Source organism: Accipiter gentilis, chromosome 12 (assembly GCF_929443795.1).
Source record: "Accipiter gentilis chromosome 12, bAccGen1.1, whole genome shotgun sequence".
NCBI classification, from domain to species: domain Eukaryota; kingdom Metazoa; phylum Chordata; class Aves; order Accipitriformes; family Accipitridae; genus Astur; species Astur gentilis.
In genome coordinates this window covers 22,130,425-22,418,782 of record NC_064891.1, presented here as the reverse complement: position 1 = coordinate 22,418,782, position 288,358 = coordinate 22,130,425, and the positions used below count along the sequence as shown (strand labels likewise).

Sequence of the window (288,358 nt, the reverse complement as noted above, 5' to 3'; positions counted from 1 at the left end):
ATCTGTTATTAGGCAACCTAAAGAATGTGTTATTTCCTGAGTGACAAAACCCCAATGACCTCAGGAAGGTGGTCTTCAAAGGATTTAAGTAATCCACATTCAGTGGACTTCTTAAAGATTTCAAAGCTTCAAGAGTGAAAATAGAGTTAAGACGTCATTTGCTAATTATTCTCTTTTGTTTGTTTGTTTATCATCTAGATGAAAAAGGATTTTGATCTCAAACATCGCATACCTGGCTATCAGTAGATTCTTTTAGATACTGCATTGCTTTATCCTTTCATAGTGCACTATGACAGAGCTTTTTCAGCTGTATAACTCATGGAAATCAGTGAGATGCTGCCCTTGCGTTTTAATCAAGATGAACTTGAAAGGTGAACATTGTAAGTGGTAGAAATTATTTATAATTTGGTAATAAAAGTTTATGTCTAACACTCCAAATTTCATACATCTGCTGTGTGCTGGCCTTGAGATATAGAACAATTGCAATTGCCTTTACATTTGGCCTCAGATGAAAGGTCATAAATTACAATGATAGAGTTCGTAGTCATTCCCAGCTCACAAAATTTCCATATTAACATCTTCACCTCAAACATAAATGGTTACAAAGTTACAAAGAAAAGAGTTGTGTTGGCCTTTGTCAACTGAACTTAATGATTGAAGTCAGTGGATCATGTACTATTGCTAACTCTTAAAGCATTGCAGAATCCTTGTTCAGAGGACCTAATTAAAACTTTACAGTTAACTTTAAAAATTAAATGGGATTTGACAGTCTCTCTTTTTCTCTCTTTAATGCAATAAAAACCACTTCAAAGTTAGGAAGGTTTTTCTCTCCCAGCTACTTGAAATAAAAGCATTTCCATAGAGCGAGGTGGCTATATAACACAGAATGTGTTAAAAGTAGTATCCAATTTTTCTATTTCTTGTGAAGTGCACACCATTTATGTAAGTTAAATGCAGAAGAACAGCAATGCAGATAACAAAAGAACGTCTGTGGCAGATTTTGAATTCAGCCTAAATAATCCCCAGCTACTAGCAGTAGATGAAAAAAAAGACGACATAATAAACAGTCCTCACCTGAAAATTGTGTCAGAGAGGACAAACCCATTCTGGCCACAATCACAGCGTACCCCATAATTTTAACAATCAACTTTGGTGTCTTCTTAGATTAGAAAGAAAAGGAAAAAAAGAGAAAAAAAGAAAAAAAATTGAAAATTATGCAATAAAATAAAAGGCCAAGAATGAGTTCCAAATGCAGGGAAACTTTTCTTGCTGAGAGCCTGAGATTGTGGGGGCAGAAGGAGAGGTCAGCCTTTATGAAGTATTGTTGAGGTGGAAAAGCTCTGCAATTCAAGATTAGCCCTGTTATAGTAGGGTTTCCAGAGGGCCCTGAAGTAAACATGTCATTACATTTCTGGAGTTTGAGAGGTGGAAGGTGAGATTCTGCTCCCACTGAAGCCGGTGGAAGCTTTGCTAATTACTTCTCTGTACTAAGGATACCTCTATAAGTTTTTGAAAATACACCTGAAATCTCAAAACAAATCCATCCTGATGAGCTGGTACCAAAAATACAACTGTTAGACTGATAGCTGTCATAGCTTGGTTTTAGAAACTTCTCGGCAATCTCAGGATCCTGGCTGCTGAACAATCCGTTAGCCCGCTGGCCTGATCCAAAACTCCCCCGGTGGATTCAGGATAAGATTCCTTGGCTGCAGATCCTTTCCACCCACTTTGGATCAAGAAAGCACCATACGTGCTTTCTCCACAGCTATCCCACGGGATTCCTAAGGGAGTACCTCGCAACAAGAAAGCTTTTGCAACCCACGTGGCTCGTCTGCTTTTCGGTCCTGAAACAACTGCCGTGCCAGAAGAGTGGGGATTAGCTCCCCCCTTATTGCTGCGGACCCCCGGGCTGTTGTCTGCTAGCAAGCTAGTGGGTATGATTTGCTGAGGGCTCTGTGTCTCGCTTTGCATTGTCAGAGGCTGGGCTCTGTGCAGAGAATAGATCGGTGCCAGATTTGCACTTTGGCACAGGGCTGCTGAAGCTGACCTTGTGACTCTCCTGAAGCTGGCATCATCTCCGTGCTCTCTGTCCCTTTCTTTTTCCTTCTGGGCCGTGTTCTTTTGCAATGAGTTGTGCTTCTTAGAAACCTTCTTCTGATGTCCCGAGGGTGAGGAATTGGACATTAAGGTATTGAAGGGTGCGGGAAGAAGCAACAGAAAGGAAGTATTAGGACCTCCCTCCTTTTCCTCCTCAGCAAACTTCCTGGTAAACAGCGAGCTGTCAGCAGGTCTTCAGGGAGCTGGGGAGAATAATGTGAGAACTCAGCTTGAGGCTTTCTCTCTGTCTCCTAGACTTTCAGGTCTGCAGAAAAGAAAGGGAAGATCCCCAGAAGCTTTCAGAGCTCACTTAACTCCCTCTGAGTTCCTGGGAGTGCTCTCCTTGGCTTCCCCAAGGGACAAGCTTTTTCAGGAGCCTTAAGAGGTTTGACATCCCCTTTTGCATGCATTTGGATGGGAGAGTTCAAGCGTTTCAGCCTTTGAACGATAGTCTATCTGTCACTATACAGTAAAAGATCAAAGATTTTTTCCCCTTAAATGAAGGCTTAGTTAGCCAACATTATTTCCCGTGCCATGCGAAGATCATCAGAACTGCTGATTCCCAGCCATGTTCTCAATTAAAAAGTTAATGCATTTTTAAATTGGACCTTAATCAAAAAATACTGGGTTTGTGCTACAGATTTTAGATAGAAGAGCCTAATAAAATTCTGTTTTCTTCAAGTTCTCACGTTATGCTCACCACCTGGGGATGTTCATGTCCTCCTCTATGGATTAAGTGACATGATTACGTTTTGTCACATGTTTGTCTCTCCCACCTTCTGTCAAGTCAAAATATAGTTTGACAGATCATGTGAAAATTGTGCTTTCTATTAAGTAAAGGCTGGATGCTCCATTTGATTCTTTCTGCAACACTTAGCTAGATTCCATCCAAAATCTGCTGGAATTGGACACAGCCTTTTGTGTTTAGACTTTCTAAAATATTTACATTAAAGAAACACATGTTCTCTATTTTTTCCAGTGTGGAATATCAATTCCAGATTACATTTCGATGTAAAGTTTTCCATGGTCAGCTCAATGATGCTAATTCCTTACTTCAGGTTGAAAACTCTGGTGTCAAGTTTAAGCACAGACAGGGGCTGAAGTGGTTACTTTAAATTGACCTGCTGGTATAAAGCATTCGCAAGGTTAGTTCCCAGCTCCCCAGAAATGCTTCTGATGCAGACCTGGGGATATGAAGTAAACATGAGGCAGCTCTAATTTGTAGTGTGGTAAAAACAATCCATATCCTGTTCTGAAATTCACTGAAGGAGGAAGATTAAAAAGTGTTCAGCCACCTTTCTGTCCCTCTCTGACCGTTTCCACTTCAGCATCCAGCTGATGCTCTAGGGAAGAAGTATCATCTGACTCACAGGACAAATAAATCTCTATTTGGGAACTGACTGGATCTGCCATCACCTGACTTCTTCCAGCCTCTCAACCCAATTTTTTCCATTTATCTGACCCTCCACAGGTATTTCATATAGGGGGAAAGTTTGTGTTTGCCTCTCCTGAGAAAGAGCTTAAGAGCCTTTCCATGGATTTCAGCAAGCAGCGGATTAGGGATCAAGCCTGAAATAAATTGAGTAGGTTTTTTTTTCCATCCACACATTTCGGTCTTCCAGAAATTGTAAGACATAAGCCTAAACCCAGCAGTGCTACTTCACTGTATGGAGCAGCTAGCACAGTTTAAGTACTAGTTGTAATAGTAGCAAATTGAGTTTTATTGATATAGACCACAACGTTATATAAAAAAGAAGTGTAGATAATTCTGTGAAATTCAAAGCATTTGCTGACACATACCAAGAAAAAATACTGGAAAATGAAGGCATGAAAAAAGAGATCGAAGTTTCAAGCTCTGGACTTGCAAGCCTTTGTTTTTGTTGGTATTGTATATTTGTACAGTATGCGAAACCTCCTTAGACATTACTGAAATGCAAATAAAAAAAAATAATCAAATGTTAGAGAGAAAATAACTATACAAAGATGATTCAGTTTGTCTATGTGAAGAGCAATTTTGTGGATATTAGCCAGACTGGAAGTCACATGTGGAGGCTACGGAGTCAATGTTTACTCTGCTGACTGATACATGTTACTATTGTGAGGATACTGGAAATAGGCAAAAATGATGGTGTTCATTGTAACTCAGAATACCTGGGTTCTCATATGCCTGTGCCAGAGGCTTCCAGGGTGACCTTGGGTGAATCATCCTCAGTGGCTCAGTTCCCACATTCAATTAACAGAAATTTGATTAGAGGGAAGAAGCTATTTTTATTAGTATAAATTATTTTTGAAGTGGAGGGAAAGTAGGGAAGATATATGCAGAAAAATCTCAAATATTCCTAGTTTCAGTAATTTTAAACATAAATATTTAATCTACTGTTAATCCAGGAAGTGAAACAATTAAGTATTTAAAGTAATGGAGATTGTGGTATAATCACTCTGTTCTTTCTGTGCCTTTACTAACTGGAGAGCTCAATTTCTTCAGAAATAAAATGTGATTTAATGTCAATGTTAGGTCACTCCTAGAGCATTTGTGAGTTAGTATTTTCCAGTGGCCCCAATTCTTGGCCATTGACTACAAAATCATTATTTCTGAGGTTAAGGGAACAAAATGGAATGTGATTATTTTGTAATTTAACAACAAAAATAGGTAAAATCAAAAGGGAGGACTAGAAACTGTATATATGCAAGATAAACAGTTTTGTTAGGAATAGAGCAAAAGCATAACGTTTCATATTAAGTCAAAAGTTAATTTTTAACTGAGTACATTATACACCTCTCTTGTCTTTTAAACTTTATTATAAATTCAGTGGATACACTAGCAAAAATAAGGATGCTATCTATAAATATTGATCTGTCAGTATGATGTGCCTGCCTGTGACCCAGTCCCCAGGGCCTGCAGTTTCAGAGGTAGTGTAACCTCAAGCACAATGTTCAGATCTGACTCCCTGGTGTCCACATACTCAAGAAAATATTCCTATATACTTTAGTCTTGACTGCTTTTACAAGAAAATATGTATTACTGGAAAAATTATATAAATCAATATTGAAGGTTATGTACTAACTCCTCCAGATGTGTGATAACAGGTATGAATGAATATTATCTTCTAGGAGAGGGCAACGATGCAGGGCAACTGACTCACTGTTCCGTGGTCCGTTCTTCGGCTTTCAGGCAAAACTGCCATCTGTGCTATCAGTGCAGCTCCACTAGTCCTAGGAATCGTAGGAGCTTTAGGGCAAAACCAACATCCATAGTTTTTTCACTCACCTAATCCTACCTAGAAAATTTAGAAGGCAGTAGCATAAAGTGCCTGTAGCAATCCAGACCACCTGTCATTAAAAATTGCACCTTTGCTACTGCCGGTGGACCTGCATGGATGTTGAAAACAATGGAGAATCCTAAGAAAACACTCGGCAGAGACAAAACTTGTGACTGTGAAACTGAAAAGGTTCAAAAGACTCTTCCGCGGAGAAGAGAGATGATACAAAAGCCTGATCAGTAGTCCTTGCAGGCTTTTGTGGCTAGGAAGATGTTGGCAACATTGCTGTAAAATGGGTTATAAATCCTTATGACTTGGATCATTAAAGAACTACAGCTCTCATTACTTCACTCTGCTCTGCTCTACATAAACAGAGGACTTCATTCTACAAAGAGGAAGAAAATCCCCTCTGCATTCGGGAGAAGCTGGAAGGTGAAGAAGCAAGCTGCGTTCGTACCATGCATTCATTGCTTTTCTTTGGTTTCTTGTCTCATTTCACTTCCAGCTCCACATGCTTCCACATGGAGTGACACACACTCTGGTTTTCTCCATGACATATGTCGGATCCTCTGGTCTTGCCTCATCAGACCATATCCCAACCATGCCATCTCCTCAGCTACTACATTTTTCTTATGCATTCACCTTCCTCATCCAAATATTTTTTTTTTCTTGAGGTTTTTTTTTTTTTTCCCATGCTTTTCACCTGGGCTCTTGTCTACTTGGAACTGACACTACCAATTGATTTCACATAATGCACACAGCACAGCCTAAATATATATTTCTGTCTCTGGGTGTAGGGTTCAGACATTAAAATCAATGCCTTGGAGGTGAAAGGCTTCATCGTCCATAAATAACTCTTGAGCCACTCTTTCAGGTCCTCAAACAGAGTATCAACAATGGAGTATGTCATTTGGAAGATGGAATTTGAAAATACACATGCTATGCTCACATGCTGAAGTTTCCCCAGTTGGAAGGAATTCTAATGGGGAATGGGGAACAGCAGTGGATTAGTATTTTTGCACAGAATGGATAAGGAGATTTTTTTTTTAATAATAAAGAAATATCTGTGATAATTCTAGCCCATTATTGAATAATGAATAATAAATGAATAATCACATGCTGTGTGAACAATTCAGGGGTACGCCAGCAAACAATGAAAATTTCCAGTTTGAAATAAGCAAGTCAAGTATTGGACAGGCTAGTCTAGAGATGTAGGATCTGTTCTCACTTCTGTTGCTGAGCTGCTCTCAAATGTTAAGACAGGTTATCTCACTTCTCTGTGTCTCAGTTTCCCTTCTGTAAAACAAGAAGAATGATATATCTAAAGTGCTTTCAGATCAATGGATGAAAAGCTTTATGTAATAGCAAGGTATTATTAATATCCTAATGATGCCATGAGAGAAAATGATCAATAATTATTTATAATTTTCTTTGCTGTTTAGGAGGTATTTTTCTACTGTCTATATTTTCTAAGGTCATATGCTTAACAGCTGAATGTTGTCACTTTCTTGCAGAACATACAAGTCTTTTTGTATCTATATGATATAAAGATGAAAACCAGGTTAAATTCTGGTATGTCATTCCTCTCAAGGCTGGAGGGCCAAAGTCAAAGGGAAAATCTAATGATTTACTGCATGAACAAGTGCAAAATCTATGCATTAATAAATTCTACAGGACTGTATATTCATGCTTTACTGCTACTGGTTTTTAAGCTTGAATTTTTTTAGGAATTAAAGTAAAAAGGATTGCTTTCAAAAATTGCCTCACATTAAATAATCTATGCTTAAGAAATTGTGTTTTTATTTTTAAAGTAACCTCATTACTACCAGACTACTTTTTCCTTTTGACAGTAAAGCAGAGTGCTTATCTTCCATATTTTCATAATGAAAGCTCCCAAGCACAGGATACTGTGGCAGATTTACAGCCTGCGAGCAGCAGAACTGACAGGCATTTTAATATGAAAGGAGATATGATGTCTTTAATGTACAGTGATGTCACTTCTAACAAGGTAGAAGCCTGCTTTTTGCACTGCAATCACCATAAGAAGTGAAACCTGTCTGCTTCGGGAGTGACCTTTTAACCCAGGAAAAGGTCACAAATAATAGAAAAAAAGACGGGACACTGCTTACTCAGGTGGAAGGGCACACTGACGTTGGAGGAGCAAGGCTATTGTGGATGTGCATTATCTCCAGGAAGTTGAAGCTAGAAATAGTCTAGCTAGAGCTAACCTTGAGAACAGAAAAGGAAAGGATAATGAAAATCCTCAAGGGAGTGTTAAACTGAAAGCTAGATTGCCTGTTGACCACCTTTTTTCCTTCTATCCAGCATTGATTGGCCCTAATAACTTGAAAGTGATATTGACAGCAATATAGTCTACCGTTAGCTGGACACAGGATTCTTTCACTGAGAGAAAGGACAGCAACCCAGTACCAAAACGTAGGTCTTTCGTTCTACGTTAGACCAATGAATTTACTACTTCGTCTAGGAAATATTTGCCAGCGATTTTAAAGGCTGATTTAAAATGTGCATTTCTTAAGTCCCTTCTTAAAGGTGCTTCCAGCTCCTGACTGAAGCTGCACCATTCTTAAACCTTGTATACAAGAGCATAAGATGAAAAGGCCGTAAAATGGCAAGAAATCTCAAGGTCCAATAAGTACCTTGAGTTAGCATTAGGCTAGTGACTTTGGTTAAAGACAGGAAATTAAAATATGTGGGCATCTCTCTCTCTCTCTCTCCCCCCCCCCCCCCCCAAGACATTCACTTCCTCTAAACTAAAATTCAAGAAAATCAACTTTGAATATTATGTCTTTTGGTATTTTGGCAGTTTGATCTTGAAGGAACGTACTAAAGAGATGAAAAGAACAACAGGAGAAGTAATTCTGTTGTTTTCTATTCTCTTTGCAGAAATCTTAATTTTAAAAGAAAATGCTTTTCAGCAGGATCTGAACCATCATGTTCTCCCAGCTGAGGTGGCAGGGCACTGAAACAGTAATATTCAAGTAAGGCAAAACAAGGAGGAAATCACAGTGTTGGCCAACCTGTACAGTGTTATCCCCAAAAGGAAGCATTGATGTCAATACAGCTGCATATCTGTGTGTCCTGCAAAATCAGAAATGATGGCTGACCTCGTGAAGATGCCTGTAATATTCCACAGCTAGTCCTGTATTGTATTGAATTTAACTTTTATAAATGAGTATGTTCTTAGAGGTGATGTGATTGGTTTTAATTTACTTTGAAACAGCTCACTCTTTTCATCCCTCTTCAAAATGGAGGGAAGAGAATCTGCAAGTTTCATATAGAAGTTTACATATAGAAATAATCAACTCATATTTCAGTAGAAAATGTCAGAAATACTGGCAGTATCAGTGAATTCTTCTCCCCATTTTGAGCCTGTTCGTCTGACAGCAAAGGAACATTTCAAAGATAAGCCCTGTGTATGGTTGGAGATATGATAATATTCTAATTATATTTTCCAAAAAGCAAAAATACTGGGAAATGAGGTATGATGTGATACTACTGTAGATCCATAGATCCCTGAAAAGAAAAAAAAATCAGATGCCGTTAATGCAAGTTAATGGTTTGGAAGATCCTGTAATAGTTTTAAAAGATCTGTGTCTGGAGACAAAAGCAGCTTGACAGACACAAGTTGTGAACTGCTTCACTCTCTATGCTACCTTGTATCTGTCAATATATTGGTTATGGAGCTCTACCGAGGCCAGTCTCAGAAGGCAGACTGTCACATTTCTCAAAAGATAAAACATCCCTAAGGGTACAAAGAATTCAGGGACACAAGCTGATAGACAGGAGCAGCACTGCAACTCTAACATTTTATGGCTAAGTTCAATGAGTGAGTCCTTAAACGGATAATTGAATTGATGAAAGGCTTACCGTTGCCCCGATTAAGCTTGTTCTTTCTCCATATGTAAGACTCAGGATAGTTTAAGCAAAAATCGAGGAAGAAATTCAGGAGAGAGACATTCATGAGCACTTTGAAAACTGGTCGCGCATGAAAAGCTTGCCATTTGTTAAGGCACATGTGCCGTTTGTCCACACAAAGAATTCTGTTGCCCAAGAAGTGTCATTTGCAACAGCCCCTTTTTTCTAACTAAGGATTTGTAAATATTTTTAGAACATGTCTCACTGCTTCATGACTCATTCCCCTTACGATCTTTGGTATTTTTCCCATTTGTGATCATGTAGCATCCCTGTGGCATATGGTCACCTGGGAAAGTACTATTAGGGAAGAAATCAAGGGATTTTAGCTGTTTTTAACAACTCTTGGAAGGTAGAAGTGTGGAAGAAGAGCCACATCAAAGCAAAATTTTTCAATCTACTGCATTACATCAACCAATCTCATTGTTTATTCATGCTTTCCATGCTGTATCCCTCTATTGTATCTTTGTTTATAACTGAATTGTAAACTATCCAGGGAATGTGCTTTGCTTCTGTGTGTGCTTATACAGTGCCAAGTGCAACAGAGTGATGGCCTGTGACTTGGATCATTAGGTGCTATGATAATACAATTTTTTAAATAAATGCATATCGGACCAGGAACTCATAAATTCCTGCTTTAAAAAGCCTTGGGTTTAAACCTATACCTGATTAGTAACTTGGTTTGTTGATGTCAGCATCTTTTTTAGAAAACTCGAAAGGTAGTTACGTTCTTTACAAATTCAGCAGGTATGTAATGCCTTTCAGAGAGTGAGGATTGTACCCTCAGATGGGTAACAAATCTCTGTGCCTTGAATAAAATTTAGATAGCATAGGGGAAGAACACTTCCTGCAGGGGTGCATTTTATTTGCCTGTGAATGCAAGTACTGGGTCATTGATATGCGGTGCATGAAGTTCAACTCATCTGTTTGCTCTGGCCATGATTCAGGCAAACGTTTAGTGGCAGTATTGAACGTTGTCAGTGAGGAATGCATGTACCTAGTTCAGGCAGTCTGAAAGGAATGAACGGGTTTGGGCTCTGTGCGCCTGTCCTGGTTCAAGCCCAGCCGGCAACAAAGCACCTCGAGGCCGTTTGCTCACTCCTCCCCCTCAAAGGGATGGGGAGGAGAAAATATAAAGAAAAACTCGTGGGTCAACACAAGGACAGGGAGGGATCACTCACCACTTATGGTCATGGGCAAAAGACAGGCTCAACTTGGGGGAAAAAAAATATCAATTTAATCTACTACAAATCAAATAAAAACAAGGATAATGAGAAGTAAAACTGAATCTTAAAACACCTTTCTCCCACCCGTCCCTCTTTCTTTTGCTTAACTTTACTCCCTATTTTCTCTACCTCCTCCCCCCGAGCAGCGCAGGGGGACGGGGAATGCGGGTTTGGGTCAGTTCATCACACCTTGTCTCTGCCGCTCCTTCCTCCTCAGGGGGAGGACTCCGCACCCTTCCCCTGCTCCACTGTGGGTCCCTCCCACGGGCTGCAGTCCTTCATGAACTTCTCCGGCATGGGTCCTTTCTGTGGGCTGCAGTCCTTCAGTCACAGACTGCTCCAGCACGGGCTTTCCCATGGAGTCACAGCCATCTTTGGGGGCATCCCCCTGCTCCAGCATGGTGTCCTCCACGGGCTGCAGGTGGGCATCTGCTCCACCATTCTCCTCCATGGGCTGGGGGGACGGGACAGCCTGCCGTCTCACCACGGGCTGCAGGGGCATCCCCTCCTCCGGCGCACCTCCTCCCCTCCTTCTGCACTGACCTCAGGGTCTGCAGAGGGGTTCCTCTCACATTCCAATCCCACTACTCACTGCAGGTTCCCCTTCTTAAACCTGTTCTCCCAGAGGCATTACCACTGTTGCTGACGGGCTCAGCCTGGGCCAGAGTCAGGTCTGACTTGGAGCTGGGGAAGCTTCTAGCAGCTTCTCACAGGAGCCACCCCTGTAGCACCCTCTCCCACTGCCAAAACACTGCCAAACAAACCCAGTGCAGCACCTCTGAAATAAAGCCTGTATTTGAGCTGAATTTTTGATGTTTGAGTTGTATATAAGTAACTTAATATGGCTTACAAGTTGTTTAAGACCTTGCTTGCATGCTTACACTCTCTCCCTATGTATATACATGTATGTTGAGTATTCCGATAGATTTTTTGAAGAAAAATAGATTTCATTCAGAGTTTATTTTTATGTACGTTTAATGCAATTACATATTTACACTAGTCTCACAGTATAAGTTTCATGAAATAATATAACATGTGCTTAAATATTAGTTTTTCTTCTTTAAATAAGGCTGGGTTATAACTGCAATTTTTTTCTTGCACCCAAACTGCTTTTGGATTCCTTCCACACATGCGGCATCATTCACCATTCTGTTTAAATAACCAGATTGGTGAGAATGTTTGACTTTTTAAAGCACCTTCACTTTACGGAGAATTAAAGGTCATAGCTGGAAAACTGGCCATCCGAGCTCAGTCATTTCTATGTATTTTGTTAATTTTTCCTGGTTAATGGTCCTTTCAAATTCAGTTTGCACGGTTACTTCAGACTCACATCAAATGCTCCTCAGAAATAGCAGCTCACAGTGGGAAAAGATAACCTATTTCCTTCAAGCACTGTAGCTCTATCTGTGAACTATTGGCATCACATGAAGATTGATAAAAGTTCTGCAGACACCTAATGCAAAAAAAAAAGAAAAAAAGCTCTCCTTGCCTGTTTCAAAGAATAGCTGTCTCAAATTCTAGCTGCTTGTCTCTGAGGTCTGAAACTGGCCGAGTCTGTTTATCAATTAGGGTGCCAGTGTTTAGAACAACATTCAGAGGATAATGGTAATGAGGGACCACAGTCATGGCTCCAGGGGAACATATTAGTATTAACCTCAATGCTAGGTCATGCACTATCCCTTTTAATGAGGGATGTTAGGGCTTCCCAGACAGGTGCATTCTGAGCTGAAGAGTAACATAACCTTTTCTACCTTACCATGTCAGGTGGCAAATTTAAACCACAGTGGACTGAAATAGGCTTGCTCAGCACTATGGATAATTTAATTCCTCAGCCATCTTTCCTCTTTATCGCCTGTCGACATGCTCCAGACTATAAAACAATCATAGATACCATGTTCAGACAAACATAAACCTTACGAAGGTGTACAGTAGGCTTTGTGCCCTTCCCCTTGTTCACCTTTGTGAACTGCAGAATGGGGTGCCGTTGGTGAAGAGGTAATGGATGAACCTGGGTACTGAGTGCATTGTGCTTTGGGGCCCACTTGTCTGTGTCTGACAGACTACCTTCAAAAACCTCGGCAACCTTGCCCTACCTAATGTGCAAGCCCAAAGGCTTTGGGGGGGGGCTGTTGGTTGTGAATGGGGATATATGAGTTTGACCTAATCCTCTTCTGCATGGTGTGATTTTGCCAGTCTGTGTTCCTGTCCTGGTTTCAGCTGGGATAGAGCTAACTGTCTTCCTAGTAGCTGGTACAGTGCTGTGTTTTGAGTTCAGCATGCGAAGAATGTTGATAACACTGATGTTTTCAGTTGTTGCTAAGTAGTGTTTAGTCTAAAGTCAAGGATCTTTCCGCTTCTCAAGCCCAGCCAGCGAGAAAGCTGGAGGGGCACAAGAAGTTGGCAAAGGACACAGCCAGGGCAGCTGGCGCAAACTGGCCAACGGGGCATTCCATACCATGGGACATCATGTCTATTATAGGAACTGGGGGGCGTGGGGGAGGGGGGGGGGGGAATCACCACTCAGGGATTAACTGGGTGTCAATCGGCAGGTGGTGAGCAATTGCATTGTGCATCATTTGTATATTCCAATCCTTTTATCATTACTGCTGTCACTTTATTAGTGTTATCATTATCATTATTAGTTTCTTCTTTTTATATTCTATTAAACCATTCTTATCTCAACCCACGAGTTTTATTTCTTTTCCCGATTTTCTTCCCTATCCCACTGGGTGGAGGGGGAGTGAGTGAGTGGCTGCATGGTGCTTAGTTGCTGGCTGGGGTTAAACCATGACAGCTCCCTTGGAGTTTCTATTTTTAAATATTATATGCATGTCTCCAGAAAATTACATATTTAAGCTTATAATGAAAAGTTTCCTGGGAACCACCACCTTGTTATCTGTTCCACAGTGGGCTCACTGATAACATAAGCTTGAAATATACCCTATTTCTCTTCAGGTTCTGGAGGATAAAAGCAGTTGATTCCATAAGCCATCAGTCAGGGACAGAATAGCTCATAGATCTGAAAGTGCTGAATCCAAGTATCATTATTTACAGTTGGGAGGCAGCATGATTCAGCGAAATATGCTGCTTTCCCCAAGAGTTACATAAGAATTACCACTTTGATGCTGCTTCGTAATCTTGGATAAGCCACCTAAACATTTTGTGACTCAGCTTCCCCTTTTATAAAAAGGGCATAATGGGACTTACCCTAAGAAAATACACCGTCATTGTAAAGTGCTTGGAGGCAGCGACAGGGCCTCTTTGCTACACTAACAATAGCAGTGATCTTTGAGGCAGGACAGCAGAGAGACGCAGGTCTATCAGCACTGCCTGCTCTGCCAGCAGCGTGGAGGCAAGCAGCAGCCAAGGCTACAAAAGCTTGGTGATGCCAGAGAGCCCGCGTAGCTGTCCGGACCACTGGCTTCTGCTGCCACAGCTATACTGGAAGGCCAACCAGATGTTGCGACCTGACACTAAGGAGAGAAAAGCCCTGTCCTAAGAGCTAAGGTCATTAGTGGGTATCTAAAGGGGGATTTTTGTTGCGATATTGATTTATGCAGTCATCTAATTACATGAAAATAGGTGTAGCCAGTTAGATGTTTGCAGTAGAGTAAGCTTTTATGAGGCCAGACTAATGAATGAGCCCCTCTGCACCCTCTGAAATAATTTGAGTCCCTCCCTTGTGTATAAGATTGAAATGACAGCAGCAGCCACAGCACAAGTATGCCAGTACCTAGAGAACAGTCCAGTGTGGACCCATCAGTCAATGCCCTATTGATCATACTAACAAAAGTGGAGTAGTAGTGTGTCGATGCTAAAATGCCGCCCTGGTTTTATATTTGCGCGTTCTTCTAGAGCTAATGTAATTTCAATCCTCTATAATTAAATTATAATCCTCTATAATTAAATATTATTAATAATCATGTTTTTATTAAATTAAAAATATTCTGGAAGCGTCAGTCATCTTTTTGCATCTGGTACAATGCAAAATTTTGTTTGGGAAGGGCTGCAGTATCTCCACCTGGAGCTCAACAGCCAGTTGAAAGATCTTGAAAGAGATTTTGATTATGGAGGGAGGTCTACAGCAAGAAAAATATGCTGATGCTCTAAGCACCCCTCATTCTGACCCTCCCATTCACTTAGTCCAGTTAGAGATAGGCCTACAGTGGAATTACTATTGAAGTTGAGGAGGATAAGCAATAGCTTTTCAGACATGATCTGTTCCTGGTAGCTGATGATTGATTTTAGACGTTTGAATAAATGTGCCTACCTTTTTTTATAGTGATAGAATTGTTTCTGGTGCATAAAAGTGTTGCATTACATTGCAACACTTCTAGAGTGCAGCGGCAGCAATAGCTATATTTCAGGTGCCCTTCTTAATCATTCAGAACCGAGAGAAGAATGTGCCTTTGAACTGCTTGAGGGACAGTGTGATTGGCATCAAGTATAAGCACACCTTCTGTTAGAGCTGTCGCACTGTGGTCAGTGGGAAACTAGTGCTGATCAATGCCACCCAAACATAGCCGTCAATAATAAAAGAAATCCATGACAGAAAAGGATCGTTGTCTCCTGCCACAAAGTCCCTCTTGTTAGCAGCAATGCTGCGCTCCCAAGTGGACAACTCATGGGCTAAGGAATAAGATGGCATCCATTTTTAGGATGATAGAATGCAATTGTTTGTCAAAACCTGTGGGCTGTGTATTTGGTTATTTTATGATAGCAGTGTCAAGTGTTCTGCTTTTTATGATTATGTTGTGTAACACTAGAAAAAGCACAGAGCTGACAACTAAATTTATGGTTTGCTAACTATACCCTTTACTGTGATCCAAGAAGTGTTTATCTTGCCCCATATCAAGACTTGATTTGCATATTTATGTATTCACCATAAGACTACCCTCTTGCTATGCAGAATTACACATAACCACTTTTTCCTTCCTCTCCATCTATATAATACTTTACAGAGTGCAATGTCAGCAGGGCTGTATGAACAGGATTCAGGAATGCCAGCTACCTACTCTTCTGCTGCTGTAATTCTTATGGGCCTGATCCAAACCCACTTGAAGGTTTTGGAAAGGCTTCCATTTATTTCAGTGATCTTTGCATGAAGTCCTAAGAGACATTTCCCAGTTTTTTAGAGGTGAATTGTCAAATTATGGGAGTCCCACTTTGGTCACTTAGAGACTGATCCTTAAAATGATGGTCTCCAAACTTTTTGGATCGTGCACCCCTATCAGCAAAAAAATTTTGAGCACACCCCCCCAGTATATGTATAATCATTTATTTATAAACTATGTACAACTGTACTAATACATTATGTACATTATAAAACATACACAAAATAGAAATTAAAAAAGGATGAGCCAAATATGAAATAGACAAAATTAATATTTTTTTTATTTATTAATGGCACCAAAAAAAATTCTTCCTGCATCCCAATTCATTGTCTTATGTGCACCCCACTTTGGAGACCACTATCTTAGAGGGTCCGTTCATTGGCAGTTAGCAACTTTACATCATATACCACCTAGAAGTAGTTTATATACAACTACTTGTATGTGCATCACAGTTTGGGAACCACTCATTTATGTCATTGACGAGTTTGAACAGTTTACAAGCTTGTCAATGGCATAACCCTCCTCAGTTCCTCCATCTGTGAAATGGGAAAAAAAAAAGAAAGTTAACAAGGTTACACACCTGCAAGGGTTTTTTGAGAAGACAGCTGTAAGACTACTACTACTATAGGTCTTACAGGATGCTAAGCATTGTAACATGTATGTTTCCTGGACAAAAAAATATCCTGGGCAAACTGTGGAGATTAATAAATGAGCCTGGTATTATCCTTTGACTTATAAGAATCATCTCATCATTTTTGTAATTTAAGATACAATGCCAGATTCATGCTTCTTCCCCAAACTAAATGATTCAGCAGAGAGTTGTAATAAAAAGAGGCTATCTGTCAGATTATGCTTTAACTAGAGTTGAGCCAAATTTTGGACTCAGCCATCAAATGCAGCTGTAGTCAGCCCTGGTTTAAATTCAGCTTGGCCTAGAGAATCTGCTTCAGCTTTTGATTTTTTTTTTAAAAAAAGACCATTAATTATGGATGTGAACTTTTTTGCTCTCTCGGGATATGTGTAAATATTTTGAAGCTTCTGTTCATTGATTCCCATTATGTTTGAACCCTGCTTATTGAGAATGAAAACATGGGCCAAATTACATCAAGTTGTCTCTCCTCTGCTCCTGACTAATTGAGCTGGTTCCACTAGAACGCTATTGTCCAAGAGAACTTTCGTGCTGCTTGACCCTGTTGCACATACATTTCCTTTGCTTCCTTCATTTCCCTCCCCCCAGAGCATATTAATAAATGTATCAGGACTAAGTACATTAATTTTTCAATAAGCAAACCCCAAATAAAGTTAATTGACATGATTGTTAAGATTTCTGAATACCTGAAAAAAACCCACATTTATTTTATGAAAGGAGCAATTTCCAAAAGTACAAAAATATTCAACATTACAAAAGCTGCTCACCTAAATGTCACTCTGAAATTTTGAAATCTCCTTCATAGTTATCTTTCCCTTCTCTGTTTTATAACCTCAGGACAGAGAACACATCTATTTAATGTCTACATTAAAATGTAGCGAGTCTACATTAAGATATTCAGCTACTATTAGCCACTGTAAAATCAAGTGATCACTAACTTCCTCAGATCTTGCCATCATATTAAAATTATTAGCATCCCATTTCTCTGAAGAAACATTGTTTTAGCTGAACGTCCTAATGCGATGTTTAAAAGTAGATTTCTTCTTTGTTTTTAATATATACCATTGGTTGCATGCAAACTAAGTAATATAGGGAAAAGGAGGCACAGCTCTGTGGTTAACCCTGTTAACATTGCCATAGCCAGCTTGCTCAGAAGGGAAGAAAGTTGAAGATAATATAGCACACCACAGAATATAAAGTCCCAACACCACACAATAAGAAGTCTAGTATGTCAGTCACTGATTTGATATGAAAGATTTCAAAATGAAACCTTGGTGTAAGAAGCCGATCGCAACAAAGGGTTGGAAACATTCCCTCTTGATATTTGAAATATATTTACAGGAGAAGAGATGGAGTCTGTCCCATTATCAGCTCAAACATTAGTTTACCACTCTCCAGTGAGGAGTGCAATAGAAGTTAACTCCATAATGGCTTGTCTTCTGCTGTCACAGGAACTCAGTCACCATACCAGACTTCATCCACCAAGATCAATGCAGTGAGTAATCCATACATTAGCAGCTCATGGAAAGGTATGACATTAAAGTGCAACTGGTTTATCCATGGCTGGCACAAAGCTTACCTAGAAGCTCAGCTCATAAAATCACCCAAGCAAAAGTGAAAGGAAATCTCTGCTTGGGTAAAATTAATGAAAGCAATGAACTCAGAGCTGTGCATTTTGGAAGAAAGCAATGAGGGGTCTGCAAATTCTAGAAGGCCAAGGAATCCTCATCTAGAATATTTTGTTTCGTATAAGTATGTGTGTATTATATAAGTGAAATATATATATATATTCAAGCATGTATGTATATAAAAGCACAGCATTTACATTTTCAGCAGTAATACCCAGTTAGTGCTGGCTTATAGGTAACAAAGAGAGAGCAGGTAACTTGCTGCTAGCTACATCATATTTGTCCCTTTGTCAGCCTGGACTATAGCAGCAGCAGTTTGCTGTCACTGCTGTCAGGATCAGCGGATCTTATGGGCAACTTATTGTTCATTGCACGCATATATGGAACCATTACAATGCAATATTAATTTTAATTTTAAAAGCTTCCTGTAACTTTAGTAATATATGTAACATTTACACATAAATAACCTTTGCATCTGAATCTAGGTCAACTCGTGGCCTCTGTCATGAAAATAATACCTAATACCTGATTATGTCAGATTGAGGAAACTGATCTTGGCCACCTTGAATTGTTGTTTTTGAAAGCACAGGTTATCAAGCCTTTTTGTGTGCAACAATCTGACACAAAGGAAGTACCTCTGGCAAGTTGATTATATTTATCTATCTTGCAAGCAGTTGTCCAGCCTGTGGATTTCATCTCTTACTCTGCAGGAGCATTTTGCAGCCAATATATACCTGCAGAATGCATAGGCAAAGAGCTGGTGAAGACTCGCCAGGTTCCTGAACCTGAAACCGCATGTGTTCAAATATGTCAGTAGACCTACTGAAGTAATTGTGACTGTTTGCACGGTTTAAGACAAGTGTTTTCAGATTTGGGACTGCCCTGGTTAGCATCAAGTTTAATATAACAAAAGCAATAAATTAGTTTGATCCCAGATCTTTTAAATGTTGATTTGCGTAGTGTGAAGTGTTTTGGGCAAAAATGTTTGAATCAACTTGCAATAACACATGGAAGAGTCCATGCAACTGCAGTCAGAACAAGGAAAAATAACCTACGTTGACAATCATTTAGTAAAAAGAAAAACACCCAAACAGAAGTTTATGCCAGTTCATCATAACCAGATGTGATCTATAGTGTACCATAGCTTCCATTCTTAAAAAAAAATTGTGGGCTAGATAAAACTCTACTGCTGTACTTGTTTTCAGTACCAAAAATATGTCCTTGGTTAGATAGCCTCAGTCACAAACCATTACATGTGTTTTCCTGCTACTTGCTCATACAAACAGTGCTGTCTGTGTTAGGACCTAATTGGAACAGGTATTAATTTATTTGTATAGACAAATGTAATAATAGTGGAAATGAAAGATATTCTAATTATTTTTCTTTTTATCAAATAGGTATAGTGTCAACAACATATCAAAATTCTTCATCAATTTACATCCAGTACTTTTTCCTAAAAATGTTTTTTTTAGTGATTTTTTTTTCTCTTCTTCGTCAAAGTGGTTTGAAGTGGTCCTGGCTTCTGCAGAAGCTTTCATTAATCATGCCAAACAAGACACATATCTTTGTTGTTTAAAGCTCGGTTAGGATGAGAATGTTAGTTCCAACTATGCAGTTTGAATTTTTGTCATCTATAGTTTCTGTTGATGCCACAACAGAAGGGGAGAAAAAAATCCCCACGTTTCTGACAGTTTAAAGGCAATTTCAAGATTCCATTGCTATTTAGAGGACTTTCAGATTAAGACAAGAATCTTTGTCCTGGTCTTTCAGAGGCATTTGAAGTGCACCCTGAAGTACAAATGAAGAAACGGAAATACTTTCATAAGGAATTACTGTTTCTGAAATAGGAATGCTTTGCATAAGTTTATTGAAATTGGGTGGATTATTTTCTGTGGCTGTCTTAGACTGTCTGCACGTGGGAATTTTCCACTATTACCAGGCTACATGTAGCACTACCAGAGCCTCAACTGTAGACAAGGTATTTGTGTCCTTACCAACAGATAACTTCTTTCAGAACAGGTTTGGATGACACAGTAATATGAATGACAGCATCTGCTGGTACGTCAGAAGTACCGTAGACTGAGGTACGCTGGCAGGCAAGTCGTATGTACGTCTCCTCAGCCGTTGCCTGCTTTCTTTTCTGACAGTAGCCACTATGACAAACCTTGTCACATGGGAAGACAGGGTTAACATACTCTGAAACTATATGCACTTCTTGTGAATAGAAACACTTGTACAGAAGCTGTATGAAAATCTAGGGACTCCTGGCCAACCAGTTAAACGGGAACAGGAGAGTCAGTGGAGCATGGCCAGGCCGGTGGCCGTCCTGCTGCCCACCTGCAGCTTTGTCTTCCCCTGCCCTACTTCTCTGGTGGATCAGAGCTTGGGTTTACCCAAAATACCACTGGGACAACACTTGGACAGCAAAGTCATGCAAGATGGATGTTCTTGGCTATCTGGTTTCCTCTCTGCTTGTTTTCTAATGAAAAAAATACCTTTATGCTTGTATATTTATCTGACCAAACAGGAAGGGTGTTTGCCACACCAAGTTACATGCAAACAGAGTGATGTACCTGGCACAACAGAGAACCCATCTAGACTTCCCATTCAAAATAGTTGTTTCTGAGCCACCTATTGTCACTTAGGAGAAGGATCTTAGGGTTATAGTGCGTCGTTAATGAAAATATTAGCTCAATGCTGAGCAGCAAATGAAAAAAAAAGAGAAGGCAAATTACACATGAGGGACTGTTAAGAAAGGAAGTGTCATGTGTGAAGCTGATGTTACGCAAGTGGGGAATGCAAAATAATTTCTGAACGCAAGCTTGATACCACACTACGGTCCTTGTTCTCCTTACTGGTACCTTACAGGCACTCGCTTCGTGATTTCCCAATGCATCAGGGAGATCAGGCGTCTGGCTGCTCCTCTGGCTTCCCAGGTGCCGGCTCTCACCTTGGCTGGGCCCAGGCACCCAACTGCCGGCACGGGGCAGCCATGCCGCCAGCTCCTTGCCCAGACGCCATCCCCGTGGCCTCTGCCACTTCCCATTGGCTGGGGCAGCTACCTCCTGCACCGGGATTGGCCCCCATCTCCAGCACAGCTACCCTGATTGGCTGGTGGGAGGGGTGCCAGCTCTGCGGCAGCCCCAGCAGCTGAGGTGGGTTTGTTCCAGGTCCGGAACAAACCGGTCGGGGCCGGTTCCTAACTGCTGCGTGAAGGGGCGCGGGGTGGCCAAGGCCAGCCGGCCGCCGCCTCAGTCAGCGGCGTGCCAGCGCCCCGAGTGCCATTTGGTGGTTCCTTCTGCCAGAGAAGATATCCAAGAACCAGCGGTGACAGTCAAGGGTATAAACGGCAGCCATTAAGACATTTTGGTCTGGAAAAGGGATGGCAGAGAGAGGATATATTAGTTGTCTATAAAATGGTGACTGGCGTGAGGAGAGCGAGTAAGGGTTGGTTGATCATTGTTTCAATACGTGAGCGAGTATCAAAGGAGGGCAACGTGGGGCAGGTGAAAACAAACAAGTAGTGGCAATTCTTCACGTAATACCCAGGCAAGCTTTGTGGCGCTGCTTAGCACAGATGTGGTGGGTGACAGAAGCTCAGAGGAGAGAGTACATGGTTGTTCAACAGGCAGAAACCACCCTTGGCTCCCGGGGAGGCTGAATCGTAAATTGTGAAGAGGCCAGAGCAGTCTCTGGCAGTACGCATTCTGTAACAAGGACCTAGAGCTAACTAGCTCTGTTATTACTCTGCTTTCTAGGCATCCGCCTTTGGCCACTGCAGGGGACAGGGAACTGGGCGAGGTGGCCCTTGGTCTGACCTAGCAGAGCTGTCTGGTGTTCTTGTGTACCTACCATTTACCTCCCATGTGCAGCTACTTCTGGAATGGAGCTTTGGAGATATACGGACACCTAGAGCTCAGCCTTGTGGTCATACCTTGGTGAACGGAAGCTTTGGCCATTAATACTATAGGATACAGCTAAAGAAATGTCTTCAGTAGTATTGCTGGCTAACAGCTTTAGCACGTTTTATGATATTTGATGTTTCCAAAGTCCCCAATTCTTGGAGTTATGGGATAATGCAGAAATATCCATTTCCTTGCAGAGGTTCAGGTTACACAAGCTTTTGGGTTTGTAAGCTGTCTGAGAGGTCAAATCCAGTCAAATGCTTGTGTGGCTTATCTTGTATTAAATATTGCAGTAGTCATCTTATCTATCTGAGAAAGATGAAGGGTTCAGTGACCCCAAGACTTGAATCTGTGGTGCCAGGAAGTCAGGGAATTTTTCAAACTTGCTGTATTATGCTTATCCTCTTAGAGTCGGACTTTTTTTAAAAGGTGGTGTTAAAGATTGCTATACAGTTAAAAAGGTATAGTTAAAAAAAAAGACTCTGATTCTATTAATTTGTAAGCCTGCTTATGGTCTGATCCTACAAAGCACTGAGCACCTCAGGTAAAAGGGATTTTAACTTCTGTTGGCTTCAGTGGGAATTCTTGTACCATATGCTCAGTCAGAAATCAGAAGAGAGGGAGCTTGTACAGGGTTCAGAAATGTCTTTGGAGTTCACTCATAGCAACACTCACAACCTTATCACAAGGTCATGATTTTTAAGGGCTTCTACAACTCTCAGCTCCCATAGCAGTGGTAATACGAGGATATTTTGCTATCATTATGCAAACAAATGTCTAAACTTTATGACTGAGAACAATATAGAAACATTGAATCCATTTATCTCAACACCAGCAGACAAGTCAGATGACCGACTTCACAGGGCTTTGAAGTACAGTAGCTCTTAAAACAAGCTTATGGTATTTTTAATATGTTTAGGGTTAGCAATCTTGGGATTTTCAGTCTTATTTGCTGTTCCCCCATTGTGCTTTTATTTTAAGTTTTGGACAACAAAATTCCTACACCCGTTTGCTAATCCTCTCAAAAATTCTGAGACCAAGACTACTTGTCTTGATATAGTTTTTAGTGAGTAGGCTGCTGGGTCACTTCTGGCCCTCTTAGAGGTGATACTAATGCCTACTGTGAAATGCCTTTCATCAATTGAACAAGCCCTGCTATGTGTAACAATATGTCGATGTTTTCTCTACCTCTTCTGATACACTCAAAATCATTTCACAAGCTGTTCCCACAAATAGTGGGATCAGGTTAATATAAGAAGCAGCACCTTCCCTGTGAGCCCTGAGCTACTATCTCATCCAGGCTCTTCATATGCCTAAATGATTAAGAGTATTTTTCTTCAAAGTTCTTGGCTACTCTTTTTGGACAGAAGCGCTCTAATTCCTTAAGACTTTTCTGAGCAGCTCTTCTAAATAACACTAATACACAAAAAAATGCTTTTCTGATTGCCTGCCTGGATTATGTAATCTCATATCTGAACAATGTAATTTATTATCAATATCTGAAGTGGTTTGCTGCAGCTTCCCCAGTATATTAATAGCTGTATCCATTATTTTCTAAAGAAGAATCTCCTGGGCCTTTCTTGTGATATAAGCATTACTGCTAACTGGGTATCTGGCTGGAAAGGATGATAGTGTCCCTGCTATTATAAATCTAGTGAGCTCACCTTTAAATGTCTGTCTTTATTCTCCCCTTTGGGCATTGTTCCAGTCACTTTTTGGCCTTTTTATTTTAAAGAAAAATTCTGTCCATATGGTTGAAGGAGGAAGTATACTTGCCCTCAGATTCAATTAATGTGTGCTTGTTCTATATATTTTGGAACCAGACTGCCATTGTGCAGGAGAGAAAAAAAGAGCCATCTTCAATGAAAAACTAAATTAGTAGCCCGCATGCATCAGACAAGAATAAAAGCCCATGCTAGAGGATATAGTAGATCTAAATATGCATGCCCTGATTCACGTAGACGGCCAAACTCTTTCAAACGGAAACATAATTTGACCTATGAAGTAATTAATGCCATGATTACGGGGAGGGAAGACACCACAGTTCAGGCTGCAGCCGGACTGCTTTCCATTAATAGAAAGCTCTATTATCCCCTCCCCCAAAACACATACTTATCTCAGTTTTAAAAATTATGTTGGCTACAAAATTTCTCTGTCTGCATTGAAGGCATAGCAGATTATTTCTGCAAAATTTCAGTAAAGTTAGTATGAGTTTTTCAAGTTACCTGATTCTATTTTTTTCCTCCATTATTTGAAAAGCGTAATTCACTACTTCTTCAGTCTTGCCATATAATTCCCTTTTACCAGATTTTTGAGGAAGATAGATTGTCTTCAGTTAAAACATATTTATTGTTTTTATTCTAGGTAGTTCTGAGACCGATCTCCCACGCACCAATATCAATGGATTTTTTTTCTGCTGGATTTAGCAGAAAGAGGAATACCAGCACATGTTGTTTAGCTGAAATCTAGAAAGATCATGAGAGCTTTTTTTCAGATAACCCGTAATTAAACTGTGGTACTCATTGCTACAGCATTTTGTGAATCCCACTTTTTTATATATGTTGAAAATGTAATCAGACAACTTCATGAAAGGAAAACCTGTCAGGGACTTTCAAATATACAGATAGTAACTCTACTTTAAAAAAAAATGCCTAAATCATAGATCACTAGAAACTATAGGACTATAGTGAGGATGTGTCACTGTGTGTTTGCACCTTCTTATTCACTTCCTTAGGCATTTGCTATTGACTGCTGCTGGAAGAAAGGTATCTGGTGGCATGGACCTTTGATTTGATCAATATGGCCAGTCCTAGTTATGTCAACAAAAAATTCACTTTCACCCAAAGGTAAAAACATTCTTTTAGAACTGTAGCCACAGGTTTTTAATCAATCACACTAGAAATTCAGTCTTTCTTTTTAGTTTGATACACAGAACAGTTCTATTATGTTCTTCGTAGTCTATGATCCCTTTTGTCAATTATAAGGAAAAGGAACATGGTCATATTTTCAGCTTCAGATATTTTCAGCTTCAGGGGTAAAATATATTGACAACTAAAATGTGAGCTGAAACTTTTGCATTATTTGAGGGAATACTTTGTCAGATTAAGAGCCTGAAGATTGCTGGTTCACTTTTTTTCCTAAGCACTTCCTATTACTTTGTATTCATGAAAATTACACCACTACAGATTGAAATGTAAGATATCCATAAAGCGGAAGGGTAGCGATTTTTTAATTGTGGTTATTTTTATAAGTAGGTGTCTCTTCATTTGTGCAAAACTGGTGAAATAAGGTAGGTTTTTTTATTGAGGTTTTGAGCTCCGTTGATCCCTTTTTGAAAAAAAAAAAAACCAAACCCAAACTGTTTTAAAAATACCTTTGAAAATTGAAAGAGACGTTTAGGATATAATCCATAGCCATTCTCTTCCAAAATGTTCCTGAGGTACAGGGCCCAGGCCCAGGACTCATGTTTCGGTGATTCCACTGAAATTCTCCATGCTCCGTTGGCCTTATGAGGACTGTGTTCATACCATTTCCAAAAGGTCAGACCCATGCCATTATCCCCGTTTTCCAGTGAGGTAACTGAACATCTTGCCAAGGGTCACTAGAGAAGCCTGCTGCAGTGCCAGGAACAGAAAACTAGTATCATAGGTTATGCCTACATCGTTGATAGTACCTCATTTGTAAACAGTCCCTAACTCTCCACTTAGGACAGCTATAAAATCAAGCTAATAATGTTTATACTTAGTTTTGGAAGGAGCTTTGAGAGTTAGAAATAAATGCTTGCTCTGCAAATATGAAGATTTATTTTTCACATAGAGTAATTGCAACTGAGTAAGAATGGGAAGATGATCAAAAACATTTAGAGGACTTAAGATCACGAACGACTGTCAGTGTCTTTTGTTTTCCTAATATTTTAGATGCTTTTGTATATCCTCTAGAGAGGCTAATCTACGTCCAAGAAAAAGCTTTGGCATTATGTTATCTAACTTTCTGATGCCTGGCCCTTGACATGCATTTCAAAACCTTATGTTAAGCACAGCATTGCTGGCTGTATGAATATTGAATACCTTTTGTTAACAGGAGAGCAATGGAGTTGCATCAGAACATTGAGCTTGGAGGCAAGGGCCCTCTGCTAGGTGGAAATTAATTTGTCAAAGGAGGAAAGTCTCTACTTTTACAAAGATTTTGCTGGGATTTAAAGATACTTCCTGTTTCCGGCAGCTACTTCTTCATTTAGGGGAGATACATCCCAAATACCTCGGGTACAAGAGAGTTGAGAGCCTTGCAAAACCCCATTTTATAATAAACCCTGTAAAACAAATATTGTCTCTGGCCTTAAATTAAGAAAGAAGAATTTATTGCCAGAATTTAAGACCACTTTCCTTGAAGATGCCCAAAGCGTAAACTGGGCATCCTCAAGCCCTGATAGGGCAGAGATGAATGAGGAGAAGGCTGGCTGTCAGCCTGCAAAGCTGACCACAGAAAGAGAGAAGTGTGATGCATTATACCTTGGCCAGCCTGTGCTGTCCTGACTGCAGGCCATTCTACAAAAGATGTGTAAGGACAAAGTCACGATTTGGAAGAAGCCGAGGCACTGAAACTCAGCAGCCTAGGACCAGCCCTGCTTTAAATGCCAGCCTCTGAGAACGAATAAACTCGGCTAGATACAAAATCAATCTGTAGTAAAAATCCATGAACTTTCCAAAGTTTTTAAAGCCCAATATAATAGTGGGGTCCAAGAGCTGGCTCTGAGAATGTAATGCTTTAATACAGGGGGCCAGTCTCAGTACCCTGGAAGCAAAGCACTGGCTTACAGAACGGTTAATCCATCTTCCTTCTCTGTCTCTGCTGCCTGTAGTTCCTGCTCATTTGAACTGTCGTATCCTTTCTCCATTATGTAATAGCCCAGAGGTCACACATGTTCCTCTGCTTTGAATAATACATCTCTATGAAGCCTTAGTATCTCTGTTTGAAAATTTATTTCTTTCATTTTAATATTTTATCAATTTTGTCCTAAATGGATGACCTTAACTGGTTGCAGTTCATTTCATTTCTTCTCTGCTTAAATATTTTAAAGGCTCCAAAGTACAAACATCATTCATGCAGTGTGTAACAAAAATGCTCAGCTTGAGCTTTGGATTATTTAATTGCAATTGTCAAGCTATTATTAAAATTGATTGTTTTTTTCTTTTTGCAATTTCTTCCCCCCACTCCTTCTCCCCATTTCTAACTTCGTTTGTCACATCCTTCATACTGGTATTTAGCTACACTTCCCAGTGCTTATAGAAATGCTACGCAATGCATTAGTACCATTACTTGTAAACTACAGTCAAGAGCCAAAATCACTACGCAATGGGGATAGGCATTGCATTCAGAAAATACCTCAGTAAAATAACTGATCCAGTACTGAACACAATATTTGGTGTTAGGTGCAAGTAGAGCCTTTTGCCCTTTATTTGAAGAAAAAAGAATCAAAGTTGTATTTTATGACCTGGTACCATCTTGGTATTGTTACCAATCTGGATTTCATTAAGCTGGAAAAGGGTTGTATTTGAATGGTAAATCATCACAACATATACACGTGCAACAGGAAATAAAAGGAGTTAACAAATATCTGGTAGTTTTAGCTGTGAAGTGTGTTGTGCTGGTAGAGGTGTAATTTAGGGCAGATAAGGTTCTTTGTAAGAGTAGCAATCCTACCCCTTCTCAAGACTTTATAGGTAATTAAATTCTATCTTCATAAATTTCAGTATCGGTTGGCTATGGCATTCGTGCTTCCTGTCCTGAGCAGCTTAGTGTCACTACATGCAGTTTCACAGTGACAGTTGCTGAGTTCCTGGTCTTACTGACCTTTCTGATGTATAAAATGCTTTGGGTTATTTACAAACAAAAGGCAGTAAAAGCTAGTGAGGACAATTTAATTTCATTATTGTTATTCTGCACTTATACTACGAGAAAGCAAAACTAACATATGTGCGCTTCACACTGTGGCATTTTTATTAAAAAACAGGAATAACACCACTCTGAAGGAATCTGACTCATCTCCTTGAGCGCTTTTAAAAGAACTGTAGCTGCCCTGTGTTTGCAAAATATAAAAATCAGTATACAATCCATTTTTTATGTTGAGAGAAATTGATTATTTGGGATAGACATGTATTTATGCTGATTTTTACCTTTCCCATTTTCTTCTATCTTTCTTTTGTTCAGCACTAATCTTGCACAACTGTAGCTGTATCAGCAGTGTTAATAAGATGTGGATTCATGTTTCATTTCTGACATCTCTGTGTCATGTTACAGTGTCATAACCTGTGTTCCGGTTTGTCTGTGCAGTATTCCCCATCAGAAAGACACATTAAATCCTTGTCTTTCCCACTAAGTCCCTAACTACCATATTCAGGAAAGCATAAAAGAAATGGCACCACCTCTCTTGCACTGGCTGTAGAATTTTGTTTTAGCTTGTGTCATGTCACCACAACAGATCTCATTCAGGTCACTAAAAGCAGGCATCTCTGTGCCTCCATGTGAACAAATGGGGACATCTTGTTTTCAAGTGTGAGTCCTGGGCTGTGCACAGAGGTGAAAATGAGTTGAAATGAGTGAATGTGTAACCAGGATGCCTCTTCTTTGCTCCTGGGGCGGAGATATAGATCCTTGGACATCAGCTATTTAGTCCTGTAAGGTGATTTTATGGTAATCCTGTCTTCCCGAAAACCATAGAATAGGTGTGCTAAAACCAGAGTAAATGCTTTGAATAGTTCTTTAAAGGACAATTGAAACACTTCTTACGTGTTTTTGCTCTGTAGAAATGGCTCTCTTGGTTTCTGAAAAAGTTACTAAGGGTAACCAGCATTGCTTCTGTAACTACAGGGGTTTTCTTATTCAGGTGGTATGGTAGGTGAGGCTATCTTGCCTCAACAGGGAGTATGTTAATATAATCCTTCAGAAAGTTTTTGCAAACACATCCTCCACGTCCCTAGCTATATAATTAAAAAGTACAAGCATTGAAAATCCTTCTAAATACATATTTAAATCCTAAAGGGTCTCCTTAGACTGGAGTATTAGACTAGATAGAAAGCTTAGAAATGAATTATTATTAGTCCTGATACATTACAACAATTATGAACATATTCTCTTTATTAACTAAATATCAGTAATGGTACTATGAGTAGTGCACCTCGTACTTAAATTTGAACAGCTTTAATATACTTGTAAACTGAATTTCTGGCTAGTAGACAAGCCAGACAAAACACAGGGTGGGAGTAGGATGTACAAGGAGAAGACCAGAAATGGAGGCACAGAGACAACAAATACTGAGATAGTTCAGTCTGACTCCAGTATCCGCTGTTCAGTAGTAGCCAGGCACAGATTACCCCCAAAACCCCATAAGGAACCGTGGCATTTTTCCAGAAGTAGATTTCCCTGGGAAAAATGTCACTTTGGCAAAAGTGAAAATGCACTGCTACTCTTTACCTCAAAAGGGTAAACACGCTCATGAATAGCAGTATTTTTATATGATTACAGCTGCTCTTTTAACTCTCTGGATAAAGACCTGAATTTTGGGAGCTAAAGGTTATGAATTCAAATCCCAGTTTCCAATTGCAGATGTGTGTATACATTTGGCTGGAAACAATGCTGTCTGTATGTATACAGCCATGGATCATTGCAGCCGCACAAGTCAATTAGCCTTTGTGACACTCAGTTGTCCTGTGAAATAATTTTATGAATACTTCAGGGGATGTTGTCAGGACAGTGCTGAGAACTACAGGACACAAAGGGTAAGGCTAGCAAAATAACCACCTTTGCCACAGGTTTCCAGACACTTCTGTGTTTACAGACACCTGAACTTCTCTAAATTTCTTTGGTCTCTCTTGGGAGATACAAAGGATAACAATTAACCTTTACTTATTACAAACCATGAAAAGCAATAGGAGAGTCTCTAAGGCGGCATGCCTCATTTGAGCTCTCCACTGGTGTCTGCAATGATAGGCACATCATGGAAGTCAAGATAGGTAGGTCTGAGCCTGCTAATTACAATGTATTTTTATAGGCCCCATTTTGCTTTTAAAGGCAATGATACACAATAGTCTTCAGCTTTGACCTGCAATGTAGGAATCAGACTGGTATAAGACAAATCTCCAGTTATTCTTCAGTAGTTTCATTTCACTGGAAGCTATTCTGTGAAATAACCAAAGACTGCAGGGTTGCTTTCTTTTACCATCAAATTTTTTTTTTTTACATTTCCTATTTTCATCCCTCTCAGAAAATCTAAATTAATGTCTCTTAAGAAATACTGAAATTTTGTAACTTTTTTTTTTTTTTTAATTTGCCAGCTGAAAATTAAACAGACCTCTTATCTATTTTTTATTTGGGTTTTTTTTGCCTTGCCCTTTTTGAAAGGGAAAAGTTGTGCATGAGGAAAACTTTTTATTTTCTTTTTAATATGACTTGAAAGTTGAAGAAATAACAGGCTATTAGTTTTTAGTTTTAAAATTTGTGTTTTGAGTTTCTCTCTAATGAAAGCATAAGAGATTTTTTTTAACCTCATTGCTCTGTGGGTTTTTTGTTTGTGTTTTTAGCTTTTTTCCCCACTGAAAAAGTACGAAAAGGCTGCTTTTCTGAATAAAAACAAGTGTAAGTAAAAGAAAGTATCACTTTTTTCTTCAATTATCCCTCCTGCCCAATTTTGTAATATAAAAGAAACCTTTCATTTCACAGAAAGTTTACAGGCAATGATAGTGATTTTTCTTCTACTCCATCTACTATGCTTTCCTTCCCTTTTCAATGTTTTTCACTGAAGACTTTATATGTGACATTGCAGATTGTTAGGAGGTGAAATTAATGTAGAGATTAAGTGTTAGACGTGTGGGAGGCTTAACAGGGGGCAACAGATGAGAGCAGAAATAGAAGAAAAGAAAATCATTGAGGGAAAGAGCTAAAGATATAATTGTTGTGTTAGTGTTTGACATGTCTTGGAAAGAAATTGAGACAAAAAATGTAGGATAAAATGAAATGAAAATTGAGCTAAACCCCCCCAAAGAGGATTTTTTTTTTTTATATAAATAGACACCCCCTAGTGTAAAAACTATGCCTTTTCCGGCAGGAGGCTATGAGTCAGCCATTGGGCACTGCCCAGCCCCCTGCCACCTGCACCCAGTTCCCCTAGCATCTAACGGAAGTCAAACATTAGAGTGGATTGGAACCGGGGAGTCTGACTTTTGAATTAATTCACTTCATGGCTGTTTATACAGGGATCCTATCAACTATCCCCTGCGGCCTCATGGCCTTTCAGACCACCTTGGAGTGCCAAGCTCTCAGCTACAGCTCTTGCTGTCTGCCACCACAGCTGTGGCTCAGTCCTGCCAGACCTCACTGCAGGCCTGCTTGGTCCTCTCCTCCCAGGGGTTTAAGCATCTCCAGCTTCACAGCTTTGGCCTGGCTGTACCTTACTGCCTTAACTGTGTACTCCTTGACCAGCTTTTTTTTCTTGACATTGCTGAAGCAGACGGTGACGTCTAATCCTGGCTCACATGTCCAACACCTTGAGATTCATTACTTTCCATAGGGAAGTATTACTGCTACCTCTTCAGCTTTTAAAGTTTTACTTAAGCAAAGGCGAACTATAGGTCTTGTATGCTGCACACATGCCACAGCACACATGAATTAAAAACACAACATTGTCCTTAAAAGCCTAGTATTGTAAAAGTTTTGATAATGAATTATATACAGAAACAAGCAAGGTAATTATTCTGTTTGACAGTCCTGTGGAAGCCTCATTTGCAAGGTTTAGTTCAGTTGTGGGCACCAGGTTTAAAAATTACCTCACTATGTTGGAAAGAGTTCAGTTGACAGCAACAAAAATACCAAAAAGTTGAAACGTGAGGCCTATGAAGAGAGGCTAAGAAATTTTGGCACGGTCCAGCTAGAAAAACAAAGCTGAAGGGAGACATAATAATTTTAAAAATAACTAAAAAGGGATGTTATAAGGAAAAGAGGGCTCAGTCTTACTAGTGAAGAACAAGGCAAGTCCAGCCTAAACTGTATATTGAGGTGAAATGTAGCTGGTATGTTAAGGCTAACTCTGTCTGAGGGTTGTGCCAGAGAAAACCAGGCAGAAGGTTGGATGTTGGGGTGAGGACTTTGTGGCAGCAGTCGCCTTCTGTCTTTCAACTCAGGTTGGTGAAGGAGGGCACCAGGAGTTTAGCCTGGGGAGCTGGAGGAGAACAACACTCATGCCATGGGGTTTTGGGGCTGGTACCCCAAAATTGTCCCTAGCCAGCAAAATCTAATTACCCCGTTTTCCTTCTTCTGAATCCACAGGAAACTGAGGCAGTTTCCACCAAAGCTGGCAGGTACAGTTTGACTCTGGTCCCACTTTATTTCTGTAGAACTAGAAGAGGTTGTCAAGGGACTGCAGAAATGGCTGTCTTAGGTATGGTTAAGGTGAGATTTGGTATCTCTCTAGTAAGAAGAATTTAGGAGTAATGAAATCAACTGTGTTCCTTGCAGAAGAATGAAAGTAACCTACTAACAACCCTGTCACAGTATTGATTCTGTTCTTAAATTTTCAGTGCTTTGAAGCTGCTATGGTCTGTTGGTTCATTAAGTCACATTTACAGGTTGTCCCTAAACACAGGCTTTTACATAGTCTGCATTTTAACACTCTTTAAGTGCATATCGATATGTTCTGTCCTCTGTGCAAACCACAGTCAAAGAAATCCCATTTCTGCAATGGCTAATGAGGTACCAGAGTGGTAAAATAAACAGAAGAAGGAATTACATGATGTCAGGAAGCTCAACCAAAGAAATGTCACCTTCAGAGAAGCAGCAACTGAGAAATGACCTTTTGCTTTATTACAGTGTGCCAAATTTGGCTGGATTTAGACAAAACCCTACAATTACTGAATATTTAAAAGTGTATACCCTTATTCATGAGGAAGCTGCATAGAGTTGGGGGGCTTATGTCATAGAAGCATATATTATGAAAGATGTGTTAGACACACTGACAAGTACCATGACTGAAATTACAGTTGAATTATGCAATTAGATTTTATTAACTATACGTATTATTAAGGATTTTTCATTACAGAAGAAAGGATGTCAGGGTCCTGGTGATTGTGCTGACCTCTGGTACCACTGGGAAAGATGTAGAGAGGCTTCCAAAAGAGCAATATAGTTCCTATTTAATCTTTAAATAAGAAAAAAGGTCAAGGAACCATTGCTGCTATTTTATTTCTCTCAAGTCTTCACCAAGGAGGCATCTCATTTTAATGTGCATTGCTTTAAATTTATATGTTAGTAAAATATAAATCACCGAAACATTACATACTTTAGAATGAACTTTGCACTGTATTTATAGCAGGACTTACAAAGTATAGTATGTCGATGTATATGAAGCCTCAAAATTATGTAACTAACCTCTGGAGGTTTCTCACTTTAATTCACTTCATTTCTGATACAAAAACAAAAAAGAGAAAAGAAAACCCTCCAACAGATTACTTAAGATCTCTGTAAATTTATCATATCCACACAGACATTTGGTTGTCATGCCAAAGGAAAGAAAAAAGGGTGGCAATTTATATTTATAATGTAGTTTTATTTAAAAATTAAATTAATACTTGAAGATAAGTAAATGAAGGTGAGCATGCAGAAAGCAGTTGGCTCAAGATAGGGAAAAAACCCCAAACGATTGCAAGCACTGGTATAATTACAGGGTTTTCCTCTCTCCCTCTTGAAGTCCACTAGTTATGCTGCAACTTTGGCAAGAAGTCTAACTGTTCCATAAAATTTTTACTTCCCTTCCAAACTGGGAGTGACCCTTTCAGAGTAGGTGCAGCCCATTTCTTCAAATGGCAGATTGCTCAACAGTAACCATACCAGAGCTGGTCCTTTATCACCAGCTTGGTCTGGCTCATTTCAGTAGGTAGAGCAGTACAACCTTACCCTTCTTCAGCCTCCACTTCTGCAACACGCAGAAAGCTATGTTCTGTTAGATTCTGGAATTAAGCCTTCAGGGTTTAGGAAGTGCCAATAACAATGCTGCAATACAACCTTACCTCAGTCTCTTGGGTATGTATGCCTTATGATAATCTTCAATTATACGATTGTTATTTTTTGCAGTGGAATGCAGCAAAGGAACACCGATATTTCAGTGGAAACCAGTGAAAACTCAAGTTCAACTCTGGGCATTGGTCAGCAGCATACCAAAGTGCACAGAGGTACTCTTGCCTATCGTAACAAACTTCAGTCCCTGCATGTCTCTCCCTCTGTAGGGTGTCATTCTCCCAATCTTGTCACTTTTCCATTTCTGGCCTCCTTTCCTGTTCTTTTTGCTTAACATTAACTCCTAAGGCTTCTCATCCTAATCCCAGTCTCTTTATCAAGCCAGACCTAGTTTGTCTTCTGGGTCTCCTTTCAGAGTCTGCCCCTGACTCACTTGCTTTTCACACCCAGGCATATTTCTCCCAATCCATTTCCCATCTTTCTTTGGATGTAGTTTTTGTTCTGTGTTTTAATTAGGCAGATTTCTCTCCTCTACTGCATGGATTCCTACTAGTCACTGACATGACCAGGACCCTGTTTTCACTCCTGGTGTCCAGCAAGCTGAGAGTGGCCGTTATAAAGAATGTCCTTTTGAGCTGCCATAGTTGTTGGGGCTACATTGTGATCATATACTCCATAGTATGAGTTGTCTGGTCAGCCCTCTAAGTTCAAGCATGCCATGAGGTTGGAATTTTCTGAGGTTTTAGGTGTTTAAGTTCTAACAGTTCTCCCTTGCAAATAATGATTTTCTGTTCCAGAGCCTGGGGATGTAGAATATTTCAAAATAAAAGTATCAAACATATTTTGTAATATATTTTTTGCAAGTCTCATTCTCAGAAAGAACTGAGCGAGGTAGTCATCTGACATGGAAAATTTCAGCTCAATCGCTTAACATTTGGTCAAGGTATAAGAAGCTGAACATAAAATAATGGAGCAGAAAGCAATGAAAAGATGCCATTCTGGATTTGGTGTTGAATGTATGCAACACTTCACTCAGGAAATGATAGTGGCATAGTTGCAGCCACAGTATAATCAAACTTAAAATTATAGTGGGAGAGAGCAAGCTAAATAAACTCAGTACACAGATTTTCAGTTTAAGGACAGGGAACTACATAAAAATGAGGCACATTCTCAAAAGCAAAACTTGTAAGGAGCAGTCTGAAAAGTAAAAAACCTAAAAGCACCCTAAAGGCTGTTAAAAGTTACTGTGTTAGAGGCCTAGGTAAAAATTGTGCCACAAATCAGAAAAAACCCAAAGCAATCCAAAAATCCCCTGCATGGCTCAATGTGAAAATGATGTAGTCCATCAAAAGAAAAAGGAAGGCTTTTAAGAAATGGAAAGCTTGCTCAAATGAGAACAGGTAAGCCCATAAAAATGGCAGGTCAATTTCAAACAAGAAATTAAGAAAGCTAAAAAGGATTTGAAGAGAGCCTTGCAAAGAATGCTGAAGCTGATAGAAGAGAATTCTGTAAATACACCAAAAGCAGGAAGCCAGCTGAGGATTAGTGGGACCACACAATGGCCAAGGTGTAGAAGGGGCTGCAGCAGATGAAGGAAGCTCAATGAACTCTTTGAGTTGTTTTTTACAGTAGAAGCTGTCTGATTTCCAATTCAGATGCATTCTTTGTAGCAGATAAGGCAGAAAAAAATAGATCGATTTGAAGTAAATGCACAGGATGTATTTACATACATCCAGTCACCAGGACTGGATAACATCTACCCAAGAGTCCTGAAGGAACTCAAATACGAAATGGCAGAACTGCTGGCCATGATGTGTAATATAATAACAAAGACCCTCTGCTGGAGGGCGGGAGCATGGCCATCTACAAAATTGCCAGCTTCCATGCACCAAAAGAGCTCTGGATGGGATCTTGAGAGCTACAGACCAGTGAGCCTTACTGTCAGTCCTAGCATAATGGTAGAGTACCATCTCTAATAATAATAATAAGGAATAAGGTTAGTGAGCACATGGATAAACTTGGCATCCTGAGAAGGAGTCAGGTTGGCTTCTGTAAAGGGAAATACTGCCTCACTAAGCTGAAGTTCTTTGATGGTGACAATAAGAATATGGATAAAGGCAATCCATTGGACATAATATATTTGGACTTTCAAAATGCCTTTGCCAAGATTCCAAAGAATAGAATAGAATGGAATAGAATAGAATGGAATAGAACAGAACAGAACAGAATAGTTCCAATTGGAAAGGGACCTGCATCATCTAGTCCAGCTGCCTAAGGTTATTAAAGTAAATTGCAGTAAGACTGGAGGAAAGATCCTTGTATGGACTGAAAACTGGAGAAAGTATGGGAAGTAAAGAATAAGGATTAATGGGCATTTCTCAGGATGGAGAAGAGTCAGCAGTAAGGTCCCCCAGGAACTGGTCCTGGGACCAGTTTCATTCAGTATCTTCATAAAAAAGAGTTGGAGAAGGCAATGAACAGTGAAATCCTCAGGTTTACAGGTGATATTAACTGATTTTGCGTCACAGGCTTTAGTGCAGATAAATGTGATCTAATGAAAAATAATCTAATCCCTACCTACATGATGTTGAACTCAGAACTGAGGTGCTGAACTCCTGAATTCAGGAAAGAGATCTTGGAGTCATTGCTGTCACTTCTCTAAAATTATGAGCTCGAGGTGCTGTGGCAGAAAAAAACAAAACAAAACCAAAACCAAACCCCAAACCAAACAAAACTAAAAAAACCCAAGGGAAGCACCGAGTACAAAAGAAAAATGACATTTTGTCACCATACAAAGCTGTGATGCACCCACATATACAGTACTGTGTGCAGTTCTGGTTTCCACATCTCAAGAAGGGGTCAGTGTAATTAAAGAAGATACAGAGAAGGTCAGTCAAAATGCTTGTGATGATGGAGCAACAGCCTTGTGAAGAGACACTTAAAAAAGCTGGTATTCTTCAGTTTGGAGAGAAGGGTGAGGGGAAATGCACATGGGCTGGGGCAATCCCAAGCACAAATACAGGCTGGGTGATGAGTGGATTAAGAGCAGCCCTGAGTCGAAGGACTTGGGGTGTTGGTTGATGAGAAGCTTAGCACGACCTGGTAATGTGTGCTTTCAGCCCAGAAAGCCAACCATATCCTGGGCTGCATCAAAAGAAGCATAACCAGCCGGTCAAGGGAGGTGATTCTGCCCCTCTGCTCTCGTGAGACCCCACCTGGAGTACTGTGTTCAGCTCTGGGGTCCCCAACATAAGAAGAACATGGACCAGTTGAAGCAAGTCCAGAGGAGGGCCATGAAGATGATCAGAGGGCTGGAGCACCTCTCCTATGAAGACAGGCTGAGAGAGTTGGGGTTGTTAAGCCTGGAGAAGAGAAATCTTACCAGTATCAGAAAGCTCAGAAAGGAGAGACAACCTCATGGACAGAATGTGCATAAAAGTATACTAGAATGACTATGTGGGAAGGTAACCTCTAAAATCTCTACAACAACAGTGGATGCTGGAGCAGTACAAGGGCAATGCATTGCCCATAGTTGCCAAATTCACATGCTCTCCCCAAACAGCTTTTCCTTTTGTTGTTATCCTCACTGGCTTCTCCATTGTGGGTCAGGCATTAGCCAAACCCCCACAGAACTTCCCAGGGAGAAAGATCTAAGGGAAAAGTAAATAAAGGAGAAAAAAACCAAAACTGTTTGAGGGTGCAAAAACAACTTATGGTGCAAGAGCTAAAAGAAGGGAAGGAGCATAAGGGTCAGAGTATCAATAATAGATAGACAGGGAAGTGGAGGGAAACACAGAGGAAAGCACCCAGGTGTGCCTACTACTTGCTGTAGAGCTCCAGGGATGAAAAAATGGAAACAGTTGCCAGAACACCCCCTCCACCCCATACTTTTTCGTGCTGTCAGAGACACAATACCATGCTGGATGGATCATTGGTCTTAACCCAGAGGGTGTTTCCTATGTTTGAATGGTCTTTTATTAGAGGCATTCTTGGCCATCGTGAAATTCAAGGAAAGAGTTGTGACAGGTTCTACAGAGACTTACTGCATAATTTGATTCTGCATTAAAAAAAACTTAAAAGCACAGTGTCAGTTTCCAACTGAAAGAAAAGTATAGGGCATTGGATAGAAGACAAGTAAAACATGGAAGAAACTGCTAAAGGAAATATTTAGGATGGTTTTAAGAATGTAAATCTGTATCTCACTTAAATCTGTATCTCACGTAAATCAGTGCTGTTAAATCCTTTTTGATTTCCAGTGTAGGTATATGGCAAATTAAACCCACTTAGAGTAAGTGTGCTTCCTTGAATTTCCTTTTGCAGGTCCCTTAGTTCTCCCTGAGTTCTGCAGACCACAGGATGATAACCACTGTAGAAAGGATATCATCTTGGAAGTTACCTATTTCTAGGTTCTTGCTGCAAAGTAAGAGCAAATCTGCATGGAGACTGACCAGATTATAATACCAATGATAATGCTGTAGTATTTCTTTTGTAGAGCTGAGTAATTGTACAATGCATAGCTGACTTTGGGGCTTAAGTTTTTAGGCAGATGCTCATCTGTTTAGAAAAGCAAAGGGAAGGTTTCAAATATTACATATGATCTCCCCCCATGGTGTACCTGTTCAGCTCAGACTTGCAAAGCACTAGGTTATGATCATTTGTGAAAGTGGGTCACAAACCAAAACAAAATCCTAGATGGTAAGGCTTACATGTCAGTAAGTAGTTTTGTATTTTTCATTTCTCCAGGGCCTAATAAGGATAACTGTGCTTATCCTTCTTTTTGATTTCTAGGTGCTACTGTACTGAAATAATGAATGCATCTGCTTCCCTTTCTCTGATACCAATCAAATGCCACATTGTGAAACAGATCTTCAGCTACAATAAATCAACATAGGTCCGTTAAAGACAATTTCATTTACAGGGAGTGAGAATTTGGTGCTGTATTTTGTATGTGAGAAATAAATGCACTTGATAAAAAAAAAAAAAAAGAAAAAAACAACCCTGTATCTTTTGCTATCTAACAATCATGCAATTATTTCTGATAGAATAATAGAAGATTGCTGGAGAGCATTTGGTGAAGAGAAGAATTAGATAATAATTTTACTCTAAAGCTAAATTATATGAAGACATGCCACACATTAATTGTTTTACATCACCCGCTTTCCCCCGAGTAGAGCATGTAGGCCTGATTGTGACAGTACTAACGTATAGTCCCATCACATATCAGTCCTATTAGGAGAGAGAGAGAGATAGATATCCAGTTAGGCTGTTTTTTCATCTTAATACCACTGCCTTATCACTTCATAATTTTGAAAGTAAAACCTTTTAAGATACACAATACCACACTGCTAAAATAAAGCTTTCCAAAACTTCATGATCCTGATTCTCATCTGTCCTACCACTCTGTAGTTATTTTGGCGCTGCAAAACTTTATGATGTTAATCTGGTAAAACATTATACCTTCTTTGTATAAGTGTTAGTATCCCCACCAAGATCAGGTGGTAAGATCCAGTCCAGTGTGCCCATTTGCTTCTACTATACATTGAAAAGCACACTCCCGTGTGTGTGTGCATGCATACGCCTATAACTGATACAGTAAAACTTTTGAATACTGAAGTCAACATTGTAAATTGGCGGGGAGATTCTACCCCTTTTTCTTCTATCCTTGCCACTCAAACTCTTCTCTTAGCTCTTTTATTTCCTTTCTTTCCACCACTTTTATTTTCATTCCCTATGCTTATTTTTCTCTTCCTTTTTCTTTCTCCATAGCTATCCTGCTCTTACCCCTTAATATTCCAGTTGTTCACAGTTATTTTGAAAATGGCCAATATACTCACCATTACATTCTCAAATCAATTTCATTTAGGACCCAGCTGTGATCACCACTGCATCTGAACACTCCCTTGCCTTATGAGGGTTAAGGAATACAGCACAACTCTGCACGACTAAAGGTATTGTAATCTGGACCTTTGTGTTTAAGCAACTATTTTAAAGATTTTTCAGATTAATTCATTTATGATTTGAATTGTAATTTGTGTGAGAAATTTTATGGACTGAAAATGGATAAAACACAAAGGATGATTGCTTCAGAGGACTAATTGTTCACAGCCTTCACCTTTGTTTCATACATCAGCATGCACTTTTGTAATTAAATGTGAAATTCCTTTGAAATAACAAAGACCAGGGAGTATATCCCTGAATTGCCTGCCCAGATGCACATCCTGGTGAGTGAGATAACCTGGGACTTCTGGAATCCAGAGAGGTTTTTTGTACATGCTATTGACTGGACTGCTACTATTCAGCTTCCTGAACACTTTTTCAAAGTATATATTCTTTTATTTGACTCATCTCAAAAAGCACCTTGGTTTTACATAAGCTTGAATGCAATTCATTGGCTGTGGGAAGTCTTGAGGCAGGCTGATACACAAAGGTTGGAACAGAACTGGCCAGTCTGTGCCTCTTGAGCTGCATGTGGCTCCCTATTTAAGTATAACTCCTGTGCTGGCTGGCACGGGGGCTGCGGCATAATACCTGCTCTCGGAAGCAGTGAGTCAGCAAGAGCCTCCAAAGCCAATATTAGTGGATTTCCCTGGCCTCTACCTGTTTGCCTAGCTGAGCCCCATCCTTGGGCGAACGCTGCAAGGCCATGTCATCACCAGCACCTCTGAACTGTTCCCATAGCCTCATTGCTTCAGAACAAGGTAGGCATCTTGAGGCTTTCAACACAGTGAGGTTTTTGATAAGGTGTTTGGAGGGCTGAGGAGATCAGACATTACAGGAAAGGACTGTGAAATAGTCTGACAGGTTATGTTTTTAAATTACATCTTTTCCTCAACCACAGTAAATTTTTTCCAAGCCATATGATCCTCAAATTACCAATACAAATGGGAATACAATTAATAGTGGTGCCATATCTTTATAGGGAGCATCACATTTTTGTGCCAGGAAGGCATACCTTTTATTCTATTAAACTGAGCAAAAGTCTTCTCCTGGGCCTCGTCTTCTCTGTATGGTGCCATCTTTTCAGGAATACATCATCATCAGAGTGCTTTGTCCCAGTGATGTATTACACTAATACATCTGTTGCTTTAATGATATATTAGTGTAATACCTTATCAGAGTGATGCATACCAATGATCTATTACTCAAAAGGTGGTGCCATTCAGGAATGAAAGAATTCATGGACATATTCAGTATAATTATACAGATAAAAGCCAACATACATTACACTGGAAGCTGCTTTCATGGAACCAAGAACACCAGTATTATGCTAGCCTGTTCAGTGCCATTTTCTAGTGCCATTGCACTAGATTTGTAATGCTGAGGTTGTTACATCTCTTTTAAACCTTTTAAATATACTAAGAGCAACTACCATTAACCTTGGGTCACTGTGAAGCAGACTGTATCCAGTTACATTATTTTTACTATATAGTAGTACAGTACTTACTTACCCGTAACCATATGAAACCAAGTAACATTAACCTCCAAATAGTTTGAAGAACATATCATATCTCATTATAATAATCTGGGCTTCATCTTTTGCTTGACTTTAATTATTGTCCATTCTCAAACATTTTCGATTACATGACAGTTGAACTTCAGCCTGTCATTAAATGTAGGCCTCTTTAATCTCAGCCTTCATTTTCTTTACCATTACATTTTTTTCATTACTTTAGCCAGTAAAAAACAGACGGAGTCAGTCTGATTTACATTGTTTTGTGTAGTATGTTAATTAAATATTTCAAAACACCATCCAGAGATTGTGGAAAAAACAAGTTCTACTTTCTATTTTTTAAACTTTCACTGTAAAGAAGGGTAAAAAATGTAAACTAGTAATATAAAAACCTCAAAACTCAAAGCTTTTTCCCCTCTGCCTTAATTTCCTTACTAATTGGGTCCAAGCTAAAGAGAAAGAGAATCAGAACCACATTTTGGCTTGTGGTAATTTAACTGAGGTATAAAGTATTGATTAGCTTATTTATGTTTCCTCTAAATATGCTTTACACCAAAGTGTGAAGAATGTTGCTTAGCAGAACACTGAGGCCTCCAACTTGTTTCAGTTCATCAGAGTGCAGAAAGGTGTGTAGGTACCTCTAGAATTTTTGCCAAATAATCCAACATAAAACAATTAGTAACACAAATGAGGGAGAAAAGGACAGGCAAAGTATGTAAATACTGTGGGTTTTTTCCTCTTTACTTTCTCTTCGGTTATCTTCAGCTTCATTGCCAGTGACAGGTGTCATTTTAATTTGCAGAGAGGGTTGCTAAAGCAACTTTCAGGAATGTATTTAGTCAGGTGGTAAACTGAATTCACAGAAGCTGTAAATGGGCATACAGTGAGATGGATGCAAAACATCCTACTCTTTACATTCCTACTCCTCCAAGGTCACTCAGCTGACCTGTGACCTTCCAGTTTGGAAACTGCTGACCCAGATCTTTCTCCTGCCCCACAGAGGGGGGATGAAGGAGCAAAAGCAGTCTTTGTAATTGTCTGATGCAGAAAGTAAACTGCTCTCATCGGTAGAGCAAGACTGAGTAGAATAGCTTGTGTAAGTGTTACGGAATGGCTAAGGCAGAAGGTGGCGTAACAGGTTACAGTAGAGGGTGAGGTCTGTGGCTGTGCAAATGAGGCAGCAAGATACAGATTAGTGCAGAACTTCTGGGACAGAAAGTGGCAGTGGCACTGGTGGGGGCCTTTCTGTCAGAAGGCTTATCACAGCCTAACTAAGCCTTGGCTTGTAAAGCATCAGGGTCTGAGAAGAGGTTGCTATAGCTGAATGTCCCAGTCATCATCCTGTAAAATACTTTGATTTATTTTTTTTAATACTATAATTTCACTTATAATCTGGGAATTCATGGCTGGGGCTATGCTACCTGATCTCTGTCAGACGTGGAAGCAGTCTGCCAGTACAGCAATGCAGGAAGTATGGCTGTGGTGAGAAGAGGGTCCTCCAGCAAGAAACAGTGACAGATTTATTCTGATCAAGAAACCTGCAAGTTACCTAATTGCATCTTGGGGGGGGGAGGCATCCTCTTTATCTGGCCTAAAAAACCCTAAACCTCGGCAGGACTGACTTCCAGGGCCAGGCTAGAAATCAATATTTTACCTGAAAGTATAATTGCTCAGGTCACTGTACTAGGATATTTGCAACCTGTTCTGCACTTCTTATCTGAAGAAAGTGGTTGTTTCACTGAGTATTTACTAGGATTCATGAGTCCTGAAAATCTACTGGATCCAGCAGCTGAAATTTCTGTAGTGCTGGCCTCCTGGCTGTGGTGGATCTAGTATATTCCTCGCAGAAGTCTGATCTATGACAGAAACCTTCCAAACCATTATTGGCAAACATGGTAACTGTTAATTCTGATAAACTGCAGGTGAGCAAACAGACCTTTGTGTAACTTGCCTTGTGTGCTGAGCAATCGGAAGAGATAGATTTGGTATGGGAAGAGAGACTAGCAGGTGGCTTCTGATACTGTTGCTCTTCTTGTGTACATACTTACAGAGCTTATGCAATAACATACGCATTAACAGCTCATGATAGGTAATATATTTAGGGTCACAACAGCCTAGTAAGGTATGGGGTGTGTTAGTCTTTTCTTTAGAGATGGGGATCTGCATGGAGAAAGAGAATAGAGTGAAATGTTTAATAGCATACAACAGCCTAAGGGGCTGCAGGCAGTGTGTGGTCTTACCCACATGGCTTTGATGGCTATTCAGTTGTAGGCAGCCCTTGTTTTCAGCTTTAGAGGTGCAGTTTGTGGGGTCTTTGGGAACCCAGCTGAATGATGAGTGACTTTGGGGTTTTGTTTTTCTGAGTTAATTTTAGCAACATCTGTCGTCCAGTCTTGTTCACTGTGTGCTACACAAATGCTTTTGCTAGCATGGTGCAGAAAAGGAAGAATGATAGACAAGGTGGGTGGCAATTGCTTACACTTGCTCAAACTGTACTGCTGCTGAATGTCAAACCATGCCATGTTACTAGGCTGTGTCAGATTGGGCATGATGGCTTAGGACACAGCACTCCTGTTAGTTAAATGGCATTCCTTTTAGCTAAATGAATTATGGAGTGATAATTGATTTTAGGAGTTGGAGTTTGCCTTTAAGCTAGGTTCAGGTACCTACAAATTTGATGGTTTGGGCTGAACCAGTCTTTCAGTTCCCTCTGTAGTCCATGTAGAGAGCAAGGCTTCTCCAGCGAAATTCATCCTGCCTTCCACAGGATGGGGAACAATTGCCAGCTTGTACCACTTAACGCTGTCTTTTGACAACAGGTAACTGAGAAATCTAGGTTACGTTAAATAACTGTCTCCCTCTCATAGTGAAAACTAGCAGAATTTGCATTTGCTACCTACTGCCTAAAACTCCCCAAGGCTGGTATCTTCCATGAATTTCAAAAAGCTTTGAAACAAAATCTGACGCTACTGTATGTCTGAAACTCTGTCAACAACAAAGTGGCTAGATGAGCTGGAATTAGTTTGAGAGGGGAGAACTAACTATGAGGTGACACACAACCTCTGACAGCTTACCTGTGTTCCTCTGGTGCAGGCTGCTATCTACACAGCACAGTCCCCAGCAAAAGCTTAGTATATCACCCTATGTTTTGTGGGTCTTAAAATAGAAAAAAAGCCCCTAAAACAATAAGATTGGAAATCTGAACTGGAAAATGGTAAGGCAGAAAGTGAAATCAACAGAACAGAAGCAGGAGGAGGGGGTGCCAGGGCATCAGAAACAGGTCAGCAACCACTTAATCTGGATCAGGAGCAGCTAGCTGAGTTTGCCTGACTGTGTCTTAACACCTGGACTGCAAAATGTAGTGGCTAAGGTGAAGGTATATGTTTAATTCTGCTGACTCTGTTACAGGGAAAATGACTTCTGGCAAAGGGATGGAAAGAGCAGTTGGGGGCAGTAAAGTGGCTCACGCCTTGGAAAAATTTGCTTTGCTGCATGAGAGCTAGAATGATTAGTATCTATGAGCAAAACCCCAGCTATGAGCAGATCATTGAGGACTTTGTCATTGATTGAACTGGGATCGGGATTTCACTGTAATTACTAATTATGGCATATGTGCAACAGTTGTGCTGCTGCTTAGAGCTGAACTGCTTACTTCTGGGGGTTTTTTTTCAATGGTAGAAGCTGGTTCCTTCCCTCTCCCAGGTTTTCAGCATGGGAAGCAGGGCTTAAATCCCTGTGCTACTTGCTTTTAAAATGTTTGACTCAAAAAGTAGGATTTGGCTGATGAGGATGGGTGCATGGAAGGATCATTCAAGCAAATGAATGGTGAGTTCTTTCCTCTTCAGCCCCTCAGGCACTGCTTGCTGACCTAAGTGCATTAAATAACCGCATAAAGTATTTGCGGATTCAGTAGAAAAAAGCTGATTTAAAAAAAAAATTAAAAAGAGCTTTTAGCAGAAAAGGGTCTTTCTGCAAAATGCTGGTACTATGTCAGTGGTAATACAGGCTTCTCATCTCACGTTGACATGATAGCTATTTCTGTTTATAGATACTTCTTGGGAAGAATTTTTTTGTAGAATAGTTCTCTTCTGTTTCCAGTCTAGCTGGTCTCCAGAGAGCTGTGATAGTCAGTAAAAGACATACAAGCCTAGAAAACAAGTTCACAGAACTGGTAGCTTCATGGGGACAATTGAAAAGAAACTGTTAAAATTTGAGGTCATGACTACTAAGAAGTCTGAGGAAAAACTGTTTTTCATTTGGAAAAAAATACTGCTTGGGAAAAGTGTGCAGAGGACTGTTGATTTATCACAAGTCAATTTTCTCCAGCAGCGTTGACTTAGCTGTCCAGCTGAATACCCCAGACCAGGTTATATATGTACTGGCTAGTGGGCCCATCCTCTAAAGCAGAACAGGAATATACTTGGTAGGATTTCAACATCAGGATTTGATCCACCTTTTTCCCTAACACCCACTCCTGAAAAAAACAAAAACATAAAACCAACCCAAAACTGAGGAAAAATAATACTTTGATCAGCTGCACCTGTAAGTCTTCGCTAATGGATGAGCAGCCTGATAGTCCTCTGAGTCTGTGTTGGAATGACAGCTGGTATGCATTGTCTTCTGGCTTCCCTGGTTTTCTTCAGAGGGAAATTCTGATGCATGGAGAGGCAGAGAGACTGGTGATCAGGAGAACTACCCTGCAGTGAAGATGCAGTCTGAGACAGACTGACGGGAATTTAGCTGAAGACTAATGGCACAATCCCGTTACTTTAGCTCCTTAGGATTTGTCCTAGATCTTTACAGGATGTTTCCATCAAGCACCCAGGAAAGGTTATTACTATTTCTCTTCTACAGAAAAAAACTGAACTATTGAAAGTGGTGGTGGGGAAGATACAATGAGTTGTCCCACACTTCTATCTGCCCAGACCATGTTCAGGGTCCAGTGTTCAACGGCTGTTAAAAAAAACCCCAAAACCTAAACCAAAAAGCTCAAACCTACCCAACATCCTTCCCCCTGCAGCCTATATCTTATCTCCATCCAAGACTGCAATTAGGGAAAAAAGCATCAGCTGCTATTTAACTCTGGAAGCACCTAAGCTTAGCTTTCATTGTTAAAAGTTTTCCAGATTCAAACTGAGTCTGAACTGTAGTACACAGTTTGACCAGTGATTGTAGTTTAGCCTGATCTGAATCAAGAACATGTCCACCAGCCTCCACTGATGGAGGCAGTGATAAATGATTGGGCTGCTCAGAAAAGGCATTGGTTGCTAGTGTTTTCTCCCAGATCAAAGGAGCGGAGGAGAAGGGAGGAAGCTAAAAGAAGAGTTGATGACACACAGTCTTCCGTGCTGCAGGCCACTGGTTAGTGAACTCCAGGATACAGGTGAGTGAAGTTCAGTTTCTTTCTTGAAGGAACTGTTTCCAGCGCATAACTTACACTTTATAAAGTGTGCCTGTATTACCTGATATTTGGCTATGCAGGATGGGGAAACTTGTTGAGGAAAATGCATAAGCAACTAGTAAGAGTAAAATCCATTTTCTACTAGCCCTAGGCAGCTTCTCAGTGTGTGGGTTGGTCACAGATCCAGTTCTGAGGCACATACAGTCATGAGCTATGTAGGGACCTCTGTAGCCTAACATAATTCTGGATTCTGCCCTAGAGGTGAGACTACAAAAAGAACCGTTTTTTAAATGAATTTTTCTGTATTTGTGCATCATGTGATGCTTTTTCTCACATTCAAATGTGACTGCATCAGCAATGCCTGTGACCAACTTAAAAAAATCAAATGAACAAGTAGAAGGTGCAGACCTGAGGAAATCACTCCCTGTTTTCAGTGGTAAAAGTAGCAATTTTCTAGATGCTCAGTAAATGGTCATCAAAAGGTAATAAAAATGGTAGAACTAAAAAACCAAAGTGAAGCGAAGGTATTTTAGTCTAACACATTGTACTTGTCGTTACAACAGTCTAAGAGGGTGTGCAAGAGCACTTAGGGAAGCTCAGCTGATGAGCAGCAGTGTACTAAACCACAGTAACTTACCATGTGGGATTATCTATTTCCTAATTTTTGTGCCTAATTCTTTCTCTGAGGCTGCTATGGAGTGTGTGCGTTTTAGCACAGAAAGCAGCTGGGATGGAAATTACAGTACCAGAAAACTTTTTGGCAGTTGAATGGTATTAGCATTAGCATTTACACATTTAACCGGTTTGAGATTAATGGGTGAATTTCATACCTCTAGAGTCTCATTTGCATCATCTTTGTTAATTCACATCTTCTGCATTAATAATGAGCAGTTCCACAGCTAAACCCACATGAAAATGGCCCAAGTGAAACCTCCTGCTCAAGTCCAGTGGCAGATCTTATATGGTATCGGACTGGGGAAGCTCAAGAGGTGTTAAGGGACAGCTTTGGTTCACTGAGAATCTAGTAGAGAGTATGTAGGGAGACTTTAGAAGTGCAGGTGGACATGCTGTTCTACTACGTTTTTTTAAAAAAACATTGCTACTCACGTTGTAGTTTTAATTAAGCAAAAGGGAAAAGTTGGCTGCTAAACAGAGCATCTTTGAGCACATGGTGAGGCACAAATTGAGCCACACAAATAAACTACCAGCCAGCTTGGGTTATTTTTAAGATGGCATTGACAAATTCTTCTGAGCTGGCTTTTTTCCCCACAATTCTTGTGTTAATTTACTCAAAAGCTGACATTACTACAGTTTCCATAACGTGGTGGCTAAAGGCCTGCCTGAAATTTTGCTTTAATCATCTAATTTTCAGTGATTCAGCGTATTTAACTTTAAGGAGCAGAAATAGTAACATAACAGACTGTCGCATATGTTTTCCAGGGGACTTGAGGTTTTTTTAACGGTACTTTTTTCAACACAAAGGAAACTAAACATTTCCTTTGAATGGAGCGTGGTTCCACCAGACCCATGTCAAGAATCCCTCTGTAAGAATCGGAGGTAACAACAGAAGCAAGGAAAGCTGAAGTTAGGGCCGGAATCGCGCCAATAACCTCTAATATCGCAACACAATGGGGCATATCCTTAAGTCACTTCTAAACCCGCTGCCTATTGTGCATGCTAATGAGATGATTTACTGCTCCCTTCACGTATCACCTAGACGTCCCCGCTCAAATGCGGCTTTGCTTTAAGCTTTGCCGTCCTGGGAGGGCAGACGCGCACACACACACACACAGCGATCCGCTTGGCGCCCGCTGCAGCGCGGCTGGAACCGCTGCCTTTCACCTCAGGAACCGCCTGGAACGGCGCCCCGCGGCTGGCGGGCACCTCCCCCCGCTCCCCCCACACCAAAGGCGGCCCCGGGGCCAGGGGAGGGCAGGGGAGGCCGCCAGCGCCCCGGTGCGGCCCGGCGGCCGGCCCGGCCCAGCCCCGCCGAGCATGCCCAGAGCCCGCCCCGCCGGCCGGGCAGGGGCGCGGAGCGAAGCGGTGCGGAGTGGGGTGCCCGCCGCCGCCCCGCTCTTAAAGGCAAAGGCAGGAGCCCGTCGCAGGGGCGACCTGCTGCCAGGGGTTGCCGTGCCGGAAGGGCTGCCCTCAGACCTCGGGAGAGGGACCCGCAGAGCCAAAGGGGCGCTTTGGAAGAGTCGGCACTGCTCTAGGTGTGCTGTCTCTTCTCCCCTGATGACGGGTGCCTCGTGTTCACATGCATCAAAAAGGCGTGGTGGGTTTCAAAAGTTAGCCGTGTCATGGGCTGATTGAACGATGAGCTTGTATTTGCTTAGTAAGATGTAAAAATCACTTAAATTCCTGCAGGATTTTTATTCCTGCACCCATAAATAAGTCACTATCTTATCTCCAGTATTCTTAACCTTATCACTAGGAAACAAGTATTGGCCTGTAACCTGATCTTTCTGCGTTTGTGACTGTCATCCTCTGTATATTGACATAGCCTTTTCCCTCAGCAGACTTTCTCCCTTTTGTGAAAAGGATTTCGAATACAGGAGTTAGGATGTTGTGTGTCTTAAAGGACAGGTGAGCAAGGCCTGAAGAGTTGCCTGGCTCTTGGATATGGGGCAAGAAAGAAGCCTCTTCACTCCAAATGTCTGCTAGCATAGCTGCTTCAGTCTGGGGTCTGAGGAGGTACAGTCCCTTAGGACAGAGCTCTAAAGGCCTGCAAGATTTCTTTAATTTTTTTTTTCCTTCCTAACTATGTGGCAAGACCACTTGTTACCACATTGTATATAAGGTGGCTTTACTGTGCCAGTAAAAACCTGAGGTTCGGTTGTACAAGGAGCAGCTAAAAAGAAAAAGACACTTGGTAGTATGGGAAGCTTTGCTGGGGACAGTGTCACTGAGATAATGGGAGACTTTAACAGGGCCTGGACATGAGCAATTTGTTGGAGAAAGTCAGTTTGAAAAGTATAGGCAGCCATTTGGAAAGACACTGGACAGAAAAGTCTTCATATTACAGGAAGTTGTTGAAGACACAGCAGTTTGCACGTGGGAAGGAGTTTGGTAAGGACAGTTGATTTTTAGCAACAGATCAAGCTAGAAGCTTTGAATTGGGTAGGATCATTGATCAGAGGATGAATATAAAGTTTAGGTGTTCATGTAGATTATAAGAATGTTCTGGGGCAAGATGAAGGGGAGGGATGTGCCTCAGTCATAAAGACAAAATGGGAGAAACAGGGAGGAGTGAAGAACTGGATGAGTCAAGAGTTCAGAGGTAACCTAGGGAAGAGAGAGAGCCCCTGAGTTTAAAAGGTTTATAAGTTAGATATTCTCTCTTCTTACATGATGGGGTGACAATTTCAGTCAGCTGAAATGTTTGAGCTGTCAAGCCAGAAAGTATTAAGATTTTCCTTGCGACTTATAATGTCTTCATCTTTATAGCATCTTCTGGGAGTTTTTGGGTGGTTTGTGGGTGATGTTTTAATTTCTTTTTTTTGTTTTGCATTTTGGAACCTGGAGTATCTAGCTCCAGGTAACTTGTTGGACTTTATTCTCTTTAATAATATATAGGTACTGAGACCATAAAGCAGGACCTTTGGTAAAAGACCACGTGTTGTGACAGTTTCCAACAATGTCAGCAATGGAGGATGACAGTCGTCTTTTTTTTTTTTTTTTTTTTATTCTCCAGTGAAGAGTGTGATGAGCTCTCAACACTTTTAATAAGTTGATTATAAGCTATGGAAGGGAGGGAAGTAGGTGGGGGTCAGACTTGACCCAGCTTCCTTGATGAGAATACCCAGTTGGGCAGCAGAAGTAATTATGTCTGAGGTGGTATCACAGCTGTGGGGACTGGAGGCTTGTATGAATTGTATAAACCTGATAAGCCCTGAACAGGAGAGTTCCCATCATATTTTCTGCATTACTCTTCTCCACTGAGCAGACTTTCTTTTTTTTTACATTAGAAGATCAGAAAGATGTTCCACACTGTTTCTTCCTAATCTCTGCTCTGCTGCGGTACCTTCTCCAGTGTTGTTTTCTCTTGGAAAGCTGCACTTGAGTACATTCTTGGCCCTCTTCCCAATTGTTTTGCTACTCAGCTGATGATTTAAAAGCCACTGATTTTTGCTGACCCCCCCCCCCCCCCCCGTGTAAATAAAAGCATCCCAGTACCTCCCTCCTGAGTTGACTTGATATATCTCTTGTAGGGTTCACAAAGCAGCAAAAGGTTTTGTTTCTGATAGCCACTGTTCTTGGCTCTTTGGGGTAGAGGCCACCTAACTTAATGGTTATTGAGACCAGGAAGGCTTACTTGTTTTCTTGTTAGTTGCCATTCAATACATTGGAATGAATAAAACCTCCCAAATATAATAAAGATTTCCAAGAAAACCCAACAAAAACATCTTAAATCTGATAGGCCTTGCACAGGTCAACTGCCTTGCTGGACCTCTTCTCTAACAGTAATTAACTTTGATTTTTCCCTTTTGTCCCCTGTTTGGTGACCTTCACAAGACTAAGTGGGAGATGTGTACCTTCTCTGGCCAGGCAGGGAATACTTACTGTTCAGGCTCCTGCCAGTTTCCACCGATTTGGCTCATGTAAAATCCTCCCTGTGTAGGAAATACGGAAAAAGTACTCCTCCCTTTACTTTAAGAGCACTTTGGCTTCTCTCTTTCCCACTTTCTTCTTTAATACAAAAATGTGTGGGGTTTTTTTGTGGGACATATACAAAGGGATAAACAGATTCACTCAAATGCTTTCTAGTATATTCTTCCATTTTCAGACCCTCAATTCTTCATTCGCACAGTCGCTTTTCGAGAAGGGAAACATACAGAGGGGCAAACCCCCTGCCCTGCAACCCCTTCATTTTGTTTGTTTGTAGCTCCAGTTGGGGGGAAAGAGGTGTGCGAGAGCCTGTTGCATGGGAACGTTACTCCCTCTGCAGGCAAGAGCATGCTACTCTTTGCCGAGAGCCACCATGACCTCTATGCAGCGTTGAGCTGCTGGAATCAACGGGTGTTTCTCAGTGTACGGCAGTATCCGTCCCAAAGTCTAAACGCGAATAAGAGTAACAAGAAGTCAAATTATATGGGTACCTCATGAATTTCCATGAAATAGGAACCTTTAGGGCAAGCAGCCAACATATAGGAGGGGATATATGAGTAAGCTGTATGCTTACTGGTAGAAGAAGAGAATTGCACAAAGGAAAGGCGGGTGCAGGTTAGCAAGAAAAGCAAATAAATCCTGTGGCCACTTTACCTACACATCAGGTATGTGTCCGTGATAATGGTTTGCTGGGAACAGCAGCCTTAAAATTCTACATCTAGCTTTGTTAGTGAACCGCCATGTGCTGCCGTTGGAGGCAGAGTGGGCGTCCCCAGCTGAAAGGTGGAGCTAAAGATGCTTTGCAAATGTCTAAGAGCCTAAGTCTGAGGAAAAAAGAGAGCCAACTTCTGGTGCGTGCATTTTAGAGGGGGTAAAAATACGGTCACTCTTCTACCTGCTCTGCAGTTATCTTGTAGCTTCATTTAGTTTGTAAAATCTTCAGGCTAGGAACCATATTGAGGGAAGAACAGTGAGGGAGTAAAACACCACCCATGGTTTTGGAATGATTAGTGAATGTTTTCTGTTAGAAAGTAGCTCATAAACCAGGAGGAATTTTAAAAATAAGTATTTGGACATTAAAGAACTCTGGATATCATAAGGGTGTTTTTGGTGAAGAGTCCTAGTAGCTAAAGCAGCGGAGTGGAATATTTACGTTCTGTGAACTACTCCCATAAAACCAGACATGAATACCATGTTCAGGAAACAGCAAATGCTCATGTTATAATACTTTCACAGGACCATTTAGGTTGGGAGGGTCCTCTTGAGATCATCTATTCTAACCTCACTGCTCAAACAGGGTGAGCTACAGCGGGTTGTTCAGGCAACATCTCTGGGCAACCTGTGCTAGTGTTTGACCATCCTAACAGTAAAAAATTGTTTTCTTGTGTTCAGATGGAACCTTCTGGTTTGTTTTGGTTTTAATTTGTGCCCGTTGCCTCTTATCCCATCAATGGGCACTGCTGAGAAGAGTCTGGCTTCTTCAACTTCATTCCCACCCATCAGACATTTGTACAAACGGATAAGATTCCCCCAAGCCTTCTCTTCTCCAGGCTAGACAGTGTCAGCTCTTTCACCCTCTCCTCATATGACAGACGCTCCAGTCCCTTAATCATCTTTGTGGTCCTGTGCTGGACTCGCTCCAGTAAGCCCAGATCTTTCTTGTACCAGGGAGCCCTGAATGAGATGCAGTCTCACCAGCACTGAGTAGAGGTGCAGGATCATGTCTCCAGAGTTGCTAGCAACAATCTTCCTAATGTTGGCCTTCTTGGCTGTGAGGGTGCATTGCTGGCTTGTGGCCAGCTTGTTGTTTACCAGGATCCTAAGGTCCTTCTTGGCAAAGCTGCTTTCCAGCTGGTAGGCCCCCAGGATGTGCTGGGGCTATTCCTCCCTAGATGCAGGACCTTGCATTTCCCCTTTTGAACTTCATGAGATTCCTCTCTGCCCACTTCTCCAGCCTGTCAAGCTAGTACCTCCAAAAGGTGGCACAACCATCTGGTGTATCAGCCACTCCTTCCAGGTTTATATCATCTGCAAACTTGTTGAGGGTGCATTCCTCAGCTTTTTTGTGTGGAAATATAAGCTGCTTCCCTTCAGGCATTACTACTTCTGCTTTCTTCCTACTCATTAAGTTTTGTACTACTCTGTGTGATTTTTCACTATTATTAGTCTACTTATGGACAAATAATTTGCATCTACTGTAAACTACAAACTTGAAAACACTGCGTGACATTAGCATTGCTGAGAAGTAGGGACTAGAAACAGTATTTTTCTCAAACTATGTCAGCAGGGGTTGAGGAGACTAGACTTTATTCCTAGTATCTCAAAAGACAAATAACCTTTTCCTCTGTGCTGTTTGGTATGATGGGAAAGTGCCAATGCAAGAAGATATTCCCTACAGGAGGGGACTGGCCACATGACTTCATGCTCAGCAAGCAGCGGTGACAGCAGGCTGACTTGCAGCCCAAACCTTTCTGCCTGCCAGTAGGTGAGGGCTGATTACTGAGGACATGCAGCATGGTGAAGCACAGCTGAATGCCATGTGAAATTCATCACACCAGGCAGGTGAAGTCTGCTGGAAGCTTGATCTCCATGTACTTGTCCTCTCCCTTACCTTAATGTGTTTCTTTTCCCTGGGAGTGTTAAGATCTCAGCACCACCATGTTTTCTTGTTTCCCAATTGCCCCTCTATTCTATCTCACCTTTCTTTAAGCTGTTACGGCATTGCAAAGAAGGCATAGTTGGCATCAGTACCATCCACTTCTGTGCCTGCCTTCCTCCCGGATTTGTGGTAAGGTGCTGTGTCAGAGAGAGAGATGAGTTTGGTAAATGCACAGTCCTAGATGGTAGATGAGCTCCTTGGGATCTTGCCAGTTCTCAGGGTCCAGAGCGGTCTCTGTATTACTCTAGTGTTTTAACAGAAAACTAGCTAGTGAATTGAGAAACCAGAATTGATTTCCCTGAGGAATTTGCCACCTTGCTGGTGCAGCAGAGAATCTGCTTCTCAACGTATATGTAACACGGTGTTTAAGAACTTAGGCACACTTTCATTTAGCAAACAGCTGTGGCTTAAAATGCTGTTGCCTTGCTACTTAACTAAGCTGCAAGACTTCACACTGAAGCAGACGAGGAGGCCAAATGCATTCTGTTTTGCCAGTTTGGGGGTGGCAGCAGTTAGCTTCTCCAGGAGGATGGTAATGTCTTAAACTATGGCAGGTGTTTGCTAATGAGCATGTGCCTAAACCTTCAGTTAGCCAGTGACTAACAAAATGTTAAGTGGAAGCAAAATGACAGAGGGATTCCTCTGGGTCTCACCCTGATTTAACTTAAACCATTCTTAGGATGGGGTAAAGTTTTTTATTTCAGTGCATTTAAATGGAGAATGGAAAATGGTGCAAAAAGATCAGGATTGGAGCAGATAGTTATCGTTTTTTATTTCCACATTTGTAACTGTAATAGCCTTGAGCTAAGTGTTCCAGTCCCCAGTTGACTAAACAAATTCTTCTCATCAGTTCAGAAGTTGCTTAGTATTTTATGTTCTAAAATATTAATTTATTTTTTCTATATTTAATCTGTGCTGGGTAAGATGTTGCTGGCTCAGATTTGGGGGAGAAATTCTGCATTTCAAGTATCTGTAGGCTTAAGTCTAAGTCATAGGCTCAAGTGAGTTTTTTTGCAAAATGTGCTTACAGAAAAGGGGTGTGAAGAGGTGGTGAATTACAGAATTGAAAAGCCAACTGCACTTATGGTAAGATAAGAGTCATGAGACCTCGTTGATAAATCTGAAGAAACATCCCATAGTATTTGAGTGGCAACAAAAAGACGTGGACAGTAATGTAATCCCTCTCCAGACCTAGAGACAATGTGTTTCTGGCCTGCAAAATCAAGGATTATATGTCAGTATGTGTTTAAGGCTAGCAGCTTTAAGCATTGATTTTTTTTATTTTTTTTTTAATTGAAATTAGGAGCTATATCAGCTTTCCCAGGTAGTATGCTATACTAACAGCTGAAAAATGTGAACACCATGGTTCTTCTGAAGAAGTATTAACATATTAAATTTGCATTTCAACTAGAAGCATCTTATGTTGAAATTATTCTAAAATGATTATGGCTAGTTTGTTTGCCAGGATTTAGACAAGATTATGAGAAAACCAGTTGCAGTTTAGCTAAGAGATGCAGGATATATTGCACTCCTCCTTCTTGATGCCTCTCCTCCCTGAGGCTGCAAGATTGTGGTGGAATTCACAAGAATCTTGGTCTTGAAGAACATTCCTGATTCAATACATTCTCTGTTCACAAGCAGGGCATAGGCAGCTAAAGAGTTGGGAGAGCACTGCCAGTGATTTCAAGGGTTGCAAAAAGAGTTCTCGTCTAGGTTGCTGTGGTAGTTCACTGACTGTGGCCCTTTCATCTTCCTTTTGTTTTAAGAAGAACGAGGTTAAAAACTTTGGGGAAGGAGAACTTGCTTGCCTTTTACAAAAGCTAAAGCCTGTCTGTCATTTAGGATCCACGGGTTATGCAACTCCACCTCGCACTTTGTAATTATTTGTTACCTTAGGATAGATAATAATAATCAGATAGTAATGACTTCTGATCATTGTTTATTGGCCTTTGTGAAACTGGTTGGTGGCCTTGCCAGTCACTAACTTGTCATTATTTATTATTATTGCAAATCCATTACTTAATGTTATTTCTTTACAGAGCATTTGCAAACACAGATGATGGTATCCATGAGCTGTTATCCTATGGATTTGTTCATCCCCTTGTGTTTGCCTCTTAAATGCTTTAGAGCAAAGAGAAGTCTGTAATCAAATCTTGTTTGCAGGATTGATTCATAGTTACTGCTGACCATAGAAATATTGAAATCAATTAAAATAGAAAAGAGGAGGAGTTCAGGCTATTGAGGGTATGCCTCCAAGAGGTCTGGGAGAGAGGGTAATTTTGATGAAAAGCAGTGTGCCTTATACTAGATATTGAAGATACAGAGGCTGTAGGCAAATATCTTCTACATTTAATAGGAAATTAATCTAAAGATAGGAATACCATTAAAGAGAGCCCATGGAGCCTGAATATCTCCTCTGCATGCTCAGGGACACATAGCTGACCGGACCATCATTTTGGTAGGCTGTACTTACAAGCAGAGGTGGCCTAATACCATGGTTTGGTTTGGGGCCCAAGAACTGGTTAAAGTGATCTGGTTTTTCCACTCAGTACACTTTTTTAAAAGATCTGAGCCTGGGAACAGAACTCTTCAAAGTTTCAAAGAATAAAGCAAGGATGTCAGCTAATTCTTAAGTTTCTGTTTAGCAATCTTTTCAAGTATTTGTTACATTACATAAAGATAATTTGGATGCTAGACACCCTGCAATGGTTTTAAGAATGTTACATCATTTATTACTGTGTAAAATCTTATTTACTCAATTTGTTTCATTTTTCTCATGTGTAAGTGAAGAAAATATTTACTTTGTTCAAAAGTGGTTTCTGAGGCTGAACTTAATTCATATGTGTAACTAGGTTTGGTGTTTGGAAGGTGCCATACAATCATTACTTATTAATAGCAGGACCTGCAGAAGCAATGCATTATTTATATTATGTTATCTGTGGAAGACTTGCAACTATTTTCTTGTGTTTGGACTAGAAATGTTCAAAAGTATGGTCAGCTGACTTCATTCCTTTTCCTACTATACCACCAAACATATAATGGAAGATTATTTTTTAAATGGCATTATGCCCTTAGTCATCTTCCTTAAACCAATGTATAAAAGAATGTAAAATTAGGACTAATGTGTCTTTGATTTGGATGTGATGGCTGGATACGATCTATTGACTAGGGCAATGTGTGGAGTAACACAATTAGCCAGGATAGATACGAAGAACCAAGTTGTTCCCATATAGAGTATTTCCAGGCATGGGATTAGAAACTCTTCAAAGCTAGAGTATATAAAGTTTCTCCCTGATAATTCATTCAACCATTGGGATTTCTTTCACTGCAGAACAGGCTTAAGGCTTGGCCCACTAAACTCTTAGGCAAACTGTTGGGCTGTCTATCGAAGCCAAGGTCACCCTCAGAGAGATTTAGTGCTGCTCTGTTGCTTGCCCATCCCCATGCCCCTTTCAAAGAGCTGTGTTCCTGTAGTATCTTTGCGGCAGCCACCTCCACTCCCCTAAAGGGGGTTTCAAATGATGGAGGGGGGGGGGGAACCACACAGTGTATTGTAAATTAATGCTGACAATGTCAACATTAATTTATGCCAGAAATGCATGAGGAATAGAGAGTGGAAAGAGTGATGATGCGGAATGCAGTATTTCCTGCATCCCATTCTCCTAGAGCACCTGAAGAAGGGCTGCCACAGCAGTGGCGGATCGTCGCACAGAGCCAGTAGTCTTTCCCTTTCTGAAACGGCTACTTTGCGGCCTCCTACACAGGTAGGCTCATTCGGACGGACAGAAAACTGCTGACAACAAAGCTGGCTTAGTTCAACACAATTGCCATTAGAGTGTATTTAAAAAATAATTAAGAGGGGTTTAGCACTGCAACTCTTAGTGAACGAAGTTCTGTTGCTAGTCCCAGGCATGTCAAAATTGCAGTTTGTGAGCAATAGTAAAGAATGCCTCTGGTATTTTTGGTTAACGTTACCAATGCTATACAAATCTCTCAAACCAGCATAATCTGGAGAACTGAAGGAAAAGACAGGACCTAAATATTCTGAGGGAGTTCTGACTCTGGTACACTTGAGCATGAGTAAGTATAAGGTAGCTGTTTGGATTCATCTCCACCCCCAAAAATATCCAGCCCTGTTTCTGTCAGTTATACACTTTGGTGTTTGCTTCTGGATTAAAAGTAAATCTCTCCATGAAAATGAAGTATTTTAACTGTATTGTGAAATGATAAACCAGCTGAAGTCAGGAGGAGTCTATTTTGTCTCAGTAGAAGTGTACTCTGTACATGTGGTTTTAAAACTCAGAATTGCACATGCATGCTAGTGAACCTGAGATTCTCATATATATAATCTTGTAAATCTTATTTAGTATTTTTCTTCCTGTAGAAAGATAATTGTGGCTGTAAAATGGGTATAATATTATTTGAAACCATTCTAACTTGAGGTGATTAAGAGTGTAAGTTGACTGCCTAAAAGATTTAGGCTGCAAATCTGCTGTTTTGTGTTTTCTAGACAGTTGTTTATTTAAAAAAAAAAAAAAAAAAGTATTTTGAAGTTAGGATAAAAAATGATGTGATAAAATGATGAGTCAGGTTGTCAAAAGCCAAAAAATTCTAACAGGTATGCATGCTAGAATAATGCATTTTTTTATTTTTGCAACATCTGACTCATGATTTCGATTATGTATTCTGCCAAGTTCAAAGTTTCCTTACACAAAGAGAGAGCTATATGAAACAACCATGCTTCAAACCATTTTACTTCAATTGTAGTAACAGGTTTTAGAGTTTAAATCATTAACAACCTCTGTGTGAACTTTTATCCAAATGACTGCAAGTCACAAAGAGAGCACTTCTCTTTCACGAAGTACCTTTTGTGCTTCAGTGAGACCCAATCCCTCTTCTATTTTTTTTTTTCTCCACCTTCATGTCTGTCTTTGAAGAAAGAGAAAGATGTGTGATTTGTGAAGTAATGAAAGTATGTATCAGTTAATGAAAACTGCTATCCTGGCTCCATAATGCACGCTGGAATTGCTTCAGAATAAAGGTTCATATACCTGCATTACAGCAGGAAAAAAAGTAAATTTCAGAAGTCCAGATTGCTGTGTGCACTGTGGAAGTATCATGTAGCAGTTAAATCAACCATTAGGGGTGACATAATCTTGATTTCCTCCCCCCACCTCCCCACACAGACACACTTCTCAAGAAGTTGTGATTTTCATGCTGCTTGCATTCTTTTCACTTTTTAAAACCTGCACTAGAAATTGTCAGAACCTGGTACTGGAACCGTGTACCCACATGCTAACTTGCCGACCTTCCTTTCTTGCTTGTTTTGTACACTGAATTTGCACGGAGGGAGTTGTATGTAATTACCCCCCCGCCCGAAGTTCAGTTCCAATAAGCCCCCCCGGCCCCTGTGCTTTGTGAGGGAACAGCTGAACACATGCAAGAAATTCTACAGGGCTAGCTTTGCCCTAGTACAATTTTTCTTTTCTAACTCAGGAAGACAAAACGTCTGAATTTAAAAAAAGAATTGTTGTTGTTATTTTGTTGCCCACCAGAAATGAGGGAATTACAGTGCGAGTGGTCGAGATCCACAACTCCCCCCCCCCCCCCCCCCTTTTTTTTTTTTTTTCTTTTTTTTTTTTTTTTTTTTTCCCCCTCTCCTTTTCTTAAGGAGCGAATTAGGAGCGGGTGCAGGACTGGGGCAGCGCATCCTCCGCTTGAACCCCGCCGGCCGCGCAGCGCCGCGCCCGGAGCGCAGCGGGGGAGCGGGGGCACCTTCCCCTTTGCTCTGCCCGGGCGCGCGTGTGTGTGTGTGTGTGTGTGTGTGTGTGCGCGCGTGTGTGCCCGCCCGCCGGGGTGTGCGTGTGTGTGTGTGTGTCCCTGTCTGCCTCTCGCTGCCCGCCCGCCTGCCGCCCGCGGGCGAGCCGTGAGCGCCGCCGCCGCCGCTGCCCTTTGATCCCGGCGTTAGTGTTAGTTAGGGGCCGGGAGGCGCGCGGGGCGCAGCCCTCGGCACCGCCGCGCCAGCCCTCGCCCCGGCACGGCGCCCGGCACCCGCTCGCCCGCCGGGAGCACATCCCCGGCCGCTGAGGGATACTGCGACCGGGGACAAGCCAGGTGCACGACCGGGTTGGGGGGGGGTGGGGGGGGGGAGGAAAAAGAAAAGAGAGAGGGGGAGACGGAGCCCTTCGCGGTGGCTCCGGGAAAACCGGCTTCAGCCCCCTTTCCCCCGGCGAAGAGGGAAAACCCGCCCCGGTTAGCGGCTCCCCCGGGGGCCCCGGCTTTGTGGCTGGCTGTGCCCCCCCCTCCCGGTCTTATTTGATCTCCCGTTAAACCAAGGAGGAGAATGTGAAAAAAGGGGGAAAATGCCCAGGAGGAAGCAGGAGCAGCCCAAGCGCCTCTCTTCACGTAAGTGCCCCCTCTTTTTGCCATTTTCTCCTTCCTCCTCTCCCCGTCTCCTTCCCCTCTGCAGCCGCCTCCGTCGTTTCGTGCATTAGTTTAGGGTTACAGAGGTGAAACTGACAAAGACACAGCCTGGGTTATTCCTCTTTTAGGTCTGAGCTAAGGCAGCCATGTTGGTGATGAACAGCCTTGTGCCCTTTTAATTTTTCCTCTCTCTCTCCTTTCCCCCCTTCTTTCTTCGCGTCTCTCGCCCTTTCCTCCCTTTCCCTCCCCTCGCCCGTGATTGTGCATTTGTGCTGGGGGGCGGGGGGGGCGGTGTGGGTTTCTCTTTGGGGCCGGAGGGAGGGGGGGGGGGTGTCTGTTTTATTGGGGTGGGGAGGGGGGCTAGCACCGGAGGGGAGGGCGGCGAGAGGGGAAGCGGCTGCTGGCGTCTTGTGCGGAACCAGCCGAGAGGTCCGTCCCCGGCTAAAGGTTGCGGCGGGGCTGGGCGGCCCGGGAGCGGGGGGAGGCGGGCAGCGGCCGCGGAGGGGGCCGCCGGCGGCGGCGGCGGGGGCACCCCGCACCGACCCCGCGGCCACCCCGTAGGGGGCCGGGGGCGGCGGCGGCGGCGGGGGAGGGGGCGGCGGGGAGGCAGACCGTGGCAGGCGAGGTCCCTGCAGAGCAGGGAGAGGCGGCGGCGGCGGCGGGCTCCGGGCTCCTCCTGGCCGCAGTGAAATGAAGGGTCAGGCGAGACTCGGGCTTCGGCGGCGCTGCCCCAGACGAGAGCAGCAGAGCACAGGGCTAAAGTGCATCCCGATCCTCCGCCTGCGGGCACCCCGTGCGCGCCCACGCAGGCACACGCACACGTCCCCTGACACGGCTCACCCTGCCCTGCTCCTTCTCGCTCCCTCCCCCCTCCCTGCCTATTTTCTCCCCTCTTTGCAAAACAGTTAACTTTTCTCCCGCTCGCTCTCCCCCCTCTCTCCGTATTAAGCGCTCGGCAGCTATTGAGAGGGAGGCGGAGTGGAGGGGAAGGGACCTAAAAATACCCTGCCCCTGCTTGGCCCCAGGGTCGGTTTAAGGAGAGCGGGGGGTGGACGGGAGGGGTCATTTGTCTGTCTCCGGCACATCTGCTCGGAGCCTGCCTGCAGCTCCTGCGCCGGGCTCGGGGCAGGGCGGGAGCTGAGCTCCCGGTGCCGGAGCCGGCCTCGGTCACCGGGAGTTCACCGAGGCGGCCCCGGCCCCTGCCGGGGGGCGCCGCTGCGGGCGGAGCGCGGCCCGTCCCCGTTCCCCCCTCCCTCCGCTCTGCGGGCGAAGGGGCTGGAGCAGTGCTCCCCTCCGGCACCGGCACGCGGGCCGGGGGTGTCGGCGCGGGGGGGCGGCACTTGCCGCCCCGCAAATATTTCTCTCCCTTGCCTTTCCGCCGGAGTCGAGGCAAGGGCTTGAGTTGCGGTGGGGTTTGCTTGGGGTTTTTTTGGTGTTGTGGTGGTTTGGTGGTTTGGTTTTGTTGGTTTTTTTCCCCTTCCCCTCCTCTCGCCGTTTGCCCCCGCGCAGCCTTTTCGCGGTCCGCCCGCTAGAGGAGCCGAGCCGGCAGCCCCGGCGCTAATTCCCCGCGCAGAGCGCCGGCCGGGGCGGCGGGCACGGGGGAGGTGGCGGCGGCGGCGGCGGGAGCGCGGCGCCCGCCTCTGCAGCGCCCCGGCCCCGGCGCGGCGGGCGGGGGCAGGGGCCAAGCCCGGGCGCGCAGGGCCTTGCGTGGCCGTGGAGGGGCGTTTCGGGGGGGGGGGTGGGGAGGGGGCGAGCGCCGCCGCCCCGGTTTGGCAGAAGCCCCGCGGGAGCGGGGAGGCGAAAAGGGGCTCTCGGGGCGGGAGGTAGGCGGCGGGGCGGCCGGCCCGGCGGCTGACCTTGCCCTCGCCCCCGCCCCGGTGCGGCTGCCCTCTGCCTGCCTCTCGGGCTGACATCAAACCTGGGCTCCATTTTAGGTCGCTCGGGCGTGCCGCTCCCGTGCGCGGCGGCGGGGGCTCGGCTCCGGCGCCGGGCTCTCGCCTGCCCCTGCCTCCGGGTTGCGGCTGAGGCTCCCCTCGGCCCCGACCTCCTGACCGCCCGCGCCAGGGGAAGTCACGGCTTTTTCTGGCCCCAGGAACAATTGCCTTCATTGTGCAAATAGAGTTGTGCGTGTGTTATTTGTTTTTGTTTCTGTGTTTGTGGGGTTTTTTTTGTTTTTTTTTTTTTTTTTTTTTTTTTTGTTTTTTTTTTTTTTTTTTAAATGCACGGCCTAATTTGCAGTTCTTTCGGATTAATTTTTTAGTTCAATTCATGGCAGTTTTTTTCCTGATGTGTGAAACACGCACATGCTGTACGTCCCACACGAATGCTAGTTTTTGATGAAATTTATTTATTTTAATTTCTTCTACAACTAGATTGCACTGGATCAAAAGCTATTATTTGACAATAATAATACATTAGATAATTCAGAAAGAATTGCAGGAATACTGTTCTAGCCTGCAGTCCTGCAGGTTTGGAAAATGCCTTGGGAATCCATTGCATTCAGTGTGCAAATGCTATAAATAGTGATTTATTTATTTTTTTTTAGCAACATGTTGCTTTAATGGGTACTCAGTGTAAAATACATTTTTACTCTACAATTCCTGCTGGTTTTAGCCATACGTTTCTTAGAGGAACAGAGTGTGTATTTCATTTTGAACTATTAATGATGGCAGAAGAATGTAAAGTGTACCATGCGCATCTAGAAGGAAGATGGCTAATCCTGTATTCAACCTTAACTCTGCCCCATTGTGGGTATTAGGCTGTGATTCACTCCTAAGTTACATTACATATTGCTGCTGGTGCCTGAATGCTTTCCAGTATGCCTAAACGATGGAGCATCTTGCTGTACCTCCCTGTGATATTTTGGATTCTGTTGCAATTGTTTGGGAAATAAACAGTAGGATGTTGATAAACAGAATAATTGACCAGTGTTACAGTATAACCCAGCTAATGTAACTTAGTCTGGCAAGTCCTGTGGGTTCTGGTATAGCCTAGGTAGGAAGCTGTGTTCTCAGGATCTCTAGGCCTTAATTGATTTCTTATAAATTGTTACATGCACCTGAAGAACACCACTGTCAAACCTTTAAAGTAACAGTATGCAGCTGCTGCTGACCAGGACCCTGATTTTATACTTCTGCTCATTGACTTCATTGGACAGCCCTCCTGTAAATTTAGATGTAATTTCGCAAGAGAAGACTGCACTCCCAAAATGTATGCTATGGTGAAGAAGTTCTCTGTACAAGAGTGTGCTAGAGATGTTTAAGGTTGTTGCAACAACTTAATTTAGTTTCAAGGGAGTTGCTAGATATTGATGCTTCAGAGGTTGAGGGGAAAAAAAGGACTGATACTATTAGGTGCAATAATACTGTGTTTTGGTGGCATCTGCTTAAAAGGGCAGAGTTAAGGTTGAGCTTTCAGTCATTGGAGTTGTTTACAACATAATATAGTTTGGAAGGGTCCTTTGGAGGTCGTCTGGCCTGGCCCCCTGCTCAAAGCAGGATGAACCTCAGGGTTCAATCAGGTGGATGGGTCCTTTGAGTCTCTGATCTTAATAACATGTATTGTAAGTGGAGTTTCTGTGTGTAAAGAAGTCAGGTTTGGGGAACTGTTTAGTCACAGATGCCAGCAGCACGTCTTCACTCACACTCTGAAATGCAAGAGAAAGTGCATCCTTCTTAATTTAAGATACAAGTGAACGAGGAAAGGACTTTAAGAGTTCCTGGATAGACAATGGCTTATTCATACCCAAACTAAATACTACAGCAGTGTAGGCTCAGTTTACAATGACAGAGTTAGGTCCACAAGTTAAAAATTTGCCCAGTGCATGTGCGTCTTATGGTTACTTTTGGATGCAACTAACTCAGACAAGTAAATTCATTTTCACTGGAATGTTTAAAGGAATTTTGCTCATTCCTTAGTGTGTGTGTGTGTATGTGTTAGGGGTTTTTTTTCCCCTTGAGCTACTTCAGCACTTGGATTTTTATATTTTTTTTCCTCATCTATTCCGTTAGCATCAGAATCTTTAAAAATGTATGTATAAATACAATTTTATTCCAGTTTTCTTTTTGTTGTCTTCCTTTCCATTCTACCTTGCACTATTATTTTCTTTTCTGAGAATTCCTGAAAGTCTGTTTTCTCTGAACTACACAAATGTGACTTGGAAGAGTTCAGTCTGAAAAGTAAAAGTTTTGGGAAGTTTTGAGGCGCTCAAGTAAATGTTTAGGATCTAGACCACTACATTGCCTTAAGTGTAGCAATCGATACTCTTTGGGGTTTGATTCTGTCTCAGAGGCTTGTATGCAATGCAGTTTGTGAATGAATGCCACAATACCATTTATACAAAGCTTGTATTTGTTATAGAGTATCGGGCAGAATTAGATGCTACCTTGAGAAGTTTGAACTACTACTACTACTTTCTGAGGAATGTGTTTAACATAGGGCAAACTGCAATGCTATTTTCTGTTGGATTTATTTTGTTAAAGAAGGAGATGCAGAATTGAAACAATGTTAGTTTCGATATCAAAAGCTAGATATGTGATAATGAGGGTGTATAACTCTTCTTGCTTTCATGGTCAGGTGTAGTGTGAGATATTCCAGGTACTGTGTTGAAGTGTTCAGCTGTTTCTATACAGTAAAAAACCCCTTATGCTCTGTGAAGCTTTTTATTATATTGTTTTTTATTGCTGGATTATATCATCAGAGTGTAAGGAAAATACTGTCAAACAAGTAAATTAACAGTGATTTAGAGCTTCCTTCTTTTTTTATTTCTGCAGCTTGCTTCATTTGATACTTTCTGATAGCAAGGGAGGATGTGCTGGATGGGTTTTTCAAAAGACTTCCCAATGTCAGAAAAGCCTTTACTGTCATTCGACATTTGAGAGTTGCCTCCAAGACAAAAGGCTTTTGCCAGGAACAGGAATCTTTCTCTTTTAATAGAGTTTATTACCTTACTAGCAGGCATTGCGTGTACAAGGGGAAGCTTTTAACATATTTTCTATTTACTATTTTTAACCTCTTACCGCTGCAGGGATCATGATATAGCTCATTGTCGACAAGAGGATCCATGTAGGGAAAATTATTATTCTTAGTATGATTAGGTTAATAATTTCATTGCTATCATCATGGTTGTCCTGGTGGTACTGTAATGCACCTCTCAAATGAACAGCAGTGTTTTAGTGGATGGAGTAGCATCCATATTACTCCACCTGAAAACGCTGTTCTCATTTTGTCCCTCTCGCAATAGCAAAGTCGTCATAGACTTTTCAGAAATTCATTCTCCCTTTATGGGGATTCTTTCTGACATGTAAAGTCTCTGTCTCTTCAAATTTGTATGCTAATTTTTTATGGTTTTGTGTTTGGGGTTTTTTCGCATTATACAAACTAAGTCACTTCTATAAAATCATTCAATGATCAATGTCTAAAGCCCATCAATGGTAGACTATGTCTTAGTGTTGTCTGATAGTACAGAATATGAATAAATCACACCGGAGTATAAATCAGACTGCTAAAGAGTCAGCGTTGTGCTCATTAAGCTATTTAAGTCTTTAGGATCTTATGAATTAGATTTCAGAGGGTGCGGGGGTGCAAAAGATTATAGAACAAAACCACGAACTTTTTAGCTGGCCAAACAGGAAAACTTGCAGATAGAGCAGTGGAATGGGAAATGTAAGAACATGCAGACAGAATGCATTTTTATTTTTAAATTTTAAAACGGATGAAGAAAGAGTATGACTTAATCTTTGTAACAGAGTGATTGTTGTCTTTTTTCATATGTAAGAAGGCAGGAGTAGGAGGAATTAAGTTTAGAAAAAAAAAAAGAAGAGCAGCCAGGAGGAGCTGGCTGTTCAAAGTGAAGTATTAGTAATTTCCTATAATTTAATCAGACCAGATCCCAGAGCAAGATAATGAGAGCATGACCTACAAAAGAGGACTTTTTGGAAGTTAAAAGGGCTTCTAACATGAAGCTTCACAAGGCATGTGATTTGTCATGAAGCACCGTATAGAGGACTTTTTTTTTCTTTCACATTGGAAAGAAATCATAATATAGACATTAGTTCAGATGGTTAGGGAGAGCTAATATGGCTTATGCCTGGAATCCTTTTACTGTTACAGCTGTTAAACTACTCCAGAGTCATGCTTGAAGAGTGTATCTTCTAAATAGTATTTTGTCCTGGTTTTTAGTATACCATTTTTTTTGTTGCCTAGCTTGCCATTCACAGTACGTGATTTGTATCCTTTAGGTTTACGCCTACAAAAACCTTCAGGGTGTATGGACGCTAAAGTATTGCATGTTTTACAAAAATAATAATATGCAAAAAATCTGGACTACAAAGTAGTTAGCAGTATGTAATAGAATCCAGTTTTCAAGGGAGTGGGAGAAATTCTCTTCCTCTCTCTTTCTGCCCCCCAAAGTAAAACTTTATTTTTATTCCACTTTAAAAAAAAATATGTTTTCTATGAAGAATAATAGATTATATGGGCTGATATGGGCATGAAGAATAATAAATGATATTGGGCTGAAGCAAAAAAACCCAAAACCACCACCTCAAAAAGCTGGGTAATATCCCTTTCCTCAAAGATTTTTTTTTTTTTTTTTTTTTTAAAATGTAGTTAAATAATAAAACTCGGATGTGACCCATACTGCAGTTGAAAGGGTGCATGCTGCAGGGTACAGTCAGCATTGGTTGTGTATATATACGCTGCATTGTGGCTACTTTAATGAAGGATTCAGCAACATGTATCCATAAGCTCACGAGAGCTTGTCTTCTAGTTGTTTTTTTTTTACAGGCTAACTTACAGTTACAATTATGGAAGCGTTGTGCTCCCAAAGACAATTTCTCTTTTGTTCATGTGCCTTCAGTAGCATTTACAGGCTGGTATCCTCTTCAGTGTAGACTCCAAATATTTTGAATGCTCAGTCTGAACCTGTTGGCTTAGTAGTTAGCTCTATTCCTTAAAGTTTCTCCTGCCTTTCAAGGGATTTCCTGCTTCTACTGGTGTAATTACACTGAGTAGTAGAATCCCAAGTTAAGCCTAACACTAAGACAAGCATGTTCATTTTTGCAGGTTAAGAGTTCACACAGAGTCCAAGTTCAATTAATTTGGAATCATGAAAGTTATGGGGGATTTTGTTGAGAAACATGCAGTAAGGATGGAAAAACTGGGCTGCCTAAACAGTCCTTTCCCTTGTTCTTTTTGGTACTTAGGCAGTAGGAATGGAAGCTGAGGGAAAGAATGACTAGTGCTGATAGTACAGTAGACGAAGAAAGAGAAGTTTTATGCAAGACTGATGATTTAGCTGCTGTTTAGAATAAATTGCGCTGAAAATGAAAGTGTTACCGAGTGGTAGAGGTCTTGTAATGAATGGTTTAATCAGCAGTTTCAGAAAGTGATACTAGGTTCCAAACATCTGCAGTGTTGTTTTTTTTTTGTTTGGGATGCTCTCTCACTAGGATGGAAATAAAATTTTTGAAGCAACTCAAAGCAAGCTACTGTCATTATCCCTTTGAATTCTGCGTGGTCCTACCTCTAGGGATTCCCTTCCTCAGGAAGGTTTTATAGCTCTGCTGACCCTCATCTGGGGTTTGCTGCTTGGATGTGTTTTTCTTCTGTTGCAGGGCTTTCTATGCAGGTACAAAGAATTCTTCCCTGCGTGGTCTTAAATTAGGAGGATAGAAGTTTTGTCTGAAAGTTTCTGTAAGGGAGATGATTTCACACAAGCTTACTTTAAAATTACAACTTCCTATTTTAAGTGAATGTTTTGGACATGTCCTGGATCTTGGTGCCTGGTAGAGTTTCTAATATGCTGTATCAGGGCAAAAATGAGATGTCTGGTGAATTCTTAAAAATAAATGTCATGTAACTTTTAGAAAAAGGCATTAAAAGAATTGATGGCTTTCACAACTGTGTGTTTAGCTTAATGAGTGATCCCCATGTGTGACTTTATTAATGAACGTGAATTCTTTGGAAGCTACTTCTAGACTTCACTTTGACTTATGTAGTGGTACAAATAATTACTCGTCTAAAAAATAAAAAATAAAATAAGAACAGATCTTCCAACAGGTCATGCAGTGAAAAGTAGGTGAGGAACAGAGAGTGTGGCAGGCAAGTGGATTTAGATAGCAGCTGGTGGTATAGCTGTTTGTGTTTGCTTGATTTCCTGAAGCACAGCCAGAGTCTCTCCCCTTATAGACCACTGTGCCAAATCTAGACCTGGCAACTAGTGACTGAGGAATTTCTTTATCTCTGTTTGGAGCAGAACTTCCCCTTATCTACCTCTGTATTTCTAGCACTTTGAGCCCATGAGGAGCCCTTCTCAGGCACCGGTGTAAGCATAACAGCCTAGAGCTGCTCTAATTTCTGCTGCCCCCAGGCTCTCGCCCTGCTCCTCATTCTGGAAAGGAAGGGCTGACATAATCCTTTTGTCAATTCTGCATTGCCAAAGGGAGTTCTTTGCACAGCCAATAACTCTGAAGGGGGCTCTTGTGCCCACCTTGAGGTACTTTTACATCGCCCATAAGGTCTAAATAGACTTCACCATAATTGTTTATATTGTCTTTCTGCACAGTGCTGTGCCACATTGAGATAACAAAGCAAGCTCTAAATAAGCTACCTGGTGTATGGGAGGCAGTTATCACAGCAGTCTACCCAGGTTAATTCAGCTATAATACTTGTGGGTATACTCAAGGTGGCTCAGATATCACTACATAGCACTATGTTATTTAGTATAGACATACTCTCATGAGAACCAGAGTTGTTGTCTTTGAAGGCATTTACTGGCCTGCACAAAAAGTGTTGGTAAAGCCCACAGAGTTTTCGGCCAAGAAATGCTCTTTGAAAAAATAAAATCAAATCCCACTGCCACTGGCACACTTTTTTGTTTGTTCAGCAGAAAAGCCAGCAATGGAATGGACGTGAACATGAAACTTTGCTTCTAGCTATTCCTCTGCATCTGAATTTTAGGTGGATTTTTAGGCAGAATGTAGAAATAGGTTGCTGCCACGTATGCTATGTCTGTGCCCTAAGTAGCCATAGTGTTAGTTTCTTGTACCAGGAGCTTGGCATAGAATCCTAAATCTCTTTAAAATAAGATAAGGCTTGAGGAATGTCCACTTTTTATTTGGTGCTTGCACATTAATTATGTGATCTCTGACTTTTCTTAAGGTTGAAAGCTGAGGCAGTGCCTTAAACAGTGTGTCTAGGAGTAAGGAGTGCCTATTCCACTGGAAAGGTCTGTTTCTGTGTGTTAGCCTACCACTACGAGTAGCTTCCTAATCCTCTCTTACTTGGCTTTGCTTGTTAACCCCAAGCAATCCTCTCAGGGACATAGAAAGCAGCTGTCTTTGGTAGCAAACACAGCACGACAAAACAAACACTTCTTGAAGCTTCCCTTAGATACGTTACCGTAATATCATCCTTGTGGGAGGAATTAGAAACACAGAGAATATAATTTGCCATGTTTTAATCTGACTTCGGGAGACAGGAAAAAATTAAATTATAGGAAACTAGATTCTTGCGACATTTACAGGAAGGAAAAGTTTCAGTATCTAAAACCTAAACCTTTTGTTTCTGAACCAGTCTGAAAGCTCATGTGCGTAAAGCACCTCAGGTGAGTAATGGGGCAGAGTAAAATGGTAAATCAGGAGCACATTAGTTACCAAAAACAGAGCAGGAGAAGCTGCATATAGCAAAAATAAACAGAAGCTTAGCAAAGGAGATCTTTGTTAGAGCAGGTATGCTGGCCTGGTGTCACCTGCTATGCTCGAATATTGCTGTGCACACCATTTGTGAGCTCCTCCCTTCACTTTGTGACCCCTTGATAGAGGTTTCTAGTTGATTTTGTTGTTTCTTTTATGAAGGTTGTTCCAGTGATCAATAATGTGTTCTGAAGCAACAATTCCGTATTTTTTAAAAGTATTTTTCTAAGAGTCAGTGTTTTGAGTGGATAGTGTAGGGGTGTCTCTTTCTGTATTTTAATAAAAGGGAAAGAAAGTTCACAGTATTTGCTGTCACTACCTTTCCAACTTCAATATTTAGAATGATTTAAGATGACTTCACTGAGTTCCACTTAACATTTAAAGTAGGACTTAGTGTTTGTTATCAGCAATGGGCTAGCTTCACAGCCTTCCTCTGATGTCCCTTGGGCTGCTAGGGTGATGCAAATGTTATGGAAGTTGCCTTGGCCTTCCCAGATGGGGATTCTCATTGCATGGGGATGTTCCTAGGGAGGAAATAATACTGTTGTTCCATACATCTTCATATCACTGCAACTTAGAATAGACTGTGAATCGGTGATGGAAAGGGTCAGAGTTGAAGCCACAGCTGGAACGCACTCAAATCTACTTATTGCTAGTTAACAGCCATTTCCAACTGCTGTTGATGAGCCGGTCTCCAGGCTGAGTCTGGGTTAGAAAACATGAAGGAGAATCAGAGAGCTGTAAAGGCTCATGCCATGTTCCTCCTTTGCCAGATACATGCCACACAGGAGAGAACCTGGCCCTATGCGTAAACTGAACAGGAGCGTCTGGATTATTGAATATGTAGTGGTAGCAATTCTTCTGAGCTGGGTGGAATGAATTGCTTTTGCCAGAATGCCACTGGGGCTGTTGGAAAGTTAAGATGTCTTATTTGTGCTCAGAGAAGGAAGTAACAAGCTGACCAAAAAAGTCAAAGTAAGCGTAGGTTGGAACATACAACAGTACCTCATATCATCGAGGCAGGCAAATGCGACCACCTCTTTGACAGTTTTTCAAACTCCAATATGTCCTTTATATGAAGAGCAGCCAGACAGCCAGCCTCCTGTACCAATAGACAGAGAGATAGAGGCTGTGTTCTTCCTTCCTTCCTTAGAAGCTAGCTGGGTTAACTTTGTGCTCAGGAGATTAAAATCTTCCTTTGGCAAGCAAGAGTTTTCCTCTTGCTGTTTTACTGGTGCTGTAAGTTATAGCTGTGTTACTTGGAACATTCTTGGGGTCAAGAGTTCTAGACTGCAATGACAGAGCTGTTGGGGTTGTATGATGTTTGTGGGGATGTTTGGAGGCTTGGCAGGACAGTTTACAGACATGAAATCTCCAGCTTTTTTGAGTTCTTGTTTTTTCTCTTTACCTGTGGCTCAAGAGCAAGTTCTCTTCAGAGATTCTTCACGCCTATTGGGAGAACTTCACAGACAGCTTTTTTTTTCAGCTTTGATCGTTGTGTAGTGCTACTACACTGATGAGGACTAGTTTTCTTCCTTTTTCTCCAAAAACCACTTGTGATATAACCACTGCTTTTATCACTGATCTCTTTTTTTCCCACCCTTTGCCAGTTAATATTTGTGGTAAGTTTTCTAGACCAGCTGGAGAAGATTGGAAAGGTAGAAAAGTAGAGAAGTACCCATTTTTCATTTTGATAATATCACTACTTTATCAGTGTCACTGCCTGAAGACTCCTGGCGGTTTCAGAAGTTAATAGAATGAGAAGTTTGGAACTGGTTCAAGAGAAGACACAGCATGGCTTTAATCCATTGGAGAGAAGAGGAAAAGTGAAGGTTGCCATTTGTATTATCCCCAGCATTGTTGGCCTGGCTTGGGAAACGAGAGCCAGTAGTCATGGGGAAAGCAGATCAGAAATACCATATTCTTCTGTAGGACTTCTGATTACTCTTTGACCCGAGTCTCTCCTGGACTTTTGTTTTCTACAGTAGTGATTAGACATCAGAAAGTGCTCTCAAGGATTACCTTGTGCTTGAGAGAGATAAGGAAATACTGTTTCCTTCTCCTTTATTGTATTTGTATAGTGCATAGGAGTACAAGTCGGGGAGTCAGCCTGCTGACTGAGATGTGTGTGGCCCAACAAAAAGATAGTTTCAGCCTGAAAGAGAGCTTGCATTCTAAATTGGATGTCCTGTAGGAAACATGCACTTGGCAGTTTCTCAGGGAAACTGAGGTAACAATGGTTGAGGTTGTGCATGTGTATAGCAGTTGTCCCTCAGAGGAACAGCAGTAAGTGGGAAGCGGATGGAAAACATGCTAGATATGTTCTGGATGTTGCTGTGTGTTTTTACAGCACTGCTGAAACCTTCTAAAGAGCTTTCCTCAAGAATTGAAGCCATGCTGGGCTTCCATTCATCTGTCCCTGTACAACCCCTGGTGGAAGTTCTCCGCTTCTCAATTCCAAAATTTGACTATGCCTTTGAAGAGATACAGGAAACCAGATCTATTGCACAGTCCTTTGTTTTTAATAACTTCTGTGTGTAGAGGAAGAAGGATGATATATCGTTATCCTTTTGGTTTTAGCTTCTGTGTCGTCGAATATTTTCTGTTCTCCTTTTCTGGAAATCTCTTGCTATTACCAGTGAGAGAGGAAGTATGGAAGGGGAAATTTTACCTGAGATTATGTGCTTCTACCTTGATATAGATTTGATACTCCATTTTGAGCCTAAACCAGCTCACTGGCAAGGACGATGGCCTTCTGTGATTTTCCCATACTCTCCTGGCACTTGTGAGGATTGGACTGTTCTTTAGATTCCCACCAGGGGCACTGAAGCATCTCTACCTTGAAGAAGTCAGTAACTGCGGAGCTTCGGTAGTGTTTGCCCATCGTTACCTTCCTCTGTATGTTATTTCTTCCTGTTTTATAGGGGCTGGGCGAGTGTGTGGCTTGGGGAGGAAGGTGGTTTGGATTTAACAGGAAGAGCTGAGGGGAGACTGGGAACTTCATGCCCTGTGTATATGCTCAGCCGTGCAGGGGGCATTGATGGAGAAACAGCAGGTGCTCTTGCTGTGGTGTTCAGGTGGGCTGAGGGAGCACTGAGGGTCATGCAGAGAGCAAGAGTAAACATGGTGACAGTGGCCTCAAATGACAGCAAGGGAGCTTTATTTCCTGGAGCTATCACTTTGATGTTTGGAAACCTTTTTTAAATAAGCCTGTTGTAATCTTGTTTATAGTAATTAAGGATTTGCTAGTAATTTAAATAGTTGGTTTTGGCAACGTACAGATTGTCTTTTCAGAGGTACTGGTACTGGTAATGTAAGGATGGAAACATTTACACAAGAATAAAAGTCAAGGAAGCAGGTAATTGACCGATTTATCAACCTTAGCAGACAATTTTTTCTGATAACATTGTGGTAGCTATGGTAAATTTACTCTGGATTGCTTAAGGGCACGATCCTATATGGTGTGTACAGCACATGTGGGCAACTCCCTGAAATGAATGGGTGAAGAAGCAGGTAATCAGCCAGTGTGGTTTTGGTGCCTCCATTACCCTTTTGGTCAATGGTTTGTCCCCTAGGAAAGTTTGGAATTGCCTGCACAGCACAGTTCAGAGTATAGGTAACTTACGGCTTTTTCCTGGAATTTTTAGATCATTTTAGTGTTTCAGGTAATGTGAGAACTTTTTGTAAACTTATCGCTGTTCCCAGGCCATAATGCTAAATTGCAGTTGCGATCAGGGAGTTGTTTTCATTGCAAATTGTTTGTATGCAACGAAGTGGCATGTTTGAACACTTTTCTCACTTTAGTCAGCCCCTTTTCCCAGCTGAATTGACACTTGCAACTTCTCATCCGCTTCCTTTCCAACTGTAAGGGTGGCTAAAATCATGTTGCTGTGGTGACCCTGTCAGTTTTAAATGACTAGCCGCACTAAAATGAGGGTGAATCAGTGTTACAATAATCTATAGCATAAACAGATTGCTTTATTCTTGGCTGCTGTAAATTGTGAGGAACATGTGAGGATTCTTGTGCCTACATTTTGCTGTTGGATTTGTGACTGTGCTGAGGCTTGCAGTGCATTTCAGGCAATGAAGATGCATTTTGTCACAGTAAAGAGTTGAGACAGCTATCACTGCAGCCAGTTCTGGGGAGGTGGCAGGTCAGGTGCAGGCCTTAATTAAGATGAATTGTTAGCTGATGAAGGCACTGTGTAAGAGCAGGCAGTTTATAGATGTATCTCAAAAATAGAGAACATAGGCATGCAATAGAGTGGACCACCAATTTTATTTGTTACCAAGCTAAATGAAGATTAGGAAGCAAAGCTTTCCTGCCTTTTTTGGCACCTAGATCATACAAAATGTGGTATAAGAAACTGTACTATTCATGCTTAATGCCCTACTTCAGTTTTGCTATAGGGGTGTCTTTTCTTGGGAAGTGCTCGCTGCATGAAAGTGATGCCATTAAGGGTGTTTCTCCCAATTTTCTTCTGGTGTTTGCCAAAGCCTTGTGAATACCACTGTCAGCCAAGAATATAGCCACTTTAAGATGCCTTGAGCCATCCAGCCAGTAGATAGATCCTCTAAACCATGTCTTACGCTTAGTCTTTGTCTTGGAGACTGATCATCACAGGACCAAAAAGCATTGTGTAGGGTATGCTGTAAGAAATTCTGCTGGTCTTACTTGAGCTGTTCAAGGCAGAGGCTTACCCCTCTGAAAATGGATAAATTCCCTTTATTTCTGAGCCTTTTATTCCAGGTCATAGGTCAAGTTTTTGTCTAGTTCCATGATCATTCATATGTGCCCACCTCCTTTCTTGAAATCCATTGCCTTTTAAGGGATGAAAGGTATAAAAAATTGAGTTTGTTATTCTGCCTTTTTTTTTTTTTTTTTTGCTATCTTAATAGCATAGTATGATCTTTCCATTTTCTCAAGCAGAATTGTCCAAGTGAATGGATCTGGTGTTCCGTAACACCTAAACAGAACTGTATGATGATAGATTGAGAGTGCTGAGTTACTTCATTGCTTGAGCTCATAGTGATTGTCTAGTCTGACCACGGTGTTCTTTCCTTCTATCTCTTTTTCTTTTCTATGTCAGCCTGAGATCTTGTCAGAAAAAAAATAATTCTGTATTTTTATGTCTTCTACCTCAAATATACGATAGAAGACTATGACCTAGAATTGCACTACTACAAAGCAAGTAGCCATTTGGAAATGGGTAACTGAGCCTCTGGTTTGCAGATAGACTATGTTTAAGATAAGGCAGTTTTGTGTTTCTGCTTAGAATTTCCTAATAGAGACACTAGTTCTGTGTTCTGTAAGCAACTTGTCAAAGAAGATTTCATTAATGGCCTGCCAAAGGAATAACATCTTCTATCATTCATGGAGTTAATTGTCATTCAAGGATGACTTCAAAATATTATGGATTCCTATATTGACCATTTGGCATTCATGTGATTATCTCCCACAATAATTTGATCTACAGTGGAAACTAAGTTCCCTCATTTAGAGATCTTCTGGTTGTAGCCAGCTTTTCCGAATTGTTTGCTAGAATTTTTAGGGGTTTCATTTCTAATGAAGGCCCATGGTAGGTAATCTTAAAATATTTCCCCTCCTCCGTGAAGTAAGCTGAGATGATAGGTCTTGAGTCTGTATGCTAAGTAAAATGTTTAACTCTTCTTATTTTGGAGGTGCCATCATCCTTATTACCTTTTGATATTGATGCTTTCTCACTGCCATAGGCATCTGTCTAGAGCAAAACAAATGAAGAAGCAAAGTGGGTTTTGGCTAACTAGGAATAATTTAAGGAGTTTTTAAACTTCCTTACGATGAAGAAAAGGTAGACTTTCTAATCACTGTACTGAACTTAACACGAAAGTGAGCCCACAGCGGTATATGGGAACTGATGTAAATGATCCACTACCACTCCAGGTGCAAGGAATCTCTCTGGGTAGACTTGCAGACGGACCACCTGAACCATCAAAGATTGTTAAAGCTGATTCCCATTTCAAATAGAGCTGTGGGAATAACAGTTGATCTCCCGCATATTTAGTTTGTCCTCCAATTTATAATACTCTGTCAGAGTCTTAATCTGATATCATAGCTGGTTTTAAAAGAGCCAGGGAAGCCTGAAATTCCTGATAAGGGACTTGAATCTGGCTCAGAATTTGCTGCCTAAAAAAGTGTTTGGTTTTCTAGCAAATGTTTTATCATATTCTCTGTTTTCATCAGGTAAAAGAGGTGTATTCCTTTGATATGTTAATGTACAGACTTCAGGTTTTCAGTTGGCCACATTCCTTTAGTGTATAAATCAGTCTGATCACTATCTTGTGCTTTATGAAAGGTGTGCCCAAACTCAACTGTAGGTTATTATAGGATGTTCACGAGGGCCTGTGGAAAAACCTTTCAATAAGGCTGGCAGTGGTATTTTGCTTAGTCTCCATAAAAGTATTACAAGAACAACATTGGTACCATAAAATATGTTTTGTAGGGAACATGATTTTCTATTGTTATATTAACACTTTATGTGCTTTATGAATCTGTCTTGGGGCTACTAGTGAGCCTTTGCAGTGTAAGCCAGCTTGAGAAACATTTGTTTCTTCTGAAAACCTCAATCATAAAAATCAACTATCTTTGTCTACCTTTTCTCCAGGAGTTCTAGGTATTGGTCAAGACAGCTGATGAAGGCTTTTTGTCTAGGATGCTCTTGTGGTGTACCGCTTGAGAAACGGTCTTCAAAACTGTTCCCCTCCTCTAAGGCCATGTGTGTTCTGTTTCATGCACACACCTCAAGTACTTCAGCTCACTGAGCCTCAAATAGTGGCAAAATCCAGCTAGAACAAAGTAGTTCTAAATTGTAGTGAGACAAATATTATACATGTATTATTATACACATATACTATATATGTGTACATATACATATGTGACATTGTTATATATTATGCTATAAGACATACTGCTCTGCCCACCTACTTGTTAGGGTTGCTGATTACTGGGCCTCACTGTTAGGATATTACTTCTGGGTCTTTAGGACTTTTCTTCTCCCAGGAAGATGCTGCCAACTGATTCTAGAGAAGAGTTTTTTTAATTAGTATCGGAAGAGTCTGTGGTGGCCAACACAGCTACAGATGTCCCAGATAAGGCTTCTAAAGCAGCCTGCATGATATTGACTTCTGTGGCCATCCTGACTGCAAGGGCCAGCTCTTCCCTGAGAGGTGTAGTACATTTTTGAGGTTTTGGATGGGAGGGAGAATCCTCTGGTGTTTTTCATTGACAAGACGTGATATGCTTTGCACATCAAAAGACCTCAGGAGATAGGTGGCTCAGATTGTTGACTCTCCTGCTTCCCCATTCCTGCCTTCTTTGCATCAGTTTTGTTCTGATTTCTTGGTGGAGTGAGTAGTTTTCTGCCAGTTTAGTGAGTTGAAATTGGCTCATCAAGCAGTCAAACAAACAGAGCAAATACAAGGGAGGGCACAGGACCGCCACTTCTGTGGGTCTTGAGCTTTTGTCATCTTAAGTGTCTTCTAACTGCACTCTTAAGGCAATGCCTGTTCATTTGGTGCTTAAAATCTCTGAGTCCCAGTGGAAGCAGTGCTCCTCAAACACTGATCCCACAGCTACCTGTGGGATAGAACCTCTTGTCTAGAACAGAAGAATAGTTAATCTTTCTTGGAGGCAAGATGTCAAACATCCATTGTACTAGGAGTTAACTTTTGAAGAACTTGTTTTAGGGGAGATCAGACTTGTTGTCACTATTAGGTCCTGTCTTGTGGTCTGTCAACAGCCCTGAGAGCCTTCATCAAGTAGTGACAGCTCACCTCAGGAGAAACCATGTATTTCTGTCCTCTTCCATGGATACTTAGCTAGTAAAAGAAGGATCTTTCTGGCAGGTAATGAAACTCACTTGACACGTTTATTCTGGGGCTTATGGCTGAAAATAAAAGGCCTCTGTCTCTCTTTCCCATCTACCACAAAATTCTTCTCCTGTGAGGAAAAGGAAATAAAGGCAGTTTTATGTTGTCTGTGACAAGCTTTTTCAGTAATCCATCCTGCTTCCTTCTTCCTTGGAAGAATCCATCACACCTGGATTCTGCCTTTGAGAGGAAACAGAGGTGCTGTACATGCATTTTGACCTTTTGTGGTTGTCTAGCAGTTGGCAAACCTGAATGCATGGTACTTCTGCACATTCACAGTTGTTTGTGCATATGGGCAAAGCATCTTGAAGAGTTCCAGTTACTGCAAGGTAATTAACTTTCTCTAATCTTGTTCGCCTTGGAGCCCTTTTTAAAAAAAAGCAGTACTAGGGAAAGTGCTAGGTGAATATTCTGGGGTTTTCTTGCAAGTGGATTTTTTCAAAGTCACTTTAAGTTAGGGATAAAAGTAGAGGATATATGCCTTGTCTTTAAACGCTGTGCCTTTCTTTTCCCCTCTCCTCCTTCCCCCCAGTTAGGAAAATCATTATTTTAGAAGATGTGGAGATGAAATAGAGTCCTACCTAGGGCTTCTTTTCCTGTCTAATTGTGTGAGTATTTTCACACATCTTAAACACAGGGGAGAAGGACAGAACAGAAAAGCTATGGCTTTTTGGCAGTTCCTTCTTGCAGCTGTGCTGCTCTCTCTAGGTCAGCCTGCAGTAGAGAAATTTGGTTCAAGCACCAGCAACGCTGCTAAACCATTTTGTGATGAGGTCAAGTGTTGAATAATCATCCCGTTGATAAGTGAGTGAGCCAGAAATTCCATTCAAAGAGGACAGTGACTTCCTGTGCTGCTTACCTATTATAGGTCACAGAAATCATGAAGGGAAAATGGGGGACCGAGGGCACTCGAGCACGTGACTGTTTATGTAACTGTGACTTTTAAGTTTTATTTGCTGCTGTTGATATAATAAAAGGAGTTAAGGCAGGCCTTTGTGTCTTTATTAAAATCATGATTTTCTTGCAAGCATCCCTATGGGAAAATCAACATAGCTGGTGCTCTGGATGTATAGTCTAATCAGATGTGGCTGTAAGTGCTGTTTAGAGGTGGAGCCTGTGGGATGTCAGTGCATCCTGTGCCCAGCTGCTCTGAGGTGGTCCTACAGCACACACATCCATATGGTCTGGTGGGTGTGGGAACCCATAAAGGTTGTTCAGGCCAAAGAAATGACATTCAGTCTTTTTCATTTGAAATACTTAAAAAACCAGCCTGAATACAAAAAGGGCAGTTTGTAGGCAGCTAAACTAAGCAATTTATATAGGATGCCACAGAATAGATTTCCCAGATGTGACTGCCATTTTTAGGCCTGTGCATGCTGCTTTCTATAGTACCTGGTTGTGAAATCAGCAAGGGTTTGTGTGAAGCTGACACCCCAGACAATGTGAATTAGAAAGTGATGTGATATTAGCAAGTGATCTCTTGTAATTATTTTTTACCATTGCTAAAATGATGCACTTACACAGTGTACATAGTTTACCTAAAGTTATCTACTCTATTCAGTCCTTGGCTCCTTCATTCTTTTCTCCTCTGTATTATCTGGTCTGCACTAAATTCTGATGTGACACTTTTGTGGCTGATAGTTCTAACTGAACGTGCCATTTGCAGTTAGGACTTCAAGTTCCTCTCCTCTAATTTCATCCTGGAACTTCTCCAGTATGGCTTCTGCTTTCCTTGTTCCACTAAAACTGTTTTCTGCCCGGGGTGTCTAGCAACTAGTCTCTGGCAAATTTCAAGGCTTTGTGCCAGTGGTACTTACTGGGTTTGGCTGAAGAAAGTGAGCATCCTTCTGTATTCCAGTTCTAAAGGGTGCAAGTTGGTTGACTCTCACAGAGCTAAGATGGAGGCATTGTGGGCCTGTGTTCTCTTCCTGAAAGTGCAGATGGGAATCATGTGATGGGAAACTCCTGTTGTTTGGATGTGATGCTGATGGTAACAGTCATGATGGAACCTAGGTTACAGCACCTGTAAAGAGAGGGTATTCTGAAATGGACTGCCCTAAAAGTGAATTTTGGCCTGTGACATGATCCCTAATCCTTGTTTGAGGATTCTAAGAAAGCAGACAGGAGGGAATAGGAGTTTCACATCCTCTGGAAAAAAGAAAAAGGAGGGTAATTGTCATAGGCGACTCCCTTCTGAGGGGGACAGAGGGCCCAATATGCAGACCTGACCCATCCCACAGGGAAGTCTGCTGCCTCCCTGGGGCCTGGGTAAAAGGCATTACCAGGGAACTCCCTGGTCTGGTTTGGACCTCTGATTATTACCCATTGCTGGTTGTGCAGGTTGGCAGTGATGAGATTGCAGAGGGAAATCCAAAGGCAATCAAAAGGGACTTCAGGGCACTGGGACGATTAGTGGAAGGATTGGGAGCACAGGTAGTGTTTTCCTCAATACCTTCAGTGGCAGGGAAATACACTAAAAGGAACAGGAAGACACACCTGGTTAATACGTGGCTCAGAGGCTGGTGCCATCGGTGGAATTTTGGTTTTTTTGATCATGGGGAGGTTTACACAGCATCGGGCTTGCTAGCGACAGATGGTATCAGCTATCTCAGAGGGGTAAAAGAATCCTCACTTGTGAGATGGTGGGGCTCATAGAAGGGCTTTAAACTAGGTTTGAAGGGGGTAAGGGGATAAAACTAGGTGCACCAGAGATGAGCCTGGGGACAGCGTGCCGATGTTAGGGGTGGATTCAATAACCCAACTCAAATGCATCTATGCCAACGCACACAGCATGGGCGATAAATGGGAGGAGCTGGAAGCCATTGTGCAGCAGGATAGATATGACTTAGTTGCCATCACGGAAACATGGTGGGACGACTCCCATGACTGGAGTGCTGCAATGGATGGCTACACGCCCTTCAGAAGGAATAGGCAAGGTAGAAGAGGTGGTGGGGTGGTTCTCTATGTTAGGGAATGTTTTGACTGTACAGAGCTACACGATTCTGATGACAAGGTGGAGTGCTTCTGGGTGAGGATGAGAGGGAAGGCCGATAAGACAGATGTTGTGCTGGGAGTCAGTTATAGACCGCCCGACCAGGTTGAAGAGATGAATGAATTGTTCTACAAGCAGCTGGCAGTAGTCTCAGAATCTTGTGCCCTTGTCCTTGTGGGGGACTTTAACTTTCCAGACATCTGCTGGAAATACAACACAGCAGTGAGTAAACAATCTAGGAGGTTCTTGGAGTGTGTGGAAGATAACTTCCTGACACAGCTGGTAGGTGAGCCAACCAGGGGAGGAGCCTTGCTAGATCTGTTGTTTACGAACAGGGAAGGACTGGTGGGAAGTGTGATGGTTGGAGGCTATCTGGGGCTTAGCGACAATGATAGAATTCTCAGTTCTTGGTGAGGCAAGGAAGGGGGTTAGCAAACCACTGCCGTGGACTTCTGGAGGGCAAACTTTGGCCTCTTGGAGGCACTGGTTGAGAGAGTCCCTTGGGAGATGGTCCTGAAGGGCAGAGGGGTCCAGGAGGGATGGACATTTTTTAAGAAGGATATCTTAACAGCTCGGGACCAGGCTATTCCCACATGCCGCAAGTCGAACCGCCGAGGAAAACAACTGGCCTGGCTGAATGGGGAGCTTTTGCTAGGAGTCAAGAAAAAAAGGAGAGTTTATAATCTCTGGAAGAAGGGGCAGGCAACTTGGGAGGAGTACAGGGATCTTGTTAGGTCATACAGAGAGGAAATTAGAAAGGCAAAAGCTCAGCTAGAACTAAATCTGGCCACTATTGTAAGGGACAACAAAAAATGTTTTTACAAATATGTTAACAGTAAAAAGAATCTCAAGGAGAATATCTGTCCTTTAATGGATACAGAAAGGAACGTTACCACCAGAGGTGAGAAAAAGGCTGATGTACTTAATGCCTTTTTTGCCTCAGTCTTTAACAGGGACACCAGTTATCCTCAGGATACTCTGACCCCTGAGCTGGAAGGTGAGGATGAAGAGCAGAATATACCCCCCCTTAATCCAGGAGGAAATAGTGACCTACTACGCCATCTGGACACTCACGAATCTGTGGGACCAGATGGGATCCATCCAAGAGTACTGAGGGAACTGGCAGAGGTGCTTGCCAAGCCACTCTCCATCATCTGTTGGTGATCCTGGTCAACCGGGGAGGTCCTAGAGGACTGTAGGCTTGCCAATGTGACGCCCCATTACAAGAAGGGTCGGAGGGAGGATCTGGGAGGATCTGGGGAACTACAGGCCTGTCAGCCTTACCTCAGTGCCGGGGAAGATTATGGAACAGTTTGTCTTGAGAGCACTCACATGGCAAGTCTGGGACAAGCAGGGGATCGGGCCCGGTCAGCATGGGTTTACGAAAGGCAGGTCCTGCTTGACCAACCTGATCTCCTTCTATGACCGGGTGACCCGCCTAGTGGATGAGGGAAAGGCTGTGGATGTTATCCACCTTGACTTCAGCAAGGCCTTTGACACTGTCTCTCATGGCATACGCCTTGAGAAGCTGGCAGCTCATGGCTTGGACAAGTGTACTCTTCACTGGGTGGAAAACTGGCTGGATGGCCGAGCCCAGAGGGTTGTGGTGAATGGGGTGAAATCCAGTTGGCGGCAGGTCACTAGTGGTGTTCCCCAGGGCTCGGTGTTGGGCCCCGTTCCGTTTAATATCTTTATCAATGATTTGGATGAGGGGATCGAGTGCACCCTCAGCAAGTCTGCAGACGACACCAAGTTGGAAGGCAGGGTCAATCTGCTTGAGGGTAGGAAGGCTCTACAGAGAGATCTGGACAGGCTGGATCGATGGGCCGAGGCCAACTGTATGAGGTTCAACGAGGCCAAGTGCTGGGTCCTGCACTTGGATCACAGTAACCCCATGCAGTGCTACAGGCTTGGGGAAGAGTGGCTGGAAAGCTGCCCGGCAGAGAAAGACCTGGGGGTGCTGGCTGACAGCCGGCTGGGTATGAGCCAGCAGTGTGCCCAGGTGGCCAAAAAGGCCAACAGCATCCTGGCCTGTATCAGGAATAGTGTGGCCAGCAGGAGCAGGGAGGTGATCGTCCCCCTGTATTCAGCACTGGTGAGGCCGCACCTCGAGTACTGTTTTGGGCCCCTCGCTACAGGAAAGACATTGAGGTGCTGGAGTGTGTCCAGAGAAGGGCAACCAAGTTGGTGAGGGGCCTGGAGCACAAGTCTTAATGAGGAGCAGCTGAGGGAGCTGGGGCTGTTTAGTCTGAAGAAAAGGAGGCTGAGGGGAGACCTTATCGCTCTCTACAACTACCTGAAGGGGGGTTGCAGTGAGGTGGGTGCTGGTCTCTTCTGTCAGGTGGCTGGTGATAGGATGAGAGGAAATGGCCTCAAGTCGTGGCAAGGGAGATTTAGGTTGGATATTAGGAAAAATTTCTTTACTGAGAGGGTTGTCAGACATTGGAATAGGCTGCCCAGGGAAGCAGTTGAGTCACCATCCCTGGAGGTATTAAAAAAGCACGTAGACAAGGTACTCCAGAACATGGTTTAGTGGGCATGGATGATGGTTGAACTCAATGATGTTGAAGGTCTTTTCCAACCTAAATGATTCTATGATTCTATAATAAGAGAAGCCATCCTGGAGGCCAAATATGACCACACCAGTTTACTGTCTATCTCACCTCTTCCTTGTCCTTGACTAGGTAAATACCTTTACAGTTGTCCATGCCTTCTCAGTTGTCAGCTGCTGCTTCTCTTCATCTACTCCCCTTTTCTTGCTATTCTTGATAAAAGTCACATGAAGCTAAGTTCTACGTTGCTCAGGTGTTCCCTCTGCCTTATTTTTGATGCATCTGCCTATTTACTTGGCCTTAAACTGATTGCTTATCTGACTCAGTCTGCGTTTCCTCAGAACTCCTTACGGATGTCTTACTGCTTCATTTAAGTTTAATGCATTCTTTTAAATTCTTTGCGTATCTTTGCAGAGCTCCTCAGTTCTCTAGTGTAAACCTATCACTTAATCCTAGCTCTTTCAGTAGGCCTAGGTATAGTGTTTAGTGTAAGATAATACAGAGAATGGTTTATGATAGGCATTAGAGATGGAATAAGATAAGCTGTTGGGGCAACAAATTAGGAAAATGACCTGGGTGCCAAATAGCCAACAAATGCAATTGTAACTTTATTTAGATTACACAAACTTGAATGATCATATCTGAAGTCCTTATATAGATCAAGATATTTGATATCAAGATAATAAAAATGAGGTTTGGCTCTCCTATCCCTTTAAATCCTGGTCCTGTAGATTCCCAGATTTTTCTTGAAATGTAACTGCTGAAGTTAGGGCAATCTTACCTAATTTATCTCATCAGCAATTTCCCTGTGCACATTTCTTTTAAATTATTTGACTTCTACCTACTTTTATATTTGTTTTAATTTTCATTCTGTAATCCCATAATTACAGTTTCCATATGTTTCATATCACTGCAGCATATGGATTTGTAATGTTAATTCTGTACTGAAGTTCTTTTAATTTACTCATTGCACTGAATGATTAAAGTGAAATTTTGTTCCTTTTAGCATGAAAATTCAGTCCCTTTGGGGTGGTTTCCTTAGCTGTAGCCTCTTCTCAGTTAATCTCTGGTGGTCCAAAGGGTGTTCTTTCAATAACGTTTTCACTGCCCATGTCTGTCAGTGCCATAACTTGCAGACTCTTCCCTTTTTCTGTGTGCTGCACAGGCTGTTTCTAGACCTAGCCTACTACATGAATATTTCTCCACTCCAAGTACTACAAAGTGGAACTGTGGATCATATCACACTTACCACTTTCAGGAATGGCATGTGTACATTACGTTGGGATACAGTTAAAGTTTCCAGAGTTTCAACTGGGTGGCTCAGTGTATAAATCAACAAACATATTTGTCTTTTTCAGTTTTCAGATATAAGCACTTTGGGCAAGTTGATACTTACATTTCTATTGACATCAGGGTCAAATTCTTATCAACCGCTCTAAGTAAAAGGGCAGACGCTCACAAAGTGAAATAACATGCTTTGGGATCAAGAAGATTTGTCTGTCAAACTGGTCCCTTGAAGAGGAAACAGAACTTCTCCATATTTGAAAACAAGCAGATGAGTGGGTGAACGAGGGAAACTGGCACTTCTTCAAACAGTGCTTCTGCACACATTTGTGGCTTTGCCAGAGATTGTTTGATACTGGGCTACATCAGTGGCAGCAGTCACCGAGCAGTACTTTGGTGCCTTTTGTCATTGCTGACAGGAGTGGGAATTACTTGTGTGAGGCTCCTGGATGCTGTGTGGTGGCGTAGTCCCAAAGCACCACAGGGCACCTGTAACTTCCACCTGGGTCTGCCAGTGGCAAATGGTTTGGGAAGTGGTTCTCCTTCTGGAACCGCTATGGAAATCGGGAAAGAGAAGCATTGAGACAAGTCTTGACTCTTGAATCATGTTGAGAAGGGGCAATCTGATCAGCGGTTACCTGGTAGAAGTTGGTGAGATTCCCAGCCAGGCCTTGTTCCAAATGAAGTCAGTGAGAGTTTGCCCCTAACTCTGAAGTTACCTTTTCCTGCTTTGCAACTTCTGTGTGGTTTCTTACACGTTTAGTGTATCAGGCTGCAATAGAAATGAAATGCCAGTAGCTTAAGTAATTCTGTAATAGCAAACTATAGTATGTTTACGGTGGAGAGAAGAAGTTTAAATGTGGTATTACATTTCTATCGCTAGCTTTCAAGGACTTTGCACTGGAGCTCCTTAGCTGTGTTGCAAGGGAAGGGAAAAACATGTCATGCAAATCCTCTGCCACAGACCTGAAAAACAGCTGAAGTTTCTTGACAGGTGCATAGAGGTTGGCTCCTGTTTCAGGCAAACCTGGTCTGGGTGTCCCATCAACCCTCTGAGTTCTGAAGGAAGGTTTTATTTAATTTGAAATCAAAGGAAAGTTGGTGGATTGGGCTGATTTCTCCTGGAGTTCTCAAGCTTGTTCAAACTCACAGGCTCACAAGTCAATGGGAATTAAAATCCTGCCCTGAAGGCCTTGAATGGCAACTTTGCTTAGAAATGAAATTGCCAGGCTTCACCGTTATGCTTCTAAACCAATTCACTAGTGTTTAAAAGGAGGCTTGGCTGAGCTCATGATAAGACATTGATGCTGGCTTTTTTAGCGTTAACCTACAGCCTTAAAATACAGTGGACTTGGTACTGCAGCAACTGAGGGAATTACTGAGAAGAGGAAAATTAGAACTGTGTCAGCAGTTAGAGGTCTGGTTTCTGGGTACAGAAGGAGACTGCACTGGTGGAAAAAAAAAATCCAGCTGGCTTTTGGGATAGAGATGCTGCAGAGGATATTGGCCCTTTGTTAAGGAGACCACTTGGAGATTTGAGAGTGCTTTTGTGGTTACAGGTAGATTAGAAACAGGAGAGGGAGCTCTCACTGCGTTACCCAAAGAGGAGGGAAATTCTGGACTTGGTAGCAAACCTTTAAATGATGAGTACTGCACTCCTGCTGCTCCCTGTCATTAAAATGTGGGTGGTTGTTCTTCATATAGGCAAGACCAACGGAGGATATGCATGTCTGGAAGAAGAAAGGCAGTCCACGTCCTGTTCCTATCTCTCCTGCTATTGCTGCCTTATTTTTTTGGTTCCAGGGATAGTGTAGTTGTGTTACTGTGATCAAAGCAAGTTGTATTGCAATTCTACCATAGCAGATGTAGTTCCTTTCACCCCATCCTTACCATCAACTTTAAATACCAGTGTCCTGTTCCTCAGCTACTGTGAGAGTTCTCCAAGATGTCAGCTTTAGAAAGGAGGGATAGATAGTGAAAATATATGCAGGACATTACTTTTATGGTTGAAGCAAAAACTGGTGCACGTGAGAATGAAGAATTCATTTCCAGTGCAACTAGGATGAACAAGATTGAGGGATTTGTAGAACAGTGTTATTTAACTGGTATTCTAAAGGCTGGTTGCAACTAGGAAACATATCAACATTAAGAAGCTGAGGTACATGGCAAGGAACAGAGAAGTTGGGGGGATTTAGTAAGCTGGAGAAGTCTCTAAAACAGAAACCCACTTCCTCTTGTAACCATTTATACTTAAATGTCTCTCAAACTGTAATTTTTGGATGACTTTCTGAGTGAAGTGAAATGCAATTCTCCTTCCCTATTTATGGATGGGGAGTAGAGACACAGAAAGAGTAGGGTCTGTGGGGGAGAAGAGGGGTTGTTTTAACACAGACAGGTGTGAGCAGACATGTAAGTGGTAGGATGCAGGCTAGCTCCGGCTCAGAAGCTGTGTAGTGGCAACAACTCTCTAGGCTGTGTCCCAGAGGATGTGCCCTGCTCTTGGTGTATCCGTTCAGGCAAAGTGCTGTTAAGATGTTTTTTTGGCTTCCAATCCAGAACTTGCTTGCATCTGGGATGAGCTGATGGATCTCTGATCTGAGTGCACCCATGTCTTGGTACATGTACTCAGGCATGTACAGGCACGCCTCAAGTTACTTTTTCAAGTTCACAGGGTGAAAAGGGAATAAATTCAGTTCTCTTTTAACCTGCATAAGTGCTGGTTCAACTGATTAGCATCTGTCGTCTTTATTTGAATGTGCATGGTGTTAGCCTTTATGTGCATGTTATTGTTAAATCTTGCTGCATCTGTGATGTTAACTTGGATAATATCAAAGTAATTTTAGGGAAGTGCTTTGGGTTTTGCTTGGCTTTTGTTTGTTTTGAGTAGGAAAGATGCTAGCCCTATTCTGCTTGAATTACTAATCTAAGCTGAGTGGTCTTATTGTGGGCTCTTAAAACATTGGTGAATTTTTTTCCAAAGGGATTTGTGTAAAAGGAACTTACTGTGAGAGACTATTGCTCATATTCTGTATAACATTAAAAAAAATAATCTTTGCTTTCAGAGTTTATGTTGATATCTCTATGCTCACGATATATTTGGCTGGGCTTTTCCTCCTTAAATTTATTGCATCAAAGCAATAATATACATCTAAGTTTTTAGTTCTCAACTTCTCTCCAAGTTTTGTAATTTTCTGGAATTAAATAGGGAATCTGGGAATAATACCTGATCATAGATACAGTACATAACATGCAGGCTTATTTCCAGAATGTCACTGAAGGGTTATATTAAATCCTTTTGTTTTGCTGTTGTATGATTACAAAGATTCTTTTGTAGCTTGGGACATTTAGTCTAAAAGCAAGAAATGTGAGAGGTATGTGGCAAGAGAAGGTAATGTGAATTTAATTCTAGCATTGCTGTTGTTCTTAACTATGTTCTGACTGGCAAGAAAAGTCTTGGTCATGTCTGTATGACACTGAATACCTATCAGGAAGAGCAGCAGTCCAGGGTCAGAGTGCTTTAAATGCTCTCAGGTCTCAGGAGAGACTAGATGTGTGGCAGTTACTGGGGAGGAGAAAACATAACTGCATTGAGACCAAGACTTTTTTCTTCCTTTTTTTTTTTTTTTTCTTTTCAGCTAAACGAAGTTCTGTTTAGGATGGTCTTTAAAACTTTAACATTAATGAAGAGTGACAAGCAAATGACAAGAAAGTAGCGTCTACATAAGAAGAAAAAAATCAAAATATTAGTTTTGTGTGTATGATACTCCTTTCCCAAATGGTTGGAGAGCTTTAGGCGGCATTAATGTATTAGTTATTTCAGCTATTCAGGAATGAATTGTGTATTATCAGTACAAATTTTACTTTATTTTAGATAGGGGTCACTGCAGGATTGGGCTGAGATTTAAAGTCACTGGAAGAAACTACTTTGAGTAGCCACGTACCTGATCTGCTTTTGAAGGCACGCCTGTGCTACCTGTACAGACACAAGTATCCAGTAATTTCTGGGCCTGTTAAATCCCTGTTTTATACCACAGAGTTCATAATATTTTGCAGGATGTACAGACTATACTGATAATGAAATACTTGCAGTATATGAATATATATTATGTATATTTGTATTGTTGCAGTTTTAGCTGTTTTAGTTATGCTGACTGAAAGATGACAGACTTGTCATGATTTTGTCTTCAAAGAAAGACTTACTAATTTTCAAAAAACTTTTTTCTGGTCACTCAATCCATGCAGAGGCCAGGCATACTTAAATTCTAAGAAGTTAGTTTATGCAGATTTGGGAATAATACTGCTGTTCTTGGTTCCACACAGATGGTACCAGACAGGAAGAAGTGGAAGGTGAACTCAGTGAAGAAGAACGCTGGTTTGGAAATTCTTCGGAAACTCCTTCAGAAGCGTCATATGGAGAAGTCCAGGAGAACTTTAAGTTGTCTCTTGAAGACAGAATCCAAGAGCAGTCCACTTCCCCAGACACTTCTTTGGGAAGTGCAACTCCTAGCAGCAACACAGCAGAGCTGGGATCCATTGAAACTGAGGCATTAAGAGACACATTACAGAGCAAAGAGCACCTTTCTCCTGATGTGTCATCTCTGTGTGAAGAAGAACCTCCTGGTCCAAATAAGCCACTGAGTAGTAACCTGAGGCGGCTACTGGAGGCTGGCTCCCTCAAGCTGGATGCTGCTGTTACAGTCAATGGCAGAGTTGAGTCCCCTGTAAATCTTGGCTCAAATCTCTCCTTCTCTCCACCTGCTCATCATGCCCAGCAGCTAAGTGTTCTTGCCAGAAAGCTTGCTGAGAAGCAGGATCAAAGTGACCAATACAATGCAAGTAGTCACTTTATATGGAATCAAGGTAAGTGGTTGCCAAACTCAACCACCACCTGTGGTTTGTCCCCGGATTCAGCTATCCTGAAACTGAAAGCTGCAGCCAATGCCGTTCTGCAGGACAAATCTCTTTCAAGGACTGAAGACACTATAAGATTTGAATCCTTTTCCTCACCTTTTAGTTCTCAGTCAGCCAGCTCCACATTGGCAGCTTTATCTAAGAAAGTGAGTGAAAGAAGCATGACTCCTGGGCAGGAGCACCCGCCTCCAGCTAGTTCTTTCCTTTCTCTGGCTTCCATGACCTCTTCGGCTGCCCTTCTCAAGGAGGTTGCTGCAAGGGCTGCAGGCACCCTGTTGGCTGAGAAGAAGAAATCACTGGTTGCTGAGGATCCCCTACAGCTTTCAGACGTGAAGCAAGAGAAAGCAACTCCACCACAGTCTTTGGAATTATTGTTACTACCAGTCCCTAAGGGAAGAGCGTCCAAACCCACTAGTACAGGTATGGATACAGTTTGAGCCACTGAGTGGAATGTGTTTGTTTTGCTATAGGCTTATATAACATCCCTTCAATGGGTCTGGATTTGGTTTGATTCCATGTATTATGAGAATAAGAAATAGGTACTTTAGGTAAACAATAGCAAAGCTTTTTGAAATACCACTTGAAGACCAAACTGTCGCAAATGTTTCCACATTTGAAAGATAGGAGTGTACAGTTCAGTACTTTTTTTTAATTATTATTATTATTCCATACAATGGTATTCCCCTCTCTTACCAAGTTCAGAATAAGTCTACAAAAAATATTTAATGGAGGATATCAAAGAATCCCTGTTAGGGAGCTCACAGTATCAGTGAGCATGTACAAAACTAGTGCTTTTGAAATATTGGACAAGGGAGAATTCTCCCTCCTGCTGTCTCTGTCACAAATGGACTTTTGTATAATCGCTTACTACCCTGTCCTAATTTACCAGAGTATATTATTATGTTGCCACTTTTCATTAAAGTTTTTTTTGCAGCAGTTAGGTATTTTACAATTCTTTGTCGTTTTAAAAAAAAAAAAGCAAACTGCATTTCTCTAATTTGCTCAGCAAGAACAATTTTACACTTCTGATTTCCCTCCACCAGTTCCAGCTGTTGGCAGTCAAGGAATCAGGCTTATAGGGAATAAGAAGAAACAGTCTTGGTAACAAAAGCTTTCAAGAACTGGCAAGCCATACAGGGAAATTTAAATGATCCATCTTCAAAATAAGGTTTCTTTCATCTCTTTCTATAAAAAGTTCACATCATGGATTCATATTTCTCGTAGAACGTACAGCTTCAGGTATCGTCAGTGTTCTCCCTGGAGTAGTGTTCTGCTGCAGAGGGGGAAGCAGCACGTCAGCTATCTTCACAAGATGCACAAAGTGGTTCAGTATATTAGAGCTTTATCAGGCTGAGTTTTATGAGGAATACTAGCTTGACTGTACAGGTGTAGCAAGCCAGTGTACAGCCATGAAGCCTGACGCGGATGTTGTATAATTGCACTGTCTTCTTTCTGACCTAACCTTTTTGTTTAGGGATATTATGTGGTCTGATCTGCCGCTGTGCAGCTCTTGGTAAAAACTTGCAGGGTAGGAGCTATTGGATGGAGAGCAATGCTTATTCCTCTCTGGAAGAGGAGGGGGAAGGACATGACGTGGTGCAGCTGGTACCGTTTTTTTGCTGAGTTACATGTGTGCTACAAATGCTTTGCTGGTGTGTTTTGCCAAGGCAGTTAAAGTGGCAAACTATTCTTGGCATGGGTCTGGTCTAAGGTTTTCATTGGTTTAGATGAAGTCCTTTTTGGAGTAATACATGCTAAACCAAGAAGAGGTCCTTTTGTGTGCGAATAGGAGTACCGACACTGGCTACACAAGTGTGACTGTGGGCATTAATGTAATGTAACTTTCCCTGTGAAGACTGGCCTTCATGTAAGAAAGGCAGCAATGCATAGAAAAGGAGTAAGGTTAAAATTTATTTGAAGTTATTAGTTTACTTCTTGCTGGAGAAAAAGCTGTTCACATCCTAAGTTTTTACTGGGGAAAAGTAAATGGTTGTAGTAAAATCCAGGTTCTGTGTTTGACCAACAAACTGTGGGATTTGTCTGTGCAGCTTATACTAGGGGAGTGCTCGGTACCAGCACGCAAGTGTGTATAGTACCACACAGTACCAGTACCACAAGTGTGCTGGTAGTAGTGGCACTTTATAAACTAGCTCTGATGCAGCAAATTCCTAGCAACTATTCTCTCTGCTGAAGGCTCAAGCATACTGTGCTGTTAAAAGATAACAATGGGGACTGACTGCCTCAGGTCCTTGGTAACCAAGGAACAACTATTCATTTTTTATAATATATGGGACTAGTATCCCAAGAGGAAGGGTGTTTCCTTTCAGTTCATACGCACTGGGCCAATGCCAGTTGGCATCCAAGCAAACTTCATGGTGTAATGTTCATAACAAAAGTTCTCTAAGTCCATTTTCTGATATGCTATTAAGTTTTTTTTCCTTCTCTAAATAATTAACCGACTGAAAATAAAAAGCAAGCTGTTGGTTAGCATATCTAGATGTTGATTATGGAAAGCCAGACTCCTTGATTCCTTCAGCCATAGAGAAATGCAGCTTACAAAAAGAGGTCACTGTTTAGTGACCTTTGATTGATGACTTCACTTCTGTAGAAGTTGAGAAGGGCAGCTGAGTGTGTATATTTGCCATGAAAATAAATGTCACACGTTCCCGATTCCTTTTGCACCTATGACCTTATGGCACTAAAAGCAAAAAACAGTATTTCATTTTATAATGTTTTATCTTTTTGTGTCTGTCTGATTGCTCCTCGAGACATGGGGTTTTTTGTCTTGTTCCCAGAGAGAGACATCTTTTCCCAGCAGACATAGCTTGAGAGGTGTTTTTTTCCCCTCTCATACTTTGAACTTTTAAGGCACTGGTGAGTTTGCTTTGTTGTTACGAATCTGATTCACTTGCCCACCAGCAACATCTAGCTTTGGTTATGAGATCAATACTCAGTGAGATTAATTAGATGTCAACAAGTAAGAAACAGCAAAGATAGAGGCTATTTAAAGAGGAATAAGTTAATAACAAGAGTATGCCTGCTACTCTTTTGTCCACCATGTTGAGCTATTTGCTCAGAATTATTTCAGGCAAGAAGCTGGAGCTATGGCTTATCAGAGTGTAGTCGCCTCTGAAACTGCATGTCAGACTTGGTGGACCTAATCATTACTTGCATAGGTTATAGTAAAGTGGTACAGAGAAGACTAAATTTTCTGTCTATCTGTTAATATTGCCAATTTTATAAAATGCTCACGTGTTTGGGATGAAATCTAAAAGGAAGCCTGGAATCTCTGTTAAAGTTCTGATGTTGTTTTTGAAAGAGTGTGGGTGGCAGACCCTTCTTCTACTGACTGAATGCTTGTTTGATGTAACTTTTTGCCTGTGATGCTTGCAATTTTGTTCCTGAAGATTCTTTGGAAAGCACTGGCTAATTCTCTCCTCACTGGAGTTGCTCTTTCCAACTAATTGACACCGTTTGACATAAAATAGACATCAGTATAAATGAAGGAAAGCTGAAGCCCACAATTTTCTTTCTCATGCTGAGGTTTATGTCGTATAGTGAAGAGCTAAAGTGGTTCAGCTTTGAAGAGCATTGACATAATCCCTGTGTACCATTAATGGTCATTGTTATTGCTGAAGTCATATGCATGCAGTACAGTTCTTTGCATATTTTGTAATGTGCTAAATTACTGTTCACCCATCTTGTTTGCAGATTTATTTTTTTAATGGGGTGGAAAACAGGTAATAGCTTGTTACACGTTTCTTTTCTGGATCCTTTGTGATGATAACCAGAGGCTGGAGAAAAGATATGATAGAAGGAAAAGAAATGATAGGTAAAAATGCTACCAATGTATTTTTTTCTGTGGTTCATCTTTCTCCTGTGTTTGGTGAAGAAGTAAGTAAAGATACTTAAAAACTGAAACACAAGCAATGATAGCATTGGTTTTGGCTTATTCTTTAGAGGTGCAGAGAGGGGAACAATTAGATAGTAAGTTGAGTGTGATAGAATATTTCATGAGGAGAATTTCTGAACTTGCAGAAGTGCATGCTTTGACAACGTGTCCTTTTTTGTACTTACATAATGGCTACCTAATCAATTGAATTACAGTATTTTTGTTTTCTACCTAATAGCAAGAATTACATTTTAGGATATGACAAATCTTTCTGGAGGTTTTTATCACTTAGTTCCTCATCAAGGGAATTTGATGTTTGCTATATCCTTATCAGTAGGAAATAACTGATAATAATGAGATTAAATATTTTGAGAGAATTTCTAAATAGCAGGATGCACGTTGCTGAGCTCTGGATATTTGAAAATAGTCTTTGTTTTTACACTGAGGAAACAGGCTTCCCATTCCATGGTAATACTAGGCCTTTCTTTTTAATAGGCAGAGGAAATGGTGGTGAGAGGATGAATGGATGGTTAGTTGTGTAAAGTCAGCAGCAAGGAATTACTCTTTCCTTCAACCTTGCGATGGCTCCCCACTCAGTAGACTAACCATATTTGCCTGATAAATGCCACCAAATCCTTTTCTTATCTTAGGTGAATTGGGCAGTAAAGCAGAGTGCAAATGTTTAGGGAGGCAATAGATTTAAAGCCCTGCTGACAAGAGGAGCAGAAGGAAACCCACAATGCGAAGACCCCTGATGGCTGAAGTTCCAGCAGCATCTGCTTGAGCCATAACTAAACAATTTCAACAGCAGGGGTTCTGATGTCATTCACTTCTGGAGTTAAATATATCTGATATGCAACACCAGAATGCTTTTCAGTTAAGTTGTGGATTGTTCTATGCTTTATATCCTGCTCCCCTGCTGGCTAACCATCAGATTTGGAAATGGATCATTTTTCAACAGTTAAGCATATTTTCCATACCCTACTACAACCGGCCTTTGGTAGGAAATGAAGCTGCAAAGTGATGATTATGAGAGACATCCATCTCAGTTCAGTTAAATTATAAGGAACATTAGGACCAGGTGAGACAGAGTGGCATCCCCTACTGATTAGCCAAAGGATGTTTGGGACATTAACCTTTATAAATTATGGTGACCTTTCTTAGAGGGAGAATAACCAGATTAAGGCGAAAAGGGATATGCAGGCGGGGAAAAGGGATATGCAGGCGGGAGGAACTGAAATTTCTGGTACATGTTGTTGTTTAACTGATGTGTCTTTTTGCAGATGAAATTCTAGCATTGAAAAATGGTATCTTGAGTATACTTACAAGGGGAAAGTATTCGACAAGTGGCTGTAAAGGATCCTCTCTTTTTCTTCCCCCTCTGCTAAGCCTCAGAAGAAGAAGGAGGAAAACCTTTCCAGTGTCCAATCTGTGGTTTGGTTATCAAGAGGAAGAGTTACTGGAAACGGCACATGGTGATTCATACAGGTTTGAAAAGTCATCAGTGTCCACTCTGTCCATTTCGCTGTGCACGCAAGGACAATCTCAAGTCACACATGAAGGTAAGGCCAGTGTTTACTGACAGTCAAAACACTTGAATCCTCAATCAAAAACCGATAATATAACAAACCTATTTCATTTGCATTTGCAAGAACAAAATTTCCCTAGTTGTACTACTAATGATGCCTTTATTTAAATAAAGAGACCATAAAAAGGGAAAGAGATAACATTTTTTTCCTTTGCTTGCATTTCCATTTTACGCAATATGGATACTGCCTTGGGTTACATCAACTTGGTGCAGCACAACCTGTCTGTGACTGATTTAGTTCTGGACCTGGAACCACCAAACCAGGGATGTTAGCTGAGATGTGACACCATGCAAACAGAGCAGTGCTGCTTTTCAGAATGCCAGCTAGTATCTCTGCATGCCATTGCATGACCCTAAGTGAGCATACCAACCTGGCCAGCGCTAGCAGGGGATCTCTCCATTACTTTCTACAGACTGGCTTGCAGTTTTAACTTTTTCTTGCTGTAGCTTTTAACTGCAAGCACTTCAGCAGTGAAGCATCCAAACAAAAATGAAGGACATATTGTACTATATTGTTTTGTTTTCAAGTGTTTCCATTACGTTTAAAGTGTGCTTTTAACTCAACCTAAGTTTTAGGCTCTAACTGAAGATGACCTTTTGAAGGAAGCAAGATCTGTGTTGATACAGAAAAATATAAAAATGTAAAGAAACTCTCTGTCTGCTTAGCTGAAGTACTACATGGTTGCAACATACAAAGTGCCTGGTCTTGCAAGCTGTAGAACATGCTTGGTGAAGTAAAAATGGATGAAGAAGCTAAAGTGCAAAAAGTTTCCCTTGTTAATGCAGTTGAGTTTTATAATAACAGTGAAATGTTGCATTATAGTTAGTATTTTGTCTTTTTTAGACAAATCTGTGTAACAGAGTACCAGACTGGTGCGGAGGGGCACAGAAATGCCTGTTCAGCTTTTATATATGCTATTGCAGAATCTGAGATCGTTAGACAGGAGTCTAACCTTGCTTACACCCAAGTAACTATTCACTTTAGTGTAAATGATTCATATGATTCTACTGATCACAACAGCAGATCTTGCTGTGTTGCAGGTCTTTGCTAGGTCTGAAATCATCCCCCTAAAGTCTGAAGGCTCATCCCTTAATGCTCCTACTGTGGATCAGTGCACTATTCCCAGGCATCCTTGGTGTATCATGCTAATCCGTATCAGGTACAAGTAGGTTTGGTGTTTGTGGCTCTTTCTTTTAGAACTTGGTGTTCCATGTTAACTAGAGGGCACAGATGGCCGTCCCGAGTAGAAGAGTAGAAAGGATGGGAACACAGCACAATAAGAAGGGTTTTTTTGGTTTTGGTTGTTGATAACCTGCACAGAAGCGTGTATCACCTAAAAGCTTGCTATTCCCTGGCAAAGACCTGTTGTTGTCCCCTGCTTTGTAAAGGGCATCCCTATTATTCCCTGAAGAAATATTTTTTTCTCTGCTTTTTCTGCCTTTTTAGAATTATTATTTGCAGGTTGAGGGCCTATCCCTTCCTTTTTGGCGTGGTAATTTCCATAAGTGGTCACAAGTAGGATGTTGGAGAAAATTATGGACTTTACTGTCTCTGTGTGCTATCAAATTGATGGCTATCTGAAGCTCTTGTATGCTTTTCTGCTCCCCACCTAACATAAACCTCTTTGTTAGCTGTGCCCATGTCATCTTGAAACAGACCCCTTGTGCAAACATGTAGTGTTAATTATTTGGTAATATAGTAATTATTACCAAGTAATGCTCAGTTAGATATCATTGAGGTCAGAGTTGGGCCCAGAGCTGCTTGATACAATGTAGGAGATTATAGCCTCCGTTAGCCTTACTATGGAGATAAGAGCTGAAGTCTCCTCAGTCAGTGCAGTCCAGTCATGCGGCTCATGATAGCCTTGCTGGTAAAACTGCTCCCTGTTTAAGATGAAGGCAATTGTCTTACAAAACTAGATGGCCTGTATTTGGTCTTTTGTCCTTGTTATACTCTTATGGGTGTAAAGAATCACAAGTACAAGAATCTGAAAGATAATGTTTTAATGTTTCAATGGGTTTCATAGACTTTTCTCAATTGAGTGGGCCATTCGTAAAAGTATTTTCTATCACATCAAAATTGAAGCAGGTGAATGAGGTAGGGGCATGTTAGTCATGCGTCCAACAGTGTCAGACATAATTTGAATTCTGTTTGGTGGAAATATAAATTGATAACAAGATTAAAAATAAAAAATATCAGATTTCTTTTGTCATTATAAAAAATGCTGCTTTTAAATCTGTATGTAAATAAGTATGAGATTATAATAACTGACACATCTGTAAGCTAACAGTGTTCAAAATGGAATGAATACACATCAGAAATAGTATAGCACAGCTGGGAGCTACTTAGGATACAGTGTTCTGGTTATGCCTGTCGGATGTTTCAGTTGTCTTTGTTGTCCTAGGATCCTTTGGGAGCTACCTGGCCTTATCTCTTTCCTGGCAGGCAACCCACAAAGGTAGAGCTGCCTCTAGCTCTCCACCCCTTTCTCCCTCTCCACGAGTCAACTGCAGCTACAGGTGAAGACTTGTTTTTCAAACCCAAAAAGGCTACTCAAAATTAGGGTATTAGGCTGCTGTTTGTCATTCATTGTAAGCCAATTTTTATTCTAGGATGCTATCACAAGCCAAGCTTTTTTCCTTTATGCTGCTCTTTGTTTTTCAGGTTTTATGTTTATTGATAAAGATGACGGGCAAAACCCGTTGAGATGTTTTGTCCAGCTGCAGTCCTCAAAATCCAATAGTGTTGTCTTTGTTTCCTCCTAGGCAGCATAGCCATGAGCTGAAGCACCTCATCTTTTTACTAGGTTCCTGTAGGCATTTTCCATTGAAACTGGTCATTTAGAGATTTAATTTCCATGAGTGGTTTGTGTGTGTCCATATGGGCCTTCCTTATTGTGTGCATCTTTAGGTTAATGAATAATAACTTTATAATATAAATACTGTGTAATTTTGTGGTAATTATAACATGTCAAACTGATTGACCCAGAATACCACATTGCTAGCATTTTTGGCGTCTTGTCTCCTGATAGAGAAAATCTTAATACAGAGTTGGACTGATTCCAGCCCTGACCCATATTCAGATTTATATGTGCTACTCACCATATTGATGAAGCGTTCTTCCAGTAACGGTACTTTGCCAGGACCAACTCCCAACTGGAGGCGAGGAAGTGAAAGGCAAGAAGGGAAGCAGAAGGAAAGTTTCCACACAGACACACAATGAACAAGGGAGGCTGAGTGGACTGTCTTTTAAGGCACACAGTGTTACCTATAATTGTTATATTGCATTTAGATACCACCATGATAGGCACCTTAGAAAAATCCTAAAATAGACACAGTATGGAATTTTATTAGTCTGGTTTGGAGACAAATTATAGTACGTGCATAACCACAAGTTTTGGTCCTTATTCCCAGGAATCTGGAGGTAGCATCTCAGGACTTGATTCTGGTATTATAGTATAGTTTCCAGGGTTGCTGAGAATGCTGAAAATGGCGCTGGGCAAAATGAATGGGTAACTGAAAGAGGTGTCTTGTCCAAGCAGGCAGCAAGGATTGTGCTTGAGTCTTCTCTGTTTATCTAAACATAGATTCAGTTGGAATATGTTGTTTTCTTCTTGAGAGAGAATCTTATGTACTACTTCTGCAGAAAGCAATGGAAAGGGGTAGTGTAATTCAGCAAGATGTGTTCAGGCTTTTCTGTTTTTCCTGGTAGGGAAGTAGGGATTAAATTTACCTCAGAGTAATACCAAAAGCATCAGTCAGACTTTGGCCAATTGGTGTCTTTGCAACATGCACTTACCTTCCTCAGCAATTGGTGGACAGATAGGCTGTGAGATCATACAGATATGTTCCAAGAAAGCAACAGGATATTAGCCTGAGCGCTTGGAAGGGGGAATGAGGAAGAGGAGCATATGGCCAAAAATAATATCTATAAATGTTCCTTGTGCTGCTATATAGACTTAAGGCAGAAATGGGTGAGCCAGCTCTTCTAGCAGTGGAAAAGAAGTTTGGCATTTTGAACATGTGCTGAAGCGTGATGGTATGACAGAAAATGAGGAAAGGGAAGATTAAGCTTAACAGAAAAGCTAGATGCAATGGCAAGCAGGTTGTGTGATGCTCAACTACAGGGTCTTCCTGCTTTTGTTGCTTATGAAAGGGACCGTGTAGTGAGATCTCAGATTAATGTTCATGTGTAATATGAAGAGGTTTATAATCAATCTCCTGATTAGGGAGAGGCTATTAATTACATGGTAGTGGGTATAAGGAAAGGCCCTGAAGAATGTAGCCAGGTGCTCACTACCCCTTAATGATTTGCTTTTCCCTCTTTCTTCCTCAGCTAGGGTCAGACAACTGTATATGCATTCCTAATCCATTTTGGTGAAGTATAGGACAGGTTATTTTAAAGCATCTTCACCATATTGGGAGAAGGAGGCTGACTGTGTTTTATGGGAGGGTTTTTTTGCTTAGTTTGGTTTAAGCTAACTTTAAAGAGCCCTGGGGGTGCCTGTGATTCCATTATTTTCCCTCGGCCAAGGGGAGGTAATGCAAACTTGCATAGCTTTTCAACAAGTGAAATCTGTGTCCTGAGTCTCAGACAGGTACCACAAGTGACTTCAAATATCGGCCTTTTAATCTTGTCACTTTTCGCATGTGAGATAAGGATAAGATGGGATATGCATTGACACCTTAAATCTTAAAAAAAGAAAAAATAATAATTTTTTTTAACACCTAGTCCAGTCCAGCCCTGCAGAGAGGCTTTTTTTTTTTTCTTTTGCTTTCAAGCAAAGCAAGGAAATAGTTTCAAAAAGAAAATGCTATATAAATAATGTATGTGTCCTGAGGGGAAGGAGCATATCAAAACTAGCACCATAGCACTAAACTTTTGAAAGTGCAATATTTTAAAAAAAAAGAGGGAACTTGCCAGAAAAAAGCATGAAATGAAAAAGCAGAGAGCACGATAGATGCAAAATGGAGAGCTCTCAATTTTACTTAAAGGTAGTTGCAGAAGATGGCATTTTAGTAAAAGAAATTTTTTTTAAAAAAAAGAAAAACAAAACAAAAAAAAGAAAACAAACCCCAGAAAAAACCAGTGGGTGGGCAGGTATGGCTAAATGGCTAGGTTGTAGTAGTTGTTGATTGTGGTAATTGCTTTAAACAGATGCCCCTCATGGAAATCATAGAATGGTTTGGGTTGGAAGGGGCCTTAAAGATCATCTAGTTCCAACCCCCTTGCCATGGGCAAGGATACCTTCCACTAGACCAGGCTCAAAGCCCCGTCCAGGCTGGCCTGGAACACTTCCAGGGATGGGGCATCCATGACCTCTCTGGGCAGCCTGTTCCAGTGCCTCACCACCCTCACAGTGAAGAACTTCTTCCTTACATCTAATCTAAATCTACCCTCTTTTCAGTTTAAAGCCATTACCCCTTGTCCTATCACTACATGCACTTGTAACAAGTCCCTCTCTGGGTTTCTCGTAGGTTAATCCACTTGAAAGTTGGTGGAAAAAACCCCACAACCTATAGCAGGCAAAGAAAAAAGTGATAGTTAGGTTACAGAAAGTAAGTAAAGAGTTGAGTAGCCAGAAGCAAATATAGCAGCGAATGGATTTAGCACCCCAAGACCCATATGTTCTGATTTTGCTTAGGGATGAAGGTTCTCAGAAAAAACATTTCCTCTTATTCTGAGTGTTTAAAAAATAATAACCAAAAAACCCTGTTAAGTCCCACAAAAGAAAGATGAATACCAATCCTTCCCTTCCTGTGCCTCATAACTAGAAGGGAGAGTCTGTGCAGAGCATTACCCTAACTTTATGGAAGAGGAAAGGAAAAGATCTACTTCGCTAGTACTACAAAATGGCAGGATGTGCCTGTGTCACTGTTTCCCTCGCCCCTACTCCCCATTGTACCCCGTTAGGTGGGATCACATGTATTTGTAAGTGTGGTACATCTGTACAGGCCAGTGTGTACTTCCCATGACTTAAATTGGCTGGTAAATCAGCAGGGATGTTGCTTTTAAATGTGAAAAGATGATTTAAGAAACTGCTTATGATATTAGAAATGTTAGTATGTCAACAAAAAACATAACAAAAAATTACAATGATATGAATTATGCGATATGATAGGAACATGTGGTTTCTGTAAAAGAAAATCATGTGTTCTTCTGCTAAGATGTTTTGAGCATGTCAGGAAAATCATGGACTTAAGAATCAGTTGAAATTTATTTGGTCTTTAAAAAAGCCTTTGGCAAAGCTTCTCACTGAGAAGCTGCCAAATAAATTAAGCAATGTGATGTACTATGGCAAATTAGAAATTCACCAAGAGACAGTAAAACAAAGGGTAGGAAGGAATTAGCAATTTTAAGCATGACAAAAGGCTAACAGAGGGGTGTTCCTTTACTAAGAGTGGAATTGTGCATATTTTAGCAAATGTGATCTGCACAAAATGATGACTGTGGGTAAGAGAATCGTAGATGATGCAACCTCATGTGCATGAATCAAGATTAGAAAAGGCAAAGCTTGAAAGGGAATAAAAAGAGGCTGGCTGACAGATAAACAAGGGGGCAAATGAAGTTATTGTTGACAAATACAAGGTACTGCACCTTGGCAACTGCACCTTGCTGTCTGATATAATGAACTGTAACTACTCAGGGAAAATACCTGGGTATCGTTGATAGTTCAATGAAAACCTTTTCTTGGCATGCGCAGCAGTTGTTAAAGTACATTAGAAATTTGAACGTAGAATAAAACAGAAACAACATTGAAAATATTACAATGCTATTATTAACATATGGTATGCTGTCACGATATTCACTTCTGGTTACTGCATCAAAAAGACGTATCAGAAATAGAAGGGATTTTAAAAGCTGGCAATGAAAATGATTAGTGGGATGGCAAGAACTCCTTTTGAAGAAAGAAGCTGAAAAGAATGGGACTGCCAGGTATAGAAAGGAGGTGTGATCAAAATAATGCATGTGATAGAGACAATACATTGAACGGCCTCTTCTTTTCTTTCTTGTACTGTGAGAATGAGGAGGCAGGAAGAGAAACTGAAAGACACAAATAAGAAAAAATAAATTTGACCAATAGGTAATTTGTACCCGAGTCCTCAAACTAGGCCTAAAGTTTGTGAGGAGTGTATAGTTCTCTTGAAAATTATTGCATACATCATCAAGTACACACTGAAAAAAAATATAAACCCATGAAATATTGTTTGAGACTGGGAAGACTGTAGGGTTAAAACAAAGATGATACAAGTACTTCGCACAGCCAAGCAGAATATCCACAGTTATGTGAAATAAACTCAGAAGGCAGAAGTCCTTAAATGTTTCTGACATAAGTCAAACAGTATTTTTATAGGATTTTGAAAGAACCATTATCTATGAGCAGGTTGCGCACTGTGGTTTCTTGTAGTGTAATTCAGAGAGATCCAAATCTGGCAGCAACTGGGCTCAGACTAGGACTTTGGAGGAAACTTGTCAGCTGCCCTCTTGTCTCCTCCTGCCTGTCATTCTTGCAGAAACAGCTTAGTTGCGTCTAAAGAGGACATCTGATGGTTTGGGTAGCATTAGCACAGTGTAGGAGCCGTTCTCTGTCTCATGGAGGGAGGAGGCAGCTTTTTGGACTGTAACATTGTGTGACCTGGATCTCCCCTGTGGCTTTCTGTGTAGCTCTACAAGGTTTCTTGTTTCTTATTCTGCAGCAAGTAGTTGCTGCTTTGACTTTTCCCTCTGAATAGTGTAGAATGGCAATTCTTGGCTCTTTTAGCTGCTGTTGAATGAGAAAATAAGGAATAGTTTTTCTTTTAAAATACTTTAATTCTTAGCTTCTATTTCTGGTAGTGTTCAAATTTTTAATTAAATATTATTATTTGTTTTGGGGAATTTAAAAAAAAAAAAAAATCTTATGGTGGGACTGGACCCAGGACATTGGGGGCTAATATTTGGCTTGATGTGGTTTCATATATTGGGGTTTTTTTTGTAGATCTAAAATTCTTTCTTTCAAAACTCTAAATTTTGGGTTTGAGTTCTGTCATTCCTTTGCTATAAGTTATGAACATACTTTATTTTATGACAAATCCATTGGTGATGCTGCTGTTGTCTTTGGGCAGGAGAAAAATCCAAATCAGATGAATCAGTCCCCCCTCTATTCTTATCCATTCTCAAAAGATATTGCAGGGGTGGCATGCCATACTCCTGGGGAGAGAAGGTGGGCTCCCACACAGACTTTGCCACCTGACTGCAGCAGTGACAGCCTTCAGAAGGCATCGTATTGATGATTGTGATAAGGGGCTTCTAGAAGAAGTGGTTAAATATGTGGGCAGGGAGATGTTGATTGAAGGGGATCCTGGAGAGAAACCCTGGCATACAGAATCTCAGTGGGTGTAGGAGATAAAGTTGCCATGGTGAGAGTGCTTGCTACCATTAGTACATCTCGGTGCTCTTCATGAAGAAGAGTGCTTACATACTGCTGTGCTCACAGACCGTCCTGTTTCCAGTAGTGTAGACAGGCAATCTGGTTGGCATTTCTGTTGTAACCTGTTAATATTTAGAATTTATTGTGCTGCTGTTCTTCTGCAAGGTTGTTGCTTTAAAACTGTCTTAGGTTAGCATTAGCTTCTAATTTTTTTGTTGTCAGGTGCATTTTTAAGATTCCAGAATTACTTTGTCTGTAAATGTCATGATTATACGATACTGAGAATGTAATCCTGTAGAGCAGCTGGCCAGGAGAAATTCTCTCTTTGTATCTGTTTGTTTAGTACCTAATCTCCAGAGGCCTTGAAGACCTACTGAATGAAAAGTTATACAGCACTAATGAAATGTGTCTTCACTGAATGAAAAAGGGCTAGAAGAGGGATGTCCCCCAGCTTCACATTTTAGCAGACCTGAGTTCAGGTCCTGTATATGTAGAGCTGGGAATGCTCGATATGAGCTTGTGACTGAATTCCTCTTGCTATATAGAAAATTAATCAGGTGAAATCTAAAACCATGGGAAACTCCAACCTGAATTTTGACAGAGCTGTGTTTGGGAAATGCTATCATTACCCCAGAGATCTGCAGCATCTGCACCAGGACTTAGGGATCTAGATCTCCACTCTGCAGGAAACTGGAAAGTGCTGAAAGCCTTAGCTAAAGCTAGGTTTTCCAGACTCCCTGGTGTAGAGCTGAGCTTTGATTAGAGCTGGAGCTCTCAGGGCTTTAGGATTCCCAGGCTACGGCAGCAAGCCTTGGATCCCTGGCACAGCTGGCTGCTTCTGAGCCAAGCCCAGGGAGTGGGGGGTAGAGTGCCACTCAGTAGGGCAGGGGAAACATGCCTGGTTTGCCAAGAGGTCATCGAACCTCTCCATGTTTCAGGTGAAATATTTTGCATTCAACAAATTGCCATTTTGCAACAAAAATCTGTCTCACTGAAATGTTTCCAACCAATTCAAGTCACAAGTGAAAACGAATGTGTGGAGCTCAGTCTGGTGCCAGTTTGTCCTGATCACATGTTCATCAATTAGTAAGGAAAAAATGTATGTATTTGCCAGTCCTTCTGCAGGGAGTAGCCCGGAGTGCTACTGTCAGGATTTAAAATTCATTTGTGAAGCTATAGGGGAAAAAACTTTTCAATATACCTGCCACTATTATGCTGGGCTCAATCATTCCTTCCATTTCATGAGTACTGTGTTGAACAAGAAATGGTATATGTATATAGTTTATATTAATGAGTGTGTCTGTTCAAATAATATGTAAACCATTATGGATGGATGGATGGATAGAGTTCTCTCTAAGAGGTAATCAGGAGTGGGCCCGAGGATACTAGACATTGTAGTCATACTGGAGCACACAGTCTTTATGAGAAAGAGCCTGCAGTCAAAATATGAGGACGGTAAGATTAACTGTGATCATTAATTGACTGATAAAACAGAATAAATGTCAAACAGCATCTCTCATGTTTGTATTTTATCATAACTGAGCTGATTATTTTCTGGTAGAATTAATTTGCAACAAAATGTTTCAATAGTGCCTTGGTATTGCCAGGTGCTGTGCTTTTACTCTAATGGTACATGAATTGATGATGGACATTGCTATGCAAGTTGGTGTTTTGCTGAGTTGCTCTGAACAATTGTTATTTAAGAGATTGCACAGAATGATCATGCTTAGCAGAACATGTAATAGATAGGGGGGTGTTGTTTGTTTTTTAACCAAGAAAGCTACTAGTTATAGCTTGGGAGTCTTTTTACGTGCTGACAGGTCATCAGGATCCAGTTGTAAGGACTGTTTTATCCAAAGCAGACTTCATCATTTCCACGCTGCAGAAACAGATGTTCCTGATTTTTATTTTTTTTTGTTGAGTCTGTTTATGTTCTTTGACTTATGTGTGAAAAAATCCTACTGTTCTTAGGGCCTGACCTCTTCCCAAGTGCTCAGAATGAAGAGTTCACCCATTAGTTAACTTTTCTTTTTTTAAAAAATGGTGTGAGAAGTGTAGAGTTGAGATTTCTATAATGCTAGTAAACTGTTTTGCTTAATACATGCTTTTATCTTTCACCTCTTGAACCAGGTTCATCAGCACCAAGACAGGGGTGAGACCTTTCAATGCCAGCTATGCCCTTTTACCTCCTCCCGCCACTTCAGCCTGAAACTTCATATGCGTTGCCATCAACATTTCCTCAGGACAGAATCCAAAGTGAAGGAGGAAATACCAGAAACTGAGGTGAAGGGGTCACCACAGCTAAATAGTGACTCCTGCCCGGGACCACAGAGGGAAGGAGGTGGACCTGACCTTACGGGATCAGCATCGGTATCTAAAACACCTGATGTGGCTGGGCAATCTAGTGGAGGTATTCCACCTTTACTTGTGAAAGAAGAGCCCAAAGATGACAATGGCATCTCAGCTGCACCTTTTGCTCTTAGCACTGTCGATAGAGCCCCCAACAACACAAAGCTGAAAGACTCCTCTGACTTTGTGGCCAATACAGCATCGGCACTGTTCAGCCAAGACATCTCTGTCAAGATGGCATCAGATTTTCTTATGAAGCTGTCAGGTAATTGAGCAGCAGGCGGCAGCATCAGCTCCTCCTGTATGGGCTAAGAAACACTTTGCCTTGGGTTTACTAAGTCATGGAATTACAGGGAGAAAAACATTGCAACTTCTTAACTTAAAATTTCTTGTTTCTTTTGATAAGGAGAGGTGTGTGATGGAGGGAAGAGGGGAAACGGAGAAGAGAAGGATTTTGCTTTTTAATTGCTGGGATAGGGAGTAAGAACTTTTTATCCAGGCTTTCATGTTCATTGTTAATTACCTTAGCAAATCTCATTTGGTGTGTTTTTCAGGCATGCTTGAATACCTGTAGTTCTGGCTTGAAATCACTGAGTGTCACAAGGGCCCAGCATGTTAGAAAATTCAGCTCTTAAGTTCTCTGCCTTTATCCATCTGTTAAATAGGACCAAGAAAGTATTGGTCACCTTCCTTTCAGAGTAGTATTTGAGGTCTAACTAGTAAATATGTGTGAAGTATGAATGTTACTGCATTTCTTGATTATTAACACTTTAAAAAGGTAGTCCTAGAGATTCAGGAAGAGCAGCTTTTAAATTTTTTTACAATTTTAATTGAAACCCATATCTAATGCAAAGCATGTGTTCATTGTGTTTTCTTTCACTGTCAGATTATTGCTGTAAGAATGATGTTCATATGTGCGACTCTGAAGTGGAGAATATGTTTAGAGTGAATCTATTATATTTTATGTGCTCTTTTATTGATTTGACTGAACACTTCAGAATTGTGGACATGCTGGATGGATGTTCTATACTAAATTTTTTTAAATTGGCCTTTAATTTTTAAAGAGAAAGAAGTCAGGAAAAATGTCACTGAAGAAACTTCTGTTTCACAAGGAGATGGCAGTCCATATGGCAAGTTTTAGACTTTGGAGATAGAAGATACCCTTTTCAATAGAGAATAATTGGTCATCTTTTTCCTTTAAATGGAATGTAAGTTGCATTTTAGCAAATTTTATTCTCAGGTAAACTGAGGAATTAGCTCTGTCCTAATGCCATTGCCTTGGTGAAACCACAGCCATTTATTCTGGAAAAGCTTGCTGTCCTCATCTGCCCAGACCTTTATACCTCTGGGATTGCAATTCTGTGGGGAATGGAGTAGAATGGGTAAGCACAAGAAATCAAGCTTGAGGCTTTGTGGAGCCAACCAGGAAAATGGAAGAGAGCTGAGTACAAGCAGGAGGTGAAATGGGCTGGCACAAATGGTTTGCTGTGTGGTTGGAAGAAGCCACAGAAACCTCCCCCATTGAAAAAAAAACAAAACAAAAAATCTGTTGATATAATTTATTATTATGACCAACAAGAAATGAGTGAGGATGAGTCTGTTTTGATTTGCTTGTACATTTTTTTACTTGTACCTTTTTTAATTCAGTTTCAGATTTGGACCCTATAAAATCCATTTTTTATGTTGTCTGACAGCTGTCCCGTATATGTTGTCATTCTGATATCTTATCTTAAATTTGGGTTGCTGTGCACTGAGTGGCTCTACACATCAACTGTACTGACCTGTAGATGGTAGTGCTCCTGATGACTGCATGTAGCGAGAATGAGAGCAGAAAGCAGGAGAGGGAGGAAAGCCTGAAAGCTGAGAAAACATAGAACATTTTGATGTGTTGTTTTTCATGTAGCAGTTGATGGGGAGCTGTTTACAGTTTGGCAGACGGTCCTGTTTTCAACGTCTGATCTATTGGCATCAGAAAAAGGATACAAATGTACATTATTCATGCAAAAGGCCTATGCAGTTATTTTATGGTGACTTACTAAAGGTCTTGAAACCTGACTTGTATGCACTGTTACCTAGCAACATGTTATAAAGTCACTGGGGGAGTGAGATGTATCTGTAATTTTGTATGTGTGCATATTTGGATGAAAATGTACTGCCAGTCACCAAGTTTACTACACAAGAAGAGCAATGTTAAAAGGAAAGGAATTTCTTTTCTCCTGAGATTTATATTATGTTATATACATTTAGCTTATGCTTTTCTCCATACAGTGTGCATAAATTTAGAGCAGAAGTAGAAGTAATTCTCTTTTAGCAAGTTGGCTAAGTACTAGCTGCATTTTTTTGATTGCTTGCTGTGCTGAACCAGGTTCCTTTGAGTGATTTCTTTATTATGACACTCTCGTTAGGCCCATCAGAACTTCAATTATTGGCCCTACCTTTTCAATGATATAAATCTTTTGACATCTCAAATTGTATACGCCAATTGTAACAGCCAACACAGATTTGTCGAGACCAAATTATGTCAAAGCAATCTAATTTTCTTCTCTGACAGGCCTTGTGGCTAAGAAAGAAGTAGTAGATAGATACATAGACTTTTAGAATTTGGCATTTATTCTTATTGAATATTGATGGTTGAAATGAACATTTATTTTTGCTTGCCAATGTTTATTGTTCCTCTTCTTGGTTGGTGTCAGTTTGTATGCCTCCAGTTTCATGGGAGACCTCAGGGCCTCTTGGTTTCCATTTATGTGCAGTTTCAGCCTCCTCTTTTTCCAAGCATATGACTCGGAGGAGTGCTTGTCTCCCTTCAGACCCAAGAGTTAGAGTTTCCAGAAGTTTACCTGGTGCAACTAGGATGAAAGATGGTACAAAATTGGTGCTTATTAACTATTACAAATTTTAAAATTGAATCTTAATAAGCATGTATATAATCTTGACACTATTATTTCTGATTGTGCAGTGCAGTACCTTTCCAGTCTAGATGAAGTGGATATCAGATTATTGGAAAACAGTACGTTGAAAGTAGTTCACAGTTGAAAGAGAAGAGTCGCAGTCAAGAGAGATCTGTAAAAAATGCGCAACTGTTCAACAGTTTCACAAATACAAAACCAGGAACTGTTGTAGCTGGGCAAGAGTTCTGCGGGAAAGGAACAGGAGTTAACAACGTCATACTGGTGCTAAAACGGCAGTTGTTGTACTGGGATGTATACAGAGAAACAGCCTCAAAGAAGGGGGAAACAGTCCTGCTTTTCTCAGTCTTGCTGAAGTCCTAGGTTTTGGCACTGTAGTTTATGAAGAGTGCGGACAGTTGGAAGGACTTCAAAGGGAGCACCAGAAATGACTGGAAGTTTAGAAAACACGTCTAGTGAGGGTGGGTAAAAGGGGGTGAGGCTGTGAAGCCTATAGAGGAGACTAAGGAGAGTCACCAGTAAGCCTTTAATGCATTAAAAAGTTTGTCACGGCGAGAAGGAAATAATCTGTTGGTGATTCTTTGTAATTAGGACAAAAAAATAACAGGTTTATATTGCTTTAGGGTTTAAGTTGACATTAGGAAAATCTTTCCAAAAGTTGAGATAGTTAAACCTCCATGATAGTTTGGCTGGAGAGACTGTGGCATTTCTGCCACTGGAGAATTTTAAAAACGGGTTAGATAACTACCTCTCAGATATGGTTGATCGCATATTAGGCAGTAGGATGGACTAGATCTGTGTATCTCAGTCACTGAACCATAGGACATCAGAAGCAGTTGCCAGAAATTTCAGCTGAACAAAAACAAGCAGCAAGCTGTAGAGAAGCAAAGTGGGGAAAAAAAGGCACAAAAGTTCAAAGTTAGACCTGATTTCGAGTGGGCCAGACATGGATTGTGATGACACTGGTCAAAATGGCCTCTGAATTTCTTTTCAGAAAGGCTTAGGATAGCTTTAGGTTTCAAGAGGTTGAGAAATACTGGTGTGGGTGACCTTCTGAAATCCCTTCAGCCCTAATTCTGTGCCATTGCTTGCCAGAAAGATTTTTAGTTACATGTTTTATGAAATAAGGCATACCACAAATCACCAAATGTAAATCTAAAAATAAGAACAGATCTTGAAATTTTTTCCAGATTCCATTCCCTAGGTCCTAGTTTAAGGCAGGAGATGATTTTAAATTCACAAGAAATTTTAAAGGGTTCTCTGAAATTTTATTTAAATTTGGAAAGGGTTATTGTTTGTAAAGACAATTAGCAGATGACTCAACATATAAACAGAAGAATATTTAAGCATGGGCATGTTTTTACCTTCAAATCTTCCTTCTCTTATTTCGGTAGGACTGCTTGGAGGATTTAAGTTGCCTGAGTACTTTGCTGGATCAGTGCTTTGCCAGAATGTTTTCTTCCCCCAGTCCATTAATTCCACATCGAAACTTCGTAACTGCATTCATATCTTAATTTGCAGAGTATTTGCTTTTCCTATTTCAAAGGTTTCAGCAGCAGGCATTATACAACACATCTCTTTAAATATTGATGTCCTTCTACCCACTTCTAAGGCTTGATTTCTTTTGTAATAAAAAACAGCTTTCACAGTGATCCAAATTACAATGGCTAGTGTACTCTAGTGAAGTAACTACTGTGCCTATGTTACGTGCTGCAGTTACTTTTCATAACATTCATAAATAAATGAATCCTATCAAAATGAATGGGATTCTTGCACTATTGATCTCAAAGGAATTCTGTGTGGAAACAGTAATTGTAAGGCATACTTCATTTCTGGCCTCTCTCCGCCACCTCTCTGTGGTCACCAAGTGCATTACTCTAGAAAGCATGTCTCTTCATCTTGTGACAGTGTATATTATCAAGCGTGCTCTGCTTCTGCAGTTCTTTTTATGTTCCCCAAGTTACTTGCCTGGAAAAACTTTAAAATAGAGAGGAGGAAGGAGTCATGACATGCTGAGGGTTTGGGGCTGGCAATAAATTATGTTTTCTCCCAATTCAAGTCATATCTGTTGTCACTATTGTGTGAGGAGTCAAATCTTTATTTTGGAAAATAATGCCACAATGGGATCTTGGTGACTGTCCAAAGTACTTGGACTTTGCATTCATGTTTTATTAGCTGATTCCATTACTGGAATAATGAAATAGTAAATCATCAGACAGCTACATACAAAGTATTAGTAGATAAGCTAAGCAATCACTTAGATTATTTGTTCTGTTTGGCCTTGAAAATTACTGCATTCCTTAAAGGTAACACAAGTAATTTGAAATGTTTTAGCATTTGCCATTGACAGTACTGAACTGACTGGCTTGAACTCTCTTCAAACAGCTATTTTTAATAAAATAAAAGCAAGTCCAATTAAATTGTCATAATTGATGTATTTGTGTAGCAAGTTCCAAAGAAAAGACCATGCTGCCTATATTTAGGATTCATAGTTTATGCCAGAACATAAAATTTCAATTAGAATATGTAAGCGCACAGGACTGGCAATTCTTGAGCCATATCCCTTACTTAAAAATACTGTGAATTCCATAATGCTGCTGTCAGTACAAATACCTGTGATGTCATCAAGATCTCTCTTTGAAGTGTTTCTCCAGATTCACATTTTCATAATTTCCATACAGACCTTCAATTTAAAATAAACCTGAAAAAGGGCAATAGCACTGCTAGTTAAAACTTGGGCGAATAAAAGCTTATGCTAATCTTTGCCACTAATATATCACCACCCTTATAGTCTCTTTTCAGCAATTGCTAGTTTTACATCCATAATTTCCTGACATCCTTAAAATCATACCTATCATGTGTTACGTCTTGAAGGAGTATGTAGAATTCAGCAAGATAAAGCAGTGTAAACTCTGTCATTTAACATGCATGATAACAAACTGCTTTTTGTATGCTCAGCCCAATACAACTGAAAAGAAGACATGCATATGATTCTGGACCAGCTCTGTGCTTATGATTTAGTTTTAATATCTACACAAACTCTCAGAGTATAAGACTAGACTAGACTGATGGCTCTTTTGCTTCCCTGATCATACCATTACTCTGGGCAGAAGTCCTAGCTCATGAGCCTTTCTGTCACATCTATCCAAAATGGGAATTGAAGACATTGTTAGTTCAATCATTTCTGTTTGTTTTGGTTTTTGTTTTCTTAAACAAATATAAAGGTCAGTCTGGTGGTGTTTCTCTCCTCTGTTTCTGTTCCTTTGTAGAGAGAAGAAATTTCTATACTGCAAGCAATTCTTTCTTATTGGCAACAAATTTCCCTTTGCTCCTTTCACTCTCCTCACCCTCTTTTCTTTAGCTTCCCCAGAATTTTACCTGTTCTGCTATTATTTTGATTTTTACCTGGAAAGGAGAAGATGGTTGTGGCAGATATTACAGCCTTGTTTAGCAGGTGGGACTTTGGCTGTATAACAGACATCATGGGGTGTGGGGTGATGTGTGGTCCTACAGGTGCCTTAGCAATTTGCCTAATTTCTCCATTCCACCTGGACTGGAACATTGTGAAATTTTGAGGGGACAGTAGAAGGACTGGTCATTCTCCAATGCTGTGTCTCATTTTGCTTGACTACAGCTCCTTAAATGCAAAGCAGTTTTAGAGAAGATCAGGATAGTTAGCTGGCCTTTTCTTAACCTCTGCTTACACATTTTTAACATACTTATGCAAGATGGTTTGGAAGACCTCATGTTTTAAGTAGTCTCTGGATGCACAGAGGTGGCAAGTCTTGGCACCATCATGCTTCTCATGATTGTCTATTATGCCGTTCCACTGCTTTGATAAAAAGGAATGTTTTAATGCTGAGTGCCCTTGAGTCATAAGTAGCTTTTTCATAGATAGTTCCCATCCTCTTCCTTGGAGGCCTGTAAGTTAGTTTGTTTGGCTGAGGGCAGAATAGAGGGCTTTGAAAATCAGGTGTAATTGAGTTAGCTCTCCAGGAGGGCTAGGTACCATGAGGTGCCCTGGGACAGATTAATACTCCAGGGCAGAAGGCACTAAAAAGAGAGACCAGTTAGACTGTCCTGCCAGAAGAACAGTACTTCTCCTTTTGGGCCACTTAACAGTGTATACAGCTTCTGTGTTTAATAAGTTGAACGTAATTTATCAGCCCAGTTGGATTTTGGTCTAGAGATTCTCCAACAGGTTCCAGTTGCATAGATTTTTCTTGCAAAGCAATGAGCTCACCGGTGGTGGCTTCTGCAGTGTTTGTACCCCTTATGCAGTTCTTGAATGTCATCAAATATAAGCCATAGTCTCCACGCAGAATGCCAACACATACCTGCACATTTCAATTACTAGATCGAAAACAGTAGAAGACTCAGTTCATAACCTTTATTGACCACAGCTGCCTTCAGGACTATGATGTCCAGCGTCAGGGAAATGTGCCTTCCAAATACCGCAGAACTGATCTGTCAAAGATCCTTGGTTTCTTTTAACCAGCACAGGTCACAACTTGCCACCTGGAATAAAAGGCTCCCTGTGTCATTCAAGTGCTCTAGTTCCAGTAGGACCTGGATAAAACACTGTCCTTTCTTCCTCATGTAGAAGTCATGCCATGGTTCTCTTGCCATGGTGGCTCTGAGGAGAATTACAAAGGAAGATTTTCCTGCAAGATCTCAAGGAGACCAGTTCAATTTGCACTGGCTTTTGCAATAGGTCCACAGTTTCCCCCTTTCCCTTAGCCATGACTGGCCTGCTATCTCTCATCTTTGTAGCTGTAGTCAGGCATCACTTGTAAAATAATATGGTGGTGCAGCAGTGTACTGTGGCGTTTTCATCACAGTTCCTTTCAGCCCACACTCTGTAGACACTTTTTCTCGTGGCCTCTTTTGTGGCAGCATTTTTATTGTGGATTCTTTTTTCTTCCTCATGTTCCTTGCTCAGACAGATGGAACGGTGACCAACTCCTTGCTGATTGTGACTTGTAAGATTGAGCCTGGCTTGAAGTAATCAGCCCGTTTTTCACCTTTAAATTACAAACATTTTGAGCATTAGAAATCCTCGTAAGTGGACTGATGCAGTTAGCAGCTTCTATCGCAGTGTTTCAGATTAGTGGCAGATGCCCAAAGTTTTTCTTGCGGCATTTAGCAGTTTGAGGAAAGTGTTACAACTTTCATCATCTACTTTTGCCAAATGGATCAAATGATTCCAGTTGCCAGGAAGATAAAAATCAGCACTCTGGAATCTTCTTTGATCTGTTTTTTTTTTCTGGATATGGAATGGAACAAATGGAGAATTAGTAAACCTGCTTGAGAGACTGCTGCCTGTTGGTTGCATTTGCTGGGTGGGTTGGTTTTTTCCTTGCTGTGTATTTCAAAATTAAATTGCTGGGTTTTTTGAATTCAGTCTGCAGGCAACACATCCTTCAGTCTGTTCTCATTGCAGTTCAGAATGAATGTAAATTAAATACAAATTAAGTATATGTATGTGTATCTATTTTTGTATGTAGCTAGAAGATGTTATTCCTTCTGGGGAGTAATAGTTTTGTAGTTCAAATATACTTTAATAGACTTCAACATCATCTTTTTAATCCTTGTCTAGTTCTAATTTTTAAAAGATTCCTCAGTCATAGGGTTTTTTAAAAACTGGTCTCAGTCAACTTTTATTTCCCTTATTTGCAATGTTTTTTCTTACATCTGTTTATTGTTTTCCCTAATATGACTAGTGGATGCATCATAGTTGCTATTTCCCATATGTGAGCAATTTTGCCCATAATTGTGGATCCAAGATGGGACAGAGGCAAGAGTGATGGGAATTTTGCTGCTTTTGGGGTAGTTTGTTATTTGGTTTTGGGTGGGGTTTTTCCCCTGTAGTTTTAATGTATGGGTCTTATAGACTGGACAGCCTCCCCCTTTTTTTATTTGTCCTTCTATTTAGGCTTCATTTATGTTGAAACCGGCTTTAGTATATTTCAAGAAAGAGTAAAAGCCCCGTTAATTGAAGCAAAAGCCCCATTAGTTGAAGCAATTGGGTTGAAACTGACTGAATAGTTGTCTCATTTTGTTTGTTTTTGTTTTCTGGGGGAAGAAAAATGAGGTAAATAACTCCTCTATTTTTGTGATTTGTCTACAATTGAAACACTTGATTTTTTTGAAAGTGTGGTCAGTTCAAGGAATGTGCTGTCAGTTAATTAAAGAAAGAAACCCCTGCTTCTTTCCTAATTTATTGATTCTATCTTCTGTCCAAAGGAAAGCAGCTAAAGTAGGCAGAACCAGCAACATAGGTAAGAACAATAGTCTGGGTTTCTTTTCCCCTTCACGTAATACTGCCAAATGCACATCTTCAGGACTTCCTCTGGACTGTGGGACCCTGAACATGTTTTATATTTCTCATAGGTGATTTCTTGTAGACACACAGGGACAAACTGAGTATACAGATCTCATGAAGAGCTTGTTTAGATTATGGCTGATGTGCTGGTAGTTTTGTTGTCAATGTAGTTTTAGCATTGTTATCCGGGGTGGCGTCTCAGAAGTGTGAGGGAGCAGGGGCTTATAGCAGCATGTGCTCTCACAGTAGGAAAGCTCATGTGTAGGGTAGGGAGAGAAGGGGAAAGTGAGACATAGGAAGGGAGGGGAAGTTAATGGATGCCCCATTCAAGTCATTCTGAGTGTGTCACAATCATGAAACTATTTAAACTCTGATGTGACCTACCTTGAATTTTTGGTTCTCTGAGCTATTAGAACTTGGCTTCATCTCAGTAGAGTTTGCGAATACCCTGGGATAAAGAGCATAGAAGTACCACTGGATACTTGTCCTTGGATTGGGTCAGATTGGCTGCTGATTCTGGCTTGGTGATAAGAGGGTTTAATAAATGCTAATTTCTTCCAAAAGTGCCCCCTTTGATCCTCCATTCTTGTGGTACGGGAATCCATGAGGCATCTGCCACTGCATACTATAGTGCCTGACTCTGAAAAAAGTTCCTTGCTTAAGGCTGTGGTATTACATGAATTCTGTTACAGTGATTCTGTTTGTTTATGGATGTTTTTACATTGTTCTTAACCTGGCTTGTAATGGACCACAGTCTATGGTTGCAAACTTACACTGATCTATGTATGTGAGTTTAATATCACCTCTGTATTTTAAATGGTAAAAGTGTATGCTGTCCTGGTCTATAGTGCTTACTCTACTGCATTCATTTTCTGCCTTGGTTCATGGGCAGAAACATAACTGGCTTCACAAGTTAGTGATTGTTCTCAGTGGATCGACTTTACCTCTTCAGTCGGACTCATGTTTCCTTTATTTTCTGGGACAATTTCAATTAATACTTTCTTGAAATGAATAAATCGAAAAGATTTTTTTTTTTCTCCAGGTTCTCTGAAAGTTCAGGCAGAATGCTCTCTATCAGTTGCGCTCAGCTCCTGGTGGAGGTATTTTTCATCTCAGTAGCAGCTAGAGTGGCATATTTTAAAAGAGAAGGAATGCAGAAGGTAGTGTGACATAGAAGGTTTAGGTCTTTTTCAGTGACCACCACCCCAGGTCAAACCCCAGAACAGACTGAGTTAGAAAGATGTAGGCCTGGGTAAAGAAGATAGATGGATTATTTTTTTTGTAAGTACCGTGGTAAAGTTAAAATTGGTTTGAGAGCCTTAACCTGTATTTTGATGAATTAAAGCATGCTTTAATGTTTCATATTCTGCTTTTTTCTTCTTCTTTTTTTTTTTTTTTAAAGGAAAAAGCAATTCCTAATACTGGTTAAAGTGTTTATAAGTCATATTAAAAATTACACATATAAGGTAATTTAATTTCTGAAGTAGTGAATAGCACCAATGTGTATGTACATGCTGCTTATGTGTACACTGTATATTGCTTGCTTTAATCTTGTTCTTTGGTAATGGCTTGCCAACCAATAAGAAAGGAGAAAAATCAAACAACCCTGGAATATAAACTGAAAAGACATAAGTGTTGTGTTACAGGGTAATGTATTGGCTTTAAAAAAATAAAAAAAACAAACAACCCAAACACGGAGAAAATCACAAAACAATGGATTGTGTGAAAATGAAAAAAGCTCAAAGTAGCAAACAGAGGCGTCTATTTGCGATAAAGACGGCAATTGTACCCCATATTTTAGCGTTGAGGTCTCTGTGAGGTGGTGAGCACTTCACAGTGGGATGCAGGAATTCAGATTCTCTAGAAGTCTGATTTGGGGGCAACTGCTGAGAAGGAGATTATCTGGGGAAATAAGCCAGGAATTGAGGAGCTAGAGAGTAGGTATGGAGCAGGGAAGTAGAGAAGAAAGTAGACCAAGGGCTTAAGCAGGTGAATGTTGCCAGATTTTGGTAGGTTGATTTGACCTGTTAATACCCTGCCCCATCAGTTGGATATTACGATCCCTGTGATATGCCAGTTCCTTGGCTTTTCCTGTTCGTGTAATGGGTTTGTAAAACAAGCAGCTGTCTGCAGCAGGCAATACACGTTGGCTTCTAATGCCCTGCTGCAGCCTGTGAAAGGGGTGGTGGGGTACATCCTTCTAACGTGGTCCAAGTGAGATTTGACAGAGCTTATCTGCAAGAGTCGTGAGGGTAGGCAGGGGATTGTCATGTGGAAGGAGAAAAATATGTAGGAGAGGTAGTAAGGTAAGTGGTGAGAGAGCTTAGAAAGATAACAAAATGGGGACGATGCTCTATCTTTCATATATCTGGAGACAGAAGTTTAGAGAGGTGAGAAAGATGTAAATTCATCAAAGTTTGGGGCACTGAACAAGTCATCTGCTGTGTGTTACTGGGAATTTCAAGTGAAATTTTGAACAAGAAAAAGCCACTAAGACAGGGAAGGAAGTCTCTCTTAATGGTCAAACATAAAGAATTATAAGAAGAGCTGCTGAAAAATAGTGCAACTTCTTTAGCCTCCTGTTTGTCGTGCAGTCTGCCTGTGAATTTATATTGCTTGGGTTTGGAAGTATTGTTTAAGAGGCGTTCTTTGTTTTTATCCCTTCAACCAAAAGCAGTGCAAAGGATCTACCACTGTCAAGGGGTATCAGAAAGACTGTTCAAGAATAACATTGTTCAGTGTGCAGATCTTAAGCAGCCTCGAGGTCTCTGTACCCTTCTCTGAGGCTGTGCAGCTGCCTACATGGAGTGTTTGAAAGGATTATTTTAAATTTGCTCTCTTTCTTTATGGATGTAGAACCTGGAACAGTGCTCTAATAGCATCTTCTAGTGCAGAGCTGTCTTCTGAAAATCCCTGTCTTTCTTAACAAATACCAATGTTTAGGACCTAAGAATTTGCTGTTCTTTCCCCTTTTACTCCCCTCTTAGGTTTCCTGTTTTTCTGCTCTTCATCTCTTGCCTCTTTTCTATGCTCTAAGAACTCAATACGTAGTACCCGTGTGCTTTGGCAAATTTGCCCTCCTGTGAAATTGTTTTAAACTTCCATCAAGCCTATAGAAGACCTACAAACCAATGACCGGGGGAATGCTTTTAGAAGGACTAGGGGCAAAAAAGTAAGAGGAGAAGGATGGTTTCTTGAGCTCTGGTACATGCAGGTTTTGTGTTTCAATACTGTCCCTTTGTACAAAAGATGCAGAAATTTGTTTACCTCTTGAAGCATCTGTGAATACTGTTTGGCATACTTGCTTCCCGTATGTACTGTAGCATTTCTTAGGTTATGGTTTCTTCCTATTACTAGCTGCTCTATGATTATATATTACATACCTCATTAAGTCTCACTTCTTTCCTTCTCTTGACAGCTGCAAATCAAAAAGAGCCCTTGACTCCTAAATTTAAAGTGAAAGAGGAGCCTAAGGATGAAGAAGCTGCAAGTTCAGCCTTGTCTCAGTCCAGCTATGTGTTCAGCCAGGAGTCCGAAGCCTCAGCTCCAAATGTCCCTGAGGAGAAACTCAAGCCACAGGAAGCGCAGGCAAATGTGGTGAGGCAGGACATGTCGGTCAAGGCAGCATCTGAGCTCCTCATGAAGCTCTCAGGTAGATGTTTAATTTAATAATATTCAACTTCTTAATTATTTTTTGTGTGTATGCTAGCAGGGTTACCTTGCAGAAGGAATGTTTAGCTTTAGTAGCAAGTGAAGGAACAATTGAAAACGTCTGTCTACACAGGTTTATATACGTAAGACATTGCAGTTTTGTCTGTCACCGTAGTATCTAATTATCTGTGCTCTGGTTTTCAACTTAATGACTATAGGATAAGTCAAAAGAAAAGATGCCTTAAAGCTTTTAGAAGCTGTCAGTTTTAAAATATACCAAAACATATTAATACCAATTTATTTACGTGTCACTTCATTAACATCATAAAAATGTGTTTCTATACTGAACTATACGTGATATAGCTTTATAAATGATGATTTTTGAAGCCTTTAATTTTTTCTGACAATATCTTGTACTCAAAATTATATGATAACACTGTTAAAAAATAAACTGAGCCAGCTTTATCCTGGTAGGGAGACCACTTGAACTTGCCTGCATTGCTTTAGTGATAACATCCTTCTGCCAGACAAGTAGACAGTATGCATGTGTATACACATATTTACTGTTGCAGCTGGATGGAGTAAAATAAAAATGTGTGTTCTGCTAATTATGGTTTGTCTAACTGTCAGAATTAAGGAAAGTAAAAGGGTTGAATTCTCCCTGCTGGGAACAGGCTGAGTGATGAAAAGGCTTTGAACTTCTAATAGGCTTTAAATTTGAGGACCAAGATGTGAAAGTCAGTCTGAGAGGGCTGAGTTTCATACTTTTCCACTTAAACTGGATTTTAAGTCTCCAAAACTGGACAAGACTTAGTTTTTTAAGTATGCTGAAATCGCGGAAGAGCTTCCAGTGGAAATGCTTAGAAGTTTAGTAACTTCTGAGATCCCTTCCAAACCTATCTGAAATTACTTGGCTTGATTAGATACTGTCAACACTGAACTTGAGGTCAAATTTATATATGAAAGACTATAACTGACTAGGATCTCCCCCATAAATTCTAACACGTAATTAATTCGGTCGTGTTCATACCTGCACACTTTAATTTGCTGAAGAATTTGAATCCTTGATTTGCCAGACTTCTGTGTTAATGGTGCAAAAAGTGCCTCCCAGGTACAAAAGTTGATCAGAGAAGAGATTTCCCAAGTTTTCACAGACTCCCAAATACTAAACATTTGGTTATTGATGTAGTGCACTGTTGCTGCTGGTAACTGGTTTGAGTATGGTGTTCTGGTAACAGAACTTTACAGCCTAATGAATGTTAACCTGTGACTTTCTTTTTCTTGGTGCATATAAATTTATGTAACTATTTTCGTAAAGAAAGAGCTCCATAACTTAATGATTTCTCAAGTACTTCAGAGACACTAGGGTTCTTGATTGTGAATCTTGAATTCAGCACTAGCAGGCTTTGTTTAAATAGTTTTATTACAGGCTAAAGTATTAGAATATTTGTGCCTTAAATATCTGTTTATATGAGTGAAATCTGGCATGTATAAAATCTTGGTCAAATCTACAGTCCCTTCTGTTGGGAACTCCCAGTCTTTAAAGGCTGTAGTAAGAAGTGCACTAGTTTAACATTGCTCTTATGATCTCTTAGTGATTGAGCAGGTTTTGCTGATAGTGGTCTTTTTGGTTAATCTGTAGATTAGAAGGTAAAGAATTACTCTAGGATATACTCAGTTGGTATTGCTGCAGTTGGTATTCCTCAGTCAGCCAGTGGGTGGGGTTATACCAAGGTTATCGCATACGCTTTTCAACTTGCACTTTTCTGAATTACCATCTAAGGCAGAAACTATAAAGGAGGAAAACACTAAGGTACAGTTTAATGTAGAACAAATATAAGAGGAATATCTAAGATCAATAGCCTCTTCAGTGTTTTTTTAATGTTTACTTTATCTGGTAGAATACTCTGAGATCACTGTTGACTTCCCAGCTTATCTTAAGCAGTTCTGCACTCTTTTTTTTTGATGATTTAGAACTTAAACAATTAAGCCACTTCTTCAGAATAAAGTGAAAACAAGAACAAACTTCCTCCATTTTCCAGGTACTAGAAGGAGAAAAAAGAAAAAAAAGGAAAGGAACGAGTATGTCTGCATGTTCTATTGTCTGTGGGAAATCTTCAGTCAAGTGCCCTTATTAGATTTGATATATTATATAATTGGGTTTAAGTCAGGTCCTTCTGGGTTCTGTATATTCTTGGTAAAGACTGAATGGATTACATTCTTGCTTTTTTATTTTCACTTTCTTCTATGTAACACTAATTACCAAAACCTTCACTGCGTAGAAGTTCAGCAGGGGCTTTCCAACATAATAGTATTTTGTTTTCTGCATTCCTGACATACATGCTTCTGTTAGCCCCTGAGCGATAATATTGCCGATTGTTGCAGCCTCATGGGAACCTCTTGGCGTTTAGGCACAGACCTTGCTGTCTCCTTTTGTGCGAAGCATACACTGGTTTATATTTTTCACTGGGAAATCTGTATTCCCAAACAGAGATGTTGTGTTGCTAGCTCATAGCTGAGCTCGTACAGTGTAGTGGAAGGCCTTTCTACCTCTGGAGCCTAGTTTGGGCTGGTGCATACTATAAGAAAGACTTAGTGCAAATCACCAGCCCCTATAATGGAGGGACTTGTCAGCCACTCAGAAACTACTCTAAAGCTAGGAAAAGTTAGAAGAATAAACATATTTTACTGTAGCAGAACATTAACAGAACATTTTCTAGCTGTCGTTGTAGAGGTAGGTTTACAGAAATGAGAAAAATCACATGCAGCTATTTCAGTTATACTTCACAAGCTGCTCTCTTCTCTTGTTAAGCTAAAAAGCTGTCAGGACACTTGCGTGCTTCTAGCAGCCCACAAACAGTGTTTAAGATCAGGCCCTTGCCCTGCATATTACTTTGGTGGAGTTAGACCTTATCTGGAGATGCTATGCCCTTTTATACCAGTTTTTTCTCCCGTGTTCCACTTGGATTCAGATCTTCTACCTTACAGTTCACAAACTTGATACCTATTCACTTGATACCTAGTCGCACTTCTTCCAAAGGGTTATTCAAGCTGAGAAGGCTAATGTCTCTTGGGCATGTTTAGGCAGAACCCATTTCCATCCAGATAGTCAACACAAAACTTTCTAACAATGGATCTGCTATTTAAAAATAAATGAAATGCCCATTTGGAAGAAATGGTCTTTGGGGGTTAACAGCCAACGTTTAAGCCCCAATGCAGACTGTCAACTTGCATTTTACGGAAGAACATAAAATGACTACCATGATTTATACGAATGTACAAAAGTGAGCTGTGAATTCTGTCCATTACTAAGTCTTGACTGAGACTAAATCCAATGGTAAGCAAACAGATTTGAGGAGATAGTGGAGTAGGACAAATCGCTCTCATCTCTGTTTGGAAGGGTGCCATCCCTGCAAGATTTTAAATTCCTATTAAATATTGCACAAAATCACTTATTAAGAAATGGAAGTGATGTATTTCAAATACACCTGAGCCAGTTTTCTACATTCTCACTAGTTCTCTTTCATGGAAAAGCTAATTTATTTCTCAAAATGTTTAATTAAGTGGTGTACCCAGTGATCCCTGGGCAGTTTTATACACTCAGTCTTGTAAATTGAAAGGTGGGTTTCAGAGGAGACTGATATTTAAAATAAATGTTTGCATTTACATGCTAATGTTTGAGTCTAAAAACTAATCTTCTGTTGAAATAGTCATGCTGCTAATATGTTTTGGGCATGTATTACCTTTCAGAAGCATACAGTGTTCTGCCTTCTTGTCCAAAAATGAATGCATAGCTGGAGGTGTAAAAAATCTATTCCAGGTACTAGCATTTTATAAGTAATATTTTACCCTGGTGCCTTGAACTATGACATTAGTATGTCCCCATCTTTCCTAGAAATGCTGTCTGAATCACATTTGCCTTTATTTCAGCTAGATCTTATTTGTGAAATGTAGTCATTTTGCATTTCAGTAGTAACTGAGGTTGTTTTCCTCTTTTTTTTTCATTGGATCAATTCCCCATGTATTGCACATATCCTTGTTATCACTAGCAAATGCATGACCTTTGTGCTATCCAGTTCCTTTGGATTTTTTGTTCTTCAGTCCTTGGGTCACACAGTGCTTCTTGTAATACACCAATTCCCCAGTATCAACAGTGTGTCATGATTTTGGGTTATCAGCAGGTGCAGTTAGTGCATATTTACTTTTTGTGCCAAGGTCATGAAGTAAAATGTTGCATGTACTTGATTCCAAAAGCATTCCTGATCAACTCTGTTTATTATCACCTAATTATATGAGAATTCCTCTTTCAGCAGAACTGGTCATTGCAGGGGTTTGGTGGTTGGTGGGTTTTTTTCCTTCTTTGATTAAGACTTTATCCACTTGAAAATGTTTATGCTGATTTCATATGGCATGCCTTGTAGTTAATTTTTTTGACACTGTATCTTACGTTTAACTGAAACTACATGGATTAGAAATTCTATTTAAAAAGAGGAAGAAAAAGAAAAACGAATGATAATACAATTCTAGCATAAGATGGAGGCCAGAATACCTGAATGCTACTCCCATTCAAAAAATGGCACGTTGTGTGTTAGGGTACAGTGAGGTGAAGGACTATCTGAGAAGGCTTTAAATTAGCTCATATTAAAAGCAGTCCAGTCACAACAGCACAGACTTCCAGAGGAACTAAGTAACAATATCAGTTTAAAAAGTTTGCTAACTAGGAGTGCTACCTATGTGTGTGTGGCTGGACAGCTGATGTCAGATTTACCTCATTTTAAGGCTTGGGTGACGTTATGCTTGGCTGTCATCAGCAATGTGAATTGACAACAAAAATGAGTCCATGGCTAGTAAGCTATTATTCTTAGCAGTCACAAAATCTTTCCAGGTTTAGCGGGTTGTGTTGGCAGTCTTCTGGTTTATTGTTACTATGGTGAAGAAAAAGTACATTACTACATTCTTTGGGTGAGACAGGGGACAGAGAAACTAACCTTCCTGTATATATCTTTTTCATAACTTTGTGGGCTGTTCTGGGAAGTGCTTGTATGGAGCTAGGCTGCTGTCTATGGAGGTAGCTGTTGTCAGGACCTCATAAGAGTCTCCATACCTATATTGCAGGGGAGCTGTCAGGAGTGCTTTCATCCGTGCTTAGAGAGCCTTGATAATGGGCAGAGGAGTGAAAATACAGGCAAGTCTTTTGTTCCTTGGTCTCTAAACAGCTCATTAGAAAGCTCTGGGCAGCAGCAGGTGCTTCTGTAGAAGCCCAGAAAAGTAAGTGGGGAAGTGTATGACCCAAAATAAGACCTTCTCTTGACGGGAGCTAGAGACATGGCAAGCCATGGCAAGTCACATCATCAGATTAAATCCCACTGCTAGCCAAGTGGGTTTTTTGTTTGTTTTTTTTAACCAACAGAAATGTGAAATTGATTGTGAATGGTTAGAGTGAAGCTGTGTTTTAATTACGGTATAGAAAAAGATACAAGTTTCTAGATAGCTAGATTTATTATTGCAATGTGTCACGTTCCAGATTTTTTTTCAAGATTTTGAGACTCTCCTGCCAATGCTGTACTACATGAAGTTAGTATCAGGCCATGGTACGTTCATTCAGCTTAATAAACTTTTCTGTGACATCTGCATAATCACATAATCCCAGAAGAACTCAGCTACTAATGGATTCTTACCTGTTGATGGGTTTTGCCATGTTTCATGATAACATTAATGTCTAAACCCCAAAGCAGGAAAAATGTGAAAAAAATAGTGCCCATTCACAGGAGAAGTATAGGGTGGGAAGTATGGAAGTCTGCAAAGTCTATGGGGTTTTTTTCCCCCCTATAGATCTTAAAAAAAGAAGAAAAAAAAAAAAACCAACCCACAAAACAACAAAAATCACAGAAAAACAAGTACCTTATAACAGAGACTGGCTTTTAGTTCAGTAGATGCTATACTATACCTTTAAGTTATTGCAGTTAATTTTCTTCCTTTTTTCCATGTCAGGGTAATCTTGTCATTTAATGAAAACTATGATAATTTAAAAGATAATTTGAAATAACAAGAAATCATAATGTCTGTAGTTCAAATATGCTTCTGTTGGTGTTCTGGATTTATTTTATTTTACTTTTACTTTTTAGGAATTGTCACTAAAGAGTTTAAACACACACACACACTCCCGATCCTCCACTTTACTGCTATTCCTTGATGATGTTCAGCCAGGTGGGAGTGGCCACAAAGCTATGGGAAGTGGGCATGTCAATTTTTGTCAAAGTGTCAGGGGATTGTGGTTGCACAGTATTTGAAGAAGGGCCTCTTGCAGTCCCCCTTGCCTTTGGAGAGTCAGCTTGTAAAGATAGAAGAACTGGAGCCAGGCTCTCTGCAAAGGTACAGCTTGCTGGAGAAATGCAGACTAGAATTTTCTTGAACTGGGAGACTTGCATAGACTGGAATATGTTGTAAAATAACAATTCATTGCACGTGTATACTTCTTATCAAATTCTTCTTGATCTATGTTTTGAGGGGTTGGCTGTGTTCTGCAAGTTGGGTCTTTCAGGTAGGCACCATAATCCTATCATTTAAAGGGAAGGAGCAGCAGGTGCGTATCACAACTCAAATCAGTCTATTGCTTTAATTTGCCCTTTTTTTTTTTTTTTTTTTTTTTTTTTTTTGGTTGGCTTGCACTTTTGTGAAACTAAGACTTTAGTTGCAAAATTCTGTAACATGGAAGTTCAGAGGTTCTACTTTAACAAATATGAGCCATTTTATGATTATTTTTTTTAATGCAGGATCCTGTTACATTGATTCAAGGTCCATTGACATTGTCTTATATAAAAAAACAGTTTGAAAAAAATACTAGAAAAATAAAGCATCAAGTACAGCGCCCTAGGGAATGTCAGATGTTACTTGTTGTGTCTCTGTAGCAGAACCTTCAGGGCTCGCCAACTGTTCCCTACCTCCAAGGTTTTATTTAAGCTGTTTTAGGGCATGTTTATTTCTAGCAAATCAGAACAATTAGCGTAACAAAGTGCCTGATTCTCCATACTGAAAGCTTTTGAAGTCAGTACAAGTTGACCCGCTAGTTACCCCTGTCTGCTTGATTGTGAAAACTAGTACATGAGTCCAATTTATGAGACATATGGGAAAGGCTTTCTTTTCTAAGTTGATTCATAAAGTTGATTTGTAAAGCTGATAGGCATTTCAGCAAATATGAGCAACTTGGAATTTTAGTTGCAGGATGAAGTTTTAAATAAAATTGTGGGAAGAAGCATGAATGATTTAACAAGGATTCATTTGATTTCAGCAATGGAAAGTCATTGGACAGCTATTGTTTCAGCAAGAGCAATATTTACTACATGACTTGGGTTTTTTATTAAATCTGTGCACCTGATTTTTACTTTCATCTCGAATAAAACGAAAAGCAGACTGTGCTGCATTAGAAGAAGCATGTTCAAGAAGTGTGTTTCCTCTAGAGCAAGTGAGTGCTGCATAGAAATGTAGAATAGTTTGGGTTGGAAGGCACCTTTAAAGGTCATCTAGTCCAACCTCCCTGCAATGAGCAGGGACATTTGATCAGGTTGCTCAGAGCCCCATCCAGTCTGACCTTGAATGTTTTCAGGGATGGGGCATTTACCACCATTATGGGCAAGCTGTTCCAGTGTTTCAGCACTCTCATTGTGAAAAATTTCTTCCTTATATCTAGTCTAAATCTACCCTTTTTTAGTTTAAAACTGTTACCCCTTGTCCTAGCGCAACAGGCCCTGCTAAAACCTTTGTCCCCATTTTTCATATAAGCCCCCTTTAAGTACTGAAAGGCTGCAATAAAGTCTCCCTGGAGCCTTCTCTTCTCCAGGCTGAACAACCCCAACTCTCTCAGCCTGTTTTCGTAGGAGAGGTGTTCCATCCCTCTGATCGTTTTTGTGGCCATCCTCTGGACCCAGTCCAACAGGTCCATGTCTTCCCTGTGCTGAGGGGTCCAGAGCTGGACACAGTAGTCCAGGTGGGGGCTCACCAGAGCAGAGCAGAGGGGCAGAATCACCTCCTTCAACCTTCTGGCCACGCTTCTTTTGATGCAGCCCAGGATATGGTTGGCTTTCTGGGCTGTGAGCCCACACTGCTGGCTCATGTCCAGCTTTTCATCCACCAGTACCCCCAAGTCTTTCTCCACAGGGCTGCTCTCAATCCCTTCATTCCCCAGCCTGTATTGATACTGCAGGTTGCCCTGTCCCCAGTGCAGGACTTTGCACTTAGCCTTGTTGAACCTCATGAGGTTCTCGTGGGCCCACTTCTTTAGCTTGTCCAGGTCCCTTTGGATGGCATCTTGTCCCTCAGGTGTGTCAACCACACCACTCAGCTTAATGTTGTCTGCAAATTTGCTGAGGGTGCACTCGATCCCACTGTCTAGGTCCCTGATGAATATACTAAACAGTACTGGTCCCAGTATGGACCCCTGAGGGGCACCACTTGTCACTGATCTCAATCTGGACATTGAGCTGTTGACTGGTATCCTCTGGATGCAACCACCCAATCAATTCCTCATCCACCGAACAGTCCACCCATCAAATCCATATCTCTCCAATTTAGGGAGAAGGATGTTGTGGGGGACTGTGTCAAAGGCCTTACAGAATTCCAGACAGATGACACCCGTAGCTCTTCCCTTGTCCACTGATGTAATCACTCCATCATAGAAGGCCACTGGGTTGGTCAGGCAGGACTTGCCCTTGGTGAAGCCATGCTGGCTGTCTCAAATCACCTCCCTGTCCTCCATGTGCCTTAGCATAGCTTTTAGGAGGATCTGTTCCATGATCTCCCCAGGCACAGAGGTGAGGCTGACGGGTTGGTAGTTCCCAGGTCCTCCCTTCTATGCTTTTTAAAAATGGGTGCAGTGTTTCCTTTTTTCCAATCACCAAGGACTTCACCTGACTGCCGTGACTTTTCAGATATCATGGAGAGTGGCTTGGCAACTACATCAGCCAGTTCTCTCAGGACTCTGGGATGCATCTCATCAGGCCCCATAGACATGTATGTTCAGGTTCCTCAGGTGGTCATGAACCTGATTTTCTCTTACAGTGGGAGGCCTTGCTTCCCCCAGTCCCCATCTTGTGGTCCATCCACTCAAGAGGTGTGGGAAGAGAGGTTGCCAGTGAAGACTGAGGCAAAAGATTTGTTGAGTACCTCAGCCTTCTTCTTGTCCGTTGTTACCAGTTTGCCAGTCTTGTTCATCAGGGGGGTGTGCTTTCTTTGACCTTCCTTTGCTGGCTGCTATACCTGTAGAAGCCCTTATTATTATTCTTTGCATGCCTTGCCAAGTTCAGCTCCAGCTGCGCCTTGGCCTTCCTGACCCCATCCCTACACAGCTGGGCAGTGTCCCTGTACTCTTCCCAGGATACCTGTCCCTGCTTCCACTGCCTGTGCATTTCCTTTTTGCCTTTTAGTTTGACCAGCAGGTCTCCACTCAGCCATGCTGGTCTCTTGCCTTCCCTTCCTGGTTTCTTATACCTGGGGATTGAGAGCTCTTGCGCTCTATGGAAAGTGTCCTTAAAGATCTGTCAGCTCTGTTCTGCTTCCTTGTCCCTGAGGGCAGTTTCCCCACAGGGTCCTATTGACTGACTCCCTGAAGAGCTAGAAGTTTGCTTTCCTAAAATTCAGGGTCCTGACTTTAGTCTTCACCTGACCCAAATCCCTCAGGATTGCAAAGTCCATGAGAGCATGCTCACTGCAGCCCAGGCTGCCTCCAATCTTGATGTCACCAATTAGCTCACTTGTGTTGGTGACCAGTAGGTCCACTATTGCATCCCCTCTGGTAGGGCTGTCTGTTACCTGGCTTAAGAAGTTATCCTCAGTGCATTCCAGGAGTCTCCTGAATTGTCTACAGCTTGCCATGCTACTTTTCCAGCAGATATCGGTGTGTTTGAAGTGCCCCAGCAGGACGAGAGCCTGCGAGCACGATGCCTCCTGTAGCTGGAGTAAGGCGGCTTTGTCAACAGGCTCCCTTTGATCAGACAGCCTGTAGACAACACTAACCACAGGGTTCCCTTTGTTGCCATAACATAACATATGTCTTATCCATAAGCTTTCAACCTGCTCGCAGCTATTCTTCGGAGACAGCTCTTCATGCTACCCATTTCTTGATGTAGAGAGCAACCCCTCCTTCCTCACCTGGCCCTTCTGAACAGCCTGTAGCCATTGATAGCCGTACTCCAGGTATGGAATTTGTCCCACCAAGTTTCAGTAATGGCAACTAGGTTGTAGTTTTCTAGCAGCATGGTGGCTTCCAACTCCTCCTGTTTGTTGCCCGTGCTGCGTGCATTGGTGTAGAGGCACTTCAGCTGGGCTGTCGGCCTTGTCACCTTCTTATAGGAAGACTCTGCAGTTCCTTTGAGGTATTTCACTGGTGTTTCCCTCTTGGGTCCTATTACCTCAGGAGCCTTTGGCTCATCTCTGTAAGACTTAAAGTGTGCTCCAGTGTACCCAGCACGGCTCAGAGCAACAGGCTGAGGGCCCTGGGTAGTCCCATCCCTCTAACCTTGGCGTGTCATCCCGCAGCTTGTCACGGGCAAGCCTGATATTATCCCCTTCCCCCTTCAAGTCCAGTTTAAAGCTCTGTCAGTGAGCCCCGCTAGCTCCTGAGCAAAGACCGTCTCCCTGCTTTGAGAAGGGTGAATCCCATCTGACACCAGCAGGCCTGGTGCTGTGTAGGCCATCCCATTATCGAAAACCCCACAATTGTGGTGGTGACACCATCCACGGAGCTATGCATTAACAGACTGGGTCCGTCTGTTTCTTCCAGTGTTGCTGCCTGCAACTGGAACAAGAGGAAAAAATAACCTGTGCTCCAGATCCCCTTGCCAGCCCTCCCAAGGCCCTGAAGTCTCTTTGATCACCCTTGGACTATGTGTTGCAGCTTCGTCACCACCCACATGGAAGAGCAGTAGTGGGTAATAGTGCGAGGGCTGTACCAGGCTAGGGAGTTTCCCGGTGATGTCCTTAATCTGGGCCCCAGGGAGGCAGCGGGCTTCCCTAAGAGGAGGGTCTGTCTGGCATATTGGACCCTCTGTTCCCCTCAGAAGGGGGTTGCCTACAACTATAACACATTTTTTCCTTCTTCGTGGAGGTGGTCATGATACAGGGGCTAGGCCTTTCTGATCTTGGCAAAACCTCTGGTGTAGATAGACCATCATCCACATCATTGACTGGCCTACATCCAGAGCCTCATACCTGTTGTACAGAGGCACCTGGGAAGGCGAGGTGGGCAAAGAGGGGGTTTGCCTGCCACCCGGAGCACGGACTTGCCTCCATTCACTCCTCTCTTCTAAGCTACTGCCTTCAGCCTGGGGAGGATACAGGATTCCCTTGATCTTGTTGGGTTTTTTTCTGGTGACTGTTCCTGTTTCTGTTTCAGGGAGGGCAGAGCCTGGTTCCACCAGTCTATCTCTTTCTCAGATTCCCTGATGCTCCTTAACCTTTCTACTTCCTGCATGTGGAATACTGTACAGGTTTTAGGCTCCCTAGTTCAAAAGGGCTGTTGAGAATTAGTAGATGGTCTAGAGGAAAGCAGCAGACCTGATTCAAGGGTCTAGGGCTCATGACCTACAAGGAAGCATTGAGGGAAATGGGCCTGTTCATTCTGGCAGAGGGGGGACTAGAGGCAGATCTAATAGCAGCCTGCAACTAGTTGAAGGAAGCTTAGAAAAGCAGTGGATTCAAACTCTTTGTCTGTAGTGGTAGATGGTAAAAGAAGGGGCGACAGCTGCCAGCTGCAGCATGGAACATTCAGCGTGGACATTAAGAAAAACTTCTAGCGTAGCACTAGAGCAAGTGTTACCCAAGGATGCTGTAGCTTTGCCTTGCTTGGACGTTTTGAAAATTCTGCTAGATAAACCTGCAGCTGATCTGATCTAGTGCCAATGATTCATGGGATAATTTAGTTTGGAGGGGATGTCCAGGGTTCATCTAATCCAAACTCTTGCTCAAAGCAGGTTCAGACAAGATCAGGTTGCTGCAGGTCTTATTGAGTGTTGAATGTGTCCAGGAATGGAGAACCCAACCTCTCTCAGCAATGTGTGCCAGTGTTTCACCATCCTGACAATGAATTTTTTTTCTGTATATATAAACAGAATTTCCCATGTTCCAACTTGTCTGTCAACTCTTACGCATTTCTGAGAGAAGTCTGATTCTAGCTTCGCTATAACTTCCCTTCATATCTTAGAAAGTTGTTGTCAGCAATAAAATGTCCCCTTACTGTTGTTTTTTTAAGGCTGAACAAACCCAGTTCTCTTAGCTGATGTCCTCTGACGTCTTGCAGCAGCCCCCTAACTATCATCTTGGTAGCCTTCCAGTTCACATGCTCCAGGATGTCAGTGTCCATCCTGTACTGGGAAGCCCCAACTGGGGTACAGTACTCTAAATGCAGTCTCACAAGTGCAGAATAGAGGATAAGAATCTCCTCTTTTTGCCTGATGGCTACAGGTTTGATAATACAGCCCAGAATATGGTTGTCCCTGGTTGCCACAAGGGCCCATTGCTGACTTGTGCACAACTTGGGTTGGATTGTGGCAGTCCCAACTTTCTCAGAGAAGTAGCTTGAATAATCTCTTTCTAAAACTTGGCAATCTCTGTCCTAGGCTGTAGAGAGGCATTGTCTAAGACTAAATTTCAGAGGCACTCTTACTACTACACCTTCTTAAGGTGACACTGTCAGGCCTTCAGGGATGAATGCTGTACCCTGAGCCTTTAGGTAGCACAAGTATTGTTCTATGTTTCTGTTGTGTTTGGGGGTTTTTTAGCAAGTGCCACTACTTTGCGATTTCTTGCACTTGTGAATGCCAGAGAACCTGAAAGCTGTGGAAGGAATTGCTTTCTCCTGAAACAAGCCTGTCCAATGCTGCATTTTTCATATCTGATGTGGAAAATTGTCTCACTTCTTGTGAATAGGATGAAGTTTATTGAGGCTTTTGTAGATCAGCTGATTAAAAGTTATACTGCTCTGTAAGGAAACAGCATCCCTGTGGCTTGATGGTAGTACATCCATGTATGCAGTCATTTTCTCTTATTTTGTTAAGCTGTTTCCGTATCACAAAGTTAACAGCAGAAAAAGGCATATTAGGTGATTTAGTTCATCTTCTGCCAGATGAGCAATGTTCACTGCTGTGCTGTTGTTCTGAGCTTCATCCAGGTTAGTTTTGAATGAATAGCAGACCATGTTTCGGAGATCACAATCTGGATACTTTAAAGCTGCTTGAGTCTTCATTCCCTGCTGATTTTTTGCTAGGTATTAGATGTCTGTACTTTTATAAAAATCTGGCATGAAGAAAATTTACTCTCATACACTAATTTTGTATTCTGATACATTGCAATTTATTTAACCTAGCCCATCTACTCAAGGGGAAATGCAAAAGTGGAAAAAAAGCCAAACCTATCATGATTTTAATTATCTGAACCAGGAGACCTTTTGGTGTACCAGTCCTTGACTTGAAAAACTTTAGCTGCACTATGACCATGTGAGATACCCAAGTAAGGAAATAAGGGGTATCACCTTACTCCACAAATGAACAGTCTGTAGCACAAAAGGGAAAATAATCTTCAGGAAGTTACAGTTTGACTGCCTATATGGCGAGATGGGTATGGGCATAACCTTAATTACAGTCTTTCGCCAGCACAAGATGTAGCACAGCTGGGTTGTGTGCCTGTGATTGGTGTTCATGGGGCAGACTGACTGTGTTTCCCTTTCTTTAGCTCTTGAAAAATTATCATAGAGACCTTCCTTCAGCCTTCTGTGTGTGTGTGCTTCTGGGAATCAGAGTATGACAGGATTCGCGTTCAGCGGGGACATTCTGTCAGATCAAAAGGGTGCAGCTGGGAAGATAAAGGTCAAAGGAAGTGATCAAATATGTAAATTTAGTTAGGGCAATTTGAGTGCTAGCTGATTGTGAGGGAGAGAAGGTCATCAGTATTGCTTGACTCTTGCCTTAGTTGGGATCGTATCTGTTTGATTCAAAAGTGTTTGCAGGACAGGGAATTAAACTGTGTGGAGCAGGAACAGAAATAGAAAGAATATTTTAAAAGCACAGAGAGCAGCAAAGGTCAGCTTGACTCTGCACCTAAATTTGGCAGCTGGGTGCAGAGCTCGGTCTGTCAGACATCTGAAGAACTCATTTGTTTGTGGAGTTACCTGAGCTTTTGATTGACAGTGTTACCTGATGTGTTCCGTTGCTGTTCTGAGTTCACTTTCAATGCACAGAATGCTATTTTTACACTTTTCAGCACAGATGCAGTGTTCTGTGGTTTTATAATAATAGGCTAATGGAAGCTTTAAATAAAAAAAAAAAGGAGGAAAAAAAAAGAGAAAAATTTGCTTAACAGGACAAAAAAAGGCATTATATGATATTTCTAACTTGCCTTCAGTTAAGAATTCACTATGAAAATATCCAAAGTCTGAAATGTGTCTGGTGGATTGTAGATGGTAAAGATTTCTATCAATGTTTATAGGTTTCTTTTAAAGGTCAAGAAATGTCATAAGAAAGGATTGAAAGCACTTCATGTAAATCGTTCCTGGAACATATCCAAGTGGCTTTTATCTCCTGGCTTCGATTTTTTTTTTTTTGAAAGAGCTGTAGGCAGTAAAGTCACTTTTTCTCCACTTAAGAACAACTGGAACGTGGGGAGAGGGAGAAACCAGGGGAAGGAAAAAGGACTTGGTGACACACATCAGTTTAATTTTAGGTGGAATGCGTATGCCTTCATGCTGAAGGGATTCTGTTTGTCTTTGGCTAGAGACTACAAGATGATACCAATCAGTTGACTATCTTGAGGATGTTATCAGGGATAACCAAACCATGTTTTGGTGCCTCTGAGATTCATTGTAATATTGGGTAATTGAAAACAAAAGGCCTGGTGGTGTTTGAAATATTCACACTTGGAATAAAATCTGTGAGGCTGACACAATCGTATGAGTTAGAGAGGAAGGGAAAAACAGAGAGCAGCAACAGATTCATTTTTCCAGTGAAGTTAGTGGATTCCCCCTGCCTTTTCTTCTCTGTGACCCAAAGTTAGTAGAAAATACTGTTTGTGTTTGGATTTTTTTTTTACAAACTGGTATTCGTTTATTTATTTTTAACACCAGAGCCTTCTAACTAGTAAAATTTGACAGATGACAAAGAAACTTCCATGTGAGGAAACTCATTGTGCAGACTGCCTGTGTCAGTGACCTGATGCTATCAGGATGGCCAGCCCCTCTCTGCAACCAGTTAACAAGCTGGCCCATGGTCATAGATCTGATCCTGCCCCCCCCCCAGTCTGGACAAGGGCCAGACTGCTCTCTCAGGTTCTAATCCACTCAGCATCTAAGCATTCTGCTTCTCTGGCTCTGTGTGCTGCAATGTGCCTGTCCCTACTCTACCGTGGCCTCTTTTGCTGGGTGCTGGGGTTGCCTTTTCCTCCTTTGGCTCATGAAGTCTGAGCAATTCAAACTCACGCTTTCCCTTGACTCCAGCTGTGGAGGCTACATAGGCGACAATTTAGAGCATGTGGTAATCATGAGTAAACAGCAGCAGATTTTCCTTAAGGTTTTCAGTGTCTTGGCTAGTACCAGTATGTGTGCAGGTTTAGGCAAAATTAATAAATCCCACGTACGTTTTGTTGTTGGAATGATTCCTTACCTGGATAGCCCATCTGATATTTAACTGTGTTCATGCATTTATTTATTTTCTTCATTCTCCCAGGCATATTTGCCTGTCTTAGGCTGCCTGTTTCCAGAGTGTCTGGTCAGCATGCAGCCAGCAGAGGCAACACCTAGTTGGGCAGTTCTGCCATGATAGTCCTTTCAGGAGCACTCTGAATGAAAATCATTAAAAACCTCCTCATCTTTCTCCAAAACTAAATTGGGAATAAATTCTGCAGGTCTTCAACTTCTCTTTTCACAGCAGAAAGTCTGAATCAAAAGGGCTGGATAGGTATTTGGGGTGTTGTAAGCAAATTACCTTGGAGCCTTGATTTTGAGGTTTCAGAGCTTTTATTCTGAAGAAAAAATGATCACTTACCTTGCAGCCAAACCAGAGCATTCGGCAACATCTGGGGAATCTCAAGTGTAGAAAGTGAACTACAAATTGGCTTCTAGGCTATGGTTTTGTTTGCTAGACCCAGCACACCAGAGAGGAAAGCAAGGAGGGAAGGATATGGGCTTATGGAAACTGGTCATTAAGGTTATTGGACCTTGTAACGTATGAGGAAGTATCTGTGCTTGTTACAAAATCAGGCTTTAGAAAAGCATGGGCCCCAGAATACTTCTCTCATCTTGAAAGCATATGCAGATATAACAAACGAGTTCTTCACATAGTTGTCTGGAATTTTCCATCAAAGAGAAAGAGAGCAGAAGAGGAGCAGATGAGATTTCTTCCCCCACCCCATCCCTATAGCAATACTTCTGACTGTGCTGGTACTCCTGCTGTTAAAGAGTAATTTAGAGTTTGTAAGAGGTCTTCAGTGCCCATCTTTGGAGAGCTGGTGTGTAGTTGCAACTTCATTTAATAAAAACAAAGCTTCACTAACTGGTGTGTGATCACCCAGTATTTATAGAAAGTGATATGACTCTCATATTTACAAATAATACAACTGTTTTCTGCTCTCTAGTTTGAAAAATTATTTTCAAGAGATTGCTTCTATTGATAACCCCCAGAAGAATCCTGTAGCAGTCATCTGCTTGCTTCCCTTACCATTTGCAGTGATATGGTATACAAATTATAACTTTGTAATTGTGATTCCTGCTTTGACTACTCTGAAAAATTGTAGCCTAATTAAATAATTGTGGCCCTTGTTTGTTTGTTTGTTTTTTGAAATACATATTTGCAGCTGAGAGTTACAAGGAAACCCAGATGGTAAAGATAAAGGAAGAACCAATGGAAGTTGACATTCATGATTCTCAGGCTTCAGTGTCACCCAGCCAACCCGGCCAAAATGTTGGCTACAGCACTTTATTAGGGCGAGACATGAGTGAACACATACAGAAGGCACCAGAAGGTCGTGTGCTCCCAGAAAGAAGTCTGTTCAGCCAAGATATATCAGTAAAGATGGCATCTGAGCTGCTCTTCCAGTTATCAGGTAAAAGCAGTGGAAATAGTTGATCGTTTAATTTAAAGAACAAAAAGAGGTTGTGTATAACCATTAAGGTGCAATGAAAGTGTGAGATTGCTAAGGCTGAAAAATAATAGGAGTTAGAGCCCTTCTACCCCCACATTTGGAACGCAAGCACCTTACCAAATGTCTCCCCATAGTTAGCATGTGCTTTAGAGCATGTGACAGTCAGGTCAGGTTCACAATATTTGAACTGAACTGGAAAAGCTGGAGTTCAACTCCTGTATTTTTGAAAGCTAGTTAAATAATTTGTGACAAGTGGTTGATCCAGGCCTTGGAGTATAGGGGAACCCATAGGTGGCAGTTACTGGCGTAAGTGGCTAGTGGCTGCAGCATGCAGTGAACCTCAGCTATTACATAAAGGCAGCAATATCAGTACTGTGTTTAATGAATACTTGTATTGCACATTTTGCATATGGGCTTATGCACTAACACTGAAATATGAAGCTGAAAAAATTTTTTGGGTGTTAGTTTAAATAAAGTCATGCCCATTCTCTAATTGTGCTGTACCCATTTACCCTAAATTACTCTGGATTATGCTGTTATCAGAAAGCATTAAAATAGTTCTGCTGAATAAAACCTGATAGGGAAAATATGATATACGCTAATCACAAAAACCCTTGTACGTTCCTCTGCAGAAAAGGTGAGCAAAGAGCACAACCACAATAAAGATAATGCCATCAGAACTACAGCCAGGTAAGTACAGTCCATTGTTACCTGCAAACCTGTAGTGTAAATGGCATTGCTTCATTTTGCCTTGTGAACTCAAATGTGCCCATCTTCTGCAAATGTGACCTGATATTACAAGTGTAAGATATTTTCATGAGTAATGTAACCTGTATCTGAAAAATTATACCTATAGATCTGATTGCTTGGAGTTCATGAGACAAAAGGCCTTTGGGCCAAAATGACTTTTCTCTTCTGATCAAGTATTCACACATCATTTTAAGAATTATTTTTTCTACAAAAAATGAAACTTAAAAGAAACTGCATAGTGCTTGCAGTGCTTGAGGGAAGAAAAGGCTGACAACTGGATTTTAAGACATGGACCAATGTAAGAAGAGGTGATTTTGATTCAGTCTTCTGTCAAACTTGGATTTCTTTAATAAAATTTCAGTTTAGTATTTTTATCATCTCAATGCCTTCTAGAGATGAATTTTTAAGTCCGACTGTACGAAAATGCTAATGAAGCATTTATTAAAAATTACGGTCACATTAGTACAATAAATGAAATCATCCAGGAATTAAAAATATGATCCAATTAGAGCACATGCTGTTAAAGAAATATGCACTTTACAGTATTGTGGCTGGGAACAAGCCCATGAGTTGTTTACGTATACGTGAGCAGCAAAGTGAGGTGTCCCTATGAGAAAATTCAAAGCTCTTGTGTAATAAGTGGCACCTAGAATTGGTAAAAACTTGGGAGCCCATGGTGACAAGTAGGCAGGAATTGGCAAGGGTACATTTATTTCCTACCTGGAAGTTCCCTAATCAATGTGGATGTGTTGGAGACTGAGCACACAGAAGTGACAAAGAGTTCCTTCAGACACAGAGTAAGACCTTCTGTGCCTCTGCAGCCCCTTCTACAGAAGTTCCCAGCGTGTTCAGTGCCCGCTAACTAAGACAACTTTGTCCAGACAGAAATTAAAAAGCATTTCAGTTGCAGAAGAAAAGATACCTAAAATACGTTGTTCCTAAATTCCTAGGCCCATCCCATTCATTCATGGTAACTGTAATAAATAAATGAATATTTTGTTTTTAATAAACTTACTAGCTCAGTAAATGTACATTAGGGACTTTTTGAAGTTACAAGTTGAAAGATAATTAAATTGAGCTTTTAACTTCTGGCTACTGTGAATGCTTCCCATATTTGCTAGTTTGGGAATTTGTGGAATATGCAGCCTGCATAGCCTTCCCATGACTACTTAAAAAGCATAAGCCTGAGACATACATATGGAGATAAATGCACATATTGTCCAACTACTCATTAACCATCCAGTGTGCATGGCAGGCACGGGGTGACAAATAGTCAGTTGAAAATAGATTTCAGTGTGTCATGATGTTACCGGCAGGACTGGTGTGAGAATCCAGAGCTACTTTTGGATCTATCAAAGATAATTCAAACTGGAAAGGTTGAGGACAGTTCAAAGATAACTTCACCTTCTTCTGGCTGCCAACTTTTAAGAGAGTAGCACAGTTGGCTGTTGTCAGACTTGCAGTAAGTTTTACTGAGAAGTCCTGATAATGGCTGCTACCCATCAGGGCATGAAATGCTGAGTGCCTGATTCAATTCTTCTGGATGGTTTTCTTATCTTACCTATCTATCAACAGAAGAAGACATGAATGAGAAGAGCTTCTTAAAGGGAAGTGAGTCAGTCTACTAAATCCTGCAAGTTCAAACAGATTGACTTGAAAGACTTTGCCAAAAAAAACCCACCCAAAACCAGACAAACAGCTGGAAGTCTTTACTGGTAAGGGTATGATGCCTTCTCAAAAATGAAATGTGGTGGAGCAGCCAGTGGAGGATAGAGGCACTCCAACTGCATTAAGAAAATGTGTGGTGTTGCAGTTTGGCTCACCAACCTAGATCTGGAGTAATGACAGAAAGGCATTTGAATCACATTTGTTATGTGAAGTTTGCTGACAGCTGCAGAGAGCCAAGGTGAGGTCAGTGTTGTCCCCCTTGTGAGTAGCTGGGGAGCAGAGATTAAGCTGTGTCATTGGTGAGAGTCTTAAATCAGCAAAGCCCGGCAGGATGGGGTGTGCTAGCACTTTTTGCTGTCTTATCCCTTATTAACATTTCTAACTGTTGCGTATCTGTTGCTGTTCCTCCTGTGAGTATTCCTGGACATTGTGAGCATATACTTCCATGTGACTTCGCTTAAGCAGCCAAAACTGGCAAGGATTCCTCACAGTTCAATGGCTGAGTGAGATGGTAGAGCCTGCCATCTGTGATACGAAGACAGAAAGTGGAGAAGCAAATGATCTGGAAGAGAGTACGCCAGCATAAGATGCCAAGATAAGTTTCTTTCATCTAGAGAAGTGTGTAGCCATAAAACTGGAAAAGTGCAGCCAGAAAAAAAAAAATCTTAAAGCTTAATCTTCATCAGAAGGGACTTTGCACAGTGATTGAGAATGATTTATGTAGTTCCTTACTGTGAAGCAGGAGCTTCTCCCTCCATATTTTGCACTGGGAATTGGAGGACATAGCTGCTGAAATAAAAATAATAATAGGGCCAGCACTGAAGAGACTCAGCTGCCATTCTAGAGGAAGGCAGAAAAGAGGTATCCAAGGATGGTTCTGTAATTCACCAGAGGCCGATGGTGGAGAGGGAAATCCTTGGGACACAACACAATGCAGTCTTCAACAGCAACTTGCTCATGATATATGGGCTAGCCTGAAATAGATAAGTTCTGCATCATCCATTTTCCTTAAAACCAGCAATGAGCAGTGTCCCAGTGACTGAATCTAATGAACGAGCAGGAAGGCCAACATGGAAACCTGAGCAGATTACAAGATTTTGAAGAGTTACAACAGTAATAGAACTTTTTTAATTGGTGTTTTTCTTTCAAATCATTATTAAACCAGCGAGAGGAATGTTGCAATAAATGATGCCATATTTGTATACAGTGTCAGTCTGGTTTATATTATGTCACTCCTGCGTGGGAGTGTGAGTCTTGGAAAAAGTAAAGTTTTGCACATGTGGGCTGGAGCTGTTTTGCTTTATCCTGATCACTCGTTTTCTTGAGTATTATGCGTTGTTCAGCTATCTGCATACACTGAACTGTTCAGGTTTGGGGCAGCTTCATGCCTTACCCTTCAGCACAACCTAATGTTGACTATGTTTATGGTTATGTTCAGACTTTTGTAGAAATATCCAAATATCCCATTAACTGTCACATGTGGAAGAGCACAAAATGAATAATGGCCAAAAATCTTAATAAAAAAATAAATAATGTGATTTCCAAAAGGGTTACATGATCAAGTTAACTAATTATCAACAAGTTTCCCAAACACAGAAGAGATCTGACTACGAATACAAGGGACTCAGTGGAGAATACCTTGTTCACTCTCTGTAGAAAAACTGTATGAGGGGAGACTTACGCAAGTGTCATTGTTTAGATTGGCACCTTGGGTACCTGAACTGGTAGGGTCAACTTGGTTGGTGCTGCTGGCAGATACTTTCTGGGTCTGGAATACCCGCTATGCAATGGTTCATAAGACCTCGTAGTACGTTCTTGATCCTGAAACGGTTCTTGGATTTTATTACTGAATAAGAACAGGCTGCAGAAATGAGCTGGTCTCCTGTCCTGCACCTTTAAAACACCTACTATGCACCAGCCTGTTAAGGATTCTCAATACAAGAGAGATCAGAGTTCATGTAATTCTCATGTTGCTTAGAAGAAATTGATAGTTTATGTGGAGATGGAATACACTGCCTTAGAAAACAGTTTTCTGAGAAAGACTATCCTTTTCCATTTTGAATATTTTGATGTACCTCTTACTGATGTGTGTTTGTACTGTAGAGACAGAATTCTTGCTTCTGTTAGGATCTGTAATTGAGCAGAAAAATACTTCGACAGAAATGCCAATTCACTATTGAAGTTGACTTTTCACTGCCTGTTAATTAAAACCGAAGCATGCTATGCTTTTTGGAGTCAAGTAGCTGATAATTTTTGCACTTAATACTCTTTGGGAAGTAACCATTCAGTTAGTTTACATGAATTGTTTTCTGCTTTAAAAATCAAACTCATGGGGTTAATTCCATTCATGGAACACTGTGTCAAAAGAGAACTGTTCAGCATCTTAACTTAAAATTTGAAAAGTTTTGTTTTAAAAATAATTACTATATGCCTCAGATTATTAAATAATAATACTTTCCACATTTCCTGATTGCTCTCTCCAGTTATGACAGTAGAATACAAAGTTTTGGACAGTAGAATACAAATTTTTGAAGCATTAATTTGAATGATCTGTAATGTATTGTGATATAGAAATCTGAGATGTTGAAATGTAGTTAAAAGCCTTTTGGAAGGACTTCAGTTTTCACTCTTAGATGCAATTTTACCAAAGCATGCCTCTTCTCCACACCTTGCCTCACAGTCTCCATATCTTTCCGCATGAATTCTGTAAATGAAGCATGGCTTTTAGCAAGATGGTATTTGTTATAATATTAAGCTGTTAGGGTCAAAAAAATTGTATTTACTTCTTCCATTAACCACTGTTTTGTTTACAAAAAGATGCCTTATTTTTTCCTATAGCCCTTTCTTTTCTGAAGACACATTTAGACAATCACCGTTCACTTCCAACTCAAAAGATCTCCTGCCTAATGAAACTACTCTTCATGGAAGGACAGCTGCAACAGGTCAGATACCTTTTTCTTCCATTACTTCCAGTTAATAGATCTTTTTAAAATTTTCTTACTGTAAACTCCACCACCTGACCAGTGCTCTTAAAATGTAGTTTGCTTTGTCAAAAAGGAACTATCTCTCCATCACAGTAAGTGCTTATTATTAAGAAGAAAAAAGTTAAATATTGCCAAAGCATTTGTATTAATAGTCTTTAAATTACTGTTTCCATGAATTGCATAAGGTCCATAACAGATTAAACTCAGCAGTATTAACAGTGGTGGGGTTTTTTGGTGCATGTCTCCCGTATGTTAAGGAACTTCACTGATGTCAGATTACTATCTGCTATCCTCCTGTTACTGGCCATTTCCATCTCCATCTCTCAGACTACAGATTGAATGTTTGCAGTACATGTATCAGAGTGGCTGAGCTTGGCAATACAATTTTTTCCTGCCTTTAACAATAATTTAGAAACTTTTTGGAAGGATGTGGAGTTCTTAAAATGTCCTGAAAGGCCTCAGTATCTGTGGGTACATTCCCACTGATCTTCTGAACTGGTTGACAGGCATTTTACGTCTAGATGTAGCTTGGGTTACATTCTACAATAAAATGGAAAATATGGGCCTGTAACAATACTATTCAAGGTGGCACTGAACACATGCAAAAACTTGATATGTGCCTTTACTGTTCTGTTGCAAAATAACTCGTTTGCTAGTTCACTGCTATCTGTTCTTAAATTAATAGCTCTTGGGTTCTAAAGGTCAGTAATTACACAGCCAGCTGTAGGGGAGGTTATTCACCTTTTCTTAGCAATCAATAAACTTTTGGGCACATTACTGCTAATTTTCAGCTATAGACTGTCATTTAATTTACAACTTAACAGACCCTTCATTTTTTTAATGCTTGAATAGTCATTTGACAGCTCATGAAGTGGTAGATGAGGTTAAGAGCTAGATGTTGTCTAAGGGTAAATATGCATAGCAGGAAGAAGAAGAAAATTTGTAGCATGAGGACAAGGGTCTTCAGGTTAGCCTCAGCTGCACTTTTGCAAGGAAGTAGTGGATTTTGTAACTGGGGGTGAGAACAACCAGATCAGGTGTGGTGCTTTTAAGTATTAAAAATGTAAACCAGGTTAGCACTTCAATCTTGGCTTTTGACCTTGGCATAACATGGAATATTCATATACCCAGATGAAGGACAAGAGCTCTAGACTCCTCAGGCGGTGCTCAATACCTCAGAGGACATGGCCTCTAGCAGCAATACTCTTACATCATACCAAGATGAACGTATAAGAATTTTAATTCTCTGTAAGACTTCAAGTGAGACCACTAAAACCATGGATGGGTTTTGGAGACATGTTTAATCTTCTGCGTAAGAGATGTAAAGTATCTAGTTGGTTAGGACATCCTGGAGTGTTAAAATGGCTTCTGAGGAACTGGGTTTTGTATGTTTATGCTGTCCCATATTCTGCCTTATGGAATATAAGTATTACCTTGATAGGTCTGTGTATTCTAATACATATGATTATAAGACTGTGGTATGTAATAGCAGCATCTATACTGAAAATTGAAAGTGCCAGTTTCTGCTTCATTTTTATTTTTGGAACAACCCTATCATTCCAAATATGTTGATTTTTCTCAGACTCATAATAAATTCTTGGACCTGAAGTGCAACTTCACAGTAGCACCAGGAATGTGATTTAAATTTTTTATCAATTACAAATGTGATATTCATGTAAAAGAACAGCAGAATACCCACAGGTAGATTTCCTACTAGTTTTAGCCTTGCAAGAAGAAATAGTCTATGTAGTGCTATGGATAGCTCAGGAGAAACTTTATCCCTGCAGTGAGTAGCATAAAGCAACAGTAACAAACCATTGTAAAGGCCAACAGGATAAACCAGAAACTGCTGTGGAAATGTTTATGTGGTGTCCCATGGATAAACGGTATGTATGCCTTTACTTGAGATTTGTTTTGGGTTACTTCATCCCTGAAACAGGATAGTAAGAAGTAGAAAAGAACAGCATAAGAAAATGACAGGAAATTCCCAGTCCAGTGTCATCTTCAAGTCATCAATTAAAATCCAAGCGGATTAACTGCTAATGGCAAGAGTGTTCATTAAGCAGTCCCCATATCCAAAAATGTGACTCCATGCCACTGTCACCACAGCTAGCAGATTCTGATGAGCAAGCGTGCGGTCTGAGCTGCTGCTCTGTACTGACTCTGCGACCAGGCTTGAATCAGGCAGGCAGAGTGGCATGAGGAACCCTTCACTGCCAGTTGGTCTGGGTTGCCTTGGTGGAACCCCGTGTACATAGTGCTTCTTTCCAAGAGAGCACCAATATGGGCGGTTGTATCCCCAGACTCCTGCCAACTTTCTGTCTGCAGACTTCTTGGCACCCTAGCTGCAGAGGAATTGGGAAAAGTGACAGGAACATAGGACAGTAAGATATCTCATGTGTCAAATTCAATTCTTTTCTATAATGGGTAACAACATTACATAATCTCCTTCATTATCAAGATCCACCTTAAACCTGTCGTCCTTATTTGTATGAGGACACTGTTTCAGAAGCTTGCCCCTTTGAAGGGCTGGGACCGCTCTTTTTTTCAGCCTGAATTTATTCATAGCAAGTTCTACTTTTGTTGTTTCACCAATGCTGTCCTTCAACTTTGATAATTCTTCTCTCTTGTGATGTTCACCATCTGATGTGCCATCTTACATCCCCCTAATCCTGTCTTCATTTTGGAAAAGTAAGCCAGCCAATGTCTTTTAGTCTCTTTTAGTATGATAGGGTTTCCATTTCCTGACCAAGATCATAGCCTTTTTCTGCCTCTGTTTAGGGAAAATAATTTCTGCAAGTATGAGTAGTCAGAACTATGTATGCTATTTTACAGGAGATCTTACCAATGACTTTTTCAGCAGCATGCAATCTTCTACATGTGTATTGGAAACGCCTCTCCTGTTTGATCACAGTCGTAACTACAACATGCTGATGAATCTCAGTTCATTTGCTAATCAAATAGTAACATGTTTTTTCTTTTCCTTTACAATTTCAGCTGATGATTTCAGCATGCAACATAAATTCTTGTTCCTGCTTTCTAGGCATATGACCTTGTAATTTGAATTGTTTCACTTGTTACTCTAGCTCTCAAGATTATTTTTTTAATACTCTGAAATTTCTGCATATTGATGATATTGCCTTCATTAATGCAATGCTGGGTTGTTTTTGTGTTGAAGCTATTAAAGAGGATTTTTAAGTATGGTTGGTCCAAAGTTCAGTCCTTGAGACTTCAGCTTAGTGGCCTCCTCAGTGCAAACCACTTCTCTTCTCTTTGTAGCCAGTTTATAAGATAATTGCAAGATCATGTATTTAAGAGGAAGAACACTCTTTGAGGGCATTGAGTATATAAGATCCCTAAGGAGTATGAAGTAATTAGGAAGGGCGTATTAAAAGATATGTGAGAGCAATGCACTGATCAGGGCATTTACTGGAGAAATAAAATCCTAAATAAATAACGACATAACAGTGGATTTGGCCTGAAGTAAAGGTGAAGTAATCCTGATCAGCAGCAGTATCACAGGCAGGAGAGGTGATTCTCATGCAGCAGCTTTTAAGTCTGGTACCCAAGCAAATAACAATGAAATCTCCAACAGCTGTCAGAAGGGGACTCGACAGCCCTGCAGAAGTCATGGTAACTCCCTGATAATCTGTGGTGAATTCTTAACATTCCGAGAAGAGAAGAAAGTAGTTTCCTATAGTATGTAGTTCAAAAGTATTGGATAGATTTGGGGAACTACTTCCGTTCCTTTTTAAGATATTTTGTATGTTAGTAACCATACAAAGTTAGTTGTAGTTACATTATACTTTCCTGAATTACTATTACTGTCCAAATAAGCTCATTTTTACTCAGAAATGGAAATAAAATGGTACTGATGTCCACATTAATCAAACACACTTCGCTCAGAAATTACCGTAGTATCAAAGTCGTATCTAATACAAAGTCATATCCAAAACAAGGCAGTAATTTCAGCTTGCCCCTATAAGAATAGCAAAATGACCTTTTTTGGCCTAGCAAAATGTAGGGAGAAGAAATGAAAGTTTTAATTTCAAACAGTCACTTTAAAAGGGCATTTTTATCTTCTGTTTTGTAAGACTCTTCTTTTAACAGAATAGAGTTTAGTTTTATGTCAGACTATATAGTTCAGTCCAGATCGCTAGATAAATTAAAAACTTGAACTTAGGCTGGTGCTCCTGACCCTTAGCCAATCTTTAATGTGTTTTAATAGTTTTCCCCTATCTCACTGACTCATTCTGTAAATCAAACCTGCCTTCGTGAAATCCAGATGAGTGATATTCACTATTCCTTTTCCGGTCAGTTCATTAATATTGGCAAAGATTCCAGCTGTGTGTTTTTGGGAGTATTTTTCTCTATGTAGATATGTGTGTAGTATAATATTTCATTATTTTCTCTCCTGTTCACCAAGGACCTGGTATTCTCCTTCATTTACATTGACAGTGCCAAATATTGAAACAATCTCATCTGTAGAGGATTAAATAAAAAATTTAAATCCATTTTTTTGTGAAAATTTACTACTTGCAAAACTGTAATTTTGATTGTGGTAAGTGAATGTCACATGGCTAAAATAGACTTTTGGAACTAGAGAATGTAGATTTTGGGGACTTGTAGTCCATGAATAGCCCTGGCTTTTTTAATTTTGTCCATTGGTGCCAGAGCTAAATTTACTGGTGTTATTTATTTCAATGAAATAAAGCCAATAAAGCTTCTGTCCTCAAGTACCCTTCTGAAAATGTATCAGAGCCCCTTCTGTCACTGTGTCTCCACACTCTTTACTGACCTGCAAGATGGCAGATAGGCCGTGCTTCCTCTTCAGAAATGTCCAGAACCCAGTATTGAATCAGTAGCATGATACTTAGTTCAGTAGAAAATTGGAAACAGTGCAAAAATTTTGGATTTTGGTACTGTCAGCTGTATTTTTATCAATGATGTAATTATTGGCATTATCCCATATTTATGTTTATTGAACTAAGGTAGTATGTGTAACAAAGATTTCCGTATGTTTGGAACTACAGGACTGTTCAGGAGATGGACACGTTTCTCCTGTTACTGTTCACACTGACACCCTCCTCCTACTTTTTTCTCTAGAGCAGTAATTCCACTGTAACTTTAACATACTTAAAGGGGAACATCTACCTGCTCCCTCGGCCTCATCTGTGTAGATTGTCCAACACAGCCGTACTAATATTTGTGTGGCCACATTGTGAAGCCAGATCAGGGGAAGTAGTGAGCTAATCTCTTTTTTTTTCTAAGAGTTTGTGGGAATGTTGGGATGTGAGCAGGGTGAAGGCAAGGCCATATATTTCAGTCGTGTGAAATTTCAGCATTTGTGTGAGATTGACTGGCTGTGACCACACTTAATCTTGTTTACTTTCTTCTGTGACTGTAGTTGAAAAATACCTCCTGAGGGTTTAGGTTTTTAACTTGAACGTGATAAATAACCAAGCTGTTCATGTTGCACAGATACCATGTTCTTTGGTATGAAGTAGTTTGCATGTGTCTTCCCTCCTAATCCCTTTTTAAAGACACTTTAAGGTCAGTATACCTCTTGATGTTGTAATATTGTGTGGCTTAAACCATCTAGAAAGTAGGTAGCAAGAGCTCTTTCAGTCCAACTTGCAGACATGCTCCTTCATATATACTATTTTCTGGCAGTATTTGTGCTTGATTCTGGTCTCATATGCTCTGCAGCAAACTAAACTTCTGCAACTATCTACAGCAACCAGCTCTGAATTTTGGATCATCACTAGGTTAGTTAAGAAAGTCAGGACTTTCATTGAAGATGAGGTTAGAGTGAATGCAATTATAGTTTCCATTTCTTCACAAGTGCCAGTGACAGTTTTCCTTCTTGGTCTCTTTTAGCCTGCTGCCAGACTTTCTACTTTTAACTTATCTTAATGTTGTCCCGGAGACCACTGCAGAAATGCACTGCAGAAATGAAAGGACACCTTGAGGGTTTGATTTCTGTGTGGGGGACTGTTTGCACTTCTGTCACCCTGGAAAATGTCCTTAGGCCTTAGGGGACTGTGAAATGCACAAGCCCTGAGGATTTCTGCTAAAGTGATCAGCGATGAAATGTTGGCATATAAATTGCCCTTGTATAGGTTCCCAGCTATGTACCCATGGAGTTAATTAGAACAATTCACACCTTACTGTGGTGGTTGTTTTCCTACATCTGCCAAAAAGCCACTAACTTCATATTGCGGGTAATCCTCTGTTTACTTTAGGAAGGCTTTCTTCACCATCCTAATTGCTAGAATTTGTAAAGGAAAGCCAGGGGTTAAGAGCACAATTACAAGCAATTGATTTCTAATTCATTCAGGACAGCAGAACTTGTATTATTTTTGAGGGAATCGCAGAATGGTTGGGGTAGGAAGTCTAGTTCCACCCTCTTCCTCAGAGCAGTGTCAGCTTGTTGCTCAAGACTGTGTCCAGTAAGGTTTTGAATATCTCCAGGGATGGAGACTCTCTGGGCAATCTCTGGGCAACCTGTGCCAGTGTTTGACCATGTTCACAGTAGAAAAAGTGTTTTCTTATGTTTAAATGGAATTTCCTGTGTTTTAATTTGTGCCCTTGCCTCTTCTCCACTGGGCATCACTGAGAAGAGCCTGGCTTCATTCTTCTTATTCCCCCACCATCAGGTATTTATACAGATTGGAAAGATCCCACCAAGCCTTCTCTTCTCCAGGATGAACAGTCCTAGCTCTCTCAGTCTGTGCTCCAATCCCTTAATCATGTTTGCCGGACTTCAGACTTCTTTGAAAGTCTGAAAGAATATTTCAAGATCCTGGCAGCAGCTTCTGTCCCTGTGATGGAACAGCAATTTTTATTGCCAGTATAGTTGCAGAGGGAGTGCACGTGCATGTAAATTGACTTATATAGTGCATTTCCCCCCCCCCCCCCCCCCCCCCGCTTTATCCCATTATTAGTGCTTATGGTCATTTTATTTGCTTTCAGTTTTGCTCTGAGTTATGAGCTCTGCCCACCCAGGACATTAGATATCGCCTTCAGTTTCTTGATGATGAGAGTGCCTGACCCCTATTGGCTCCATGGCAGGGTGGAAAAGTGTAGAGTGGCACTTAATTCACTACGCAAGGCATGCTCCATCAGGCACTTGGTCCTGTTGTTCATTTCTGTCTCAGTATTTCTGTGAAATGTGCTTGTTGAAAGTGGTGCTAGAGGTAGATGCCACACTGCTGTCATCACTGCCTGCAGCACATAATGGTAGGTGCTCACTAAGCCTTGCAAAATCTGGTTCTCTCGGTCTTTAAAATCACCCATTTAATTTTATTTCTCTTCCAGTACCCGTCTGGGGTAAGATTCAACCAGATACTCTTCTTTTTGTGTATATGTATGTATGTGTGTGCACGTGTATAAATCCATGCAGGTGCAGGAAAACGAATACTGCAGAGATCCCTCTGACAAATCCAACCTGTATGACAGCTTCATAGATGGTAGGAAAACTTTTGTGACAGCGTGGCAGATTGATTGGAGTAACTGATTTTAGTTCCTTATCTCCAATGTGCATTTTACTTTCTTTCTTCACACAAAAAGAATGTCTTTTGGGTATACATTGACTGGTGTACACTCTCTGTCTTTACACTCTCTAGAAGGCTAGGGACTGTCAGCCATCGTGGTGGCTCTCTGAAGTCTGATAGCATGAGACAGATAGCTGGCAAGTTGTGGAAAGTGATTCTAGGAAGGTGAGATAGCTGGACTGCCATAGAAGTGGGCTGTGCTTGGCATAGTTCTCCAAAGCAAGACAGATTTTGCAGAATTTGTTCAACATAATTCAGTGCTAAACTGTGTGATAGTGGTTCTGGCTCTAGCATGTTTTTTATCTATCGCAGGCTGTCTTCAGATTCCCATGATCATCTGCCTGGGTGCAGCCTTCTTTCGCTATGCACCCAGCTGCCTTGACAACCGCTTTGCACTACAGTCATCAGGCAGAGGGTTCCAAATTTCTGGTTCATTTAATGGGATCATAACCAACGTGGCTGCAACTGATTACAGCATTGCATTTCCCTTGCAGCTTTTTCTGGGTCTGCTGCCAAACAGGTTTGCATCTAGTGCATGTGTGTTGTGGATCTTGAGCAGCCACACAGTCTTCATAACTAACAAAGTCCCTTTCAGAACTGGAAATATTATTATGCAGAACAGACCATTTCAAATCAGCAAATGGCCTCTTGCTCAAATATGCACAGTGCGTTCTTTGGCTAAAATAGGACAAGTGAAATGTGCAGCATGTGCATAGTTGTACATGTTTTAATTTTTCTCAACAATCAGTTGAGAAAATCATTTGAGAAATCATTTATTGGCCGTTCCCACAGCAATTAAGGGGAATGTGATCAGATCCTTCTGCGGAACACATGAAACTCTTGGTGAATTGGCCAGTCCCTCTCTCAAATACAACACATGCTAAATAGCAGGACTTTGCATGAATTGTTACGAGCATACGGAGTTCACTTCTTTTCCTTGTGAAGTCACTGTACTAATTATTTTGCCAATTATTTACAGGACCTTCAAGACGAAAGGTGTTAATTAAAATAGGCAAACAGAACGATACACATTCAGGTCCATGTCTAATGGCTGTCTTGCAAGGCACTTGACATCTATTTGAAAATTTGTGATCCTTGTTTTATTATGGGCTGCCTTCATATAGGGTAACTTTTTTTCCCTCTAATACTGTGCAGTCTTTTCATACAGGCAAAAATATTTATTTTTATTTCATTTCCTTTTTATGTTTGTTCCTCCTAAAGCAGTATCGACCTCATGGTAAAGGACAGAAGAACAAGTAATTTCACTCGGAACAAATACCTTCTGGTTTCATTCAGAATAAACCCAAACTAGACCCCATTTATTAAACCCAGCAAACCAAAAGGTGTTAAAAAATATCACCAACATCAAACCCAAAGCAAAATGGCCAAAGGTAAATGTTTCATCCCACATGGAAAAATAAAACTTAGCAGTTGGGTTTTTTACCCTTTCAAACTGGGTAGGTTTTTGGCATCTCTTAGCAATTTTTGGATATGTTTTCTGAGTCTCTAATAATTATTCAACATCAAATTATTCTTTAAAAAGTAAAATAATTGTTGCTATCAATATTTTTAAATAAATATTTAGCACAAATGGAGGTCAGATTTGAGAAGGGCTTCCTGAGCAGCTACACTCATCCAAACTACAGAATGAGAAATGTGGGATTTTGTCTACCTTATCTTCTGCTGGCAAGTGAATTTAGGACAACACAAGGCTATCCAGCAAGTTCTTGGGACCTGTGTTTTGATGCAGGTGACAGAAGGCAACTTGGTGAAGAATGACCATGAAGTGATAGAATGTGGGTTTTGGGAAAGGAAGAAAGGAAAACCATGAAATAACAGCAGTTGGCTTCAGGAAGGACAACTGTAACCAACTTGGAGATGCATGTGGAAAGAAACCTAACAATAGGTGTTTCCAGGTCCTTAAAGAAACTTGACCTCTTGAGTTGAGTGAGGGTTTTGGCACTGCCTCCCACAACACGCTCATAGTAAGCACGGAAACTGAGAGTAGGTACAACTATACTTAAGTGGCTAAGTGTAGCTGTCAAACCCCAGGGATGACGTGCGGTTCTGCAAGGGTTTGTGTTTGCTCTGGTATTAATCAGTCCTTTTATTAATGTCGTGGATGATGGGAGAGAAAGCATGTTTATTGAATGTCCTGGTGACACCATGGGTGCCATAAGCACTTCAGAGGGCAGAATTAGAATTCTGTCTTATCTTGAGGAATTGAAGAAACAGTCTGGAAAACAGTAGCCAATTCACTGAGGACAAAATTCTGTGCCTGGGGGAATGATTAGTGCTACAAAGAAAGGGGAGGGATGAATGACCAGGCAGTGCAACTGTATGCAGACACTGCATGTAGAGCTGACATTGTATGCATTGCAGAAAGGGCAAACATTCAGCTGAGATGTCCGGAATGTTGTCTGTAAGGCACATGTGGTAATTCTGCTCTACAGCTGGAGCCCTGAATTCAATTTTGGGCTCTGTAATCCAAGAACAATGTGGAGGACAGCAGTGGTCAGAGGTCTAGAAAACAGGAGCTGTGCATAAAGATTGAAGAATTTGTTTTTATTTCATCTGGAGAAGAGGGGAGACATGATAACAGTATTCAAATATGTAAAATGACAGCTTTGAGAGAAAAAGAATAAACCTTGCCCATGTTCATGTGAGCAGAATAAGGAGTAACGGGCTTAAATGACAGCAGAGGAGATATAAGTTAAACACCAGGTAAAACTTTCTAGCAGTGGGGTGGGTGGTTTTGTACTGGCACAGCTGTCACGGGAGGCTGTGGAACCTCTGTCATGGGAGTGTTTTTAAAAAAATAAGTTCGACAAGCACCTGTTGGGACTGATGGGTATGTTTGGTGTGTGGCTGGTGTGCCTCCAGGCGAGGGAGAGACAAGATGGCCTCCTGAGGTACCTTCCAGCTCTAATTCTGTGATATAAATTCAGTAGCAAAACTATAATGGCGATTAAATACCCTCTTGAGAGAGACTTGATAGATGAGGCTTTTGGTTTATAAATACTCAGCATGCTGTGTTTTAGACTCTGCATCTTATTCAAACTCATCTGTAGTTTCATATCCTCTTTTGTCTTCCTTAATATCGGAATCTTTTGTAAAAGTGAACATCAGCATTGAGTCGGACTGTTTCCTGAATATGAAACTGTTCCAAATACAAGCTCAACTTGCAATAGAAAGACAGGGTTTAAAATTACTTTTCTCGCTCTGCAAAAGGAATTGGAACACAACATTCCTGACATTTCTTTTTAGAGTTACCTTGGGACTCTCCAGTCCTCACCTATCTTATCTCGTACAAGGTTGTCTTCTATAATATTTGTCTGCCTAAGAGTAAATTAAATGCAAAATTCATCAGGCTATTTGGACAGGTAGATATATAAAAAATAAAAGACCATTGTCTAAAAATAATCTAAGCAAAGCCGAAAGGTTTTTTTTCTTCTACAGCATGATTTCAGTCAGGGTACAAATTCACCCTACTGGTTGCTGGGTGTTTTAGTTGAGTTTGGGGCAGTTGTTCTGACTAGTGCCCTGCAAATGCAAGCTGAGCAGAAGGCAAATGGGAGAGTAGTAGAGAAGGAAGGAGAGGATGGTTTGCAGGAGAGAGAGCAAGGAGAGAGGTAAATGTCTTAAAAGAATGAGTTAAGGACTTCAAGGAAATGACAGATTGACTTCTTATCACTTGGGGAATCTGCAGTAAAAGCAATAAGAACTGTTTTCTTTTACAGCAGCAACCACAGTACTGTGAAAGGTAATGCCTTTCAGTGGCAGCTTGCTGAAACATGGAAAGGTGGATCTGGGTGAATGTTCGCAGTTACTTTCATCTAGTTTTGACTCTTTTGCGTTAATTCAGTCAGCTCAGGAAGAGGGACTGAGTCTGCATTTGGGGCTTTATTTTGCATTCCCCCACTGAGGTTTCTGGTCACCAGCTTACAGTTTCTCTAGTACAGCAGCTTTTGCTTCACTAAAAAGGATGCAGAAGGCTGAAAAGAAAAACGTAGTCTGAAGGCCAATTTGTCTTTATTTGTATCTGAATTCTGGATGGGGAGTACTAGTGTTAGCCTCTGCAAAGTGCCCTAGATGTGTTATTACCTTCCCTCTATGAAAGAAAAGCCCCTATTGCAGGTGGATTTGCAAGTAGAAATTGGCACAGTGACAAAAACAAAAGAAAAAAAGGAAAATTTGTACATACACCATAATGGTCCTAAATGTGCACAAATGTCTCTGAGTGATTTTTTTAAAAGGGTTTCTTAGGAAGTGTGTCTTAAGCAGAATTGTAGGAGAGAAATACAAAGGGTAGAAACCTATTGGCATTATGGAAATTAATTAGTTGTGGTTTAAAAATAACAACAGGACCAAATTATACTTTCATAAGTTCATATGAACTCGATGTTGTAGCACCCAAAATAAATGTTGCAAGCAGTGTAAATGGCTGAGCTAAACGTGAGGGCCACCTGCTTGGGAGTCCATTAGAGAGGTTATGTAAATTTGTTGTGGCACATCTTACAGTTACCATGAAAGTATTTTCAGGATGATATTCTAGCATTACACTTAAATAAAACACATTGTGCAAAGATAACAGAGAGCACGTTTTCAGATTTTTGTCTTGACAATAGATACAGAATTTAACTTTTATTTACAATAGCTATTATTTCTAAACAAGCAAAAAAGTAAAGTTACAATGCTGGAGCTCATTGCTACTGAAAGGATTGATTGTTCTTTTGGCCAACAACGATCAGGTAAGCTTTTAAAGATGCTTTTGGGGGAGCAGATTTGTGGGTGCTTCCTATACCTTTCTTGCAGTGTCTCCACTTCCTCAATGAAAAAAATAAACCAGTTTCCATCTGGGCCACATTGCATTACTTTATCGTTATGAAACCAAACTGACCTTCTTCACTGTGGTAACTGTGAATGATTGAGGAACTCCAGCCTGTGCAGTGAGCTACATGGACTCTTATGTGACTACTACTTTTTGGCCAGTAAATTCACAGCTTGGGGCCTTACTTTGCGTATGTCAGGAATTTTACGTTGTTCTGTTCTTTCTTACTGTGTAAGGGATGAAGTTACCACAAGACCATCCTGTTTCTGCTTTATGCTAAAGCAGTACAGTGGATAATGAAAGTTGGGCGAAATAGAGGATGTTGTCCAGTGTTAATCCTCAACCTGATGTCATAGTGTGTGTGTAGTAAAAATAATTTTCAAGAAATGACTGCAACATTACTGCAGCTTTAGGGTTCCTTAAAAATCTGCAACTCCAGTCACCTTGCACAGAATTTACAGACTGATTTAAGTTTTGACCTGGGGATTTTCTCTCTTCTTGGTTGTTTTTTACATTTTGAGCTTACTACAGACAACAAAAGCAAATGTCAAAGCTTTATAATGCAGATGAAGGTTATGATAAGCCTCACTGTTTACTCAAGTCTTCTGTTGTATAAGTGAAGTTAAAATAGGTGTTAGTTTTGATGCAAAGGTAGAAGGTGGGGAGTGGCCTTGTGTTTTGAAGTCAGTGTGTCCCTACCTTGTCTTTGCCCAGACTCGGGTTTTGTTGTTCTCACCCTGCTTCTGACTGTCCATCTTTGAGCAACAGGCTCAGTCTTAGCAGTGAAGTGGGCTTCACTGTTTTCCCATGTTCCTTTATGGAGGCGTCTTTAAAGTTCATCTTTTATTTGTTTTTATTCTTTTCGCAAACCCCAACATCTTTATCACTTCTCAGTGACCTTTTTAAGTGTTGTTGCCTATCATTGCACAATGAAAGACTTCCATGCACGATATTAATGTTTCTTTTTGTGGGTCCTGCAAGCTCTTTATTGAAATATTTCCAGCTTTCATGGTTGATGTTTTTAGAAAGAGCAACTTAAGCACCATGCTACTAATATAAAAAATGACTTGGGTTCTATTTTCTTCCATATCAAGGATTTTAAATTATCATAACATTACTGCTTTTTACCATACTCCATAGTAATGTTAGACATTTGCAACAGCATTTGAGAAAAAAATAAGAGCATTAGTTGGTAAAGTTTTTTATTTAGCAAGGAGACTTTATCTGCATCCTCTGTGCAGTTTTTCTGTCATTCAGATTGTCTGATTACATGCAGTTTTTCAGGACTTATGAAACAAAAAGTACATGTCCCCCTCACAAGCGGAACTAGGGTTCTTTTATTTGAGCAGTAATTTTGTGTTAATATTTATTTGTTATTATTAGAGTATTATTAAATCCCTCCAAATAACTTCTCATACTTGACACGTGTTGTGACTGAGAGCATGACTACATACGACCCTTCCTTTGTTCATGCTTTGAACATGCTAGCTTGGGCACAGGGCTCTGCTGCCAGCGCTAGATGGCTCCCAGGCTGGTGCAAACTCCCATCTGGGCAGCCCACAACATACACGAGGGGACTTGGGTTTCTCTGGACAGATGCCCCTGAACGGGCATTAGAGTGGACAGCACTGACTGCTTTTAGTAGCTACAAAAAGCATTAAAAAAACCACCACAAAGGGGTCGGGCAAACCAGCTTGCAATTTTGGCTGAAGCTTGAGATTAAAACCCAAAAGTTTTCTTACTACCTTTTTTTTGGGGGTGGGGGGGGGTGGGGGGGGGTGGGGCGGGGTGAATACAGGAAATTTTTATGCCAGAAAAGCAGTTGCTTATCTCTGGCTAATAGTGGATGAGTCTGCTCACAGTAAAAGATACATCCTAAAATAACACCAGATAGGTTGCTGTGATGCTGGGGGTGACAAATGAAGACTACAGGACCACTCAGGATCACAGATACCTTAGATAAGTCGCAAGACATATCTTACTCAGGAACTACAGTATCTGGAAGGATACCACCATTTATTTTAACTGACTTACTAGAAATAAGAATTCTGGTGCCACAAATAAAACCTTTGTGAAAGTAAGTTGGGAAAGGAGGAAGATATATAGCATTTGGAGCGCTGCAGTTTCATATAGTCAATATATTTTTGAGCTTGTGAGCCTTTTGCAGGCTTTCAGCAAACAAGCTTGCAGCAGAGCCTTAATTACATATTTCACAAAAGGAGTTCTCAATTTTTAAATACAGTGTGCTTGCCAGAGGTGATAGATGAACATGTAAGTGGAAGGCTCCAAAGCAATAAAATATATCCTTGATGATGGGGACACTGCAGAAAGTAGGAAGACATTATAATAACATAAATGAATGAAGACAGAAGAAGGAAAGAAAATTTCTTTGACCAAATAAATGTTGTTAAAGCAGTTTTCATGATTGCCTAACCTGAATACCTTATTTCTGAATAAATAATTTCTTGAACTTTTTGTCTTTTAGACATAAGAAAATAGAAATAACCTTACAGATGGAACAGGTTTTTGTGACATTCATATAGCACTGCATACAGTATATTTACCTCTTGGGTTAATGTGGGGCGCTTGAAAGATCGCAAAAGACAGGCTAGCAGCAATCCATTTCAGGCTGGTAGTAACCAAAAGTTATCTGATGACTGTTTAATGTCCTATGTCTTTCAGAGCAAAGTGAAGTGCCTTGCTGTGGGACATCTGCATTACTGGTAGTGTTCATCCTCTTGCCATGAGCTCATAGAAACCTGGTTACCTTGTCCAGCACTGTTTCTCACTCAGTTTATCCATTTTCTGGTTTGGTGGAATTTTTTAGATGCATTCTCCCATGGGAGCTTCCTTCTGCATCTCGTATTCTTCACATCAAGTTTTATCCCCTGGAGTATGAGGAGGGAGGTACTGCACACTTCCTGCTCTTCTGTATCAGCTATCATCTGCCTTTTCCCAATTCAGCTCCTTTCTGAGTTTGGCCATCTCTCCCTCTTAGCTCTCAGCCTCACCCTGGGTGGCTGTTCTGTCACCAGATCCTCTGGACATCTAAGTTTTCTTGATTGCATTTGGCTTGCAAGCAGGATTGATTGAAAATAGTCTAACCACCACTGTCTGTTTGCTCCTTTCACAGGATTTCTGCTCATGTCATTTTCAAAATTACTTACCTGATTTCTTCTTGACCATCTGTGTGGTGTCAAACTGTCTGAATAACCCAAAGTATAAATATGACATACACTTCCAGAAGAATGGAGAGATAATAAATTTTGACCTTCCTTGTTATGGCTCATCAGCACCTCTCACTTCCACCTCTTTAAGGAATACTTATTGCAAAGGACAATCAATTTATATCTGTAGGGTTCCATGTGACCATAAGGATCTGCCCTTGTGGATTTTGTTGCTTCTGAGGTCTGTGGAGGTGTGAAGATGAAACAGAGAAGCCGATGTTTAAATGAGTTATAGGATGTGAGAGCAGACAGTAAACCAGCAAAAGTTATAAATACTAATTTATCTTCTCTGAATGACACTTCCGCATACTCTGTTTGTTTTCTTAGCTTTGTCTTTTTCAGTTAAATAGTGGTTTCATTCTTTCAGTTATTAGTATAAAGCTGTAAAGGTAGGCATAGCATTGAACAAGAGATTAAAACATAATGTAGTATAAACACTGTGAAGCAGTGATTGAAAAATATGTAAGCTAAGAAAATGAGTAATCAAAGTACCACATATCAGAGTCCAAAGCCAGTCCCTGGGGAACTTTTTGTGCATGACAGCTACTAGCAGTCAGAAGGCTGATTTGGTGACTCTAGACAGTTACTTACGTATTCAGGTCACACTTTGTTCTCTTCTTCAGTTACAGCTTCAACCAGATATGGTATCCTCTCTCAGCATTTCTTGACAAAAGTCAAGCTAAAGGCTTTTCAGAGGGGTGGTTAATGCACTCTCCATATTGATATTACCAGTTTGAGGATAAGAGAAAAAAATCACTAAATGTGAAAACTAAAAATACATACATTATGCCCAGCAGCTTAGTAAAGGGGTAAATAGTAACATGTTCAGAATTATGCCCAGCAGCTTAGTAAAGGGGTAAATAGTAACTTTCTCAAGCTGCTGGGCTTTGTTTGCCAGAAATCAATCTATCTGGAGGGGCAAGAGGAGGGAGAGAACAGTATTTCTGCAGTTGGTGTGCACCTTATTCGCACCTCAGCGAAAATACAGATGGTGACAGTCCTGGCAGTTTCTAACCTCAACTTGGATGATCAGCTTTACACAGCTACTCGTTATGAAGTTGACTTGGGCTTAGTAGGGAAATGATACTAGGTGACACAGAATTGCAGGAAAGGTGTCCATAAAGATGTATTTCAGTAAATTTCATTGAGAATTAAGTATTACCTTTACATAAAATTTTTAGCTCTTAAGACTTCTATGCAAAACGATTTCAAAATAATTTTATTACTAGCCTGTAATATACTGAGTCTTAATCTTCCTATTACTTTTTAATGATCTACTGGAGAACTTGGAGACCTTCCATTTTACGAAGCATATTTTGTTTTAGACTCCAAAACCCATACAGAAATGCAGTTTGTTACTTAATAATTTCACTATTATTTTGTCATGTATGCTTTTCTCACATAGATGTTTTGGAATTTGCTGTGGAGTATTTGTTTAAAGCAGAAATCTTACATCAAGTCGTTGTCCCCCCTCAAGACAGATTTCTGGGACATCTCTCACAACAGTGATTTATTATTTAACATTAGTTGGCCTCAGTCCATCTTCTTCCTGGCCACTGTGTAAGATATTCTTAAAGGATAACAACGTTGACTGTCTTGGTAGCGTGCTTTGGGATACACAGAGAATGCTGTGCACAAACCAGTATTAGGGTCTCAGAGTCACTGGACTTGTACTCACTTCGCAGAAAACACCATTCCCCGGCATTAATTAGAGACAGAGCCCAAGGATTGAATGTGGATGTTGACTCACCTGATTCTTCAGGTCACTGGCGAGGTCAGTTGCTGGGTATGTTCTGGGAAGATTTCTGGACCGCAGTATGGACACAGAGCTCCAGTTTCCAGGCTGCAGACAAAGCTGCCCAGAGAGTATGGTGGGTGGAAGTAGGTGGTTTCCCTCAGACCTGAGAAATCTTCCATGAAGTGCTGAGGTTACTGTTGTACCAGAGACCAACTCTGGTTTGCCATGAACAAGCTAAGCAGCTTGCTGAATGGAAAAAGCACTTTGCTACAGCGAGAAGATTCAGTCGAAGGAGAAGAAAGCAGCACTGTAGTTAAGACTCCAGGAATAAATATTTAAAGTAAATACAAGTACTTTCAAAACACCTACAACATCCTCTTTTGCATCAATGATAAATACGCAGCTGCTTTGCAAGGGACTACCTTTCACCAGCTCGAGATAATCAGAAAGCTGATATTTTTCCAGCTTCCCAGAACTGATAGCTATAAATCCACCATAGGGAAGAGAATATTATATTTCTTAAGAGATAAAAGAGGGGTGATGACTAATGCTGAAGTGAATTGTTAAGAGACGTATTTACTTAATTGAACCTGCCTGTTTGGTATGTGTCCCAATTAATTCAATTTTTGTTGTGACCATATTGAGGCAACCTACACTTTTGTGACCTTCTCTTATAATTTCTACCATATTCCTCTTTTGATTATGTACTCAAAAAGCTCTGCTAAAATATCTGTAGTTTTAGTACAGAGTCAGATTTTTCCATTGTTTAGATCTCAAGGATAGTAACAAAAAGAATCATTCTTTGTTGAAGTTCTTGGAGGTTATGGGTCACTTACAGCCCTTAGGGGATAGGGGGTCTTCCTTTTTAATTTCACAGAATTACTATTTTGAGTAGGCAGAACTTGTTCTCTAACTAGAAATTCTTTTAAGAAAAATGTGTTGTTGGGTGGTAGCACTCAGAGGTGCCTCATAATTCCTCTGGTCTGCTGAATATTGTACATATTACAGGGTCACAGAAGAAAGTAACAGCAGCTGAAAAGGGGCTGGCAAGTATGACCATCCCTAAACTTGCTGCAATTGCTATGTGGAATCTCTGCCCCAAATGAGGCATTGTTTTTATTATTGCTTAAATTAACTACAGTATTTGACAGCTCTTTGCATAAACCACAGCGGAGCCGTCTGGACACTTATCTGTGAAGGAGAGACTCTTTCAGACGTGGCAGTCGAATTTGCAGTGGTAGGTGACTCTGTCAGTGAGGGGTTGCCTGTACAAGGAGGGTGTTTATTCCTCAGTGCTTCTTCGGATGAAGATTTGGCTGGTTTGTGCCAACCTCCACAATAGTAACTTACATTCAGTAAGATGTTTTTGTACTCCTGTACTCAGCTCCTCTCCTCCTGTTTACCTCAAAATCCCAGCCAAATGGTTTTTCTCCATGCACACATGCACTGGTGGAGCTAGTTCTGGGCAGCAATCCCACAGGCAGTGTCGGTTTAGAGAAGGGTGCTCTGCATGTAGCATCTTTCCTTCCGGTGGAAATAGAAGGTCTTTTACCAGAAGTAAGTCTTAAACCAAGCCCCCTCACCACTGGCTGTTGTATTTGGAAGGCTGCTGGGTAGCCTTGCAGTTTTGTGCACTGCGTACAACAGAGGTCCCTTCTCCTCAAGCAACAAGACCCTTGCAGAGAATATTTCTTTACACAAGGCTTGCTGATACCATTTCTCTTATTGAGCTAAGTAGTATCACTGCTACCCCCTAGTCTCCATCAGCTCTCTGCTCCCTTCTGTCCAGATCAAAACTGGCCATGCTTTTAACTTCTTGAAGCACTGTGTACCTTTTTTTCTCTTCCTCATTCCCAGTCCTTTTCTCTCTACTTCCTTACGGAGTGCCTTCATGTCTGTGTTTTATGCTGTGTGTAGGTTTGGGTTGGGTTTTTTTTGTATGGCAGACTGTCTGTGTTCCTGAAACAATTGAAAACACTTCTTTAAAGATAACGGCTTGCTCTGGGTCTCGTTTTTTCAGTGGATGGCCCTCTAAGCTGCTGGGGATTTTGATGCCTGAGGACAGCAGGTGCTGGGTAGATCTTACCCCAGATGCCACCCACTCATTAGTGTGCTATGTCCTCTTGGTTTACCGTTTGTCTGAGCAATCTTCTGTTCTCCTTCAATGTAAGACTGTTCATGTAGCAAAAATTCCTGCATCCGTAGAAGAGAAAAGGTTTGGAAATCTTCCTTCAGCCATGAATAATAACCCAGTGTAAAATAGACCACCGTCTCAGACCAGGCCTTCTTCATGCAGCAGGCAAAGGTGGGTGATTGAAAAAGCCAAAGGAGTGATCTTGCCACAAAAACGGAATTAGAGGTTAATGCTTTGCCCTGCTAGCTCTTGACTTTCTCTCTTTACACAATCTGGTTTAACTCTTTGACTATATCTATGTCTAGAACACTTTGACTAAGTGTTCTGCTTTAGAGTACATATGAAAGATGCTGTATGAAAGATCAATTTCCTTTTCACATGAACTCATAGCCAGATTACACAGCATGCAGCCAAGGTGTTGCATTTTATATGACACCTACAGGACTCTACTGAATGAAACCTGCAAGTTCTTAAAATATGACTTTCTGTTTATGTGGTTTTTGGCATAGAAACAGAAAAGCTGGGGCTGGAGGTGGGAAATGGATTGCCATCCTGGAAATTTAACGACCAGCTCTTTCCCTGTGACGTGTGTGGAAAAGTGTTTGGTCGACAGCAGACTCTGTCCCGGCATCTCTCACTGCACACAGGTAAGCCGATACTTTGTGGTTGTTTGTTACAGCAGTGAGGAAATCTGTGTTTTCATCATGGTTTGTTTAACTGGAGGGGAAAGAAGGTAAGCTGAAGAGCGTGTGAGCCATCCTCAGCTCCTTGCACTTAGGGCAGAGCCAAGCGCAGAAACAGGACAGAATGTCAGAGTGGTGTTCAGGGGATTAACTAACATTTTTTTTCTTTACAGCCTTCTTGTAATTTATCTTTACAAAACGTGTGAATTCAAGTTTGTCCAGGTTCCAGCAGACCAGCCTGTAGATACCAACAGGTTAACCAAGCCTGTTAATGGAATTCTGAAGAGAAGGCACAGTTTTCTTACATTCACCTGATGAGCTTTTTAAATGTCACTGAACAACAAAAGATTTGGCCTTGGTGTTTCAGATCTGGTGAAACTGAAAGGATTTAATATCTGTTATTCATCTTTCCTCTCACCATCCGGTTCTCCTGAGAGGAACAGGGGCTGTTCTACCCCATACCAACTTTCTTAAAAGTGAATCAGCTTCGTATCAACTGAGACTAACAGAGTTTTTATACGGAAGATGCACCTTGTTTGCCTGCTGAGGTGCACTGCACAAAATAAGACTTGAAAGCAAGAATTTCTGATGCAGTGCTGAAAAATACTGTTGGTATAATGCCAATGTATGTTGTAGTGTCTAGTAGAGCCATGCTGAAAATATTCAAATGCTGTGTTCCGTGGTGTCATGGGATTTTCTTAGTTCTAAGCTGCTCTATTGAATGCCTTTCCCTTAACACTTGCAGCATTGTATTTCATATTTACAGCAGCAGCTCCTCAAAGGGAAAGGTTGTAAAAGCTGATGTAATGTTTGGTTATTTTAATTAAGTCTTTGCAAAATAAAGCTTGGCATGTACAACAAATGTGCTGCCAGAATTTAGAAATGTTTAATTTAAAATAAAATCATTTTTATTGTAAATTGTTTAGGTTTTGAAGCATCAGAAACTCATGATGAATTTGTTTATTTCTTCAACTGTTCTTTGAGTGAGTTTTTTTTGTTGGTGTTCGGAACTGGCCTAATGAAAGTGTTCCCTTTCCTCCCCACCCTCAGATTTTAATACAAAATCATCAACCACCAACTCTCTGCAAGTGATAACATGGGCAACCTCAAGGATAAACAGACCCCAAAATCAAATAAAACATGCTAGGTAAAGGAAGTACATGTAGATTATTGACCTGTTTCTCTACTAGCTGTGCTGCAGCTCTCAGAGCAGCAATTGCCCCAGTTTTCCAAAGTTTTATATTATCTGACTACAAATGGTAGAGCAAGTTAAAAAAACTAGCCCTAAACTACCTCCAAATTAGTTTTTTTCTGAGTAATTGCTGTGAACTCCTATAAGTTTCCACAATGTCGAGCTTCGAAAGTACCTCATTCTGAAAGCTGCTTGGAGAAAGCCAAAGGAATGCGTACTTGGTTATTGGAAGCTTTGAAAATAGCTTGCCTCAAAGTGAAGTATACATTTAAAGTTTTCTGTTTCTTTTTCAGAAGAGAGAAAATACAAATGCCACTTGTGCCCCTATGCTGCTAAGTGCCGTGCTAACCTGAACCAGCACCTGACCGTCCATTCTGTGAAGCTGGTGAGTACAGACACTGAGGACATTGTCAGTGCTGTCACTTCTGAAGGCAGCGATGGAAAGAAGCACCCTTATTACTACAGGTGAGGACCCAGACAAGGGCTGTGCACCAGATGCTGGCATCTGCATGTCTTGCCTGCCTGCTAAGGACGTGTTACAGAGCCACCCTTCTGGTGTTGGAGGGTGGAAATGCGATGAAAGTTTTTGTCTTGCCTGTATCTGACCTAGGCTAAGCAGCAAAAACCCAGTTGGCTGCCTCATGCTGTTTGACTTGGCTAGCCACTGGGAAAGACTATGGGGTTTGGTGTGGGTTGGGTTTTTTTAAATGGCTTTGGGAGGCAGATGGGCTTTTAGAAGCCTCTTTAACTTTTTATGCAGTGTTCATTGAAGTTTTGTGTTTGGAAACATCCCATTGCATACACAGATTCACGGCAAATCTAAAGCAGTGTGCTTCCAATTGCCTCCGACAGCTCCATTGTTTTCAGCCAAATCTATGAAATCAAATAGTAAAACATAATAAGAATTGTTATATCAATATACACGTTTCCTCCATTTGCTAGAGGGATATACATTCAGTGACCAACATGATGAAAGAAAGAAAACCTTTAGGAGAATTTGTCTGAAAAATTGAAAGGAATTGCCCAGATAAAATGGATATTTGGACATTCTCCTTGTTGTATCCACTGTTGTGCGCTCTGCAAACGGTGACATGCACTCTAGTGGCCAAGCAGATTACCAAATCACTCTTACTTTTATTCAAAGTGCCAAGAGCAGATTTAATTACAAAATCATAGAAGTAAGAAATAAATGAGACCTGCCGGATTAGATTATCTAGTCCATCCCCCTGGGAAAGCTAAATAGTGCCCTAGAGTATACGCCTTTAAAAATGTTTTTGGCTTGTTTTAAATGTTAATGGCCCAATCAAAGCAAGAGGAGGACTCTGCAAAGAAAGTTAAATTAAAGGGTCCTTTCCATTGCCTCTCAATATCACTCTGTTTATGCACTGGCTGTGAAATCTGTATCCCTGCTAATTATTTGCATAGCTGATGACTGCTGTTTTCCAGTCAAGCATAAGAAATGTTTAAACCCATTTTTACTTGCTTACACTGAAACTGCCAGGCAGTTTTGCACAGGATCCCAGTTTGGCATGGGAACCATTCCAGGGCTTGAAAATAACTCCTGGAGTGTGCAGCAAGCTCTCCGTTTGTCAGTGTATCAGCCATACTAAACATCTTGGCAAAGCTGCAATCCCTCTTATTGCCCAAAGGAATCAGCTAGGTGATGCGCAGCATCTGGAATCTGTAGTTTTTAATTAACTTTATGATTATTTAGCGTCATTATAGCATGTACAGGATTGTTGCATTGTGCCTGCCCTTAATCACGTTGGCATGGCCATCAGTTCAAAGGCAGTTCAGCAGACAAAAGAATTTTGCAGTGAACATTCAACACTGAGGAAGAGAAGAAATCTGTGCAGTGAGTTTTTTCTTGCAAATTCAGGGAAAGGCAATATGCTTCTGTTTGTGGTTTGGTTTTTAATATTTCTTACTCTTGAATTCCCTTCTGCCTGCAGCTGTCATGTGTGTGGGTTTGAGACGGAGATGAATGTCCAGTTTGTCAGTCATATGTCCCTCCACGTGGATAAAGAGCAGTGGATGTTCTCTATTTGCTGCACAGCATGCGATTTTGTCACTATGGAAGAGGCAGATATGAAGGCTCATGTCAACAGCAAGCACACAGGTGATGATCCCTCTTTCCCAGCTGCAGTGATCTCTCTCTTCCTTGCTTTTTAGGTGCAACCTTCACAGTTCCCATTAGCACTCTACTTTCACTGAAATGCTTGCTAATTAAGGCCTGATCTCTCAAAGTTGAAGTGAATTGGACTCCAGCCAGCCAGGCAAATAATCTGGTAGTGCGGATCAATTCTCAAGCTTAGTGAAGTAAAGAAAGGACTACTTAGCCCTCCTTCTTCCTATTCCTCTTATCCCCCAAATCCCCTCCCCTGTTGAAGTCAGCATACTTTGTTTGTTTTTCTGACTGGTTTACTATTTCATCAAAATCCTGGTTTGACTTCAGTGATGATAAGGTGACTTTGAGCACTAATTGTGCGTACCTGGCTGTAAGTTTGAAATACACAATATGTTGAGCTTCGCTCTTCAGTGTGTTTGACTCCACAGACTAACAGTTTGGAATTTCACGCTGATGTTTAGTTGACACTGTGATTCAGCAATACCGTAAATGTAACTTTATATTACATGACAGAACAAGTCATGTGTTCTCTCCCTGGTCCTGTTCAATTAATAGCCAAAGATAAGAGTAATAGCAGTTTTCAGACAAGCTCCAAATGCTTAGTCCAGCTAATGAAGTCTGGCATAATTTGAGAAGAAAATTAGAATCCTTTTAATTAATTTCTCTTATAACACCAGGCAGAAGCATTTTGCTGCCACAAACTACTAACAGTTGTGTTGACAATACTGAACCTGAACTGCATGCAGCACAATTTTTCCATTGCTAAATTGCTTTTCCTGTCCTACCAGGAATAAAATTGGGAAAACAGCGAGGGGTGGAGAAGGACAAGGGAGAGAACAATGCAGTTGTTTGTGATCACAGATACATAAGTTAAATGTAACTCCAGAAATACAAACTACTGGAAAGCTTTCAAGGATAAAAAAAAAGTTAGTTATCCTTTTTTTATGCTAGGATAACTCTTGGCACTACTCCTCTATCTGAGTGTTTGCATCTAATTCCACTTCATATACAGGAAGTCAAGGCAAATGAGAAATGCCACCCATAGCCACATGAAAAGCTTGCATCAGAGCTCAAAGCTGAGCTGTAGTCTACTGTATCTTCCCATCATGGCTAAAAGATCGGAGCTGCTGCTTGTCTTCTAAAGAAAGACAAAAAAAACCCTTGTTCTTCCTTTACCCTGTCAAACTGAGCCATTCAGCTGGCGATACAGCCAAATGCTTACACATTCAGCCCATACAGAGAGTAAAAAATAGAATGGATTTTCTGGGTCACTTGACTCCAGTCCCTTATCCTGTGATGTTACCAAGTCGTAAAAGGCCTGTTTGTAAGGATGTTGGCATATGTCTTCAAGCAAGTATAATTGTTTTAAACCAACTACTTCTAAAGACAGGCAGCTCCAGATTTTCCTGCACTAAAGATTAGGGACCTTTTTAAAATTTCCAGCATGTCTTACTGATAATCAGAATATACACATGTTGTTCTTGTGCCAGAACTGTCCTTTATCTGAAACAGCAGTCCACCTCTGCTCCCTCCACCTTTCTTCCCTCCTTCCACAGTACTTATTCCCTTAGTATATTTATGGAGAGCAACATTCTCCCCTCTAAATGTACATTGAGCCTTTTCTTATATGAAACACAGTTTTCTTACTGTATCAGTCCCTCACAGCATATGTTCTTGTTAGAACCCCTGCTCTCGACATATGCAATCACAGCTGTACATGGTGAAATGAAATAAGTAGTGGTGGCAGTGTAAAACAGCAGCAGCTACTGGGAATAGCTCACACAATAACATTCTGTGATCATATTTACCTTCTTGAAGGCTCTCTCACACTGATTGCTCATATTCATCCCCTGTTCTGCTCAAACTCTTCTTTTGTTTTCCATGACTGTTCCCAACTTAAGCACTCCTCATTTGTAGCAAAAATTCTTGTTACTGGCCCTTCAGGTCATAACCTTGTACTCTGTACTATTAAATTTCATTCCATTTCTATTACTCTGGTCCCCAAGGTCAGTGAATCTTTCTATATGATATCCCAGTCATCCTCCCTATTGACAGCTTGGGTCATCGGATTTCATTAGTGCATTCCTACATTTTTATCTTAAAGGTGCCAGTCATCAGTTTAAAGCTAGGCACATAGGAACTGGTGTTTGCAGAGGCCTTGATCAGGGGACTTTAGCACATAGACAATACAAAGTTCTAGTAAAGTCTCTTTTTTAACACAGCTCTGATTAAACTAAGAAAGACATAGGTGGGAGAAAGACATAGACATAATTTGCCCATCCTTGCTTTGCTGGCTCACGGCAGCCTTCACATGAGAACTCTCACTCATGTTCATTTCTATTGTGTGATAGGGTTTGGAATTTGAACTTCATACATTTATTGCACACACAAGGAAACTCGATCCGGTTAAATAAATTTTTTTTCAAATCCATTATCTTCAATAAGAGGTCCTAATAAAAACAGATAAATCTTGACACCACGCTGTTATCTCTTAACAATCATTACTGAGGATGCTTCTCAGTACAATGAGTCAGATTATTCTCCTTTGCCCTTCCTCCCAAATTCACCCATTGGACCTACATAAGCAGAAAGGTGGGGGAAGTTTAGCTTGGACCAGTAGGCACTTTTGGTTTTCTGCACCCCAAATCTACAGAAGCTCTGTTTCCTTTCCAAGTGACAAGTTCTTCATTGTTTTTGAACTCTGAGCTAATCAAAGTATTTTCTTGGGATTTTTTCAGCCTGGTAATGAGGTAGAGTTGCATGCTTCCTTCCCACTACCATTACCGACAGACTCGACTCTAGGATAAACTGAGAGATGTACTGTTGTAAATGCTAATAAAAAGGAAGGAGGTGCAACTATGATCTTTTAACAGATAATTAATTTCAGACTTGTTTGTAAGCATGTTTGAATTACCTGTAAATATTTTCCCTGAAATTTAAAACAGGATCGTTGAGATTCCATCTAATCTGCTGTACTAGTTATTGCTCTCTATTCCTGTTTTTCAGCTGAAGAGAGGAAGACACCCAGTGAATCTAACAGTCCATCTTCATCTTCGCTGTCAGCACTGAGCGACTCTGCCAACAGCAAAGAAGATGCAGACATAACCCCAAAAACCAAGGGTTCAAACAACCTTCTAGTCATTTCTGTAGTGCCTGGTAGTCAGACCTCAGTGAACACTGAAGAGAAGTCAGAGAAAGGTGAAACACTGTTAAACAAATACAGACTGTCACCTTCTATGCAGTCGGTCTGGCCACAATGCAAGGAATACATTTTCTTGTTTTATTTTTCAGGCTTTGAATGTGTTTTCTGTAACTTCGTCTGCAAAACAAAAAATATGTTTGAGCGCCATCTGCAAATCCACCTGATCACACGGATGTTTGAATGCGATGTGTGCCACAAGTTCATGAAGACACCTGAACAATTACTGGAGCACAAGAAATGCCACACTGTCCCCACCGGTGGGCTCAAGTAAGGAAAGCAAGTACACAAACTTTTACTGTGTTAAGCACCTCTAATACTGTAAGGACAGGACAAAAGGAAGTCAATTGGAAAGGGTTAGTTAAATGTGTGATAATCCAGATTTGGGGCTTCCTTTTGTTTAGATGACCCAAGCTCAGTCCTTTAGTGTAGGCCTGTATCATTACAGCAGATCAGTAAGCTAGCAGCAGGTATAGTATCCACTGGTCTTAGAGCTGTAACAAACTGTGGTCCTTCCCCTTTTCAAAACAAATAGGAGACAGTATGTGATGGGTCCTACAGAGAATGAGGCAGCACTACACAGAGTTGTTGGCAAACTATGAGGGTGGTTTTTTTCAAGGCATCAAAGGAGAGCACACAGCACAGGCTCTATTCTGCACCTGGCTCAAAGAAACTAAACCCTGTATAGTCTCTGCAAGTAGGTATGAAGTTACAACCTTAAAGGTTATACCTTTGTAGACTCTAAGGCAAAGTCAGTCCTCTCCAAGAATTAATAACTTTGATGCTTTCTGCTTTGGTTTGTGTGCCCAGAATGATCACTATTGTATAAATTAGCATGTAACGAGTAATACACTCTCTTAAGAAAAAAAGCCCTTTGGCTTTTGCTAAGGTGGTGTCCTTTAAGGTCTGTTGGTGCAGAGTAGTTTTTCTAGAGAATGAGCGTGCCCTTACATCAAGGTTGGACCCCTGAGGGAAGGAGTGACTGCTAGGGCCATATGCTTGCTCTCTGTGGGCAGGCAATGTGATGTTCTGCAAGATGCACGTCCCTGGTCTCTGTTCCAGCTGCTGCAGGAAAAGAGGCTGGAACCACTTTGAGCCCAGCTAGGGTTCAGCACGGGACTCCCTGCTTCTGTTGCTCTTGCTAAGCAAACTAATGTTTTCAGTGCACTGTAACTGTCACGTGACGAGCACGCCACATTTCATGTTACCACGAGTAGCTCTATCAGTTTGCAATGCAGTTTTTGAAAACTGGTTCTGTTTGCCAGGCAGCGTCTGGTCTCCAGCTCAGTAGTTCCATGAACTGGGTTCTGTGGTCACTTTAGATGTGATGACTGAATCTGGGAAGAAGACCAGATTGAAAAACAAGTAGTGTGCCAGAACAACAGCATGTCTGTCTTGGACGTAGAGACCAGTTGTCTAGTGCACTTTGGGTTTAAGCTGCACAGAATCTGTTCTATTTACCAAGGAAAAACCATGACCTATGACTCAGGCCTTCCTGACAGAATGGGCCTCTCAGTCTACATAAGTTATTCCTGTCCAACTCAAGTAATATTTAGGTACCTTGAAAGCTGCACCTAAGAAAAAGCACTGATTTTTTTTTTTTTAAGGCATCCAGAAGAGCCTGAAGAGATCTAAGTAAATTGTATTTTTCTGTCTCCTGTTTGCTGTGGGGGAAGAGAAAAAACACATGATTCCTCCAGCTCCAGGTCAAAATCTGAGATTCTGATCCAGAGAGCACCCAGCCCAGGAGAGGTATGTGTGCATAGACAGCCGAGTCCTCTGTTGCAATAGAGCTAATCACATCAGCAGCCTCAATGCTAGGCTCCCTCTCTGGATCAGAGTACTGGATGTGCATCAGAAAAAGCATCCAGATCTTTTAGTATCTGTTTGTCCTCCTGTATTATTCACTGTGCTCAAAAGTCTCTCGATTAGCAGGTAGATTAATATTAAACCTGTATGTGCAACCAGTTGTAGCCAGGGAAAAGATACATGGAGAGAGAGGATCTCTGCTTAGAAAAGATCTGCAGTGCTAGAACACAATTGGCAGATCTGCTAAACAGTGAACGCAGATCAGCAGCAGGTGGAGACGTCTGTAAGACAGTAGCCAGGTGCCTTAGTCATCCTTTTTTATCTAGCCCCGTTCTTTTAGCTGACCAGTTAGATCTGGAAGGGAGCGTGCTTTGTTTAATACAGCAGAGATCCCTGGCAGATAGCTGTCCTCACCAACTTCCTCTCCGCTACATAAAGCAAAAGTGGGTGTATTTTGGGTTTGTTGGTGTCCAGGCTTGTTCAGCTCAGGCTTCCTTCCAAGCTTTCAAGATTCCCTCCTCTGGCCTTCTCAGTCCTTCCTGGTCCAGGAACCAGGGTGAGGCCCTTTGCCACGTCCACCCCGGTCCGGATGCTTGCCGCTGTGAGTAAGCGGAGCCCACATCCTGTTCCCACACAGGAACAATTCCTGCCGTGGCAGAGGCGGCTGTAGGCAAACGCTGCCAAACACCTCCCCCCCCCCCAGCTTTGAGCATGGCTAGCTCATCTCCCAGAAATGGGAATCCCTACAGATCATCCTAATAGACTGGCTTTCAGCTGCTCCTTGCAGGATACCCAGCAAGCTTATTGTGCAAGGTCACATAAAAGGAATTTCCTAAGCTTTTGCTATACATGTGGTATTACAAGTTTATTCCATCTTTACTTAAACAGCTGCTTTCATACTCATCTGTAAACACTCACTTTAAACCACTTCTTAATGGAAAAAATGGCCAAAGTGACTTCGTGCAAACACTAGGAATGTCGTTACACAAAGTACCTGTGAATCAGTCACCCACTCTGCACTACCCGGCCTGCTTTGCAGAATCTTCCCCATCAAGGTAAGCCAGAAGATTAAAGAGATGCTCCTTCAGAGTGAGTCAGTGTTTTCCTAGGGATGCGTGAGCTCTACTGCCATTAAATGGGCAAACCTCCTCGAAGTAGAGATGTGTCAAGGTGAACCAAGTATTCGAAAGAGGCTTCACAGGGAGAATGCCTTTTTCTCCTCTTTAGTAGGTCAGAGAGGGGTTGAGTGACAGGGTTAAACCAGGAATGCAGGTCTTGAAGCTGACCTTTTCTCTGTCGTTTCTCTGTCCCTGCCTTTCCTTGCTGTGTTGCCAGGTGCCCATTCTGCATCTACTCCACTAACCGCCCCGCAGCGATGGAGTGCCACCTGAAGACTCACTACAAGATGGAGTACAAGTGTCGGATCTGCCAGACAGTGAAAGCAAATCAGCTGGAGCTGGAGATGCACATCCGAGAACACCGCCTTGGCAACCATTACAAGTGTGACCAGTGTGGCTACCTGTCCAAGACCGCCAACAAGCTGATTGAGCACGTGCGTGTCCACACCGGTGAGCGCCCTTTTCACTGTGACCAGTGCAGCTACAGCTGCAAACGCAAAGACAATCTCAACTTGCACAAGAAACTGAAGCATGCTCCACGCCAGACTTTCAGCTGCGATGAGTGCCTGTTCAAGACTACCCATCCTTTTGTCTTCAGCCGCCATGTGAAGAAGCACCAGAACGGGGACTGCTCTGAAGAGGAGAAGAAGGGCCAGTATTCAACCTCCAAGGAAGCCAGTCCACTCCTACCCGTGAACAGCTCCAGAAACCTCCTGTCACCCCTCTCAGTCATGTCTGCCTCCCAGGCTCTGCAAACAGTGGCTATGTCAGCTGCACACGGCAGCGGGGCAGAGCCAAACTTGGCAGTGAAAGCCCTGGCCATCAACGGCACTTCCCTGTGCTTTGATAAATACTGGAACTCGGAGTTTGCCCACCTTATTCCTTTAACAATGTTTTTCCCCAAAAACCACTACGATCTCACATTCCATCCACCCAGACCTCAGACTGCACCGGGAGGTGCCTCTTCACCTAAACACTCCTTCCTTGCCTACCTTGGACTAACAGAAAGGGCAGAAACTGTCTGAGGGCAGTTACATTCTGTACCAAAAAATACCCCAACAAACCCAGCAGGTATACATTGCTGCAAAACGTAGACCGAAGAGGTAACGAACACTTGTACTATATCATTAGTAAGGTTTAGAAAATGGCTCTGTGTGTATACTTATTGCATTGACATGAAAGCTGCTTTATTAAATCTTCAAGAGGTGACCTACTGCATACTTCTACCTTCAGAGGCATGTTCCCAGTACTCTTATCTAAGAAACTATTTTGTCTTGTTAAGCTGAAAAAGAGTGTCCTTAATGGCAATCAGCACTTGTAAGATTACATATTGATGCATTTTATTTTTGGGGCTTTGCGTGCGTGCGGGTGCGTGAAAGAGAATCTGCCTGTAGCGTGCCATGACATTGCTTTTGCACATCCCTTATATTGGCTTATTTAATTATTATTCTTTTCTCCTTTTCACACACTTGCTCCCTCCCTTCCCTCCATCTCCCCCTGAACTGTAGAGTTGTGGAAGGAATAACGCTTGGTTCAGGGTGAATTGGTGTATTATTTCAGTGCTGTTTGCAGCTTCCTTTAGTTGTTTGATGCCTTGCACTCAGTTGTCAAGGTTTGAGGATTTGGGGTAGAACTGATGAGGAAAAAGTTGCTTTCAGCACTGCAGGATGACAATATGACAATGAAAAGTGTGTGTATGTACACACACATACACAGGTATGTAGTGTGTGCAGTCTACACACCCACACAGCAGGCCCAATTCTTAACTGTTACACAGGTGTAGCAAACAAACACCTGCATCTGGGCCATAGCATACATCTTTTGTTTTAAAAGGGCATATAAATATTATATATATATATATATATACTGTATTATGCAGTGGTTACCTTTTAGTTTGCAGGAACAACTTGTATAACTAGAATTCTATGGTGGAAAAAATCCAACAAGGGGATTAAAAAAAGGGTATGGATAAATTCTGGGTATAAATACTCAGACTAAAAAAAAAAAGGCAGTTTTGCACAGTGCTTTAGTCTTGCACTAGTTTGTTTCTCACTTGCAAAAAAAAAAGAAAAAAAAATAATTTGTGGGCTGAAGGTAAGACGACCATTTATTTGAAAAGGTACCAGTAACTTCTTTGAAATATAAAGCTATAAAAAGATGCTGTTTGAACCATACAGTTCTCTTTTATACCCTCAGTATTTCCATTGTACTTGCAAATTCTACAGTCCTACCGATACCCTTCATGTTATTAGTAATACTTTGTTCCTTTTTGTTAAAGGCAGATAGAGTGTACACTCTGCTAGGAAGCTAACTTTATACTTATTTAACACTCCTACTTGTGGTCATTAAAATGACATGTATGTAGCACTTTATTGCAGGAAAAAGCAAATGCGGATTGGTTGTATAACCTTTGTTAATCTCAAAATGCCAAGAGTGATCTTAAGAGAAGCTAACCGACTGTTAATTGACTTTTGTTTCTTAGATAACTTAATATCCAGGAAGAAAGATCAGGATTAAAAATAGTCTGCATTAAAATTGGAAGTATAAAATACGAAACATTTCAAAATTACCATGTGACTTACAGGAATGCTTTCTTACTGGATTATTGTTTTCCATAGTGTCTCTTGGATTCGAATCTCGCCGTCTTTCACCAGGTATTAGAAATGTCTGACCTAGCATTTGTCAGAGTCCCCTCTCTGTCCCTTGGCCGAGCCACCGTAGGAGGTGCCCTGAGTCACATCTACAGTGCTATCCACCCACCCTCATGCTGCCCTGAAGGAACTTCTTCTGCAGGTTGTTGTGGGAAGGGGGGAATCCAACAGGCCAGTTGGAGCCAACCCCTTGTTCGTGACAGCACTAAAGCAAGGCCCCAGTTCAGGAAGGCACTTCTGGTCCACAAGGGCTCTTAGCCATATGCACAACTAGAAACAGAACTCAATTTTCATTAGCTCTTTAATGAAGCTTGTGTAGAAATACTTTTTTTGATGCAAAACTTGCATCCTTTAACCTGTTTGCAAGATTCCTACATTTGTTTTGCACTGAGATGGCCAAACATTCTCCACTATCATGACCAAACTCTTCCTGTTGGGGGAGGACATCCTGATCTGTGCACTCCTGTTAACATACTGGAAGCTATTGACAAGGGGGAAATGCCCAAAATAGTAGCAGATTATCATTTGGAATTATTAATTAAAGGACAGAAAAGTCCCACCATTTTGTTTACATTCCAGCAGACAGTTTTGGTTCTAACGAGCATGTGGCAGTTCTGTCTGTCTCCACAGTAAAGAAAAGCCATCTGTTCCAAAGTATGTATAAACCTTTGTAAACAACCTACGTAACTCAGGGCCCTGTTTGCCATGCTTTACTCCATCAGAACTCCTGGTAACTCCCCACCCCCGGAGTACAGACAACATAGAAAATGGTGTATTAATAAATACTCAAAGCATAAAAAATTTCAGTATCTCGACAGCATGAAATATGCAATCTGCATCCAGAAACTATACCAGTTCTTTAAAATACACTCAATGCATATATCTCTGACCCCATCATAGAAGAGCAAACACTTCCAAATCAAAAAGCTTATTTTCCAAACCGACAGGTAAAGTACAGCTGTCTAGGAGGAAGAAGTAGGAATATTAGTAGGACACTTTACGTAAACCAAACGGCAGTTTAAATAGGTCTGGAACTTGTAAGAATGAGCTGTCAGCATGCGACCGCCACATGTTTGACAATGTTCCACTGAAATAGTAATGTTCAATGTACCTGGGAAATTTGTTTAGCACTTTGGAAAGGATAAATGAATTCTTTCTGGCAAGTTATAGAAGTATTCTCTGTAAGGAAAAGTGTGTTAGGAGGTTTTTATTTTTTTAAGAAAAAAAAATACAGTATTTATCAGAGCTCATGCATATTAAAATAATTGGTTTGCAGTTCAAGGCTAAAGGAATGTTTTCCAGAGGTTCTCCTACCAACTAATGACCAACAGTTCTGATAAATTCCCCCCCCCACCATAAAGGTAATTTCATACTGGTTTTCACTATGCATTCTTTTAACAAAAGCTAGTGTGTTTTTCCATTTGGTAATTCAGTTAAAGTTCTCAGCACTTTTTTCTTTCTTCTGTCTTTTTTTTTACTTGTTGTATTATGTTCGAATATCATTCTGTCAAGGTTTGTGTACATTAATAAAAATTTGTATTGTATAAAGCTTTTTGCATTATAAGGCTGTACAGGGTCATTTTGACAGTAACTGGTATATTTCTTTGCATCTTACGTTGCATTGCCAATTTCTAGTGTATCCAGTTTGGAAGTACAATATACTCTAATTAAAAAGGTTGGCTATATTCTTGTTTCTTTTTGGTTTTCCTTCCTCTCCTTTCTCACCTTAAATAGATTTAGGCTTGATTTGGAGGGAGGGGGAAAGGATTCTCCTACAAGACGAGAAGGTAGGAAGAAAAAAGGTGAGATGTTATCAATGGTTGAAATTGAAAAGGAAAGCTACTGATGAAGAAATACAGCAGATACTCCTAGGACGGCTACAGGACTTCTCTCTGCGGGCTCTGTACTTGTACCGACCTGCCAGGTCAATTCTGCAAGGGGCGTAACACCTCTTCTGAGGAGTCTTCTCAGTCAGGAGGATGACGGAGCTCTCTGGCCTCACCCTCCTCAGCCCTGCAGTTCAAAAATTGGATCCTTAAGCAGTAGCTTGGTGAACCTGGCCTTATTTGGGAGTAGCCCCAGTGAAATCAGGAGAACTCTCTCCTTACAGAGGAGCTACACAATGCATAAAGGAACACTGTGCATTACAAGATTGTAGTGGAAGTCTGGGGTTTTTATTGTAAAAGTATCGTGTACATATTTTGTCAGCATTTTAGAAGAAGATGGGTTTTCTCCCCAAAGATTAATGAAGTAATTAACATGCACAGAGGAGGCTAAAGAAGGAAACCCTAAGAACAGACAAATTTCCAAGAAGCAAAGATACTACTTGCTCCACTGAACAAGAAAAGATACTTAACATCCTAAAAGGAAGTTAAGAGTGCTTAAACACTAACCAAGGAAAAAAAACCAATCTGGGCATTCATTAGATTATAAAATTTATCCTCAGATAAATTAATGTTAACATTAAATACATGTGGCTTGCCCTTTGCCCTCAGTTAGGGCAGTGTTAAGATCTAATAAATTGAAAAATTCTTATGGTTATTTCTGCTGGGCTGTGGATACTAATTTTCAGGGCCTCTGTCAGTACCTTGTTAGCATACGCAGTGCTGTTAACAGCTTGTGTGTTGAATCCTCTGCTCCTCCTTTCGCTGGTGACTGGGTGAAGGGAAGGTGTCTCTAGCTTTGACGTAGGGTTGGTAGGTCATCTGCAAGAAGAGGTGGTCTTTCTCTCCTCTTGCACTATATCTGTAATAGAAAATACACAGTGATACTCTGGGGTTTTTTGCACTAGACATAAATAGTTATTCTCGCAGTTAAAAGACAAATCATGCAAATTCTCTAATTCTGAAAGGTTATTTCAGAGATTGATCTATCAAGCCCTGATTATATCTTGATGGTTTTAAGACAGACCTCTGCTTGCGTAAAATGCTACAGTTCTGGTGTAAATTATTGTAACCGTTCATTTAATTGAGACAATAGTTTAAGATGTAGGTTTAAATTTTCAGTTAAATAAGCAGAGAAGATGAAGGGAGTGAGTCAAAGAGCACATTGGCTGGCACCGGAAGGGGGATGCGGCTGTCTCTGGAAGCTCTCGACTCTATTTGACAGTGTCTCGATGTCTCTAGGAGGGGGCTGAGCAGAGGACTGAATTATCCTGCCTGCATAAGTAGTCAGCTAGCAGTCAAGTGCAAGACTTGCAGTAGCTCCAGCCCCTGAGTCTTACTGTGAACTTTTGTTTTAAAGCTCAGGCCTAATGTCAACCAAAACATCAACCATCCTCATGTAATCCGCCTCTCTAGCTTTACCAAAACCCACACATCTGACAGAAGAACCCTATGTGCACCCAAATAGAGGTATCAGTGTCACATGCTGGTATGTGATAAAGAGACACTGTCCTTTGCAGCACATGGCTAAAATGTGCTCGTAGACCTGCACAATTTTAGTCAATTACCTCAACTTTCCCTAAGCTGTCTTTTCTGATACGTGCACCAATATACATCCGTGGTGATAGAAAACATCTCAGTTTGTGTACTGACCTTCTCAGGACAGCAAGAACTGCCCCGTTTCCATTCTGCAGCTATGTGTATTTTTAATATGCCATATATGTTAAAAAAAATAATAATTAACTTAAAAGTGGACATTTTTTCAAGCAGAATTGTTTCTTATAATCCTATACCTGCCGTAGTCATCGTGAGCCCAGCAGAATAAGGCTTAAGAAAAGACTTGGGGAAAAAAAAACCCTAAAATTTTCTGTAACACTTGACTGTAGAGGGGGATTCTTTTGCAGGAGATGGCATCGTTTATGGAGAGCCATGTTTTAAAATACGTGTTGTGTTAAAAATATATCAGTTGTGCCCGTAAGAAACAGACATCTGCATTATATCATCCACCATCGTATCTGCTGCTAATTGGCCTCCTTGTTGACAAGTCTCAGCAGCAAGGTTAAGTACTGGCTGTAGAAGCAATCTAGCCTCTTGCCCGAGGGGTCAGAGCTCAGGAAGGCCTTGCGGGAGCCTGCACAGCCTCCTCCCTGCTATATATTTTCCAAGAGCTAATAAAACACCAGTGCAATCACTCCTACCCGGAGGTCTGCCAACCACTACAGTGTCTGTGGAGCTGCAGTAAGTGGCGTGTCATCTTCTCATCGCAGAGGCATTCAAGTAGTCTGCAAGGAAAGAGGCACCGTCTTTTGCATCAAAGTTTCAGAAACTACCAGTGAAGCATCTAAAAATTCCCAAAGCGACAGCTAACCTTGGATGTGGGGCAGCTGAGGCCTGAGTGCCCAGCAGGAGCCCTTGGAAAAGGGATGGGGGTGGGTTTAGTGCCCCAAGTTCAATGCCTCTTGAAAGGTGAGCGTCTTCAAGGTGATTGATTTTGACCAAACAAATCCACTAGCTGCTTTTAAAAATCTTGCCCTAAAACGTCCTGGTGGGAGGTTGCAGGGAGCAGCCCGCTGCCTGGTTTCCCCAGGAGCGCACACCGGCTGGAGCACAGCACTGCTGGCATCGAGCCCGTCAGGACGGCTCAGACGTCACACGTGTCTTTTGGCAAATCCAGGCTGAGTAAACAGGTTAGAGCTGAACCAAAGACCAGAATTTTACTTGGCTTGTGGGCTTGCTGCATAGCTCTTGGGAACATAATGCTATGTATACTAGGAACCCATCCAGTTGCTAGATACCAGGAAATACATCAGAAATGCAGCTGTTGTGCTTCCACATGTGCACAACAGCTGTCTTTGACCAACCCGGCAGTGGCTATATTTACATGTATGATGTTCTTAAGCACCCACCATTTTAAAAATTAAAAGAAAAAAAAAAGAAAAAAAGGTAATTTAGAGCTGGAGCTGAGCAGTAGCAGGGGTGGGCAGTGGGGACACGCACCAACTGGAAATGTTTCATTAAGTTAAACACCCCTGCCCCCCCCAAACTAAAGAACACCACCACCCCACCCACACCCACCCCACCCCCAAAAGAAAAAACCCCAAGAACTGTACAGTGGAAGAGCACAAAGTGATACTCTGGCACTTCTTCGCAGCCTTGTGAAGCCTCTGCAGCCTATTTCCCTACTTTAAGATGGGGGGGTGGCGGGCATTCCATGCTAGGAGGTGGTTTTCCTTTGTTTTGGTTTGGTTTGGGGTTTTTAATTGTTCCATTTCCCTCCCCCTCAACCATGATTAAAATGCAACATATGGCACAACTCTGAAAAAAACCCCCACAAAACCAACAGGCTTTCCAATTTAGGCTATAGTTAATGAAAAAAGACTGAGTTCCTGTAGTATCCTCTGTTGTTTGCATGTAGTTCAGCTCTACTTTACTTTTCAAACCTCTACTTTCTATCACATACCTTTTTTTTCCAGCACTTCTCAGACAGCACTCCACTGGAACTGCAAATTTGGATTGTTACTCTTCTGGGAAGGTGCCTGTTTAAATAAAGAATAGGAAAATGCTGTCTACCGCTGAGCACCTAGACCTTCAGGCCGATGTTCACAGCACAGCCTAATGTGACCAAAACCAAAAATAGGCCTCGCTTTCTGGCTGGTCAGAAAAATATCAAACAGTTTCTTGATTCTTTCCCTGTTATTTAAGACTGGAATGTTCATTCACACGCTAGACTGAAGAATTTGCTTTTTAACAGATGTAACAGGAAGCCAGTTGGGAGGGTCAAAGCTATAACTAACATGCTCACGCATAGTTGCGTAGGACTTTAGAACCTATTTATGCATAACTGCATGAATGAATAAGAGCATGTTTCCCCTGGCTTGCCTTCACTGCCTCCTTAAGCATTTTGCCACAAATAATCACATGAGCCTGGTCTAGCCCCAGCTCAGAAAAGGCTTGCTGCTCCTCTCTGCCTGAGCACCCACAACAGCGGCACTACCAGGGCGATGGCCAGCGCTGACTCATTTGCCAAAAAGCCAGAGCGCTGCGCTGCCTCGGGCACCTCCACCCTGTCGCACATCTCGCCCTGTGCAGCGTCACGCTCACAGACTTCGTCTGGGTACTGACAGCAAGTGTTGCTTGAGGAGAAAGCAAAAAGTCATTTGGCTTTCTTGTAGGACTAACTTCTCTAAAACTGTGTGGGTACATTAGTGCAGAATTTCTTGCTAGAACCAGAAAAATAAATGATGATGAACTATACATGTTTTGTATTTCTTGTATTGCAGGGATTAACACTTCCCTGATATCTAGACTTTCCAGTACACAGCATACAATTGCATTCCATTACAGTTAGAAACAGTAGTTGTTTTAGCAATAAAATCGCTGTATCTTTTTTCCTGAAATTGATTAAAAAAAAAGTTTAAATGGCATGGGAATGTAAGTAAAGATAAATAGCTGCAGGAGCGCTCCCTCCATCAGTGTGATTCTGAAATAATATGCATACATTGGTGGCGTGACACTTTTAAAACGCACCAGAATAGCTCTATTTGCAGGTGTTATCAGAGCGATGCCCATCTGCACTCTGAATATTTAGTAAGCAAGCATTAAGACTTCATGTTTTTATACCTAGACACCTATTTTTAATGGGACTCCATAGCTAAAACTTAATGAAAAGATCTAAATATAATGTTAATGTGATTTTAAAATATGCGCTGCATCTTTTAAGTTGACATTGCAATTAAAAATAAGTAAGATCCAGTTACATGGTGATGCTGTGATAAGATTGCATTTTTACCAGTCAAGTTTCATTCTTTTTCAAAGTGACAGATTTCTCTAAGATAGACAGAGCCAGGAATAACAGTCCTCCAGCCACTCAAACCAGGAAGATACAATTAAGGGTGCACTTAATCACTTCCCAAAATTGGGATATCACATTTTATGGATAAACACATTTTGCGATAAACACACTGTTACTTTCCTGTGGCTAGTCTAATAAAGCTAAAAACTGCATAATAAAATTTAAATCACATTCAATTTTAACAGGAAAACAATGCCATGTGCACTGCAAGAGGTTATTACACACCTCTACATGTACGTACCTACCGCCTAAAGCACTTGCAAGCACCTTCTTTAACTCGGTTGCGGCAGCTCCGCTTTCCGACAGCGAGCCCATCAGTGCGTAGAGGTTTGGCAGTACTCAGCTCCAGGTGGATGGTCGCAGGACACTCAACGGCTCCGCTCATCACCTAATGGCCCAACGCTCGCTTGGTGCTGAGCTCCAGCTGCTTCCCGGCCATGCTGCAGTCACAGTGGGGTGTGTACCTGGAAAGACACCCCTCCGCAGCATCCTGGCCCAGCTCAACTCGTGTAACCAGGAATTTAACGGGAAAAAATCTGCTCGTGTTTCTTCTAAGCTCTATTTAATTAACTAAGGTCCCTTTGGTGCTGCCGTAGTAAATCACACCTGACGTGTTCCTAACGTGACTGCCCGAGACGTAAGTACTTATGATTCGGAGGCAGGATTGACCTGTTGTCACTGAACCTGGTCTTTCAACCTTATCCGTATCTCCAGCACCGCATTGTTCCATGAGTTACCTGTAAACCCATTACGTAAAAAGTACTTTGCTGCAGTAATACACTAAATTCCCCCCTCACTACTTGCACTGCAAAAATAGCTCCCGATTAACCTTTCCCAAGCTGTTTTATGGCTGCCTGCTGCAGGCCCTTGAGCTGGACAGTCCCACTCTGTTTGCTCTTGCCACAAAGCAGAGGCCACTTTCTCCTCGTCATCATCACCGTTACCCTGCTCTGGCCCCCTCCACTAACATGAAAAGCTCATTCTGCTCACAGTTCACTTCCAGATGTGGTAAAAGAGTTGACCCTGCTAGATCGGCCCATTCATTCCTCGGTTCCGGCTCTCAGGGTAAATGCTACTGACTAACACTTCAGGAGAAAGAAGAATTTAAAAAAAAAAATCCAGAAATTGGGATTGCTCAGAGGTTTCTTTCAGTGGAATATTTTGCTGTCAGACAAGTTTTAAAAGACGCAGGAATTTCCTGTGGAGCAGAATTTGTGGTTCCTGACGATCAGCGCTACTGGCCATGTTCTCACCGACTGCCTTTGGATCTGGTTCCCAAAATCCTTTATGCAGAGAGGTTTTCCTGAGCGTTCTTCAGAAACTGGCTGTTTTCCATCAGGATTTTTGATTCTATCACTGTAATAGCCAGTTTCTCAACTTTTAGATTGTGCCATTGGCAGCACAAGTCACATGAGTCCTGTCTTTAGGTTTTTTGTCACCTAATCAATAGCTTGTCAAGATCCAGGCTCTTATTTGGTGGTAGAGACTTCAAGAATCCTCCATTTTTAGGAAGCCAAAACAAAATGGGTGGGGTGGTTTTTTTGTATAGACCAGAAAATTTGTTTCCCTTGGGACTTTTTTAGCTTCCTGGGCTAGACTAACAGAGGAACTGAGACACATAACTTTTACTTTTAATGACCAAATAAAAATAAAATAGATCAGCAAAAACTGTCACTGGCAGCCAAAATGAGGCCAGGACTCTGAAGTCTCTAGTGTGAATGTTCCCTAGCTGCCAAAAGCTTGCATCGTTCAAATCTCGCTCTTGGCACTGCCAAACAACCGGGGACCATCTCCTCCCAAGTCATCTGCCAATTCATGGCAGGCCAAAAACTCAGAGAAATCCCTCATCTCTGCAGCTCTTTCTTGAAACCTCAAAAAGAATAGCTATTTACCTCTAACTCCTCTGATATCTGGTGTCTGTACGTATGTTGACATTGAATTTACTGTCCAAACACTGAAAGCCAGAGAACTTCCACCCCAACAGTACTCACAGAAGTGCGCAGACCTTGTCTCCTCCTGCTCTGTTCTTGCAGAGGGTGGCTCACTTGTTGTATCAAGTTGCAGTGTCATAACAAACTCAAATCAATTATCCCGCTTCTATGGGAAGGCTGCTAAGTCCCTCAAATCTTCTCATCACAGACCCAGTAAGGCAGGGGGACTTCCTGAAAACTTCTCTCCTGTTAACGTAAGAGGAAAAAGCACCCGCAACACCCAGTAATGCAATTAATATTGTCAGTCAAGTGAAATCTGAACTCCACGGAAGCATTCAACTTTAATTCTGATGGTAGCCTTGTTTCCCCTTTCCTTCCTGGCAATAAATAGGACAGCCAACGAAGAAAGCTACCTTCAAGGAAAGATCCCCTCCCACCTACTCAAAGGTCTTTGAAAGATCTGCCGGGAAGTTGGGAGAACACAGAGAAACCTCCCATGCACAGGCACAGGCCAAAGACAGCTCCTAAGTGCTCTGAAACTGCAGGGAAGAAAGTCTCACCCTACTCAACTCCAGCGGGCCATCTGGGACACTGGGCAGAGACAGCCCAAGGAGGACAACAGCCCATCTGCACACCACCCAGGTGCCCATACTGATAGGTCTCGCGGTGTTCTTGCAAATAAACACGGTTTCTCTTCCTAATGGACGATCAGGCATGTGCCAGACCCCATCCAGTCTCCAGGTCATTAAAGGGAGGACCTAAGACTCAGGTGGTAACACCTGAGAATGGCAATAAAACTCTCCAGAAATGGAGAGGTGGGAGTTTGAGGCTGTGATCGGAGATGTAGGAGGACCTGAAACCAACACCGTCTCACCAGCAAGCTCAATATGGCTGTGCCCTGACAGAGCCTGCAGGTTACTTTGGATGCAAGAGGTGTCAGAAAATATGCAGCCTAACTAGGAAATGGGGAATGTACCCACCATGGTTTGCAGGCTGGCCCTGAAGCAAAACAACTGCTGTTTCTTAATTTATAAGGCATGGAAGTTAATCTCGAGGTACTTCCAGTTCAAAATATGGTTCTTTTTCCTGTTTATGATCAAACAGTACAGCATAATTCAAACACGCGTCCTGGAAAGGTGAACAGCAGACAGCCATACCAGCTGCTCAGGGCACCTGCTTCCAATGATCTACCCTCTTCCTTGCACAAATAATGTCAGAAGATGAACACCTTATTAAAGTAATTATCCATCCTCATCCCTTGACTGCACATCTTATTTTTTTCTGTGCTGCCACTATATCATATGCCCCCTCAACTATACCACAGTGCAGTGACTTTCTTTTTAACACTTTAAAAGCAGTATGTTCTTTTTTTTTTTTTCCAGGAAGAAACTGCAGACAACCCATGTCAGCAGCCAAATTAAAACAAACAAGTCTTTTTGAACAAAAGGTGCTCCTTCTAGAGACTCAGACTCACTCATTAACTCCAGAGTTAATGGACTGCAGATTCTTCAGCTTTTGGGAAATACAATTTGACAATTTGTAGGGGAAGACGGATTTTTATTTACATACATCTATAAATAAAGATTTCATACTGTGACACCAGCCACTCGGACACATGATAGAAGTTTAGCATCTTTTCAAGAGAAACGGTCAGGATTTTGGGTGAGGGACTGTAGTGGGGACCCTTTTCTAACTCCAACTGAAAAATGCGTTTTCCCTTACCACATCTAACACTAGTGAAGAGGGCTGCATCTGTCAGGTGCCTCTTACTGCCAGGATTGCAACCTGCCCTGCCCTCTCAGGGTAGAGAGAGGTCCGTCAGCCTTTGCCAAATGAGTCAGAAGACGGTGATGCAAAGGTACTGCGTGGAAGGAAATGAAAGAGAAGAGCTTTGCAGAAGTGGGATTTTGCTCTTAGTAATTAAAACTAGCATGAATTTCACACTCTATGGACAGAAGTAAGGAAAAGAGGAACAATACACAGTGCAATTCACTGCCAGAAAGATTGCAGAAATATACCTTCATGAGAATCTTGAAACATGAGCAGAAGGAAAACTCGAGGCATGGATAGTTTTAGCAAGGCCACACCATGTAAACAAAAGATATCAAGGAAAAATAAGGCGGGGGGTGATCCAAGCGGATTTGAATGTGTTGGGGGTACAGAACCCAGGTTTCCTGACTAGGAGCAATGCCTTGAACTAGTTAACCGCAAACAGGCTTCTTGAAAAAAACTATGCCCTTAAAGTTATTTACACAACAGCTCAGGAGTCTTGATCTTGCCAACCCTCCATCTTCTCTCTTCCAGCTGCAAAACCTTTTATAACCTCAGTAGTTCTTCCCCATCACAAAGCAGTGAAAAAGCCCCGGTCAAAAACAAGTCAGAGATGCAGAACCCAGAAGAAAATGAGACCCAAGGTAGTTGATTTAGGACTCTGCTCACCGTTTCCTTTGGCATATTTTCCCTGGTTCTGTGTAGTCCAATCCACTTCTGAAGGAACAGAGAGCAGTTTGACATACTGAGGAGGGGAAAAAAAAGATGGTAACAAGTGGTTGTCCCTTTTACCTTGGCTGTAAATCTGTGTACAACACACAGTGCACTGCATCAATTCCAAACAAGTGCAGGCAGATATACAGCATGCCGCTTGCCCTGACCGAGCCATAGAGCAACAGAGAAAAAATAAGGCTCTCTAGCAAGACATAAAAATACTCAAATCTGTTGTAAATAGGAGTCCAGTTTTAAGGAGGTCTAAACTCTCCTAATCCCAGAAAAACATCACTACTACCTAGACATAGTAAGCATACCCACAGATCCCAAACAGCCCTATAGCAGATGCAGATTTCATCTGGTAATGTAAGCATTTTTAAGGAGCAGTGTTGTGCAAGAAGGCTATTCACCAGCATTAAAAAAATAAAAATAAAAACATTCAAATCAGCTCAAACGGAATCTTTGATAGGGGCAACATGGTAGGTATATCTTGGTGGGCTTTTAGGGAGAGATAAAGAAGCTCTGAAGAAGTACAACTACCCCCATGTGAACCATCCAGGAACCTTACGGGAGGCGATCTACTCGCCAATGCCATGACTGCTTTGCTGTAAGTCCAGCAGATCTGGTGATGGATCGCAAAATCTATGGGTTGCTTCATGTCATGCTTGGTGTTAAAATACTATGTTTTGACAGGTTTGTAGGACGAAAGTTGAGGACTGACGGCAACTCCCCTAGCTCTTGGAAAGGACTCATACCATGAGGAACCACTAAGCCATCTGATGCCAGAAAACGCAAACCACACAGACCTTGAAGCCTCCCTTTCTGCCACAAGGACTCAAGCTTTGCACTGCCCAAACGGCGAGACCAGGATCATGAACTGAGAGACTCTAAAGAGATCGATTTTCTCTTTTTTTGTAGGATGTTTTACTCAGGTCTCTCTGGAGTACCCCAGTAGGGAAGGCAGATGTACTCAACACAGAAATTATGTAGCCATCAGCATTTACCATGAATCATTTGGCATGAATCACAAGAGATATTTTTTTCCCCTCTTTTGCTGAAAGTACACTGTTTTTTCCTATGTGGGACTGTTTGACTATGTCTGGCTGACTTGATTACCAGGAAGAATGAAAGCAGGATGCCTGATCAAGTACCAAAACATCACTCGAAAACACTGACTAATATTTACTTCTCTCTAATCAGTTATTTAACCAACTTCAGTTGTGAAAACTCAATTGTGGTTTAAAAAAAAAAATATCAAAAAATCTGAATCCACTTGAAAATAAAGAGAATAATTAGTGGGGGGGGGGGGGGGGGGGAACCAAACACCAAAAAACCACACCCACAATTCAGTACAAACAACAAACTAGGCAGAAGCAGGGAACATCTACATTGGTTTTTCAATGCAGTAACTATTATGACTGGTACCTCTGAGAATTAAACAGAGCAAGCTCTCCAGCGTTTTGACCTCCAGAAGGTCATGTTCACAAATCAGTGACCGTAAGAGCCAAGCTGGCATTCCCAATGCCCACAACAATAGATCCAATTACTTCTCCCAACAAGCATTAAAAAGCAAATGCAGCACACAAAGCTCCTATTGCTTTATTAATTCAAATACGTATATCTGCAGATATAAAGATGAGAGAACAGCACCCTTGCCATGTCTGTATGCTATACCTGCTCTGGTTACTTAACTTTCCTTACACATTTTGTTTTCCACTTTTCTTCCCCCCTGGTGTTTGCCTGTTTGGAAACACTTCACCCAAACTCAAACCAAAACAGGACTGTGTAAATTGATTCGACAACTATTTCTTTTGTGAATGTTGTTCTTCCCACCGTTATTCACTGCAATTTTTCAGATTTGGCCAAGAGAAAATACCGTTTTGTTCTTCTTTCAGTTGCACATGCATAGATCTAGGTGCTCAGTAAAAAAATAAACTCAAGCTTCATACTTACTACTCAGTGACTCTTTTAAATTTGCTAAGTAGCCTAGCAGTTCAAATAATTCATTTAAAAGAAAAACAAGAAACAGAAAGCTTCAGTAAGTACACTGCCAAAACCAATAAGTTCAAAGGGCATTAACTGCATTTTATAAGAGGCAGATTAAAAAAACTAAAACATCTACAAGATCCAGCAATACCTACCAGATACCCCAGCCCCAGGGACTTTTGAGGAATGGCTGGGACCAAATCTCAGTGAAAACCCCTTCACAAGTATTTAGCATCCTCTCCCCTGTCCTCCCTGGAAGGCCTGAAGACCATCACCAAATCTGGCACCTCTGTGGGCTCCCATACTTGCACCTGAGCTCCTATGCTGCCCAAGTAATGCTAGCGCTGGCCGCGTCTGCACAACACAGGGAAAAGGTTGCCACCAAAATCCTCTATCACCTCTATATTCCCCCCAGGCAGACAGAGCTCTGCTCAATGGCTTCCAAGTGGCAGAGGAAAGTGCCCCGGCTGCTGTCCGCAGGCCCACAAACACGTACTGATCACAGCAGATGAGCTGTACTGATCTGAAAGGTGAGTCGGACATGTGGTTTAATGTGACTGGGGAGGCTGTTAATCAGTGGGGAGGCTATTTATGCCTACTTTGTAAATGTCCCTATTTACTTTAAATAAAGTTGCATTAGAAGAGCCAAAACAAAAATACCTCTCAAGAGCAGAGTAGACAAAACTAACTCTGGAAGTGATACTGCCCCAGAAAAATGCAATGTAGCCAATTTTGCAAAGTTGCTAATTATGTAGTATTAAGGACATTATACAGCGACCTATCTAGAGCCCTTTGTTGCCCTATTATCAATAACAAATGGGAACTTGCTATTTTGGGAAATGACCTTTCTCCACAGCATTGTAGTGTAGCACGAGCCAGGAACCTCCCGAGCTGTAATTCCAGCTCCACCATTGACTTGCTGCGTGACGAGGGAAAGTTGCTTTAAGCTCTCAGGGGCTGTTTCTTTTTGTGTAGAGTTGTAGCCATGCTCGCCTACCTCTCAGCTCGGTGGAGCGCTTCACTCAGTTCAAATATTTGAGCAGAGCTTTGAGGATGCAAAATGCCAGATCAGTGTGACACACTGCTGCAGCTGCTTGAGGATTTTAACACGGCAGAAATTCAGCTGCAGATGGAAGAACATACTGCACAGAGCTGCAAGATTCCCTTTTCACAGGTGAGAACCTATAGCCACTAGCTTTAGGCTACAGGTCACCAGCTAGTTACATTTAACTTGTCAGTGATTTCAGCTACAGAGTTTCTCAACACGCAAGAAAGAAAAGCTCAGTACTTGTTCCCACCTACACACCAGCAGAATGCAGGGTAACGTTAACAACTCACATAATGGCAAAGGATACACCTAAAATAACAGCGTGCAGAGACCATAGGATGAAAATTATCGGGACAAGCAGGACACACAGCGGATACTCAGTTTATGCAGTCTGGTACGTTTCAAAGGTCAAAAAAAAATAGTTGGGTTATAGGAAGTTACAGAGATTAAAAAAATACAGCAGACACTGTAACAACACCGGCTCTTTCTCTCCCTCTCTCTCCCTCTCTCCCTAAATAAATAAAAGTCACGACTAAATGAAGTCATTCTGAAAACACGAATTATTTAATTTGCTTTGGCGGAATATTCCCAGGCTTAACCTCCTCAAATTGTGGTAAAAGTTGGGAAACAATCTGATCCACTTACAAATTACAGGAACGTGCATAAGCACACAATAAAACTACAGGAAAGCTATACTCCCAACTTAGAAAAAAACCCATCACTTAACTCTTTTCCAAGGGGCAGAGATCAATTTGTTTTCAACATCTCACTTCTCTCCTGCCTTACTACAAAAAAAAGGGCTAGATACTGATACGGTATTTGAGAGTTGTCTAATAACTCCCTTTCATAATTTCACCAACAGCTTCCAAACAAAACTTACTTTGCGGCCCGAGACCCATCCCGCTGTAGGAAATTCCATTTCAATTACCTTGTAATTGACAGCACAACTCAAATTCCTAAATCTGCATCCCCAATTCTTCAGAAATAAAGCTAGTTTCACAGCATGGAAGATTTAACCTGAAAGCCACAACACCGCACCCATATTTATGTGAGGAAGTTTCCCAGGGTGAATGCAGTTCTTCCATCACGATGATCCTCGAATGCCCTCAGAAACTCTTCAGCTGTTATTTGAAAGCACTTTGGTTTACAGACAGATAGACAGCAATATATTTGACACAAATGTTTAAGCATGACGTGATTCAAGTTTTACAAGAATTAAATTACAGCACTTATCGAAATCCATGTTTGAAATCTAGTATTTAATACATCTCTACTGACAGATTGCATTTACTGATCTTAATTAACGGAGCCCAGAGACAGCTTAGCCACGTTCTCCAAATTGAACTGCGGCAAAATTTTAGACCTGGGCTATGGATCCACGGATATAGAGAAAACGAAGGACAGGGATGTGCTTCCTTAGCAAGTGGTGGGGTACAACACTTTGAAAGCAAAGGGGGGTGTTTCCTCCCCGGGTCAGAAAGCCTGGACTTGTGTGGAACACCCCGGTGTTAACACGCAGGCCCTGATGGTCACTTTTGCTTCTACAATTTACTCCTGCAACGTTTTGGAATTAATTTTCTCTTACCCAGCAACTTCACGGGGGGAAAAAAAAAAAACCCAAAACCCAAACCAGTTTGAATTTCATCAGCAGCCCAAGTGCAGTGGGTGATGAAATCAGGCACTTGCTAAGGAAACCTTTGACCAGCTTCTTAAAGCACACCCTCGGTGGGTGGAAGGGGGGGTGGGGGGGGGTGTCAAAGGCATCCCTAATGCAGTTTGACCCCCCCGGAGCAGCCGCCGCCCGGAGCAGAGCCCCCAGGGGCTGAGCCCTGCTATACGGCACCATCTACGGGCTCCCTATAGGTACTGCAAGGGAGACGTAAGGACTGCGGCTGCTCCCAGCCAGCCCGTCCGCCGGTCCCCGGTCCTGTCCCCGGTGCCGGTGGCTGCCCTCCCAGCAGGGCCGTCGTCAGACAACTTTCCGAGGGATTGTTTCCTCTGTGAAGCGCTCTCACCGTTTCATCAAGAATCATCCAGAAAATGGAAGTTCCTGAGAGGTTGGCTGAGGAATAATTTTCAGAATAAAGAGATTTACCTTGGTCGTTCGTCGCGATTTGTTTCTCTCCGCTGCCATTTCTTGGCGTGTGAACAAGGGGGTTTGCTGCAAACACTCTAGATTAATAAGCACAGGAAGAGAGGAAATGTTACGGCTTTTAGATTCAGAAACTAAACAACTAGAGTAGCCTTAATTCTATCCAGCTTGTACAAGATTTAAGTCTCCATTTTCAGCTTTCCCTGCAAAGTTATTTTTCTTCCTAAGTTATACAAGACTTGTTTGTAAAACCCTTTTTCTTTCGGGGTGATTTTGTGATGCAAGCTACATGAGGAAATGCCACGCTAACCTGAGGATCCACTTAGTCCAGCCTTAATCTTGAGCAGCAGCCAATAAAGAAAAAAAAATTATGAAGCCAAAACCATTCAAATCGTCCCACAGAAATATCCTTGCACTTTAGATGCCCGCTAAGGGATACATGTTCAAAATGTTAGATGAGAACTCTCCAGACCAGGTCGTTTACAGGATCTGTGTATGTCTCCAGATCAATGTTTTCTAAGATGAAAGAGTTGGCAGTGGACCAAACAAGATTATTTTAATTATTCCAGCTTCCCTCTGAATTTTCCTGTCTCACTGCATGTGACATTTACTACCCCAAAAATGGAGAACTGACTCACCTAATGGGATGAAACTCAGGCGGCCTAGATTCTAGGACCCCTATTCAATCACGCTTAGGCACGTGCTCAAACGCCGTCCTTTCCTCATGTCAGAGTGTGGAGAAACCGCAGCATTTCTAATAGGAGCAAGTCCACAGCAAGGAGTTGTGTGCGGTGGGAGCGGGTGCGCGGAGCAGCGTTTGCAGCTAAACTGAAAGCCACGTGCATCCTGCAAGACATGAAACTGGGGCTTGCCTATTCAACACGTCATAATTCAGAATAACTGATTAATTTTGGTACAGAAATAAAATATTCAGTAGCTTTTAGTTGTGCTAGTGCTGTACAGCCGGCATGGTCTGCCTGGTTATTGCAGATGTGGAAATGACAGCATTAAAGAGTCTCACAATAAAGACACTTTTTCAGTTGTAAAAGAATGCCACATTCTAATGGATAGCTAAAAGAAAAGGTGAAGGATAACAATATTTTAATTATCTAAAGTTTGAAACATGAATCTTCAAATCTACTCAGGTTCTATTGCCACTGCACGCAGAAAGAACCAGCCAGGTATTTTGCATCACACCACTTATAACAACAAAGTTTTTTTACTTTTACTGAAACTGGTTTTAAAAGCTTCTTGATTTTGACCTAAGTTCCCTCCTCCTGTAAATCAGAAGCTAAGAATGTAACTTCAGCTACTTGTTTTGAATCCTGCAGATATCAAATATTAGCAGCTGTTGTTCACTGCAGACAGACAAATCGTATTCACAGCTCAAAAAAAAAAAAGAAACCCTGTTTTGGTGAACAAAATTTGCTCTGTCCAGCAAGCAAGGGCATGAAAAGTCACTCCTCGTAGTCTCAGATAGCAGTCAGGATTTCCAGGTAGATTACTTTGTTAAGATTTGTCCAATTAAAAAAAATAAAAATTAATAGCAGTACTTGTAACGTAATTCACATTCCAGTTTGCTGTTTATTTTACTTGATTGAGCTCTGCCAGATACCATCCACTTGCCATGCTTTTGACATGACACATAGGACAGAAATCACTTTCTTGTGTGGCTGCCTTTTCTGGAATGAGTATCTGATCTCATTTGTGTGATTACAGCAGTATTAGTCCACTCCATGAATTTTATGAGACTGGGATAGCTGAACAGCAGTTTCTCTTTGAACTTCAGAAGAGAAGGGACACCAGAGCATAACAGGCTTGTGAAACACATGCTGACCTTTTAATATGTTGACCCGTACTGCTATTAACAGCTATCAACAAATCATGAAGTGTGGATGGAGGGGAAAAGGCAGTGGGGGGAGGAGAAAACCAGCAGACTGACAAGGCATTATTCTCCACATAATGTCCACAAGCTTACAGATGTCTCAGGATCGTAACATTTTTAGCAGAAACGGTATACAAATACTTAGCTGTTTTTACTTAGAAGTAAAAGACAAGCATCTGAGTAACATTAAAAGTTCATAGTCTAAGCTTCTGACATCATAAGGCACATTAATTGTTGCAGTTTGTGACATCACTGAAGATCCTTTGTCCAGTTCGACTAACATTGACAGTTTAGAAGTCAGGTGAAACAAGCAACTTACTCTTTGTGCTTATTTTACAGGCTTTGCCAGATTTGATCGGATTAAAAAAAACCAAAACAAAACAGGGAAAATTGTCTTTGTATCTACATCCCAGTGCAGATCATTTTCAAACACATTCCATATCCTTCCTACTTCAGTTTGTGAAATCCCTCCTAAAAGATATAAACCAGGATATTCTTAGCACCCTAATTTCCCTTTCCTCTATGGATTATTTTGCCTACTCCAAAATACTGGGAAAGCTTCTCTAAATATGAATAATCCTTACTGTGATGGCTGAAGTCTGTTTCTCCGGCCGTGAGAGGAGGGTCTGACATCACAGCCTGGGAACCAGCTCAGCTCCTTTTCCCCAGAAGTGGCAGGACACATCTTAGCACAGTTGGCTTGTCTCTAAACTTCCCATCCTCCACACCTTCCTAGGATGGTGCCTGTTTTCTTCTAAGACTTGATGAGAGAGAGAAAGAAGACTAAAGGGCAAAGGTAACGAAGGGGTCAAGAAGAGACGGTTTCCCTCAGACGCTGCTAACAGACACTGAACAACAGTTTTGCACGACTTCAGAAACCCTTGCCTTCTGCTGGTGAGCTCTGTCCAAGCCTGGGTTCACCAAGGTTACAGGAAAAGAAAAGGTTGTACTTTTGTTGATCGACGCTGCTTAGCAACAAGTCATAAAAACTAACATTACTCTTGTCTTCCGCTGGTCGCAATTAGAAAACTACAAACAGGATCTTTGTATCATAGATTCAGTGCTGAGAGAAACCTTTAGCAGTGTGACTTTGCAATGCTACAAGCCGCACAGTTGACGAGAGTATCTTCTCATTACACATACATTACGCATCCCCAGCCATTGCAGTCTGCCACACTGCAGGTCAGCTCAGTCATCTGAAGTTATAATAGCCTTTAGGTTACAATAGGTTATAATCTTTAGGTTATAATAGGCACTTTCAATAGAAGAAACAAAACAAAAATACTGTTCATCCCTGATTAACTTTATGAATGGAGTAATTTTAAAAGGTGTATAACTAAATTAAAGCTTTTTTATGCTACTCTACCAGTGAAAGATCTAAACATAAGAGAAAATGAAGACACAGTAACTAACATACAGCAGGAACTCACTTTGCCATAGTATTTTAAGGAAAAATACAGGAATCTCATCATGCATTCTGAAAAGTGAAGGTTTTGACTTCTTTGTTAGAAGCGAACAATCACTTACTCAAACAACAAGGACTTTTCCTCACTTAAGGCACAAATACAAACAAAACCACCTAGTTCCAAAGGACAAGTGTCTGCATTAGACTAGTCCCCCACACAACACACAAATCCGAAAGACAGAAAAGGGAATTGAATTTATCTTTTTTGTAAATTTCACACAGCAAACACTGTGGATCACATCAGTTACTGTGGCTTGCCAGTGAATTGTCTCAGGTAACTCTTAAGATCGCATCGCACAGGAGAAAAAAAGAGAAAAACAGACATTCTTCTTGCTGTTTCATAACGTATCTTCTCCATAGACTACCATGAATGTCAGCTCCTCTTTTCCTTGTTTGTTCACCAGCTGAACCATACCTTGGTATGGCAGCAGGGAACAGAATACATCTATCATGCTTCTATTCTAACTATGTACTGTAATTGCTTACAAGTTTTTCATTTTGAAATGTTTATTCTCAATCCAAAAATTTTGTTAATGTTCTAACATGGGGTGGGTGGGTGATTTTTAAATAAACTGTAAGGAATAAGACCATGGAGTATCTGAACTAGTTTTTGGAAGAAGAACCCCATTGCTAGTCAACCTGTGCACTGTTGATTGTCCAAATCCTAAGTTCCAGGGCAACACACTGATGATTTTTCTTTAAATACATGTTTTATCAACTTCTGTTCAATCATTCTTCTAATGATATATGATTTAGAATAGTCCAGCAGGAACAGTTACAGAAGCACTAAGCTCTGTAAAAATATTTCTCATTTTAACTCATGGATAATGTTCCTTCTTGACTGTGCATCCAAGGGGGGAGCAACAGAGCACCCAGCAAGGAAAAGTGAACGGGAAATAAATATATTTACACCAGTACAGAGCAAGCCAATAACTGAATCTCAGCACATTACTTTAAGAAAGCTTTAGGAAGGGAACTGCATAAGGTTAAACACCCCCCCCCCCCCAATTTGTATTCTTTAGGCTTGCTAAATCCCCATCCCCCAAAATCTCAAGACCCACAAATAGACAGCCAACACACTGCAGATTTCACAAACAAACAAACAATACATGTGAGAAGATAAACATTGAACAAGCATGCATAACAGGAAGTAATGCATTTACAAAAGGCAAGGGCAGATTAGATATCAAGGAAAAGTCTTCTATTACTTAAAGCAGGACATTACAACAGAACAGTAGTCAAGAAGGGGTCACTGGGTCCCGTCACTGAAAACAGAGAAATTAGATATGAAAGGAATAAGTCACACCGAGAGCATGAACTTGCTAAGAGCATTTTTTCAACCTTAAGTAACGTGGCCGTAAATATACATGGGGCTCAGAGTAAAGACTACTGAACTGTAACCCTTATACTCTACTGACCTGTTTCAGAGTCCTGGGTAAATCACTTGATCACACCACACTTGTTTTTCCAGCTGTGAAACACGAGCAACATCTATTACACAGGGACCTGGGGAAAAGTTTCACACTTACATACAAATGCAAGACTTCATAGGACACGAGTTTGTGTATCTGAAGAGTTTGTTCCTTACCTCCCATATCAAGTTGTCTAACAGTTTATCGTACCTCTAGCTACAAATATAATCTTGCTATTATTTTCTTGTAAAGTATGAGAATACTGTTCTGCAGTAGCTGTAGTTTTAAATGTTAACATGAGAGCAACTTAACAACTCTAGAAACTAAGAATATGTCAACATCCTACACAACACATTTGTTTACTATCTTTTTTTTTCAGAAGCCTGTTTACTTGAATGACAATATTTTAATGCATTTTACCCCACTTAATCCCACAGAGTTAGAAATGATGAGCTGGAAACGCTCTTCCCTATCTTAGGAAATACTGAATTGTTCACTAAATTGTAGCCTACCAGCTAAAGCTATGCAGTCCTTCCGAAGACAATGCATTTCCCCAGCCTGTGAGGACATAAACAAAACTGCACAATTAATTGAACAGCAGTTGACTCCAAAACATGTCACAGCAAAATTTTACAAGCTATAAAACAAACAATTTGATTCTCACATGAGAGGCTCAGTTCATAGTTTGCATGGTACAGCTTTTCAATTTGGTAGGGGAATCACTGAAAAACAAAGCAGGGCCCCTTATCTATCATGCCATTTTTGAAGACCCTTTTCAGTGTAAGGGTATTTCTCTGCCTACTGAAGCGTGAGGCACAAATGAACATATAAAGGCCGCAAATCTAATTTTCATTTAATGCTCTACTTTAAGAGGAAAATGCAATCAAATGAAAAGTAGAACTTGCTTAAGCCATTGTATTGTCTTCTGCCAAGAGTTCGTTAGTAACTTAACCATACTTTAAAAGAAGCAACAAAATGAGAAAATAATGATGGCCTATGGCTCGAGCAAATCAAGAGATCTGCATCCAGAAAACAAATACTAAGAAGTGGTACAGCACATTCAGCTTGAGCAGCTGTCATTTAAACAAAGCTGCAGGTTCTATTTTACTTGCTTGACAGCTCACCTATAACTGACAAGGAAAACAGCAGTCCCTGACAAAAGAAGTAGTAATGACAATAATAAGGGTTTGATCTAACAGATAAGCACAAATGAGGTCACCTCAAAACCTGTCACCTGAAACAAATGGGCTATCAAAAAGTTGAGAACCCACTAGTTAAAATGCTGCTGCTCTCAGACTACTTAAATAGAAATAAAACTGCAAGTGCTACATTCTTTTCACAACTCAGCATGGTCGTAAGGAAGTCACTGTGCTTCTGCCACCCCCTACATTCCTTCAGCTACTTCTATGTAACTGACTGCAGCAATCCTCAATTACTCATTTGGAACGCAAAGTTTAAGAAATAGGAATAAGGGGGTCAGAGCGCTGAAGTTCTGGCACTTTATGTGGTGGAAACCACTAATACCAGCTATACCAGTGCAAAATTTCTTAACAAAGAAATGCCTCAGCTGCACAATGCTCTTAGTTAGTACTTCACTGCAAATATACATGGGGATCATTGGTTTTAACTACAAAGTACTTTTACTTTGCCTTGCAGTTTGCATTTTAATTTCTGGTCATACTTTGTATTTTTAGAGTAAAAATATATGGACAATTACACAGACACCATCTAACAATGGGAAAAATAACTGAAATGCTAGCATCAAGGACGGAGGTTTCTTCTGCATTAATTTGTGCCACTTTGAGAAACCCAAGGAAAAAAAATCCTCAGCATTTTCAACAATCACTCATCTTTTCTGATAGTTGACAAATTATACCTATGCAGGAAACAAAATTCTGAAGCACAGAGTTCTAACAGAAAAAAGTAACCTTAGTTGGGAATGCAATATAACAATGGAGAGGGGAGGGAGAGGGACAGGGGAGAAAAATTACTCCTGGGGGGGGGGAAAGAAGGAAGAAAGAAAGAGGATCTAAGTAAACCAATTCATTGCTACCCTGCAATTGTCTCAAAAATTCAGACTTGGGTTGCCAGAACTCAAGCGCTGTGTGAAAAACATACTTCTTAGGAAGCCAAACAGGTGAAATTGAGCTAAAATTAAAGACACCATACCTTTCATGTATGTGTCCAGAAAATCAAAACTACAAAAATCATCACTTCCAATATTGGGCTTTTTTCAAAGTCAATCCCTATAAGGAATAATAGACTCACAAAATCTCCTCTATTTTACTGGTTTTCTATTAGGTCTCCAAAAATCAGCGTTTTTCCACTTTACCCTTCATTTTCAGTAGGTACCAGATGAGCTCTGGTTTCTAGATCATGGCTTAGGAAAATGCTTCCTCCAGATTTGTTCTCAAAAAGAAAAAAAAAAAAAAAAAAAAGTACTTTTGGTTGTAAGCAGTCATGTCTGCTACAAGAGAGGGGAAAAAAAAAACCAAACCCAAACACAACTGGGCATTTTGTCTGAACCCCCCAAAAATTAAGTCAGATCAGAAAACCTCAGACCATTGTGACTAGAGATCAAATATTCTAGTATGAAGACATTTGTTGTTGAAGCATCATGGGTGACATTTGTTCTACCTGATGTCTGCATTTTAAAAAAGTCTAACTAAATTTTGCTTTTGTATTAAAACATCTATTTAGAAATTGGGATGGTTAAAATACCATTCTCCTAGTGTAGAGTGTATAATAACTAACTATAGCTTCCAAACAGGGACCAAACACCACTATATTCTATTTATATGCATACAATTTATTTAAAACTAAGACTGTGGTCAGTTGCTGCCAGGGGGCCCAATGTTCTTGCTGTCACTCAAGCTGAGGAAAGAAAAAGCAATCCATGCTGGCAACAGCTGATGCTATATTAGAATGGAAAGCTGCAGTGTCAACTGCTCTAAGATGGTCCCATAACTGCAATAAACTCTGCACTACCACAAACCTTCCTCTCCCACCCTCCCAAAATCAGTCATATTTTTACATGGGCATATATTTTTGATCAACAGATCTATGGCGTGTACAATTAGAAGACTTAGAAATGTACTTTTTTCCAATATAGTCTGTAGTAATCTGAGTGTTTGGATTTGTCATGATCTTCACATATACAGAACCCTACAGTATTTTTTTGGCAGAGTACTGGATAGGTATTCTGTTAATGTCCGTTGTAGCAAAACATTTGAATCCATACATAGAAAAAGTGTATTTAATGTTCATGTTTACATAAAGCACTTAACAAGAACAGAGTAGAATATAATGCTTAGAGACCATCTTTGAATGCTTTCAGTAGCAGGTCGGCTGCCAGTCCAGGAGACAAGACACCACTAAGAACTTTTTCTTCTAGAAGTGGAATCTTATCCTTGACTGCCAAGTGACTCCGGAAATGTTCCAACATATTTTCTTGGATGAGATTCCACATCCACACTTTCTGCTGTTTCCGTCGTTTGGCAATCAACTCACCACTTGTGAGCATGAGGTCACGAAATTCTGTCATTTTATCCCACATATCTGAGATACCTTCTCCAGTTTTGGCAGAGATGCGCATTACCTGTTGGATTCAGAAGAATTTTTAAAGCCAAGTAACTGCTGGGCTTGAGGGTTTAATTACTGCATCAGGTAGAATGCGTGAAAATTAAGAAATGCATAAGGCAAGCTTACTTCAATATACCCACTTCATGAAGCTCTACACAGTTTTATGCTGGGTTTTTGGTGTTTTGTTTGTTTTTTTTAAAGATCTCACAATCAAGATTCTACCAACTATAAGCAGACCCTGAGATCCACAGTATGTGGGATAAATAGGCATATCCAACTACTTGTATCATGACTGACAATCATTTTTAATGAGTCTTTTAGCTAAAAGGTACAGTGCTGCCATTTTACTTAAATGTAGCATTAATTACATATTCTGGTAGATACACTCTGGTAGCTACTCTTGCACTCATAATATTCCAGAAAGGAGGTATTTTACCACATCCAACACCCCTCTCCCCCCAAATCATAGTGAAGTACACAAACCTTTGGTCTCCAAACCTTTGAACGTTTGCGAAGCAGCTTCATAGCACTAACGTATTCAGCTTGTATTCTCCGTGCAGGCACAATTAAATCACCATCAGCTTTATTTATAGCAACTAGATCTGCCATCTCAATTATACCCCGTTTGATACCCTAAATGGAACATGGAGAGAAATCATGAATACCTAGAAGGACTGTGACATGCTGATTTATCACAAAAAGCAGGTCAAAATGTTTTGTTAGTTTCTGGGGGCTCTTACTATCTTTTTTGTGTGTGTATGTGCTAGTCAGGCAAGAGTAGTACCAACGGCCTCTGTCATTACTAGTTATTACTCTACTTTGATATAAGAACGCTAAATATGGGTATCAGTTTACATGATAACCTATTTCATGTGTAGAGACTTCAAGTTTATCCAAAACATGACCAAGTTTGCAAGCCTATTTATATTGATTTCTGTTTTCCTATAATACAAAGCCACTCCCCAAAATCATATGTAACTAGTAAATAGGCCAAAGTAAGTCAGAGAGTATCAGAATTTCACATCCTAATACTTTCAAAATCGGGAAGGGATATCAGATCCTAACTGGGCAATAAATTGATAAGACTCTGAAAAGACTTCAATAGTAGCAGCATAATTTACAAAACACTATTGATACAGACTCTCTGCACAGATACTGTATCTTCAATTTAAGTTTCTCTTCCTAGTCCTAGGTAATACTTAATAAGAGAAACTGAAAAATACCTGTAATTCATCTCCACCCGCAGGTGGTAGCAGTAATATAAACATATCAACCATATCAGCCACAGCAAATTCTGACTGTCCCACACCTACAAAATTAAATCCAGAGTTCACCACTTATTGCAAACTTTCAGTCACATTAATCACAGTAATTATGACAGATCCCAGTATTGCACCATGAACAAATCCCACTAACAAAGACAACAGGAAACACAACAGTTTTTACAAAACATACAAGACTAGAAAACTGACAGAACAGGCATTCATTTTCAACCAGTCACCACGCATGAAAGCATGAGCAAAATCAAGGATGAAAGTATGCAACTAGTAACACACCTTATTTAGGTATCACAACAGGATAATCAAAAGAAAACCCTAAACACATACCTACTGTTTCCACAAGAACAACATCGTAGCCTCCTCCTTCACACAGCAGAATGGCTTCATTTGTGGTCCTTGTTACACCTCCCAGCGTCCCTCTGGTGGGAGATGGTCTGATGTATGCATTCATGTCTCTTGACAACTCAGTCATCCGTGTTTTATCACCCAATAGAGAACCTTAAACGTTTAATGTTAAATTATTTCAAAAGTGCAGAACAACCAAACTTCCCCTCTCCCCACACCCAATAAATGAGTGAGAAAAGACTGATCTCTTGGATGAAGTCAGTCAGATAAGAATATCCCAGTAATAGCTGCTCAAGACTTTGCTGAGGACTAGGAAGTTACTGCCTGGTTCTTCTGCCTATCAGAAGCTGGAAAGGCCTGATAAGCAGACCTTACTGCTATCAAATACGAAGAATTTTTCTAGGTCAGAATGAATTTCACAATTTCTGAATGGCTTTTTGAGGCCTATACACAGCAGGCCACACAATTAAATCTTTGCTGTTTCTGTCCAAAGGGACAAATCTCTGCCTTATGATTCTGATATGTCTTGATAGTGGATTTTTTTGTTTTGTTTTTGAGAAAGCTGACATGCATCCCTGCCTTCCTTCTATTCATACAAACTTTAAATAGGATTTGGTGAGATCTACATGCATGATGTACATTCCAAAAAATGAGAGATGCTCAATTCTTTTAACTGGTGCAGTCTTGCTAGCATATTTTGCTATTCTATTGATGCATCTTAAATGTACGCATTCAAGAATATGGTCTTAGTTCTGGGTCATTGCAATGGTGAAGTTTTTTTTCTTTTTAAATAGTTACATATTGCAGCATCTTCTCTAACAGCGTAGAAGCTGGAAAAAGGAGTAATGTTCCCTGTCAGCTGCCCATTAGAAAAAGATCAAAATCAAGGTTCTGTTATTTATGTCAGAGACACCATTAATCAAGCATGGTCAGTCTATAATTTCCCTACAATTTTTGATTTGAGAGTGACAGATTACAGCCACACAACTTTGAAGAAGTTCAAATTTAGAAAAAAAAAAAAAAAAATCATGCTACAAGTCAGACAAATTGTCAATGATACTGCATCAGGGGACCTTGAAACCAGTGATCAGCATTACTGCTGTTGAAACTTAAGCAGCAATGAATGTCCCTCTACTCTTTCATTCACAGGGAAATAAAGAAATAACTAGAGAGAGAAAACCACAGCAACCTAAAGTTTCAGACAAAAAAGTTGTAAGGCAACATTCAAACACTGGAAAAGAGGAAACCTGACAAAATTAGGATGCTGATATGTATTTCCCAATTTCATATCACAAGAGGAAAAAATGAAAACATGATACAACATTTATTCTTAGCATTTTACTTTTATAGGCCCCAAATTTTCCTCCATTTGGCCCAAAAAGATACTCCTATAGTTGATAAGGTATTAGAAACCTGACTCAAACTTTAATTCACACTCACCACCACTTGTACTAGAGGAAGGGTCTACAGCCAACACAGACACTTTGTATCTTCTTTCTGTAAGCATTTTCCCAAAGCATTCTATGAAAGTTGATTTCCCAGCACCAGGAGGCCCAGACAATCCTAAATAATCATATTAAGAAAAAACCATTTTGTTAATCAAATAAATAACACATTACATGAATACCATCAGCATCTAAGTTGATAACAATTCACACTTTAACACATGTATCACAACAAAGGCAAATGAAAGCTATGCCACAACTGACACAGCCAACCAAGCAGTTGTAATTAATTTGAAATACACTACCTTGGTTCACTCAACACAGCAGCGCTCACTTCACCACCCCTCATCCTACCCACACCAACATAATATTGGGTTTATCCAGGCCTATCTCCTCCTCTCCAAATAAATGTATTTATACTTACTTATCCTTCAGAACTTTAAAAACGTCATGTCCTAAATCCAGATTTTTTCAGGTTTACTAACTATTTATAAAAGAAACACTCTAAAAGCAAAAGCCCCTACCTTGAAGAGCTGTTAGTTAAAAAATGAGGCGATTTACTTGCACATCAAAGCATGCAAACTAAGATTAGCACCACACATTTCTCACTCCCGTGCACAAGTTCTTGTTCTTACTACTTTTGTATCACACACGAGAGACAACAGCTGGGCATGACATACTTCAGTAGTCCATCTCTCTTCAAGGGAAAAATATTTTACAGTTTCCCAAGAGAAACAGGTTCAAGTCTCCTCAGCTGAAAAGCAGGCTGCTTTAAAGTAAGGCCATAAATCAGGAAAGTATATGGTTTTCCTTTGGCAGACTGAAGAAAGGATTCAGGAAGTATTCAAGAAAACACCTTCTTTGGGATAAAACCAGGTCTGCTTAACTACATCCTTCCCTATCGAGAACAGCTGTATCAATCTGCAAACTGCCTAACATTTCGGCTTATAATAGTTATTAAAAAAACCCCAAATAACAGCCCCCCCAAGAAGCAACAATAATTTCTAGAGCTTTTTCAAAAGTCTCTTCCAGCTCAAGCCATAACCCTACTGGACAACAGAAGTGATCCAGATTGGTTACAAACCACAAGAAACCAATGATCCAAGACTACCGACCACGATGCTTAAAGAACAATAGCGATAACGAAAGGTGAGGACTGTAATTCCGTCAAAGCAGCTACTGGACAGACATAAAAGGACTAACCCACTCTAAAGGCAAGTGGTTTTCCTTCATTTAACTTTTCTTGTTCCCTGTGGTAGGATAATACCTTCTGAAGGAGCACCTGGGCTATTTTCTTCTTCCTACTCTGAGTTGATTCTACAAGCGTAATAGCTTCTGCTAAACAGGCTCTATGACCCTGAATTAGTCCGCTGTAAAGTTTGTCTACCAGTCTTTGTTCTTTGTCAGAAAGTCCCTCTATCTGCTGGTCAGGGGCTGCTTGCTGGCACAGCTCTCTCCTCAAATGGTTTGATGAACATATCCATTTTGTACGATAAGGATGCACTGGTGTGAGAGATTCAATGCACGGGAAACCTGCTCTGGAAGTAAAGTGAAAGTTCGTGAGGCAAGTTCTTCTAGAGAAATAACAATGAGGGAACCTCAACACCAAAGAGGGAATCTTCATCTTGCTTGGAATTAAAAGTAGCAGAGATATCAGTTCACTTCCATTTGCAGACACCTTAAAGAGAAAGAAAAGCATTTTTACTTTTTTCAAAGTGCTTATAAGGACTCAAATAAAACCTATGTATGCAGGCAATCATCATCTTTTATTTTATCCATACCTACTGTTTAAAAAAAAAAAAAAAAGTTCCTGCTTCCCGTTAAAAGAACAGAAAAAAAGCAGCTAAGGAATCTTCCATAGGATAGCATGTCTTTATTATCATCCTAAACAAACAAGTATTTTATTTTTATAAATAACCAGATAAAAAAAAGCACCTTTAAATAAGACAGCCTCCAAGAGCATACACGGCACCCTAAAAAAACAGGAACAAACCAACCCTTATGCTTACTGAAATTGTTGTATATTCTACTTCCACCGCTGTAGGATTTTTTTAAAACTATTATTCAGAATGAGCTTTTTACACCTTATTTGCAGGAAGGGGGTGGGGGGGCGCAGTCAAGACACAAGAACATTTAGAAATAAACTCGAGGAGCAGAAACCTCCCAGAGGACCAACACAAAGCAGCAGCACCAGGCGCAGCCACCGCGCTCTCTGGGCCTGCTCTGACCCGCACCTCTAAAAGCCTCACGGATCCACCCGGGCCGCCCCTTGTTCACAAAAGCCGCTCTTGCAGCTGCTTTCCGAATCCTCCGGGGAGAGGCTCACCCCCCCCGCCCCCCCGGGACCCCGGAGAGCCCCAGCCCCGCACCCGCTCGATCTCTCCTCAGCCCGGCGGGTGGTGGTGGTGGTGGTGGTGGTGGGGAACGGCCTGCGCTCCCCGCCTCCCCGCTGCCCGGAAGTGACGCCCTCACGCTGAGCCGGAACCCACGTCCGGCCACGGGGCGCAGGGCCCACCCCGCCGCGCATGCGCCGCCAAGCAGCGCCCACCCCTACCCCGCAGGGGGTGGGGCCTGGGTGGAGGGCGAGGGCGTGGCCGTGGCCGGCGGCGTCCCGCAGAATCGCGGTCGGGCCGGGCGCGGGGGGGCGGGGTGGGGGGTGTGTGTCTCTGATCGAGTGCGGTCGATAGGCTCATGATACGCGCGCGATATGCTCATTTCTGGTCATTTCATGAGAACACCAGCTTCCGTGTTGATGCAATAACTGTTTGCTGGCCCTGGCCTTCCTTGCGAGGAAGGGCGCTGCAAACCCTCATTTCGCTCCTGGTCCAAAATCTCAAAAATGTCACTTTGAATGCGTGCACGACCACTCACTATTCCCCGATTTCGTTTCAGACAGCAGGAAGGGAGAAGAAAGGCTTAAACCCCCAAACGTGTTTATTAAATCGTATTCCTTTTCATTGTGCAAAGTTAAGCCTGATTTTTAAAATTTGCTTTCACGGACTGGGGTTTTTTTTTTTCAACTGTTACTATTTCTCCAGTCATCTTACCCTCCTTTTTCTGCACTGCTTCTTGCTAAAGTACATGCATTTATTTCCAATAAGCAGAAACTGGCACAATGCGTGGGCCGAGGCGCTACTAGTGCCGTACCATCACCCTAGCACTGTTCTAGAATGCATTATACTTGGTCCCGGTGCAACTGATAGACTGTGTAAAATAACAAAAGTTGTGCTCTTAACTGCCAAATGCACGATTTAATCTCATTTCTATTATTCTGGTCCACAAGATTATCATAGAGAGAGAACTGAACAATCTACTCTTCAGAGTTGATAAAACATGCAATTTCGTGTCCCCATCAGCATGTGATGAAATCACAGCAGAAAGAGACAAGAATTCCTGTTTCGAAATAGCCTTGGTGGTCTTTCTAATTAACCAGTTCTTTATTCATCAGAGTTAGCATGTATCACTACCATCTCTTCCTGAAGTTTTCTAAGGCTCTGTTTCAAGGGCTATGCTTAAACCCAGGTAGCACATACCTGCTATTATTTTAGTAACAGCGGCAACAACAAAAAAGCCAGTCACAGATGATTGATCCTGTGTTTTATTCCACTTTGTCTGCATTCGTCATGAATACTTTCATCATTGACCTTGTTGCAAGAACTAGATGAATGGGTACACAAAATTGCATGTTTTGTCAACGCTGAAAGGGAGAGTGGATTGTTCAGTTCTCTGTCTATGACAATCTTGTGGACCAGAATAATAGGAATGAGATTAAATTGTGCATTCAGCAGTAAAGAACAAAACTTCTGCTATTTTACACAGTTCATCAGTTGCACTGCCAATCTGATATGACCATGAACAAGCATGTATGTGTTTTGGAGTAGTCTTCCCGCAAGAACTGTTTTAAAGACCTTGCACACTGATGAGGTGTGGAAATCCAAATTGTTCAAGTCACCTCTTTCCCCCCCCCCTTTGCTCTCAACTCCCTTATTCAGCAAGATTGCTTTTCTTCAGTCAGAGACTATGGTCCCCACAGGTCAGATATGACAGGTAGGTTTCCTATTGCATTGTCAATTATATGCACCTCTTCTTTCAATATTCTGGAATACAGATTACACAGGGCTCCTAAAACTGTGTGCTCTTCTACCACCTCTGTGTTACTCTAACCTCATCCAAAATAGGCAAAATACTTCCTTAGAAGCTGGACCATATATAGAGTCTCCTTAATCTACATTCTGTCATACTATACAGTGCTCTTATGTTTCCCCTATTGTCTTTTAACATATGTGACCAAACATGTATTTTTTTGGTCTTTATTACACACAAATCAATGAATTTTGGTCAGACTCACTGTTTTTGTGCTTTCTGCTCGCCAACAACGGCAGTTCTCTTGGCTCATGTGTTCCTTTACCTGGTCATTATTAACACACTTAACATCCTAGCTGAGGTATTCAGGAGGGTAGTTCAGTCACTTTCCACATCAGCCTCGTTGTTTCTCTCTCTTTTCTTAAAAAAAATTTTTGGGGGGGGGCGGAGGTGGTGGTGGTGGGTTTTTTTTAATTCCAAATTTAAGTCATCTTCCTTTTTGTGTTCTCTCTGCTTCTTTTCCCCAGGGGTGTCAGAAGAATAAGAATGTGCATCCCATAGTTATTCCATCACAGTCTGCAAACTTGTCCAATACTTAAGGAAAATTATCTGTTCTAACCTCCTTGCTGCAAATCTAGCCCAGATGTTAAAGAAAACAGTACTGCTGGTTACTCATGAAATGGCAGTCTTCCTTCTGAGCCAATACTAATTAAATCAAACACCCTGTAAAGCGTTACAAAGTATTGTGCCATGGAATAAGGGTGTAGGGAGGCACAAATCTTCAGACAAAACATGCAACTGAATCCCAATCATTATCAAATAATAGAAAAAGAGCCTTCTGTAACTTCTCACAGCAGAAACTGTATTACCATTAGCATCTTTGCCAAATTCCACCATGCAAATTTACATTCCGTCTAACTGGCTTCCCCTTGCAGTTTTAGTTGGATTCGTTCGTTCTTCCTTTCTCTGGCAGCACTCCAATTTCCCTGGTCTGTTCACCCCCTCTTTAAGAAGTCCCGAATTAATCTTTGTGCACATTATTATCGCAACAATGATATTTAATATGTTCATAGACATAACTATAAGCAATGTGCTGCAAAGGCAAATACAAAACTAACAATCTCTATGATCTAAATGAAATTGCAACAGGACAAATAATTAATGAAATTAAACAAACAGCATCAGCTTGAAACTCACCAGCTTTTCCCTGAACATATAAAGATGTACTTGTCTTAGGAACTCTCTGTTGGACCCTCCCACTGTACATTAAAAGATCTGGCATGCCTACAGTCACTACTGGTTATGGTTACAGAATTATGAAATTCTCATCACATACAAGAAGAAATTATGATCTCTTAGAGATGAAATTTTATTTCATCAGTTCTTTCTCCCCCTGTGAGGATGGGAAGGGTGTTTAAAAAGGCTCTGCCATGCTCCCAAATCCCTTTCACCACTATGCTTTATTGCAAAATGAACTTCTCATTCAGGAATACAAATTCAGTGGCAATTTCTTCGCTGAGTACTCACATTGCACTTGCAGTGTAGCACCTGGTTGTCTTCACACTCTGTCTTCCTCTAATATTTCTCCATTCTGCATGTAGTAGTCCACCCTGCTCACTTGCAAATGCATGTTCTTGGCTACCATGATTGCAACTAGACTAGTGGTTTTATTGCTATTACAAGCATTCCAAGAAAAAAAACAGGATATACCTTAAACTGCATTAGAAATTTTGGCTGACATAACACAGATCGAAGTTCAGCATCAAAACTCTATCAGGGTCCATCCTGCAAACACTACCTACCTGTCCTCCAGTGCCCAGGAACCAGCATCACAGTACTTCCCCTTTTGTGGCTATGAACCAGACCTATTGCTTCCCAATGCACAAGAGAAATGAGGGTTCTCCTCCACTGCAACCTACAACAGCTGACTGGAGCAACAAGTGGCAATTTGTGGTGAGCGTTAAATCCTACCTGCATATCAGGTCTAGCTGAGTTACAGAATAACTACAGTCCCTGCCACAGTACAAACTGAAACTATAGTGGTGACTGTGTGACCATTTGTCCTTTATTTCAGAGGACAACACTCAATTCATTTCAGTTTTCACACAAGCAGAGAAGACTGAACCAGTCTGCTCTTTGCAGCGCAACACTAAGCAAGGTAACTTCTAATTACAGCCTTATTTTCAGGAAAGAGCACTAGCCTTTTAAAAAGAACAGTCTGAGCACTTTAGACTAAATATTCTTCTGCCTCAGCTTAAAAGATAATTGGACATCTGAAATAAAAACAATAGCAAGTATAATCACAGCTGAAAGTTTGCCTGTTTAAATGCAACATGAGTCCAGGCCTCAGGTTTTGCATTTGTGACTCAGGCAAGGAAGCAGCACAAAAGCAGCAAATCTCCCCAAAGGCTCATTAACAGCTACACAAACAGGTGTTTGCTGCATATGGGCATTCAAAGGTTTTACTACAAAGGCCAGGACAGAGCAGCAAATCAGTTCCCTGGCTAGGTCTGGAGACAAAAGCCTTACCGCAGCTTTCCAGGTTCAGCATCCTACAAGAGGGGACGATTCCAACAGCTGAGCAGAGTCACTGTACTTGTGCTGGTGAAGGAGCCATAAGATTGCAGAGCTGTTCAAGCTGTCTGAGAACCTGGGAAAAGAAATTTGCTCTTTGAGCTTTGGCTGAGACCTACAAGAGAGTATCTGAAGAAAAAGGAGGAAAAATTCATTTTGCACAACTATGGTTTATATTTGCGTCATGTTTTTATAAACAAGGGAGCTGAAGTTTCTTCACAAAACCTTATAGCAGTGACTTCAACATTCTCTTGTTGATACGAACTGAGCTATGATTGCACATTAGTGAGAAATGACATAATCATTACAGGAAAGTTTTCTACTGCTTATGCACAAGTTTTTTAATTGTTCATGATGAACTGCCTGATATAAAATGACATATAAAGGGGACAGATAAAATATTTTCTTATAAAAGCAATTCTCTTTTCTGTAAAATGTTCACGTTTCTTAGAAAATAAAAATAAAATTACTATATGGGAAAAAAACCCCAAACATTATTCATATAGACTACTGGTTGTAAAAGCAAGTTAAATAATGTTCTCCAAGACTGATTTGTTGTTAGAATTATAAACCTGGAAGGGCAAGTCACTTGCCAGTAAAATACTATTTTTTTTCTTTCAATTAAGAAAGTATTTAAAAGAGTGGCTTAAAGAGTATGTTTTTCTCCATGGCCACCAATGACTCACGATAGCAAAATATTTCTTGTGTAGTTCATCACTGCACAGCTGAAGAGGAAATCATTAATTGCCTCCTCCTGATTATTTTCAATACAGCAATGAAACCATAGCAAGCATATTAGTAAACGTAAGAAGTATAATACAATCTGACACCAGACTTTGACAAGGTACCCTCATTCCCAGCTACTTTTTAAGGAAAGGCTTGATTGGCTGCAATTTTTAAATTCTGTAGGAGCTGACAAAGACAGGAGGTAGAGGACTGACACTTTCAAATGACTAAATACAATCCTCCCTTCCCCCACCCCAGTACGCTAAAGAGTTATTAGGTTAGTATGAAAATAGCACAATCTTATACACCAAAAAACGAATACCTTAGTTCACAAAGTGAAGCATACACTGGGGCAAGGAATTAATGATGAATGCATAACTTGGTTTACCATTGTAGGCAACTTGAACATTAAGGGTAAAGACATAATCTTTTACGCACTTAAGTGTTTTTCCCTGTATCTCCAACAGCATTGGTGCTCAGAGGTCTTTGTCTTAACATCCCTATGCTGAGTGCTTCACAAGCAGGTGAAAACGACAACTGGCGGAAGTGAGATAGTGGGTAGAACTGTCCATACGAACATAATGTTGTAGCAAAACATATCAAGACACATTTTCAGTTCCAGGATGACACTTACAGCCAAGATGAAGAGGAAGACCAAGCCCATGATAAATCTGATAACCGGGATTCAAGACTGAGATACAGGAAAACCTAAGTGTTTCCAATTTGGACCAAACCCATGGTATGAACAGGGAAGCCTGTTTCCTGCAGTCCACCTAAGCATCTTAAACATGAGGCTATCATTTATCACGCAGGAAGCTTTTGTTTCTCTTGTATGTATGTACGTGCATAAATGTTGTGTTTGCATGCTTACTCTCAAACATACCCACAAAAGCAAGACTTTGGTGGTCTTACAACACAAAATTGATTAGTGATTGAAATGTCCCATTTTTCCAGGCAGCTGTAGCAGATGGGAATGAAAAAGGACAAAGAAAGATTCCGCTAAGATTCAATGTTATATGATCAACCCATCCAGAAACGTAGTAACACAACATTGTAAAAGGCTGGCAAACTAACTTGGAAAGGCCTTGTTAAAAAAACATGTTGGATCATACTGTGTATTGTTGCTTTATACCACAAAATAAACACCTTTATGGTAGTACACCCTACATTTACAAAGCTTACGCTAATGCTACAAAATATTGTGCCATAGAATTAAAATGAAAGAAGAATCTTTAAATAAGACAAAAAGGCAAGTAAAAAAACCCCAAACTCCAAACAAACAAAAAGTTATGATTATAACTGATGCAGCTGCATATGGAAAATTAGCATACAGAATATGAAAAGCAGTAAAATATTTATTTTTAGCACCAGCTAATAGGGGTCTAGAAAGGACATTGGGAATCTTTCTGTCCAGAAGTTGTTATTTTTATCTAATTGCTTTCCAAATTAGGCCTATGTTTAGAAAAGAATTCTATGTTCCAACAGCAACCCCATCTCAATACATAATTATATTATGTTGCAAGAAGCAAAGATGTTCCACCAGGACGTTTTCATCCCCTGCCAGCAGTAGCAATTAAGCATTTACTTGTTCTCCAGAAACTAGTGTTTTAGCCTTAGCACACAGAAATAAAATTGAAAGATAATTCGTGTGACTCTCGCCTTCAGGATCACTTACTCCTTTTGGCCAGAAGGGGAAGCTAGCGCTATGTATTTTTGTCACACAGCTCGGATGTATTCTGGACAGAGAGGAATTCACAATTGCTTCATCAACACAATCGCAAATCTACCCTGTTCGGCCATGGCAGACTTTTAACAACCTGAGGAATTTAAACGCATTGAACATTTACTCAGAGTGCATTCAGTAGGCTTCAGAACGTAAAATAAAAAAGTCACACCTCTGCCAGCATGAATTCCATCTTGGTTTTGGGGGGGGTTTTTTTGGTTACTCGCAGAAAACTAGCAGCAAGTGGCTGTAACCCTATTTAGGAGTCCCTAAATAGAGAGTCCTTTACAGCGAGTTTCTGACTTTCCAGCAGAATTTTGCTGTTGCCCTCTCTGTGGTCACTGCAGTAAGCCAGGGATCTCTGTGTAACATAGGGCTTACATAAGAATGTCATCTTATTTCCCACCTAAACCAGAAACAAAATACAAAGCATAAATTTTAACCAGTAGTTGTCTTTCTGTGTTAAGACACCCTATTCAGAGTATCAGCGTGGGAAACAAACTGAAAACTTCATATGAAAGGTATGAAGAGTTGCCTTGTTGCATAAATCAATGTTAAAGGACTAATGAAGAAGAGAAATATGCAGTCTTCACCTCAGATGACTGAGAGTCATCGGCATCCTTCATTCTTTTCAGACCAGATTAAACTGTATTTATTTCATGTTCTGCAATTTTAGTAGAGAAGAAGACAGACTGAAAGACTGAGGTTTTTCTTTCTGATCAACTATTCTATTACAGCTTCTCAGCAGTAAACAAATGGCTGCTTATTTGATTAAAGGTAATCTATCAGCCACAGTAGATGGCCTTTCTCACAGTGCTGTGGAAAGAAACACCAGCAGTCAGATGCCAAAAGCTGTACCTAGTTCTTTCCAATTTTTCTAGTTTTGCATCTATCCATGTCTCCCTTATCTGGCCTGGGCTCAGACCTTCTGCCAGCAGCTACACCAATTTCCAGGAGTGCCCCAACCCTCAACTCTCTGCTCAGCTGGAGGCAGACTATTCAAATAGTCAACAGATGAAACATTAAAAAATGAACAGAGGAACACCCAAATACCAGGTTGTGTTTTTTATATATATATATATATATACACACACACACACACACACCATTCCTTGTCTTCATTTGCCACTTGTTCCAGGAGAATATATTCCCAGTGCTATTTCCTTCTCATGTAACAAGACTGATATTAGAACATGATAAACAGATGCTGAGTACTTCAATGAGGATGTCAATCACCAATAGCGGAGGTCTGACAGAAGGCCTTACATGTCCACTACATCTTAAAAATTACCTAAAATGATGATAAGCAAAAATTTGTAGTGTTGCATTAAAAGTATTCAAGAAGGCCTGCTTTGTTGAAGTGTCTCTTCCCCACTGCCATCCCTTTCTGCTGGTGACTCTTCCTACCTACTTATTCTAAAAAAGAATGAGTGGAGACTCAAAGGATTAGAGCAGCAGAGTTACTTGGGGAATGAGAAGTTTCTGGAAGGGAAGGGATCTTGATTCTGTCTTCAAAATAGCTTATCATATTTTATACCAAACACTAGGCTATAAAGATCTTTTGTTCTGTTAAGGAGCAACATCTTTAACAAAAAAAAAAAAAAAACAAACACAAAACCAAAACCCAAACCAACCAAGACAAACAAATAAGAAAATCAGAGCTCAATTCAGAGCTCTCCGCTCTTAGGCCACATTTCAGAATCACATCAATGACATTTCACCTCCTCTGTGCTACTGTTCAACTAAAGAAAAAGTAAGCAGTCATTCAAATCCTCACTTACTTTAGCTGGTGTTCTGGAAAAACAGCATTTCATGAGTTAAAGACTCATGATCTGTCCATCTAATTGCAGAAAGCACAAAAATTCTGATGTCATCTCCTTAGAGTGAATACATTCTTATAACTAAGCCTATGACAAGAATAAAAATGGCATCAACAATCTGTTTTAATGACACTGTTTATATAATTTCCAATTACAAAAGTAACATTTCTCCAAAGTCATTAGTGCCCTGCCATTATAGCTGTCACTGCTTCTCCAGTCTTGCTGCTCTGAGAGTAAAGACTCTGGGTAGGTTCCTGTTAGGAATATTGATAAGCTTCAGGAAAACCTCTTTTCCAGATGGTCTTGTATGAGGCATTCATACTCCAGCCATTCCCAATGAAGGTTAAATGCTATTAGCAGAACACGCTCTCCAGCAGAAAGTGAGGTTTGTCACTAGGATAGCTTTGCAAATCACTAGATTTTTTAGCTGTAACTCATCTTCACTTTAACTACATAGGCATATGGAACAAGGAGAAGAGGGGGGAAATATTCTTGCCTGTTTTATATTAAAACAGTATGTCTCGGTAGGCATGAAAATATGCCTATAAGTGACAAAGAGATCCTCAACATCAGCATCTGTGACAGAATTCAGTTCTTAAATGTTCAGACCAAACCCTAAACACTCAGTCACAGCACAGAGCAGGAAAGCATCCAAGAAAGCATCAAGGACACCTGTGCTATTCCCAATATGCATTTTTCTAACCTGTCATCAACAATCTCCAATGACCAATTCTCCAAAACCTATCCAGATAACTTGTTACAATGTTTTACTGTCTTTACTGATAGGAATTTCTCCCTCGTGCCCCTAGTATTAAACTAAATTTTATTCTCTGCAATTTAAGCCTGCTATTTCTTGTCCTATTCCCCATGAAGTAGAGAAAAGATACCAAACCCTTCCTCCTCAGAGTAGCTTTTTAAGCATGTTTCAAGACCTCCAGGTTTGTTGCAAAAATGTGAGTACAAGGCAAATCGGTCAACTACAACTATTAAGGATGCTCTTTCCTATCTAGTCCCTGTATTCAGGGGACAACAAACAGTTGTTTATTCTTGTTGCAGTGTTGGATATCACATTTACCCCTATTAAATAGCAAGCTATTTTTTCAGCTACAAAGTTATCCATCTCAGTACCTCAAGGGCTCTAGGAGTCAACACAAGTAGAAGGAAAGCTGGCCTTCTTAATTTCTCACCTTTCTGGTCTTTGCTACAATTAATTGAAAAAACAAACAAACAAACAAACAACCCCCAACCAAACCCAAACACCATCACCCCCACCCCCCCCAAAAAAAACCCAACAAAACAACCACAAAGCTTTTATCCCTTCTTCCCCTCCCCAAATTCCTACTTACTTTTAACATCAGAAATTATCCATGTTTTTTTCCTAGAAACCTGTGTGGCATGTGTTTTATCAACTTCAGATCAGAGACGCTAGAGAAACCTGCTAAAATTCACTAGTCAAAGCCCTTGTTCTACAGGACATGGCCACTCCAGTAGTCTAGGTAAAATCAACAGGGCAGACCACAAAGATAACTGCATGTTTAAACAGTTAAATCTGGTTTGGTTTTGTTAACATAGTATTAAATGCCAAGACAGGTGGTAGAAAAAAACTCCTTAACCATAAAATAGAAAATCCCCAATCTCTCCAGTGAAGAGCAGAGACAGAGGCCACTGACCAGACTCTTCAAAGACTTCCAACTAAACAAGTACAACCCTGATCTGATGTTCATTAGCAAGCAGAGCAGAACTGTATCTGGAGGGAAAGGGAAAAACAAAACCAACAACAACAGAAAACCAACACAAACAAAACCCCCCCTCATTTATACGTCACAAATCCATTCCTCTGATCTTTTCAATTAATTTTAAATCATATTTATTTACCATTGTATTTCAGAACAAAACTTTTCATAAAAACTGACAGCAATACAGTGAGTATAGTGAGCTCTGATAGGCATTTTCCTCACTTGATTCTCCCACCATGCACACAAACACTCCTAGATTACTTAATGATGACTGCAGTGTCTCAGAAGCTCATACAACAGGGCAGCATGTATTTTAGTGAACGCTATTTTCTGAAAAGTTTATGGCTGGCCTTTCTGGAAGAAGACTACAAGTACAGACCTAATGCTAGTTATCTAACCACAAATTTTCTTAATTCATACATTCTAAATAACAAAGACCACATTTTAAAGTCTGACTTGTAAAAGAAAACACTTTTTGTTACTTGTGATCTATGAAAAAGGTGACAGCACGTGCATTTTTTCCACCAAAATAAGAGGAGAAGAAAAAAATTTTGCCTCCCTTCACTTTAATGCAACTGTTGAAGGGTCCTCCCCACTCCCTTTTTTTTTTTTTTAACCAGTGACTCTCAGACACTTGTTGGATAAATATTTCAACACTTACTTAAGAAAGAACAGTAAATACTTACAAGAAAAACCCCAACCATTTTCTTCTAAGTTTTAGTTTCAAAAGGTATCAGAGAGTCAAGAAGGAAAAGGCAAGAACAAAAAAAGTTTCATCCAAGGGAACTATCTTTGCCAATTAGGCTTAATTGACCTTTTCTGAGGATTAATCTGGACATTCCCCATGATCAGTTTCCAGGTGATACAAAATTTAAGATTTTGGCTCAATTTTCCATGCATGAGTCCTGGAATTAGGCCAACTTTTTCCTCCCCTTGTTGCTCATTCTTACAAGAGCCTTATGAAAGCATCACGAGATGATGAATGCATCAGGATTCCCAAGAAAATATGATGGAACCCTGTTGTATTTCTAGTGGGGTGACAATCGCTACAGGCAAGCACAAGAGACAACATTTAGTATAAAATAAATACATACATAACTATAAACCAAAACCATTTCACTAGACACTCATCTTACTAAAAAGGCTTAGAAACCACAGACTAGAAATGCTGCTGCAAAACGCAATTCTGAGATGTACTGAGAGAAGTGTTACAAGAAAGAAATGAAGTCATTGTTTTACTTTACTCAGCTCTCCACTCGATAGCTTAGAAGTATTGCTGAGGCCTCAAGCAGACAACAGCACTCAGTTTCAAGCACCTTACTAGAAGAGATGTAAGCAAACTGGAACGCAAAGGAAAACTTCACCAAGCAGTAGAAAAATACGGGAAGGAGTGGGAACATACCTTTCTTCCAGGCATAAGGTGTTATGAAGGTGACAGCGACGGATTTGCTGCATCGCCATCAAAAGCAAGCTAGGAAGTAATCAGTTTCATTTGTAGAAAGGCAAATTTAAACCAAATCGTAGAAGAAACTACAAAGGCAATTAAGAACTGGAACAAGGTACACAGGGAGACTGCAAAATACCTTCTATTTGAATTTTACTTCATCTCTACACAAAGTCCTTCTGTCCATACCATATACCACCCAAAAGCATGCATGATGCAGCCAGCCCATCTCCTGGCTGGGATTTACTGTACTTCTGTATATGCATAACATGTACGAGGCTCAAATACGCTTCAGATGCAGCATTCCTAAAAGAATTTCTCTCAAACCTTTATGCACCCAAAGCGTTGCTTCTGTTTTTTAAAGTATTTTTCCCTCCTTCATAGCCCTCAGGCTTTTAGACTGATCTTTTTAGAAGCTGAAATTCATACTTCCTCTGAAGAACACAGTATCCGTTCCACTGTGAGATCTCCCCCTTTTGCTGGACCAGCTTCAGCCAGCAGGAAACTACATGGAGCAAGTCCCTCCAGATTTTTCCCTTTCTTCCCCCTAAGACCTACAGAGGCAGAATTTGTTTGGGGGAGGTGGCAGGGAAGGAACTGAAGCAGATCCCTGTACTCCCCCTCTCAAAATATTAGCACTATAATTTCTCACCTCTTTTCATCCACCCTTCTAGGAAAAAAAACCAAACCAAAACAACAAAAAAAACACACACAAAAAAATCCCCAAACCGACAAGAGAGCATCACTTAAGCACATTTGATGAGACAAAATAAAATGATGCACCCCAAGCTTGGTCCCATCACTAACACTGTATATTTCCAAATCATTGTACCACATTAACATTACTTCCAACCTCACCTGGGTTTGATTCTACAGACTATGCATGTTTAATTTTGTCAGACACCACAGTCTCTCAACTTTAGTTTCTCAACACTTAGTTCATTGTCACTTTGAGAGGTGCTACGGTATATCTAAAGAGTATAAGCACTTACAGAGCAAAACAACTCCAGGACCACATGAAGACCTGGGCCCTGTGCAACTGCTGTGCCAGTTAGTAGTTACCATGTCCTATAAAAATGCGACCAAGCTCCATTTTTCAGGTACAGTAATTTCAGGTACTCTACTATTTTGATAGTCAGAGAAAACGCATGCACAGCTCAAAACAGATGCTGCTAGAGAACAGAAAAAAGCAACATCGGCTCCTACAAACATCACAGACCTGTTTGTTTGGCTGTTATCCTCAAAGCTGCACTCCTTTGAAAAGCAACTAAAGGGTACAACTGCCATGCACAACAAACCTATATTGAGCAAAATCACTATTTTCTATTCTTACCTGTGCCTCAAAAATAGGGTCTTACAGAATTTGCCTTCTCTAAAGAAAGGGATCACAGAATTTTTACTTTAGTAGTGAACCAGCAATGCCAGGTTAATCAAGTCAGACTTACAGTCTGAAAGCTACACTCCCAGCAATCCACAAACAATAAACAGGATACTTGGAAACAAAGCAAAAAAACCCCAAAACAAAACAACAACAAAAAAACCCCAAACACAACTGTTTGTTTTTCCAGGTATACACTAAATAACTTCTTATGGTACCACATTAACTTGTTCTCTACTTTCTTTCATTAACCAGCCGTTTCACTATGCTCTCAAAAACCTCTGTAAGAGCTAAGAAAGGTTTTGGAAAAAGTGAGCAGGCTACAAGGAATGAGAGGTAGGAGCTTCATGAAGAGGGTTCTGGTTCTGCTTTTGAAAAACCAAAACCAGAAACAGAAGATATTCCATAGATTACACATGTGAAAACATGGAAATTGAGAATGCCTAATTATTATATATGCCTAAAGAGGATATAATCAGTCTATTGTTACATTACATAGTATTCTTTTTGAGGAAATTAAGCCAGCTTTTACTAACATACTAGCCAGCACTTAAAAGTAGGTTGTATTCCATCTCTGACAACTTCCGTCTTTAAAATGTATGCTACCTCTCTGGTTTTTACTACTTACTGTCATTAGAAAACTTTAGATGATCACAGAAACCCCAACCTTACTTCAAGTGCTGCAGGTCCACCCCAGTTCCTATGTAAATAATAACCTTCATGCAGGCTTTCACCCACAACTGCTGTATGTAAAATATTTGTGCCTTGGATCAATTTTAGAAAAAGACTTAAATGTGTAAGGCAACATCTGGTATCTATGCATTCATGCAGCATGTGGAAGCCAGTTACAAGCATGTTTTCCAAACTTGCGTGGCACTGAAAGGTTACCATATGGAGATGACTAACTGTTATTTGGATTAGGCCATGCTCAGTCCTCTACAAGGGCCATTTCCTGTTTATGTGACAGGCATGCCACGTTTTTCAGGCATGCCATAAACAGTTGTAGAAATAATGAATTTTGACTGGGTTTCTTGTATACACCACCTGTGTGAGGCCATGGTGATTTCCAGTGCAAGGAGACACAGTTATGTTTTATAAAACAGAAGGGGTGACCAGAACATGGAGAAAAACAAAGGGAAGGCCACATACTCTGCATATGCTCTCATCCACCTTACTATTGAAGGGAAAAAAGTGCAAGAACACCCAGAGAACTCTGAAACAACACTGAAAATAACCACACACGAGATCACTCGCACCATGATAAGGTGATCCTTTCCCCCCATGCTAGTCCAATGCGATGTTCACATGCAGGACAGCCTCCATGCGTGTTCAGCTCTGAAGTTCCACGTCTAACCAACATGTTTGGGATTGTTCCATGTAACAGCACAGATGTACCCCAGCCATCCACCCACAGCTGCTGCCACTTTTCCTGTACCGGCTCTCCACCGACTCCCCAGCTACATCAGTGTCACCACTGTTGCTCCTCTTGCTCCCCCCTGACAAGGCAGTCACCAGCTTGAGTTTGTTTCTTAAGGTGACTGGGACAGAGAAGGGAGGGAAATTAGACTAAGAACAGCTTTCAGTTTTCTTCATCTCCCTAATCAGTTTTGCTTATCATAAAAGCAACAACATACCCTTGTCCAACTGAAGTGGGGAGGGTGTTGCGGGGGAAATATCAGAGGCCACTACACTAAATCTATCTCTGAAAGAAAATCAGGAAATCAATTGCTGTTGTGTAGGCCTAACCCTAACAGCCCAGCCTGTAAAAAAAAATAAAATAAAATAAAAATTAAAAATTCACGAAGTTCAGTGAACCCTCCCTTACCACTGTATGCACACCTTTTTCATTTTGCTTCTGCTGCTTACTCACAATACAGATTAATCTGGGGCTTGTATGGTGCTAATAGATCCCATGAGCCACAACAGGTGGCCTCTTACTCAAAGTACGCTCTGCTGAATCAGGCTTCTCAAACTTGAGGTTCCCACCTCAAGGTAACTGCTTAAATTGCCATGTGCCCATGCCAACATTAAGACATCCCAGTGCTTTTCTAGGAACCGTTTTGAAGATATCAATTAGATCGGATATTAGGAAAAACTTCTTTACTGAAAGGGTTGTCAGACATTGGAATAGGCTGCCCAGGGAAGTGGTTGAGTCACCATCCCTGAAGGTATTAAAAAAGCACGTAGACAAGGCACTTCAGGACCTGGTTTAGTGGGCATGGTTGATGGTTGGACTCGATGACCTTAAAGGTCTTTTCCAACATAGACGATTCTGTGATTTCTAGGAAGTTTAATGTTTTAGTATTTTGATTGTAAGAATGCAAATAGCTGCTTTCTATCAATGTAAGCTCATCAAGTTCAAACTAAGCCCTATTGCTGTATCTGATCAATTTTGCTCCTGTGACTTGGGGAAACCACAGGAACACTTAAGGCAATGACCTGATTCCTGAAAGACCAAAAGCAATACAGTGAGTCAAAAAACAGACTGGCCACAATGACTAGAACATATTCTGAATTAGCGCCAAATCAATCGTTACCAATAGGGGTGCAAAGAAACCCCACACCCAAATTAAAAGCTACCCCATGAAAGAGTATTTACAAAGCTACTCTCCTGGCACAAGATAAAAAACCAGCTCCTGGAACCCTAAGTCATCAGAGCATGCAGATCAAGGTAGCTTCTTTCTGCACTGCTTTAGAAAACAGCATGAACCCAGTCCAACAGACACAGGGATCAAGCTGTGTTTGAGAGGTTTGTAAAGTTTGTTTGTAGTCAAACCATTGCCCGAATCATGTTCAAAACGAAGCCACGCTTGGATCCGGTTTTTAAATAGTGCTGTTGCCAGCACTATGGCCTATGGTGATTTTGACTCAAGGAGACTGGTCTACAAGCTTGAAGAAATATCTGATGGGACAGCAGCCATCTTCCAGTCTCCACATACATTTCTGAAAACGCTCCGGATTGCCAATCCCAAAAGTATCAACAGAAGGCAGAAGTTAAGGACTCAGAGATGAGACAGACCCTGCTCTCCTGCCAAGAACCAAGTGTTCTGGGAAAACATAAAGTCTTACTGCAGCACTACACACATCAAGCCTCATTCTCCTGCTTGTACTAAGTTCGACTCGGTAATCTAAAGAACAGAAAACCAAGAAGTTCAAAGTCATCATGTAAGGAAGGGGAAGGGAAGAGGAAGTTAGGCACACCATTTTTCTTCATATAAAAGAATGTTTTTACATGTTACAGGGATACTGGGGCAAGAAAGAAGCTGCAATAGGAAAATTAGAATATTCTTTACAAAGGCAAACTGTGCTGTTCCCACCAGGTCTAAGCAAGTCACCCGTCCACTTAAACCAAACTCTTTGAGCAAGGAGAGCCTGTTTGGCATGTGCAGAGCCCCCTCTGTAATACAATTATAGCTCATTTTACATTTACTACAATACAGAGTTGTAAGTGGCAGGTTTTTATCACCGCTAATTCCTGTCTACAATCTGAAGCACGTGAAGGTGCTCACTTCTTCAAAATTTACCTGCAGCAGCCTCTTCTGAGCTTTACAGATTTAAAGTCTCAGATGAGCTGGCAGGATCATGAAGAGATGAGACAGATTTTTCAACTCACGCTTTAGCAGGAGGATGAAAAGGAGAAATTGCAAACCAATTCCTAAGAGAAAACTAGGAATCTGCACGCTTTAGAATAAAAATTCTTACATTCCTGAAAGATGACCAAATCAAATTCCAGACTTTTGGACTGTTTGTAAAATTTGGTTTGTTTTTTTTTTTTTTTTTGTTTTGTTTTTTTTTTTACATTACTGTTGATGACTTCGGCCACACATGACTAGTTAACATACACTGAGGATCCACATGCCACTTTTAAGTGTAAAGCATTTATCAGACCCAAGTAAAAATTATACCCATCTTGTCCATTCACTGCAACAGACCTGCTTGTCTTTGTACCCACATCAAGCCCAGGGGATGCTTACATTGTACATCTTATTGGAGCTAATTTTGTGTTTGCAACAGGCTTGATCAGGAGGCTGTCTCTCCATTGCAACTGCTTCATGAAAACCAATTCACCATGTACTCTGTCAGCCATCACTGTTGCAGCTGAAGAGATCATCATCTCCCACAGCTGGGATGAATGAAATAGGAGCCACCTTGTCCCAGAGAGGTTTCCCCCCCTGAGCAAGTCACCAAGGCAAGTGGAGGGTTCAGGAGCTTCATGCTACAAACCACACGAGTTACTTATTCTGGAGCCCATTGGGAGAGAGAGACGATGAGAACAGGTGCAAGGCTTGCTTGTGAAGCTGAAGGCAGCAGTCAAGGAACACCACTAAATACAAAGCCTAAGCACCCTGGCTGACAATTTCTGTCATTTCAGTCAGGTGCAAGCCAAGTGACATACTACCATAGAGAAGAGCGAAGGGAATCTTAATAACTGTAAAAACCTTTAAAACAATAAGCCCAAGCAAAAGTGAAATCCAATAACATGAACCTGTCTCATTTCACCTTCCTCTTCCAAAAAGGATTTCAGATAGCAAGAGTTGAAAAAGTGGTGCCCGTGAAGCACGTGTATCTTTATAGGTGGCTTCCAGTGCCTACAGCAACCCATAATTCTTTACCTGCCTTTGGCAAGCATGCTGTAGAGGGTTTTTTTGTCTGACTGAAACATACAGCATTCAACAGGTATGAGAAGAGAATCGGACAAAAAGCTATTTGCAAAAAGTTCAAAAAACTAAAGTCAGTCATCAGGAATATAGGAGGAGGACTTAAGAACAGAGAAGAGAGAACTTCCCCTAAAAGGATAACATGACTAGGGTGTGTCTCTTTGTTGAGCTGTTTAAGTCAAGGACAGAAGGGGACAGAGTAAAATAAGAGCCATTTTCACTTCTCTCCCACACAGAATTACTAATATATTTGAAGAAAATGAACTGTGAGATGATGCCTGCAAAAAATATATTGCTCTACCATGACTGGTGATGGTAGAGTTATGTTGTATATTTAGGCACATATCCAGAAAAAGGTGACTGCCAGTTCAGTTATGAATCATGAATCTCAAGAGCAGAATAAGAGGCTACAGTGTGCTGAACAGAACAAACCAGCAGCAGTTAATAAAGAGACCATCAGAACACAGCTAACTTCCAAGATGTCAATCAAAGGTTTGATGTGTGGCAAGACAAAGGTAAAATCCAGGAGATAGGCACACCAAGAAAAGGGCCATATAGATTTCAGATATCTCTGCGTTGATTTATTGTCTTCAAACAACGACAGTCACAGAACTACATTCTTTGAGGCTAGAAAAGACAACTGCAGTTGTAAAAACATAGCTACAGTAGCAAGAGAAGTTATTTAGTAAGGGAATGGCTTTATCAAACTAGATAGCAATACCAGGTCAGTGAGCATTAGAAGATCAGGTCCATGATTCTGATACAAGTATGTTAAAACATGAATTATTTCTCTCCATACCTTCCTAAAACCACACAAATAACCATGACTACCTCTCTTAGCTTTCATCAAGTCTTTTAAAGGTTCACCAGAGACTCTTGAATGGTTAAAAAGTCACCTCCACCTGCAGAGAATTATTTTCTTTCCAGCACTTAAAAGCCAAAGCACAGATTTCAAACACATTCAGCTCCATGGAAGTATTTGTCTCCACATAACTTTTCAGTTCCTCCTAACAGGGACCCATCCTGGCTTTTCACCTTGAAGCAGTGTCTTCTGTGTTTAACTCTGTTGTTCAGAAGACTAGACCCAGGAAACTATGGGGAATAAAACCAAATAGGCAGCAGGGACTCACCTGGTTACAGACTTGACACTGTAGGCTCTCTCCAAGTTTCTAGCTCTCAGCATTCTCTGTTTTGTGAGAGGTCAGCAAGAAACTTTTTTCCTTCTGTCTTGTCCTGTGCCTTTTCCAGCTTTCTGACTCCAACTATCTGAAGTGGGGCAAATCAGTACGAAAACTTCTCCAAGATGCTCCAAAAAATCTTCACAAGACCCTCACACTAGCAGTTGACTCCTCCATGGTAACTTCTGTCCTACTTCCTATTTTTCTGGCTATTAGTCTCAGGTGCTACTCCAATCCACTGAGTTTATTTAATAAAGTGCAGCTGGGATGCTCTGTGCCATCACATGAAGGTACACTTTTTCCTTACATCTAATGCCTCCTCACCACAAACAAAAAGCTGGACAACAGATAAAAAAAAATATTATATACACTGCACTTCAACAGTACAGAAAAATTCACAATAGAAGAAACTTACAAAAACTGGTACCCTGCCGAAGTATTACCACTGAAAATTTCTAAGACACTGCAGAGCTAGTATTTTCTGATTTTAATCCCTGTTTAGGAAAAACAGAGAGGCATTACAGCCAAACATACAAGACACTAACACTCAAATGCAGTTACAACGTCGAACTGTCTTTTCTTACTGCAAAGCCATTTCAAAGTTTACCAAAACTTGCACAGTATCATCCAAATATGAAAACATCCAAACAGAAACACTCTTAAGACTTGCATGATGGATAGTTACAGCACTGATTAAAAAAAAGTCACTGCCTCAGTGCTGCATTCCAACAAATGGAAGGAAACTAGTTGGGAACAGCTGGGAGTTAATGTAGCAGAGGCTGAAGATGGAAAAAACAGAGACAGTGACTGAACAGCAAATAGCATTCTTTCTCTTTTTGGTCATCTTTAAGAGTCGCATTTGTGCTATGACTGCTTCTTTATGAAAAATATATGTTAAACTGAATGTAAAAAAAATATCTGTTCTTGGAACTTACAAATACAAAAGAGTAAAACAGTCACTAACCAAGTTCTCCTAAATAGGGAACTTGAACATCATGGATTTTTTTTTCCCCTTGGCAGGGGAAGAAGGGTTAGTCTTAAAAACGTATACTTAACCAAGCAATGGAATTAAGAGGGAAAATAAAAAGATGAGATTGACTCATTCTCCAAAAAGGGCTATTACTCATGACAGTGACATACACATGCATACATCTGGCTGAACACACATTCATCACTGTTGCTCAGCTTTCCCTCATGCTCCTGTTAGTGCTGCATGGTACGTTACAGCCAGGCACAGGCACTGAACCTCCAGTCAACCCCCAGCCTCTCAAACTCCATCATCCCAGCATCTAACAGACACTTTGCAGCTGCAAAGGGACAGTCCTTCCCTCACCTCTCCCCAGAGCAAAAGCAGAGGTGTGGGGAAAGGAGCATGGAGGCTCTTCACCACAAACATGGCAAGGAGCAGCAAGAACCTGCTGATGATGCAACCTCAGCAAAATCTCTTCACATACAGATACTGTACGTTGAAATCTCACAGAAATTTAACTAAGTGGCTAGGATAATTCAGTATTACTGCATCCATTCTAATCTTGCCTGGTTAGGAAATCTTTTTCTCTAGAGTACTCATTTATCTCATATATGGAAGTTTAGTAGGGTTACTAACCTGTACTAATCATAAATGTCTAAGCTCAGCGTATCTTCGTTTCTAGTTGTTCCTCCTCCAAGACTGTATCTTTATCTGGTTTGTTAAGAGTCTACCAAGAAGTGGACAAGACAAAGTTTTAATCAAATGTAAGCAGTAACAACAGGTTTTATTCAAAACTTCCAGTAAAGAGGACCCACTAGTTTTGGAATAAAGGTACTTAAAGTACTACAGCTTACGTGAATATAAAAGATCAAAGAGAAGAAAATAAACAAAGCAGTAAAAAAAAAAAAAAAAAGAATTAAAAATATATATATTTTTTTAAAAGTTTGAAATAGACCCACACAGGGATTTTGAAGTCCTCCAAACAATTAACAGTTACTAGGTTTGGCAAAACAAGATTCTCTTACAAAATTAAAAGCCTACTTCTGTTACATAAACTGTATAAAACTGCTCCATAGTTAAAGAGCACTCTGTACAATTTTGTCTTGAAATACATAGAGTTGCAGCCTTCAAACTGCAAGAATTGATTTGTCCTCTTCGTGGGTAAAAGAATTAACTAGCTGCGCAATTGTTTTTGGGGAAAACGAAGAGGCAAAAATAGTCAGAATTAACAAGTTAAAGCCACTATAAAAATGAAATGCACAGCAAAACTCAGACCTCATTTTAAACTAACAAGCTATGTTTACAATATATTCTACATTTCAGTTGTCGTTTTCCCTTCCCACTCCCACCTCCCCCCATTCAAATATTCCTAATTCCTTTATGGTCTAAATCTAATTAATTTCTAAACTTTCAAATACACCGTACATACATTTAGCAAAAAACATACCTAACATTCTTACAGCAGTATGGTCAGGACACAATTTCAAAGATTATTACACAGTTATTGAGATTAAACCTTTATGATTTTTTTTTTTCTTTTAAAGAGAACAGCAATCATCAACTTAGACAAATGGTTTTAAAACGTACTGCAGAGAGCCTGCAAAAAGCAGACTTCACATCAGCTGTTAGCCCCGGAGGACACAGGGGGGAAATAAGCAAGCGCTGAACGTAAGGAAGAAATCGAATCTCAGAATGCCAGCTACAGGAAGGTAACTTCGGGAACTCAGTTCGACAGATTGTGGTTTTGGCTCGGGCATCCCCGTTGCACTAAGCCCTGCAAATCAACTTTGCAATAGTACGTTACAATGTAAACTAAAATTCTTGATACCGACAGTATATCAAAGGTTTGTTTGGTTTTGGTTTGTTTTCTGAATCCAACAGTTGGTCACAGAAGTCAAGTATTTTCATGGCTCTTATTCAGCTGTTGCCAGTTCGGGGTGCGGGGGTGGGGGGGGAAGTGTGTGTCTGACTCATACATCCTTCAAGTACATGCAAGGCTCAATTGTTTCCAAAATGCAGGAGCTTGGGACCTTTTAAGACACTGAAGAAATAGGATTATGAGGAGAGCCCATTTGAGTAAGTACTTTATCCAGCCACTGAAGGGGACCATGAAGATGTATCTCTATCCAGCATGGAGTGCTCGTTACATCTTGGCGATGATATTCAGCTCCCCAACCCTAGAAAAAGAATCATAAGTGGGGAAAGAAAAAAAAAAAAAAATCACCCTATTTTATAATATCAAATACATGAAAAGCATACTTCAATCATCTTTCTTACCAAAATACTCTAGCTTTCAACAGTCATTATCAGCAGGGTAGCATAATACCCTTCATGCACCAACTATTACCACACTTCAACAAACAAATCTGAAGTTAAAAAAACCAAAACAAACAACAAAAATAAAGAAATTTGGAGAAAGTGTCATTTTGAGATCTCTTAATCTCTTGGAATGGAAGTCTTTAAATTCTTAAAGACATAACTTGTGGCAGTGAACAATTTCCCCATACCTCACTGCCAGCTGCATGACGTCCCAATAAAGCCTCTGAGGAGGGGGATAATCAAGTCTTCTCTGCCAAGACCAAAACCAGAACAAACTGGGGGGGGGGGGGGGGGGGGAATGCTGCCAAACATATCCACAAATCAAAAAAACGAGGTCATAGACTGACATTACGGAAGTGGGGGTGAGGCATCTGCCTGACAAGAACCAAAGCATCATTTGCAGGATGGAGACGATAAACTAAGCAATAAATCAGAAACATTCCTCTTTGGAGAAAGAGGGCATGGTCATTCCCCAGCAGGCTATTTCTCAAGTTAAGACAAGATAGGTTTTGTTTCAGCTTATACCTGATTCAGTTACAGTAATTACCAAAGATATAAGCAGATATTTAAACAGCATTCAAAATAATTTTGTAAGTGAACCATTTTGGGGGCTGATTCGGAGACAAGACTAAGACAGCCACAGGTACAGTTTGCTCTGCTCTATATTAAACCGTAATGAAGGGATTACAAAGCTCCCAACACAGGTGGCAGCAGCTCTAAACATTGTGCGGTGCAACATCTCATACGCAGAAGGTCTCGTGCAACTGTTCAGGCAACACTGCCATACACCTCCATAGGATGCAGAGCTATAAACAACCTATTCCATTTTAGCAATTCCTGTCCTAACACTCCTGAAAGTTTCTATGCTATCAAGAAAAGCACTTCAGCATATTACCATCCTCATTTAACTACTTTCACATATGTGACCAGTCCTTTTATATCAGTACCTACGTTGACACTCACAGCCACATCACAAATCTTGACCTTGCATGCCCCCCTAGAATAGAAAGGTATGTATATTATTCTAAATAATTACTGCAGCTTCTAATTTGGGTCAATTTGCTGGTCAAGACAGATTTAGAGGATTATGCTATCTACACTCCCACAATCGCTATAATGACTTACACTGCAGTCCCAGCTCAACTCTCCAAAAATACCACCCAGGAACAGGAGCATGAAGTTCAGCTGGGCCTCTGAGAGAGCAGGAGATGGCATGGACTGTAACAATGGGCAAAAAAAAGGGGCAGAAGCTGATGCTACATAATGAATTGGTGGCTTTTCCACTTTTAGTCTAAGTAATTAATGACTCAATTCTTTTCAAAACTTGTACTGTATCTTGCCATATCCCACAAAATTAAGACGACAAGCCCCATAATTCCAGAGTAATTATGCAAATAATTCTACATACACACACACTATCTATACACAAATACCAGAATTCAGCTGAAATGCTAAACATTTACAGGAGGCAATTAAATGAAATTAGAATAGTTAACAGACATGATAGAAATGCTTCACAAGTGACTATAGACTTATGTGAAGAAACACCTTCTGCAAGTCACCTCAAGCTTTCAAATTATGCGCGTCAGATGGATTTTTTTTCCACAAAGACATTTTAGTTTCATTAAGATCCGTCTTACACTTAAGGAACATTATTCCATACTTAAAACTCAACAGCTATTAACAGGCCAATGGAGGGAGGCAGTGGACCATTCAAAATCACCACATTATAAGCAAAATAAATTTTTTTTTCTTAACCTCAAGCAAATTTTCACATACCTTTACAAAACTCATACGGAGAGTGCACATCTTAGTAAGCTCATACACTGTCTCAAAGCCATGGTTCACTGACTGAGCCAAAAGCTGAGCAAACTCCTGATTATTGAAAATCTTCAAACTGCAGCCACTGGGGATTTTGCAGACCGTGGTGGGATGGAACCCATGATGGTAGTTGCAGTTCCGACTTTGCACAAAAATACTGCTGTCACTAAGACATTCAGCATACACTTCCCCACCAACGTAATAGAGATGAACACCTAGGAGGAAAAGGTTGACGTAAGGAGGTTAGATGAATGCGCACTGTGATCTATTTTTCATGCTCTGTCTTCACAGAGATAGGTTTCTATTTAAAGAGATAAACATTAACTGCATATCAGACCATCATCTGTCTGTCTTCAAACTTGATTTTTACTTTTCTGTTTCATCAGCAGGTGATTTGAAAGGAGGGTGTGTATGTATGTATATATAACAGAAATTGGCAATTCCTGGGGTTTAACATGTTGTATGTATATTCAACAACAATAAACTAGAAAGCACTGCAGTAGTTTTGATGCAGTACATTGGATGGCTTGACCAACTTGAACTTTTTCTCATTATATTTATGTAAAACAATAATCGGGAATGCAAAGTGAGCGAGGAGAAACCTACTGCATAATTTGTAGATACTAAAGCAGCCCCAAGCTGGGTTCTCTGGAAAAGTCCTGAATGCTATTTTGGGAAGCATTAGTTTTTTCAGCTCGCTTTAATTCCAGAAAGCTGGAAAAAGAAAATGGCCCTTGTGTTTCTCAGATATATCTGTCAAATGAGGGTACACAACAATTTTATAGTCCTTTTCACTTCTGCTGCCTCCTCCCTCACCTGCCGCTGATGGAAGCGGCCCCAGAAGAGCAGAATATACCCCCCCTTAATCCAGGAGGAAATAGTGACCTACTACATCATCTGGACACTCACAAATCTATGGGACCAGATGGGATCCTTCCAAGAGTACTGAGGGAACTGGCGGAGGTGCTTGCCAAGCCACTCTCCATCATCTATTGGTGATCCTGGTCAACGGGGGAGGTCCCAGAGGACTGTAGGCTTGCCAATGTGACGCCCCTTTACAAGAAGGGTTGGAGGGAGGATCTGGGGAACTACGGGCCTGTCAGCCTGACCTCGGTACCAGGGAAGATTATGGAACGGTTTGTCTTGAGAGCACTCACATGGCAAGCCCAGGATAAGAAGGGGATCAGGCCCAGCCAGCATGGATTTACGAAAGGCAGGTCCTGCTTAACCAACCTGATCTCCTTCTATGACCAGGTGACCCACCTAGTGGATGAGGGAAAGGCTGTGGATATTATCTACCTTGACTTCAGCAGGGCCTTTGATACTGTCTCTCATGGCATACGCCTTGAGAAGCTGGCAGCTCATGGCTTGGACAAGTGTACTCTTTGCTGGGTGAAAAACTGGCTGGATGGCCAAGCCCAGAGGGTTGTGGTGAATGGAGTTAAATCCAGTTGGTGGCAGGTCACAAGTGGTGTTCCCCAGGGCTCGGTGTTGGGCCCCATTCCGTTTAATATGTTTATCAATGATTTGGACGAGGGGATTGAGTGGACCCTCAGCAAGTCTGCAGATGACACCAAGTTGGGAGGCAGGGTCAATCTGCTTGAGGGTAGGAAGGCTCTACAGAGAGATCTGGACAGGCTGGATCGATGGGCCGAGGCCAACTGTATGAGGTTCAACGAGGCCAAGTGCTGGGTCCTGCACTTGGATCACAGTAACCCCATGCAGTGCTACAGGCTTGGGGAAGAGCGGCTGGAAAGCTGCCCAGCAGAGAAAGACCTGGGGGTGCTGGCTGACAGCCGGCTGAATATGAGCCAGCAGTGTGCCCAGGTGGCCAAGAAGGGCAACCAAGTTGGTGAGGGGCCTGGAGCACAAGTCTTGAGGAGCAGCTGAGGGAGCTGGGGCTGTTTGGTCTGACGAAAAGGAGGCTGAGGGGAGACCTTATCGCTCTCTACAACTACCTGAAGGGGGGTTGCAGTGAGGTGGGTGCTGGTCTCTTCTGTCAGGTGGCTGGTGATAGGATGAGAGGAAATGGCCTCAAGTTGCGGCAAGGGAGATTTAGGTTGGATAATAGGAAAAATTTCTTTACTGAGAGGGTTGTCAGACATTGGAACAGGCTGCCCAGGGAAGCGGTTGAGTCACCATCCCTGGAGGTAATTCAAAAAAGCACGTAGACAAGGTACTCCAGAACATGGTTTAGTGGGCATGGATGATGGTTGGACCCAATGATCTTGAAGGTCTTTTCCAACCTAAACGATTCTATGATTCTATGACATACAGGGAAACTTTGTGGAGATTTGCTGTCAGTAGAACTCAATTCCAAAGGCTTTGAGAAAGCAAGAAAATTTGCCTTTTGTGTTTAAAAATGATTATTTGCTGTTTAAACCTTTCACTTCCCACAGTGTCATGAGTCAGAGAAGCAAACACACAGAATTTAAAAACTAAACTCAAGTCCAGTCAGCCTTGACTGTGCTCTGTCGTGTAAGATTTTGCCGCTGACTATGCGTGTACCTGTATGGGTACATATACACTCCCACCTGATCTGCAAAAACATTTATGGCTATGTCTTCAAATTTGGGATTTACACCTCCTTCCTCAAAGACTAACAGTTCTACATCATCATTAGTTGTACACATTTACTTATTCAACAGCGTCCTTGTCTCTTCCACACGCTGCTTCAGTACACACATAGTTAAGTGCTTCAGCAGAACTCTGCTTGCAGCTGGGTTACTTTTAACAGGAATATGAATGAGGTGTTAAATAAATATCCTGATACTTGGTAAGATGGATGGGGAGGAAAAGAAGGATGAAGTATTAGGACTTGAGTGGCACAGCACAGGTGTGGTGTACTGCTGAGAGCAGCACAAGTCCTCATGTAGAGAAAAGCTGTCCAGACTGAGGGCTCAACTTGAAGACCTGAGAGTTCTCTTCAGTTTCAATTCTTTCCTCCTCTAAGTAGGAAGAAGATACTTCATTAACTGGCACTTACAACATAGACCACACTGCTTGGGCATGCTGAACCCTCAACTGCCTCAGAAAATTTAAGAGTTTACTAATAATGTAAACACCTAAAAAACGTATCTGGCAGGAATGCCCCATCTGCAAGGGGCAATGTCAGTTTTGCCAGTCATTTGCATTATAGGCGAGTTCTCAGAAAAGAGGACTGTATTAAGTCACACGTAAAACAGAAGATATTCTCTTTTGCAGGACACTGTCTCAGCCATAGAAGCACAAAACTTCCACTGAAACAATCACCAGCCTATGAAAAATGCATTTGGAAAAACTGTTTTATCAGGCTGTCTCTCTAAATACATGTTAGGATAGCTAATTTATGTTGGAACTAAGGCTAGCTAAAAATTTGGTGCCAAGAACTATAATTTGCATTTCCATATACTCCAATGACCAATATAAATCAAGACATTTCATTAGACAAACTACCTTAAGCTCTCATTCTAATTAAGATTATGATAGCCTTCAGGCAATTAAAAATTGATTAAGGGTAAAAGCTTCCTGTAATTACACACCAGGTAAGAACAATACTGTGCTTATAAGACCTGGCCAGAGAATTATGTACTTACCAACACAAGCACTTATCCCATGTATTTGGGAAGACCAGCCTGCTCTTGAGGCAAGTGGCCCAGGTTGTCACATCTAGGGGAAATCGTGCCCCGCCCCCCCTAAACCCAAAAAACAGATGCAAAGATCCATGCAACTCACCTTTGCCAATATGCCGCCTAGTGTTCTCAATGGTGGAGTTGCGGTTAACATTCGAGAGTAGCCCCAGGCAAAATCTGTTCTTGTTGTTTGAAGGATCAGTGAAGCCATCAACGAGGACACTGGTGGAAGAAGCATGGAACGCCTCCCCAACACGATTATTCAGCTCATAGTAGACAATGGAGCACCAATGCTTTGGCTCTTCGTAAGCAACTGCCTGAACATCTGTAAAGCAACAATGGAAACCTTACAATCTAACAGTGCTGGAATACAGGCTCAAGACGTGGAGATTGATAAACCTGCAGATTTTGGCAGAAGGTCACTGAAAGATGAGCCGGATAAACAACTGCAGCTAAATGAAGGCTCGTCTACCTTCAGTTATTTTTTAACTCTTCACAGCCACAGACATACAATGGAATAATTTCACCTCACCTCTACTTGCACAAGACTCACAAGAGACAAAGGTTGGCACTAGACATCAACAGAAAAGTGCAGGAAGCTCCTGGGCGCGTATCAACGAGCACCCCAATATCCCTGCCGCATTTTCTACAACACTACGGTGCGGGCCCAGACAACAGAGAAATACTACAATTATACAGCTCAGCTTTCTTCCCAATTTAGTAAATGAACTTTTACTTCAGTTCATTTTACTCAGCTACCAAATTACAAATCAGCTCTGTGCTTACTGCAAAGTTTTACAGTGACAGGAAGAAACAGCAACACAAAATTGCACAAGAGACCATTTGTAACTTCGGGTAGCAAGAAGTATAGCAAGGTAGCTTAAATATACAGTCAGAAGATAAATCTTTCACCATTCGGGGTGTGCACAAATATTCCTCCTGGGCTTCTTGGGGGAAGGGTAGGAGATTTAAAAAAAACTAAGAGAGATTGATATTTGTCTGCAGAACATGCATGAAGCCCATCTTCAGTATGATTAGATATTTCTTGGGATCAGAAGCTGAACAAGAGCATAGCCGAACAATTAACACTGTGCTGAAGAGCAAATGAAATGGAGGAAGATATTATTTAATGAGAACCTTTTATTCACCAAGTGCTACCAAATGGAAAATCTGCAACTGTTCATCACCAAAAGAATTACTTGTTGAGTAATAGCAAGGATTTCTCAGAAGGTGGTTTTCCAGACTCTGGTAACAAGAAGCTCCTCCTCAGCAGGCTCTTCACTGAAGCTGGGAATCGTGCAGAATGCCAACAGGAAATTCCTGGTTCACAACTTCTACCCATCAAGCTCTAGAAACACATTGAAGTCTTGAGGTAACACTTGTGACTGTGCACAGGGAACCATTTCTCCAGATGATACCGAAGGTCTTTACCAAAAAGAGTTTCCCCAGTGGGTGTCCAACAGCAGCACAGGCTTCTTCAGGTATCTCCACCCAGTGTGCACTCTTTCAAGTGCCAAACATAGCTACAAATTATTAAACTGCCTCCAAATAAAAGGAGACTAGCGAAGGGATGTGGTTGCTTTATGTGGTTTCTTTTAAATGAAGGAGACTATTTCACTGCTAAGCCTAGCACAGTTGGACTTGCTGCTAAGATACCAACTTTGCAGATTAAAGCTCCAACTACAGGTCAAAGTGCTAAAATGAAAATCAGACTGGTACTATGGGAAAACCTGTTTCTCTGGCCAGAGGTTTCCTTCTCCCAGCTTCATGGGATCAGCCAGCTAAGACCAGTCTTCATATTTTCCTCTGTTCACAGATCATACCATTATAAGTTTTCTGACACATGCAAAACAAAAACTAAAACATCCTCCCACAAACCAGCAGCAAATAGAAGATAAAAAAAGGTGGCAAATAACGAAAAGCAGGATAACACATCCTACATCACTGTGCAAAACTTATGAGCGCAGTGTCTACTGCTGACCAATAACTTGCTTAAAACACTGGTAAAAAGGAGCTGATCTTTCCTGATACCCTAGCATTTTCTATCCTTTCACGTCACTGTAAAAAGAAAAAACCCAAAACCAAAACCCAAACAATAAAATATAATAAAAATCACTCATTAATTATTAGTAAGAGGTTACTACACTTTTAATTCCCATGAAGATGCCAGTAATTATCAAAGCTGCAGCTTTGCCCCAGTTCTCAAAGTCAGGAAGAAATTTTGCCAGCTGGCCATTCTTACAGAATGAATCATATCTCTCTCACACAGATTTCACACTAACTTCCTTACATTTGCTTTAAGTCATGCAGAGCAGGTGCGTTTAGTCTCTCTATTCCCAGCATGGGCCAACAATGGAAATTACCCAACTTCATTGACAGGATGCAGCTTGTTAAATCAAATCTCTTAAGACTAACAAATCACCATGAAGAACACACTTCTAAGAAGTCTGCAACAAAAATGCTGCAGTAAGTTCACAGCAAAAACTCTTCTTTTACAACCTGCAGCAGATTTTCAAGTAGTGCAATTAGAGCATACATATATGAATAATAAACATGTAAAGGCACACAGAAGTAAGGTTTGTTTGTGGTTTTTTTTAAATGAAGGGACAGGGGAGAAAATCCATTGTCCTTTACTAGGAGGGAAAAATACTAATAAACAATTTTTATTTTTAAGTGGTTGAATGTTAAAAAGCAAGACTAAAAATGTAAACCCTTTTCTCTTTATCAACTCTCATGTAATAGAGGAATCCTACAGTACTCGTGAATTTTGTGAGAGGGACAAACATGAAAAGGCCTGCAGTTAGGCATAAACATTGATAAATGTACTTTGGGCCAGCAAGGACTATACATACACACAGAGTGAGTGTACTGGATTAGCAAAAAGTGGAAATGCTACAGATAAGATTTATCACATGCAAAACTCATTCCACATAGAGAGTAAACAGGTTAGCACAAAAGCTATCCAAATTGTTCTAAAAGGGCAAATATACTTCCTGAAAGTAGACATTAACCTTAGCAACAAGTTAAAAAAAAAAAAAAACAAAAAAACAAAAAAACAAATTAAAAAAATCAAACAACAGTTAAATTGTTCATATGCTTGTGATCTTGATAATCATTCTGGCACAGCATCCAGTTTGCTGCTCTTTCTTGGCATGGGCCACAACTGCGTAAGCTTATGTGTTCTCTAAAGGGGCTATTTCTCACAATGTGATGAATGCACTAAATCCTTTACTCAGCAGTCACAGCTGGCTGCAAAGGCTTTAAAAAGCAATGTGTAAAGAGATGTTTGCGTCATAGTACATAAAGCAATAGGGTTGTTTGGGTTTTTTTAATACAGATTTTAAAGTTTGTAGCAGTGCCACACCTCAGGCAGACAGGTCTGAAATCTGAACCAAGTGCTATCACTGCATAACTCAAAGATGGAAAAAAAAAATGGGGAGAGAGGTTGGAACAACACAAAACACAAAAAAACCTCAAACACCCTTATGACCAGGAGAAGGGTAAATTATTAAAAGCAGAGCATACTCTTTAAGGACTAAGTTTAGAATTCAGGACAAAAACATAATAAGAAAAAACAATTCTATGAGATGTACTGTCTTAGAGGAAAAAATACAGATATTCCAGTTAGCCATGTAAAATGTCTCTGGGCATTTACATAACTGACAGTATTTGCATCCCTCCTCTGATCAAGTCTTTGCTTGGAGAGCTATTCTTGACCATATCTACTGTCATCCACAATTCAGTAGGCTTTATACAGCATTAACTGGATCATTCCAATAAATCAATGTAATCATAAGAGAGAAAGACATTCCTTTCCTTGCACACGTGTAATTTCAGCATCGCACACGGAAATGCGTAGCATCATAGGAATTCTTTCTGTTTGGCGATTAGTGGAAGTTCCACATTACAAAACATAACATGACTGGCCATTGAGTTGGTTGGGAGTAAGTACTAACCCCCATACACTTTACATGTTTCCAAGAGTCACATGACAGCTTCTTGTCCTAAATAGATATTTACATTTATAATTTTTTATCTCCAGATTTACTATTTCATCCCTTACAACAACAGAAAAAATTTACACCGCTTGTTTTTTTTCTTTTCTACAGCTAAAAATCTCCATAAACAACGTACATCCAAAATTGAAACTCAACTATTAAAATTAAATTCTGAAAGTTCTTTACTCTTAAAAAGCAAAGCAGAAGACAAGAAGGAAGTGTTTTTACCTCCTCTGTGTATGTCAGGAGGAATTGTGGGTGCCATCATGTTGGTATCCATTGGCTGGGAGGTATCGTGTGTCATCTGATCTTCCGGAGGCAGGTAAGCAGGAGGGGGAGTATCGGCTAAATATAGAAAAGGCAGAGATACATGAGTCCTCTCCTCTCTTTAAAGTATATATACATACCCACATAAACAGCTTTAGTCTGGAAATGCTTCCAGCCTGACTCAGCTATAGACTTCCACCCACTAGAACTCTGAGAAAGCAATCATGGACCTTGAATCAGGAAAGCAAAGAATTAGTGTGCATATTAAGCACAACTGCAATAAAAACAAGCCACAAGCCAAAAAGAAAGCTCAGCTATGTTTCCAGCCCGCATTTTTTGCAGGTTGAAAGTGCCATATAGACAATAAGGCACAAAGAGGTCTCAGGACCAGACCAGAAGTAGATATCGCATATGGTAAATGTGAACAGAAGTTGGAGCAGAAAACTTCCAGTCTGAACCTTCCTGTTTCCAACGTGATTCTATCAGCAAAGTAAGCAAACTTCCCAGATATATCTGGGACCTTACTTATTGTCATTGTGAAGTATTAGCTCTGTTTCCCTAGACTGGCAACAGTAGAAAGTGTTCAGGAACCCAAACTGCACAGAATTAGCTGCCTGGGTCTGTAATTTATCTGTCAGTGTCTCCTACTGGCTGTACTGCTCCGTTCAGGACTGAATCACTAGCATAAAACTAGCCTGTGCACAACGACTGTATTCACTAACACACTGCTTTCAGCCCTGTTTGAAACATCCCAGCCAGGTACTCACATTGCCCTTCAGCTGCCTATTTCACTTCTGGGAAAGCTTCCCAAATGGCTTCTTAGAAGCTGCAGGAAGTTGCCAATGTCACCATTTCCCAATACACCAGAGGACACCCTCCTTCAAATCAACTGCACAGAGGTACATGCAAAAGAGAGAAACCCTTGCCTGATCCCTGCAAGCTTTCCTGCAAAAGATGAGATTAGATTACCACTACACTATCTCTAGTGAACACTGCTGCTGCTCATCCCATATTTACTTCCATTACTGAGAGCATGGAAATAAATAATCACAGGGGCCTCCAAAACCCTGAAAACCAAATTAGCATCAACAAAAGGCAGGAGAATCATACCGCTGTTTTGTATGTTTTGTTTCTTTGTGGGGTGGTTTTGGTTTTGGGGGGTTTTTTTTTGTTTGGTTTTTTTAAGAAAACACATGCTAATGTAATCTATTAACTGCCTACTGTTCAGGTTTTACATCTAATACTGGCAGGTACCTTGATAATTCCCTTACTTGGATACCACCAGTTGGGCAAGAGAGCAGCAGAGAAAGAAAGAGGTGACAAACAGGACTGCATTAAAAGCTTAACAGTCTCCACAGGAGTTCAAGTCTTGTGTTTTACTAAGCCTTAAACGTTTGTATGTGTGCAAACATAACACCAGTGATGCACAGGTAGGAAAACAAGATTGTAAGGCCACAGGCAATGAATTAGCCAGTACCTAGAAAGTTTTCAAGACCTCTGGATAACTGCCTTTTTTTTTTTTTTAATTTCCAAAAGTCAGCCTCTTTCCCCAGTAGTCAAGACAGACAACCGTCCAGAGCTAAGCGTCAAGGACATTAGTATCTTGACCTCCCCTCTAATTCAATTTTTTCACTGCAGCTGCTGACTTGTCTTTATGGGCATGCAGACAGAACAGACGCTCAAAGATCAAGTGAACTTCCACAAGCCAGCGCTCAGGAAGACCTTGTTACAGAAGCCTGTATCTCTGCTGGAAGAGCCCCAACCACACTAATCATATTTGGGGGGGGAGCAAAGACAGCTGGTTTTGTGGCAACTTTTTACATTTTTTTAGAAAAGCCAATACAAACTCTCCTTCCCTCCTGCCTCTACATATTCAGTAGTCTTTACTCACAAGAGAAAAATTTACAGAGAAACAACTATCAGCAGCAGAAATCTATGGATGTTAATTTCATGTAATAGAAAACAGATTTTTCACAAGTCTGCCGTTTTGTTTATATATGCCCTCCCTCAGCCCCCAAAGAAAACATGCAAACAGAACATCAGTAAGCATTTGTATGGACTCCTTCTCCCAGCATCTAGATCAACAAATCTGTCACAGACTGCTTCTGCAGTATTTTTATCCATCTGTATGGAAAGACCAAAAAAAAAAAAAAGACAGCTTCACAGAATTTTCTACGGACATCCATCAACAAAGAATGGTTCTTACTTCTTTGACTTCAGGAAGCAAAGCAGCACAAGGATTTCTTTTCAGGCCCTTAAGGGATTGTTTTTCAGTTGAAGTATATTTGTTTCTTGAAATTACATCATTATGTGAAGAAAATTTATCAAGTAGCAATAGCATGATCCCCTTGTGAAACATCCTCCTTCTGCAGAACTAAAGCATTGTGCTGAATTTATGATGATCTCTTTCCTAAGCAAGGATGATCTGTAGCATTACACTTCTTGTGCATTAAACACTATGCTTTGTGGGCTAAACCGTTGAACTAATCCCCAAACCATTTTGAATCCCTCCCTCTGCCCCAGAAGAGTTTTACTGTAATGTGTTAACTGTGTTTGAAAGAAGGACAATTATTAAAATCCTCAATATTATTACTAGACAAAGAGACTACATAGTCTTTATTACTTTGTATCTCTTGGCTTACTATCCAACACAAGTGTTGGCTCATAATTTAGTATTATTAAGCAAAAAAATCATTATACCAGTGATGTCCAACCACCTTCTCCCTTCTGAAGGGGAAATGAAGTTGACTGTACCTGGCATCTGGAAAGGACTTCCCGGGTCTGAGCTGGCTGGAGAATGCGGGTAGGTGCTACTGCTGCTTCCAGGCGAGTTTGGATAACTGCTGTTAGGTGAGTGGGGGAACGGGTGACTATTGGGTTGCTGAAAAGAGTCCGGGAAAGTAGCGTTGTGCGGCATGTGGGGCTCATTTTGTCCCAGGTTGCGGAATTGGGCCAATAGGCTGTGCTGAGGATTGTACTCGCTGTGCCTTGGAACCAGCACCGGAGGAAGGACTGGAAAGGGAGAAAGAGGGAAAAGCCACAGCATTAGAGACTCTGTTCTGAAGGACTAGGCTATACAGGGGGAAAAAAAACACCCAACACATTCTTCCTCCCCTAGGGCATATTCACATCTGTCTTAAAAACAAGGTAGTCAAATCTAGGAGCACATGTCCAAGCAAGAACTCTTTTCCTTATATCCGGTTACCGCATAGCTTGAATTCATAGCGATCGTGCTAGCTACCTGGTTTGCCAGATGAGAGCTTGTTTTCACAGAGGGCCAGTGGAGAAGAGCCAAGAACAAACCGCAATTCTGCATTTTAGTTTTCTTCGCACAAAGAAATGCTGGGAAGTAAATGCATTACAATGCTGACATGCAGTTCATTTTGCTGTACTTGTGATCCTGCTAATCACGTAATGGCCTGTAACCCAAAACCTTGCTAATAAGGACAGATATTTTTTCTGAAGACAATACTAATAGGCCTTGAACTCAGTCTCGTCCCAACAGCTGTAATTTTATTTTTAACCTGGACCATGTTCTTACAAGTTAGTATTAAAACAGTTATTAACTCTTCAAGTCAGTTTACAAAATGTGCAATTTAAACAAAATTATGTAGTTCAAAAAAACCAACTGACAGCAATTGAGCTTCAACTATATACTACTGTGGGATCAGAGAAACACACATCAGAAACTGCTAGTCTCACCATACTCCCAAGGCCTCCTCACCAGCAGGGAAACAAAGGTCTCTTTTTAACTGGGAATATGAACATGATACCAGATACACTAAGATAAAAGAATCAGCTCTTTTTCCAGTGGCTCAGCTTCTATCTTTGAACACCTCACAGCAAAGTCCAAGCTACTCAAAGGATTAAAAGCCAGTCTTGTTATAGATTGAGATTCTTGGGTGATGGGGAAAGAAGAGAGGCAAGGGCACGGAAAGGGAGATGCATGCACAAAGAAGTGGAAGTGAAATAAAGAAGTTATTCCTCTCCACATCCGCCACCCTTCAGCACTTCCACTTCCCAGCTCCATGGCTGAACAGGACTGGAAGATACCCCCCAGGGTAGCCTGCCTTCAGGGGAGGGTGCTGAAAAAACACAAAAAACAGCAAAAGCAAGTCAGGCTACCATCCCCTCTCCCTGAGACACCTGCCCGGCATACAGAAGAGGAACAGGAGCATGTATACATGACAAGCCTATACAGACATAACTATCACTCAGATTAAGAAAGGTGTTTCAGAGACAGCTGCTTCACTGAAAGGCTGAATTACAAATTAATTGCAAAAACACCAAAACATCTTGCCAAGACAAACAGGTTCTTCCAAGACACCGGGGCATCTTTACTCTTCCAGCACTCTGCTTATACAGAGCATTCAGATACTTATGTGAGTGTCCTGGAGTCCAAGAGCACCAGGACACCGCTTGATGCACAGACCAGGCCTGAGGTCTAGGTCCATGTTTAAAAAACAGATACAAAAGGATGCCACGCACAAAACTCACTCACTAGTCCTAAAGCAAGTCGCAGATTAACTGGAAAAAAAGAGGAAAAAAAAGAAAAGAAAAAAAAAAGCAGGAGGTTTCCCTTGGCATATACCTAAGAGAGAAATTAAGCCACCAGATTTTTGCCTGCTAGTGGCATTAATGCATGGAAAGTTTGATCCCAGAAATCTTCACTGAACATACACTGAACACTGCCGCCCACCCCTACCAAAATTAAGGCTGCCCTAAAAATTGAATCTGATGTCTCACTTTCTTAGGGCAGCTTCACTGAGATTCCAACAGATCTCAAATATTTGAGGCAGATGTCACCCTAAGTAGATTTGTTCAGATGTGAAAATTTTAACGAACTCCACTTTACAAGAAACATACGAAGTTCCTAATTATGGCATTTTCTGAAACAAAACACATCCACCTGCCATTCTATAGAAGTTCTCAACTGCAAAACACTCCAGGAGAAGCTGCATCTCCCTCAGCTATGCAGACTGGTTGCATTAGAGGTAAGGGACTTTCTCACACATCACTGGAAAAAGCCATTAAAAAACCCAAAGAGTTACTCAACATTCAGGTGGACACCACAAATCCCCTCACTGACAACATAGCAAATGTCAAACCCAATCTCTCTGAATGTTAGGATCTCTCAGAATTAAGCTTGTTCTGTCAAACCTAGCAGTGAGGTCAAGCACTATTTAATTGTCATAGTCAACATTTGCTGGGCTAATAAATTACTAGTGAAAAAAGTAACATTGAGATCATGTGTTAAAAAGTATTTTCCCTTTCCTGTCTTTATTATTCTTCCTTGCTTTTCCAAGCATTAAAAACACAGCTTTCCTATCTTTTTCCTTCCTATGGAAGAAGGTCAAACCATTAACTTCTCTGAAGCTAATTTGTGCAGACAGTACATCACCTACATTTCCCATCCCCTACCTCACATTGAACAATGACACACATGACATCACAGGAAGCCACACGATTTATAGCACTTTAAAATAGCAGGAGAACAGGATATTTTCTGTATGTTTTCTGTAATTAAAATAAAGCAGTGCCAGATTTTCCCAAGGTATATATGCATGCTTCCTCCTGTTGGGCAGAACCACTGGTGAAGTTTAGGACTCAAAATAAGAACAAGTCCCCTCTTCCTAGCTCTCCCTCATGCAAACCTATACTTTCTGTCCAGCTACTTCAACCTCAAATGAATAAATGCCAACTTCTTCAAAATGCACATGGAAAAGGGGGAAAGGGGAAAAAAAGAATACAACTGGTATTGATACAGCACAACTAGTCTCAAAAATATCATTGCAGAATTTACTTTGAGCGCTGCCCCTAATTCACATCCTCCCTGAATACATACAACCTTAAATGAGGAGGAAGAATCCTGAAAGGCCACATCAGGTGGGGCAGACACTACAGTGCTCCAATTAGTGCAACTCCAAGACAGTCACTCACTGCCATAACCTGATCTCTCTGCAGCTCACGGGCTTGTTTGCAGACTAGTTGCTCCTACCAGAGTCACAGAGGAGTTAATCTAAATGCTGTTCACTCAGGAACGAAGACATGAGCAGGGACTGGGCCCTCCGCAAGTACAGAAGGATGCCAGGAGTTCAAAACTTAAAGGGGGATGCATACCTCTTCTTGCTCCCCTTGCCCGTGTGTAAGGCACTGAGCTTCTGGTCAGGTTGCAGACCTCAACCATATGGAATAACAAATTACTGAGGCTCAGTACAGCAGGGGAGGAGGCCAATCTCTGTTGCAGCTGCCAGCTCCAGGAAGAGGTATAATTGAAGGAGAAAAAGCATGAGAGAGTTACTCTGGGCTAAGCCAGCACACCTGTTGCTACAAAAATAATGAACCAGTGCACATCTTTGCTGTGCAGCTCTCCGCAGGATGCTGCTTTAACAGTTTGCAGACAGAATTTCTCCCTTTGTCTCTACCTTCTTCAGCAGAAGGGAACACGGATTCCAAAAAAATCAGATAAGATTTTTAAAAATTATCATTGTTTCTATTCAATAGGGATGCATATATTTAAATGAAACGTATTATTAAATACACTGTTGTCTAAAAAAGCTACTGCAACAGATTTGCAGATTCAACCTCATTAAAATGGTTAAAACCAGTTAATGGAGTAAAACCACAAGTCATCCAACAGCTTGATTTCTATACTTTCTCAAACACCAGACTAAAAGGTTTTATGGGCTATACCAGGGCTAAATTTTGCTCCAAGATTTTGTGTCAATGTGGACCTGCAGTTGGGAGTTAATACACAACTTCTAGAGGAAATGCTACTAGTAATAGTTGAAGAGGAAGATAAATCACCTGGAAGCCAGGCTGGGTATGTTTGTGGAACTGTAGCTAAGAAGAGAACCTGTATCTGTCAAGACAGCCTGGGAACTGGGTAGCTTGTTTTTACCATGCAAATAATACCCAGAGTATGCCCGCACCAAACAAGTGTAGCTGTATTAAAGAAATTACAGCTACAGGGCAATTTAACCCACAGGCGTATTTCATCTACGAGCCAAGAATGCCAAGAATATAGAAGATAGACCAAAGACAACCTGGCTGTTCAGATAAGTGTTCCAACTAACCACACCAAGAAAGAAATACTTTTATGAAAATGTAATGGTGGCCTTTGAAGAAAGCTACTGATCTCTACTCTTCGTATCTCGAGCACTTCATCCTGTTCGGAAAACTAACAGGTGTGCTGTCCTAGAGTAAAGATTTTCTTGGTTTTCTTTTTTGTTCTATTTTCACATTCCAGAGATAATGATTTTAGCAAACACAGAAGAGCTCCAATTTATGAATATAACTTTTTTTTTCCCCCCTAAAGTTTCTCTATTAAAAAAAAAACCCACCCTAATCCAAGCCAAAGGACCTGCTGTACTTTCAAAGAAGCATACTTTCTATCCAGATGGGTTTCGGTTATCTTACACAAGCCCAGATGACAGCTAGTTTCCCTCAAGGGCTCTTTTTTTATCCCCTTTGCATGTTACATGATGATTTGGGTAGGTATCTCTCTTTCCATGTCTGGAAATTGAAAGACCAAGTAATGAAATACAAGGGGCCACATATAAGAAAGCAGACTTTGATCACTTTCCTTGCCAAAGTAGGTTCTACTACTTCTGTGAGCTTTATAAAATTAAAAAAAAAAAAAAAAAAAAAAAAGAGATGAGCAAATTGCTGCTGCACTTTCTGCTCTTAAAAATCATAACGACTTGGTCAATGTATGTTCTGTCGAAGGGTTTGTACAGGCGTATACCACAACAGGGCCCTCAGCCCTAATGAAGACCTGAGGGCACTATCATTACACAGTGCACTTTAATTTCCAAGCATCATATAGCTGTATTTTCATATGAATTTATTCAAAGCCACTTATGTTTCACTAGAAAAATAGAACTGTGGGTCAGGAAGGAGGGAAATCCTCACACACCACTTTGTGCTATCTGGAAATGGGTATGAAAACATGGGGTGGGGGGAAGGAACTTGCAGGTTGTACTGCATACTTTAGATAGAAAATCCTGCAAAGATGAAGTTGTAAGAAAAAATGAAAAGTTAGGAGAAGGAAAAAAACAAACACACCAAAAAAAAGAAAACCAACACAAACCCCCTAAAACACAGCAGCAGTGTTAAACTAACAGATTTCAACCCTCCTAAAGACTCCTAGCTTAATTTCCTGCCACAGCTGAAGTTGGCTGTGGCATCCTGGTGAGCAGTCCAGTCCCACAGTGGGAACAGAACAGGTACCAGCGTATGCTCAGCTGAACGTGCTTTGTTTTACTTGCTGTCTGTAGCATTAGGGAGTCACTGAAGCATGCTGACTGACAAGGTCTTGCCAAGATCTTGCTTGTAAACAATAAAACGCCAAGTAGAAAGAAAAGTTTTAATGTCATTAGGTTTTCCCGTGTTGCCTAAAACAAGACCTGGCAAAATTAAATATTGTTTGACCAGAGGACAAGTTCTCACATACAAAGACACTTAACATGTCTACACTTAGGATAGAGTTTACTCTTGGTTTAAAAAAAAAATTAATAGTGTTGTGGCAAAAGCAATCTCTAAGGCTAGAGCTAGCTACTTTATGTTGTTCCAATACCACCTGGCTTAAGCAAGGCTGTGCTACTGGCTGTGGTAACATGGCTTTCTTTACTGTGTTCTCAAAAGCAGAAATGCCAGCCTTTTAGACTTTTGCTCCAAACCTATGTTCTAGTAATTGCAAGTGAAAAGTCTCAAAAATAGCTATTCAGCAGCCTGTTTGGGGGGGACAGACGGACAAACGTGCCGCTTTTTATTCCAGGAGAAAGCCGAGAGCTGTCTTGTTTTCCCAACTCTCAATTTTATTTTGCAGTTTCAGTAGACCCCACAGCTTGATTTGTCATTTTACATAGTTACAACTGAAGACTTGCTTTACTGGCTTTACTTTTACATCAGACATCTGGTCTAAATGAATTTGGCAAGTAATATTAGTACATTTCCTGCATTACAATATTCAGCTAACAGATTTTATTTGCGGATGCTCTGATAAGCTAACATTTTGATTAAACTGACATTTGTCAAGGCCAATTTCAGAATTTGGTACTAATTGTATGCACATTAGTGAAGGAGTCCTTGTAAGCAGATTTGGGGGGAGAAGCAGTCCTGATACAGGAGGAAGTTACAGTGTGATAGTATACATTAACTCAGACATTTACACAGACCAGAGTTCAGATTACCTGTACAAAAGCCACAGTCACCGTCCCACTGAGTAGGTTAAAACTTCGAAGTCTGGTCCTTTAAGTCAGAAGAAACATCTGAATCTGGTTAATTTTAAAAGAAAGAAAAAAAAAAGACACCAACATATCCTTCTTGACAACTAATATCCCTTTATTGCACCTCATTTTTCTGACACATGGTGAGGTTAGACAAGGAAAACCCTGTTGTTAGACCATTCCCTCCTTTCTGCCTCCCTATTTCAATTCCTCTCCCCCCAGTCAGCTCTGGTGGGGAATTTTATAACCGAATTCTGCAAAACTAGAATGAGGCAAGTTTTATACTACTTGCCAAGCAAACTGACAGTTGCTTGCTATTTTGGGGAATCATCCTATAATTGTGCCCACCTGTTGTAGCATGCTATTTTTAAAGTTACGCCCAACAGCAGTGTTACACAGTGATACAGCAAGACTTCTCAGCAACAACACTCTCTGCTTCCTCACCTACCAGCTTGCAGAGGTGCAGAAATTCTGCTAGGGAAATCCTGCAGGAACAAGGATTTTTCTAACTTGGTTCTACCATGTTAACTCTGAAGGGATGCACTGGCTTGCCCCTCCCTTACAACCCCCAGTGCAGCTTCCCTTTCACCTTCGCTCCCTCAGCACCTCTCCCCCTCCCTCTGACACCTGGTGCTGCCAGCATCATCCTCCACCAGACCTGGTGCTGTGGGAATCGTGCTGGCAGCTGCTCCGCTGGGCTCTCTCCAGCCCAGGCCATCAAAGCTCTTCCATCTGTCTGGAAACGGCATGGAGGCTCTCCCGCTGACCCCCGTTCTCCCAGGTGCTGGAGCGTGGGAGCCACCAAGCAAGTCCTGGGACCCCAAAAACCCCAGCCAGGCAAGCCTGCAGTCCCAAAGGGACTCACCGCTTACTCCCAACTTTTCCCTCCTGGCTCCAATTTTGATCTGGACAGACTCGCTGCACCTGCCAATTTGATGGTCCCAGGAGCTGCATTTGAACCCTGCTGTTTGCAGAAAGTAGCATTAGCAATCTGACAGGTGACCCACCACAACAGGATGCATCAGGTTTGAAGCACAGGGGGAGTATGCCGTGACAGGTTTTTAAAGATCCTCTTCTCGATTTACCCTGTCTAGAAACAGTTTGGGAATATTAATTTTTTATGTAATGATCCTAGGCCAATCAACTGCAGGGGGACAAGACGGGGATGACTGACTGACCCATTTCATTTTTCTGTAAAGTACCTAAAGAGAGCGCACTCACAAGCATGACCAGACCAATATATACAACCAAACATCTGTGCAATTTCAAATGGCATTAAAAAGCTCCTTTAAACATGCCTTATTTTTCTTTCACTGAGGACCAGAGCTGCAGCACTGGACAGGAGAGCATTCAAGGAGCATTACTTCCAGGACCACGTGAGTCTAAACCTGCCTTATCCAGGATTTCCACCATTTCAAGTTTCTTTCTGTGCCCCTGGTGCCTGCCATAGGTGTGCAGCCTTATGGAGACTCACTTAGAGCAAACAGCAGAGGAGATCAAAGACAAATGTGAAAACAATCAGGTTATAGTCACAGGCAAGGAGTCCATGCCGGGAGCAAAAACAGCACGACACACCTACCTCTCTCCTCAGAGCCTGGGGACCTGGCCTGCTCTTGTGGCAAAAAACAGCTATACAGTTAGGTAAAACGTTTCTTGCCAAAACGAAGCTTGCTGAAGCAGACACCCACTTTAAATTCATGGTTATAATGGAAAGGAACATCATGATCTTTAGGCAGAATTGAAAATTCAACCATTCTGACAGTGTATTTGTCCACATCATGAAAAAGCAACTGCTACTCCACCCCTGATTTGGGTGGAACACGGGCACCATCAGCTTCATAAAGCCCCTTGATGTAGAGCACACTGCAGACAGCTCTCCAAGTGAAGCTTAACAGAAGAAAATCATCCAGCCTTTTTTATCTACATGTTGTTGGGAATTGCAAAAAAACCTGCACAAGTGTAGTTATTTTCTGCCTCCAAGTGGCTGTGCTAATGGGCTGATCCATGCAACTGGAATATTTCAGAGGACAGATCGGCTGCTTCTGGACTGACCGGTTTTACTACCCTGGGCACCGCATGCTTCAAACACAGCGGAGCATCAGTAAGCACCTCCAGAAATCAAAAAGTTAACAACTGCATTTCCCAAGGTAGGTTTAAGCTCACTCAAATCAATGAAGAGTCAGTTTCTCCCAAGCCTGACTCCTGAGGAGGTATCAGCAGATTCTGAACACTCTCAGGAGACAGCATTCAGTTGCTGGGTCAGGGGTAGCCATTTACATAAACACTCTGCACTTTCAACCACTTCCACACATGAAGCATAAAAGAGAAGTTAATTCCTCTTTTGCCTCCCTTGTAACATACTATAAACTCAAATCCTCTTTAACCTAGCATGCTGATGAGCAAAGATGCTTAGCAGAGGCAAAGGAACACAATTCTGCATCAGATGGAACTAAAAGGTAGTGTTCACCAGTACTTTAAGAAAATTAAATACTCAGTTTCTTCATCTTCCTTCCTTCCTTCTAGCTAAGGCAAAAGAACTGAACCTCCTCCCCAAAAGCCACATTAGAGGTGTGACTTATTATTTTTTTAATAGCAGTGTCAATTTAAGCACCTCTTCATCCTCCCTGCTCCCTATCCCATTCCTTTTGTTTTGCTGTTAGAGCAAATGGGATCCAGGCTTAAAAAACGAGTGTTTTTTCCCCTGAATTCTGGATGACATTTTTCACCTGATCCCATGGACATAACTGAGGACAGAGGCAAGCAACAGAGGCTATATCTCCACAGACACCAAAGGAATAAAAGAAGGGAAGGAAGCATCTCAGGAGGGACTTCCAAATGTCATTTCACACATTCTCCAACAAAACCTGAGAGGTCATTTGTGGCATTTTCAGAGAGATGAGGAACATTGTGTTCACTTTTTCCTCACAGCCTCTACATATGCTCTACACCTAATTATTTCTGAAGTCTTGATCATACTTAAGGATGGTCCCAAACCAGGTTATGAGCCTGATTTCCAGATATCTCTAAACCAAGAAATAAAACTGAGGAGAAAAAGCAGATCTAGCCAAGTGAGCACACCAGCTGAGCGTGCCAGTTTTTAAAAAGGCATCAAATTCATACCCTGCCCTCCTTAATTAAAAGCTTTGCTTTGCCTTGCCAAGGGAGAAATTTGACAGCCATTAACTACCCTGCACCAGAAATAATTCTGCACACAACAGAAGTAGGAAACAGCAGCAGTGAGCTACTGTAACACATCTCAAGGAGATATTTCTTCCTAGCAGTCGAGTACAAGGTTGTATTCCCAACCCCAGCAACAAAACAGCCTCTACTTTCTCCTTTCATTTCCCACCACCTCCACTCCTTTCCCACATGTTGTCCGCAGGGCTGTGTTGGTACAGATGTTCCCGCAGCCACGTGGCGAGCCCTGGCGCTGCTCTGATCAGCCTGGAAGATAACACAGCAGGGGAAGGAAAAAGTGACTGTGATCTGGTTCAGCACAAGGCCATGCTAACAGCTGTGCTGGCACAACACAGCAAGCAGAAGCTGTTTATGCACTCCACCACAGATCAGGTCTCCATCACCTGGGGGGGGGGCGCAGCTTGCTGATCCCAGGCTGACCGAGCGTCACACCTTCGCAGGAAGGCCACCCTTCCTCGCCTCCACCCTGTGCCCCCACCGCTGCCATGCCCCTGTCTGACTCTGCAGCCAGCGAGCCAAGGGCACCAAGCTTGCCAAGCTAACCGTGCCAAAAAGTAGTTTTCTGTCTTCAGTTTTCTTGATCGACTTACCGCAGGATCAGATAGGCACCCAGGCCTGCGCAGAGCCTCTAGGACAGGTTGGGCATGAATACGGTACCACCACATCACACCCACATGGCCACCAGATGCCACGTTCCCCTCCTTGTGCAAGGGCAGCAGCACAGACTGGGCTCAGGGACACCTAGGAGGCTCCCTGTTGGAGAGTGCTGGTAGTCTTCTACCTTGTCTCGACTGTTTACAACCAGTTCCTATCTAGCCTGGCTAACAGAAAAATCTTGTTTGGATTCAGGTGTAGCTTTGTAGCTGGCAGACACACCACAGCATGCCAACTCTCATGTTTTCCAAGCTTATCTTCTCAAGCTAAACAGCAAGGACGGAATAAGGAATCATGGCAGAAAATCCATGCATGCCCCTGGCACCATGAAAACTGAGACGCATCCATAGCACTAATTTCCTACCATCGAGCATTACCCGATTTTACGTATTTGAGGATTTACCGCTAACCCGTTCCTCAAAACTTACACAACACTGAAACAAATCACACGACAACCAGCAGAAGAGTGAACATATAGATGCCATCCCATGCACACACCACACGCTTCAGCTCTGCACAAAGCAGCTAAATACAGATCATGCTGTCAAGCAGAGACAGAATTTCAGGATGTACCTTGCACAGAAAACGCACATTGTACACAATCTTGAGCTTTCAAATTTGTTTTGTCAAGACAAAGTACATTTCTAAGCCTCCTGGCTGCAATGATAGCCTTGGAAACACAAACCTTGATATCTGCTGGAGTCGGAAACAGTGACTCATGCATGAATTCCCACTATCCATTAATCTCAAGGCATAAGTACTTATGCAGCAATAATTGTGCTTTAATGTCCTGGCAAAAACGGGAAAAAACGGTTAGCAGAATTTGGGAGTGACTATCAGGAAACAAAGATAAAGATGATGCTTGAAGGACAGCAAGAACAAGGAATGGACAGGAAAAAAGAAGTCATAAGCTATGAAGCACAGCTCTCCAAGCCAAATGAGAGTTCAGCTACTACCTGTTCCCAAAAGCCACATTTTCCCACTCATCTCCATGCAATATCCCTCAAAACAATGGCAGATCTGTGGCTGACTAAATATAAATCCCTCCTACTTAACATATCCAGCCAGAAACCTCAGTAAAAATATAGTGGGCTTCAACCCCCCTCTTGCACTTCGGTAAGCTGTTAAAAGTTCAAGACGTCATTTCAGTATGCCTATAACACTGTACCTCCAGACCCTGATTTAACAGAGCACCTCAGCAGAAGTGAATGCTAACTCCTGGTCAGCAGCCACGTCCAGAACATTTTAAGTGGTTAGAGCAGCACATTGAGCTTCTGAAAGACTGAATAATTCTGTCAGCTCTGTCAAACTGACTACAGCCCCGAACGCTTACAAGAAAACTGCCCAGTTGCCTATTAAGCAATTGACAAAGAATATCTAGTTTTTCCTGAAGAAGGATACTCTCTGGACAAAAGGGGAAGCATTTTATTTCTACCATCTCCACTTGATTAAGTTACTGTTTTGGATATTTTTCCAGCAAAATTTCTGTAGCTACATGAACGTAGAGATTTTTATCTCATCCAAAACCAATTAAAGAGCAATCCAGAATTCAGGCTTACAGTTAATAACTTTTTGCTCCATTTCCCAAATACAAGATTCATAAGATGACTTAACACCCAAACCCTAGCTTTCCAACCACTTAAACTACTTAGCAGCACTCAGCTAAAATGTACATTGTAGTTAGACACCTTTCAAAAGTTTTATTGTAGTTTTATCTTGCATATCTCATTGAATTGACAGGGCATTTACAAATACCTGTTTTTAAATATGGTATAAGTGGTCCAAATTAGAACGTTCTCAAACTCAGTAATTGTTTCCAAGATTAAAGGAAAATGAGTTAGAACATGTCATTTGACATTACAGTAACAGTAAGAGCCCAAATGTTGCTCAATCTGACGGAAACAGATGTTTTTCAGGAACCTTAATTTTCAGTATTTTGGAATACTGAATGCAAGCAACTAGCACAAACATATGCAGACAGCTAGCAGTACAAGGACACGACTATTTTACTATCCCACTTCTGCTTAAAATGGAATTGTTAAGAATTTTAACGTTTGTTTTTATTTTAAAATTTTTAAGAACTGTTTTTCCAGTGCAGAGTTCCTTCATTCAAGCTTCTGCTGCATAAATACATAAATAATGGGCATCACCTTTGTCATTCACATGATTTCCAAGTCAATACTGACACACTGAAGGGAAATATTTAACATCTAGATATGCTCTATGTGTTGCAGAACCAAGACAAATGCAATTTCCATCCAGAGAAAACAATCTTGCAACAATGTTATTTCCACTGCGGTTCTTAAGGTGTCCATGCCACTCTGCAGAGACAGCTTCATAGTTCATGAAATGCCTAACACAGATGGACTTCCCAAATTTAAACCACGGAAGTCCACCCACGCCTGCAGTGCATTTCTGCAGATGTTGCTGTACAACCTCACAAGTAGCTGGAGACCCGTGTAGATATATCCAAGCACATTTCCTCTTACTCCCTGGAAATATTCCCTGATAATAAACTTGCATAAGTAAAATTAAGCACATATTTATCAAAAAGACATTTCACCTTTGAATAGGAGACAGAGAGAATGGGTTGCACCCTAAAAAAAATGAAGTGGGAAAGCAGGTAACAGGTAAGCAAACTGCACTTACAGAAGAGCTGACAGTAAAACTTCACATACAATCAAACATTGCTATCAAAGCTTTAAATCGAGGGGATTATATTCTGGGGTCTAAAATCACAGTCTTTTCAAAAGGCCAAAATTGTGGGAGATCCTGAAGACAATATTATCTTCTGGAGAATGAAGAAACAAAAAGTGATAGAAGTGAAATAATAATTTGGAAATAATAAGAATACCACTACCACAGTATGTCAGAATGACTTTCACGCACAGACTGCAATAATCCTTTACGTTAGCTTGCAGTGTTCCATACAGATTCATTGATCTGCACAATCCAGTGAAAAACAAATGAACTGAAGGACAGCAGTCACCTACATAACCAGGTGATACCAGGGCCAGCAGCTTGAGACATTACTAAGACTATGCCCTGTATATCGATAAAACATTTACACAAGTGAAGCATTTGCCATGTGAAAGGGAGAACTGCTAATTAATGCTTACATCCAGATAAACTGCAGAGGAAGAATCTGACATGTGCAAACAGCCACTTTTGCTTATTTAAGCTGATGAGTCACATGATTCATTGCCATACTTTGCATTGTTCAGATAAGGTGTAAAGGTACAAACAAGGAAGAACCTACCAGGACTCTCTACTCGCTTGTAGTGGTAGGGATTGATGCAAACCTCCTTCTGTTTTGAACCAAAGGGAAACTCACAGCATTCCAGTGGTTTCAGTTCATGATGGCTCTGCAGGTCTGGCCAGCGCCACACTCTACAGTAAATTACATGCGGTAGCCCTTTCCGGTGCGAAACCTGAAGCCTGCCATCCAAGGAACGAGGAATTGTGACGCAGTTGCTGGGCTGACCAGGACAGCTTAACGCTTTTTCCAGCTCCTCCATAGCACCTTTTTTCTTCTTCAGTTTTTTCACTAACGCATCAACAGCTTTCTCTGCCCATTTTTCTTCTTCATCCCCCTGCTTCCATCCCAACAGCCTCTTCACTGCTGGGCTGGTAAAGGAGAATAAACTTGTCACATTCATGGTGACCCCACTGTGGTGATACCACAGAACCAAGCAGGAGAGACTGTCCTGTTCTTCCACCACCAGCAGGGTACAGCAGATTGTGTCAGTAGTCAAAAGCAGCCGATATCAAATAATTCCGGGTCTTTCTCCTTTTCAGTCCTCCAGTCCCAGGAAGGCAGTGCTGACATCCCCCCTTGAAGAACGCGATCTTCTCATTGCTCTAAAACCTTCTGGCCGAGAACCTGCAGCAGAATATCAGACGGAGAGAAAAAAAGGATTTTACCTTTTAAATTAACACAGAGCAGTTAAAAACATCCCCCTTCAATCCACAAGAGTGGTGATACCAAAAACCAACTAAACACAAAAAAAAAAAAACCCACAACAAAGTGTTGACAGCCTCCAGAACTGGACTCAAGGCACATGTGATGAAGACTTTTAAGCAGCAAGGCCTGCTGCTGAAACCCATATAACCCTCTCCCCAAAACAGCCCTGAATAAATGAGGTGATCCCCCTGGAAAATAGTGACACAGCATAAACAAAACCAAAAGAGGCGGGGGGGGGGGGGGGGGGGGGGTAGCAGGAGGAGAGGACAAGGGGTAGAGGTAGGTGGTGGGACAATTCCCCATCAGCTCAGTTCCATCATCCAATTTGCTGTGTGGCCTCAGTGATTTTTGTGCCACACAGCAAGGGGGACAGCAACTGCATTTGCCAGCTTCAAACAATACTTCTGCTTGGTGCCCAAGCATAGCCTTAGTTAATATTGTGAGAAGCTTGATAGAAAAAGGCAAAATACAAGAAGACATGGCTGTATTCCCACACATACTCCACAAAAGGGCAAGGGTCCTATATTAGAAATGTAGTTCACATTAACTGTAGCCTAAACCAGTCCCTTAGATTTCATTTTTCACCATTAAGTGTGAAGGGCACTCCCCTCTGCCTATCAGCTGTTGCAACCTTAATCAGGAAAACATCCCAAGGAACCAGTGCAAGATCACAAGCTCTCTAATTTGTTTTAGAGAGCAGCTGGAAGCAATATGCCCCAACAGCACTGTGCTACCTAGCCCTCTCCAAACAGCCAGTGATGCAGCTCAAAAAAATCACTGCACTAGACTTGTGCATACCAGGATCTGAAACAAAAACAGGCCAGTTTCACCTCCAACTTACTTTGAGGAACAAACCAAGAGAGAAAGAAAACTAGAAAGATCCTTGCCCTCACTCATCTCACATGAGAAAGAGAACTCCATCTCCCAACCCCACTGAAAAGCCCTCACAGCTCATAAACAGACTGTGTGGGAAAGATATCATTAACTTACTTCACTGATTGATTACATCCTGACCCTTCCTGTTGCAATGCCTGCCTGAGGTACTCAAGGACACAACGAAGGAGTGGGAAGGAGGAGGAAGTCCCAATAAAGGATTTTAGATGGCACACTGGTCTTCGAGTTGAGAAGACATAGTACAGGGATGAAGCGATGGGTGAAGAGGAGGAGGAACTCCACATATAAAGAAGCCCCAGCTGCAAGCAGCAAGTGTTATACTTGCCCAGGCTGGGAGCAGGCAAGAGGCTCTGCTGGGGGAAGCAGGAGAGACCCTGTGCTGGCAGGGTGGGGAAAATGAGACAAAGAGCACTAAAACACTGATTTTCAAACAGAGCATGAAGACCGACAGGAAACATATCCTGCACTGGATACCAACAGGTTGCAGAGGAAGGGGGAGGGGGAAAAGGATATGAATGTTTTTGTTGCCATCAGAAAGACACAGAAAACCCAACCAATCAGCAACCTGTACACACACAGAATAGGTGTCAGCACACCCGCATCAGACAAAATTTCATAGTTATACTACGAAAAAATGCAGATCTTAAAATTGTAAATGCTTTGCCACACTTAACCTCTTGACTATCATGGACTGTAACGGTTTCATCGCGTACCACTATACTTGAAGTACTTTAAGCTGAAAACCATCCACTTGATTCAAATTAATTTGTCACTAAAACAATTATCTAATTGCAAAGGTTCAGTTTTATCAGGCTGAACACATAAACTACAAGACACAGACCGTGTCTACCTACACTTCATACTGATACTTCCCACTCCTTTTATGCTAAGAATTGTATTTGAAATAATAATGTCAATGCAGTGGAAGATTTGCGTGAGGCTGAGGCAAATTTAAGAATTTATTTTGTTACCTAGGCATGTACTATACTGTTAAATGAACTGGAACTCCATTACTGTCACTGACTGTACCCCAGGTACACTTTATCCTTAGACACACTGTAAAGTGCTCTATTAAAATGCTGTGCTATTTTAAGAACCATATTACCAGAACCCCAGTACATGTGCCTCAAATGAGTTTGTAAGTAACAGAGGTATTCTCAACTCATATATAGTCTGTATCTCAATCGATATTCTAAGTATATTTTTTCTGTATCATTCAAATGAAAGATACAAGTTCCACACACAAAAGTTACAAGTTCCAGTGGTATATCAGGAAGTAATCAAGCTTTCTACTTCACATCCATTTGAATTAAATGAAAAATATTTAAAATACTCAAGTTGAAGTTCTAAAAAAAAAAAAGTACAAAGTCTAAATCTCAATCCAAACTTCTTTCAACATTGATAATGAATGCAGACACAGTTCTACATAGGCCTGACCCATTTCCACCAAGATACTTTAAAAATAACTGGCCAAAGTACTTGCTGTGAAAAAGAAGAAAAAAAAAAAAGTCCCATCTATTAAGACTGTATGTTTACACCAGTGCCTGAAAATACAACCTAACTTGAGCTAGTACACAAGCTCTGCAAAGACTAGGCTGACATTCAGATGCAGCCCCAAGCAGCCAGACCATTGGAACAGAATTTTCCGAAGTTTTTGGATGAAATCCTGCAACACACACACACACGTCCCACTCCCACAATCATACACTCCAAAACATATTCCACCATCACAATCAAAGGTATTATCTTAACAGCTGGCATCTCTATAGAAACAACTGTGGCAAGAAATACGCTGGGAGCAGGAGGAGTAGCATTAGGTACAGTACTTGTAGATACACTTGGAAGTAATGCAGCTCAGCAGGACCTAGCAGGCCACCAGGCTGCAGCCCAGGGACTCCTGCTGCACTCCTGCCTGCCCAAACAAAGTCAAAGCATACTCCAAGCCCTGAACAAGCTGCAAGATAAAGTAAAGGGGGAGAAAACCCACGGGCTGCTGTATACTACTCACAGTAAGCACCAATACCAGTATTAAGCTTAAAAAAAAAAAAAAAAAAAAGGCAGCGTAGGTGGAGTTTTTTGTTTCCAAGAAGCAGAGAGCGCGTCTGCAGTGCTGAGCCCTTGCCAGTACATTCCGTTTCCCTTTCTGCCACTCTTGGTTTTTGCAGTGCATCATTTCCTGTATTACTTTTTAACAAAGTGGTCTTATCAGCTGGAAGTGCAAAATAAAGATTAAACCATGAGTCAGCAGATGACACAGTCCACATCTTTCTTCCCCAAATACACATACCCTTCGGGGAAAACTGGAGTTAGTATTTCCAATAGCTGAGTGACCACCAGCCCTTGAAGGGTGTGTTTACTCACAAGGTACGGGTGAAACAGAAACCTTGGCCAAACAACAGGACACTGCCCAAAAGGCAGCCCGGAATCGGTTTAAAGGAAATTGAGTTGTTACCCACTTATCAGCCACTCTTTACACATCAAAACCCATGCACTTTTTATTATGCATTCTGTCTGCTGATGGATGAGTTGGAATCAACAAACTTTTAAATCCCATTGCTGCTTTATTTGCCTTCCTCCACTGCTGCTATTTTTTGTGTAATCTTTGGACTAACATACAAACATGCATGCAGCTTGTGAGAAGCCTATAAAAAAAAAAAGGTGAGCATTATATATAGAGCTGTTTAGCCAGCCTTGTATTTAAACAAACGTATTTAGGCAAAATGCCTAAGAGTGAAGTTCTATTTTTCTAGCTCTCAAAGAAGAGATAGTTACTCTGTCAGCAACACTAAGCAGACAGTAAAATATTCAATGAGACCGTTTTCAAATTCCCACAGGAGATCCCATAGGAAACTGTCCCACTTTGCATAAATGACTGTTTTTGGTGGGTGGAGAAAGGGTTAGAACAATTAGATGATCCTCTCCTGGGGCAAGGAGGGGGGGAAGTGAAACAACTCCTAGCCCAAGTTTCAGGCAAACAAGCAGCAGCGCTAACTCTCCTACTAATTTCATTATTTGTATTACAGGCTCCGTGATGCAGGCAAAAAGGATCCTATTAAATATTTTTAATATATGCCTAGCACAGTTAGACATAAAAAGGGACAGGAACCACAGTGAAGAGCATCTACATAATTGTTAATAGAGAAAACTGTCTAGTCTCTGACTACATTTTTAAAATTCAATTTCTCTTATTTTATTCAACATACCTCCTCCCAGCATCCATTACTTAGTGACAATATAAAGAAAAGCAGAGAGATTTTAATTTGCTTCTTTAAAAATATTTCATAATTTACCATCTCTGAAAGACACATCTTTTCAGCAACTCCTGTACGCAGTACAAGATTTAGACCTTTTTTAAAAAAAAGAAGAAAAGATCACATTTTGGCATGGAAGCCAGGGAGCTGTCACTTTACTCCTGCAAGAACTATTTCAATGTATTACTAAAAAGCATGCAGTCTAAGCAGCTGTAATGCTAGAATGTGTTACAACAGATTATGCACTAACTTCCTCTGGCTCCCTATTTTTGGAGCAAGCAGGAAAAAAGTTTTGATTTCTTTCTTCAAGTGATGTGACTTGTAAAACAAAAAGTCCAGAGTCTTCTGCTGATTTACTCTATTTTTAATCAAAGCATTCTTTCTTTGCATTTTTTTATGATAGAAGATCAGATCTTGCTCATCTTGGAAAAATGCATGGAAACCCAGTAGAAGCCTCGGTGTACCGTTACAACACACATACAGAAAGAAAGCAAGTTTCATTTCAAAGTGCTGTAGAACTCATTAGATAGTTTATATAGAGCCTGACTTGGCTTCCCTTGTATTTCTGAAAAGGACAAGGAGAAAGAAAAAAAAATTATGTGTCTTCTTGGCACAGTAGAAAAAATTCAAGAAAACACTTAAATATGCAATCCCGTGTTAATTTTGTATCATATTGTTAGAGGAGAGAGGAGCACACTGGTGTTGAAAATGCTTCAATATACTTAACAGGAGTAGGTAGCTTTTTTCCCGACACTGCATTAGACTCCCTTACTTAGGCCTAGCAAGAGCAAGGAGGATACTTCCAGCCTGCTCTGCAAAGTAGCCTCTGTCTTGGAACCTCAGAGACAGACCAAAACACCCGGTCTGTGAAACCTCTTCTAGGATCATTGCTCATGCTATTTGGCTGAGGGATTGCCCTTCCAAGAAAACCTCCCATGTATCACTGTTCAGCCTACAGAGAAAGTCCTTTTAGATACCTACGTGCACCCTTTAGTTCAGCAGATGGTAGGAGAGCAAGCGTGTCACATGAACAGAAGGTGCTGTGACTGTACCCCAGCTAACTGTAACAGCAGCCCATACAGTTTCTTGCAAGAAATATCTAGATGTTCTCAACAGGGCAGTAATACTTGCCTTTAGAAGAAGGACTTGCACAACTTCTAACTTATTTGATAAGCCAAATCAAATCCATAGAGTTCAGAGTGTGACCTGAGCACCAAAAAGCAGATGCACCGCTCATTCAAAATGAGACAGTAAGGCCAACGTATGCTCTACTGATAGAGGGGAGGAGGCCAACAGCGACCCAAATAACAAAACCCCCAGTGTTCAGTTACTGCAGAGCATAAAGAAATAACCTTATACTATCAGTATCTGCCAGCTCCTTCCCAATGCTCACCACAGTTCAAACCAAGTACACACTGTCCGGCCAGTTCCTATAATGAACCACAGCTTTTCCTCCACTCGCCTACCCACTCAGCTTCTGGCAGACAAGGCACTGATCCTTACCCTTTAAGTTTCAATTACCACAATTATAAAACAACAGCAAATTCTTACAGGTTTTCTGGATTTGTAATTTGCCTTCTCAAATTGAAGTTACTAGATTTGAAAGACTTACAGCAACTTCACTGTTGCTTCTCCAGAGAAAATACCTGGTTTCCACAATTACATTTGCCCTTTTTCTGATTAAGAACACTTCTTCCCAATGTCTTTGCAACTGTTTTGACATATTGAAAATTGTACTCCTGGAAACAAATCTTAACGCCACATCCTGCAAGAGTCTTATCTACACCTTCATTAAAGCACAGCTCCTCCTTATTTACAAGAAACACTAATGCATACAGCCTCTTAGGTGATCACCAGATCCTCAAATCACCCGGTTTTCACTGGAGTTGAGAAACAATGCTAAATTTCTAGCTTGCACTGCTCAATTGTACTCATTCGTGCATTCAGATGCACGTGAGACTCCATGAAGTCACAAACTGCCACCTCTTCCTTTAATGGCTGCCGGTCTCCTCACCATGCTGATCTGACTTGCCCAGACTACAGAAAAAACTAACACCAAGTTTGCCAAGTTACTTGCACAGGACGCTGTATAAGTCTGGTGCACACCAGGGCTAGTACCAGTAGGACACATCAAAACGTACAACCAGGTGTGGACAAATCCCTTCTGGTGTCAGCAAGCAGTTGGACTGAATTGGATGCGTTATCAAAGATTATCTCTAAAACTGCAACTTAGTATTTTAAGTGAAGTCAGGAAGGAACTGTAATTTGATGATTCAGTCAAAACTCTGGCACAGATGGGATTACAAAACTATGAACTTCACTAAAATAACCTGTAAGATAAATACAATGCTGTGAACTACAAAACTTGACAGAATGGTGTTCATGAGGTGGTGGGTTTTTTTCTAAATGCAATGAAGGAGGAGACTCCTAATTTTTCATGCTCTCTCCTGAGGCTGAAGGCCTCTTAAAGAAATCCTCAAATTAAGACAAAATATTCAAAAGAAAAAAATATCCAAACAGTTGTCAAGAGATGAATGAAATACCAGCTATCACAGCAAGTATTTCACTGCACATCTTTGGGGCAGGTTACCCACTTCACTTGTGCTGTGGGGCATTTAAACTCCACGTTGTCCCACGAGGCACTAGGAGCACTCAGGAGTACAGGAACAGGCAAGGAGCTCAGTCAGCATTATTAGATGACACAGGTCAAGTCTGAAAAATGCTGAACAACCTATAGACCAGTTTGGAGCACTGGCTATGGCTTTGTGAACATGGGTTATCCACAAAGATGCCACAAGTCTAGCTATTAGAGTAAGTTGGAAGTCCTTTTCTAAAAGGTCAAAAAGCTGGGGAAAACAAGAGGTTTTTTCCCTTTCATCATAAAACTCTTGTATAACTCCCTTTTTTCCACAAAGACCATTCCCTTTCCTGACTTTTTGAACTGTCTTTAGAAAACAGGTGTTGTTTACAACAATAACAAACACACATCTGTGTGGGTGTGTTAATACACACAAAGGCAGGATAACTGAAACCTCTTCCTATATTTAGATTTGTCTGGTCAGCTCTAATTGCATAATTTAATCAAAACCCTCTCCAGCGGAAACACATCCATATTCATCACAGGCATCAAAGGAAACATCTTTACAAACTATATCCTTTTACAAACCAACACATGGTCCCACACCACTTGTCCAATTGTTGAATTTCTCCTTTGGGAAGGGCATGGAATTTTATTTCTTTTTATCAGCTGAAAAAAGCATTTCCCTCCAATTCATCAGCACAGGGCAGGAGGAACTTCCTTCACAGGTGAGATGGGGAAAATTTACTGACAAGTCACTTTCAGGGATTTTTTTTTTTTTTTTTTTTTTAAAGTAGTTAAAGCATACATTTGCAGCATAAGGGGAAAACCTTTAAAAACAAGAAAAACGCCCATCACCACTCAGGCATTAAAATTTTTGAGTAAAGCTCATAAAATGCAAGACATGTTTTGTCTTCACAGAACTGCACAGCCTAGCACAGACTGCATGGATTTAGGAAGGGGTTTGTCAGCCTCAGCCAGAGTAGTGCTACAACAGGGTATTTTTAAGGCATGAACCCCACCAAATGCACTCCAGTTATGCTCAGTTTATGCAAGCCACCGCTCCTACAAATGATTCATTTTACCAAGAGCGTGCACCAATACAGTTACATCAGCTGCATTAAACCACTTCTAAAGACTGTGACCCAGACCTCATTTATCAGAGATTAAGTAAAGATGTTAAATTACAGCTCAAGATCCCCAGCTTTAAAGCAGAATTTTTCACCAAAGCAAGAGACAACAAAAACTGAGAAAGAAAAATGACTTATTCACTAATAAAAGCATTATTAGGTCAAGCCTCAGCAAAGCAGAATAAACTGATGGAAATTAAACCAAAAAGGGAATGTCATTAAAATAAATAAATCTTTTCACAGACTAGTTCCCCACCCACCATTTATACACTTGGAATAAGAAGAGCCTTTTCAGTTTGCCAATACTGAAGACATCTCAATGCATTTCATGAGATGCACACTTTACTTTTTTAAAAGGATTCCTCTAGCTTTCCTTTTTTTTTGCCTTATTAACAAAAACTAAAGAAGTATTTTTTTGCCTTTAAATGACCTTTAAAACACTATATCTTCATCACATCTTAAAATGTCAAGAGGCAGAGCAAAAGACCTTAAGTTAATTTCATGAAGTGTCCTGCAACTCACAGCTACCATTCTGGACAAAGAAAGTGTTTAAAGATGATACAGCTTTCCAAGCCAAGTTTAGACAATCCAGAAACAAACATCAAGATTTGTCAGACTTCCACCACCCAATGAAACATTGTTTAATTACAGCATGCCATTAGCAGCCTTCTGAAAACTGGAACTAGACATCAGAGCACACGAAACCCAGTCTGGTCCTGGTCCCCAGGACAGTAAGCAGCTGCTGCACTGCCATGCTGCAGCAGATACTCCCTGGCAGTATCTTGGTATTTGGAAAGCCACCTGAGCACGCCAGACCCTTTACAAATGGAAGAAGCCAAGATCACGGTGTTCAGATGCACCTTCAGCTTACACACAAGAAAATAAGACTCTCTAAAGATTATGATTTACAGGCAAATACATATTTATAGGGATCCTTCTGAGATCAGGTCAAGGAAACTTTGCATTTAAAATACACAGATCCAAGTTGATCAAGGCCTTTACTGGCATGTGAGGTACAACTCTTGAGCTTGCCTACACTAAAATCTTGAACTGCCTTCAACTACATACCAATGTAATCCTAGAACAGAGTACAACTTCACCAATATTAAAAACTATACCTGTGGAAGAATAAAGCTAGAGACATGCAACTATAAAGGCATTTACATGGTCTCTTACTTTTACCGATGTTTTCATCCAGACAATTACTCTACGGAACCAAAGGAACAATTCTTGGTTCAACTGAAGACCAGGCATTAGGAGCACTAGCTTTCCCCTGAACCAGCAGACGCACTTGGACTGAAACAGGTATCGCACATTATTGTGGCTGGAGGCCAACAACCTTCCAGGTGACAGCTGGTTCACCAATGAAGTCTAAAAGCTCTGTCCTCAGGAGCTTTTTAATCCAAAAAAGTCTACTGACTGCAACTGAATTTGCTATCAGTGCAATTTTTTCCTGCCATACCTAAGCCTGTAAAACCTTGTCAGCAGAAGGAGTACTGTCACGGAGAGCGCTGGGCTGCTGCTCAGGAGACACAGCTCCCATTCCCTTCGGGCAAGCCACTTCCTCACGTCAAGCCTTAGCTTCTCCTGCTACAAGTGGAGAACAAAACTCTTGAAAGCTACTGACTGGGAAGCAAGTAGTAGACAAAGAAAGCTGGAGAGGTGACCCCTTGCACAAAACATTTGCTGGCAGGATGGCACCAAGACAGCTCTGTGAGAGCACGTGCCATTACCCCAAGCAACACCTCCATGTCACGGAGGAAGAGGCCAGTAAGTCACTCAGCCAGAGGCCACTTGCCCTGAGCAAGAACCGATGACCACTGCAGCGAGGGGCCAGAGGGCAAAGGCACCAGGGCTGAGACTGGGGCACATGCCAGTGCTACCGCACTCACCCCAACCCATGGAAGTGCTTCCTAACTACTGCTGACAGGGAACAGCCGAGCGCAGACACAGTCACATACACAAACTCACAGACACACCTTTCCCCTTTTAAAAGCAAAAAACCAAGGGTGCACCCCTACGTGAGGAGTCAGAGAGATCCAAAAAACTGCAGGATGAGGCAAAAACAGCTGTCACAGCCCTGTGCCAGAACATCTGCAGAATCTCACGTCAAACTGTTTTCTCATATTCCTGAGATCAAGGCTTTGGAGGGTTTTGTACAAAGGCTTCAACCCACAGATAGGAACTGATAGGTCATGCGGCACTTGGGAACCGCTTAGCTTGAAAGAAAACGGGAGATATCCTCCTACATTGCTTTCTGGGAATAAGGAAGTTTTACAATATGAGAAAATAGCTGTAATCTATCTATCTGATCCCCTGGTTATCTGTAAGCTTTTTATGATTTTGGAAGAGGAATTAAGCCACATAAAGAATTACTCAGTACCCTTTCCTTATCTGCGAGCTTTTTTTATTAACAGTGCCTATATGACTCTGCATATGGAATTAAGGCAACTTATTCATTCCACCGTAATTTTCCAAGACCAGTTTAAAGTTTCAAAATTCAGGTTTTGCAAAGTTGCAGTACTGCAACCTTACCGCTGAGACACCAAAACACAGTATTTCCCAAACACCACATGCTCTGCAGGGTCAGCAGCAAGCTAGTTAAAACAGCCATAATACTTCCCAAATGTTGCCTGCTACTGAACAGTCATAGCTGTCCTAGTTCAGAGGGCAGGACTCCAAGCCCCAAATACATCGCAAAGTGAGACCGCAAGGATGAACTTCCAGGACTTGCAGCTTTCCAAGACTACTTACTTTTAGGCTGAAAGCTAATGCACAAAAAGAGCACACAAAGATTTCAGGTTCCTTGTCCTTAAAAGCTGACAATCTAGATGCCTTTAATTCTGCAGCTGAAACAAGTACGCCCCAGTTCCCAAGATAACAAGCCTTTAGGGTCTAACAACCCTGACTGCTGGCTGGCCTGGAAGATTGAGAGTCCTCATGTCCCAAGTCAGGGGAGGCAAGAAGCTAGGCAAAGGTGTGACAGGAACCTGCCTATATTCAGAAATACAAGACTTCAGCCAAAGCAGCCTGCCACCAGCACTCCCAGTTCTCAAACCACATGAGATGCATTGGGTCTGACCATGAGCAAGAGTCATAGCTGATAAACTAGTGGGGACAAGGGCAAAGGGAACAGTTATCCAGTAAACTGTAGTAAATAGCCCTGGAGTGTTTATGCCAGTTATGTTAGGTGATGTTTTCTGCACAGAACAAAATTTCAAAGATGCCTGTAGCCAAGCCAGAGGGGAAAAAAAAAAAAATTACAGTTGGGTTCCCAAGGGCCTGGAGACTTCCTTGGCATAGGAGGAGGCTACAAGGGAATTCAGCAAGAACCTCACTCCAGCACTGCCACTAGGGAAAATACCTAAAGTTTGTATTTTAAATTTGTTGATACTCCAATTCCTTGAAGTTAAGAAATATATTACAAAGACACAATGTTTGAAGATGTTAAATAGCTAGCAGTAATAAGAAAAAGTAAGGGGTTTTAAACACATTTACCATATACCGTTAAAACAAGTGCTTTCTAAATTTCTTTTGAGAAAAGTGGACTGAAAGCCAAAGATTTCAGAGTGACTTATGCAGTGGTGCAGAACCCAGAAAAGCTACAAGCAGTGCATTGGCTTACAGCACGTATCAGCTCAGGTGCTCTAGTTGTCTTCACTGGCAGTGATTTCTGGTAACACCAGCCTGCTTTTACAAAAGAGTATTTAATGGATTTAATATTTAGCTTTTCTCTAATTTTTTGGTAATACTGCTAACAGTACCTGGTCTGCCAGTTGTTTCAAGTTATTTCATCCTCTAAAGAGGAAAAGAAAGTTTCTACTACTAAGAAGTTAAACTTGGAGGACATTCTTTTCCCCATGAGGAAAAACATTTGTCCTGTCTTATACAGAATGTGCACTAGATGTGCTCTGCTTATACGATTGCATTAAACTAGAAAAACATTTCTAATATAGCTTGCAGTTTATACTAGCAAAAGAGCGCTTGACCAGAAAAGCTTGTTTAAGTGTTCCTCCCCATCCATCCTCCCTCACCCCCCACAAAATACACTGTATCATTAATCATTGTCGTTTTGCTGCCAATATAACTACAGTGGGGCTTCGTGACTGATGTAACTGTTGGCAGTCTCACCTCACCATGCTAATCACCAACATAAGTATCTGGGAAAAAAAACCCGTAAATTAGACCTTTCCTTGGCAAGCATATTAAGGAAGTCTTCATCTGGGAGTACTACGGTATTCATTTATAACTGGCTACCTCCAACAGCTGCCTTGGGCCAGCAAGGTCACAGGTCCACAAGCAGATGAGCTGCTCTAACAGCTTGCTCCCACCCAAGGAGAAAAGGTTTCCCTTTACTCCCTTGTGCCAGCTTCAGTACTCCAACATGATTTCCCTTCTGCTTACAGTCTGTCAGCCAATTCACCTTTCTAACCTGGCAAAAACAACAGTAAAAAAAAAAAATGTTCTGCAGAACAGCTGGATCAGCTCAGAGCAGGATGAGCACCGAAGTCCCCCAGCCAGCTAAGAAATCTGTGAGTTGCAGGAGCCAAACTGTTAAGAGTTCTCTCCATCTTGTGGAGCTGCTACCCCCCTAATTTTAAATTATATCCAGGACAAAGATTAGCTCACACTCATACATGAATACTTCAGCTGATTTGCAAAACCTCGTCTCGTCCTCACAGCAATGAGCTCTGCCCTAGCTGGTTCTGAATAAACCAAACACTCTAGCAAGCATTTCAACCCCCCCTCTGCTACCACTGTCTTCTGCTCTAGCAAACTTCTGAAGCAAACTTCAGAAAAAAGAAGAGTGATTTCATATCCATCTGTCCAAAAATACCACACACTACAGAGTTTTAAGCTGAGAGTATTTATAAAATACTTTCCGGATGAAATCTAATATGACAAATTACAGAACCTATAATTACGTTATCTTAAGTTTTTAAGTTAATAAAGACAAAGACTTTTCCTTTGGCTACGACAACCAAGTGGAAGCACTTAACACTGACACTAGCCAGCTTGGATAATAAAGGGCCTGTTATTAAGTATGCCATACTGCAAAGCCAGCAGCGGGCAAAAATGCAAAACAGGAAACTCTAATAGCCGAGATGGCACCCTATACGTAAGCCAGGTTTTCCGAGACATTCAGCAAGGTCAAAGTTCACATTTTTTCACAATAGTGTAGCTCGTCACTGCATTCACCAGGTAATTAGCAGAACAGGGATGAAGACATAACCAATGCGTACTTTATCTATCCATCTCCTCAGTGATAAAAAAGCAGAAGTGTCTGATGACAAGAGGAAAGACCAACAGACTGTATGAAGGGAGATGAAACTCTGGTCCTGAATGTTGGAGATTCACAGTGGGACCTCAGTAAAGCCACATGAGTTGAGTTCCTGTCTCCCTCATCTCCCCGTTTCCTCCCTGTGCAGGGAAGCACATATTTCAGATGTGTTTGAGATTCCTGAAAGACTACACATTTGAAATTAAACCAGTGTAATCACATTATGCATTTAACAATCTCTGCAGCCATCACATACATGTGATGGGAAGGTCTAGGTAAATTTCAAATCTATTTTCATTGCTGTTCTGACAAAACAGTAATGCTGTTGTCATACAAGTGGAAAAAAAGGAGCCATCTGGATATGGTCCTGGGCAACCTAGGTGACCCTGCTTGAGCAGGGGGTTGGACCAGATGACCTCCAGAGTTCCCTTCCAATTTCAACCATCCTGTGATTCTGTGAAGTTCTCAAAACAACCACCTGCTAATCATTTGAAAACAAGAATTTGTTCCACATCAGAAAAACAATTGGTTCAGGAAAACTGGATAGAACTCCACATGCCTTGGCACAAATACAACATCACATCAAGTGCTACTAGATAAGAGGTAGGGACCGAGCTCTATTTGCTGTGCATAGGCAGAGTCACAAGAGAACTGCTTTTTTAAAGTAATATGGCATTTACACCAGGAAGTCAAACTCAATGGATTCAGTGCTATTAAACAAAAATCATACACTTCAACAGAGGTTAGAAGATTTGTCCAGAATTCTACAAAGAATAGACTCTCATGAATTACTATGAAAATCTCAATCAGGTCACTTGGTTTCCCCAATTTTGACCACTTCACCAAGTCCTATTTAAAATGGCCTGTGACCTCACTGTACTTCTTTTAAGAATTTCAAATACAAACCAGGTGTCATGAGAAACAATCCCTCTCCAAATTTTACATAGCTTTGAAAATATTTTCAAAGCATCCAGAAGTCTTCTGAGTTGCCTCATTCATCCTTCCTTCACTGCTTGTACCCTTTAAGTTTGGCTTCATGTGTGGCTCCATTCCATTAAAATCCAAGTCCTCATCACTGTCACCTTGCTTCACATGCAGCCCTCATAAGAAGCCACTTTTCCACCTCTTTTTTCACTGCTTGTGAGCTACTGAAAGATTCTCATCTACAGAGGGTCCTGTACCATGCTCATCACTATAGCACCAGATACATTACGCAACCATGACTAACCCTCGTCACATTCACATACTGTTTTTCTCCCAGCCTATCTGCAAAGGCAAGATGGATTATTTTAATATACATGGAGTAAGGTCAACAGAAAAAAAAAAATCATCAGACAACTTGTAGTTGTACTAACCTGAAGAAAGTCCTCCCTAGGTTAAAATAAAAGCAAACCAAAACTGCCTTCCCAAAGTAGGTTTCAGTCTTGAAACCACAACAGTGGTAAAAATATGTCAAATTTCACAGCAGAGCATTTAGATATCAAGATAAAGACACTTGATCAAACAGAACTGTGTTTCATTGATGAGCCAGTTTCAGTAACTTTCAGGACCTGTGAGCAGAAGTTACATTCCCAAACAGGTGCTAGTGGCCTAACATAAAAGTAACTTTCTTGTTTCATACAATACAGCTCAGAAGCCCTTGAAAAAAAGACAACTGACCAACAGTGACCAAAGGTGTGCTGCCAACTTTTTTGTCCTAACAAAACACTAACAGGATTTCTTTTGCCACATCTTGGGAGGGCAAGAAAGAAAAGAAGGAGAAAGAGTTAAAAACCAACAAACAACAAAAAAACCCCAAGCTGTACACTTTTGCTATTCTTCAGCTTTATAATTCGCAGGGACACCACAGAGAATTAAACGGTCAAGTGAAACAGCAGGAGACGTCAGCTCCACACCACCTTCCACTCTCGCTCTCATGCACACATACTTCCAAATTTGTCTTGGAGGAAACTTTTTGAGAGCTCTCTCTCCACTGCCTCAGGAAATACAGCTAGTTACAAGCCACATATTTTGTCCCTCAACATGTCAGCTGAATTGAAGTCCTTACTAGCAAGATACATGTAAGAGAGCAAGGACATTTGATCAATTCCTCCCACATCAATATTCAAATGAAACCTACCAGATACAAAGGTGAAATATATTGGTAGAATAAAGTCAAATAATGTAACTCATTAACAGCATCTGACCAAACAGCAGATGTTTCCTCCTCCTATCGCCCTTAGAAACACATTTAAGTGGAAACCACAATTTGTTGCAACACGATTCTCCAGTTATTTACTTCAATTTAACCAAAACTGATTTTATGCTTTTAAGCATTTAAGTGTTTATATATAAATAGTTGTTTCACACACCTTGATAAATTTACAGGCTTTTCTCAACTATATATAGATTTAGTCTACCTTTAGCCGATCCAAATAATTTAACTTTCAACAGCAGTGAATGTTATTTTAGGCATTCATATGTGCACACGCACATACAGCATATCTATCAAGTGTGAATAACCCTACATACATACCAGCATAAGAAGGAGGTATCTTTAAGAGTCTTAGGCCCTGGTTTCATCACACTACGCCAGATAGAATGCTGCTATTATTGTCAATGCCTCACAATGCTTGAAATCAGAAGTCTGAAATTATTTATAAGAAAAATATCCTCAGTAAATCAGTCTTTCATGTAAACACAGAAGAATGAGATACTAAAACAAAGTGAGGAAGAAAAGCAAGCAAAAGAATGATCGATTATAGTCACTGCATGCCCCAAGCAATCTGAACATAAAGGACTCTCTGAATTCATAGAAAACTTTTTGACCTGCTACATGTGTCAAGTGTTAGCTCCACGTGCACACATGCTTTTTTGCTTTCATCTACCTAGACAAGTTTTTAAATACGTACATCAGTTTTGCAGCCTCTGTAGAAGCTGGAGGACAGACACAATTCTTACACCCATGCTGGGGACAGAAGCAAGGAGACAGTGAAAACTCTCGCAATTCTGTCTATAATCACTTTAGCATTGTAAAAAATTTTTAATGGGTATCTTATTTCCAAGTTACCCAATATTGGACTGATAGTCCATAGATCACTTTGATGTGGAATGGCATTTTAATGATTTTAATGACAAAAACTTGCAAGTTAAATAATGGTATTCAGAAGTAAGTGTTATAATTCAGACTGTCTATACTGACTTATTCATCTGCTGTCATGTTGGGAAGAGCGTTCCCTTTTATAAGCACAGAAATATGAAATAATGCTTCAGAAATCACTGGTGAACCACATTAATGATTTGCTTACATGCCAAGTCAACATAATAGTTGCCTTTGGATGATATTGCTTTAAACAGTGCCTAAATAGAATGACTTATATAAAGGCATGTTAAAAATAATTTGTTTTCCTCCTTGTACTCTATAGACTTCGCCCGTGCATGCTAGGGAAAAGGTGGGAGAAGAACAAAATGAGAAAGACTGCTGACATCTGTTCTAATATCACTCTCCCAAGTGTATACCCCATATTGAAATAAAAGTGACATATAATCCAGAACAATTACAGAGCTACATTAGAATGACTGAATTGTACAAGTGTCCAGAATAGCTGTACTGGTCAGGGTCTCTCCACTGGCAAGCCTAGAGGGAAGAAAAACCTTCAACTCTTGATCTAAACTCAGCTTTTATGCAGTCTCCCAGGTCACAGCACTCACAAGAAGAGTACAGCTGAGTAAAGGAATCCGCACTTGCAGAAAACCCTTCGTAATGTAAGGACAGCTCAACCCAGCAGCTGTGTCACACACAGTACTGCTATCAGGGGGCAGCACTGTGGCCACACAGCTGCACAACGCTTCCAACACAGCAATTCCAGTGCCACAGTACCCGATACACATCTGCCCTCCTTCCGCAAAAGGAAAAAAAATTTAAAATGGACCGACCTACACAACTCGGCAGAGTTCAGCCTTACATCCACCGAATACTTGACCTCACACAGTCTAATAATTAGAAGTAGTGTGCTCCATCCTTTTTCCTATTCAACTCTGAGGCACTTCCAAAGCCAACACATGCAGGCATAAAACTGAAGCAGGGAGAGATCCTGTAGGACCTGGGTTCATTCTGGAAAATGCTTTACATTACCCGAAATTAGCCTGTTAATTTTACAAAATGTTTGGCTTCTCTATCCTATTAAAAAACAAAGATGCCCCCCACTCAAATACACAGAAAACCAAAAAGCTTCTGTAATGCAAATTAACATTTGTCTGAAGAGGAGGATAGGGATCTTTGTGGCAGCCGTTAGCAGCCAAGAGCTCCTTGTCCTCACCCCTGAATTCACCCTCCGCAAAGCCCTTCACAAAAGGCCCAATCGAACATTTTCTCTGGTTATTCTGAATCTTGAAGAATAGCAACATTCTAATGGTAATAGTTATACAACAGCCTGCAGGGACACAACTCTATCAATTAAAAAGTATCAATTTACAACAACTTCTTTCCCATCCCAAGTGAAAACCGCTGTTCTAACATAGAAATCCTCTATGCTGTTCTAAAGTTACGCCATCATAGCTTGAGCAAGATACCTAGAGAAGTGCAAGATGCCTGCATAGATGAGCCTTTAAGTCACCAGCATTTCAAGCCACACTTGCCAATTTGGTGTTTACGTTTTAAACCCGAATTTTCTGTTTAGTAAACTTCAAAGGTAAATTTCTAGGAACTGCATACCATCTTTATTAAGACTTGTATGCATTCCTTCTTTTGAGACACTGCTATACACAGAAGAAAGACCAGTGAAATAACACTAGTCTGCAGCTCCTAGAGGGAAACAAGTGAAGTTTTTATGGGCAGAACAGACTTTTCCCCACTCCAAAAGCACAACTGGGTGAGTTTGTCATCAAAACCTAAACCAGAAATTAAAAAAAGAAAATTTAAAAAAACCAACCAAACAAAAACCCAAACCCAAAAACATTAGTAGAATCACTTCATTAACCATAAAGCAATTTGTGAAATCTGATTTTCATTTTCACAGATTTTACGGCGCTCTCTTCAGTAGGATAGTTTCATTTATTCATCTGCATTGACACAGCAGAAGAGGGCTCCATACCCACATTTTGTATGGCACTGCACCCAAAAGCGAGCTTTAGTTCTTTATCTGCTGCTCAGAAAGTGCCTTAGCTAAAGCACGTGCTGTTGAGATGCAACTGAGCCTGAAGACTAATGGATCTCTCACCACTAGTGACCATTTATTTTCTCCGTTTCTCTTGTATCCCTCAAAATTATTTTTTTAGTTATATTTGTGACTAAAAATAAGAGATCTTTCTTTCTTGGCTGGAAGAAGCTCAGGAGATGCAGTGCAGAGTTCACACGAATTCAGATATGAGGAGCTGGTTTAACCACCAAGACGTGCAACACTCTCAAATCACCAAGCAGCAGGCTGACTAGTAGGAAGAAGGAGTTTTAGCAGGATTTTCCCTAAACACTTCATAGTGATTTTATGAGCAGGAACAGCAAGACCTAAGACGCTTAGTATATAATAAATGTTTTACTATCTGTGGCATGCTACTTTCTAAGTTACTTAAAGCAAAAACATGAATGTGAAGCCATAGTTGCCTTCACTAAGAAAAGTAGAGCGACGTATGCCAACCCATATTCAAAATTACAGTCTCTGTTCTAAAATAAGTTTGGTCATATAGTTCAAGATATGACTAAGATGCTCTCTCTCATACAAGAACTCAGATCTGGAGGAACATTTCAACAGGCAGTTACAAAGTTTGGTAAGATAAAAACACTAGGAAAAGGAAAAAAAGCCCAAACAAGCTTGTTTGCCTGTTTGTCTCTGATATCTGACAGCACAGTCTGCAGGTAAAGTCTAGCTGATTTTGAGGCTTGAAAAAGGATACATAAAATTCAGAGATATTCACTCACAACCACTTCCCCCCACACACACCTCCAAGCTGCACATGCCTTCATCTCTTTCAGTTGCTAATGACTGCAAGAAAGAGGTTAAGAGTCAACCTAAATTGGTTCAGCATTTATTCTTCACAGGGCCACAAGCTTTAAATTCAACTACTCTTTGCATAACTTAAATAATAAACACTGTGATCTCTTTATTTGATTCTTAAACCACCCATATCTGAAGCACAATGGGACATGTCACAGACACTTGCTTCGCTGCCCTCATAATATGGTTTAATTATGATGACTGAACTAACGGGCTCACATCATAGACTTTTACAGGTTGACCCTGTGTCATCCTGATGTATCATTTTGCACCAGTTCAGTGCTGTAAATCAATTTAAGATCTCCAGCAGGTTGAAAAGGCTGGTAATGATGCTTTCTCTGCAGTCTCTGGGGACTCCACATTATACACAACTTACATTATTTATAAAGCTGAGATGATGCCTCCATTAGGCTTGTAAGACTACTCAAATGAGCTTTTATTTTACACACGCAGCTTGGGCTTCATAGAGCAGAACACTGGCTATATGTAATATGCAGTGCATTCCTGCTTCAATTTAAAAAAAAAAAAAAAGTCACGACCCCTTCATTTTTAAATTTAAATCTTTGTACCAAGCCAAGAAGCTCATAGTTTAATCTGAATAATTTCCCAGTATTCAGAAACACAAGTAGCACTTTTATTAACCTCTGTATTGCTTTTCCTTACGTTCAACTCTTTGTGTTCGAACTACAGAGGAAAAGTAAACACTAAACTCAGCAGCTTTCAAACATTTGATTTGATAGTTAATATTTATACAGAAACAGAAAGATCTCCATCTGTTTATTCAGTCACTTTTGTCAAATGTACTGGATCATCACATCTTCAAGGATACACAAAAAGGCAAGTTGAACAGGACAGAGTAGGAAAAAAATGTATTTGATTACATACCCAGCAGTTGATGGGGGTCAAAATTGAAGCAAGGACAAATCCCTACCCTTAGGGTAACCTGATCATGCCTTGAACTGATCCTCCCTGGTGACTGTAGAAGGCTTCTGGATCATCCAAATCAAGGGAAATTTCTTTCAAGTGCCTACTTACAGTCTGAAGTAAATTGCAAGATTTCAACCCTAAGACCAGAGCAAGAACTTCAAAAAGGGCTAGAAATCTTCCATTATCATACTGATGCTCCTCAAGTCATAGTAAAGAAGTGAGCACTCAAAACTTGCACTAAAATCCAGTAAGAACCCCTAAAAAGCTTCCTAGGGCTGCTCTCTGGTTCAATGGGAAAATAAAATGAGTATTAATCAGTTGCAACTAACAAACTCATCTCCCATAATCCAGAGCAATGACTGAGAAGTAAAAGAAAAAATTAAGTCAATGTTAACACCTCAGGTTCCCTCACGTGATTTGCTCCTATTGTTTGACAGGACAAGGTGCAGACAGTTAGCCACATGAAGACTAGCAGAATTAGACATATGCCTGCAAAGTGGTCTCTGTGGGTTAGCTTCAGTTTTTAGTCTTATTCTTGAGTGCTGCTTAAAAATACACGTATCTACTGGGGAAAAAAAATTAAAAAGTTTTCTCTTTTTGACTTCTCCTCTGTGTGGAAAAGAGATTTGAACTATGAGCTATGACACGTTTGAAATACAGCTTTTTCCTAAGCATGTTAGTTTCAAGATGCCCTATCTTTAAAGGCTGACATCCATTAAACACTGACATGTTTCACGCAATCATCTTTTCCATTTGCTTTTATCTGAAATACACATCTACTTCTACTCCTCCCCACCTGGATCTAACAATACTTGTCCTTCCCTGAAGAAAACTGTTACCTTTTTTACATGCAGTGAGCATCATTTTTTTTCCTAAAATACAGCAAAATAACAATTATCTTTTGGAATAAGCTCTAATTATTCAGATACCGTAAAAGCAAACTGTAAGGTCAGACCACATATCTTCTTCAGATTGATCTGCTAACAAAAGAGCAAGCACAGCAACCCTTCTTCAGTCAGAGCTCCCACTGACTTCAGTTTATAAAAAAAAAAAAAAAAAAATCAGGATTTGGCTCAGATCCTTTCGAATGCATGACTGAATATTTCCACACCAGTAAATTTTAATAAGCTTTAAAGATCTATATTCAGGATAAGATTATTTGGCTGTAGAGCCCGAGTATATGAAGAAACTACATCGAGGAGAGGAAAATCTCATGCATCCAAACCTTCTAACAGGGAGAAGAGAGAAAAGAAAAAAAAAAGTGAACTTTCCTTGACCTCTAAGCACAGATTTGCCATTAAAGAAAAATAAAAAAAGAGAGGAAGGGGTCCGCGGAAAGAAAAAAAAAAAGGGAGGAAAAAAAAAAAAGGGGGAACATCCCCCCCTCCCCCCCAAAAAAACCCAAAACACCACCACCAAACCAAACATTAACCGGACGCGGATACGGATCGGCCGAGGTAGGAGGCGAAGGGCTTTTCCCCCGCAAAAACAAAGGCGGGCACTTGCCCCCTCCAGCCGGGGCTCCGCCGCGTCCCCCCGCGGGGCGCACAATGGGACGGGGCCGGGGAACGGGGCCGGGGAACGGGGCCGGGCGGCGGCTGCGGCGCAGGCTTCCCCGAGGAGGACGGCGGCTTCCCGGCGGGGAAGGGCTCTCCCTCCCGCCGGGCCCGACCGCGGCACCTACCCACAAACTTCGAGCCGGGAGCGGCCGGCGGGGAAGCGGCCCCGGGTCTCCCCCGGGCTGCCGGAGGGACGCCATCATGCCGGGGAGGAGAGCCGAGCTGCGCTCCCTTCAGGGCGCGGAGGAGTCGCTTACACACACACACCCCACCACCACCACCACCACCACCACACACACACCCCCCCACACACCTCCGCCCTCCCCCGGCCCGGTCCGGCGCGGAGCCACCCGGGGGACCACCCGGGGGAGCGGGACTGAGGGAGGAGGAGGAGGAGGAGGGAGGAGGAGGGCGGCACGGGCAGCGGGGTAAGAGGCGAGGGGACGCGAAGTTGTTACCGGCTGCCGGGCGGTGAGGGGAGGAGGAGGAGGAGGAGGAGGGAGGGGAGGGGGGGTGTGGGCCGGGGCAGGCGGGGGCTCCGCGCCGCCGGCGGGCAGCCCGCGCTCGCGCTGCCTCCGCGCCTGGATTGATCTGGTCTGGCTGGCGTCAGGCAGTCGGAGCCGCCCAGCCGCCGCTCGCCCCGCTGCCAGCCAGCGCGCGGCTCACCGACACGCAGGCACGCGCCCCCTCCGCGCGCGCGCGCGCACACACACACACACACACACACAGAGAGAGAGAGAGAGAGAGAGAGACACACACGCGCGCTCACGCACCGGCCCGGCAAGGGATCCTCTCCAAATTACCGCCCCCGCCGCCCGCGGCTGCGGCGGCCGCCGCCGGGTCCCACTAGGAGCCCTGCGCCCCGACGCCCGGCAAAGCGGCCGTCCCCGGGAGGGGGAGAGGGAGCGGGAGCGGGAACGGGAGGAGGGTGGCGGCGGCGGCGAGGCGCTTGGGTGGCTTCATTCCCTCGTCCCGCTGCCTTAGCCCCGAGGGCTCTGCCTCGGCCGGGTTTGCTCGGGCCGCCCTCGGGCGGCCCGAGCAAACCCGGCCGAGGCAGAGCCCTCGGGGCTTGGCGGAGGCTTAAAAGGCGCTGGTGCAGCCTTTGGAGCGCGGCTGAGGTGCTCCTGTGAGAAAAGCTGCAGCTGGAGTGAGTCCCCGCAGCGCTCCGACGGAGCTGGCGTTCATCCTGCCTCTTGCTTACAGGTGATTCAGCCCCTCACTTTCCCTGCTCTTAATATTGGAGTAATTGCTGTGATACCGCCCAGCGACAGACCGCTCTTCACCCCCAGGCGCCTGACGCCGGGACCTCGGTCCTGGCCATAGGTGCTGTCGCAGTTGCTCCCAGTTCATGCAGGTGAAACCTGTGAAAGAGCACGAGGCTTCTCCTACCATCAGATGTATCGTGATGCAGTCTCGCCCCTGTGGCCCCGTGAAGCGAACTCCCTTCGAGTCTGCGAGTGGACCTAGCTGGACGTTTTCAGCCCGCCTGAGGAACGGTAAGTCTCTCTTGGCTACTGCGTTTGCAGGAACCTAGATTTACAGCACTCGGACGAGCGTAGCGCAAGTAGGATTGAACTGAAACTGATGCTTTAAGAAATACTTTGGCTTTTACCCAGTCATCGTTCCTGGAAGGAGATGTGAAGTAACAAGTGCAAGATGTTTCTACATGGCAAAATACTACAGTACACCTGCACTGGCATAATTACATCTCTGTGTTTATGCCAGTAAGTTTTCACGTGTATATGAAGTTCCGAGGTATGGTATTAATCTCATTTTAAAACCCAGCAGAACTGTGGCCCGGAGAAGTTAAGGCCCTGAGAGTTTTACCAGATGAACAGTAGTCCTGGACTCACCCACCTGCCCACCCAGGTGCATTACAACTCTGAAGACACAGAACTGGAATGGCTTGCCCCAGGTCACAGAAGGTGCATGACTGCAGCAGTGAAAAATACCCAGTTTTATGGCTGTGAGGTTACCAGCACTTCTTTCTAACTTCGTAATCTAAAATCCATCCATTTCTTTTTCACATAAATACCATATAAATTGCGAACAGGTAAATTGTACCACACTGGTAGGTAGCATGCTACAACAGAAGCATAGTGGGGAACCGTTAACGCAGAATGATGTCATAACATTGATGGGGGAAGCCTGGAATAAAATTAGTATTTTACCGCTTAAGTTTTGAACCTTGACTGATTCAAGATGAGTAAACTTTGGTAATCAGCTTTAACTTGTATTTTGTGGTCGTACTGTACACAATACAGTTAGCAAGTAAACTTTTCTTCTTACATGCAGTCACGCACAGATACAGTGCAGCGCTGGGCTGCAGATAAACTGGTAAAGGTTTATCTCAAGACAAACTAAAATGTCTTTAAGTTTTGACAATGTAATGAAGATATTTGCAAGCAAGGTACAGAAGAAACATGAGGCTGCTACTAGTTTTTGTAGTGCGGTAGTGCTTAATTCAGGGCCAAGTGTCTTGGGTCAAGAGTGGTGGATGCAGCAGTAGCATCTGCCCCAAGAGCCTGGCAGTCTCGGTGATCCAGTCTCACACAGGGAAATACATGGAAAACGCCTTACATGTGCCCCAGGTCTGCTCTGCTCTGTTCTGCAGGCTGACTTGGCAGGACTGGGGTGGGCAGCAAGCTCCATCCGCTGGATCCTCATTCCTCGAGTGTCTATTCTGTGCATGATTCACACTAAACAGATATGACAAGATAATTAGGGAAGCACTGCAGTTTGTCAGGTGTCTGGTTAGAACCACATTTTTACCGCTTTTGCTGTTGTTAGGGTTGACTGGTTGGTTCGTTTCAGCATGAGAAAATTAAATTATTTTCTACTTACATTGAGGCTTGGAGAGGATCACATTAATATGCTCCTTTACCTAAAAAGGGCTATAAAACAGCCTAGTATGGCCTTTTTCTTATGTTTAATAACCAGAATGGTTGTTCTGGTTAGAACTGGCTTCAGACAGATCAGTCGTGTGAGAAGACCAGAGGGCAAGCAGAAACAGTCATGGTCAAATCTGCCACGAGGCTTCCCTGGCTGGGGTGTTTTGGTACACACCCGAGTCAAAACTGCAAGTCTGCTGCCTACTCCAGGATGTTCAACTCCTAGCTAACTGTCCAAACCCATTACTCCATGTGTGAGTAGTATCAGCAGTGTCTTACTTGTAGATTCACCACTTCTAACTCCATCGGCGACTTTTAATATACCCTAATTAAACATCATTAGCATCTGCCTGGCTTTTCTGAATAACATGAGGAAGCTGAAAAAAGGAGAGCAGAGGGGCACATAGCCCTGGGTATCTAGCTTGATGCTACTCCTACAACAGTGTTCCTCCTCTGTATTGGGCTAAAGTAACTGTGCTCTCTCAAGAAGCAACAGAAATTTTTTTTCTCTCTTTTTACTCTGCAACTACATGATCATTCAGACTGATGCAAGGAAAACAGGCTGTGAGGCTGGGGCAATGAAGAAAGAGAAGAAACTATCCCTTCTGTAAACAGCCTGACTTTTCATCAGATTAGGTGTACAGTCCAATGACACCATCAGTCATAAGACCTGTGAACCTGAATTTTAATGGAGTTGGGGCGCTTAGGCAGATAAACTACTAATAAGATTCTCAAAGGAAACTTTAATCTGATAGACACATCTTAACATCTCACTAAGCACCTGCCTAGTCACCTTTAAAATCTGTGTCTCAGAAACAGCTTATCAGAAGGCAGAGTGCTAAAAGATATTCATTAAACTGCATATTTTATACCATCATGTTATGTAAGAAATATTTAAGAAATACTACTACTGATACTGCTGCTACTACTATTAGCTTTCAATCTTCCTCTGAAATCAGAGTTTATATGCAGATTATGATTTAGTATTTCCTGTTAACCTCAGCCAGGCTTCATCTGGTTTATTCAACAGATTCCAGGGGTAGAGAGTGCCTTCTGGAGACAGTTTAGCTCCAAACTCAGTAACTTTGCTTCACCTTGATGTACACCAGGTTTCTGCCAGAAAGTAGAGTTTCATAGCTAATTAAATTGTATCAAATGCATAACATTATTTACACTAAAAGCACTGGAGTAATTTTCTTTTTAGCCATTACAGTGTTGCCCTAGTGGGGGAAAATACCAGCAGTATTTTCAGAGAGAAGAGGCATTTCTGTCAAGAAGAATTATAGCTTTCTAAGGATACTTGATATCATTATTTCTTTCTTTCCTGGGCTGGCAGGTAAATTGATCAACCCCTGTCCTTCACGGCTTGTCTGCTTCTTCTTTGAGTAGGTGAGGTACTAAACAAGCCTCCCACCTCAGTATTATTAAAATAGGATACGCAGACTGTTTAGCAACTACACAAATCTATTTGGGAAAGATGCCTCAGGCAGAAGACAGCATGTGGGAGAAGGTAAGGAGTATTTTTAGGAGGTCATCATAACTGTGCCCAGCTGCATGTGGGTTTCCAAACCCATCTAGGCGCAAGGACCTGCCTAGCCACAGTAGTACAGAATTCATAGCTGATTTCCACCATCGAGAAGGGCACTTGGGTTTGAGCTAGTTCGAATACTTCAGTCCTGCACCACAGCAGAAGTGGTACGGTGGCATGGGCTGGCTGAACTGTGGCCTCCAGAGGCAGACGGAACGGGGCAGCAAAATGATAGCAGCAGCAGAGCTGCTCATCCGACACCCTGTCTCCATTAAAGAGGGCCCAGCAGCAGAAGTGGAGCAGCCTCAAGCACCTGCCCAAGGCTGACTGAGCGGGGCTGAGCACAGAGGCCCATCACCAGCCCTTCAGCAGGGATGCAGAATTATCGGGGGGGTGGTAAGGGGGCTGGTGCTTGGGGGAACTGTTCTGGTGCCATCCTCGCAAAAGTGATTTCTGCGTCGCCCGCTGCAAGCCAAAGTAAGCTGTTTTGTGCCAGAAGTGGATCTGTCCTCGTCCTTGAGTGCCAAGATTCAGTTTTCCCTCACTGAAGAGAAGCTTCGAGCTGGCACTGTGTAGGTTGCACACAAACAAAGAGGAACTAAGTTGTGAAAGGCCTTGAAGACAGAAGTTGTAACATGAGGGTTCTCTATACTCCTGCTTTGGTGTGCCTGGCCATTTTCTAGAAAGATCCCTTCATTAGTTTGTCTCTGTAGAGTCAAATGTCTGCTTGGGGCCTGCCTTAGTTTCCTTACTCACTCTCACATGCAAAAGAACAAAAGAACCCATTTCACTCTTAGAAGTTCTTCCTAAACTGGCCCACCATGATGAAGTGGGATTTTTATAGAATAAATATGGAATTGATAATTTTACAAGGTTATTACATGTATTTCCCTCTGGTACATTAAATAAGGCTTCTGCTGTAAATCTATCTGCAGGTACCAGAAAGGTCTTTGATCAGATTGAGTAGTCGTTGATCTTTCCCACCCCAGAGAGGATGGGATTCAGACCAAAGTTCATTACTTTCCTAAGGTTAACGTACCCAGCTAAAGCTGCCAAGATCCTTTTTAAAAGTTATGAATCCAAAAGGTTTGGGCTGAAACAAAGTACTAAGCAGGGCACTTTCTTATCTCCTTTATTGGTTGTTTTCTCTTTAGACACTGACATAAGGACTTTGTTCCAGGAATATTACATTTCTGGTAAAGAAGGGAGGTTGCGCTGTGTTCTGATGGCTAATCGCATGCTGCCACGAAGCACAGTATTGCTGCCCACTGTACTGCACCAGTACTGTACTTTCTAGAGAATGAATTTCTCCCTTTGGATCTTGCCTGCATCCATGTAGAAGCTTTTGAAGGTACTTTCACTTTCTCCTGGCTATCACCTCAGCAAGAGATAAGGGACTCCAGGTAACCAAACATTATTGGTTCTTTGAAAATTAAATTTCTCTTCAGTCACTCAGCTTAAAAAGATTTACATAACTGGAATAACCTAGCTCTACTACTGGTTTCTTGGAAGACACCACTAAGATTAATCTTATCTCCCATTTTAATTACTGTTTTCAAGTTCTTGCAGTCCTTGTCCCAGTTACATCTTGTTGCAAAAACCACCAGCGAATGATATATTAAAATTTATTCAGGCAGGTGGCAAATACAAAATTAAAGCTAATAACTCTGTGAGAAAAGAAATCAAAGGTGGTTTGGCAATCCTGAGCTCTTACTACTTGGTCACTGGGTTGCACTGGCTGTACAACCAGTGCACTAATGACTGGTGCCGTGCAAGTGGCTGTGTGTCACAGCTTGCTGCATAGGGCTAGGCAGTGCCACGGTTGGGCAGTTGCACTAGCATCCACGGGCTAAAGAGGCCTTGGGGTAGGACTGGATTGCAGCGATGGATGAAGGCTGGGCAAACCATGGTAGTTGTCTGGATACAGGGCTTTATCTCCTTCTTTATACCCGAAGAGGAGACAACTATATTACACCATTGGAAGACTTAACAAAATCACACATATTGCATCTAAATGCATCCCTTTACTTCCACGTTTTGTTGATATTTTGTGACAAAACACTCAGCCCATTTATGTAATGATAGAAGAAAAAGGTACCATGTCTTATTTTTATTCCCCACATAAACAGTACTTATCTTGAGTAATTTAGAAACCTCTTTTCAATTTTTCTAAGCTGGTGCAAGTCTAAGTCACGTTGCCCGAGTTCAGTGTCGCTCTTGGCTGCATAAGTCAGTAGTAAAACAGTCCCACCCTTCCTCCTCCACATCGGCTGCTCATCCCTAACCCCATGTCACCCACCCCCTTTGTGCTGGCACAGTTGTTGGTGCAGCTGCGAACAGGCCTAGGGAACTGATCTGGCTGGAGAAAACAAATGTTTCAGGGGCCAAACTCATTTTTAATTTGGATCAGTTCCCTGATCTGGTTCATTGTGTGGTTGTCCAAATCCTTGTGCCGATCTTGTGCAGGGGCAGGACTGAGGTGGGAGAAAGGGCAACACTTATCTTTTTGATAGCATTGTTGGCTTCAGCCAGTTTAAAGTGTTTATGACACTGTGGTAGACTTAGCTTTTTTTTTTAACCAAGGAAAAAATACTTTCATTTTGAGCACAACTGCAAACCTGGTTTTAGAAGAACTGCACTAAGCATAGGAGCAGGCCTCACTAGTGAATAACAGAAGACTAGGAGAAAGCGTGATAGGACTGAGGAATTCAGTAAGCTGGTGTGATCGCTGCCTAATTATTAGAAAAGGCAGCTGTTGGACACCGCATTTTATGGTAAAAAGCAAAAAAACAGTTGCCCTTCTGCTGCTCATGAACCAACAGAGGCTAAAGAATCGCAAGGATCCCACCAAAAATTAGTAATTGACTCTTCAAAAGGCAGAATTGTGCTCAGCTGGCTTAAAGAAGCTGATACCTGGGCGCCGGGTATGCCTGTATTCCCAAGTTTTTTTTCTTTCCTGTACACTCCAATTCCAGAGTTTTCCTTTGCTCTTTGCTTAAGATGTGGAAGAAACTGAAGTCTGGAGAGTAAGTAAATCAGTATTTAATTAGTCATCCCAAGGCAATGGGTTCTTAGTGAGTTCTCGATAACAGACAGCCCTGACAACAAATATGCATGTATTGTATTAGTTTCCATTTACACTTCCAGGAGGATATTACCTTGCAGGTTTCAAACATCCTGGCAGTCACACAAAGTGTTGAAAAAGGTTGCCCACACGACAAGAGCATTTAGACCAATTTTAAGCTCCACTATTTTCTTGCTTGACCCAAAACAGACAAATTTTTGACAAGTTTGATCAGCTTTAAAAGCACCCCCCTCTACACTTCATACACTATTGCAGAAATCACATCTGTAAATCCTCACTATAAGTAAAAATTGGGAAAAAAAATTAAACACTTAAAAGCTGCAACCGATCAAAATTAGTGTTGCTGGTATAATCTCAGTTAAGTATTCGGTTTGGTTGCATCCTGGTACCTGTCTTTAATTGCATGCTCCTTTACGTTCCTTCCTAAAGACCCCTGTCTCATTCAGTGAACAGAACAAATAGTGGTCAAATAACAGAGAGTGATTTTGTTTTCTCTCCAGGTTCATGCTGCAGCTAGCCGGTATGAAAACTGTTCTTGCAATATTTAGTCGCAAAACTGAGACTGGCTTACAGCTTGTAGCTCATCTCTTGACACAAAATTCATCCCTTTCCCTGCCAAATTTCATCTCTCTTCCTGAGTGGACAGGAGCACTAGAGCCTCTCAAAAAAAGTTCTCTAATATTTTCAGCCCTCAATTTGTTATTCTTTATCCTGTTTGCAGAAATACTTGAACTGTTTCGCTGACATTTTCTACACATATTCTGCCTGAAGCACACACTGAGGACAGTTAATGTTTGATGAAGTTCTAAACACATAAAATCAATACAGTCTCAATGTACTGGGCAACCTGAATTAGAAGTGATGACCTCAGTCTGCTAATAATATAGTTTAAAGGACCTAAGCAGGCTACGCATATCCAGAGATTCTGCTGTTGTTGGAGGTGTCAGAAAGAAGGGAAAGGACTACATGGCTTACCAGCACTTAGGAAAACAGTTTTCTAAGTACCACAGTCAATGGCTCTTTAAAATGGGGGAGGAAAAAAAAAGCAAAATTAAGGCACCCATTTGCCTTTTCAAGTAGGTATAAAGTAATTTTCAGTGTAAAGCATTTTGTCTGCATATCTAAAAGTGTCATCTTTACAGACAAGGATCAAACGTTTAGTATGGACATCACCACAGAAGGCCCCCAGAAAACTGCAAACAGCAAGAAGTAGCAATGCTGCCTTACTCCAGCTGAAAACCTGCAATCTGAAAGTGGCCTTACAGTCAATGCACAGTTGGTCCAGCTTCTGCAAGGTCCAGTCGCCCAGTACGTGAATGCTACAGCTTGGGGAACCCTACAGCTCCCCCACCCTGCTCGTGTGCCTAAGGACTTCAGCACCTAGAAGACAGCACTGGTAGACTGTATCACCCTGGTTAAGCAAAGCATACGCTTGTCAGAGAGCGACCAGATGGAGGATTACAACAATTTATGGCCTGCAGTTAGACAAGCTTGCACTGTGATCTCATCAAATCTTGAACAAAATAGGTCAAGCTTGGTCAGTGTTCAGATGAGATACACTCTAGGGAAAACACAGATACTGTAAGAGACAGTTTAGGATTTGGATTTAGGATTCGGCTGACAAAACTGCTAAGGCACTGTCCCAATTTTAGGCTCGATTCCTAGATGTCTGAGGTACCCAAAACAGGTCCCTGGTCTGTCATGTAGAAGGGGCACTGTACTGCTGCAAGCATATTTCTCATTTTTCAGATGAGAAATAAAATTATAGTCATGCCTTGTGATTAATTAAATAAATCATTCTTGTCTTTGCTTGTGGACATGGCGTTTCCAGAGGCAACATAAATAGAGAAAGGGAGCTTGTTTGGTTTCTATGATCCTGGTACAACCCGCTGGCCCTCTCTCTGCAAAATCCCATTTTAAAGCTTTTCAATACCAGGGCACCAAAAGCAAGAAATTTAAATTCCTTTAAGACTGCAAACATCATGAGAACTTTCTAGCAAGACATATAGAAAATAAAGCAAATTATATAATCTATCACTTTACAGATACATTCCTTTTCCTTTACATTCACTTTTCCCTTCCATTCACACTCCCACATACCAACCTTTACCTCAACTCATTTCCCCAGATGCTGTTCATTCATATGTTGATTTTAAGCTCCTTGGTTCAAATCCTGTGTCTTTTTCTTTGCCTGCAAAACACAGTATGCATGTAGAACTTTATGTGTAACTATCATGCTCAAAAACCCCATGCAAATTCGATCTCCAAATAATTAAAGACAATGACAACTATGCTTCTTGGGAAATTAAATAGTCAGAATGTAATTAATCAAACCGAAATTTAGCCAGGACACCGAAATGACACCACTGGCTCAAGAGGAACGTGCTCTTGAGGATTCTGGTAATTGCAAGTGGTGAGGACTCTGCTCTCCTATCTCCCTCACAGTATAACACCTCCTGTATGCTGTGTGGTGAAGGATGCTGCAGAGTGAACACTAAGGCCAAAATGAATTTATAAGCCTCGCATTCTCTCTGCAACTGTATTGCTCAGATGCATCAGTCTATCAGTCTACAAAAGAATTAATTTCTAGATTTTTTTAGGCTGAAAAGCATCCCCATATTATGTGCTTTGTTTTGATTTTTGTTTTTCTTTGCCTTATGGTCATTCATCTTTGATGAAAGTGAATCAGAGAAGCAATGCCCGCCTTATCGTTGATTTGTGGTGTATAATCGTGTTAAAGACAGATCACTGGTCTCCTCCTTACTACAGTGCCATTTATAACGGACAATTATCCCTGCATGGTGCAGTTGTCATGATCTAGTGATTGTAAATGCTTGTTATCAGTGCGGAGCCAGCTAAATGCTGTGTGTTTCCCTTTAAAGGTGATTTGATTTTCCAGAGCTGTCTGTCATCCTTGAAGTTTTCTCTAGTGCAGCTCAGTTCTCAATCTACACACAGGTGACGTCCTTCTGATGCGAGGCATGTGGGGCAGAATCTGCGTACTGCTCCCACCTACTCAGGCAAGGACTGTAGTCCAGAGAAAAGAACAGCAGCGTGTCTGGGATTACACTGGGAAATCTCTAGACATTGCGCTGCATTGAAAGGAAGCCCTACTAATGGCAGTGACAATGTGCAAATGCCAAAATAAAGGGTAAGGGGGGGGGATTGAATACAGTGGCACTGTCTACAAAAAGGAAATGTACCAAAACACTCTAGTTGGTTTTAAAATTAGCTGGAGAAGATGCAGAGGGGTCTAAGTCTTAATGACCTCACTTCTACAATATGCCACTAATTAGTTCTGCAATGAATAACTGGGAAGAAAATAAGGAGTGACAGACTAGGTCAGCCAGGGGTTTGCCAAGCCCTTGTCTCATCTTTCCTACTGGGGCCTGTGTGTGATGATTTTTCATTATGTCTACACTATCTTTTAATAGTAATCAGGACTGGAATTGCATTGTGTTATACACTATACAAACATACACCAAAATACTGCACTTGCTCTCTGATCCTGTAAAGCATGGGAAGAGCAGCTCCTCCCCAGCTGCTATTTGTACAGCTCCTTCTGGAGGGCATGTACATGCCTTCATTTTTTTCTCTGCCAGCCATCTCCCTGCCTCCTGCTGTCCTAACCCAGTAAGCCCCACACTTTTTTCTCCTTTGCCTCTTTCTGCAGCTTACATTTTGCCTATGCTCTATGATTATTGTTCTCCTCCATGTACTTGCCTCCCTGGCCTCACTCCTAACATTTTGTTCTCTCTCTCCTTCCTTCCTACATAATGAAGATCTCATTAATTGTTTCAAAGGAGTATCTTATTTAGCCCATTTATATTTTAAATGCGTAAAAAACTGAAAATGCAGTGGCTTTAATTTCCCTATTCCTCCATTGAACAAGGAAAATATGACCTTAATCTGTCAATACACTGCCAATGTGTTGAGTGTGCCGGAGGACCCAAAATACCTGTTGGGGGATGCCTGCTCTGCTCTGGTGGATCTTACCAGAAGCAGATAAACATCAGAGTGCAGCAGCAATACTCCGCTCACACCCCTTCGACACTTCTGGTGAGAAGCAGAAATGGCTGAAAGTAGCCTTAAACCTGTTAGTAAACCCACTGCTCCTGAGAGCAGCAGTCTGGTCCCTTGTAGAACTTCAACAGCACGCATGTCAAGAGGCAAAGAACATTATCCTCTGCATTTTTTTCTGCAAGTTCATTATTTCTTCTTAAAGCAACACACATGTATACAGCTTGGGGAAGAAAGATTTCTGGAAGCCTTGAATATTCTATCGCTCCCAAATACCTCACTCCTCCTTAAAATCCATCAGGCTTCCTCCGACCCTATAGGATCTTTACTTTGAGGATTCCCAGACATGTTACACATTTCTGTTGCACAGACCCCGAATTCATGTCATAAGCAGTCAGTCAGTGCTGAGAAACCGCTCTGAAACACAGTTTGCTGAGAAGACTGTTGCAAACAGCTCTCACAGTCCCAAGCTATCTGGAATCGTTTTGTACTCTTCTTGCTAAGATTTGCCATTTGAGAGTGTCTTGGAGGGGTGTGTGTCTTTTTTTCCTTTTAAAACTCAGCAGCCCAGTGGCTACCAAGAGCACAAATGCTGCAAAAAGGATATTAGAAGCACGGTAAGTTATTACATCACTGGGGTTCTGGCAAATGTTAGATCAATGTCCTTACATTAATAAAACGGATGGCTCAAAATCACAAATCTAAGCCACTCCACCAACATATATTATCAAGGTATACAAGCTATCAAGAAGAAAGTACCCTGCAGGGATGCAGGTGTTGCTTATGCAGGGGTGGGGCACAGCTCAGCAGCAACATTTAGAAAAGGAGGCCAAGGCTTTTAAAGGGACCATGCTCCTCTTACCAGTAAAACAACAAAATACTGCACTTGCAGTGAATAAGTCAGATTTTTTTTCCATTAAAGGGCTTCCCATAAGTAGGAATTCTGGAGTTCTCTTCACATCATTAGTCTTTATTTCTTCATTATAAGTATTTTAATCACCCATTTACCAAGCAGTGGATGGCTACGACTTCAGCCCTTTATTCGGGCTGGGCCAGCAGAGTGTGCACTACATAGCTTTCCTCCCATCCTTGTTTAGATTAGCGCTGTGTTCCCCCCCCCCTCACATTTTATTAACAGTTGGAACAAATGCCAGCTTAATTGTCACCTATTGGTCATGCCTACAGAGGCATTCATGCAGCAAACACCTCGATGACAGAACTTTCTTCCCCTTTTATTGTAAAGAAAGTGATGTCTAACATGTATGAAAGTAGACTCAGTTATGCAGTTACCAGCAGATCTTGTGAACCCAGAGCCTTGCTTTCAGCAAGGCAGACACGATAAAATCTTCCCTCTTTCTTCAATAACATGACTAATAAATGTAGAAATTCCCTTCTCCTCTCTCCCTTTGCCAGTATCTGTCTTATCTCTGGTTCTTCCTTAGACATAATTTCAAACATGAAAGACATGTCTATACTATGAACAGGCAACCTTAATTCTGGCATGAGATCCACGGCACATTGCAGTTTAGTGCCAGAGAGCTGAAGCTTAAGATCTGGCATCTACAAAACATGGTAACTGGAATTTCTGCTGCTGACTCTGCTTGCCGAGTGAGACATTGTGCCTGGGGTTAGCATGCTCTGCCTTGTGAAGGCAACATCAGGCTCCACTTCAGATTTCTTTCCAAAGCAGGTGCACAGCTGAAAAAACATGGCAAGCATTTGTGAAATGGGGTCACCACTAAACACTAGATCCAACAAGTAAAGGGGACCATCCTGAAGTCTTCCTGGAATTTTGGCAGCATTTCCGAGAGATCAGCTGCAAATTACTAGAGATGGGTATTATGTGTATGCTGTAGGCAATAAATGAGAGTGATTTTAAGGGGCAGTGTATATCGACAAAGTCACACCTCTAAGAATAGAATAAAACCACTGGCATAAGCAGTAGAGACACACTAATAAAACTGAGGAGGACCTAGGGAGTGTCTTAAAAGTGTATCTAATAGCAAAAATACTAGTTTAAACAACAAAGTCCAAAGAATGCAAAAGGCTACAACCATACTAAACCCACTCAGTTAACTTGCGATAGTATCCAAAGCTCACAGTAACTATACCTTAACTTGAGAACCCAGAATACTCCCAAACTTCTGGATGTGCATCCCAGCTATGTTACATCCTCCTATCAGAGCGAGACATGTGCATTCATCAGGCTCCCACTTTGTCTTTCACTGCGGGGAGAGAAACACAGGCACATTAGCAGAGAGGGAACCATGGCACGCTTTGGCCAGCTCCCTGGTCTAGAAGGCTGGGAGACCAAAAGCACGATTGTCATTCAACCCATTTTTACTTTGGCAACTTTTATTTATTATTTGCTCAACACCACATGACAGCTTTCTATCAAGGGAATATTTAAAAGTTAAGCTAACTAAATTTGGTGTTTCTTAAGACCCGACTCAATTCAGTGGGAATCAATGGGAATTGTTCCAGTGACTTTTATAGAGATCAGATCCTTTAGAACTGCTGGATATCTCAATTTTAGAGCTACGCTATCTTTTTTCAAGATAACTTGGAGTTAAAAAAAGTAAATACTTTGGTTTGTG

At 41.2% G+C, this 288,358-nt stretch overlaps 3 protein-coding genes across 16 annotated transcripts; 1 reads left to right on the top strand and 2 right to left on the bottom strand.

Moving 5' to 3' along the window:
- The first annotated feature begins 60,086 nt into the window (after positions 1-60,086).
- ZNF827 (zinc finger protein 827) lies at positions 60,087-172,793 on the top strand. 3 transcript variants are annotated; one of them, XR_007507784.1, is made up of 15 exons: positions 60,087-60,335; positions 89,105-90,115; positions 94,977-95,149; positions 105,717-106,200; positions 118,588-118,821; positions 135,651-135,899; positions 136,571-136,628; positions 141,195-141,298; positions 161,336-161,473; positions 162,995-163,166; positions 164,654-164,820; positions 167,836-168,027; positions 168,121-168,298; positions 170,726-170,892; positions 171,173-171,256. XR_007507784.1 is itself a non-coding variant. In XM_049815044.1 (14 exons), exons 1-14 carry the CDS (start codon positions 60,293-60,295, stop codon positions 171,978-171,980), a joined length of 4,011 nt encoding a protein of 1,336 aa, XP_049671001.1. In that variant the 5' UTR covers positions 60,087-60,292; the 3' UTR covers positions 171,981-172,793. The 3 variants fall into 3 exon arrangements, 2 of the variants coding, with proteins under 2 accessions (XP_049671001.1, XP_049671002.1); XM_049815044.1 differs by lacking the exon at positions 170,726-170,892 and having other exon boundaries at positions 171,173-172,793; XM_049815045.1 differs by lacking the exons at positions 170,726-170,892; positions 171,173-171,256 and adding an exon at positions 169,636-169,924.
- Positions 172,794-174,674: 1,881 nt separating this feature from the next.
- On the bottom strand, positions 174,675-225,407 carry MMAA (metabolism of cobalamin associated A). 9 transcript variants are annotated; one of them, XR_007507786.1, is made up of 18 exons: positions 203,232-203,659; positions 202,500-202,974; positions 201,292-201,414; positions 199,834-200,004; positions 199,450-199,535; positions 198,710-198,859; positions 198,155-198,242; positions 195,157-195,202; positions 194,651-194,738; positions 192,352-192,527; positions 190,521-190,728; positions 189,886-189,962; positions 184,712-184,787; positions 180,587-182,518; positions 178,950-179,025; positions 177,688-177,771; positions 176,194-176,351; positions 174,675-175,619 (listed from the first exon to the last, which is right to left on the bottom strand). XR_007507786.1 is itself a non-coding variant. In XM_049815068.1 (9 exons), exons 2-9 carry the CDS (start codon positions 202,918-202,920, stop codon positions 194,681-194,683), a joined length of 1,143 nt encoding a protein of 380 aa, XP_049671025.1. In that variant the 5' UTR covers positions 202,921-202,974; positions 203,232-203,659; the 3' UTR covers positions 194,363-194,680. The 9 variants fall into 9 exon arrangements, 7 of the variants coding, with proteins under 7 accessions (XP_049671025.1, XP_049671021.1, XP_049671022.1 ...); XR_007507787.1 differs by lacking the exon at positions 192,352-192,527; XM_049815068.1 differs by lacking the exons at positions 174,675-175,619; positions 176,194-176,351; positions 177,688-177,771; ... (4 more) ...; positions 190,521-190,728; positions 192,352-192,527 and having other exon boundaries at positions 194,363-194,738.
- Positions 225,408-225,520: 113 nt separating this feature from the next.
- SMAD1 (SMAD family member 1) lies at positions 225,521-274,693 on the bottom strand. 4 transcript variants are annotated; one of them, XM_049815054.1, is made up of 7 exons: positions 274,363-274,693; positions 251,944-252,567; positions 238,357-238,614; positions 235,564-235,680; positions 231,441-231,662; positions 227,685-227,941; positions 225,521-225,763 (listed from the first exon to the last, which is right to left on the bottom strand). In XM_049815054.1, exons 2-7 carry the CDS (start codon positions 252,341-252,343, stop codon positions 225,620-225,622), a joined length of 1,398 nt encoding a protein of 465 aa, XP_049671011.1. In that variant the 5' UTR covers positions 252,344-252,567; positions 274,363-274,693; the 3' UTR covers positions 225,521-225,619. The 4 variants fall into 4 exon arrangements, with proteins under 4 accessions (XP_049671011.1, XP_049671010.1, XP_049671012.1 ...); XM_049815053.1 differs by lacking the exon at positions 274,363-274,693 and adding an exon at positions 253,639-255,592; XM_049815057.1 differs by lacking the exons at positions 225,521-225,763; positions 274,363-274,693 and adding exons at positions 226,258-227,123; positions 253,639-255,592.
- Between the last annotated feature and the right edge of the window lie 13,665 nt (positions 274,694-288,358).

Excerpts from the sequence above, each read along its gene's own strand:
- MMAA (XM_049815064.1), bottom strand. The coding sequence starts at position 202,920 with ATGAAGATTCCCTCTTTGGTGTTGAGGTTCCCTCATTGTTATTTCTCT. Across the intron at positions 200,005-201,291 it reads TTCCTCTAGTACAAGTGGTG|GTTCTCTATTGGGTGATAAA; the intron begins GTGAGTGTGAAT and ends TAAACGTTTAAG. Across the intron at positions 198,860-199,449 it reads CGGGTGGAGATGAATTACAG|GGTATCAAACGGGGTATAAT; the intron begins GTATTTTTCAGT and ends TGTTCCATTTAG.
- SMAD1 (XM_049815054.1), bottom strand. The coding sequence starts at position 252,343 with ATGAATGTGACAAGTTTATTCTCCTTTACCAGCCCAGCAGTGAAGAGG. Across the intron at positions 235,681-238,356 it reads AAGTCCTTTCCAGATGCCAG|CCGATACTCCCCCTCCTGCT; the intron begins GTACAGTCAACT and ends TTCTATATTTAG. Across the intron at positions 231,663-235,563 it reads TCCTGACATACACAGAGGAG|ATGTTCAGGCAGTTGCTTAC; the intron begins GTAAAAACACTT and ends GTTGCTTTACAG.
- ZNF827 (XM_049815044.1), top strand. The coding sequence starts at position 60,293 with ATGCCCAGGAGGAAGCAGGAGCAGCCCAAGCGCCTCTCTTCAC. Across the intron at positions 95,150-105,716 it reads ATCTCAAGTCACACATGAAG|GTTCATCAGCACCAAGACAG; the intron begins GTAAGGCCAGTG and ends CTCTTGAACCAG. Across the intron at positions 163,167-164,653 it reads AAGCACCCTTATTACTACAG|CTGTCATGTGTGTGGGTTTG; the intron begins GTGAGGACCCAG and ends TTCTGCCTGCAG.